The 243793-nt window shown below is 37.9% G+C and overlaps 2 protein-coding genes and 1 long non-coding RNA gene across 8 annotated transcripts; 2 read left to right on the forward strand and 1 right to left on the reverse strand.

The window, feature by feature from the left end:
* The first annotated feature begins 66804 nt into the window (after positions 1 to 66804).
* Positions 66805 to 199315, forward strand: PTPRZ1 (protein tyrosine phosphatase receptor type Z1). 4 transcript variants are annotated; one of them, XM_053943070.1, is made up of 31 exons: positions 66805 to 66882; positions 107552 to 107617; positions 141833 to 142012; positions 143842 to 143993; positions 145109 to 145204; positions 145452 to 145518; positions 148894 to 149051; positions 149579 to 149729; positions 154843 to 155027; positions 155729 to 155855; positions 162221 to 162264; positions 164474 to 168035; positions 171621 to 171765; positions 178755 to 178846; positions 182061 to 182146; positions 184411 to 184431; positions 184596 to 184692; positions 186133 to 186215; positions 186967 to 187101; positions 188382 to 188516; positions 189533 to 189696; positions 190435 to 190518; positions 192041 to 192176; positions 193118 to 193264; positions 193835 to 193928; positions 194178 to 194251; positions 195237 to 195365; positions 196519 to 196665; positions 196952 to 197094; positions 197667 to 197802; positions 198296 to 199315. In XM_053943070.1, the coding sequence occupies exons 1-31, from the start codon at positions 66825 to 66827 to the stop codon at positions 198434 to 198436; spliced, it is 7035 nt and encodes a 2344-aa protein (XP_053799045.1). In that variant the 5' UTR covers positions 66805 to 66824; the 3' UTR covers positions 198437 to 199315. The 4 variants fall into 4 exon arrangements, with proteins under 4 accessions (XP_053799045.1, XP_053799048.1, XP_053799046.1 ...); XM_053943073.1 differs by lacking the exon at positions 190435 to 190518; XM_053943071.1 differs by lacking the exons at positions 184411 to 184431; positions 190435 to 190518.
* LOC128788185 (uncharacterized) lies at positions 87891 to 93492 on the forward strand. The gene is made up of 3 exons (XR_008430981.1): positions 87891 to 88071; positions 88915 to 88981; positions 93312 to 93492. It is a non-coding gene; the product is annotated as an uncharacterized LOC128788185 (long non-coding RNA).
* A 3405-nt stretch (positions 199316 to 202720) lies between the features above and the next one.
* Positions 202721 to 230309, reverse strand: AASS (aminoadipate-semialdehyde synthase). 3 transcript variants are annotated; one of them, XM_053943310.1, is made up of 24 exons: positions 230255 to 230309; positions 228314 to 228534; positions 227078 to 227254; positions 226400 to 226484; positions 225599 to 225666; positions 225339 to 225485; positions 224273 to 224351; positions 224056 to 224183; positions 223735 to 223883; positions 222446 to 222568; positions 222184 to 222295; positions 221599 to 221658; positions 221438 to 221505; positions 217699 to 217820; positions 215378 to 215507; positions 214417 to 214527; positions 213047 to 213155; positions 212549 to 212689; positions 210492 to 210659; positions 208263 to 208358; positions 206487 to 206602; positions 206224 to 206312; positions 205722 to 205898; positions 202721 to 205276 (listed from the first exon to the last, which is right to left on the reverse strand). In XM_053943310.1, the coding sequence occupies exons 2-24, from the start codon at positions 228524 to 228526 to the stop codon at positions 205158 to 205160; spliced, it is 2787 nt and encodes a 928-aa protein (XP_053799285.1). In that variant the 5' UTR covers positions 228527 to 228534; positions 230255 to 230309; the 3' UTR covers positions 202721 to 205157. The 3 variants fall into 3 exon arrangements, with proteins under 3 accessions (XP_053799285.1, XP_053799286.1, XP_053799287.1); XM_053943311.1 differs by lacking the exon at positions 230255 to 230309 and adding an exon at positions 229397 to 229482; XM_053943312.1 differs by lacking the exons at positions 226400 to 226484; positions 228314 to 228534; positions 230255 to 230309 and having other exon boundaries at positions 227078 to 227114.
* Between the last annotated feature and the right edge of the window lie 13484 nt (positions 230310 to 243793).

The following is a 243793-nucleotide window of genomic DNA, read 5'->3' on the forward strand; positions in this document are numbered from 1 at the left end:
CTCACCTGAAGCATATCTGGCTGGACAATCAGGGGTATTATAAAAGCATCTTATGAATCACTTCAGTGGGAGCTGCAAAACCTGAAATAGAGAAAGAAATAGAGAAAGAAATTAAATCCATGTAGATCATGCATGAGGATGATTTTGAATTTAAAGTAGACATACATTTGTCCAGGTAGCTTTTGAATATCTCCAAGGAGGGAGACTCTACAGCCTCACTGGGCAACCTGTGCCCAGTGCTCAGTCATGGAGCACTAAATGCACAGCTCCTTTTTTTTAAAGTTGCTTTCCAGCCTGGGCCTCCAGCATGTGCTGGTGCCTGAGTTTATTCTGAGGGAACTGAGATTCCACTACCCATGTGTCTAGATTAGGTCACAGGCAGTACATAGATATGGCTGTTTGTTTCTAACTCATTATAAATTCATTTTCCATGTATGGAAATCTTTTTCTATTTCTTCATTTCGATTTACCATGGTTCAAACCTTTTCTGCTAACAGCAAATAAGAACTGCAATTGTCACCTTTGCCACCATATTGTGTCAATATTTTTTCTGAATTATAATTATTTCACATATTAGACAGCAAATTCTTCACAAGTATTATAGCATTATAGTTGAATTGCTCACAGTGTCATCCGTGAGCAATGGGAAAAATCAAAAAATTAACAGGGTTTCAAGTATTTCCATTTATACATTCAACAGCCTCCCTTTCAGAAAATGTATGTTGATTTCTTATTGACCTCTATTGATGTTACTAAAAAAAAATGTAGTGGAAGATTTTTAAGGGTTTTTTTTATGTTCTTACTTAATCTTCCACATTGTTATATTCTACTTCAAAACTGCTTAAGAATAGAAGATATGCCTGTACTAAGGAAATACAATTTCATTGACAGGAAGGACTTACAGCATCATATGTGGTAGTTTTATACTAAAAGGTAATTAGAGGCAGCTTGAAAACTGGCATTTAACATCTATTTTTTTTAGTAAACATTCCTATTCTGTATGATGAAAGTCAGTCCAGCTATTAGAAACACAATACAAAAATAGGTCAGTGGTGGATTACTGTGATGCTGTGGAGAGCAGGGTTTTGCAAATGTCAGTCTTTATGGGTCCTAGAGGTAGCATGAGCCAAACTGGATACACAGATTTTCTCAATTCAATGTTTTATAGTAAACATAACCCAGAAACAGCAGCAATTAATCTGAGTGACTAAAGTCTACATGAATGTAATGTAATGGCAGCTTCCTTCACTGTTGTCTTTCCCTGGTTTTGGCTGAATCCAGGTGCAAGAATGGGACAAAGATGTACATGCTTTATTATGTATATTCATTAAAAATGTCAGATTCAAGATGCTTTGCCTAATTTCTCTTTTATTTATTTCCTATTGGATGCAGTTTCAAACAAGAATGATCAGTTAAACTATGGATTTCTAATGAAGTATTAGCAAATACATGTATATTTTTCTCCTTGTAAAGAAAGCTATTTCTGTGTTTTACTCTTTCAGCTTGGGCAAGAAAAGAACATCATGTGATAAGCAAGTTCTAGCACTGTTCAGATTTAGCATATTCCTGCCAGCAGTCTACATATAAAAATTATTTACAAAAATTATCTGATGAATAAATTTGAATTGCAAAAAGCTTTCATTTTTAAATTTAAAATAGAAAAAAGGCTCACAAATAATTTTTGGGTTATTGGACTATGAGAAACAGCTAAAATAACCAAATTATTAACTGAGAAGTACTTAGATTTATCGGAGATATTTTTGTAAGTAATTCTCAATAGGAATGCAGTTCCCTTTTTGTAGATATCACAGTCAGTCACCGGAAAAAGTCAGATTGTTTCAGATAATCAACTGATGGCATTGATTGGGTTCCTAGCAAAGTACAAGTGTGTAAATAAAACTAAAGTATTTTTGAACTCTTTTAGTTACTTATGACTTTCCTATGAGGATGATCATTTTTAAAGAAGCTGCTGTTTCTATTAAAAGGTGAATAATTACTTAAAAGGTCTGGTGGGAGGACTAGGTTAAAATTGGTAGATTTGGTGAGGAGGAAGGAATAGTTTTTCTTGAAATAACATTGCAGCTGAGAATGCTAAAAATGTTGATGTGGGAAAACTTCATTTCTTATACCTCCTATTTGGAGGAGAAAAATTCCTGTGGAGAGATAACACACTCTCCCAGAACATGTGTGAAGTCTTTTGCTATGGTAAGGTGGCAGCGAGCCCCCCACGCTGCCCGCTAGGAGGAACTGAGGGGAATGGAGCATGTGTCCCCCCCCGTGTGGTCTAGCCACCAGAAAAAAGTAATGAAATGCCTTCTTTCTAGCAAGGTAATTAAATAAATCTACTCTTTGTATTTTGGCTGTGGTTTGATGGTTGCTCTTGGTTACCTGTTATTGTTGATTCACACAAGATCCTTTTCCTACAAGACCATTGCTCTGTTTCTGTAAGCCCAGGTAGACTATACTGATAAACAGCACATCCATAACTTGTCCAAGCAATTTTCTTGTTTTGCTTCTATAGGACGATCAACAAGTTTTCCTGGGTTGGGCTGGCTGTGTCTCAGCGTGTCCTGTATAAGTCTTATATAATGTGCTTGATTGAGTCTTTCCTCCAACATGCAAATCTCGCAATACCACACGATAAACCAGCTGATCAAAATTAGTGTTTCATGTCACAACTTGTATAGCATGACATGTTATAGATGTGTATTTTTACGAATTTGAAATACTTTACTAGCCACTGTGAAGGAAAATATATTTCTTCTTTGAAAACTACCACTTTCACCTGGGATAGAGTTCATTTTCTTAGTAGCTCCTGCAGTGATGTGTTTTGGATTTAGTATGAGAATAATGTTAATAACACACTGATGCTTTGGTTGTTGCTAAGTGTTTACCCTAAGTACAGTTTCCCATTTTCTGCCAGTGAGAAGCTGCACAAGAAGTTGGGAGGGAGCATGGCCAGGACAGCTGACCTGAAACAGCCAAAGAGATATTCCACACTTACTTCTGTGGAATTTATGGATAATTTTTCCAAACAGTGAAAATTTATCTCTTCCTTTGTAGAAATCTCTCTCAAATCTTTCCAGAATCTGATCATATTTCACTGCAGTTCCTGTCTTGTGTATTGCTTTCCTTCCACTCAATAATATGGTCTTGTAAAATTACAGCCATATCTGACATTGAATACAGGCAATATCAAGAAAGCATTTATGTAGTGCTAGCTGACTTTTCAAATTTTTCAGAGAATGAAAAAAAAAAGACATTAACTCAAATGAGCACTCACACAGAAATGTACATTCATTTTCAGTATTCAGAAAAAAAATCCAGTAATATACTTTACTCTATTCATGTACACTTTGGAACACTTCCACAGTCAGGAAAGGATTGACACCAGGGTAATTTCTCTGGCTCAAGCATTCAATATGTTCTCTTAGCTGAGGTCTTGTTATTTTTTCACTGTGTCTCCCAGCATTAATGTATTCATTGGCCTTGAATATTTGAAAATTTCCAAGAAGAAACTGAGAGTTAACTCTCCTAATTTCAGATATTTAAATACTACATGTGAAATGTGTACAGCACATGTATAGCACACATGTAGACATCATGTTATGAATGACTGAATGAATCCCATCTGTAATATTTAAATATTAAATAGCACAAAAATCACAAAAATAAATATTTTAAATTAATATTTTAAATATGCACTATAAACATATATAGACATGTAATCCAAATTTCTCTATAGAGACCACTGAATGAGTCTAAACAGGACTCCAGCTATTGAATATTTGTGCAACTGATATCTTAGGACAATTTGTTGTCAATATAGACATACACTATCTGTCTTAATGGTGCCTATTTTACTCCATTACTCCTTAAAAATGTGAAAAATGGTTTCTAGAAATGAAGATTTGTCTACATTATTTAGAAGGACAGTCTAAACAAACTTTTGTTGGCTCTGACTGTCAGAATCTTAGAGGTCAAATAATTTGCTCAAACTTCCATGCCTTGAGCCTTTTGAGACTCTTTGGTATGTGTGAGAGTATATGTACACAGCTTGGCAGATGTGGCACAGGATCTATGGGAAACTTACTGTAGCTGCAGCTGGGAGCAAGGCAGGGCATCTTTGGGCAGCTCAGATGGCATAGCATCCCCATGTGGAGACAGTAGAACCAAGACTCAATGTTTACATATCTATAAATATATGAGAAGAACTCATCCTATCTCTGATTGCGGATTGGAGTCCATCACTTAGCTTGACATCCTTTTGTGTTATCTAACACTTGCACAGGGTAAAACTATTGACTTAGCACACTAAATTGACTGACTGTGGGATTGTAGGACCTTGGTGACACCTGTGGCACCATCATGATCTAATGCTGTGAGCTGCTTGCATCCTCTTGGAAAACAAAATATTCTTTAATGGTAAAAAACTCCTGGTGTTGTTTACCATTAAAACCACTAAAACTTCTATTGGATACCTTTAGTGTGTAGCACCTATGTCTTAAGACTGTTGCCACAAGGAAAAAAACCTTGACCTTTTTGTCTCTCCCTTTTTTGGGGGGTGGGGGGATGGGTGTGTGTTTGTGGGTGTGTGTATGGGCATGCTGGTTTGTTTGGTTTTGTTTTAATTATAGTTTCTTAATTAAGCAAGACTGATTCCCTTTTCAGTTTTCAGATGTCTCAAACTGGAGTGTAAGGAGGAACAGAGAAATAGATGTGGACTTACTGAGCCTGCTTGAAGGCAGCTTTTGTTGCAATCATGTATTGACATATATGAAGAAGAAGACTGGAAGGCACATCTGTGAGCATACATGTTCATCTTTATTTTGAAATGCAACACACAAGAGAAGAGCTGCTGCATTGTCTCAGGAAAAAAAAAATTAGCTGAGGATTACATTGATCCTCTTGCTTTTTCAGGAATAAACACTGGATGATTTGCACAGCCTCTGAATAAAATCCATGGGGACAGGTCCTCATAATTACTACTCCTGTTAATTGCCATTATTTTCTCCCTTCTCTGTCTCACACACCTTCTCACCTCACAGCCTACACTTTTAGCTCTGAAAAATAACAAATAAAAATCTGTAACTGTGTTAGAAGAACCAGAACTTATCATCAAGTTTAATAAGGAAAAAAATCATCTTCTCAATGTCACTGCATGTGTAACTATTCTCATATGCAGTGAAGAGCAAGAAAAAGTAACAAAGCTAGATACTTTACATTTGGAAAGTGCTTTGTTATTTTTCATACAGGTTACACCTCATGTGATTTAGTGAAATTACTTTCCCTCTTCCCTTTCCATTTTCGATAGGAGTAAAGATTTAAACACTATAAAACATACATGCTACAGCAAGTAGGTTAGAGGAATTCTCTAGTTATAGGAGTTCAACCAACAAGTTTTCCCCAATTCATTTTCAAAGCTTTTCAACAACCATTGCTGGCTTGTAAATTCTTCTTTACCCTGCCCAGCATGTAAAACATGCAATATATGTAGACACTAATATACTCAGCTTACTTCCCATCTCAGCTGAATGAGTCTCATGCTAGTAATTTTGGTGGAGTCATCCTTGTTTCAGGCAAGTGAATAGAAATCAAGCCTTTGTACACAGGATATTTGATCAAAAATCAGTGAGAGAAAGGGGCAATGCTCTAACAGCTGATAGCTTTCTAGCACTTTTGCCTTCCCATTGCTTGCACTGAGAGCAAAGCTGATGAACATTTTGTTCAGGTACACCTGTGGCAAGGCTGGAAAGCTCTGGGGTGCATAGAAATGGAGCTCTGAAATAAGACCTGGCCCAGCTATTTCATCCTACAAACTTGAGTTACAGTAATTTACTGGGTTTAGGATGACACATTAACATTATTTTCTTGCCCATATTGATAAAGGATTTTCCTGATTCCTAGATATTCTTCTAACTAAAGATTCTTTTTTGTCCCCTCAGTCTCTCTGCCCTGTTGTTTATTTTAATATATAATAACAGTAAAATATTGTTTTTGTAAAAAGGCATCTATAGGATGTATGTTAATTATCTTTTCTATAATTGCACTAAAATTTGCTAAACTTAATACAAGCATTCATCTTATCAGCATCTTTATTCTCAAAGCTTTTTAGAGTGGCGAGGACCTCAATTTTCAAACAAGAGACAGATTTTCTGGTCGTTGCTTAACACTTCTGCTTACTGACCTCTTACCTGAAGCCTCCATTTAACTTTAAGCCATGAAATATGCTTAATGTTAAATGGAAAATTCTAGTGCCTTCAAAAAAGTTTTACCTGCACAGATCATCTGAAATAGGACATCTAAATTATTTTCTAAAACTCTGTTTCCAAAGAGTCTGCTTTTAGCACCAGTACCTTAAAAACCATCTATTTTTAACATTAAAGTTACCTGCTACAATGCTGAAGTCCCAGCCTCTTTAAGAAATCAGATTTGTTATCTCTAAACAGATTTAGGGTGCCAAATTTGACAAAGGAGAGTTTTAGCCCACCAAGACAGTTTCTCAAAACAAGAAATTTCTAGTCTGAGGTGGGAGTAGCAGTTTTCCCTGAAATCACTCACCAAAATGACCAGTGAGCCATGAGGCTCAATTAATTCAATTTTGGTGCATATCCATGAGACAATTTAATAGCTTTTAAAGCACAGAAAGGGAAATACCACCAACATTTGCAGAAACCCAGAGGCTATGTGGCTTTTGGAGTAGCAGGGAGAAGTTAAATAGACTGGGAGCTGGCTGTAGAAAGAGAGATTGGTTCTTGGATATTGGGATGAAAGGCTCAGTGCTGGCACGAGAAACTATATGTTTCTGGCAAAGAAGTCTATAAGAGGCATGAAAGAGCCTTGTGGGTGGCCCACTAAAAAGGGAGGTTACAGCTGGGTCTGAAGAAGGCTGGCAGAAGACAGTTCCTGGCTGTTAAATTTGCCAGCCTGTGTATGCTTGCAGCAAGGCAATGACCTACAGGGAGTTGTCTGGACAAATTCCACATCTATACCCAGCAGGCATTGGGATGACTTTAGGGCTGAATGAAGCATGATGATCTTACATTGGTTGCTAACCATTTGTATACACAGAACATGAAAAGAATTTTCTTCAGAAACAAAGGTTGGGAAAGGGTACCTTCACTACCACATGAATAAGTGAACACAGAGAATTCTTCAGAAGTGTTTAAACACACCTGTAATCCTCTAGGTATTAAAATTGCACAATGACCATAAAAACAATAAAAAACGTGTAAGGTAATCTATTTATTTTTTGCCCTACCCTCTTTGGACTTGGAATGCAAAACAGAATTATTTTGCTGAAAAACAAATCAACACGAAGAACTGTTAAAGGATTGGAAGGCTTTTCATGTCCTTCCTCCTTTGTTTAGTTTGCTTATATGTATGTTAAACATGAACATAACTTTCCAAACTTTTTATGGTTTGTGTTCATAAAACTCTTTTTTTCCTGGTTTTCTCTAGATTTTCTTCAACTCTATCTTTCTTAAAATATGATGGCCCACTTAAATATAGTATTCCAGGTAAGTCCTTACCAGTGGCAGATACAGCAGAACAGTGACCTTCCTGACAACACAAAATGACATGTTTTTTTACAGCAGCATGACATAGTTGATTCAGAATTAGTCTAATAACCCTTCTAACTTCTAGGCCCTTTCTGTTACTGCTGCAAATCATTTAATGTTCTTTTCTGCATGAAAACACCACAAGCAATTTCACATTTATTGAAATTCTATTTTTTATACCAGATGATGCTTCACCTGGTCAAGATCTTATTCAGTGAACTTTGTCTACCATCTTCACTCATTCAGTTTTTCATTAAAGTTCTTTCCAAACTATCTAAAAACTATTCATTCAAGCTATTAAAAAATATTGAACAATACTGAGCACAGGACAGAGCCCTAGGGAGTGTGACATAATAGGAAATGGTTGACAAATAGCTCTAAAGAAGATGTGTGCTTTTAGCTGTGAACCTGCCAAAACCATCATGTATACATGACTTCCTTGAGAGAAAGTGCCATATGGAAAGATCTCAAAAGCCAAAAGTCAAGACATATACTGCTGTTGCCTCTTTTTCTGTATGTGACATGATTTTATCTGGAGAATAAGAAACTGCAGTGGATTAATGTTTAATTATTGAAAGATCAGTTGTCTTTTGTTCTCATTTCATTCTTATCCTTTAAATACTTACAAACTGCTATTAATAATTTGATTCTGATTCTTCCATACTATCAAAATGGCATGTTTTTATAATTCCATTCTACCCTTTTCAAAACTGGAAATATCTTTGCCATCAGGTTTCCTTGGATGCCATGATTTCTGGAAGAAAATCACTGCAGGTTTGGGAGCTGCTATAATACACTTAATCAGGAACTCCCAAACGTGAGAATAACTAAAATATTCTCAAAGGGTTTTTAGCCTAGGTTTTTACATCTGTTTTTCATTTTATTTATTTTGACCATATAGAAGAACTAATTTTTTGCTGTACTGGAAATAAAAAGAATTTTGAATTTATCTGCTCATTACTTCCTTCCCTTTCCTGGTAAGTACTTAGCTCATTCTTTCATTTTGCTTTCATTTGCTTCTAACATATAATTAGAAGGTTTTCTTCTTGTCTGTTTTCTCGTTAGTCACCTAAACTTTCACATTCCATTTTATGCTCTGAATCAGTTGGATTTTTAATAACAATTTTTAACAGTAATAATATGTCTCAACTAGCTCAACCTCCTGCTCAATTGCATCATTACAGATTACTTCTACTTTTATCCATCCCCAGGGACTTTCAGCAGATTGGCCTTTGGTTTCTTGGAAGCCAACACATTAAGGCTATTCATTTTTGATCTATTGTGTTGTTATATACTATGTGTTTTCTGACTTTGTTATTTAGTCTGTTGCTCAGATTCTTACATGAAGGAGGTCAGGAGAACAGGAGATTCTTGTGTCATAAGAAGGTGGTGCCATAGATTATGGTGATTAATCATCATAAAAATCACAAGTATACAAAAAATGAAAAGCAAAAATGTGTACTCTTTTGCAACTTTCTTCTTATATGAAAAGAGAAGCTATGTTGAGCATCTATTGGCACACACTGGAGAATTACTTTCATTGTAAGATAAAGTAACTTCCTGCACAGTGAACTGGTCCTCTTTCTCTTCTGTTGAGATTCTCATTCCCATGAGGAAGGAAAGCTGAGTGTCTTTTGTATTCTCCTGTGCCCTGAACAGAAAGTGTAAGGTCTTGCCTGGCAAAAAGGAACTGAAATAAGTAGACAGTGTATGCAATGGTGGCCTCTGGGAATGGTTTCAGGACTTTGTATTTCCTAGTTATTTTGTGCCTTTTTGTCAAAGGGTAAACAATTCAAGCTAAATTATTCACAAGGGATTTAGGAGGTGTTTTCTTTAAGTTCTGCAGAGTACAAATGTGTGGAGAGAAAGAAAAATCAAGCATTCTGCTTTGGTTTTGTGTTTTTGTTCACTGGTTACACTGAGATCTTTCAGGAGAAGGACTGTATAGATGTCTGGGGTAATCCAGTTCCCCCCCTTCCTGAGTAGGGCTTTCATAAGAAGCCACTCCAAACCGCTACTGGAAGAAGGTCTATCTCAAACCTAGTAAAGGAGAGAAAAGAAAAATCCTGGCAGATGAGGAGCCATGCTAAAATCTGAGGGGATTTTACTACCGAGACCAGTATGTTAGTGATATTTCTCTAGCTAAGAAAAGACACTGAGTACTTTTCAGGAGATGGCATTATGTAAATTTGTGGTGTATTTTAGCAATGAAATACCAGCACGAGGCCTCAGACTGCAGAGTAAATTCACTTTCCTGAAAAAAAAAAATCTTCTTTACATGGAGGTAGAGGAATGTAACTCCCTAAAGGTAGAAATTGAGGTAGAAGCTACCTGCTTATGGATTCTCACATTGACAATACAATATATGCATACACATAGATGTTTGTCATTTAAACAAAAACTAATTGCTAATTACTAGAACCATGGTATGCCTCAGTACACATAATCTGCATGAAGATGGAAAAAAACTGTTTGACCCCAATATAGCTAAGCCTCCCCCAAGGACTGCTGGAAATGCCATTTTCCAGACTTGTGCTTCCTGCAGTACATGGCAGCAGATGGCCAGCCAGCACTCTGGGATATGACTGACTGTAAAACAGTGCCTTGACTTTATTCTGTCATTTTAAGGACTCAAAATTCTAAATGTATGTATTTTGACAAAGTTGTGAGACTGATTATATGGGAGGTAAGAAATAGGGTTCTAAGAAAAAACAAAAGTTGTTTCTTTACAAAATATTGTGCTCTCTAGAGAGAGTAAGAACTTCAGGCTCGTTTATGCTAAATAATCTGCTGAGCCCATGTGTGTTGGTTGGGTTAAATAACACTGAATGCCCTCAGTGGGGTCACCATCTTTCTTCAATATTCCCACAGTGTAGTTTGAGTAGTGAAAGAAATAGTAACCCCAGAAAGCTGTGACCCTCATGGCATACTGTCCCCAGGAGAACAGAGGCTGCCCCTTTTGAGGCTGGGCATTTTTGTACTCTGGCATCCACCCATGTTGAGCATTATTCCACTTATCTGTTATTACAGATTTGGCCTAATTCTATGTGTACTTATATTAAAATATTATGCTGACTGAAGTAACATTACTGTTAATAACTGATTCCAGGAAACCAATTATATTTCAAAGCATTGTTACAGATATTTTTATAATGATATTGTTCCATGCTTCACAAAGTTGTAGGTGACAAGGTGCAGGCAGGCACCAGAAGTTGTGAAGGTACTGACTTTTGACACGTGAGGTCCAAGTGCACATCCTTGTTCTCTGTCCTCTGTTTCAGCATGATCTGTGTCAGTTCATGTAAGATTTTTCAAGCTAGGGCATCTATTTCTGTTCAGGTTTCAGCTACATAAGTGTGACAAACTAGTTTGAAACCTTCTTGCCATTAACTCTATGAAAATAAAATACTGCAAGAGAGCACTTCGGCTTAAAATTTAGTACACACTTAAGAACCTCACTTACCTGGAACTTGTGAACAAGAGTTCTCCAGAACCAAATTAACACTAAATGTAAATTATTTATGACAGAGCTCCAATACAGAACGTGGCACTGAAAGATAAGGATGAGCTTGGTATGTAGGAATGCAAATACCTTTCATTCTCTTTGTAATATAACATATCATAGGCTTGACATGTTGTAGCAACATTGAAAAAAATTGAAGAATGTTAGGGATGTCCTCAAGGAAGCAATGAATTCCTAATTTGCATAAAAAGGGATAGAGGTAAGGAGAGAGGAAGACCCTGCTGCTATGCATGACTTTGAAACCTCGAAGTTCTTCTCCAGAAGTCAGTGGGGAGAGATGTAAGACATGAGAGCTTGGTAGGAGGTGAGTTAGAATCATGCTTTTCTGTTTTGTTTTTTACCTTTGGCATTTTGTTTCCAGCCCTGATATTAAGAATTTAAGATTTTCTTTTGCTCAAATAAGCTTTCATTCATTTTCTCCATCATCTTTCCTGTGCTACAGTTGAGGCCAAGGGAAGCTGACAAATTTGGCTCACGTTCTGTCTCTGGAGGTAAAGTATGCAAGCATCAGTCTAATACTCCCCCCATGAGGTGCACTCTAACGTGGTGCTAAATGCTCTCAGCCAGGCTGGAAGGGTCAGCCAGGGCCTGGGAGTGCCAAGCACTCTATTGAAAAAGTTGTTCCTGGCAGACACAGAGTACACCCCTTCTTCCAGGATCAGGTAACAAAGAAAGACCCCTCACAGCAGATTCATGGGGAGCCTTTCAAATCAGTCCATGGCTTCAAGGGGAAATGTAGCAGCTTCCAGCACAGGAGAGAGGGCTGAAACTAAATTAACCAAAAGGAAATGTTGGACAGTATTGATTTGTGAGACTGTGTTTGAAAAAAATATTTACAAACACTTTCTGCAAAATTGCTACTACTGTAAAATATGCAATAGATGATGTTTTCATGAGAATTAAGAAAAGGAGCAACTCATTTAATCTAATAAATTCTAGGAAATCAGTTCTTTACTCAATCCTCTGACCTGAGATGTTGTAAAATGCAGGTTTATTCTACCTATTTTGAAAGGTACTGGAAGTTATCTAGTAGTTTTCTCACTCCAGCAGACATTGCATCTATGCTGCTGTTTTTATCACTTCAGTCCATAAGGCTTCTCTCTGTGCTGTCAGGCTCATGCCTCAACAAAATCACTGGCAAAAACTACTTGAAACTCTGCTAAAAGGCCAGACCCAGGCTTTAGAGGAGGTCATTAATGCTTAGAAGCTGACTAGCAGGGCAAAATGTTTTCATGGACTTTCATGGAGACTGCAATCTAAACCCAATATTCTTCTCAGAGTTAAAAGTTAAACAGAATGTGGGGAAAGTTTCTATTTTATCCTCAATAGGTGACAATTGGACTGATGTTATTTTATAGCTATTGTTGGAGTCTTTCTTAGGTTGAAAACAAAATAACAGGTGCAAAAAATAAGAACGTATTGGAAGAGACTTATACAGGAGTGCATATCTCCTCATGTTCCCATGTCCCTAAAAATGTTTGTATTCCACTCTAATGAGAAACTAGCTGTAAAGAAGGAGAGTGCATTTCATTACAGGTAACGCAAAGGAACTGTCAGGGTATTCAGTCCCATGTTAAGTCAGTTAAAATAGAAACCTGAACTCTATATTCTCTAAATGCAATGATGTGAAATGTTTTGGGATTGTCACAAAGCAGATATCACCAATACTATCAAAAGGAGATTCTCTGTAAGAGCTTATATGATATTTTGTGTGGTACAATGAAAAAGTGCACATTGTGCAGTAAAATAAACACCATTGCAATTCAAAATCATGGGGACAAAAGTGGAAACCAGGCTACAGAAAACTGCAGAGTGCATTGAAAGCACTTTTAAGTAAAGCCTTTCAGAAATTCTAACAACTGCCAAAACAAGAAACTCAACTTCATTTAGAAGAACCAGAAAGCAACTGTGTGGAAAGAAAACCCATGCTACATAGAAGAGATTTGAGTGCAGAACATAGGGCCAAAGTGATGGTAATTCCGTCTTACAGAAATGGTAAGCATCACAAGTGAAAGGGCTTAGCTGATATTAACAGTGCTCCAGGTAGAGGTCTTCCATAAGGTCCTAATTAAGCAAAAGAGATTGCTCAAGAATATTAGCTTCAGGAAACAGCTCCAGTAACCTGAGTACCCTGGCATGTAATTGATAAAATATTAAACTGATATTTTTAATCCAGGAGCAGCCCAGGTTAAGTCATGAACTTGTGAGTTAAGCATGTGTTAGTGAAACATCAGAAGCTAAGTTTTACCCATGAAATATGCATTCACAGAGAGGTCATCATCCACAGGCAGGCACATACCTACTGAAAGTAGGCAGCCGTGCATGCAAAATTACCTCCTGCCTGTGAGTGCAAAGGAGCTACTTAGATCTTTTCTGTGTCCAGTAATGGGGCTCAAAGGAGAGGCAGCTTGGATACTGTGTATTGCTAATAACTGAAAAAGGTGCACTGGAGCCTGCATAACTAACTGTAACAGAAAGGGCTATAGCATTGCCTGCGAGGAATACAGCAGAAAAAAAAAAAAAAAAAAAAAAAAAGAGAACACTGAGCTGTGGAAAATAGTTCATACTCCTCTTCTTTGAGGCTTTTTCTTACAGTACTAATTAGACATTAGCAAATCATTTATTTTTCAGTTTGGTAGCTGAACCTAAAAAATACTTTCTAAAGTGTTTCAGATCAACCTGAACTGATTTCTTTTGTTAACTTCTTTTGCTAACACAAAAAGCAGCATTAACAATATTTGGTACTCAAGCACTTCTACATTTACAAAAAATATTTTGGTTATATATAACCAATATATTGGTTGGCATTTAGTTTGATTGGTTTTCCTCTTAATAAATGTAGGAGCATTTGACTTCTGCAAGGAATGATCAATAAGTTTTTATTTTAAAAAGTTGAAATTTGATCTCAAAGTTCACAAATTATTTTGTTAGACCTAAAACCTTTCCTTTCATATGAAATTCGAATATGAATGCAAGCACAATCCCCATTATTGAAAGCCTTTACTTTTTTTCCCCCTAATTTCACATTACTAGAATTAATCCTGCCCTCATATAAGTGGAGCAATGTAGCTCTCATCGCCATAGGGTCCTGAATCATCAAAGAGCCTCTGTGTGTCCTTAATGATAAGGAACCTGAGAAGACCTTTGTATTTCTGTTTGAAAACTAGGTCAACTAAAAAAAGAATATTTTGAATTACCTAAACATCATTTCAGCAGCTTACTCCTGTATTCCTTCCCCTCTTATAACTGTGCAGTAACTTCCCTATATTTCCAAAATCCTCTCTGTCCTGCTGAGGTTCCTGGTACCAAACTCTGAAGGAGAAGTGATTGGGGGCAGTCTGTAAGCTCCCAGTCTGCACTGCTGACTCCTAAAAGGAGAATTCCTCAGGGTGCTTATGCTCTTCAAGGTCTAGATTAATGCTTTTGCCACAAGCTGTTTTTATCTTAGGCTTATCCCTGCCTGTCTAGAGATCTCCCCAGATTAATTATTGTGAGGATGAGATCCAGCCATATGGGCTAGATGAGACCCAGGGAAGACTCAGGTGAAGCTTGCAGCTCCTGTAGCTGGGTGAACCAGGATTTCTGAGCATTCCCAGAGTGCAAACCTGCAGTTTGAGGAGTTGTGGACCATTCACTTCCCACCATCACCCCAGTAGTTAACTCCTTACCAAAAAGAAATGACAGGAGAAACATAATAAGACAGTAATTGATTCTATCAGCAACTGAGGAAAATTGACTGAGTCACTCAGGCAAAATGAATAAGCTGAAGAGCAGGAAGGAAAAAAAATACATAAAATGAACAATTCTTTAGCAATTTTGGCTGCCTCTGGTATCAACAGTTTCCAGGACTTTTTAAGAGGGATCTTGACTGCCATACTGCTTCAACAAGTTGTCCAAATGACTATATTCTTTCAGTTTCTTTACATTTTTCCTTATTTTAGTTACTCAGGAATTGTAGCTAATGACAAGAGTAAAAACATTTCCCTTTATTTAGGGTGCGCTGGAGGAACCTCAGTTGAGGACACTGAAATCACAGCCAGAAGCAGAGTCCTTTGTTAAAACCTGGTTTTGGAGAATCCTGTCCCCTGCTGCTGACTCTTTTATGCACTGTTGCCTCTTTTCTGTGCTGGTGCTCTTGGCAAACTGGGCCTCCTCTCCTCTTCAGAGGGATAATCATCATATTCAGTCTGGGAAATCCCTGTTCCTGGGAAAGGGATGAGCCAGTTCTTGCTATCTGCTCTGCCAGCTCTGTGGCTAGTTCCTATTTCTCTTCTCTATCTATTCAAGTTCAGGTATAGAAGATCTTTATCCTAAGCAGAAATGGTCCCTGCCTAAATACAGGTCAGTTTAAAACCACTCTAGTCTCTAAAGATCTTAACTGAAACTACACTGACTCTTTTGGGAGATTCAACACCTAGCAAAGTTTTATCTGTGAACGCATAGGTTTAAGCGTCCTAATCTGAGAGTTCTAGCTTGACCTTATGAATCAGTGGCCTTTTATTTCACAACAGCTTTACTCTGACAGGTAGGACAGCCCAAGTATTTAGACCCTGTGACTGAAAATACTTTGAACCTTGAATCTAGAGCTATATAGGCTTAGATCTGAAGACAAGTTAGTTTAGGTAAGCTAGGCTGACAGAATCTAGCCATTATTTCTGAATGTTACAAAATCTAAAATTGTCTACTAGAGTTATAGTAAGTAGGATCAGATGAGTTTCTGTAGTGTCCATGTACAATGATCCCAGTCTAGTTGCTGCACAAGGAGGTTCTATCAAAGGCAAAGGATGCATTCAGCTTTCTTACACATAGTTTTTGAAATGAGGTCCAAGAGACACATGTCACTGATGCTTTTACTCATCCTTGCAAGAAAGGTCTGAGTCACATTCACTAGAGATTATGTAACAACAAAAAAATTGTATCTTTCCAAGGTGTTTAATATATTTCTCCAACTTCTAGATTATCAGTTTGATAGTCTTCACTGGAAAATCAATGCACATAAAATGAATACATACACAAATGGCAGCAGCATTAAAAGAAGCAGAGTGAAAAAACTTTGAAAGAAATAGTAGATTATATCTGACAAAAATATATGTGAGTTTTGAAATTACATTTGAAAAGGCATCAGAGGGGTAGGGAAAATGGGGTCTTTTCTATCTGTTCTGACTACAACTCTGCTGCGAATATTTTTCCTAACACATAATAATTTTAGCAAAAAAATCAGCTTTACAAAGCTAATCAGCTTCAGCTTGAATTCCTTCAATATGATGGCAAGAAATTTTTGCAGGTAAAGATGCAAGTCAGAAAGGTAAAGACCTTTAGCATGAAATCTGTGGCTTGTTGCAAACAGACTGACATTTTTGTAGGATAAAAGTATAATTAAGTTGCAAGATTCTTTTTCAAAACTGAAATACCTTATTATACAAGTGAAAATTATATAAACCAAGGGGTTTATCATGTTACCTTTAAGTTCAACTATCAGTAAATTCAACTCCCACTACCACCTCAAAGAGTTTAAATCTGAAAAATATAGAACTGAAACTAACACACACAAAAACTGTGATAGGGAAAAGGGTGGCAAGATTACAAGGGTGAATGAAACCATGGAAATCATCAATGAAATCCAGTGTCCAAAGTTTACCCAGAGAGCTCTACAGGATTTGTACAGCCACAGGCTGGTTTTATCTTAGACTTATCTCTGGCTGTCTGGAGCTCTCCCCACAGGGAGAGCAGGGCAGGGCAGGCTTAGCCTCATGCTGTGCCCCAGACTGGGGAGGTAACTGGTGATGTTCGAGGCCTGCAGAGAGCAGGAGCAGCACCCACACATAAGCTTGGACTCCAGGATTCCAGGTGGTGATGGCCCAGGCTAATTGCTGCCAGACATCTCCATCCCAAGGCTGGGTCTGCCAGAAAGGATCTCCCTGGTCCAGCAGAGATCCTCTGCACTGAAGCAGTCACTAAAGAAGTTATGAGCTCCAGGCAAATAAGGTAAGGGTGACAAAAGAATTTTAAAATTTTAGTGAAAAGGCATCTATGATCCAGGCAAATTGGAAAAGAGAAAGGAACAGGGGAAAAAAGCTGGATAATTAACTGCACAATACTAAAAGACAAACACCAAATTTAGAGGAAAAAGACGTTTTGAGGACAGGAACATTCCTGCAAGTCATGGATCAGTGCTGCCTGTGACAGGAAAGAAGAATCATTCTTGCTTTGAGACCTTGTTCTTGCTCCTAAGTCCTTTTCACAGCATAACAGTAGGAAAAAGTTGTTAAATGTACAAAACAGCTGCTGCTGTGCTCTCTGCTGTCTCACAACGTCCTTTGATCACCTAAATATATAAGCAGAAGCCCAGGTTCATTGCTAAGCAACAGACTGCTTAAACATATGCCTGAATTCAAGTGTGTGACAAAATTGCCTTTGGTAGGACAGAAGCTTGTAACTCAGTTTAAATTCACATGAGTGTCTTGTTGAAGGTGGGGTATGGAGGTGATAATGTGCAGTCTCTTCCCAGCACCTTCAGTGTCAAAATGGAGGTCACACAAAGCTAAAGCAATATCAGACTTTATCTGCTTTTCTTGATGCTGCTTTTGGACTCAATAGTCTTCATGATCTTTTCTAATCTACATGATTCCATAATTTGGTATCAGCCATTGCCATTTTGTGTCTGTTGATTCATTTTTTGCAACAGTTCTAGAGTTTTCCCTTCTCATGAATTAGGAGTGGTGAAGCATGAGTGAAACATGCAAACACAGCACCTGAAGGGATTGCTGCTGCACAATCTGATCCCATTACCATTGACGTGGGACACCACGCACTAATGTTTCAGCACCAGGAAGGTTTTACAGAACATTCACTCCACACTGTAATGCTGGTTTATAGTTGTTACAGATTTGGGTTGGAAGAGACATTCAAGATAATCCAGTTCCAACCTCCCTACCATGGACAGGGACTCTTTCCACCATGTCACTCAGAGCCCCACCCAACCCGACCGTGAACACTTCCAGGGATGGGGCAGCCACAACTTCTCTGGGCAACTGTTCCACTGCCTCACCAGCCTCACAGCAAAGAATGTCTTCCTAATATCTTGTCTAAACCTACTTTCTTTCAGTTTGAAACCATTCCCTCTTGTCCCATCAGAACATGTCTTTCTTGTAAGCTCCCTTCAGGTAATGGAAGGCTGCAATAGGGTAATTCCAAAACCTTCTCTTCTCCTGCCTGAACAATCCCAACTCTCTCAGCTTTTTCTCATAGGAGAGGTTCTCCATCACTCCAATCATCTTCATGGCCTCCTCTGGACTTGCTCCATCAGGTCTATATCCTTTCTGTGCTGGGGACCCCGGAGCTGAACACAGCACAGTTCTTCAGGTCTCCTTCTACAAGACGTGGCACATAATTTTTAGATATAAGTATACATGTATATGTATATGTGTGTGTGTGTGTGTGTGTATGTGTACAAATAACATACACCATGTATACATGCATGTATGCATTTACACAGCTACTTACTTTTGAATAAGACAGCTGAGAAAAGGAAAATTGAGGGATCTTGCTGCTGTAGGACTTACCCAGTATTGTCCCTACTATTTGTTACATCCAATTCTCATAACACCATGAAAATTAGTTGGTAAGCATTTGGAACCTGAGATGTGTGGTTCTGTTCAATCTCTCAAATGAATAAATCATTTTAGTTGATGCTGAAAATCTGCAAAGAAATTAGTTGCAATAACAGCCACTGAAACTGTGTTAGAAACTTTGGGAGAAACTGACTCATGATATAAAGGTATCACATACATTCAAAGTTATTCTCTTCATGTTTACTAAAGTCACCAAAGGAAAGGTATAAAGAACCTCAAGAGGCAGTAAAATGATGGCACATTGACAGCCAGCTGGGTTCTGGGCAAACACCTTGATGACTGGGAATGGCACCAAGGCTTTTCCAGCTCCTCTACAAGAGACAGGAAGAAGAGCAAGAAATACAAAATCTCCCACAGATGGGATCCTCTGCACCTCACTTCAGATGTCTGTAATGTAAATGCCTATGTTTGAGGTAGCAATCTCCAGGTTATTTTACCTGGAGGCAAGACATCTTTCCATTGCCAGATCCAGGGATCAGCCTGACTCATCAGATGCAAGCTATATGTAATTTTATAGGCTAATTGTGGTTGCAATTAATCTGGTTTAACTTTGTTGTTTCAAAGTTTGGAGATCTGTTCAGTTCACTTGAACCACACCTGTTCAGGGAGCAGTTTTGAAATTTTGCCTCATGCTTTTATTTATTGACATAATTATCACCCCACTTCAGTTAGCAATGGTTTTGATGTGGCTTCTGAGGTCTCAAAGTTGAGTGTATAGGGAACAATATTCTTTCAAAAAAATGCTGATTTTGGCTTATGTAAAATGCTTCACACAAACATGAATGTCTTTTTGGAATAATCACTCTCTTTTCTTCTTGCAAGTAAAAGATACATCCAAGCAACCTCAATAAGAACAAGAATGTAGCTCTGATCAAAGCTAATCACAGTGTAGTAGAAATGTTTAATTTTTTTCCTCTACTTTCAATGCAATTCCAAAATTATCTAATACTCACTTCAACAGATCTGATATATTTTTCATCTTGATCAAAGGCAAAAGAAATGCATTTTCATGTCATCATTTCAATCATTATCCTATACTAAATATTAATGTGTATTCCATCATAAATTTAAAAACAATTATTTGGTTTTATTAGTAGATGTAGCATAGGAATTAGCTGTTTAATCTTATCCACAGAGTCCATTTTCCATGTATGAATATGAAACATGACAAGGAGATCGATTCGAATTTTTCATTTTTCAAGAATTCTGAAATATTTGGCTCCTTATCCCATTTTATCTCTCAGAATTCCTTGAGAAATAGAAATTCAGATCAAGCCTGGTGAAGTTTTATGAGGGAAAGTAATATTCAGGTTCTCTGAAGTCTTCTGAAATTCAGCTACAATCATTTGGATGAATCATGAAGAATTATTCTTTCTAAAAACTGGATGGATTTTTTAAGTTGTGTGACTGTGGGATCCCACTAAAAAAATCCATGTGATACAAAAATAAAAAAGCTCCTCTAATAATTATTTTTACTGAGCAGGCATAACAATCCTGTGTTATTTGCACAGAAATAAAGGAAGGGATGATGCTTCATTCAGGTCTTCTCTCTGAGTGTCTCAATATGACTTGGAAAGATAAGAAATTTAAGTCTCAGAAAGATCAACCCATTATTGTATTCTCAGTAATTTTAGAAAATGGGAGTGGAAAATCAGTTAAATGGAAGCACTCAGAACAAAGTACTTAGATGTTTCTCAGACTCCAATTATGAAGACCAAAGAGCAAAACCTGCCAGGTATCATTAGTACCACAGGAGATCTTTTTACTAAGCTCATTCAAAACATAGATGTGCACCTAAATACCTTCTCATGAAAAACATCTTCGTCTGTCTAAAATTTCCCTGAAGTATAAATGTTGAGGCACTGGTGTGCAAATGGAGCAATTAAAAGAAAGATTAAAAGAAGTTTAAAGAATATATTTCCTTCATAACTACTCTTATTACTATTCTGAAGCTCCTCAGAGTCTCACTTGATTTTCCCAATGGATTTTTAGTCTTTTTCTAGTATCAATCTCAGTTATGATCTCTCCCTGTGGAGTAACACATCTGTTCTCAGGGAACAGAAGGGCAGACAGATACAGGGTTTCTTCTAAATCAAGCCAGAACTCGTTATACATTTTGTTTTCCCTCTTGCATTCCCACAGCCATAGGAAAGACACAACAGGTAAAGTACTCACTATGGAGAAGAAAATTACCAAGATTATAAACTACAGTGAAGCCATGTAGTTCTCATGGAGGTCTGATGTATTTAAATAAGCAGAACTCACTTTTACTTGGGGAAAAAATATTGATTTATCTTTTTTCCAATGATATTTTAAGACTTTGCCTTTTTTTTCACAGAGAGTAACAAAATAAATAATTGTTTTTAAGATTAAAATGATCCCCAGCAGCTTACAGAGTTAGAGAATTTTGCAGAAGCAAAAGCTTTATGAGGAAAAATAGCTTGATATGCCTGAAAGAATGGCCTTATTTATTTGAAAATGTAATGGCTTTAATCCTCAAGGGGTTACCCAAGCTTTCACCTTTCTAAAAATCAATCTATATGCAAGGAACCCAGAACTGATCCTTTTTCACTTTAAAAGCTCTTTACAGCTCTTGCTGTAAACATTTGAACATCTCTGTTGCTGCTGAAAGAGCTTGGTCAATAAGGTCTCTACAGCTGTCTCAAATACAAGTTGCAGCTAATGGAAATAGACAAGACAACTTTTTTACACGATTTTACTGAGAAAACACTTTCCCAGCTGGATTAACGAATAATAAAAGGTGGCAAAACACCTTCTACCATCTTTTCTGGCCAAATCCCTATATTCCACCTCCTACAAAGGTCACAGTCACAGCCATACATGTTTGATTTCTCCTACTTGGGTCCAGATACTGAGACAAGGTAAAACCTTCACCTCACGTTGGGTGCAGAAACTCATGTCTGAGAGGTGTAATCTTTGAGAGCACCTGAGGTTCAAGACTTAGAATCTGCAGTTGTCTCCCTTCACTTAAAGACATACTGATACTGTGGGATGTCAAATATTTGATTTGTATTCAGTAGCCTTATTTAATTGCCTTTAACTGCTTCTATATGAGAAGCATAGTCACTCTCCTCTTAGACAATTCAACCTGTGGTGCCTAGAAAGTGCAGAGGAAAAGCAAGTTCTCTAGTTGTGAACCAGCAAAAGAGAAAGAGAAAGAAATACAGTGAAAAAAACAGACCGTTCTTGGAGTAGACTATAAAATGTGTGCAAAAGACTTGAAAGCCTTTAAGAATTAAGGAAAAGATAAGAAAAGATAAACTACAGAATAATGTACAAATATCTTTCCAAGAAAAAATATAGAGAAGCAAAGATCAGTTTACCATTGACACTGCTGAGCAATCCATAGCCGGAATATGGAGTGAAATCACTTTATCCCTTTGTTACTTCTTGAATTGCAGTTCAGCTTACATTTGCTAACCTATTGCTCTTCATCAAAAAGTTACAAGACATTGTCTTACATGTCTTGGAAATCAAAATCAATCTATGTAGTTTGAAAATTTAGGAACATGTTTTCTGCCCTAAAGTAGCAAAATAAGGATGGTTATCTTACTAAATTCATGGTACCTTACAAGACTTTAAAGAAAATCAGAAGAGGCATTTACCCCAAATTGCTGGATGGAAAATTGACCTCAACACTGTTTTAGTTTCAAGATATGACTAAATCACATTTCATGCTTTCCTATCTTCTAGATAGTTTATTTTAAACTTTCAAGAGTACATTTGTACATTTGTTTCTAAGATCTTAAAGTTCCAAACTGCAGCTGCATGAATGACCATGGAGTGCACCTCTTTACTGAGCTGTACTTATGTTCCTTTGCCAGCTGTAGGTGGAGCACCAGGTGGTTTCTTCTCAGGAACTTCTAACCACTTAGGATGGGAGAAAAGAAATTGTGTTTATGATAACACAGTAGAGAGTAGTAGTAATTTCCGATGTGATACATGACATCTTAAATGCCCTTCAATTCAAGTCCTTTGTGGGTTTGTGGATACTGCTTAGCACCAGACCTGACAGTTTGGGTTTTGGGCAGTCTATTCAGATGACTGCATTATTTTAGCCTTTGAAGGAAGCATACAAGGAAGGTGGCTTCATGTCCTGGACAATAACTTCCAGTTACAGTAAACAGATGCTGAAAATGATGTGGTTAAAGTTTACAGAGCTCATAACAAGGACATGCTCTATGAGACATTGAAATAAACCTCCCTCTTTCCCAATCATCAGCATGGTTCTCAACCATCCAGCTTTCATCACCTCCCCATTGTTCTTCTGACAGGCATTGTAGCTCTTGCTCTCAGTATAGATGGCTCAGTCAGTTTCCCCATTTCAGTTCCCTGGAACAACTAATTCTCACTTCCTTTTCAGAGCAAAAATCCAGATAAATTTGGATTTCAGGCTACACAACCAGTGAATGAAATGGGACATAGCTTCATGATCACCACTACTTGGCAGTGATCTTCAGAAAGTATTTCTTCCTCCCTACTCCACTCCTGCATCTTGGCATCATAGAATGACCTTAGAGGAAGGGACCTCAAAGATCATCTGGCTCCAATTCCCTTGCCTTGTACAAAGACGCGTTTCACAAGATCAAGTCGTTCAGAGTGTTATCAAAAATAGGTAAAAATAAAATTCCTTAATACCAACATAGCATTAAGAAGCAGGCATTCTTTATTCTACCAGATGCACAAGGGGATATCTCCTTCGAAATATCATTCATTCTGAGTACAGAAAGAGCTTCTGTTTATATACTGTATTTTACATACATTTTAATTGATTCTCCTAGAATAGACATCAGTATCATAATCATTTTCTCAAAGATCATTAATATATATTCCCTTCCCTATGCTCATGAGTCCTTCTGTCCTAGAGATCTCTTTGGTAGTCCTGGGTGGTCAGTGGCACCAAAGTCATACTTGACTGCCTGGTCAACTGATAAAAAGTAGGCATAATTGGGCTGGATACTCTCCAGTATCCAGTATCCAGTATCTTCCTGCTCAATGCTTAACATCATCCTAGCGAATAAGCATTGTACAGATCCATAGGCTAGCGGTTTATGAAGAAAAGTGTTGTATTAATCCACCAAGTGCAAACAATTCTTCATCTGGCAACAAGAGCTCCATCCACCCTGGCCTTGAACACTTCCAGGGCTAGGGCATCCATAACTTCTCTGGGTAACCTGTTTCAGTGTCTCAGCTCTCTAACAGTAAAGGCATTTTTTCCTAATATATAATCTAAACCTACTCTCTTTCAGTTTGAAGACATTCCCCTGACATACAGTCCTGTCACTATATGCTCTTGTAAGACATCCCATTGCTTTGTCTCTTGTCATCTCCCTACGGGGAGATCACAATTAGGTCACCCCTAAGCCCTCTCTTTTCAGAGGGGCAGAATCCCCTCCCTTGACCTGTTGGCCACGCTGCTTTTGATGCAGCCCAGGATACAGCTGGCTTCTCTCAAGGCTCCCAGTATTCCCATTAAACTTTTACAAGATGTACAGCTCCATATTCAGGCATTCTGCTTTCTCTCTGGGTTTTTACCTTTCCACTGGAATGGCAAATACTCTGCTCTAAAAGATCTAATCGTTCTTCAGCTTAAGGAACTACACATTCTCTAACCCAATTCAGAAGTTATATTTCCATAGGATTTGCAACCAGCTAGGTGCTGGATTCTATGAATTACTTAAGTAAACTAACACTTCTTCAGTATTTTATTCAAGCCAGCCTTGAGTCTTACCCAGCTGCTACAATCAAACTGATGTTCCCATGTGACTGTTTCTGTGGATGTTACAGTGTGTTGAATTTATGACTCATCTTCATTTTAAAGACAGTCAGTATGCACACATAGACAAAAATATTGAAAGGTTGTCTTCGCTTCATTTTTTCAAATCTGGTTTACATGCTATTTGATGTAAAACATAGAAGGTTTTTCTATCATAAATACTGACCATGACTAATTTTAAGACCAAGAGACCAAGTCTCTTTAGGGTTGAAAGATTGAATCAAAAACTGCTTGCTTTTTTGGTGATGATTTAAATGTATAGCAGGTATTGCTTAGTAAGTGGTGTGAGGTGCAAATGTAGCAACAATACATCCTACTCATTCATTTATCAGACCCTGTGTCAGTGAGATAACTGCATCCTAACATATAAACAATATTTCAGAGGTGCATGTCAGATTTGACTTAAGTTGATGGCAACTGCATGTGCAAAGTGTGTTTCAAAACTCAGATCCATGATGCATTCCTAAATCCACTGAAGACACTGAGAGGCCCCTCTTTCAAGTGGAACAGCTACCAAGTTCTATGGTAATTAACTTTAAAAATGTACATTTCTGAACACCAAATTCCTCAAGATCAATGAAATTCTGACATTCTGTTAGTAATTTTGCCATAAATTAAAACTGAAAACCATAAAATGTCAGAATTTTCCAGCGACTACATTTACTTCCCCAAAATTCACCACATTATGTTCTGCATTTATGAATTTTTATTCATTTTTGCTTTCATTCTCCTTATAGAATGATGACTTCCATCCTGAAAATAGCTACCTGATGTAAGTGGAGCCATGGACATTTAGTTTCAGCATAGACACAGCAGCACAGATGTCTGAAGTTAGGATGGATTACAACGTTTGTCATTCAGACATCTTGAGACCTGAGACATATAAGGCAGCATGACCCATTGCCCAGCACAGACTACAGAACATTATCCAGTCATCCTTTCCCTAACAGATAGAGAAATTATAAATAACTGGCATTCCACCTGTTGAATAAGGTGAGAAAGTTAGGGATAGGCAAAGTAATATAGAATATCATGGATTATATGGAATCCCTTACTCCAGAACCAAGAGAGACAACAGATCACTAACACTGCTATAGTGAATAAATCTGTCTCAAGCATACCAGCGAGGGTTGCAGTTTGAGTCAGGCATCATTTCCCTAGAAGTTTTGTTCAGCTAACACATAAAAAAGCTAAAAATATGTACCCTCTACATAATTATCTGGTTTAACTTCTAGATAAGACCTTTGCCTGCTAGATTAAAGACTGATTGCATCTACTGATCTCTCTCTTTTTAATATACATATGTATGTTTATATTTTTATAAATATCTAAGTTGTATCTTGATTTTCTTTTGATCATAGGAATAAATTATGAACAATTACCTCACTGTAACATATGAACACTTCATAAACTCTTACTTTTTTGATAAGAGGTGGCAAGTGTAATCTGCTTTAATGTAATGTCTTCACTGTGAGAAAATAAAAATAGAAGTATCATAGTCTATTTGTTGCAATGGAAGTTTTAATGTTTATATCTAGTTCGACCAGTAGCAATTAAAACTCTGGAAAACCCTTAATAGGATCAAAAAGGTCTTTTTCATTTTATTCCTTCAAATGCACATCAAAGCCTCCAGCTCCCTGGGTAGTGCTGTTAAGCTGCTCTATAAATATGTGTTCTGTCATCTGACAGTAAGGAACAAGGAATTTTTGGCCAAATAACAGTTGAGCTGCAATGTGACCATTGCAGAACACAGTACTGTGGGTAGGGGAAAGAGAAAGTTTTACTGTGAAGGCATCATGAAACTCAGCTGAGGCAAATCAGCTGAAGAATCACCATCTTGGTTTTACGAAGCCAGATGTCCAAACACATCTTTTGACTCATGGAATATAAGCATGAAAACTTATCCCACAGCCCAAAAAAGCCTGTCACAATGTCACCTAAAAGCAGAACTGGATCATATTTCTGCCCTTAACTATTGGAAACAGTCATATCTGTCAAGAAACAAAGAACGCCCTTCTCTTTCAGATCTCTTATGGAGATCCTGTGAGAGCCTCTTTTTGAACCTACCTACATCCCCTGAAAGGCTGGACTTACAATGAAGTTCAGATCTGAGAGGAAGAATTTTTGCTAGTTCTTCTACTCAAAAGGGAGTATTAATTCCATGCTGTTTGATCTTTAGATGTGGTCTCTTCAGGATTTGAGACATACTGACTTCCTTAAATCCATAAGATTTAAGGTAGATACTATTATTCTCTAAAAGAACACCAAATAGGAATACACATTGCCCTGGTCAGGCAGTTTGAACTTCCATGGCATGAAGGGCAATAAATAATTCTGTGCTTGACATAAATTTTCCAAATAGCACAGAATATCTGGTTAAATAAACAATGGGAAATTATGCTCTACTACACTACACACATGTTTAAACAGATTGTTTCATCTATTTAAACAAAACACAACTAATCGCTTGTATAAATTAAGACTTCATTTGGACACATTATTTCCAAGCTTCATCCATGATATAAGAATTCCTATCACCTAAGGGAAAGCACACTGTTAAAGACTAACATAACCTTGTTTCAGAGCTCAGCAGAAGCTTAATCACACAATCAGCCTGGAGATGCTTTTCCCTTTATGGGTAAATCAGATCATGGATTTCTACATTCTTCGAGCAGCTGTACAGAAGTTTGAAACTACTGGTCCTAACCAAAGTTTGCATTTATTTGAACATAATTTATGAGGTACATACCAATATATAGATATCCAAATAGTACTCTAGCAGAGTAAGAGAACCACTGGCTACAGGGTCTATAACCCTTTCGTTGCAAATTGAAAGGCATCTGAGATGGGGAAAAAAAGGCAAACTCGACTGATCTTTGGGCTCCAGACACTGGATTAGAAATACCCACCATCCTGATTTATGTATCTGTTTTCATAGCTATTCCCATGGAGTTTAACTTATCACTTAAGAACTCCAAGGGAAATGAAGACTTCTATCTGAAAATTTTTTTCTCCTTTCTCAGATACTACATTGCAAATAAGAATTAGAGATTATTATCATGAGGTCTTCACCAAGTATAGATCCAATAGCAAAGTGCACCCTTCAGCACAATTTAAAAGCCCAGGACAGATTGATTCCTGTAAAGCTGGAAGGAATTATCATTGCTTAAGGCAAAATCTTCAGAAGTGCTTAAATTACTTAGGCTGTTTAGTCCCATTTTCAAAAATGACATACGCACTTAGAAACACAAATCCAATAGAAGCCTTATGATTATTGTAGCCTAATAGTTATTTCATTGCAGGTGAGCAGCAATAACCACTATACTTAACCTACTAAGATCTGCATATGAGGCTTAGGTGTCTCTTCCTTTGTAGGTTAAGTACAGTCAAATTTTTCTTACTTCCCATGTAGCAGGCAGGCAGCCTGTTATGAAGGCTTACTTGACATGTGGCAGAAGATTAAGTTATAGTAATTCACGATTAGCAAATGAAATAATGGGACCTCAGAGTTTATGAATATGTAAATTCAGCTCATGAGAGGTTGTTTGTTGTATGTTGGCTGGTTTAGTTAGGGATTTTAATAAATGTTAGTTAGTTGGTTCTCTGTACCCCTATTTTCCCTCACAATGGTTTGCTCCAAGTTGCTTACCAGAGGAGCTCTTACATGTCAATCTTCTAGCCACTCCCTGATTCTTCTTGAAAGTTCTGTGTCAATCACCCCACCTTTGCAATGCTATTTGTCCCAGAACACTGTACCCACCTCTGTTATGTTTCCATAGGTTGTTATGTTCTATGTCACTCCCCTGTTGCCTGTCCCTATTGAGCCAGGGGGGTTTCCACCCTATCAGCCCACCCCTATTTAATCTCATGCTTTCTTTGTCCCGTCGCCATTTTGCCTTGCACCGCGCTGGGAACGGTCACTCTGCCCATCGCTGCAACCACGCGTGGAATAAAACATTCTCAGGCTCGCAAGCAAATTGTCCTTCTCTCGTCCCTTCACTTCCTCTCAGCGTGAAGCTACCAAAGCTGTGTTACCCACGCCGGAGCGCTCAGCACTAGCAGGGAGGCAAACGCCATAACCCTGCAGCGCCTGTTCACATGGCGGCTGCAGTCTCACAAAAGCAGCGCTAGCCAGGCATTCCAGCTGCTTGAGGCCGTAGCGGGTAAAAGCCGCAGTTTTTGACTCATAGCTTAAACAGAACTTCACCCAGAAGTTCCTCCAATAATCCCACAGCATCTTGCTGAATAGATGTGTGAATGCATTTTCTTGAAAGCTTGCTTTATCCTAAGAAATAGCTAAAGATTTTTCATTTCTCAGAAATATTATTCCAAATGTTCCTACATAGAGGTTTGTATTTTAATAATTCCGAAGAGAATGTTTACTGAGAGCCTGTGATTCTTTGTATTCCTTCATTTCTTCTACCTATGTCAGGTTACCCAAGTTTTCAAGTAGCTCAGTCTCTTCTTAGTGTGCATGCACACACACACACACCTGTGTCTTGCAACTACAAATCATGAAGAATGCACTAAGAAAATACACACTAATGGGTTAATCATCCATCTAAATCTGTGTGTGGGTGGCTAAATAATTCGTTTGAAATATAGCTCACTTCTCACCCACTCACAAAGGTGTTACTGAAGACATGAATTCTCTTTCATACTTGGGAACAAAACAAGGCTTATTTTTTGGCTTTTGTAAGAAATGCTTAAACCAATGTGAGAACCCATCTTCTGAAATACACACAGAGTTCCCACAAGCATTTACACAACATCTGCTGCTGTGGGCTGAGGCTAGTAAACAGTAATGTTAATATGAACTAAAGATATAGTATTGCTAATAATACAAAGTAATAATGTGTCTCTACTCCTTAGGGCATCGCAAGTGTATAACCTAAGGCAAAGACTGCTTTTCATCTAGAGGGGGAGAAAGAAGACAATAACTTCTTTACAGCAGTAAATGTCATGCTTTCTAGAATTTCTGCTTCTCTGCTGCAATGTGATTCTGTAAATATGATGTATTCATTTGTTCTACATCTATTGCTCTGTACCTCAGGATGGATGCTGTGATCTAAAACACATGAATGAAGAATCACTGGACTGATTGCAGAACCACTCTATTTAAGTCAGAATATACTGAATGTAAAGCCTTTGTTTTCATTAACATGAGCTTTTCTGTCAAACTAGCTGCAACTGAATATCCTGCTGTAATAAAAAGTACACACTATTCTCTATTTACAGACTATTATTGTTTCCAAAATGCTGCTCCTAGATCACAAAATCTTGTAAATCTTTTTTATTCTCGTGTAATAAAATTCTCACTTGAACACACTTAAAAGGGAGCATCTTATATTGGTTTTGCTTTTCAGGTAAATATATATCACACACCATAGGAAGCATGGGTGTCATCCTGTTTTTTCTACCCTCTTTTATGGTTTTTAGGTGTTTTTAGTTTAAAAAAAAAGCCATGATATTCAGAAAAGACAGGAAAACAAATTCTAAACCTAGTGGCTTTACCATTTTAGAATTGCATTGATAGATTCAGGAGAATACTTCTGACAGAGTATGCTTAGCCTTCAAATTTAGGGAAGTGCTAATTTAGCTACATGGAGAAGAAACCCTGAGGCATTCTCCTTCAATAAGACACTGTCTTCCTGGCAGTCACTGCATGATAAAAACAAGCTGAAAGTAGTTTTTTTTTGCACAAGGGTTGGCATAATACAGTTCCCCACTATACCTTATTATGGTATCTTGCTCATCTGTTCATAAGGTGGTCACTGTGCACAACAGCAAAACTGTCTTTCAGGAAATCACTTTCTGGCTGACTCTTTCTTTACTCAGACACTCGATTCTCCTCTACCTATGCTAATAAGGAAAGGCACTGAACTATGTATCTAAATGCAGCCCAGACCCTTCATTTTTATAAGTCTATCTACAGCACAGATCCAGTTCAAATCCAGCTGGACTGAAAGGGAGCCTTTTCACTTAGTTTCAGATCAGGGTATGCATCCTGCCTTGGACAACTCATCTTTCTGTATAAAAGCCCTTCCAATTCCTTTCAAGTTTCCTTCTAAAAACATCTTTCTCTTCTATGAGAAGATATTCTGAAATATTCTCATTTTCTTCATGCTGTGAAATTACAGTATGTGGTCTTTATGGGCAGTGTATGATGCAACTGGCAAGTGTTAAATGGCTGGCCACCCACTGTGGAATAATAGTGGATGGTAGCAAAGGCACAGTACAAGTCCATCAAATAAAGGGCCAGAATTCCTTAGACAACAGTTAAAACCCCAGGGATAAAGCAGTCGAGCATCACTTCCTGCTTAAGATAGATGACATTAGCGTCCAATGAAAACAGACCTAGACACACAGGGAAAATACAGAGCAGATCCTGTGATCTAGATGTGAAGGCACCCCATGAGCTGCACTTGTTATCTGTCCACAAAACAATACATAAATCTGGAATGCCTCCTGTTTGGGAAAAAACAAAGCACTATATAAACCAGTTTATAATTTTTACAGTTCCTCATTGCAGCTGGCTATTGCTAAAACAGATGATCTCATAGTCTGCTGTGTGGCTGCCAGATAGCTTGCATGCAGATAGATGCCTTTGTGCTGCAGACCATAGAAACCTGCATAAAATTGGCCTTCTTTCCTTAATAGAGCTGCATGAACAAAGATGAGTTTGTTGCTGACCAAGAACTGAAAGCTTTGTTTTATAAGACTCTTTGAATGTATTGCACTTTGCCAAAGGGAAAGGTTCTCTATTAAAAAGGAGATGAAAAAAGGGGAGAGAGAAAAAAAGAGCGAGAGAGAGAGAGAGAGAGAAAAGAGAGAAAGAAAGAGAGAAAGAGAGAGAGAGAGAGAAAGAAAGAAAGAAAGAAAGAAAGAAAGAAAGAAAGAAAGAAAGAAGAAAGAAAGAAAGAAAGAAAGAAAGAAAGAAAGAAAGAAAGAAAGAAAGAAAGAAAGAAAGAAAGAAAGAAAGAAAGAAAGAAAGAAAGAAAGAAAGAAAGAGAGAAAGAAAGAGAAGAAAGAAAGAAAGAAAGAGAGAAAGAAAGAAAGAAAGAAAGAAAGAAAGAAAGAAAGAAAGAAAGAAAGAAAGAAAGAAAGAAAGAAAGAAAGAAGAAGAAAGAAAGAAAGAAAGAAAGAAAGAAAGAAAGAAAGAAAGAAAGAAAGAAAGAAAGAAAGAAAGAAAGAAAGAAAGAAAGAAAGAAAGAAAGAAAGAAAGAAAGAAAGAAAGAAAGAAAGAAAGAAAGAAAACCAGATAAAGTGTGTGCACTTCTGTAGTGAATATTTGTGAGTAAAGTGGGCTGAAACTTTTTTTTTTTTTTTTTTTGAATACTGGTCACATTTTTTGAGCTGAATAAAAATGAAAGCAAAAGGAACTTTAATTAATGGATGTCTTTTGATTTGTAGAGCAAAACTGCCAGAGCAGATGTACCAGCAAAGAGGATTAGATTGTCCCTTCCCTGACGCACTGAAAATTTCTTTTTCCCCTTGTAGTAACCCCCATTGAGGAGAGGCTGTCTTTAGTGTCTAAAATTCAGCACTGCTAAAGAAACTGTTGTATTTGGGTACAATGGGCAGCTCTCACAAGACTAGACAGAATATGTGAGGAGAGAGCTAATATTCCTTTAAATCCAAGATTGATTCCAGTTCAGTATTTAGAATAAGCCTAAATAAAAGAGAATTTCTAAGTTTGAGTTCTTTCAAATCTCATCAAATATGTATTAAAGTGAATCCTGAAGCAGTCATGATGAATGTTCACCCTTTTTAAAAGGCCGAAGTAACTTAAAGAAAGAATCTTGAATTTGTTTTTAATTTATATTACAAGTCCATCAATTCATCTACTTCTGAAATCTTTGGCTTAAGTTCAACTTTGAGCAAGGTGGAATCATGAAGTGTGAATGCAATTGATGAATTTTATACACAAAAATTATGTCTGAGAAACAAATTCCTCAGGTATTTGATTTTTAAATATTTAAATGGTGTTTTTAAAACTCTAGTTTGAAGAAAAACAGATCTCCACTTCTATTTATTTAACTTACTTTGCACCAGTTGTGATATAAGGTGCATAATAAAAATTCTTTTTATCTAGTGCTTGCTTAGGTTCATTTAGAATTTCTTCTGTATTGAGAATAAGCAAAAATATCTAAACAGATTGCTTTGGAAATACATAACTGGCTCAGTGGTGGACATGCTAAGGTGGTGAATGTACAGAAGCGTAATTTATCTAAAGAGAAGCTAAATGGCTGTAGGAATTAAAATAAATATTTAATTTGTTTTTTCGTATATTATAGTCCACCTATAAACAATATGTATTTACTAAAGCAAATATGTGTTCACAGAAAAGAGGGGTGATTATGCATTTTTCAGGCTACAGTGCTTATTTCTTGTCTTTTTTGATCACTCCTGGAATGGAACAGGCACAGAGAGCTTCAGTTTACATTTTCCTTTCTTTCCAAGGGATAGTAACTCTGGCCTACATCTATTCCTGCCTTAGTCAAAGGCTAACCTTGATGTAATCTTTCATGTGGATGTGATCTTGTTACCTACTTCTCGGGTAAGTGATAAAAATTACTTTCGATACACCATTTCCATCATGTTTACTTGCCCAGAACAGTTTCTACTGCCAAATGTCAAACAAAAATCAAAGCCCAAATGGTTCCTTTTGTTTAAAAAGGCTTCTTCTGGTGCAGAACTTGGCCATGCATTGCTCTCCCACTGGGTAAATTACTACATTGTTTAGGCTATGATCCTGACAAGTCCTACGGAAACATTTTAAGTGTGTTTGTTCTTCTTGCAAATCACAGTATAGATTATACTCAGCATAACACTCCTGCTGCTACTGTAGTGTCAGAAGCTTTATATTGGCATCAAAAGTATGTACAGCACCAGAGACCTATACCTCAACAGTGCACAAATCAGGAATCAGGACTTTTGTTTTGCCAACTGTAAATCTTGTAGAACACAAATCAAAACAAAACTATTAAGATCTTTTACCAAACTCTCCAACACCAAGACTCTGGATGGGATCCTGTGATGGTATGACCAGCCTACCATTAGACAACTCATCTCAAGGGAAGGGCTCACCAATATCAGCTGTTTCCCATGTATGCCTAGTTAATTTCAGTCCTTTTTTTCCACACTTATTGTACATAAAAACAGTGGGCAAAAATAAGCACATGGCTATTTACCAGGGATGTAGTGCTCTTCGCCTCTCAGCAGCAGGAAATTGCTTGGTTATATATTCAACTGCTGACCCTTACATCCAGCTTTGTTATGGGGGAGGGGGGGGTGGGGGGAGGAGGGGGCAGGGAAAGGCAGGAGCTTGAAAATGTTACCTTTTGGTAAAAAAACCAAATGGGTATTCTATGAAAATTTTATGCCCTCTGGACAACTGATGCCTAAATTGTTCATTCTAAAACTAAAACAAAAATCCAGGATAGACAGAGACAGGGATTGCAGTTCATACAGTGCACAGGGGCAAAGAACAAATATGTGGACTCATTTTAAGATGTTAATAATATAATAAGTAACAAAATTATAGCTATGATGATGTACTAAAACTGTGATTATGATGAGAAGCAGAAAGTTCAGGCAGGGACTGAATTTTCTTTTTCCACAGAACTTGCTATATGTCAAAGATTCTGTTTTAGTTTATTCTTCTTTCATTTTCAGCATGAATTTTCATGTACAATTTTATGGTGGATGCTTCAAATTTTATTTTAATGCAGTATAAATTATTCATGGACATAAAGATAGATTGGCTGTAAAATGGTGGTTTTGTTTGTTTAACTGTAAGTATAGCATTTATTAGGAAGCAAGACATAGCTTTATAATATCCAACTACTGAAAGACCAACAAAACATGTCCTCCTTTACACTGGTATTGTTATATCTGTAGTGACAGAACAAAACCCAGCAATTTGGGCTTGTGCATGAAAATTGAATTAGAAACAGAATGTAATATGAATGAGTTTATCATGTACACATTTCTATAACAGCACTACAAACAATTTGCTTGCACTTACTGTGTAATTAAATTCATGATTCAGCCTGTTTTGTTAAATTACATTCATGTCTACATATGCAAATATCTGATTCTTTTCCCTTTTTTATTTTTAATTCTGGAGCAGAGTTAAGATGGAGTCAGTTAAACCAATGCTTACCTATGAAGCACTACACTAATTCTTCATTCCTTGTATTACTTAATTTATTAATTATATCTTCCTTGGTTTGTAATAAACTCACTGCTCTACTCCAATACCTTAGCTTCACTATCATGTTTTTTTTAATATACAGCATTACTAGCTATACTTACAAAAGGTAAGATAAGGTATCTTTCTACTTATAAGTTAACACAGTATCTAGTGTGAATGCAGCCCCTTTATGTGTGTCTCCCATGTGTGTTTCTCCAAATAATGTTGCTCACTTTTTGTAGTCTAAGTACTAAACACGATTTCTTCTCATTTAAACATCGCTCAAAAACTTGCTTTATTTAATGTCTTTATATTCAGCCTCATCCCAGTCTTATTGCCAGCACATCTCTACGAAACAAGTTCCAGAGATTTCAATTCTTAAGTCCAAACCCCATTCAGTTATAGTTCCATCATTTATCTAAAAGACAGAATATTATAATTGATTCTGAAATTACTTGTTCTGCAATTCATGCTATAGCTAAAATAGCTATAGCATTCGTGCTATAGCTATGTTAAAATAGACTTTTTCTGAAATATATTCTATTGGTTTTCTTTGGCTCCTCCCATCAAATGCAGTTTCACAGTTTTTGTGTTTATAGCCTGGAAACTAAGAGGTAGATAATTTGTGTGCCACATTATTTGATCAGACACTATCCTTGATAATTTGTGTGTCATGCCAGGAATCAGAAAAAAGTTGGCCATTAGACCTGTACCAGAGGTGTTCTTTTCTCATTACTCTGTGTGACATGAGAATAGTCAGCAAACTACAGCTAACCCTCTCCAGCTGCATAGTCTCATCATGGCCACCGGTAAGCAAAGGGACATCAAACAGACATGGAAATGGGCATCCATGGAAAAAACTTCACAGTGGCTCTGATTATGACTTTCAAATAACTTTGCAAAGCACAATCAAATGTTACCCTGTGAACAGTGAGGTATCAGAGGCAGGGCTACAAAAGCAGCTCTTGAAGGCTGCTGTTCTCAGTTGTTTAGGTAGAGTGGGACAAACAAGGAGTGTGCTATCAAGAAGGAGAGAAGATGTGGGCAGAAATTCCCAGGTAAAGTCTGAGGCAGAATTAGTAAGTGAGAGAGTGAAACTGTTATACCGCAAGAAAGACAAGCAAAGCAGGTAGGAGAAAGATTGGAAATCCACTTGTGTTGCTATGTGATGACAAGACAGAGGAGCAATGTGAAGAAGCTCTTTGCCATGCATAGCTCGTCTCAAATACTGCCATAGGAGTGCTAATATACTGTTTGGATACAGAGTGTATCCCATTGCCCTTTTGAATGGACAACGAACCAAAGTGAGGCATGTAATTCAGGCATAGATGCACTTCCACTTGGGGCATCTGCCAAGAGTAGAAAGGAGCAGAAGAGGAACACCTGAAAGGGGAACAGTTCTGTCCTTCTACCCAGAGAACATAATTTTTGTTTGCCTTCTGCACACTGCACAGCCTTTTGCACCATGCAGCTTCAAGGGAGCTGAGCACTCTGGTATCCAGGACACCACAGCCCTAGAGGGCTGATCAGTCTGAAATACAGTCTAAATGAAATCAAATCTTCCTCAGATAAAGAAGACTTCGATTCAGGGTTTCCTGTTTCCAAGAATGAATGGCAGTGTATGATGCAGAGGACATGACTGCTGGTTGAGGTTCACAGTGGGAAACAGTTACCTGCCACCTCAGCATGACAGTAGGTGAGTGTTAAGAAGGTTTTTACAAGCTTTCCTTCAATGACATGTCTAGGAAGATTAGTGTTTAAGGGGCTAGGTAGCTAGCTAAGCTGAAAAGATGTTACCATTTCATCTGTCTTTCAAAAATAAAGTTTTATTTCTATTTATGACAAGATCCAGTTCTAACAACTTAAGTGTCATTGAATAATCCCCTTGAATTGTGAACAAGTCCATCAAAATCAATTGAATTTTTTCACATACTGAGGTTCAATTCAATATAACCTGGAGTAACAGTCATGGTCTTCAAGAAATTATTCACTGTATTACCCCCCTCTCAAATAGAAACAAAAAACAAAACCAAAACAAAGACTCCCACTTATCATGGACTTTCTGTTATCAAATCTTCTTTTTAAGGGTCAATTATTCTCTAAAATATATCTTAAAAGAACTCTGTCATTTTCAACATTTGCAGTTGCCACAAGGCTACTTTATATCCCTGCATGAAAGGTCAAGAGAGATTCTAAATTGGTATCAATTGGCGAAAATCCATGTGCTTCCATGGAGCTGAATCTATTTCCACCAAATGCTTTCCTGGCCTTTTGAGAACAAGATTTTATTGTTTTTATTATTATTATCATTTTAAAGGCTACCAAGACAGCAATTTTTACACATTTTTTTCCTGAAACTTGCATTTGTAAAAAGAAAGTGCCCTACTTTCTCTTTCATAATTTTCCAATTAAATCCACATGGAGATAATTGCCACTTTAAGAATAATTGGGTATATATTCTTATTCTTGGAAGCATGAAAAATTTTTCAGCAAATACAACAGCATGAAATGTCCTTTATAACAGGTTCAATGGCTCTCACAACTAATTGTGACATTATATCATAGGAAAAAGTCCATCATGCTCCTGCAGCAGTGAATCAAAGAAACAAACATATTAATATATACACATAATTTATCCTCAAGCTAAACCCTTGCCTCATGTTCAATGCCTGAATTTGCTGCTATGTCCACACTGAAAGGAACAGAATCCAGAGTCGCATCACAACAGCCATGTTTTATCCAGAATGGATCAGGAGCATGTATGGCTGTTCCTTGGCTCCTACATATAGAGATTTTGGGATTTACACCCACACTACAGCCTCATGGTATGCAGTAAAATGCCATTTACTCTGTCCAGTACTGACAGAACATGGAACTCTGTCCATGTACCCCGTGGAGTGAGGATACCCTCACTGCTATGGCAGGGTTTGTCCTGATGTGTCAGGTTTCTCCTCGCACAAAAAGTGCCTTGCTCTTGGGTTGAATTCAATGTCTGCTCCTGCCCAAAAGCAGGACAAATTAACACTGGTCTGCAAGTGCAGGTGTTCGCTTTTAGACAGACTGCCAGTTTCCAGGCAACACAGCAATCCTTTTTGTTCAGAGGTATTGCTTTGTTAGGTGTAATTGTATAGACTGTCTCCACTTTAATCAGAGACACCTAGTAAATTATACAGGGAAGCATTTTACAGAGAGGAACACTGGCACCCTGAGAAACTCCAGCTGTTTCTCTGCAATATTTATTATTCATATGCCATCCCCATTTTCTGTATGGGGCACTTCACATTGCAACAAAGCAGAAAGCAAAGATGCTATCAGCTGACAGCTTGCAGCTCTGGATCTAAAAGTTTAACTGTTCAATCCCATGCCCTTCAAGCAGGTTGCTCCCCATTTAGTGGTGTTTTTGCTGCCTGGTGAATAGTTTACAGTACAGGATTAAATGAGCAAAAGAAATTCTCTAGTGTAATAATAAGCTACATTTTTCTAATGGATATAATTTTATCTACACAGTAAATTCTCTCTTGTTCTAGGAAAGAACATAACTACATGATGTTGAGAAAAGTGTTACTTTCCATTGGCAGCCAAAAGCATGTACCCATGTGTCTGATCCAGTTGTATTGTTAATGGAGGGTATTGGCAGGAGAAACGAGAGATCATTACAGCTCATTGCTATTTTTGTACATGCAGCAAACACAGCAAGGAACAATAACAAAAAGGTAGAAGAATGAGACAAAAAAAATCAAATTCCCCTTTATTTCATTCTCATCTCTGGGTGACTTCTGCTCCAGGTGCTGTGGTACTAGAGAAAAGCTTGAAAGCCCAGAGTCAGATCAACCCATCCACCTGCCCACAACACCCTGGCATTACAGGTTTTAAACAGAAAAATAGACAGACTGAAAGACGAGCCCAGGTGACCTCCAGCCTATTTGATTTCATGGCATATCATATTGAATGAACCTTCCCAGCACAGTTAAACAAACGATCTCTGATATTTCTCTAGGATATGCTTTATTGAAAAATGCACTTTTCAAAGATTGCATATTTGGTGACATCTTTTTGCCCACTGATAAGAGCTTTGCAGTCCAGGTAAGGATGGATGTAAAGAGGAATATTTCCCACATACTGCAGAAAATGAGGCACGATTGATTAAAAAAACTTGCATCACTTTAATTAAGCCTTCAGGTCTGTGGCATAAAGCCATTGGATTCATGATTAACAGCCATAATACATAACACTCTCTTCAAAGAACAAAGTGATGTACAATAACACTGTGGATATTAGAAAAGTGGGCAGAGCTGTGGTAAGTAAGTGGGAATTACGGTGCCATATGGCAGCAAAGCCCACGCAGAAACAGCAGCTGCAAATCCACAACAGCAGCAGTAGCTGCTGGAAGGGACTGAGGAATAGCAAACTCTTATAAAAGCCCTGGAATAGAAGCAATATTATGATGTTGGGAAGGCCCATGCAGCTATAATTCTTCTTAGAGTTCTGAACATGGGTTAACCATTTCTGCTAGACACTGCAGTGGAGTGCTGCAGGGTCATAGGAGTATTTTCTTGGTTATGACTCTTGACCCACAAGAATCTCTCATCTCTCTTGGCCATATTTCTGTCCTCTGCCCTTCCATCCTTCTTAAGATGTCTACTGGGCTCTTATGACAGGAAAATAACCTTGTAAAACTGTACTTAATCTGAAAGCTCCCTATATACAGCTCTGCGATTAGGAGGTGGTTTAGGATTGGCACACAAAAAGCAGTAGAGCAAAGGAGCCTTGAGTCAGTTCTCAACCTCCACTCTTCAGTCCCTCCTGGCTGCACCTACTTGTGGTGAGGGAGAAAGGGAGATACATACAGATCAAATATTAAAGAACAGCATTTTACCAGATTGTTGCTCGACCCAAATAAACATTGCAATATCTTCTTTTATAAGTACATAAAAACCTATTATATTTCTAGCACCATAGAAGGAAAAAAGCAGAAGGAAACACCATGGTAATTAAAACACAACCCCTTACAAAAGGAGAATTTTAGCTATGATTTTCTGTCTGAATGTTCCCAAACCTTTTAGAAAAGCAGCTTATCTTCAAGAAAATTCCCATCAAAGTCAAATCCATTGAAACACTGAATAAGTTGTTCCTCTGTTTAATTAGCCCCATCATAATATGCTAATTATGAGTAAATAATTTGTTTTTAATAGTTACCACTCTATAAAGCCTACAATTACCCACAACCTTCCCATAAGTCATCAACATCTCCAACCAAGCAGTAACATAGTCAGTAATAACTCTAAAGTTTCATAAAAATCTTTGGTAATTTGAGTATCTAATCCAAGAAACTCAACCTTGTCCTTCCAAAGTCAGGTACTCAAAGCAGTTTAACATATTTGGATAACCAGCCTAGAGATGGGGATAAAGGCAGGTTTCACCCAAATTTACCAGCAGAGTTTGAATTTTACATAGCTGTTTTTCTCTTTTGTTTAAAAAACACATTTCATTTGTGTTGAAATAATTTATGTCCTCATTTCATTTTGTATGTAGTACATATGGGAAAAGGCTTCCATGTGGCAGCAGTGATCTTAACAGATGCTCCCCTTTGGGCAAATGGGCTTTTAAAGGAAAAAGTGCTGAGCAAGATGCCAGTACCTTGTTCAGATGGAGCAAAATCGTTCTGAAATGAAAGCTTTGTTTGTCTCCAGTGTACTTTATTTATGATGTCAGTTATTAACCGTTATACTTCATCACAAGTAATGTTTAATTTATAGGTATTCACAACAGATATAAAAACAGATAACTGGAACTTAAATCAGTTAATAAGCACAGTCCATTAAATTGTGGACATAACCCATGAAATGGGAGATTATAACTGCAACTTATTCATCTGTCACTCTTAAGGGAAATGATTATTGCTACATGGAGTTATCAGTCAGACTCATGGCTGCCTGATGAACTGTGATGATTTGAACCCTAGGAAACATAAAGAGCCAAGTCATTCATTACTTTCTCTTATACACCACTTGTAGACATGGTGCCAGCTGCAGGAAAATCTCTCTCTGCCCCACACTTGAGTTGCAATAGGCCTATTATTCAATGCCAGGCTATGGTTTCCTAACTTTTCCGGCATCAGCTTAATAGTAGCGTCAGCTGGGCATCATGCCATGTACATCAGCTATGCCTCATTTACCCTCCTGCTCCCAATTAGCTTGATCACGATGATAAAACCAGGAGAAAGACCTTTGGATAGAAGGCACATATTTATTTGGCCAACAGTCTAGTAAAAGGAAGGAAGGATGGGAAACTTATAAAGGGGAGGAAGCATGGATTGTGATCTTGGCTGTTCTGCAAATGCTCTGCGTGACTGCCACTTCTCTCAGCCTTCTCTTATTCTTCCTCCTCCAACTGGGATCATTCTTTGCTTTGCTCATGGGAGTTTTCTGAGCCACTCAGATAGCACAGTGGTAAGACACAGAAATTACTATAAATGAATGATTCCAAGAACTTTAAATAACACTGGTGTTCACAGATCTACAGTTGCTTGCTGATGTCTCTTAATCCAAAATCTTTGCTGAATTTCATGTGATCCTATTTTGTTTGCTGTGACTGTTAGGCTGTGAAGCTGCCATCTCAGTTGTAATCCAAAAGCTGAATGTGATTATTTTGGGTAAAGGAGAGAAATCTACTTTAAGACCTTTGTGCAAGATATGAGATACAGCAATATAGCTATGAGAGAGAAAGCTCTTTGATTTACTCAGCAAGCAGTGTTTGTGCTAACACAGAGGAGCAGACACCCCTAGATCTCAGATACAAGCAGGGCTTACAATATGGTGGACAGGAAAGGAGAATTTGCAATTTCCTGCTGTTGAATCCATGGCATTATATGGCAGTGGAAGAACAGATCATTTAAATGAGAAAATCCTGTATCTCCCTGTGATCTCATTTCCAAGGCAGACAAACTGAGGAAGAGTTGCTAAAAATATAAAACAACTACAAAGAAAATCTTCACCTAGCAATCTCAGGAGCTTAAGATTTCCTTCATTTTGGTCTTTTGGCCCATTTTCTCTAAGGTGCTGCTTATCTTCTAAAAGATACTTTCACCTACATGATTCATCTACATGGTTTTCTGAAGCGAGATGTTCTTTTTGACGATAATGGAATCAAATTAATATTGTTTGAAGTCCTTCAGGAAATCTGTACCCGGTGTAGTTGTGATGAACATTCAAGGCTAGCATAAGCACTCTGGGAGTGCCAGCACCCAGTACTGAACATATTGCAGCCTCAGAGCATGGAGACACAGGAAGAGACAAGGCAAAGGTCCTGTCAAGACCAAATATCTGCCCATTACAGGTCAGGAAGGGAGTGAAATTCAGCTGCTTATCCTGTCTGATCAGGCGTAGTTCCTGTCTCTTCACACCATCATTAAAATGGTCAACTTCAGACCTGAAATGAGTCTTGTTTTCTTATCTGGGCCTCAGGCATTCGTCATGTGTGTGCCATTTTGGCTGTAACCCTCTATTCATCAAAAGGAATGACAGTGGAATTGAGAGAGAAAAAGAGATCAACATGTGATGCCATTTTATGCCATCTGCTATTAAGTATGGGGACGCATATGGGAAAACACTACTTAGAAGGCTTCTTAAAATGTTTACCTATAAAGATCTACTACTTCACTGCTGCAATCTTTCCTAGCAAGAATTATTCTCAGAATTATTATATCCACTAAAGCTCATGATAGCATTTACACCTACATTATTTAAAAGTAATGTTCATGTTCCACCTGAACAGGCTTTCTGTGGGAGGTACTGAATAGAGTGTAAATCTCCTACAATGCCTACGTGTATTTGTATGTGACTTTCATTCTCCTGATTCAAAGACTTTGAATTTGGTGTGCACATCAAGAAGATATCCTATTATTTAACTTCACTGAAAAGCTTCTGTTATTCCTTAGAGACTAAATGTAAATCAAAATCAAGTCTGTAGGAATTAATTTCATCTGTATCATAATAAACATCTTTGCCTCTGTTCACTTTCATGTTTCTTTGCAAACTGGAAGACTAATATATATTTTTCTTTCTAGCAATCATAATTCCAACCCCATTAAAAATTAACCCTTGCTTTCTTCAAGAGTCTTAAGTTCTTATCCAGAAGACTGTTTTTTCATATTTGGAGTGTGCTTAGAAACACATTATCTCATTCATGTGACCTCATCCCCCTTTAAAGCAACTATCCAAAAGCTATAACCTGTGATACTTTGAACATGTTCCTAACTTTTCTTGCACAAATTAATAGTATTCACTCTCACATTTGTAGGATTGGCCACTGATTTTCTACATGACTATGTAATTTAAGTATATAACCTGCAGCCAACCATTAAAGTGAATAGATTTACTTTGCCAAAGATAAAAAAGGCTATTCCTCTTATTAATGCTCCAAATCTTTATTTCACTACTGTGCAGAAAATAGAATGTCAGTGGAAAAAAATTCATTTCAGTTTCACCATTATTTTGAGTGCTTTTCATTTTTCCATCTGTAGACTTTCTATCAGTGCCCCAAGCACTCTGTCATAATTGCTCAAATAATTAACAAGGAGATCATTTAAACTGAGCAAGTCTGAATACACCCATTGCTCTCTAACATGGGAACTTCTACAAAATGGGATGGTTGTGCAATGGCATTTGTACACAATATTAAGTAATCTGAAGCATGATATGAAGAATATACCAAAAGTCACTGACAGGATGTCTCCTTGCAGCCAAAAGAAAATGCTCATTTTCAAGTGAAATATGAAGTGAAAGAAATACTTGCTTTCTTAAAAAAAAAAAAAAAAGTACTTTAGTGCCAAACATTTTAGAGATATTGTTGAGGAACAGTCCTTCTTCACATAGAGGTTATCCCTGTGGTGCTGCCAAGTTCAGTGCCTGAGTGGATGATTTGCCAAGTAAGTGCCAGTTGTGTAATATATGCTATAGCAGGCATGGAAGCAGATTTTACTTTCACACTCGCCTTCTGAATTGGCATTCTTTGACTCTTTTGTGCCAATATTGCTCCTTTTTCCCATTCTGTGCCCTCCTTTTTCACTGGAATGCCCTTTCCCCTCACGTATAAGCTGAATGTCCCATTGTTTGCTAGAAAGCAAGAGCTGCTGAATATGGATTTTATGAAAGTCGCTCAGGAAAGACAGAATGTATTACTACATACCTTATTCACATGGTAACCCTACCAGGAGTACATTATTAAAAAAAAAAAAACCACTTATATTTTGTCACATATAGTTGTCTACCTTATATAATGGGGATGTAAATAGCTCTTCATTCCTCTGTAGCTTTTCTTTCTCATACACACTTTCCTTCTGAATGACTGTTTAAATTTTGCTTCAATTTTTTCTTTCCCATATCTTGATTGTGCTCATATGTGTTCGAGTTTGCAAATTTCCACTGTTTAGATAAATATGTACCTACTCCTCAGTTCTTAACCATATGTTTTGAGTCAAGTCTCTTTAACAACTCCACACAGAGCTTAAGCACATCTTTCCAAATGCTGACACTTATGTGTGCCCTCTCAAGTAGTAAAACTGGATTTTCCAAAGACTTTACAATCAAGCCTTAGTAAGCAGGTTTATGCAATCAAATTATAGAAATTGTTGCACAATATTAGAAAGTTTCTGCAAGTTAAATGCAACTTCTAGCTCAACTGGAGAATCAGAATCCTGTTTTGTTCATGTTGCTTTAAGTCCAGGTCTGCTGTAGACTACAATGTTCTTCTTCTTTGTTATGGAAGCAGGAAAGACAAGCAGGCTGACAGGGATCTTTAATGTCCTTCACCTACCTGTCAGTGGCCAGAGTAGGATATCAGCCTTGCATCCTTTGAAGTTACGGAGGACTCTGAGTTTGGATTTACACAGAATTTGCATCAGCTGCTCAGGTCTTCACTTGTCAGTCAAGCAGTGTATTAGCGAGGATGTGTTCTCTGATCCTGGGGCAAACATTCGGTGTTTCAACTTAGATTGCATCCTTTTCTTTGTGGCCTAATCAAACTCAAGTTTCTTTTCCCTGTTTTTTCAGGATGTGTGTATAGGCAACTACTGACACTCAGCCAGTGCTTGGTCAAACTTTAAATATAATGACATGATGGGGTGTGGAATCTCTGAGTCATAATACCTTTACTGAATGTCTCTAAGCTGGACCATTTAAACTGTTCCCTAGCTCAGGAAAGACCCCAAATGTCAAGTCAACTGAGTAGAGTATCAAAGTGTTTTGCGTACATCTTTTAACCGGAAGAAACAGAAGGGACCTAATTGTGTAGGACCTATCAAACCTTCAGGGACTGGTGAGATCCAGTTAATACATCTCAAGGGTAGTTGACGCCACTGTAGAGTGGCATCAGCTGTCTTTTACCTGGCAACACAGAATTCTTTGGAATGCAACAATTTTGTCATGAAGAATTCTACTTAGGAGAATTTTTTCTTTGGAAGAAAGTATTAGTTACTCATTTATTAATGTCTACTACCAATTAATGTCTACAAACATGTCTCATTTATTAACGTCTACAAACAATAAAGACAGCCTGCTGGAAAAAAGGGGGGGGAAAAGACTTACTGAAATGCCTGGACAAAGTTCTTTTTACTTTCTGCTGAGAGCAATGGCTTCATCTAAGCATATGTCAAAGTAAGCTGTTAAGAAAAAGAGGTTAAGACTCAGTTTAGAATCCCTGTCAGTTTTCTCCATTTCGAGGTTCATGAACACACAGAAACATAGGATCACTGAATACAGCATTCATATGGGGAGAGAAGGGCAATTAATAGAAACTCATTTATTTCTTTGGAAATGCTATTAATAAATAGGTCACCTCCTTTAAAAGGGAGGAGAAAGTCTGCAGATGATAATCTTTGGTGTGTTTTGAATCACACTTTCTCTTGTGAAACCCTGATAGCTGCACTTTGCTATAACTGAAATCAGAAGCATTGCAGATGCAGTCTTTTCAGGACTCTAAAAGACAGAGACCTTGCACAAGCTTCCCAGTAGTTCTGTGTAGAATTTGAATGTACAACAGAACTTCTAGTAGTTTAACTAAATTTGGAGAAAAAACCAAACCAAACCAAAACTTACAGGACATATGAGAATGTATTCTTGTCTATGGCAAAATATATTTTACTCTGATTTAAAATAAGAGTTAGTGGCTTACTTTAGTGTGAGATTTTATTTCTCTAGCTCTTCCTACAGTAAATCAGTTTTTCTTTTTTAACAACCATTATTTATTAACTTCTTTCTTACCATTGTAACAGGATGCTCAAATTATTTTATTCTTCCAGAGATTGCACTTAATCAGACACTTCACTATATCTCATTATTTCCACAGTTATATTACTTGATTTATTTAGCATCTATGTCTAATTTGTTAAGGTGTAGTGTCATGCATTGGTGGTTCTTCATAAGTAAAAAAAATAAGAATACAGCCAGATTTGTGCATTTTCTTTATTTCTGAAATTATTTTTCTTAAATTCATGGGATGAAACAAAATATTTACACCATTAAAATACATTTAAATTTTTTTAAAACAGGTTTTTCATTGCTAAGTAATCCATCATGTTTCCTGTAACTTTTCTTAGCTAAACTTCATTGTTTAATAACCAGCTCCTTCTCTCTTCCTCTCTTTCACTTTCCCTCTCTTTCTCTCTCTTTCTTTTCCTCTTCCTTTTTCGCATTGTTATCCTCACCATCTTCCTTGTTCATGTCCTCGTCATCCTCTTCCTCTCCCTCTCCCTCTTTGATATCTGCTTTACCTTATTTTCTTTCTCAAAGCAGGTTAGACTCAATTTATGTCTAGGACCCATGAAGCTCTCCCAGATCTTTAAGCAGCCAAAAAGAGACTCAATGTGAGCCAAATTATAAAACAGGCTAAATGACACAAGAGGAGATAGCTCTCCACAGGCTTCTGTGTGCTGACTCTTTCAAAGCTACAGGCCATGCCTGGGGCTGACACTGATTTCTGTCTTATTACGTCCCAGTACTGAAAGGAAAACTGCACTTACAGCTGGACTATTACTCTCAAAACCAGAAGAAAATTACTATAGGATAAATCTAAGTTTTTCTTTGGCTAATAAGTGCCATGATTTTTTTTGTTAAGAGTTGGAAGTTAATTTAAAGTTAAATTAATTGGGATAATACAGAGGTTGCAAAATAATAATTTTAGAAAAATTATGAAAAATACTTGATCTAATGCTTGCTGTTATGGCAGCTGTGCTATAAGCAGCTTTCTTCATAAAAAGAAGAATTTATTTTTTGCATGCCTGGAGTCTGCTCATGTTTTTATCTGAAATGCTATAGCAGAAGCATAGGGGAGTGCAAATGTGAGGTGAAAAATTCCTAATACAATTCATTGGTGTATCTAAGCAACCAAGTGGAGGACTGGATTTGCTGTCTCATGGCCTTCTGAAACTTTACAGTACCTGCCACTCACCAGTGTGGCCCACTCTGACAACAGATGCAAAAATGGAAAATTTAATAAATCTGACTTCAAGACAAGCAACACAATTAAGCTGTGCTTTAGCAAAATAAACCCATCATATAAAGTATTCAAAAGAACTGCTACAGGCTGAGAAGAATAAACTTTCCATCTCTGCTTCATTCACCATGAGGTGCCTCTCACTGCTTTCTTCTCTTCTTCAGCCCTAATTTCCCCTCCTCCTTCCCTTTTCAACTCCTAATTCTTTCACTGCTTCCCATTCAGGCCTTGCCCTCTGCATTCAATTTCTGCTTCTCATTCCCCTTTGCCCGCTACCCGCCCTGCCTGGTCCTTTTTGGGCTCAGTTCTTCTTACTTCAGGCTTTTATTCCTCTGAGGGATTTGAATAATCACTCCTTCTTTTTTGATCTCATTGTCATCTCAAAAGGTCTTGCTGCCTTCCACCCTCTCCTCAAAAGGTAGGTTTCCAAAGAAAGTATTCATTCCAGAAAGGAGGAAAGGGACCTCTGAAACTCATTGACCCTTCCTAAATTGGATGCCCCATTGCGTATCACAAAATTAGGAATTTTTCTATTGTATGACAATGTTAACTTTGTTAGTGAATTTCTTTTTTAATGAGCACATTAAAATCCTCCTTAGCCTTATAAAGACATAACTCTGTTTACTAGTCTATCATTATTAATTTCTGTCTCCAGTCAGCTGAGGGTGAGCTTTAACAAGGCTGATTTAGTCATACATTAAATTTTATGTAAAACATCAGGTGAAGGAGTCTTACTAAAGGCCAAGTAAATGCTTTTGTAGTATAAGAACTGGGAACCCAAAACAAAGTTGACACAGAGTTTATACTCTTGACCATATTATTAAAATGTCCCTCAAATCTAAAATCTGCAACTGAACGCCCTTGAATGCAACTATGCATAGCTGAGCATCTAATCACACTGCTTGAGCAGAGAAGTCTTTCATAACTGTGCTTGTTCTTTGTCATAGGTCAGCCCAAAGAGCCAGACACAAATATCAGGTATTCCAGGGAAAAAAAATAGTGTGGTACTTCAGAGTTGTAACTACTGCAATAAATTAAAGAACAAGTCAAAAAATAAACAATTTTGCAGCTATTATCAAAGGTTTCAGCCTTTCACTTTTACCATATGTAAAAAAAGGAAATGAAAGAAAACCCTCAGTGACATAGAAAAGGCCACAAAACAAGGATACCTTGAGTCAAACTTCTTCAAAGGTCAATCATATAGGCATAATATATTTAGTCAAGCTTCATGCTCCTTATGTTTTCTTTCAATAGCAAACCACTGCAAGTTTGCTATAGACCTTGTAGCTAGGTGAGGAAGTGTTAAAACATTCCTTTTTTTCCTTCAGCACCCAATCACCAGGATACTAAACAAGCATTCCAAAATAAAATGAATGCAGAACCATATGGTGAGTTTTGCAGAAAAAAATCGCTCATGCTTCTGCTCTGCACTACAGATGATTCTGATGGACAGCACATTTTTATTGCCTAGATATGTGGAGACAATTCTGAAAATCTATTTATGAAGCCCTGTCCTTCTATTAGTCACAGGGATATGTAGCCAGAGGGTACCTTTAAAGAGTTGCCATTTATATTTTAGATTCCACTGCACATGTATTAGCTGATCATGTAAACACTTTTGCAAATCTTTGAACAATACATTGCTGCATCCAGTCTTAAGACTACATTTTCTTCTGTTACTTTCATCTCACTTCCCAGAAATCTCATTTCTACCTGTAGCACTGAGCCTATTATTATTTGACCTTTTTGAGCATCAGTATGGTTATTTTTAATTCTGAACTTGGTAAGCTTGACTGCCTGGTCTTTTGAAGAAATAGTGGTCTTTAGTAGTTGCCTAGTAGACACATTTGACTCATCACCATATCTGTGGGATGTTGACTAGATTTAAAAAAAAAACAATTGGCAACAAAAATAAGTGAAATATCTCTTTTCCTTTACATTTACAATTCCCATACATCTAAACAGTTTTCTTGCTAATGGATAATGTAAACCAACCAGCTCTTTGAAATTCCAGGTTTTCATTTATAGTTTTCTTAACTACAGGACAGTAATGTCCAAAATGTTCAATCTACAGTCATCATAATATTGCCAAATTAAATTGTATTGCAACACATACAGATTTAGATAAAATGTCTCAGAATGATGTCTTCACAAAACATAAGAACATTCATTTAATAACATAAAAAAATCATTCTCATGTCATCTGCCTGTGACCATAATATTGTGAATTCCAGTCTACTCTGCATGAACTCAGAGGAAGAGAAATCCAGCCCATTCTTCCTCCTCCTTGTCTTTGCCCTTTGCAAGAATTTAAATAAGTCTTCCATATCTACTTTTACCACTTACATTCTGTTTCACAAATAAGTGGTTTTGTGTAAATGCAGATAGCACATGGTCACAGGCATTCCTGTTCTACATTCAGTTTCAACTAGTTTGCATAATTTTCTCTTTAAGGATTCGTACAAAAAAGTGACAGGGGGATGGAAGTGTGGTTTTTTACTCCTCAGCCATGAATTCCATCTGTTGTCATGGCACTGAACCCAGTATTGAATAGCAGCCAGCACTGCTTTTGATGTTCTGTAGGATTAGTAGAGATGTCTGAACTAATTGTGCAACATAATTCATTGGAATAGCTCTAGCTGAGCTATACGCAAATGTTAAGTTGCTAAATTAATAAATAAATACGGTATGCCACCAAAGTTCACTTTCTGGGGGCAATCTCTTGGACTGGTACTATTTCTCTAATGACTCACATACATTTTTTTTCAGTTATTCTCATTTCTACAAACACAAGTCAAAAGTCTGTGGTGTTTTGTTAGAGGCAATGCAAAAATAATATGGCCAATGAAATATAACTGATGATCTGTAGTTGGTGAAATGATGAGACAAGTTTTATTTTTGTAATCTAATAAAAATATTAATTATTTGGCTCTGCTTTTCACTCTGATATTTTCTATTGGGCTATTGAGAAAGTTACCATTGATCCTAAATTCAGGAGGAGTCAAATATTCAACAATTAGAGATATTATTCAATGCTCAGGACAGTCAGGTTGTCCTATTTCAGATCTTCAAAATTTCAGAAAAGCCCATAGAGTAGAAGAGCATTATTTTTGTTTGGTTTTTTTTTCTTATAAAGGTGAATCTCAGTGCTGTATAGGAGTTTCGTCTGACATTTCTTTTCCAAAGAAAATCTAAAGGTTGCCAGTCTAACAGTACCTTGTCTTATTATGGATACACTTTGGGAAGATTTCCAAATTTAAAACAGTTTCTGGTTGAAGCAGAGAATATTTCACCTTGGTATGATCTCAGAAGAAGGACATGTAAACAGCTTTCTGCAACAGGTAATTACAAAGGGTAGCACAAGAACAGAACTCTTCTGCTTCCCTTTCTGTCTCTAAGAAGCCAAGTTTGCTTCTACTTCTCAGGAAGCAGGCAGGTTATACCAGCCCAGGCAGTGGCTGGGGGAAGAAGAGGTGGCAGCTGGCATCTCCTGTCCTCACTGGTCCTTCCCTGCAGGAGCAGCAAGCCAATTTACGTGCTGTTTCCACAGGGGGAGCAATCCAGCACTTCATCCTTGGAAAAGAAGCATTCAGTTTTGCCTCTTCAGCTGAGAGGTTCTATCTTAGCTCTGTCCAGGAGAGTAGCCTGGTGGGTGGCTCTTTCTAACAGAAGTAGAAGATATAGGTCTAGGATGCAGAGCAGACTGTGGATTTGATATCTCACAGCTAAAGCCAGTGCCTTGCTGCTGACTGTGCTCAATGGCTTCAATAAAATGGTTTATCTTGCATTCTCTGCATCCTGAAAGGACAAACAGGTACTAGATATTTATTTTCTTCTCTAACTGCTGAAATATTACTGATTTGAAGTCCCTTAGATTTATGCTGTTTCTAAACAAAAATAGGTATTTTTTCCTTAAATTCATTATTTTCATATCAACTGTTTGCACAGACTATAGAGTATCTGAGAACGGCATTGGACTCTTACGAGTGTTTGGAAACTACCCTGGCTTTTCCACACGTGACCCTCTTTGAATAAAACTATGCAGCCAGCTCAGATAGTGTTTATGTGAAATAAATCTACTTATTTCAGTAGTAGCATCCTGAAGCTACTTCAGTGCAAATTAATGTTATTAAATTAATTAATCAGCTTCTGATTTGAAATACAAGTATAGAATACAGATACATTGCCTTGAAGACCAACAGAAGTCTTCTGATATTTGCCAAGGGAAAAGGATAAGGACAACTGGATTTCTTGGGATATGGGATGGAACACAGAATGAAAGTATGCTCTACTATGCAGGTGGGTTTTGCCCTCCCTGGTGAGCCAGTAAAGATAAACTTCAATACATTTAGTGAAGTGAGGGAGCTTTAAATTTGCAGCAAGTGCGCAAAAAAAAAAAAACAAAACACCTGCTGCAGACTTAATAGACGAAATTTCTTGCTTATTTTGAGAAAAAAATTGCATTATTTATTCTTTTGTATATGAAGTGGTAGAAAGATATGTCTGTTTTAAAAGAAGAAATCATCATACCTCACAGTACTTTTTTCTCCTTTCTGTAAAGGCTTTTCACCCATATCTTCATGTCAGTCTATTAAATGCATGTTTCTTTTGTATCTGATGTATCAATGTCTGTACAAATGCAGCACAACACATGAATTATTGAGAGAGGGCTGGACAGTAAATTGCTTTGGAAGAAGCACAGCTTAGCCACTGGTGAGACAGAGCCCAGACTGTTATTTTACCAATACTTAAATCTCATTTCTTTGTGATGCCTCCATACCCAGCAGCTACAGCCTGCAGCAGACATGTAGCATGGGAATGGCATCAGCCTGGAAATTCTGCTGAGCGTCAGCTGCAGCCCTGCTCACCTCTCACTTCATCCTCTGGCAGATGCAATATGCTCAAATATTTGCTGTATGATCTCTGTGTCCCCAGGGCTTGACCATACATCCTTCAGCAGGACAGAGAGAGTACCATGGCTGGAGATAGGGGTGTTAACCCTTGCTTTTCAGTGAAGAACAGACCACTGCTGAAGCAAATACAAACTGCCATATCTGGAGATGCTCTGCTCTGTTCTGCTGTGGGTGTCCCTTCTGCTACTCCGTACTGTGAAGAGAGTGGTAGAGGACTGACAGTGACAGCACTACAATGACCCTGGTCCAAGGTCAGCCACTGGTTCTTATGTGCACAAAGAAAGGGGAGAAACAGACAGGCCAAGAATCCAGGGTTCATTCGCAGGTTAGATTGAATCTCATTGAGGTGAAAAACCTTTTCCTGATATCACAAATACCATTCAGTCCCCGTATTAAGCATTCTGTGCAGAGCAAACAATACAGACACATTTCATTTGTAGCCTGTAAAATTAAAGATTGCCTTTTCACTGATAATTTGGTTCATAAAACACATCCATTGTAGGCTCCTGGTGCACAGGTGCAGCACTGCTAACTGAACATGAGCCCAGGAGGAGCATGGTAAGGAGGGATGCATATGTATTAGCACCAGGCTGTATCAGTGAAATTACTTTCATTTTTCACTGTCATAGTCCTGTGTGCTAGACTGAGCTGCCCTTCAGGAAACAGAGTCAGGCTTGGTTCCCTGTGTCCAGAGGAAAGAGTCTCATCTAGTAATAATCATGCTATCTAATTGTGTGAATTTTATTCAGTTTCATTTTTTAAGTTGTTATTATCTCAGGTACCCATAGACAAGTTATCACTGCAGGAGAAACATTAGGTCCAGGACCAGAAAGATCCTGTCTTATTTAAGGACTCTCCTTAGCCACTAAAACCTTTATCATCCTTAAGGAGATCCAAGAGCTAGTCTGTCTTTTGAAAAAAAAAAAAAAATGAGATGCTGAAGCACTATTTTTTCAGGGGTTCAGACTCCATTGTATTGTTTCCATTTTATTCGGTTTTACAGTTCACTGAGAGTGTCTTCAGAGATAGAAACCTCTTTGATAAAAAGCACAATTGACTAATCCATGTCAGTCATGCTGATGGATGCTGTAGATATCTTGATATTATGGTGTTTAGTATTGTCAGATGGAACTGAAATATCAGCATAGAATTATATTTACAATGAAGTTGGGAGCAAACGGCAATTAATATGTACAGTTAACAGGCTTTCAAAAAGTGGCAGGAAGCCTACTGAGCTCTCTTTTCACAATGTATCAGCAGAAAAAGTTTTATAGATAGCCTGTTTTCAAAAGACAGAGAACAGAGATCTATCAAAGAAAAAGCATTTAGGGCAAGATTATGAAGTTGTTGAGCACTTACATGTCAAATCTCATTGACTTCAACTTCTCATTAGCATGAGAAAGAGTTGCATAGTTTGGCCTTTAGTGAGACAGTAGGCTTAAAAAATACACATTTCTCAACTTTCAGCTGAAGCATCTCACTAATACTAATTCTATTCAGACTACCAGCTGAAAGAAAACCGAATTAAGTACCTGCATGGGAGGTTTTTTCTATGCATTTGTGCATGCAGGAGTGAAATTCTGTTAAATTTATAGAATACAACTTTTACTCTAAGATTTTCAAAAAAAGATCACAGTCTGTTGTATTTTATTCCTCAAAAGCGGAGCCAATCTTTCTAAAACTCATTACAATTTGGAATCAGTTGCTGAAATGTGCACAGATTTCACAGGTATCCTGAAATATTTCTTTCATGTATAGAGAAACAGCACAAGTATTACCAACAGCTGAATATTCTTGGATGAAAACTGCCTCTAATAAGTTTGCATTAGGAGAAAAATCTGTTTCTTGACATAAAAATAAATTACAGAAGGCTTTCCTTTACTCAGTAAGAATTAGTTCTTTCTTAAACTTCTAAGGATTTTAGAATTATATGATGCAGATATGTTTTTTGAAGCTACTCAGGCAGTATAGGGAACATGCTGATTCAAGAACTCCTTTTTTGAGGGAATATCCTTCTTCTTCTTAATATCCTTGAAGCTATTATGCAGGCCAGACAAATTACACAGCAAAGCCTGAAAATGTACTGGGGTGGTCAAATATTTCAGAGTAAACTTTCAGGGACCTCATCTCTTTAAGTAAACCCATTTTAATACATCAACCCAATTCAAGACTATTTTTTCCCTTGAGGATTGCCAGAAATGTTTTGGAAGGTCAGTTCACAGTTCCAGTCGTTTGTAGATAGAATCCAATCATAGCTAAAGACATAATAATAGAGGCGTGGCTCTAGATTAAAACAAAACAAAACCAAACAAAAGCAAAAATCAAAAACCCAAAACCAAAAACAAATACAAATATGAATACAAAAAAAAAAAAAAAAAACAAAAACAAAAACCACAACCAAAACCCCACAAACAAGCAAAAAAACACAAACAAAACCAAAACAAACTTGATTGAATTGTTGTCTATGGTATTTAAGAGATAGTGAAGAAAAGGCACATTTCGGGGGGGCAAAGGTTAGGTTATGTTTGATGATACATGTTTTAATCATTCCACCAGTGGTGGTTTTTTCTAATCCATTTTGCTTATCACTGTTAAAAAAGAACAACATATCTCATTATGTATTATTTCTCTGTATCTACTATTTGCCTTTCAAAAACATTTGTTTTCCACATGGACTCCAAAGGCAGAAGGAAGTGACAGCATTTAAAAGCATAAAGGCAGCACCAATTCTACTAACAATTTCAAAGCTCAACAGGAGTCTCCAAGTACTAAAGAAATTTAACCTGTAGCACACAAATGTATTTTACAAAGTACAGGGGATTAGATTAAACCATGAACTCTCAGAAACACGGAAATAGTACCACTGACTCTGCTAGAGGCCAGGCTTTCATCCTCATTGTAGCCCATAAAATACCGATAAATACAATCTGATCCTGAATTTTTCCTCTGTAAAGACTCAAAACTCTTATTTGAATGGAAATGAAGACAATTTTGGAGGGGGGAGATCTAGTGCAACAGCACTGTCAATCCCATAACAAAAACATGTGTTGCATTTTTACAGATATTCCCTGGGACTGGACAAGGACTGTATTATCCACATGGCTCCTACCCTTGCCATTGTCCTACCTGAATGTTGTGAGAATGTTACTCACAAGAGGCTATATGGGAGTTTTGTAGATAATGTAGGAAATATTAGGAAGGGAAAGGTCATCTGTATTTTCAGAGGCCTTCTTATGCCAGGCTTGACCTAGAGGAAGCATTACAAAGCCCATGCCAGAAGGACTGCCAGGTTTTACAACAGTCATCTAGCATCTGTGGAAAAGATGTATAGGGGCAATGGCATTTGAGCCCAGGCCTTTTAATTTTGCACAGTACAGTTCAGAAAAATCCATCTATACTGAGGAAGAATAATTTTTGTGCCTCCCAGAATAATTTGCAGCAGGTCCTAAGGTAGGGCAGGCACAGTCCAATGCTACAAAATTATGTTTTAAATTTTAACTCAGCTATATTACAAAGGTGTAGCAGTGTTGCATTTTAAGGCATCACAGTTTATGTTACTGTAGTGCTTCACAGCTATCTGACTAATACAGCAGTCATGTAAGCCCTAGAAAAATGGGGAGGACAAAACAGCTATGAGATAAAAATCCCCAGTTATTTAATGCTCTGAGTACAAAGAAACGGAATGCAAGATATTTCAAATTCAGTCATTTATTTACGGTACATTCCAAGAAAATCCGAAACTGCTATTTCAGTAAAAAGCCAAGATGTTTTATAGCTACTGCACATTTGTTGCCTGTGTCAATTGGACTTAATCGGCCCCTCAAGATCTGAGTTACAAAAAATCATTAATTTTACGACAAATATGCTCGTCAGTATCAAAAATTGGTGGTGAGACTTACCTACATCTTAATAAAAAGTATTGGAGGTGTGACCTTGTTTTCTGATATTCTGAGTTCCGATATCTTCACAATGTAAATTGTGCCTTTTCAGTTGATTTGAGCAGTTGACAGAGTAAACCATGGATGTTATTCTGTGGTTTGGTTTAATTGGAAGCTTTCAGTACATACTCTATAAGTTTGGGAAAAGAGACCTGTTTTTCACAGTTGGACCTGTTCTAGTCATGGAGTTTTTCACACTGTTACACACAGCAAGTCCTTTAAGGCTACTTCCAACTTCAGGACAGTTAGAAGATAGGGAAGGCCTTCTCAAGACTGACTGCCCAGCTCAGTAACCCTCAGGGTGAACTGGAGTGCAAAGGCAGCTCACACCACTCCGGTGACATTGGTCACAGGAGAAGAAATGTGCAGTTTTGTCCAAATTTTTTTTTCCATATTCTTGATTGTTTCTGGAGTCTGAAATATAGTTTGAGATTACAAAATTCAACAACAAATAAATAGTGTGGGAGTTTGCTGTACTACTCTACAGATAAACACACACACGTATACATACAAGCCTCCACCTTTCTCTCCACCCTCCCCTGTTAAAGTAACTATCTTGCATATCAAAGGGTGAAGGGTATTTTTGGTCTATTCAAAAATCACTCAGGAGATGAACAAGCTTATTTGTTCAAAATTATGAAAGTTCAAAGTATTTCTTTTATGCTAACAGTTCATTAGTGTAGCCACTCATGTGTGCTAATCCCAGTTATTAAGCCTCCCTCTCTTCTATTAATAATAATTTAGCTAAATGGGAGATGTTTCAACAAGAGTATTCCTACTTTCATATATAATTATACTAGATATGGGTACAGTTTCTTGATAATAATCTTCCTTTTCACAAAGACTTTAATCTAAATAGAGCTTGGAGTTGCCACAAACGACACTAAGTGCTGCACAGGCTGCGTTTGTCTGAAATACTGTTACTGAGCTGTCTGTACAGTGCTCACCTCCAAAACTCCCCATGTGAGCAGATTAGCACTGGAATCCCTCCTGAGCAGACAGAAACCTGTAAGTAGAAAAACACTGGAGTAGAACCCACAAAACCACTCATGCATTTTAAAATAAGTAAATGACATTTGATAAAAGCATAACCTAATGGCATACCCTTTTATTGCAGTCAGAATATTTTGATGGTCTGATGGTAAACACCACTATTACCTTTTTTATGCCAACATATTTAAATACACCATAGCTTCTGTCATCAGCCAGGGCCATATCTGTCATCAAGAAGACCTCTAAAGGTCTCAGCTGTCTGTGAAGAATGAACCTATAACAATGTAATCCAAAAGTGTAGTTTGGCTCAAAGAAAGCAACCATTCTTTCCCCAGTGGTTAGTAGGTCCCAACAAAAGAGAAAAAGAGGACTGGTACACAATACTTCCTCCAGGTAACCTGCAACCACTGACTAATCCTGAGTTCAGATTTACTAAGACCTACTGGGACCTACTGGTTAGTAGGTCCCAACAAAAGAGAAAAAGAGGACTGGTACACAATACTTCCTCCAGGTAACCTGCAACCACTGACTAATCCTGAGTTCAGATTTACTAAGACTTGATTGTACCTGTGCATTTAGTAACCTTCTAAACCCTTGAACTCTCATAAAATACACTTGAATCCAGAACACCATTGCCTAGGATTTTCATAGCCTGAATCTAATCACTGAAAGAATTTTGGTGTTGGAGTATTTTCAAACTTGGCTCATGCTGGATTCATTTGCTGCCAGTAGTTCTTCCTGTTGGCCAAACAAGAAGTTCCCATCTATGCTCTCCATGGTCTGATCTGGTTCTACACACCCTGGTCATGGGATGTGTCTCTTCCAGAATGAGGAATCTCAGACTCTTTTTTTTTTTGTCCCTCAAATGATTTCCTTCTTGTTTCCTAAACATAGAAGAAAATCCCATTACAACTCGTCTTTGAGGTGTTCTTTGGAGAAGGTTATTGTTCTTTGGAAAAGAAAATTTTGGTATTCGTATGTGTGTGGTGAGGAAAAAAAAACCAAACAATAGAAGCTGAGGAGTAATTTTTCTTTCAGTCATAATTAGAAGCACCAAGCAAGGAGAGGATTTATTGAGTGACATAAGTAATGACGTTCTCTGTTTTGTTCTCTGTTAAGCATATTTTTCCCTTTTTTTTGGCATCAACCAAGTACTGAGCAAGACTTTTCATACAGCTATCATAACCCCAAATACCAAATAATGAGTGGCAACAGCAATCTCATATCTCATCATTTTCCTTTAAGATACAGAATTCTTTTCTATACATGTGTCACATATGTCTCTGTATATATTAAATATTTTATACTTCAGTTACCACAGTTGATAGGCAGCTCTGATATTTTAGTAGCAAACTAAGATAAGTCTAAGATTTCTGATAATATTTTGTTCAAATATCAGAAGTTTCTTTTTCTAACAACAGAGTTTCTGAGATCCTAAAAGTCTTTAAAACTGAATGACTGCCAGAAATGCTTTTAGAATTAAGAAGGAGCACTGTTTAATTATTCCTTTTCTTACTTGGGAAACCTGGGCATTTTGTTTCCATGTACTAGAATTCAACATGTCTGCCTCTGTTTATTTTTCCCATCAATGAACTAGTAACATGTAGTACTGTCAAAAGAAGGTGGAGTTGTGAATTTATTTTGTGGATAATACCTTGAACACTGAGAAATAGCTGCTATTTTTGATATGGGCTATGGCATATCAGCATACTTTTGTTGTCATTTCATTACTGTGTACTTTTATCACCAGTTGAATAATAGGTTTCAAACATTCTTATATTTTAAAACTATGAGAATAATAGCAGTCACAATATGCAAATTCATTTCCATAATCTAACTATCTCCTTACTCTAGCTAAAATTGAAACATATATTGTAAATATATTGCAAAATTTGCTATGAGAAAAAAAAAAGGAATAAAATTATAAACATGCATTTAAGAAAAAAAACTTCCCATGCTTCATTTTCCAACAGTGAACTATTCCTACCATTCAATATGCATTATTTGAAAACTCCTCTGTGCATCATCATCAACAATGTTTACCGGAGCATGATGATTATGATAAATTGTTCTGGGGAGTTCATATCTATTGTGGTTGTAGGTCAGCACTTGCTGTAAGAAGAATGCCACCAAATTCACAAATAAAAGAGAAAAAAAAAATGATAAATGTGATGTCAGCATAGAGAAAACTTTCTTTGATAAGATCTGTGAATATGCCAGCTTGCTTTTGGCTGGAATTGACCTAGTAGATCTCAGCTTAATAGCTTGTTCCAGGGAGATTTATTTATTTATTTATTATTTACCATTAAATGGCCTATTATTAAAGCCTGCTGCATATGTAGGAATGGGGTTTACTCTGCATTACAAACTGTTTAAGTCTATGTATGCCTTTAATACATAACTTAAGCATGCACTGAACTTTTGCATTTTGCATTGATGTTTTTGAAAGTATACATTTTGGTTTTGTTTGTCCAAATTTCCTGTCAGGATGTACATTATTTTTAAAAGAAGGTAGCAGAAAAAAAGCCTTTTAATCATTGACACCACTGAAAACAGTGCCTTATTCTGCAGTTACTGACTGAGAGAATTTTCTTCACTGGCACAGAAAATGCCTCTTTACACTCTGCAATGAGAGCATTACCAGCAGTAAGAGCAGGAGAAGGGGACATGTGAAATTGTAGGCACAGCTCACTGCGTGGCTGACATGAAGGACAGTGGGTGCCTTATGTATCTCAAAGTGAAGGGCCAAATTCAGTGCCTGGATAGGCTGCAGAGGAGAGGCTCTGCATGCTGCACTGTCTCCAGGAGTAAGGCACACCTGCTTCTGCCTGGCCTTCCATAGAAAGTTGAGCAAAAGTCAGTGTGACTTCCCAGGAGGTCACATTACCTTGTGTTTGGAGACTGGGAAGGAACTGGGTATTAAATAATTCACTCCTGCCCACTCTTCATTTATCATTTCAGGATTTAGCCTTATCTGTCTCTGAGGCAAACTACTATGTTGCTAACAGGTAACTAGGCAGTGGGATGATATGATAGTGTGGTCAAAGCTGTACTTTCTGCTTCCAGTTTTACATTTAATAATCCAAGCAGAAATTAATAGGAATGTTAAACAGGAGTATGAAATATTATTTTCATTTCCTCCTTCCATTTCTTTGCTCCATTGCAGGATGGAAGATAACCAAATGTCCCTAGAGGCATATCCATTTGTCTAGAACATAGGAAGAGATTTGCAGCTGGAGTAAGAACATTTTTACAACATGGCTATGGCTCCCACAGAGATCAAAATATAGTCAGAAACTCAGCCAGTGGTGCATCTTTCTTCACAGACAGGTTTTGTGTAGAAAAGACAGACTCAACCTTCAATAAATATGTTGGAAACACTTGTTCGTAAGAGGTGTTAAGTAGTAGCAATGGGTGTCGAGTAGTAGTGTTGAGTGCTACATATCAGAGAGGTAAATTGTGATCAAATAGCCAAAAACAAGTATGAAGGAAATGTAGAATTTGACTCAGTGCTCATGCCCGTATGTGTGTGTGTGTGTGTGTGTGTGTGTGTGTGTTTGTGTGCACGCGTGTATATAAATATATATTTAAAATGTTCAAAATTTGCCTTTAAGTCCATCATTGCTTACTTCTCACACTCAATAATTGCTCTGCTCTGATACATAGTGGCGTTAGAAGGTCATTCTTCAGCAGACTTAACAAGGAACAGCTGTTTTGGCACTTAAGGAATCAGCTAGGTAGAGACAGGTTTTGCCAAAAAAGACAGAGTTGGTAGGGGGATGTGGAGTTTATTTCAGTCACCTGTAAAGCTAGGAGAATGAATATATAAGATTTCTAGCCCATAAACTTTTGCTTTGCTTTGCCAGAAGACATGGTGTAGAAGCCTTTTCAATGTCTAGGCCAGACGGATAGCTGTCTAAAAAAACAGGTTTAAACCCTGCTTTTTTTTAGTGCATCTAACAGGTCAGCTTTTTTCAACTGGTTCTTACAGGGAAGTAAAATAATAAAACCAGACTATGTGAATAGACTTTGTCTCTCACACAACCCTTCCAAGAGTCTGATGGCACCTGGCTCCTGTCAAACTGTCAAGTTTTGATCTTTTTCTGAGAGGAAAATATATACATGTAGTGCCATTTTGCTGAACTTTGAAAACCAAATTGGGTTACATCTTCTCTTTTAGGAAAGGGACAGAAAAGGGGTTTAAAGTCATCATTTTTCTTGTCTTTTTGTGTTCTTGGAGGCAGATGAATTGAGAAAGTAATGCCTCAGACCAATTAAAAATGAAAGTAACATTAGATAGTGTGCAAAAATGGACTTCATTTAAAATATGAAAAAAAAATTATTTGCCTGTTAATAGGTTTTGAATATTCTTGAAACTCTAACATGCTAACAAAATTGAGGTAGACAAAAACAGTAGGTTTACTTTCATTTTGTATCTTAATATTACCAAAACAAAAGTTTGAGATCCTGTGATAACACTTCTCCATGTAAAGGGGCATTCAATATTAAACACTCATGGCAATAAGCAAGTGCTCTGAAGAAAAGAAAACCAGTATTTTAACTTGACAGATCTGACACATTTGATTTCAGCATGACTCCTAATGAATTTGGGTTTTGGTTTTGTATCCTGTATCTGAATGACATTCCTAATGATAGTAGTGACAGACACTGCCAGGACAACACATGTTTTAACACAGCTTTTTAATATTTTGAATTTACATGAGGAGAGGAGAGGAGAGGAGAGGAGAGGAGAGGAGAGGAGAGGAGAGGAGAGGAGAGGAGAGGAGAGGAGAGGAGAGGAGAGGAGAGGAGAGGAGAGGAGAGGAGAGGAGAGGAGAGGAGAGGAGAGGAGAGGAGAGGAGAGGAGAGGAGAGGAGAGGAGAGGAGAGGAGAGGAGAGGAGAGGAGAGGAGAGGAGAGGAGAGGAGAGGAGAGGAGAGGAGAGGAGAGGAGAGGAGAGGAGAGGAGAGGAGAGGAGAGGAGCTGAAGAGCTGCATGTAAACCCAAAAATGGATTTGACAAATATCAAAGACATTATTGAAAATGAAAACAAGAAAAGAAGATAAAAGCTACAAGAAATTGATGTTATTGTAAAAAAAAACACCCATAAAGCACTCAAAGCTAGAAAAAAAATTAAAAGCTGAAGGAACCATGGAATGACTCATTCTGGAAATTAACAAGGTTGTCACAATACAGAGGAAATACAGGATCAACACTGAGAAAAAGTTCATTTAGCCTGATAAAAAATGCTGAAATTGATAAAAAGAGCAGATTTGAAGAAAATATTTAACATCAGGTGGGAAAAGAAAGCTGAACATTAAAGAAATTTGAAAACAAAAGGAAAGGCCTTTCAAAAGGAGAAAAGTGTTAAACAGTAACTAAACAGGGAACAGTTGCTCATCAAGATTTGCTAATGTTTCATAAAAGTACAAGTAGAAATATTGTGTACTAAAATAAAAACTTTATGAAAATCCCCAACATATCTACTATACAGCATAGTGAGGAAAATAAGTCATATTTTCATTGCTAAACCATCAATAAGAATAGTAAGTTTTAGAGAAACAGAAATCTGTAATGTTAGCTACAAGTCCATTTCATATCTGCTTGCTCCTGTGACAAGTTCTGGGTTATTTATACTTCACAGAGGAGAGAGAGGAAGCAGTAATACAACTTATGTTTTGAGCTAGTTAATTATTTTCTTTACATATTTGTTTATTTCCAAATTAATTTCTGTGTATTTGACTTGTCACAGTACAAGCTAAAGCACTGTGAACTGACAGCTGAAGGCAAAGATGAAGTGTCACCTTACCACAGCCAAGTGCTTCCTACACCATAGAGAGCTCTCTCCCCAGCCATTCCTCAGTTCAAGAACCAGAAGGGAATTGTAGTACTTGGCCTCTGTCCTGTGTGTTTTCTAAACCACTGACACCTATTCAAAGCAGTTGTAAACTATAATCACAACAGGATATTATAATTTAATTCTTATTCTGACCAGCTCTGCACACACCCTGAAAGGCCAGAGATGAACCTTCTAATCTATCCTAATTATCTCTGTATTATAGGCTATAAAACTGCAGATGAGTTGCTTAGTGTAGCATCTGTGGTCATGTTTTAAGGAGACTATATTTTGATGTAAAGGTTTGAAATTATGGAGAGTCTAACACATTCAGGTGATCTGTCTTAAATGTTTATCATTCACCTCATAAAATATTGTAGTGTATTACCTATTAAAAGTTAACTATCAGCATAATGACCATGTCAGTCCAGATTCTTCCTATATAGTAATTTACTGTGGAAAAATAGGAAATAGTAGTGCCCTCTGTGAATGCTGTACTTACCCTTCATTGTGGATGTGTTCATGATGGGTAACTTATTCATTGTTGTAGATGTCGGCGAACCCAATGGGAAGAATGATGATGTCTAACTCCAGTTCAGAAGGCTGAATTATTTCTTTATTATAATTATGCTATAATACATTAATATACTATATAAAAGAGGATACTAAAAACTACATGCTACTTTCTCTGTCATATCTAACTAACTCACAACTCGTGACCCTCTCTGGAGAGTCCAAACAGAGGTGGATCTGATTGGCCATCAGGCTCAAACAATCCACCATGATCCAACCAAGCATTCGCTCTAGGTAAATAATTCTCCAAACACATTCCACAAGAGAAAAACAAGGAGCAGAAATAGATGTTGTTTTCTCTTTCATTTCTCTCTGTGCACCTCAATGAAAAATCCTGAGAGAGAGAGAAATGTGCTTGCCACAATTCATGGCATAAATAAAAGGGAATTCTTAAAGAAACCCTGTGAGAAAGAAATACACTGACCTATCTAAAGCTATTCCAGCACGTACCTGGGCAGCTAATCATGTTAACAGCTGTTAAGAGGAGGTCCTTTAGTCTTGTTAGACAGTCGCAAACCAGGGAGCAGCTGGCCAAAGCTGAGCACCTAGCAATTAAAACGTTATCAAACTGCTCAAAAGTTGGTTCCAACATGGATAGAGAAGGAACCTAGAAGTTGCTCCAAGTTCATGCATACTTAGAAGTGACACAACTGAGTTACATCTACCTATCATCTTGAGAGAAAAGCCAAACAGAGGTATAGTCTGAGAGTCAGGCATTACTGTAGGCTCTGACTTTATACTGTACATTACAACGATAGATTGTATATTACAATAGATTTTATATTACAATAATACCTATGGATACTGCTATGCAATACTGTATTATTCTTACTCCTACTGAGAAACTAAGCCATTTGCAAAATAGTGTTGGAGCTGGAGTTTATCTCAAATATATTAACTATTTGTAATAGGATCTTTTCTTCCATATGTGTATCAGTGTGTTTGTGCATGCTTGTCCATGTGTGGGTTTGGAAATCACTATAGCTTTTTCCTGGCATTTAGGTACATTCAATAACATGAAAATCAGCTGATTAAAATGTTTAACATTTTCCCTTAAGACAAATCTAAAATAGGTTTTTAATGGTGGAGCTCAGCACATGAAGCTTGTTTCTTCCCATGATGCCAAAAGTCCATTTAGCACTTACTGTCACTCAAGTTTTCTCCTAATGAACCAACCTCTATTGTATTTACACTGTAGTACCCTGAAAGATGCTGACCTTGCATGAGAAGACACATCTGCAGTCTTTCCAAATACAATTGACTGCTTGAGAATCTTGGCACTTTCTCCTCTAACTTTTGTTCACTCTGAAATTTCTACTTTGCTTAACGTCAAGATAACTCATAACACCCCAAAAAGCCAGGTAGAGCAGGTGGAAATTGAAATGAGAAACACACAGGACAGGTTTTTTTTGTTTTCTTTGAAGGACAAGCTGGCAGATGTAGCCCCTGTGCCTGAGGACTGAGAGGCTCGGTAGAGTAGGGTACCTATAAAGCGCCAAGTGTTTTTACACTTAAGTTGCCCACCATTAAAAGTCGCATCACATCCCTGCAGAATAGAGCATTTCACTCGGATGCAAACAGTATCACAAACACAGGGACCATTCACACGGCTCCTGGGCTGCACTTCGGCGAGCCTGGGATGAAGCCGAGAACCGTGTGTACCATCTAACGCTCCCAAAATCTCGTGTTTGTCAGGGGTGTTTCCAGCCCCCACTTATCTTTTCCCATGAGAGCTCAGCTCGGCGCGGGAAGGTCGTGGGAACGCAGACACAACTCAGAGGGCAGGGTGCCCACCCCCGCGGGGTCGGGGTGCGTGCGGGGCAAGGGGGGCTCAGCTGGGGCCTCGCACAAGGCCCACGCGTGCTGCTCTGCATCCCCCCGGCCCGGTGTTCGGCCCGCTGGCCCGCGCTTCCCAATACGCGGGACCTGGTGTTTGTTTGCCTTCGTGTTTCACTTCTGGTTTGGGTGGATTTTGCTTTCTTTTTTTCTGGTCTTGTTTTGACTTCCCGCAAAAACGGTGCCAGTGCCTGCTCCCTGACCCACTTCTCCGTCGGATAATGATATTCCGCGGCTCCAGCCCCTTCCCCCGCTGCCACTCCAGTTCCCAGGGAACAGGCAAGCCCTCGGTTCCCTGGGCAGGGAGCAGTCGGCAAACGGCACGTCCTTAGAGGCGGCTCCGCTCCGAGCGCCGCCGGTGCCCCGCGCCCGTTCCCACGGCTGCCCATCGCGGTGCGCGCCCGCAACCGGGCCCCGACCCACGGCGGGGCGCCGGCCCGGGAGCATCGCTTCCATCGGGGTCCTTCCCCCGGCCGCTGCGCTCCGCGGAGCGGACCGGCCGCGCACCTCGCTGACCTCAGAGACCTCAAGAAGCCCAGAGCCACCCGCCCGTCTCCGCCTCTTATAAAGAAAGATCTTGTTAAAGAAATAAAGTTTTCTTCCCACGGCAAGGGGAGGCTGGCGGTATCTGGGGGGGCTGCTCCCGCGCGGGGCCGCTCTCCCTCCGCCAACGTCGGAGCTGCGTCCCAGTCTTCGACACCGGGGCCACGCTCTGCCCGCAGCGGCGTGAACCCCTCTCGGTCCCCAGGTCCCCGTTCCCTCCCCCGTTCTGCTTTTCAGGAGGGGCGGGGGTTTCTGTTCCTCCCGCCCGCGGGTGTGCGCCACCGCGCTCGCCGCGCACAACACCCCCGCACACGCACCCCCAGCCCGGCACCCCTCATCCACACCCACAAGCGCACACACACAGACTCACACACACACACGCACACTCTCACACGCGCGCACACACATACATATACTCACTCTCACACACACACACTCACATACACACACACACACTCTCACACACACACACACACACCCACACACACATACGCACACACTCACATACACACACACTCTCACATATACGCGCACACACACACTCTCTCACAAACACACACTCACACGCGCGCACACGTGCGCGCCCGCCCAGTGGAGCGCGGTCTCCGCCCCCCGCGCACACACACATACACACAGACACACACACACGACACACAAACACACGCGACAGACACATCAAGAGGACACCCGCGCACACGCATCCGCCCGGGCACACCGCACATCCCGCGCTCCCCCGCAGCCACTCGCGGTCCCCGCCATGCGCTGAGCGGAGCCGCGGCCCCACCAGCTCCCAGCGCCGCTGATCCCGCCCGCCCGCCCGCGGCGTGGGGGCGGCCGCCGGGCGCGGTCGCGGCGCGGAGCCGGATCCCCGCGGGAGAGAGGTGCTGCAGCCCGCGGAGGCCGGCGGAGGGGCAGGAGGCTGATACGGGCAGGAGGCTGATACAGCCGGACAGGCAGGCAGGCAGTCGGAAGGAGACGAGGGACGATTTGGACATGCTCATTCTCGGGCGCTTGGTTGCCTGCATCCAGCTCATCTGTATCCTCAGAGTGGGTGAGTGATCTCTGCATGAATTCATCTTCGGGCTTCGGAACAACTTTTCTCCCCGGGCTCCAGTGGGTTTTGGTCTCTCTGATCCCTTTTACTTAGATATGCAGGCTCAGTCCTTGCCTGTTCTACACCGCGAAAAAACGCTGTCAACACCACGGGTGGGGGAGCGTTTCTCTTACCCTTTTTACCTCAGCCGCCGGGTTCCGAGGATGCGCGGTACCCCACGCCACCGCCGGCGCTGGCGGGCTGCTCCGAGCCGGGCTCGCCAGCCCACCTTGCCTCTTCTCCCCCAGGGTGCCCCGCCGAGTCCTCCCAGGGGTCCGGCCCGGCTGAGATGCCGGCTCCCGCGCGGGAGGGACCGGGTGTGCGCCGGTGACAGGGAGAGAGAAAATCCATGCCCAGCAATGGTGATATCGATCATCTCTGGGGACGTGGGATGTGAGATGTTACTTTAAGGTCTCGCATGAACTGTTCCGAAGAGAAAGGGACGGTGCAAAATTTTACTTAAAAAAGGACTCGTTCTTCCTGAAAGGGTAACGTCAGTGGTTGCCTTAAACCATGCAAAATACGAGTCGTTCATTCACGTGGGACCCCACATACAGAATATGGATTCATATATAGATGTTAGTAGGACTGCTTACATAACCAAATTCATTTTCAGCTCATGCAGACCCGTGCAACTGGAGAGCATCCTCAAAATCATGCAGTTCCCTGTTACACGATAAGATGGTTATTATAACCAGCATGAGTCACTTAATGCTGTTAGAAGTGCTTCATCAAATAAACACTAGCAGCTTTTGTAGTCAGGTTTGTGTCCTGTTAGATGATAGTTTTGAATTTATAAGTTCTAATCAAATAGATCACTAGGAAATACCAGTTGGCTGTTTATATTTAAGTATGAGGAACTTGGGAGCTTTACCTCCTTGTGTACAAAACCAGTCTTACAATAGGTCTGTGGTGACAAAGTAGTCACTAACCTACATTTGTCACCCAATAGGTGGTGCTGCTTCTGAAACCATGCAGCTCTATAAACAAAGATCGGGGTTAGGTTTCACTCTCAGTGCAAGCAATTTTGTACCAAGTTCTGCTAGTTAGGGAAAACTACTTTTTTAATTTTATGGTAGAAATGTTTTTGCCTCTTTTCAGAAAATACTGTGGAATGATTTAACTATAAACGTGATGAATGTAACTGATCTTCAGTTAAAATGTATCATATTCATAAGGGCATTAATAACACTTTAATGTCACTTTTAAACTAACCTATTCCTAACAATCTTCTTACTGCAATTCTCTTACTTCAAATAATTCTCATACACTATGGCAAAGAATGGCCTGTTATAAAACTTTTGATAAGTTTTAATAATGTCTTTCTTACATTGCCAACCTGTTTCCTAAAATCAGATGTACTCCCAAGTCTGTTTAAGGGAAAAAAATAGCAGGTGCTTTTACATGTGTGTGGAGGTATATGAAAATGTTTGAGGACAGATCAAGTATATCATAATATCATCATAATGTAATATAAGTCAATTAAATTTTGGAAAGAACTTCCCTATTCAGGTCCTATCACACTTCCCTATTCAGCATCCTATCACACTGGAAGCAATGCAAGATATAATTTTGTAACCTTTTTTGTTTGTCTGCTTTAAATAATTTTATATCGCATCCTATCAGAAATAAGCTGGTTTTATGTAATATAATGTTTGGGTACTTGTTTTGCATATGTATGTTATATTCATGAATTTACAAGATCTTACAAGATGGGAAAAGGTTTTCTACTCATACATAAGATTTAAGTGCAGCTACTTTTTGTTTCTCTAGACAGATACACTATTGTTTTCAAACCTGACCCTTTCTAGATCTGTTGGATTGATTTGGTCTCAGTGGTGCATCCTTCTGAAGACTCATGAGCTAGACTTGTCAGTGTGTTCAACAATATGATTGTTTCCAAGAACGAATACCCTGTACAGGCTATTAGATTGATTTAATCAGATTTTATTTGAATATGTTCCTGTTTGATTACCTCTCTGTAACAAATATGCTATGATATGATAACATCCATTCAAAGAAACAAATACTTAGAATACTGATATCATTTCCTTCTGTGTTTTTTGTTTGTTTGTTTGGGTTTTTTTCATAGAATATAAAATAAATTATTGTATACCGCCAATGTATGGTTCCAAGCGTTTGGTGAGAGAGAAAAACTTGATGGGACTGTCTGGCTCTTACCATTAAATATTTCTGGTGCAGAAGAAACCTGACCCAGGGCTCTGTGAAGGGATTGGTGCTGGAGAGCATGGCAATCTGCCTTTGCATTGTGGAGCCTTTGCTTATTAGTGTGAGGCTAGGCAACATGTAGATCCCAGCCTCATTTGCTTGTAGTTTCAAAAAATGTTTTTGAGTCCTTAGCTGGTCTGGTACAGAGATTTTTCAGTGGTCCTTCCCAGGGAATCCGACTGGGACATTTGCTATTGACATCGGGAGATTCATCAGGAAAATCTGTCTCATACGTGTCCAAAAAGACAAGGCAGCCAAGTCAGCCTCACTGAAGAATAAACTGTTAGAGCAGATGGAGGCAGAAAGTTCTTCTGGGAATGACAAAACAGTGACAGTTCATTCTTTGCCTTGCTGAAGAAATGCTTAGGAGCTTAATTCTAATATCCCTGCTGAGTTATGAATAGCACCTTCCTTCATAGTGTTACTGAAGCCAAGGAACATGATTACATCAAGTACTGATGTAATTACTCATGGAGCAGGGTATTATCCGAGTACTCAGTGAGTGCTGTTCAGTGAAGTTCAATGAAACCTGTGGAGTGAGATGCTATTCAGTCACAAGTAAGAGCTCATAAGAAATCCTATGCCATTGTTTGTGAATACTGCTGTGTGGTTAGAGATTTCCTATTCTTTGTTTTACTGAGATTAAAGGGAAAAAAGCCCCAACCCTACATGGACAATTCACTTGGTTTTTTACATTTTTATTTTAAAGGAGAAATTTATGAATCTGTAATCTTCAACCTGCATGTATCTCAGACTGAAGATACTCTTTGAAAATCTGCCCTGGCTTCCTGATGTGTTCCATATAACCTGAAAATCAATAAGGTGTGCCCTTTTTGTGCCTTTTGTCACATTGTTCCTATGGAAATAATATCTGGAGCCTTTTCAATAAGTAGACTATGAATCTGTGTAGGCAAGAAAATGCTCATAGAAAAAGGAACGTATTTTAACAACTTACACTGTAATTGTGGTTAAAATTGAGTCAAATAAGTCTAAATATTTAGGCAAGAGTTAAAAATATTCCATGCTTTCACTAGCAAATGTATGGGTAGTTTCCCCAAATAAAGTAAAAAATATCTCTAGAATTAGCTAATCTGCATCCCACTGCGATCACTGTCTGGCCTCAACCACAGTTTTGCCTTTCAAAATGCAACTCATTAATCTATGAATTGCTTAATTAATTGTGTCTCGGTTTAATTTCTCAGTATCTAGAAAAGAGCCCTCATTTTTAGGTTGCTTCTGGCATCCCTGTGCCATGACTTTATTTGCACAAAGATGGTAATAATTCCCTAAATAATCTTATTTTTCTTACACAACTGACATCAGAACAGTATTTCCAAGCTGTCAGGCAGCATGCACCTCACTATCAACATGAAAGCAACTTCTCTATGCTCTTTACTGGATGGTCACTACTAAAAATTATGAGAATCTAAAGCACAGCAGGCTTCCTAAATCCATTCTCATTTTCTGTTCATTCTCATGTCCACATGTTTTGCCTCAGTAAGCCCTTGGACTGTTAAAGGACTGTGGGATCAGATCCTTCTTTTTTGCACTGATCTCTTATTTTGGCAATATTTTTGTAGGCCAGTTATTTAGCACACTTAAAACTGAATTACATCACAGTAATATTAATGTATACTACTCCTAATGCTTTAGCACATTTTATGCTTAAGATATGTTGCTATGGATGATGATACATAGCTCCTATGGAGACATTTAATCCTATCATATCTAAAACATAAAAGCTAAAACAAAACCCAAGAATTTTAGAACTGATTTATTTTCTACTTTAACCATCTATATTGTGGCCATATATATGTTATGCATTTTTGTACCACAGAGATTTATATGTATCAAAATCTAAATATACAGTATGGGTTTATTTTAGGTTCAAATACTGGCAGGTATGAAAAGTGACAAAATTAATGGCATTTTAAAATTAATGTCAGTTTAGTCAAATATTTACTTAGCACACTTGTCATCTGTAGGACATATCTAAAATAGTTATGTAGTTTTCAAAATGGAATCAATACAATTTATAAGGAGAGTTTTCTTAATTGCATTTGGCCTTACTTCATCTCTGAATTTACCCTTCTATCTGGATTCCTGGAAAGAAACTAAATAATATATATAAAACTAAGATGGTAATTTGAAAATATTATAATTATAATCTGTATTGTAAATTAGGATGTTAATTTATGAAAATAGGCACTTGCCCATTTCTTAAAGAAGGCTATTTCCTAGATATTCAGTGCTCATCATTTAAGTGGCCACTTCCCACTATGAGATCTCTAATTAGGAATTTAAGGGTGAACAGATTCTGTTCTTTCCCTGACAATTTCAATTCCTCTTCAAATGTGCCATGCTTCTCAGTATTCCCTGTAGGGCCTGGAAGTCTGTGACAGTTCCGGAGCCCCCAGCTCCCATTTAACAGCTCAGTTCTCACAGCTTCTTGCACCATTTATGTGGCTTTCCTGTACAAGACATCCTTTGGCTATTCAATAAGCTTCTTTTCCCATAAAGACAAAAGTTACCTTTTTGAATACATGTCAAGCCTTCTGTATTAGAAAGATGAATCTACAGGAAGAAAAGTACTTACAGTATTAAATAAACAAGATCCACTAAATGAAAGATAGCAAATATTTCAAAGAGGTTGGGACTATAAATGAAACTTGGCTCCTGCAGGTTGTTGAGGAGCTGAAAAGAATACTTTTGTAGGAAGGTATGGTGCAGGTTGCTCATTGAATACAAATTACTGATGTTGGTCCATTCAGTCTTGAGGCTAAACTGTAAATAACTGGAAATTTTAGAAACAAGGTGAGGGTTTATTTGCATCACTGCCTGATAGTTATGGTGCTGTCTGATAGAAGTGAAATAATAGACTTTTTAAGTAAAGCAGTCAGCGTGTGAGAGTGTCAGATTATTCTAGATGAGGCGTGCCTCTCAAAAGCTCCTATTGCTTTCTACATCTTGCCCGTACTTGACTTTGGTTTACTTTCATCCACTGGAAGTAGCTATATATCACCCTACCAATCCGTATTTTTCATTACTGTTTGAAGACCCCAGGAGCTATTGTTTGAGTTAGTTAATTTCAGAAATCAATATTGTGGTGAAAGTCACGAGATGATGAAAGTACTATCCTGATGAGGAGCGCTTGGCGATGGAACTAGGATGCCTGTGGAACTTAGGTGTCTAAACCCAAAATTTTAATCAGAAGGTTCCCTGACTCAGCTCATACCTTGATGGCTTCCAGGGAAGTTTTCAGGCAGCTATAGTTCCTCTGCTGCATGTACCTTACCTGACCTTACTGTGGGCATCTCAGTGCCTCTTTCACTCCAAAGTTTCATTGGATCCACATGCAAATGTCCTTTCAGGTGACTTTCCTGAACCTTAAGTCAGTAAGGCTTCCCTAAATATCTGCTGACAGAATCAGGTGTTGATCTGGCTGCTGCTACTTCTCTTCAGGACAAAGGACAAGGTGACGGCTGTGCCACCTTCTGATGTTGTAGCCCAGTCACTGAAGCGTTTTTACACAGGCAGTCTAGAGAGAAGGCCTGATCTGAGATAAAGGGATTTGAGCCTATGTCTTCTGTCTCCAGACATTAGGTTTTGTCAAATGAGAAGACTTTTCATACTTCTTGTGTAATATGAAGCAATTTAACTTAGTTTTCTAAATTAAAAAAAAAAAAAAAATTGAGAGGGTTCTGGGCAAAATCTTGAAAGAGGGTTGCTAAACAGTTGGAAACCACATCTATTTCAGGAATTTTTGGAGCCGGAAATGGAACCTGGGAAAATTTGCAAGAAAATTTTCCAGCATATAAGTTTGCCTTTTTCTCACTGTTCCTTAAGCATCCACTTCAGTCTTCTGAAGTAAGGATTCTGAATTAGTATGATGCTACAGCAAGATAGGAAATATGAGTTCTTATGCTTCCTCCCACTCAGTATTTCATTATCTACTTGCTGGATACAATGCATAATCACTACCCCTGCCTTTTCTCTGGTTGTGCTCTAAAAAAGATCAGATTTTGCTTGTTTCTTAGTAGTTCCAGATACTTATTTAAAGAAGGGAACTGCACTTTTGAAAGACTAACCTCTCAAAGGTGAGCAAAGCTCAAATGTTTTTCCACCAACTCAGCATTTTAGATCAGCTGTCCTGGTCAATTGAGTACCATTTGGGCAAGCCAGTTGCTTGTTGCTGCACTCAGCTGCTTAGGTCACCTAAAGACAGTGGAGCAACCTTCAAGGCCCTGGAACCTACTGCTATTGCCTGGCACGTGGGTAATTCTCTTAAAGCTGTCTTGCACTTGATTTTTTTTCTAAGTCACAGCTATTGATACATCTTTTGCACCACAGTTTCAGATTCAGCAGCTAAAAAATAGGCTAGATGTGGTTTAACTACTTGCCATATAAAAAGCACTATTTCCTTATCTAGATTTTTACAGCATCCAGTTAGACATACAAGGTGACTTTTTTGGGGGTATTTTTTTACTATCCTTTATATTTCACTAAATGTAAAGGATGTAGTTACTTTGAAATTTTCTCTGTGATATTGAAATATTAAAGATCCTAATGTGCAGGTAGCATTCAACAACTTCTATTTCTGTATGAAGCTACTAGGACTTCTCACCTGACAAGTGAGAGATTTCATCAGGAGTTTTTGGGAGCACTATATCCATTAGTAATTTGGCTAGGAATTGTCATCCTCATTGCCAAAAAACTTCTGCTAAATATTGGATTATCTGAAGGTTGAAATATAAAGTAGGTAACATTTGAAAAGTTATCCATCTTTACTGCCTCATTTATCTGTTTGCTAAGATGGGATAAGAATAAAGCAGGGAAGAGGTGGTTAAACAGTGACATCAAAAGGGCAAAAGAGATGTCCAGAGTACTTTTACTGTATTAAAATCATGTTACAAAAAATTGGTCTTCAAAATCCTATAAATTAAGAATGATGCATAAAAATAAATCACATCAAATGTATCTTAGTGAAAGACAGGGTTTTTTAAGTTTTGCAGCATAATGTGACAAAAAATTCCTGACTCATTTAAAATTTTCTTGGAAGTCATGGTAAGTTCTTTAATTAGAACAGTTTTTTTTAATAAGCTATCCAGACCACATGAAATATTTTCCTAAAAAAAAATGGAAGGGTTTATTGAATTCATTGATATTTAGACTGGTTTGTATCATAATGCTTCAGAATACACTTTTCCAAAAATAATGCCATTTTTCAAAGCTTAAAAATATCCTTAAAAAAGATAAATTTGCGATGTTCTGCAGGGGCAGCATATACCAAAGAAACAGAAAGATTTTTGAAAGCTACAGCAAATATTTTGAGGAAAAAACAAGCCTTTAAAATCAGCATTTAAAAAAAGACTTGATTCTTCAATTGCTTTATATGCTGAACTCTATGATTTCAGCAGAAGTTCCCAAAAAGAAAAACATCTGCTTGCTGACACGAAATAGCTAATGATCAGAGTAACATCTGGCTTTATAAAAGGGACCTAATATTGCTCTGGGTAATTTTTCTTCTGGCTCCATCCCCAAACTGACCAACTGTGTTTGATCTATTTCTAGTCATTTGGAAAAGTCATTTAGTTTCAAGTGCATGCCAGTTATTTCTTTCAGTACCTTTTGTAAGTCTTATTCTGATATTCATGTCTAAGTATCATAACTAACAAATTTGTCAGGCTAGGATTTCTTGGGTGGCCCAGTAGCCTTCTTCCAGCTTCTTGAAGCACTCCAGTTAGTTGTCTGTGATATCATTCCAAATGGTGCACTGGCCACACAACCCATCCACCTGTCATTTGAACAGAGTTTGGGGAGAGTTTTGTGTGATCTCTGCCTACCTCTTTCTTCATACCTTTGAGTTTTGGTCACTACCTTTGCATTTCATGTATCTTGCAATGTTGCAGAAAAACTTACTTACTTTCTTAGGTTTTTCATTTTTTTCTAACACACTTTAAGTTTGTGCTAAAAAAAAAAAAAAAAAAAAAAAAAAAAACAGGGAGAAAAAGTTCCAGAAGAGCTATACAAGTTTACCAGTTTTAGGGTAGTGCTAACACAAACCCAAATGACTATAACCTGGCAATGTGAAAATTTATACTGAAAATTCAAAGAAGGTTCCTAATCATGGGAACGGGCAAACAGGAGCATGGCATGTCTCTGAGGGCAGGCATGGCAGTTCGCACAGACAGGGCAAGCAGGCAGGGTTGCAGGTTTCCTCCTGCTAATGGGGTTTTTAGTTTGTAGTTTTGTTTAGTTTAGTTTTTAGTCTTGTGTTTTGTTAGTTGGTTGGTTTGGGGTTTTTTTGTTAGTAATGATTTTTACGTGATGAAAAACTGCAGTTAGTAAAAGTGTACATAGCAAAATAAAGCCCTCCAAAAAGGATGTGTCTGTCCAGACCCCTTCATGTGCGGAGTGTTTGAGCTTATCAGTGGTACCCAGGGGGCATTGCAGGAGAAGCCTGCCTGAGGTGTGAACAGGTGAATGATCTCCTTTCACTGGTGGCTGAGCTTAGGGAGGAAGTTGAAAGACTAAGATGTAATAAGGAAAGTTAAACAGAAATAGATGGGTGGAGTTCAACCCTTCCATCCTTGAGGGAGGCCCACCAGGGGTCAGAGGACTCCCATGCCTCCCATTGTCAGGCAATAGGAGGACACCTGGTGGATGAAGGGGGATGGAAATGGGTCCCTACTCGGGGAGGTAATAAAAATTCCTCCCAACCCTCATCACCAACCCAGGTGCCACTTCAGAATAGGTATTAGCCCCTGGATCTAGAGGGTCAGCCAGATGATGTAGAAGAAAATTATCTGCCCAGTGAGCCCCCCAGTTACGCTTCATCTGTCAGACAGATCACCACCTCTGACATTAAAAAGAAAAGAAGAGTAGTTGTAGTGGGTGACTCCCTTCTGAGAGGAGCCATATGTTGAGGGTCTGTTGCCTCCCTGGGGCCTGGGTACAGGATATTACCGAGAGACTCCTTGGGCTGATTCAGCCCTGTGGTTATTACCCACTGCTGATACTCCAGGCTGGCAGTGATGAGATTGAAAAGACGAGCGACAGGGCAATTAAATGACACTAAAAGGGACTTTAGGGCACTGGGTCAAGTAGTTGATAGGTCAGGAGCACGGGCAGTGTTCTGCTCAGTCCCTCTGGTGGCAGAGAAAAACAATGAAAAGAATAGAAGAGCCCACACTATCAACAAATGGCTCAAGGGTTGGTGTCATCAACAAACTTTTGGGTTCTTTGGTCATGGGGCAGCTTTTTTGGCACCTGGCCTGCTGGAACTGGATGGGATCCATCTCTCTGTTAAGGGCAGAAGGATTTTAGCTCATGAGCTGGCAGAACTCATTGAGAAGGCTTTAAACTAGGTTTGAAGGGGGAAGGGGATGCAGCTGGGCTCTCTGGAAGCAGGCCCAAAGGTGGTAACCTGATTTAGGAGTGAAATCAGTAGCCCAGCTGAGGTGCATGTACACTAATGCATGCAGCATGGGTGACAAACAAGAGGAGCTGGAAGCCATGGTGCAACAGCAAAGCTGTGATGTAGTCACCATCACAAAAACATGGTGGGATGACTTACATGGCTGGAGTGCTGCACTGGATGGCTACAAGCTCTTCAGGAGAGACAGGAAAGGGAAAGAGGTGGAGGGGTGGCCCTTTATTTAAGGGGGCTTTTTTTTCAATGCCATGGGCATTGAAACTAATGACGATGGGTAAGAATTAAGGGGAAGGCCAACAAGGCTGACATCCTGCTGGGAGTCTGTTATCATCCACCCAACCAGGAAGAAGAAGTGGATAGCTTATTTCATAAGCTGGAGAGTGCTGGAGAATGTTTCAAGATCACCAGCCCTGGTTCTCATTGGTGACTTTAACCTACTAGAGATCTGCTGGGAACTTAATACAGCAAAAAAGAGGCATTCCAGGAAATTCTTAGAGTGTGTGGAGGACAACTTTTTGCCACAGCTGATGAGTGAGCCCACTGGGGGAAGGACTACAAATAGAGATGGGCTGGTGGGAGATGTAGTGTTTGGAGGCCACCTGGGGCAGAGTGATCATGAAATTATAGAGTTCTCAATATTTGGTGAAATCAGGAGGAAGATCAATAAGGTTTTTACATTTGACTTCTGGAGGGTATACTTTGACCTATTTAGGAGACTTACTCAAAGAGTTCCTTGGGAAGCAGACCTTAGAAACAAAGAAGTCCAGGAAAGGTGAGCATGCTTCAAAACAGAGATCTTGAGGGCACAAGGACAGACTGTCCCTGTGTGCTGAAAGATGAATTGACGAGGTAAACGTCCAGCCTGGATGGATAATGAGGCTTCAAAGGAACTTAGGAATAAAAAGAGGGTGTATTATCTTTGGAAGGAGGGTCAAGTCTCTCAGAAAGTATTTAAGGGGGCTGCTAGAGCATGTAGGAAAAAAAATCAGGGAGGCCAAAGCTCAGTTTGAACTTAATTTGGAAGCTGTTGTAAAGGATAATAAAAAATGTTTATACAAATATATTAATGGCAAAAGGAAGGGTAAGAGCAACCTTTGTTCTCTACTGGATGGGAGGGAACTCAGTAACTGCAGATGAGGAGAAGGCAGAAGTGCTTAACACCTTCTTTGCCTCAGTCTTTAGTGGGAAGATGGCTTGTTCTCAGGACAACTGTCCTCTTGGGTTGGTAGATGGTGTCAGGGAGCAGAATGGTCTCCCTGTTATCCAGGAGGAGGCAGTCAGAGAACTGCTGAGCTGCTTGGATATTCATAAATCTGTGGGCCCAGATGGGATCCATCCCAAGGTGATGAAAGAGCTGGCAGATGAGCTTGCAAAGCCACTCTCCATCATTTACCAACAGTCCTGGCTCACTGGTGAGGTTCCAGATGACTGGAAGCTGGCCAATGTAACACCCATTCACAAAAAGGGTGGCAAAAAGGATGCTGATAATTATAGGCCAGTCAGCCTGACCTCAGTACCCAGTAAGGTTATGGAACAGTTTATACTGAGTGTAATCATGCAGCACTTACAGGACAGCCAGGGTATCAGACCCAGCCAGCAGGGGTTTAGGAGGGGTAGGTTGTGTTTGACCAACCTGATCTCCTTTTATGATCAGATGACCCACCTGGTGGATGCAGGAAAGGCGGTGGCTGTTGTCTGTTTGGACTTCAGCAAGGCCTTTGACTCTGTGTCCCACAGCACACTCCTGGAAAAGCTGCAGCCCATGGCTTGGACAGGAGCACTCTTCACTGGGTTAGGAACTGGCTGGATGGCTGGGCCCAGAGAGTGGTGGTGAATGGTGCTGCAGCCAGCTGGGGCCAGTCACCAGTGGTGTCCCTCAGGGGTCTGTGCTGGGGCCATTTCTGTTCAATATCTTTATTGATGTCATGGATGAGGGGATTGAGTCTTTCTTTAGTAAATTTGCAGATGACACTAAGCTGGGAGCGTGTGTCAATCTGTTGGAAGGTAGGACGGCTTTGCAGGGAGAGATGGAATGATTGCATGGATGGGCAGAGTCCAATAGGATGAAGTTTAATAAGTCCAAGTGCCCAGTCCTGCATTTTGGCCACAATAACCCCCTGCAATGTTATAGGCTGGGGGCGGTGCCACTGGACAGTGCCCAGGCAGAAAGGGACCTGGGGGTACTGGTGGACAGCCGGCTGAACATGAGCCAGCAGTGTGCCCTGGTGGCCAAGAAGGCCCATGGCATCCTGGCCTGTATCAGGAATAGTGTGGCCAGCAGGAGCAGGAGCATTCCCCCCTTGTACTTGGCACTGGTGAGGCCACACCTTGAGTGCTGTGTCCAGTTCTGGGCCCCTCAGTTTAGGAAGGACACTGAGACGCTTGAGCGCGTCCAGAGGAGACAACGAGGCTGGTGAGGGGCTTGGAACACAAGCCCTGTGAAGAACAGTTGAGGGAGCTGGGGTTGTGCCAGCCAGCTGCCCACCAAAACAATACAAACAGTCATTCCTCATGATGGACTGGTACATTTGTAAGCTGAGGTACGGAGTGCTTAGTTAGCATCTCAAGTACCTCTCAGCATTTCAAAATGTGTACAGTAAAAGAAAGAAAAATATCAATAGGAGGCTATATATCATAAATACAATCATGAGACTTAAAAATTTACATTTTGAGTTTGATTATTATGTTTTGAGGCTGTTGACCATCTGCTATTTTAAATAAGATTACTTGTAGAAGGATAAGGTAGGAAACCTCCTTTAAAGGAAAGTATTTGAAATTGATCATGTGGTTGTATGATGTCAGGGGCTAGAGTAAAAATACTAGCCAATTGAAAATCTTAGAGAACTGGCAGTATTCTCACTTTCACACCTGATACAACCATAGGAGATTTCAATTCATTTTATTTCAGTGTCAAATTATGCATTGGCTAAATTCTGAGAGTATTCTCAGGCTCATCTGCCCATTATTCATTAATCCTCTCCACGTCCACCTCTCATATTCTTGTATAATGGTTTGGCCTCTCTGTCAGCCCCATTTCTCACTACATGTACATTTTACCAAAGAAACAGGCAGTTACATGGTAGTTTACTCATCTAAAATTACTGCAGCAACTTTGTCAGGGTTCTCCTTGACTGGCTTCTACACCCCTTTTAAAGAGTAATTCTTACATAGCTGATGCAATTCTTTTTCCGTGTTTGTTCCTCCTCCTTTATTTGGGATGAAGAAAAAGGGATTTCTGTTTTGCTTACTGCTTTCTCTGTATGGTAAAAATACATAAATCAATATGTATTAGAACTAACCAAACATTGGGTAAAAAATGTAAATTCTTTATTTTGTTTCTCCATGAGTTTTATTTTCTGCACTGTTGCCTAATCAGCTTCAGAGGTTTATTTTTGGATATGTCTTGATGAGAGACAGAAAAGATTTCTTTGTTTAGAAGTTATGTATGTATTTGACCAGTGTCAAGACAGTATTATATTCAGTAGAATTCATTCAGGAATACTTAGACTAGAAATTATTCTTTTAATCCATTAGTGAAAAATACCTCCAGGAAAATTCCTAAGGATTATACAAAGATATCCTTTAATCCGAGTCTTTTTTCAGTATTTTCTGGTTTTTGCTGTCTACAGTGGGATTTGTAATGCATGAATCAGCAGACAAAGTACATTTCCATGTGGCAGTACTCATCTGTGTCTGTATGGGAAGTTCCAAACTTTTTGTGTGAGTGATAAGATTGTGACACAAAATCTTCTAATGATTTATCTGAGCAGTGTCTGTCCTCATGAAAACCGATGTTTAGATTAGATATTAGAAAAAAATGTCTTCACTGAAAGGATAGTCAGGCATTGAAACAGGCTGTCCAGGGTAGTCCGTGGAGTCACTGTTCCTGGAAGTGTTGAAAAAAAAACATGTGGAGGTGGCACTAGGGGATATGATAAAGTGATGGACTTCATGGTTGGACTCCATCAGCTTAGAGGTCTTTTCCAACCTTAAGGATTCTGTGATTCTGTAAAAAATGACAACAGGAACAGATATGCCCTGTTGTTAGGAATATGTGTGAATCTTATACGACCTGACTAGCTTTTGCAACTATATATTTACTGTATAAAAAGAGATTCATCATAGCAAAACATATTGCAAGTGCACTTTAGAGCAGCTTAAAAATAGCCTTATTGCCCTGCTGAATGGTTGAAGACAGGTTCAGCTAAATCTGCTGAAGCTAATAAGACAGTGATGAAAAAGAAATAGTTTCTGGTTACATGCAGTCAAGTGAAATACAGGAAAATGTATATGGAGCAACCAAAAAATCAAGTCCTGGTTTTGGTGAATAAGGTAATATGAGTTAATCAGTTTTTTCTAATATAATCTACATATTCTATCACAATTATAAAGAGTGCATTTGAACAAAACTGAAATTCAGGTTTTCATGGTTTGCTTCATTAGTTAAATAATTCCTTGGATGTGCAAGAGCTTTTCGAAACACATGTAACCCTGAAATCTGCTGTTCACTTGAAATCAACAGGAATTTCAACCTACTCTGAGTATGATTAAATCAAAGAGGTTTCCTCATCTTGCAGTGGAACTCAAAATCCTGGGTGTGCATAGACTGGGACTCACAGCAGCCAGCATGCCCTTTACTGGGACATGCAAGCTTGGCTGGTAAAATAAAGATCAGTGTAGATAGTAAAATGTGAAAAAATAACTAACTGGGGCATGCCTCTCAGGGCCACATATTGGAAATAATTATGCTGACACATCTTGTTTAGATGGCTGGATATGTGGAATTCACAATGGTTGATCTTACTACCCCTAAACCAGCTATATGATGCTGATACTGGACACTTTCCATCATCATCTAATAATATAAGATTTGCCAAAGAAACAGGAGATGGCAGTCCTAAACATTTCCCACATACTGGGATTTGAACCACATCTGTGGAGGGCAATATGATCCACAGTATGACAGAGCACAGCAGCTGGGGATGGGCAACACTGCTGATCTGTACCAGGCTGAAGATGGGAATTGTAGAAATGTTTGAAAACCTAAGTATTCAGTCCAATGAGTGGGATAAGGTGGTTCACTGTAGCATTTCCAGGTGCTTGACTAGATTTTTGCCCTCTCTTCTTCACTGCTACCCTGCTCCAGAGCAGCAGCTGCCACTGTGTGTGAGCAGCAAATCCCGAGCAGCAAATCCCTGGTCTCCTCCTTCTACTGTGGCTCCCTACCATCTCCCCCCTCTACACCCCTACACCACTGTCACTCTGTGGCTGCAGTAGGGATCTCTCTACTGGAATGGACACAAATGTGCATTTGGCAGCCTGTACTGCTGGAAGTATTATGGGCAGTGGGTAAGAAAATACATTCTGTAGGTTAGTTTAAAGACTTGGGTCAGCAGTTGGCCCATGCTGGGTTATGTCTGTCATAAAAGGAGTGATACATGGAATTCCAGACCTGTCTTTTATCTAGCTGCTTTGCAATGTAAAACCAGCAGGATTTCTATTGTCTCTTGTAGTTTTGAAACCTGATGAAGAATGCTGCTGTTATCTCCTGGTCTGGTGCTCAGACTTATCTAGGTCTTCTGGGTATCTCTGAATAGTCACCTGCTTACCCTGCACCCAGGAAGTCTCTGCAGTTAGACACAAAAGTGCATTGTAAGTCTCCCAGAAAAGTGTGTAGCTGTATCATTAGTCTGTGTAAGAAGCATATGCATTTGCACCGCTCCTGTTGGAATTACAGGAGGTTTTCTGCCACAGGCAGGTATGGCAGCTGAATGAGCAACTGTGCAGTGCCCTGGAAGAAAATACAGCATGTGCTTCTTTTTGTAGCAAATCAGATGCTTTAGATGGCATAGAGACAACAGATGCATTTCCCTGGTGAGTCACTGAGCTTCCCTAAAGCCCTGCATCTCCAAGGCTTTCAGCTGAGGTGAAGCATGTTATGCTGCTCCCAGTACAGTCAAAACCTTAAAGGCTTAGTCAAACCTATAATTAATTAATGCTTGTGCTAGACTTAGAAGATATCTCACTAGATGAGCACTAAGTCTGTTGCTAATGATTTTAAATCTATGAAGCAACTTCCTAAAACCCTTTGAAATTGGCAATTATAATGTCCTGTCTTACATGGCAAAGCTTTGATCACTCTAGAGCAGGGAATAAATGCATGACTTAAACTGGAGAGATACAGTGACAGAACAGTAAAAAAACTGTGGAATACAGTGGCATGGCAGAGAGCCAGAGGAAGATTTGCTGCTGCTCCTTCCAAAACTCAATTTGAAGTCATTTCAGTATTTCTGTGTTGCATAAATTACTGTGAAAGTCCTAGGAGGTCTGCAGTTGCATGTGCTTACAGTGTGAAGATAAAACTTAATTGAAGAATTTTTGCTTTCATGTCTTGTTCATTTTTTTTTTTAATTCCTATGCAATTACAAGGCTACATTCTGACACAGCTCTAGAAGTGAACTTAATGAAAATCTGACTTGTTCTGTCACAGGTACTTAAATGTGATTTAAAAAAAGAAAGAAGTTAAATATATCTGAAAGCCTGTTGTTTTCTGTTCAACAGTAGGAATACTTTGCAGAGAAACTAACTAGCTCCAGTCTAGAAGCTTCATTTTTGCTGTGGTGTTTTCTGAGAGCAAAACATGTGAAACTATCTTCTGTGCTTGACTAATGCTTGTTGTGGGTTTAACAATGCCATCCACCAAACTGCTATCCTAACTTGCTCAATTTTTAATGAGATCATTAAAATTAAGCAGGTTCTTAGGTATAAAGCAGTCTGGTATTTGCTTGTAAACTTTTTACTCTTCCTCAAATAACTCAGTTATTAGTGTGTAGAAGACAGAAAATAAGAACATTTTAAGAAAATGAAAATGAATTCTAAAAGGACTCTGCTTTTAAGGATGTATAGGGTCTTTTTAAGCTGCTGTACTGCTGTCACCTGCATACAATAAACACCTGTTCAAGGCATCTTCAGAAACATTTTACTTACTTTGATTAATTGCATAATAAATTCTCCCTAGTGGCTGTTTGATTAAGTGAAAAAATACTACAAGTTGCTTCTTGAAAGAGCAGATATTATTGTAATGGTTTTATATCATAATAAAATAAATTTACATCCAAGTAAATTGAGGGGGGAAAGGTCTCTCTTTCTAATTGTCCATAAACTTTCCTCTGAGGGATTAAATGTTAGCACTGTGCCTATTGATGCAGTACTAGTACACTTCAGAAATTTTACAAACATTTGGGAAATTTATAACTGGTTATTGGAAATACAGCCATTTAAAATACAGAATGCATTATTCCATTGCATGCAATATATTTATTTCATTGCATGCACAGATGAATCCTTTACATAGGCTTTTACATGTATTGGATATTTATACAAAAATGAGATCTCAGGTTAAACTGGCATGTGGAGATGCTGTATAATCAGGGAATTGCTACCATTGATTATTTATGTATTGACAACATTTACGTGCATCTGTCAGTGACCAGGGTTTCATTGCATAAGGTACCATATGAACACAGAGGAGGAATATGACACCTGCTCTAAGGAATTTAGTAATAAAATAACATACAGAAAGAGAAGCTGAGAGGACAGAGAAAATGGGTGCTACTGCTAAGAAGAAGTCATATATTAATATAGAAAAAGAGTTTAGTTGGTGAAGCAGCAATTTGTCATCTTTCCTAGCTGTTCCTATGAGTACCAGTTTTCAAAGAGGTATTGAAGGGGTCTGTCTCAGTTCTACATTGTAAGGTAGAGGCAGTAATACTTCACTCAAAGGTGTTTTGTGTGAACAAGAGTATGTTCACATTTCCGAAGCTCTTTCAAGAGTAAAAAGGTTGGCTCAAAGTCTCAGGGCAGTGTCCCACTGTGAGGAGGTTGTGCAGGGAGTCTCTGCAGCCTCTGAGGACCCAAGGCATGAGTGAAGGCAGTTCCATTTGCAGTTCCCTGGAATCCCTGGTGCAGCCCCTCACATGCTGTGTCAGCCCCAGGCAACACTTTGAGATGAGGAGAAGCGTTCCCCTGGAGACCTGCTGTATCCTGATGGTTCAATAGGAAGCTGAAAATCATGAGACCTTGGAACTGAACCTGGCAGTAACAACTCGAGCACGTCATTTTACCTTCTTTGCTTGTTTGCTTTCTGCAAAGCTGAGATGGTATACCCATACTTTCTGACATTGGTTCAGGAACAAAACTACTGCATACATACAAAGTGCAGACATAGTACAGTGTGCACATGGGCATGTGAGCAGCTGAGGTGTCCTGCTTTGGGTGAAAAAGGGAGCCCTTTCAGCCTGTGCACAGCCTTCCTAATGGTGAATGACTTCACTTAGGGGAAACTGCATGGACATTTGCACCTGAAAATATGAGTCAAAACAGCTGATCTGAACATTTATCTTGTGGTGGATTGTCTGTGATCATAATCCTAAATGGGGGTTCTCACCCTGGGTGACCTGCTGCTACCCAGAAATTTTGGGCTGCAACTAGATCTCATACCTCATGTCAGCATGGGGAAATGTGGGAATATCAGGTAGGCATTTGATGTGTAAAACAAAGCTCTAACATCTCACTAAAGGAACAATTATACTGAATGGGGATGCCACTGATGTTATTTTAACTAATTGCTGTAATTTAGTGGTCATATAAAAAGTGGTAGTACAGTCATAACATACTGAAAAGTTGGGTTTTCCTCATGTGTAGAGGTCAGTAAAGCTTGGGTCCATGTGTCATGTTTGATGATAATAAAAATAATTATACTCTTTATCCTGCGTCATTTTTCTTCATGTATCATTCTTCACGCTACAAAGGTAGCATGTGAGCACAGGTCTAGGGGTGATGGCTGTTGGCAGCTATTTTCCATTAGCTGCCATTTCAGTTCCACAAGGTCTTGCAACCCACGTTTTCTAGGTGGTCCCTGGTGCTGAATGAATGGGTACAGCTTTTCACTCTTATGCCCTCCATGGGCCCTCCAGGCCTCTTCATGGGTCACCCTGCATGCTTCTGTGTATGCTGCCAGTTACCATGCTGCAGTGTCCTGACACATCCCTGTCTGCAATTCTGACCTCAGGGAGGTGATGCTCTGTATCCATTTGTTACTTGTACTTCAGTAACAAATGTTGACTTCTAAGTTGTTACCATAAGACCAAGTACTGACATGGACAAAAGTTTTAAATTGCACAGGTGCAGTGGATAAAAACGTACATTTCTTTGTAATCTCTCTTTAAAAAAATGCCATATGCTAAAAAAAGAATTGAAGGACCATTCCAGATTTCTGATTGTCTTCTGGTAAATGATAAATTCTGAGGGGAAAAACGGTAAGAAAAGTGATGGGTCCTATTAACAAGAGAAGAGACTTAATGGTAGTTTCCAGAGTCTTTAGTCTTTTCCAGTTCATAGAAATCTCAGAGAGATTGAGAGTAAGTGAAAGAAAAGAACAGCAAAGGGAAAAAAAAAAGGAAAGGGAAAGGAAGAAACAGGAAGGAGGGAGTGAAGAAGGGAGAGAGAAAAGAAGGAGGAGCAGTGATGGGTTTGGGGAAGGAAGAGACACCGCCCCCTGCCCACTTACCCACACTTCCACACTGCCTTGGCCTTTGAGGGTCGCCTTCAGTCCCTCCTCTCTTCTCTCTCCTCATAGGGAACCATATGCGTTCCCATTCCCCTCCTTCTCTTTTGCAGCCCCACACCTGGGTGTGAACCAGATTCCTTTCAAAAAATCCTACTCTTCTAGAGCAGTTCTTATCTGATGGTAGGACGGAATACTGCAAAGCAGATTCTGGGTAATTGTCACACACTGCATGTGGCAAGCATCCATATCTGAGATTATCATATAAATTCTACGTACAGTCTCAATGCAGCTCAAGTTCTGTGGATTTATTGGCAATATTACAAGTAAATTATTGAAATAGCTGTTAAAGAGTGAGTGTTGACAGTGCTATTCAGGCTGTAATGACCACTGTAACCTAAAAACTTCCAAGGAGCTTTTTTATTTTCAAAGAGAAATGTGTATTCTTAGGCTGAAAGGTCATTTGGTTGGAATAATACATTCCATTTATAATGAATACATCCTAAACTAATGTTGCCTCCTTGAACATTATGCAAACCCAGGATTTGAGGGTAAAACTCACTGTTCCTAAGGATGGCACACTGCTGCCTCTATGTACAGGACATCGGTGTGTGTTACAGATTACACAGAAACTACTGGTTTTCACCAAAACGTACAGACCTTTGGTGGTAACTCTTTGAGAACATTTGAAGGAGAGTTAAAAGCCTTGGGCTTGTAAGGACCATGTTGGGAAGAGTTTTAACGTGCAACAGGGAACAGACAGGCTGTCATGGCAGTAAGTTCTGTAAGTTTTTTTCAGGGAAACAATAGTTAGAAATAAGTTTCAGCTAAATTTCACAATTATTTTAATTGGAGAAAACAGCTCTAAATTCTTTTTGATGCAATAATTGTAATGAGTACTATTTTAAGAATCCACCCAAGGCTCTAGTCATGAAAGAACATGTGCTTGACTGGGTTGCATTCACTCTATAAAATATAATTGGTGTTCTACTTGCAGCTCTAAAGAGAAAATATTCATTTGTTTTCCTCCATGCCAGAATTCCATGATGGCTATGATGAGTAGCCTAGTTGGGAAAAAAATGGGAAAAAATCAAAAGAGAAACAAGCTGTAATTAACTATGGAGGAACAAAATTAGGTAAAGAAAAAAATTCTCAGGAGGAAAGGCATACTAGTGCAAATCTTGATCAAAAAATTCTTCAGCTCAGTTCTAAAGTGTGTCCATAGCATTTTTTGATGTACACATCAATGTACACATCAAAAAATAGGTGTAACTAGGTGTAACTATTTTCTGATGTATATTGTACAACAGATAACTTTCTAAGAGCAGGGCAATATTGGGGTGTTTTGGTTTAACCCCAGCACTAAGCCCCACGCAGCCCATCAGCAGGATCGTGGAGAGAATCAGAAAGATACAAGTGAGCAAACTCATGGGTTGAAATAGAAATTAATAAGGAAATCAAAAGCCCCATTCACAAGCAAGGGTAAACAGGGAATTTTTCCCACATTTCCTAAGGGCGGGCAAATGTTCAGTCATCCCCAGGAGAGCAGGGCTCCATCACACATAATGGTAACTTGGGAAAACAAATGCCATCACTCCAAACATTAATCCCTTCTTTCTTCTTTCCTCCACTTGGTATATTGAGCATGATGTCATAGGGTCTGGAACATCCCTTTGGTCAGCTGAGATCACCTGCTCTGACTGTGTCTCCTCCCAACCTCCCATGCACCCCCAACTCCCTTACAAGCCTGGCAGTACAAATAGCAGAAGAAGCCTTGGCTCTTGTGCAAGCCCTGTCCAGCAACAACAAAAACACCTCTGTATTATCACCCTTGTGTTCAGCACAAATCCAAAACATAGCCCCATACCAGCCACTGTGAAAAAAATTAGCTCTACCCCAGCGAAAACCAGGACATAGGGTAAGAACTAGTATCCAAGAGCAACTCCTGTATTTAAGTGATTTGCATGCTCAGAAAGAAATTAGAAAAAAGGTAACTGCTGCAAATTACCATATAGCAAGCTAAATTTCAAGAGGATTGATTCCAATTACAGATGATCATCTGCTTTCTTTGATGTAGAAAAATATCCAAAACATGGCCAAAAATGTGCCATAGTTAGTGTTTGCATGAGAATGACCTATTCAGCATGCACCAATGTAGCCTCTCAAGAACCATAAACATAGAAGTAGATATTAAGATACCAACAAAATCAAAAAAACCTTTTTTCCTACAGTTATATTCTGTCATTACCTTTCCTTTGAGTGCAAATATAGAGTTCATAAGAAACCATGCACATTTTAGTGAACTAATAAAATTTGATCCTAATGTAAATGTGTAGTATATTGCCTGTATAAGAGCAGTAAGCCCATTGTTTTGGCAATAAGCCAGGCACTGCTGGATAAATTAAAATGCAACCCTTTCATCACTGCTTGATTTAGCAATTAGTTGACATTAAACTAGGAAACATGCACTAGGCAGAGTACAGAATGTTATTTCTCCATATTAATAGTCTAAACTCTTTTATTGCATATCTATATAATAGACAGAATTAATGCTGATAGGATTTCCTCTATTTACTAAAAAAAATCCCTAGTCATGTTAAAGCGTTGTTTTGCAGTTGCATTCAGCATAGATAAGATATTCCTTCACCCTTAATCTAATTATGACAAAATTAATAGTGACAAGCCTTGAGAAAATAAGTGTGTGACAATTAATAAAAAAGTGGGTTAGATATGAGGGACTTTGCTTTTTTGATGATGACAGGACACAGCCTATATTCATCACCAGTATAAGAGGAATATGCTGAGAAAAGGCAACCATAAAGATCAAGGTAAATTACAAAATCTAAATGAGACCCTGGAGACTAGGGAGATAATGACGTAAATCTAATCTGAGATGTGGGCTAAGGCACAAATGTATGGGTGAAAAGCAAAGCTTGGATTTGATACAAGAAAAAGGAAATGTTTGAGAAATGATCTGTAAGTTATATGTGACCTCAGAGAACAATTCATCCATCATTCAGTTAACTGCTGACAGCTTGCTTTCCCTGGGGAGTTAATTTGATGGCAACCGCCTGCCCTCAGCTGTCATTTTTATAGGAGCTGAGAAGCTTATTCCTACCACAATCAGGCTTTTGGCTCACCTGACACCCAGTAGGCACACAAATAGGTGTCTGCCACTCTGGGACAGGGAGGGCCGCCAAGAGTGAACCAGAGAAATCAATGTGGCCATTAAGGAAGCTCTTGGTCAGCTCCCAAGATGACCCCAGGAAGGGCATCTGAATGCTTTGACAGCTGAGCCATCGCTCAGCCAACGCCAGCATTGGTTCATCAGTGACACAGGAGCCTGCCCTAGCAGCACCTGAAGGTATGGGCCCCTGCACCACGCTGGCCTTTGTGTAGTAAGTATATGGGAACAGCTTATAAAGAGCAATTAAAACATTAGAATTCTGGAAAATAGGTGCATATGAAATAAAAGTTGGCAGGAAGGTTAAATGGACAGCTTAAACTTTCAAGCTGCAAAATAAAGCAAAATTAACAGGAAATATTAGGAATGGAAGGAAGGAAGGAAGGAAGAAAGAAAATAAACTAGAAGACAGCAGAGTGAACTTTGGGTCCCATTCTGATTTGACAAAGAACTTTCAGAAGAGTTCTGGGTGGTTTTTTTTACAGAAACTCTGGGGGTTTTTTGTACTTTAAGCTTCACATACATGCTATAGTTCTGATTCCATTTTTTCTGGAAAGAGAGATGAAACACTTGTGTCCCCTTTTGGAAAGGCATGATGGCTTTGTTTTGATCTTCAGCCCAGAAGTAAATTTTACCAATAAAGAAATAAAAATGGGCAGATACACACTCTCTGGTCTTCTGCATGTTGGCCTCAAAAGTGAATTGGTTCAGGTATTTATAAAAAGACACAATCCTTTCGTAATGCTACAATCACCTAAGAAAGCCAAGATACATTTACATATATTATTTTTTTCTTTCTAATCTCAGTTGTAAGACGTGTTTGATTGATGCTGTGATGGGCCCTTTCCCCTGTTGTGCCTCAGAGTACAAGAAAAGGGAGAGTTAATGCTCATCCATATATTCTAACCATTCAAGGACCAAAGATGCTCCTTTGGGATGAAGATTAGAACTTCTTTTCTAGGCAGACTTTGATACAGTTGCCTATTTCTTGTTGAATTCAGTTACCTATAATTTGTGCCTCCTGAGAACTTTAAAAAGGCACCAGTTGCACAAGTTGTATGAAGCCAGCACCCCTCCAAGAGATATTCCTTACTTTTCTAAAGAGAGTGTTTACTTCCTGCTTCTTTCATATAACAGTCTCTTAGAGTGGATGGTGGGTGGGGGAAGTTTAATTTCCCATTTTCTTTTCTTGTTTTGCTTTAGTATACTTATGCAGGAGCCTGTGCTTTGGAAAGGGACAGTACTCTTCATTACAAATTATATATAACTTCAACTAATCAACATTTGCTTGGAAGATTTGCATTTCCTATAAATGAAATCATATATAACTTGTATAATGCTTTTTCACAGAAAAGCTCTTTTCTTTTTATGGAAAGACTTAGTCTGATGTAATTCCCTTGGAGCTGATGGTAAAACTGAAGTTGCAAGTTAATGATACATAATACCAGTGAATATTGTGTGAAGTGCTGAATGCTGAATTGCAGAAAACTATGTGGATATATGACATGTGTTTGTTACTAGTGATATGGTATTTATGAACTGAAGAAAGGTCATGTTTTTCAGTATCAAGATACTCGATTTCTTTCCAGATTCATTTTCAGAGTAGAACTTAAGTTACAACTTCAAGATTACCACTGAAGCCCCAGACAGACGTTAGGGGCATGCATGATTATTGATGTCAGGTTAAGAATTCTAGAATTCTCTCACACACAGAATAAATGGTAGAACACCAATGACTCTTAATAAATTCCCTATTTTTCTTTACTAAGAAGTGTATTTTATTGTTTGGAAATCATTCTTATACCCTGTATCAGGATAAGCAGATAATTTAGAGCATAAGAGGTGCTTTGCTTTAAAGGAGAATATGGTAAGAGAAAAAATTCTTTCAGTTCATTTGCAGAAATTGTGTTCAAAGTATTTAAGACATTTTAGATAATGAATTTTTTGTACTCTCATATCGTACCTGAGCTTGATCTCATCAAAATCTGTGATAATACTTCTTGTTTCTTTAATGGAGCTACAATTTCTTGTAGAGAGGCTTGTGTGTGTAAGGGAGGCAAGAAGGAGCGTTACAATTAAACTGTTACATGGTAGTCTTACTTAAAATATTCAGGACTTGTCAAAGAAACTAGCAATTAACTCTGAACTCTGTAAAATTTCAATCCTTAAATACAAAAGAGAGATCTCTTCTGTTTGTAATTATCTTTATGGGCTCTAAAATTAGGCTACAGATAAAGAAAAGCATTTCCTTTCATTAAACCCCATAAGTACTGTTAGATGGAAAGATCATTACTATGAAAATATTGTTCCGTTTAAAACCTCAGTTTGATTCTGTTAGGAAAAATCCCAAAATACATAATTCATTATTGAAAATACATCCACTTTTGCTTAGCAGAGTCATAGGAAAGGAGCAGAAGCTGATGAAAAAGGTTGGGAAACCAGTAGAGAGAGGGTTTTGGGGAGGGAAGACATGATGTCAATTAGCCCTAGATGGATTCAGAGGTGTGGAAGATTGAAGATTAGATGACAATTGGACATGCTGTGCATTCCTCAGTGCCTTTGGAGGAAGAGATTGTTCAGGTAGACACTGACCTTCATGCTGTAACATACACTTGACCAGAAGGTTAGCCCAACAGGACCAAGCCAGATTGCTCATAAAGATCTGATTTTCTCCTCAAGAGGTATGTGAAACTAGCAGGTGTATTGCTGCTTTACAGGGAAACATTTTGAAAAGGATTAATGTCATTTAAGTGCACAATATCCTATAGTAGGAGCATTTTAATTTGGGAGTCTTGAATCTCCCATCTTTTTTGAAAAATTAATTCCTAATAATGATATATTAACATAGTTACAGTAAATCCAGTATCTGTGAGACCTTTTCCTGGCCTCTCCTCTTTCAGAGTTCTTTAGTGCAAAATTGCAGTGATGTCTTATAAACCAAAACTGATTTCAGTGGTGTGTTTTTAAACAAAAAACAAAAAACAAAAAAAACAAACAAAACAAAACAAAAAAAAAAAAAACAACAAAAAAAAAAAAACAACAAAAAAAAACCAAACAAAAAACAAACAATCAAACAAAAAAAAAGGGTCTGAGAAGAACAGAATGTAAGTCTAGTTATGGCAAGGTCAGCCAAGCCAGACTGCATTGAGGACACCTTATAGGTCAAATGAAGGTATTACATCTTCAGTTTGGTTTATGTCTGACAGATGTACTGCTGTGACTTGCAGAGTAATTTTTTGACATAGAAAGTTCACTATTATGGCATAACAGAGTAGCATTTTTATTGTACATAGGATATTCCAAACTGTTTAAATTTTGCAGCTAGTCTAAGGTAGTTGGATAGTGATTGTTTATTTTAAAAGATCATTTTAAACAGTTACCCAAAATATTGTTTTCCTTGCTGTTTAACTAATTTGCAGGTTTTTTACTGTAAACTGTATTTTAGGAGGAAAAAAGTATGTATTGTTTGAAACTCTCATAACAATATTCATGTCACCGAAAGCTTGGCTGCCTGTTTCTCTGCAGACTTATGTAAATTTTCAAGGACCTTGTGTGAATGGAAGGAGTCTGAATTTGTGTCCATGGCAATCTGTTCAATGTGTAGAGGAAGTTACAATGGCCTTAGCCCATGAAAAGGATCAGTTGTTTTCATGGAAAGCAGTCAAGACATGCTTTGAATTCAGATAGTCAACTTAATCAGAGCTGGACTTTGTTTTGTAAGGGTTTCTCATTGAAAGAACTGAATGCTGGTCACCTGCTACAATCAAAATACATCATTCATCTGTAAAGGGGCATAAAAATTTAACAGTTAGCTGAAGAATGGATACATCCCTGAAACAAAGGGAAAAAAAGTCCTGAAGTAATTTAGAATCTCTACGTGGGCATGTAGAAGCATGAAAATGACACAGCTCTGCGGGCTCATCACCTGCCTTCAGCCACGGGCAGCTGAGTTAATTCTTACTGTGCTTCTTTAGGAATGGGAATTCAGCAGTGCTTCTCCTCACTGACTTCCTGGCTGTGGTGGGAGTCCTGCCTGGGCAGGACTGGTCTGCACACCTGATGGGCAAGACAGAGTGGTTTGAGCAAATGTGGGAATTCAGAGTTGTATCAGCCACCAGAGGATATAAAAAGAATTCAAGTCTAGTCTACCTCAGACAAAATGGTTTTGTGTGGTACAGCTTACAGCCCTGGTAAGAATAAAATGATTGAAACTATATTTCTCTTTTGTCTTTACTAAACGAAATCATGTAACATTTGGGTTTTTTTCCCTGCATTTAAATGAAATTACAGTACAAATATTAGGAGAAGTATCATTAGGCAACCTATATTAATTTGGCTATTCAGCAAAGATTTAATTTGAAAGATGGACTAATACTTGTCTCAGCTTCATCTATTTCAGCTAGTGAAAGGTCCTTCTGCTTCATATCTTAATTAATCTGCTGCAGAATATTTCCAGAGATTAATGACAGATTTGTATGAGGGATGGCTTGCTTTTGATGATGAGAAGGATGACTGTTTAAAAACAGTAAATACAATAATGTAAGAAAATAAACAGTTCAGTGTCTATTATTCATGCAAGTTGGTGGTTTTTTGTTTGTTTTTTTTTTTTTTTGCAGTACCTATCAAGTGCTACTTGAACATTTTCCACATTACCAAGGTTAGCTAAACAAATTTCCCTTATTGTTGCATGAAGCTGCATTTAGAGAGCATTGTAACTACATTCCTTGGCCTTTCTTGAAAATGGCATTACCCAACAGCTTTACAGTAGGAAGAGGCAGGTCTTTCAATGCAGAGCTCTGAATTAAGACAGCAAGGACACCGGGTACTTACCCCTAATCCAATTTAAAACCTGTAAATTCACAGAATTATTTTCATAAGAACTACTGTGCCCTGTGTGTGTCCACTAGATGAAGATGTTTGGACATTAAAACTGTAATGAGAAACATGGTAGCTGCTCAAGGTGTAAGAGAGAAGACCATTGATAGGCAATCACGGTGTAAGCAACAACATAATCTCATCCAGGCAGAGGAAAAACACTTAAGTATTGTAATGGCTGGCATTTTTACTGGAAATTTAAGTTTTCTTTCTCCATGGGAGCAGACAATAGCAGCAAGGATTTCCTTAAAAGTTGCAACAAAAGATAAGAGCATAGGCAGAGGTATACTGTTAGGGAGTATCTCAGATGTTTTTACAGAGGAAATAGGGATCAATGGCCAGATCAAGCTATTCTCTTGGTTGTCCATGTCGAACACAATTGGATAAAGCAGAATTTCTGGAAACTGTTCAGGGGAAAAAGCAATATTAACAATAATAGTCACTTAAATAAAACTCTGTAGAGGAATTGGATTGAACTGCACAGTGAGGAATCACAGAATTGGAGCATTTGAAAATGCTCTTGTCCACAACCTAAACAGTGTACTCTGCAGTGTTGGTTAGGCCAAAATCTGCTCTACCCTATTCTCTTACTAGAGTAGTGAAAGACAGTATTGCCTAAAACCAGCATTTGCTCTTTGGACAAAGATTGCAACACAAAAGTAAGCATCATGTGATCCCAGTTCTATAAGGTAGCTGCAGCTGATGAATCTGAGATTTTTCCTTTTATTAGGTATATCACTTCACAGTCACGTTCTGCTTCCCTGATGGAATTTCAGAGATCTAAGGGCCACATTGCTAAAGAGCATCTGGGGACATACTCCTGTGAATTGAAGCAAGGGAAGAGTCAGTCATATCACTTTCGCCAGCAATCTTCTCAAAGTTAACTGCATTGTTTACCTGGATATAAAAGTAAATTGTCTATCACAGAACAGTAAGTCGTATTTATTTTAAGTAGTACTTGTATTTTATCTAGGCAAAATGCTGCCACTGTTTCAAACACCATGGATCATTCATGTGTGGTATGCAAGTAGTAGGAATGGCCGTGCTGGGTCATCCCTGAATTCAGTATTGTGTTACAGAGGCCAGTGCAGATGTTTCAGAAGAATGGGCATGAAATCATACAGTAGGTAGAAGTTAAATACTCCCCAATCTTTTCTCATATTTCTCATCTATGTTAGGTACCTTTCAAAATGTATTGTGATAAGACCAAGTATTCCTGATATCCTTACAGTTATTTCAGTTTTCATTTAGCTATTATCCTGAGCAGTTTCTTACAGTGATAATTGCCTAGAGAGATGTGAATGAAGTGAATCCCTTCACTGCTTTTCTTACTTTCAGCCTCCTCATTAATGTCCCTAGGTGTTCTTGCTCTTCAAAGAGATGGGAAAAAAAATTTCCAGTCATCATCTTAGCAACATTCATTGTTCTTTATATTTGTTTTCTTTCTGAAACAAGCATTCTTAACTTTTTCCATCTCCTTGTCTAGAACTTTTCTATGGCCGCTTTCATCAGTGCTCCCTCTTACCCATGTTATTGTGCTTAGTTGTTTGCAAGAAGGCAAGTTCAGTACAGAATGCAGTTTTCCAGATGAAGCCACACTGATTATTTGTTTTAAGGGGCAATGATATTTTTTCTTCACCATTTCTCAAGCATTTCCAAATTTATGCTTGGATTCCAGCTATACATTGAATGAAGAACATTATTTTGCTGTCCAGGAATGCCCTGGTCTATGCTATCAACTGATAAAGTTAATTAGAAACCAAACTAAGTAAAAGCAAGGGTTTTATTCAGTGCTTTTTTCAATTACTTTTTGCTGCTACTTCTGTCAAAGCTAATTATCATTTGGCATTGTGACACATTTTCTTTGCCTCTTACAGCTCTTTGAATTTTTGAAACAATAGTCTTACCCAATCTGATTAAATGAAACTTCAGTGCATCACAACATTTTGCCATATCCTCTTGGATCTTACAACTGTTTCCCTTTCTGGAAAATTAGTAGACATTTTGAAGAAATGTCACATTGCTATTTAAACTGGAAATATTTTTATTTTGGGGCAGTCTTTATAAAGCTTGTGCATTTAATTACTAAAGGTAGGTGTCATTGTACTATTTTGCCCCCCATGCTGTCCCTTGAGTGTTAATTTGAATTATGGTGCCATCATCACTCTTTAATGACTCATTTGCTGTCCATTGGGCAACCTGTCTGATGTGCATATTAGAAGAAAGGCTTTGACTTATTTGTGTTCAAGAGGTACTTTTCAGATTTTCAGATTTAGTGTTACTCTAAGCTTTGTCCTACTGGGCCATTTACCCGTTTTAAATGTGGCCATTGATGTCATACTGGTTTGTTACATTGTGCTGATTATTTCATCCAGCTCCCACTTAGGAATTCAATTTGCTTTTCTTTGCTAGCCTTTGTGACATAGCCACATATATACGTATTTATATATCAAATACATATTTATAGTTCTATGTATTATATATACATATATATGTATACAGTATATCTATTATTAGGGCTCAGACTTGTTCTTTTAGAGACAGCTGCATGTTCTTCTCCTCTCAGCAGTTTTATTTTCCGCAAGATAGTCTCCAGTGCCTAGAATTTCAAACCTTCCTTGCTCACTCAAAAAGTGAGTTTTAGCACTCTGTTCATTTTGTCTGTTTGGGCCTACACCCTTAAATTGAAGCCTTTATAAGAAAACAGGCAGAGAGAGAGGTTCTTCTAAGGCTATAGGTAAACTTCCAGGCTGTTCCCTATTCATAACTCTGCATTGCTAGGCATGATATGTAAGTCAGGCTTCCTCCCTGGCACAATGGCAGAAGTGTCTAAATGGCCCTAGGACAAAGCGCCCTAATTATGTGCCCAAGGAGTACTCGCAGCAGACACTCTGAATCCAGCCTATTGAAGTTTTTCCCGTGCCATAAAACCTTTATATAAATATTCATAAGAGGGAGGGGGACAGGCAGACATGCTTCACAAGCTGCTAATTAATGCCTTTACCCATGGTTTTATTGCTCTCCACCTAAACCAAGGACAGGATGTGTTTATCAAGGGCTTTGAGGATTTGGGGGGCTTGCAGAGGGAGTTTAGTGTTAAAATCCTCTTCTGGTACTAATTCTTCATTACTGAAGAGCCAAAAGCTCTTAGTTCTGTTGGAAGTTGAGATCTGAACCAGCAAAGAGTTTAGGCAGGTGAATTCCCGATGAGGGAATGACTTTATCTGCCCTGGTGTAAATTCACAAGCCTCTTTAGTGCATTGAAACCTAAGTGCAAGATTCAAGCATGCTCATGCTACTAACTTACCATACATTTTTAGATAATGTTTTCCTGATTCTGGTAGCTGTTAACTAATGGATCAATTAATTAATTTATTTATTGGCTATAAAAACAATTCAATCCTGCTACATAAGTAATTGCATATTCTTCTAGTTAGGTACATTGTATTTAACTTCTTAATGTTTCAGTGTTTAGTTTGTAATACAAAATTCCTATGAATCACAGTGACATTCCCAGGCTTCCAGATTTTAGTTTCAAAGATTTAATTTCCACTATTAGAAAGCCACAGTCAATTTGCAGTTGGTTATTGAGTGTTGACAGCTGACTGCCACAAGTATGAACTTTCAGTTGTATTGAACTAATGGGAGCCTAGGAGGAGTTCTGCAATAGGATTCTGAGTTCAAACTGTGTTACACACTCAGTGTAGGATTGCAAGTAACAAGAGGTCAGAGCCTCCATTTTGTGGTTCAGTGCACAAATTAAGGCTTTTCATGGAGTGCTACCACCACCTGAGACCTGTGAAAATGCTTTTTACTGCCTTAGTGAAAGATTGGATTATATGGGGAAATGGTTACTGCAAGAAGGTGAAATTTCGTGTTTACAGTGATTTTTCAAACCATGTTTCTATCATCTTATGGGGCTGTTATTTCCACATTATGGGTCAAATCTTGCTTAACTCAGTTTATGTCTCCTGACAGAATTGGCTGGCAGTAGAACTGAAAGAATATGAATTAACAATATAATGTTGTGGGTTTGTTTTTCGGAAATCACATACCTGCATTGTCTGCTATTGCTGTAATGTAAAATGTGCATAAAGTAGACATTAGGAGGATGGGTAAGTGATGGTTGTATGCCACTGTATAGTGGTTTTGTGCTGTCTGCATTCACATAGGCCTTATATTGCTTCCCAGTAAGATTTACCATCCCACTCCAAGATGAAGAGCATATTGATTAAATAGAAATGAGCAAGATATATTGACTATATAGATCGTGCAAAATATCTGATCAAAACATCTCTCTACTTCCAAATATTATTAGTGTCTGAATTCCAGAATTGTCTTTGAATTTCCTGTTTTGTAAGTGATTGCTACAGGATGAGATTCTTATTTCCTTCATGGTACTGTCTTGGGCATACATAAACCATGATACAGACTTTGACCCTAAAATGATATCAAATGGTCACTACAGAGTAGATAACAAGTTACTGAAGAGAATTAAAAATGAAGTCAAGAAAGCAAATGTGAAGAAAATAGTTTTTAAATTGGCCTGCCTGACCTTTTTTTATTTGCTATCCTCCCCCCCTCCCCCTTTTTTAATTAAATCTGTATGAGAAAAGAAAAAATCAAGTGTCAATATTGCTGTAGTTAGCTACAATAAACAATCACATCCAGGAGCAATCAGTGCACCATGTTGTTTTCAGCAATCTGTGAAAATAAAAATATTGTTCTGTAGGACAATACACCATATTTGTGTATGTTTGATGGAGTAAGGAACCAGATACTGAGCATTTGCTTTTTAAGACACGAGTAAAACATGCTGGTCAGCAGAAGTCTAGTGTGAGCTCTCAGTGCCTGGATTGTATGAAAATACAGCAGTGGTGCAGCATCCTATCTGCATGGTGCAGGAGTTGACGAAACAGAAAGGAAAGCCCAGACCATCTTCTGGAACTTCAAGTCATCCCTGTTTTTTTAGTGCTCTTTTATTTTATGGGACTTCCCAAAGTAATAATAGAAACTAAAACAATGTCATTTAATCTGTCCATATTGACTTTAAAATTTTTGGAATGAACTTCTGAATAGCTGAAGGGAAATGATAGAATGATATCCCACCAAAAGCAGAGGCCATACTAATTAAACTTGGGACTCTGTGTCCTTGGTAGCTGTAAAATCTGGATGAGGATTATGGGAATCTCAGTCCCACCCAACAGCACCAGACCCTCATCAAACAGTCAGCCCCTTCCAACTGCTGCCAACTCTGAGCAAAGCTCCAAGATCTGGAAAAATTCTGTCTGAGTGCACTATTATTTGTTTTTCTGATCTATGTGACACGTACTTCTTTTTTTCCAGTAATTTCCTGGTTTAGATTGTACCACAGAGGTTAAATTCAATATACATTTCAAATATATTGTGGTGAAATCTCACTTAGAGATAGTATTGGGACTGTACTTAGAGTCAACAGGTATGGTTTGGCTTATTCAACAAGTTTCCAAAGGATTTTGTGATTTTATACAGCAGGAGTCAGACTGAAAAGTGACATTTAGGCAAAAGACAGACACCCAAGTCCAAAATTACCCAAGTTCTGAAAATACAGAGAAGTAAATGCCTGACTTTACAGATACTTCACTTCTTTCCCTGAAAGTCTCCTGAATGCTTAAAATTCTGCTTTAGAGTTTGCTAAAAATTTCTTAGTCTGGATAGCAGGGAGCAGCCTGGAGTATTTTTCATATCTAACACATATTTCTAATTTTAAAAATTAATTCTCTTTCAGGCATCCTTTAAAAATTAAACATTTTCAGAATAGGTTAAAAGACACATTTGTAGTGTTAAGCTCCATGTAAGCTATTGCTGACTCTCAGTCTCCTTGTCACTGCATCCTACTGGCTTGAAAACTCCATGAATATCAGGAGACAGATTCTTCTTCCTCTGACCGGAGAGAGGTGAATCTATGGGGCAATTGCTCCTTAAAAGCACACAAAAGGCAAGGACAAGGCATCTGCAGGGGCAGAGGGAAGGTACTGCTCTGTGCTCATGGCGAGGGGAACTGAGGACCTGAAGGATAAAAGACAGCATAGGTTATGTATCAACTCAGTGTATTGTTAAATACAGTATCATGAATGAATTTTAAAGTAATTGCATTATTCTGATTATTTTCTCTGCGATCTCCCTTATGCCACTATATTAATAATACTGCTGCAGTCTAGTAAAAATAAATTGCAGCAGTAATTATTAAAAAATAATAACACAAACCCATAATTACATGTCTTTGTTTTGACTTTGGTTTGTGTTTCTGATGCGCCAATGTTTGTCACATTTTTCTCTGTTGTCTCTATGAATCATGAGAGACTGTTTTCTTTTACAAATGATATGTTTCTGTGATGAGTTGCAATAAGGAAATGGCTAAAGGTAAAGAGTAAACATGAGATTTAAAACATAATGTTATCATAAGGGAGAACAATATGTGTGTGGGGTGTTTATATGCCCCTTTTTGACAAATCCTTATAGATGAACATTTATGTGGACATACTTATGTGCATATATAATATAATTTTTAGGATTTGTCAAAAAATGGTAGGGTGTATATTGGTTTACATGTTTTTATTTCTTATGTTTTCATTATGTTCATATATTTGTTATGAAATAGAGACATATTTTTAGAGATATGCAGTTTCTACTGGGTTTTCATGATGAGCTTTGGAATTTTTCAGTCTTGATGTTGTGTTGTGTAGTTTCCTCAAGGGAGTAGAATGATGTTGGTGTTGTTTTATAAAAGGTATGTGGCATAATCCCTAGACTTATTTGAATACTTATAAGAAAATCATCCAGAGCAACCTCTCTCTTCCACAGGGTTATTGAAAAATAATTTCATTAAGACTGTAATATAACTGAAAGGATAATGATTGATTAGAATTTGCAATTCCAGCATCAAATAAATGGGAAAGGAAAATATATAATAATTAAAGACTTCCTCCTGTAAGGAATATCGTTCCCTCAATACCCCCTCCACCAACATCTTCAAAGGATCCAGTCTAAGGTTGTTCATTTAGGTCCCCAAGATGATTTCAGCCACTGAAATATTTTGCAAAAGATAAAGTTTCTAACAACTTGACTTCACAATCACTACTGTGCTAAACAAGCATTTATTTCAGTAAATGCTCCTTTGAGGCAGCTTGCATAAGGTTTACTCTCAAGAGTTTCAGATAAATATTACCAAAGATTTAGAACTTTACTGGTTGGTAGTTGCTAATATTAAAAGACAGGGAGGCGTTGAAGAAACAGTAATTAAAAAAAAAAAAAAACCTACAATTCCAAAAACCAGTTAAATGTGAACTCTGGGATTTTGGATATAGGAGTTAATTTTTTTTTTTTTTCCCACTGCACTTTTATCACAATGTTTCTTGTTTGCTGAAAATGGAATTGTGAATGTTTTTACACTTGGGTGTGAAATATAAGAAGCAATGCTCATATTCCTCATTCCTAATTATATTTATTACAGTACTTGACACATGATTTTGCTAGAAATTGGGATCATTTGCATTATTGGAATACCTAGAATGTTGAAGACGATTATGCAAATAAAATTATGTTACCTTTACGACTTATGTTTAAACAAAGTTCAGTTGTTTTTATCTCTTTTACTTCTCTGGTACTGCTGTAAGAAAAATAAATTAATTTTGAAATCAAATGCCTACAGTTTCCCTGACTTGATTAATTTCTTGTTTGTTCATGTCTGGTCTGGATTTACTTTTTATTTGATTGCATGAATTTATATGTGTTGCATTAAAAGACTCTCTGGGTATGGGGAAAAGAATCTGAGTAGCAACAGAGTTATATATATATATATATATTTATATTTATATATATATTTATATATATAAATATATAGGAATCACTCCTTGGTATCTGCTTTTTTTTCAATATCAGTTCCAATTTCTGTCATAAACACCACCTTGCCTCAGTTCATACATGGGCAATGGTGTAACATTTTTGGGGAATTACAGTCTTCCTTAGTCCCTCCTGGTGTTGGCTTTGGACACGTTTTTAGGTGCTTCAGCAGCAAACTAGTCCTGTAGTTTTGCAAGGCTATCTCATTCTGCAGGTCCTTAAATTACTGATAAATCTTTGTGTTTAGCCCAAGGGCTTCACAGGCACTTAATTTCACTCACCTGTGCCTGTTTAAAGATACCACTCTCCCATCTAAAAGCTGTCTTGTTACCTTTGTTTCGGTGAGCTGACACTTGAATATTATGTTGGTGACCAGAGAAGCCCTAAAGTTTGCTATGGGTCATGCTTCAGCTGTTGGCAAATGGCTGCATGGGAGGCTGCACTCTTATCAGACCATTTGGGTGTACAAGATCCCAAGTGGAAGGAGACATCTAACATCTCCTACTACTTTGGCTGTAGTCAGAGTGAAGGTGACAGCCCATCATTTAACCATGTTGAATCATACCCTAGAGTATTCCTCCCAGTTTCCACTGTCTGCTTAGGAATTTCAGGGCTACTCTAAACCTCAGCATGTAAAATTCCAGAGGAGTAGAACCTAAATTGTTCAAACTGGAGTCCATGCTACCTTTGCATTTACAAAATGCATTTGAAAATCATGATTGAATGTGATTTATAAACCTTAGCTGATGCCATAGATACTATATTTTTGATTCGTGGCACTACTCACTGTAAAGTTGTGACAGGTGAAGTAAGCAGTGTGCCTATGAATACTCTGGTGCTTAATAATAGCTACTTTTAAATTAAAACAGTCAATCTTTTTCTTCTACTTTTTCTTCTAATTTTTTTAACTTAACCACAATTTGTGTTAGTAAATAAACACAACAATGGCCAAATTGTAAGAAGAGTTTTATTTTGGCTTTATATTTAGTGCAGGAAAAGTCTCACTTGTCAATATGTATTGGGATGAGCAGCCTACACTCAAGTGTGATGGAGGGGACTGACTCTCTTTATATATATCCGATCATGTACCAAAGCCTGAAATAAGCCTACACACAAGAAACTGAGGGTAAAAAAAATTATTTTTAAATTTCAGTAAGGGTGGGAGAGTTCTCAGACAGGTCTTAATAGAAGACTTAGACACTGATGTTCAGGGAAAAAGAATATATGAAATCGTAGAGGTGGGTTTTTAAAATATTTTTGTGTTGTTGAATTTTACAGATGGCATTACAGAATGAACTACGTTCATAAGAAGAGGGAGACCTTACTCAGGCAAATGTAGATCATTCTGCTAAAGGGATTTATAGTTAGCTACTGTCTTTTAAAACTTCAATACTGTTACCAGGTTGTGTTCTGAACCTTTTAATTTCCTCTGTCAGTATAAATTAGAGTTATTTCAGTTGAGGCAATGAAGCTACGCCATCATAAGCTCGATGAAAGATATAGAAGTGAATTCTGTGACCTTCCTTTCAATGAAAGAGGCTAAAATAAGTAAATTAAAATTGTGGAAGAAGCAATCTATTTATCATCTGATGTGATTTTCCACAGTTTTACCTCTGTTTAACGTTCTCAGAAGCAGAACCTGTATAATGAAACTCTATCCAATAATCCATTTAATTGTATTCTTTTCATATTTGAAAAGCACCTAGCATCTCTTTTTTTAATTACATCTCTTTTTTTAATTACATCTCTTTTTTTTAAATTTATTATTATGCCATTTTTGCAGTTTGTCTTCCTCTCTATGACTTCTTTCCAGCAATTTTTTTCTGGTGTTCCACTTCTTAGCCACTAGCCATGCACAGATTCTCTTTCAGCTACCCTGTATAAGCATTGCTATTACCATACCATTTAAGTTTGTTCTACAATTCCTAATTCTTCTCCAGTGAAGGTATGTTTGTCTTAATCTACAAATAAGCTACTTGACTGATAACCTGTTAATAACCAATGCTAATTGGCAAGGCAAGTGGATTAAAAGAGGGCAAATATGCAATGAGAATTTCCTAAGTATAATCCTCCCAATTTCATCAATAGACTTAGTGAGCCAAAAATGTTGTCACTGTGTTTAAGAAGTGTTTGTGGATTTCTCCTTCACAGATTTTAAAATAATTTTCAAACCTGTGTAATTCTTTGATATTCATAGCTTCTCACTTCTGCAGTCAGTAATACCAGTGTGCATAGCTGAGTTCTCATGAGACACAATTGGATTGAAACAAGAACCTCTATGTATGTTCCTCAAAGAGAAGATTATCGCAGTTTTCAGTGATCCTTGCTGCTATTCCAAGAGTTCCTGTGCACTTCCTTGGCCTAACAACATGGCTTTGAATATTCCCCATGTAAATTGGAATTTAATACCAACAAAGCCTTTATCTCCATGACTATACTGCACTGCCATTATCCATTTATACCAGATGAATGCTTATGACTTTAAAATCTATCCTTTTTGCTGTCAAATTAGATTTTAGGAGGAAAATATTGAATAGGCCGTGTATTCCAGGACCAAATCATGTTTGTAATCTAAATGCATAGTTCATAATGTCTACCCAAACTGCACATGCAGAACACCAGTGTCCTATATGTAGATCTCACTGATGATGACATTACTTAATGTGTCCCAGTTCCCATAAATAAGTCATTCGGGTGTCAGAATATCATAAATGCCAGCTCCACTGCAGGTGCAGCTCACAAATTCAGGTTGAGTGGAGGTAAAACCACAAAGAGGTTGTCCCTTTTTCCTCTTGAGTCTGGCAGTTGGTGTGTCTTGACACTGCTGTGGCACAAAGGACATAAAGGGTAAAATGACAGTATCCTGGTATAAACGTCAGTCATAGATTATGCCTGAGCTTGTATCCTTTGTAACAAAGCAGCACATGGAGTGCAGCATCCCCCGACTCTCAAGCACTGTCCTCAGAAAGCCCCTTTATACCACGGCTTAGGAGAGGGATCTCTGCTGGATACTTGGAGCTTGTTGCCTCAGCATCTCTGAGAGGAATTTCCCCAACAGAATTCAGAGGTTTAAGGTCCCATTTCCTCTTCAATGGCTCTTTTTTCTGGAACAGAGTGTCAAATCAACAGGATCTCCCTCACAGACAATTCTTTCTGTTAATCATTAAAAATAATAATTTTTCACCTTTAGATATGCATAAACATATTGAGGATTAGAATGTTTCATTCACAGCACTAAATCAAAAGAAACTCAACTGAGGCCAGTAGGTACAAAAGGAATATCAGACTCATGTCAGAAAGAAGAAAATCTGGTTATTTATACTTTTTAACAGGAAAAAGTATCTACACGATCTTATTACTCCTAGCACTATGCTTTAACCAGAGATCATGTTCTCTCTTTGCCCTTGTGACTGAACATGAGACAGGGTCAGTCACAAATCAGTCAGTCCTGCTACCCATGAATAGCAGGGGAGCATTTGCCACTATTATTTCTGATTTCATGGGTCTTGGGCACTGGGGCACATACTGTTTCAAAAGAATATAAAAAGAAACAAGTCTTACAGCCTCAGACAGAAACATTTGACTTTGAAGGAGGGTAATAAAAGGGGGTGAAAAAGCATTTAATGATATCTTGCATGTCTCCTTAATAGGCATAGAAGGATAACCATAAAACTGTTTAAAACATGGTCCCAAAACCAAGCTTCCCTGTTCTGTGAATAAATCAACAATTTATAGAAACATGTTAAATCGCTTCCTGGAAACAAAAAAGAATATTTAGTATTTTTTGCTTCATAAAGCAGCACCTCGTCCAATAAAATTCTAACTATTTTAGGCACCGGCAGAAGACGTCAGTCAGTGTCACAGGAGTTATACAGATTATCAAGCTGATCAAGCTCAATCAGTATAATAGATTTACATATAAAACCACAAACTTGACATCAGTTTTGCCCTTTTTTTTTTCTTTTGTGAAGATGTTCTTCCCATCTTCAATTAATTAAATGCAAGGAATTTAAAAACAGTATTTAAACAGAAGTACCTGCTGTCATGTATCATAAGCCAAAGGGATGTTGATTTGTTAGCTTTAAATAAAATAAAACTATAAAATAAAATAATTTCTTTCCAGCTGGTCTCTACACTGTTAGCTGTTTAACCTGACAGTTTACACAGCAGTAGAATGCATGGTTGTGTTTCCCAGGGTAATTTACACCAGTAGCTCAAAGGAACAATTGCTGCATGGCTCGACTTCACACTCACACAGCACTTTCGTCCACCACTCATGCTAGCTATGAATCTTTAGTCATTTCCCAGATGAAATTTGCCACATATTTAAAGTGAAAAGAGAAGACCCAAACCACTGAGAGTCCCTGCAGATGTAAGAAGGTTCATGGCTCTGAGTGTGCTGTGGAGGGGTTGTAGACACCCAGCTGGCAAATAACAGAGGAAAGAAGGTGCATCAACTCCTGACATCTCCTGGAGTCTTTAAAAACTTTCTGGAAGATTTACTGGGTCTATAAGTGTGTAATACACAAAACAAAATGAACCTTGCCCATTTTTTTTCTTATTCATTGAAACTATCACTCCTTGTTCATCAGAACTCCCTGTGAAATTTAAAAAGTAGTGAGAAGATCTCATGCCCATGCCCTGCTTAGTTTGCATGTGACTGCTCAACGGATTTCGGGAAGTAAGTATTAGGAGGACAATGGATAAAGGAGGAAACTGGAGACATTAACTAACAGCTGTGAATCACAACTTACACAGCTTTCTTTTCCACAATTAATTGAAGGAGCAGGCACAATGCACATTGACTTGGAAATGTGGTCCAAAGACAAGTTTAGTGCATGTAAATCCTTTTCCACTGCCCTTACTTACCTGTGAGATTTGATCTTAGTCAGGAGTGAAAGTTGTGAATTGTTACAAAGGATAGTTTGGTATTTTTTGGCAGGAAAGTAGAAGAGAAAAATGTTAAAGGACAATCACATCACGTGGAGGAGGTAGAAGTCTGGTGAAGTTAATAAAACATGGGCTTCAGATAGGTAGCAGAAAGTCACTGTAAGACACACAAACATGTAAACTTGCAAATAGCAATTATGATTTAACATCCTGTAACCAGTACTAAATTTCTGCATGAGAGATAAAGAAATGAATGTTATGAAACTGTTTCATTAAATTATTTATTGCAGAGTATGAGCTGAATTCTGTGGCATTTTCTCAGGGAAGCAATCCATATATGCGTTCAACATGCTTGAGGGCAAAAATTTCTTAGATAAGTTGTATTGTACTTCTCTAGAACAGTAATGATGGTTTATATTATAGCTCTTGAAATTATGATCTCCCAAAGACAGCACTCCTCAAAAAGCTTTCAGTTTCCAAGTGAATTTACTTAATGGGAAGTTTCTACATCTGGTCCTGTTAGGCTTCTGGTTTTAATATTGTGAATTATTTTATTACTATTTTGCAGATTTGGTGTACGGATACTATAGACAACAGAGGAAATTGGTTGAAGAGATTGATTGGTCATATACTGGTAAGCAAAACTGTCTACTGAATAATTTATTTCACTTTCATATTTTGTGTTCATTGTTACAATTTTAAGAGCCTCATGTGTCTGTATACCACTTACCATATGCCTAAACAATTGCTAAAGTGTAGGAAATGGAATCTGAAAAATACAGAAACTTTACAATAGGAGAGTATTTTCATCTATTTAGATTCGTATTTTAATCTACTTAGTAATAGATTACATCTATTACTTTTGGAAAGAGAAAGTCTTCAACCTTAAAACCTCAACCTGAGACCTGACTTATTTGAAGAAGGCTAGGTCAGTAAATTGTTAGGTGCTCGTTAATCTCAACGTTATTGTTCTAGCAAATCTGAATAGCAGTCAGAAATGCTGAAACAAGCCACAGCACATTATGTGGGAAAGAACTTATCTGTATACTGCACATGAACTTCTACCCTGTGCTTGTGAGCACTTGAGCATCCTTGCCAAGTCCCACCCTGACTCTCCTAAAAACTCAGTCACTTTGTCTCTCTCATTTACATCAGTAAGATATACCCTGAAATTCTTCATGACCGTTGCCTCATTAAAGAAGAACAACAGAAAATTCACAATTAGCTTCCTATGTTCTTGTGTATATGTCATGTGATTTCAGTAATACTAAAAAAGTAATTTTGTCCTAGATGTCTTTTGCCCAAATGTAGGAAGTGAGTTCTTATGGATGTGTGTAGGCTCTTAGAATTTAAATTGCTCAAGTTACTGTTTCAAAAATACCAAACTGAAAAATAAGGACTGTCAAATTTCAGTTTTTCATAAATTTGATTCAAAATATATTCCTGTAGCTAAGGAAAATTACACCATTCTTTTTATTTCTCTTACTCTCTCATTTTTCAAGACAGTTTTTATCTTCTAGTGGAAAACATATCTAACAAATTTTAAGCCTAGAGAGAATTGAAACAGGCTAGTCATAAACCCTTCAAAATAAGATTTATAATGAAAACTCCCACTTACACAGATTGCAGTGCAAAATTCAAGCATAAGATCAATCAATACAGTATTTCATGTTCAAAGTCGATCCATTTTTTAATATTGTAGTTAGAGGACTGCAGGGATAAACCTCCTGGATTGCTGGTGACCAGAGGGCAATCTTTAAAGGATAGCAAATGAGGTTTGTTTAGGAGATCAGAGGATATAGCTCTTCCCTAGGCTGCACGGAGCACCTATGCACTGTGCAGCTGCTGCAGCATCCATAGCTCACCACTGATGGATATTTTGTATGGAATAATAGCACAGAATTGGCATGATCCATACCTGTTGTTTCTCTCCCTTAACTTATGAGATACCTGTGTGTAGTCATCTCAATTGATATACTTTGTCCTAGTGACTCCCCAGTTGGCAAAGCCTTTCTCCCCATTCTGACCTGTAGAGGAGCCCAGGCTAGCATCCTGCTGCTCCTGCAGCCACCTGCCCCAGCTGCATCCCACCCTGCTCCTGCTGCCTCTGCTGCACAAGCTCCATGTGCCCCCAGCATTCTTAAACAGCTGACTGCTGTGTGTGGTCAAAAATTGATATTCAAAGCTTTTGGGCAAGGCTGCATGTAAGCTCGGAGGCAGGCACTCAGAGCTTTGGGCTAGCAACTGTTTGCAAGCTCAGTATTATGGGATACTTTGCTGAAATACCAGGTAATTGGTTCATGCTGTAAGGTGGAATACACAAACCCAGCTTTCACTAATAAAAAGACAGCCTTCCTGAATGTGAAAAAAATTTATATATTTTAACATTTTGCTTTGGAGGCACAGAGGTCTAGAGACTGAAGCATATGGGTTTTGATCTCCTTAATTTATAATAAATTATTTCATTTATATTAAATTATTTTATTCCTGAGGCAAGCAATATCAGGTACTGTATGTATAAGTTCTGTACCTAGCACAGGCTTATGGCTGTAAGGCACAGACCAACATGCACACTTCTGAATGGATGAACTCTGCTTTGCCAGTACCTTTTTGTCCTCAGACACCAGTTATATTCTACTGTCTTATAACCTTCTCACTGAAAGAGTGAAAGTGAAAAATTTCATTGAAAGTAAAAAATTAGACTCAATGTGCCAATGAAGTGCTTTGAATGGGCCTGGGGATCCTGAAACCATAGAGTCTATTCCACCATGGGTAAGAGAAATCCAGCTGGCTTGTAAAATAACCTGAGTCTGAGCAATGTAATTCTCTACATCAAATAAGAAATTTCAGATACACTAGCCACATTGGGTCAATATACTCCTTTACTGGGATGGTACTGTGAGGTGAAAGTAAAATGGAGCTAGAGAGTTTTAACTGCTAAAATCATCCAATTTCTGAAGGTTAAGTTTCATAATAAAGAAATTTCACATACTGGAAATTAATGAGTCACCATCAGGTTTTGACTCTTGGATAAGCGTATAATGAAGTCATATATGCTACTGGAAAGATTTTGTAATACTTCTAAGAGCTCTGCTTTAAGCAATGAACAAAACCTGCATTTGCATGCATTAATTTAATCTTTTGTGTCCTGACTTTGCATTTATTTGCATAAACAAATACCATGTTAAAGAACTGGAAGGTGCAAGTTCTCGTTACAGATGCATCCAATGTTTTCTGGAATAAGGGATGCTGAAGCTAGCCTATTTGTAAAAATTACTTTATTTTAACAACCTTTGATTATATTTTTCATTAAAGCAGTCAAAGAAAATTTTTAAAATATAATGAACATTTTCAAATGGTGTCATACGGCAAAAAGTGAATCCAACCATTTGCAGAAAAACCCCAATGTACTGTGAAAATTCAATTTCCTTAAATCAGTTACATACTAATTGATAAGCAAAGGTCAATTAGACAATATTTAACTGCACCACTAAGTTTAGTCATTCACAAAATACTTCAAAGTATAAAGCAAATAATATGAGCTTCAGTTACTTTCTGTTATAGAGGTGAAAGATTATTTTTATTTTTTTTAAGCTATGCTTATCTGAATTATTTTTGACAAAAGGAATGATATAATGTTGTTTTCTGGTTCTGATGTTTGGGGTTTTTTTTAACATGGCTGGTTGATAGTAGTCCATCAAAGGTCTAAGTCTAAAAGTTCATATGTAAAACTTGCAAGTGATAAAGTGATACCACAATTTTTTTTTTTAATGTCCCCAGTAAAATGTCTTTCTGAGAGGCATAACTCTTGGGATTTTGGTTCTTGCTCACAACAAACAAGTTATATGCTTTAGGGGAAAAAAACTACGGCTGAAATTTGTTAAAAACAAGAGATTCTAAACAGTCTTCAAGGAATTAGCAAAGCCAAGGGTTTCAAACATTTTAAAAGATTTAATATTCTATGTAAATAAATATCATGGTCAGATCGATGTTCTTTGTCTGCGCTGCCATTTATTATGTGACACGCTGTTACAGATTTGCTTTACAAATATTGGCAACTCTGATCTTGAGGAAAGGGTAATTTTGGTATAAACTGATTGGTCTCCAGGTATTCAAAGAACATTTTTATTATTTGCAAGCAGAATCTGAATAATATTTCCTTTTTCTCTGGGGAAAAGCATCATGAATCATAGAATCACAGTATAATTTAGGTTTGAAGGGGCCCTTGGAGATCATGTGATTCCAGCCTCAACTCAAAGCGGAATGATCTTCAAAACTGAAAAGAAAAAGTATTGAAAATCTCCAAAGAAGGAGATGCTGCAGTTTGGTCAATGTGTTTTTTTGTTATTTTGAAAACATTTCTCTTTTTTTATTCAGCTTCAATGTCTTATTGCAACTCGTGGCCATTGCTTCTCACCCTTTTCTTGTGCACTGCTCTGGAGATTGCCTTTACTAAGTTCCCTCTCAGCTTAAGCTTCTGCAAACTCAGGTGCCTCAGCGTCTCCTCATACATGATGTACTCTGTCCCCCAGACCACACTCAGCAGCCCTTAGTTTGTAAATATCCATGTCATATTGGGTTCAGGAGGAAATCAAAACCAGACCCAGTATTCTCGATGTCACCTCAGTGGTGTGCAGTAGAGGGAAGGAATCGCTTCCCTCATCCTGCTGGCTCCACTCCTGCTAAGGTAGCCCAGGACAATGTTTGTCTTTCTGACTGCAAAGGCACACTGCTGATACACACATAACTCATGCCATCAGGATTATTAATTAAGATATTGCCAGATAATTTTTAATATCTGGTGTTTCTTGATAGTAATGTGTAGTGATGGTGCTCTTCTGACACTTGCACCAATACTTCTTTCAGTAACAATGCCTAAATACAATGATTTATTTGTTTTACTCCCCTGTTGAACTAATTGAACTAATTTTGTTAAACATGGAATTGTTACCTTTTTGTGTCTGATTCAACAGCCTCCTGGAGATATTCCCCTAGTTTATCATTCCCGTTTCTTTTGCTACACAGACAAAACTTCAGTTGTTATTTGAAAGACTGGGTTTGCCACCCCAAGTCTTATAAATGTGCTGTGATTGCTTCAAATGTTCATGCCTGTAGTTTGGCTCAGAAATTAAAATGTCCTTTGTTTCCAGATGTACTGAGAAAATGCAATTTTCTTTCTTGCCCAAACAAGAGCTAATATTTTAATTTCAAATGTTACATCATATTTCAATAGTGAGGAGATTTCATTTCAAAGTCACTTCTCATGAAGTTTATGGAAAAGCATGTTGTTGCATATATCCATAACAATGCATGGGTGCATTTTGCTTTTTGCTCAGCCTAAAAAATGAGCAAGGATCTACACTATCTCAGCTGTGGCTCAACAGAATGATTTTAACACTGGTAGCTAACTCTGCTTATTCTGTAAAACGTCTGCTGCTTCTGCTACCCACCAGTTCAGCCCAGGTAAAGTGGAAAATTTGAGTCTTTCCCCTCATCCTCACCCTGTCTCTCTGTTCAGCAGCCATCTGCTGGGAGCATGGACAAGGTCAGGCATGCAGGTGCTGCTCCCTGCCCTGCAGCTAAGGTGAAGGAGAGGCTGTGCTGATGAGTTTGTGTGAGCGTGGGCATGGTGCATGCTCCCTGTGAGACAGCTCCAGGAGCAGGGCAAAGGGAGTCAGGAGGGACGGGCAGGGGTCTGGGCCATCACCTCCCAGGGTGCAACATGATAGATAAGCCATTTTGTGAGCCAAATCCTGACAGTCAGCCTGTGTGTGAGAGTGGGATGCACCAGCAGGAGCCTGCTGGAAGTAGGATTGAGGAACTGCCTGCTGAACTGACTGCTTTAATGGACAGTTCTGCCAGACCAGACTGAAACGTCTCCAAGGGTTGATGAAACCTTCTGCTTTCAGTGGCTTGATAAATCTGTTTACTGGGGAGATGATGCATACCCAATTAAGCTAAATTCTTTTTTCTTATGAAGTAACTACCATAGCAGTATCAGCATAACTTCATGAGAAGATCTTGTCTTTTTATGACCTCCTGCCAAATACATAATTTTGTGCTTTGTGTTCACCAGGTATAGTCATAACTGATGTGCTGTATCAGTTGTGGGTAATAAAGAAAAGCATATGCTCTTGGGCTGTGTGGGTTCCTTCAATAAAGGGTGCAGCATAAGAAATGAAAATAACATACTTTCTTTTATTAGCTCATAAAAATAGTTCTGCAGGAGTCTTTTCTTTTTTAGTAGACCTTATGCTTCAGAGGCTGTCATACCTGTTCTTGCATGACAGCTCATTACATGTGTTTATAACCCCCAGATCACACAGCCACACGTGCTTCCAGTATTTCGTCTCTAACTTCACAGGATCACTAATTAAAAAGCCTATTGCATGGTTATTGGTTTTGGAAAGCTTATGATTCCACAGCAGAAATCACATAGTTAGGCATTTGTTTGTATCAAAGGGACGAGGTGTCCCTAAGTGAAAAGCCACATGCTGGCATTTCTGGCCATCAAAAAATGTCTTTTAAGATATCTCAGTGTACTGAATCAACAGCACAAAGCATGTTATTCAACACAACGAAGATGTCTATTCAGTGTATTTGTGGATTTTGAATTAATATAAAATGATATGGTTCAGAAGGCTGTTAACAATAAGCTTTCTTTTCAATGAAGAAAGCTAATCTTTGGGCAGTAGAAAGCTATTAGCAGCAAAGTGGAATTTATTTAGCTTTCATTCAGTAATATTTCCAGGGTAAACTGGGTGGAAAAGTTTTTAAGGGATTTTGGGGGAGGAAGTAAGAGAATTGGATGCCAAATTCATGGAATTTTCAAAGTTGGATGCTTGTAGATGTGAAGAATGGCATGGTTGGTATTCGTATTTGTCTCATCACTGATAAATTGTAGCATTTTTATTTCAATCAATATTAAAGTGATCAATTTGCCAAAGGTTCCTGTGAAGAAACTCAGATAAGACTGTTCCTTCCTCCATTTCAGCCCTCTAATGCTATAAAGAAAGAAAAACATTTTCACAAAGTGCACAGCAACTTCTGAGCATCATCCAGATTTTTCAAATGCCAGGTTGGCTTCTGAAGTACAGAAGTCTGAGATATTTGCATAGTGTGGCACTGCTGTTATGCCAAGGTCTGTTCAGGGGTCAGAAAGATGTAGAAACTTCCCATTAAGTAAATTCATTTGGAAACTGAAAGCTTTTTGAGGAGTGCTATCTTTGGGAATATACCAAAGTCAAATGGAAAAAGCAAATTTTGAATCTCTCACAGCAGACTGCAGCTTCTGGTTAAGGCTCTTGCCCTTCAAAATGATCATAGAAGTATCCTTATGCACATACTACTGACTGATTTCTCATGTACAAGTGCAATCAATCTGTGCTGCAGTAGGAAGGTTACATTCTTGGGGACCGCTTGCTTGCCAAATGCACAGATTGTTACTTTGATTGTAATTTATTACAGATTATTACATCACCTCCATATCAAACTAATCTGTGGGTTTTTGAGGTTTAGAGCCCAGCAAATACTTCTCACACTGCTTACATTTACAGAAGGCCATATTTAATTATCTTCTCTATCCAATTCATTTTGGACTTCCTTACTGACATTTTTTCTCAAAGGCTATTCTGCTGTATTTATAACAGGTTTTGATTTTTTCCTGATGAATTCAAACCCCAGTCATTTCGGTATGCACAGTTTGATAATACCTAATATATAATTCTGTGGAATTTACTCATAAATTTGAAGCCATTTCTAATCGTGCTGTATCTCATTAATTCAATAGATATCAAACCCTTCTGGTAGATTTTCTGTGCAATGTTCTTTAACCCATAAGCATTAAAGCAGTCCCCCAAAGTGACAATCTATGAGAGAAGGAAGATAAAAGGTACAATGAAGGATCCTGAGCAGGAGAGGACAGTGGATTGTTATAACTTCTTTTCCCACAATAAAAAAAAAAAAAAAAAAAAAAAAAAAAAAAAAAATCCAAAACTTTTCAATTTGAGAAACTAGGGAAAACCATCAGCATTTCTGTCTTCGAATAGTCAGCATTTGACACTAGGTTTATCAGTTGAACTCTTCCCTCAATCGTTCAAATGCCAGAAGTGCAGAATTTCAGTTCTGAGCATCTCTTCCAGCTGTGAAAAGTACACAAGCCCTTTTTTTTTAAAGCTGTGACTCTCTGCATACAGAGAGTCATACATATTTAGCTGGTTCCTGCTATGCTTGAACAGTTGTGCTAGCAACAAACTCCATAGACAAGCTGTGGTGGCCTCTTTCTGCTCTCTTCCAAGAGCTTTCTTTATGAGAGTAAACTGTGGCTTGATCTGATATTGCCTGGCATTGATCCTGTTTTAGGAGCCACAGAAACAATTGACTTGTCTTCTTTCATCCTGTATCATAGAAGCTGCATTTGAAACCTAAGCTGCTTTCCCTCTATCAGTGTCTCCTCTGTCAGTGCACTTTATCTGATGAAAACTGTGTTAACAAGAGATGTTTTCAAAGGGTAGTTACGAAAATTAAGGTATTAAAAATGTAAAAGCAAAGAGAGGGATAATGTGTTAAATGCTAGAAAAAGGAAAGAATCATTTACATTTAAGGACTTGGAAATTTGTTTCCCAACTTCTGATATTTCCTTAGCTGTGTAACAAGCCAATTCAGGGCTTGAATGCATGGCTATAAACTGATTGCAATTATTTTTACTGTGTTAGTGGTATAAACAAGCCCAGAAAAAAAAAATACCCGATTTTTTTATTACCCTGCATGAGTAACTGAAAGGGAAGAATTGAAAAAAAATATTGTTGCTGGAGTATTTACAAATACTGGGACAATGATTAATAAATTTTCCTGTTTCAGTACAGAGTGGATTTTCTGCCTGCTTGTACATGTTTTGACCACTTTGCATATACACAGCACAATATGATCAATCTCTGTTATATTTTTCCTGCTGTTTTTCAGGAAAGCAAATATTTATGGTTGGAGTTCTAATCAGTGAAAAATTACAAGCTAAAAGGTTTTTTATTATTATTATTCAAATGTAATTTCTTGAAAATTAGCTTCACAGTAGGGCTGTGGTGTGTGTGAACAGAGGAACACTAGCACATGAATTGTTTAATCTGTATCGCACTTGCTTTCCAAGTATCCAAAACAGATGGAAAGTGACCACCACAAACAGGCAATAGAGACAATATGTAATATACATTCTTAAGGAACAGGAACATACTTTTAAAAAAGAAAGCATTCATTTTTTTCAGCTGTAAGTACCCACTTTACACAGATTCAGTACATTACCATAGCTAATATTTACCAACACATTTAGCCACCAAGATGAGATCTGTACACCTGCCAGTCCTAATGTGATGTGTATTTGATCAAAATGAGCACAGTACTTGTTCTCCTCTGTGTGAAAGTAACTGATGATAATCTGTTGCAGTGGCTTGATCACACATCTGAAATTCCCTTTGAAATCATTTATTTTTTCCTTAGAGAAGCTGTGGAGCATGTGCTAAGAAGAGCTTTTCTGGATGACTTCCTGTGTCCCCTCACTTCATCCCATTCTCAAAAGAAATCTTCCTATCCTTTCCATTTTACACTTTTTGTCATATTGCTTTAGTTCTTCTCTTATAGTACAGCCACAACTTGTTTCCCTTTTGCATTACAAAATTCTCCTTTTTCCCACTATCAAAAAATCATGGTTGGTTTTGTTTCCTTCTTCTCCCTGACATTCTTAATAGCCCCATGAAATAACTGTCAGTTTGCCACTTTATCTCCTGTGTTTCCAGGAAAAACTTTCCTCCCGAGTAACTAATGGAGAAAAAGCTGGCTGAGTGTTTCCATGACTATCTTGCAGTCTCTCCCAGCTGCCTTTTCCCAAATGTCAGAGCCACTCTCCAGCGTGGTTACCATGGTGCCTTCAGCTGGCATGTCTGCAAGGGTTCACAGAGCCAGCACACCCACTGCACATTTTATAGGAACATACCAGGAGGGAAGGCTCTTACCTGCTGTGTCACAGTTAAATAGAATGTATCAAAAGGTACTTCTTGGTGCATATTCTGTGCAAGATTGGCTCCAATTTAGTAGCATAAAACCCATTCAATCAATTAAGGATATTCTCTTTGTCCTTCCGTTTGTGAGGGTAGTGGTGCATCTATAGATATGTTACAAGTTACATACATAAACCTGCTGGTGAGTTGCCAGCTCAACAGGTCATAAATGTAAGTGCTGTTGGAGAACAGTGAGATTTATACTGTGCTATATTCATTAACTATTTTCTATAAAAAGATTTTAAGCTGTTTTCTTTTTCCTTATAATTTATTATTCAATTTCAAATACTGTTGTTAACTAAAGAAACTTTTCATCAATATGGTTTCCTGACATGAAAGTCAATACAAATAAAGTATATTCTGCATCCCGCCATTGGAAAAAATGATTTTTTAAACCTCAGATTCATAACTAGCAATCTCTTGATAGATTAGTAGCTGAAATAACAAAATCCTTTTTAAAATAACAACAGATTTTAAAGTTTACTTTGAAATTCCATGCAACTGAGTAATATTGTTGTTTCTAAAATTTGTCTGTGTTCCAAATAATAAGATACTACTAAGTTTTGTTCCAGTCAGTCACTTGTTTCAGGTTAAGTTGGTCATATTCTTTTAAACAGTTAGGTAGACTGCAAGCACATTTCAGGTGATCATAAAATAAGAGCTCTGAGCTACAGTGTACTTTGATCTGTCTCCTTGATAAATATTTTTTAGAAACAAAATATTCTTCTCCCAGTTGCTCAACTGGTATTTTCCAGTGTGATTAGCTCCTTTGATTGGATGATCAGGGTTTTGTTATTGGTACCATATATGAACTCCCCAACTCCAGCACTGCTGCTACAGGCAATCATGCCTTTTAACTCTTACGCAAAATTAATTGAAATCTGTTTTAAAAATAGGTGTAATATTTTGCTTCATAGTTTCACTGAATGACTATCTCAGAAACCCATTCTTGACTTTTCATAAAATGATAGAATCATTTACACTGGAAAAGACCCTTAAGATCATTGAGACCAGTTGTTAACTTAACACTGCCAAATCCCCCACTAAACCATGTCCCTTAAGCAACACATCTTTTAAATACAGCCAGGGATGGTAACACAGCCACTTCCCTGAGTAGCCTTTTCCAGTACTGGATAACCCTTATGATGAGGAATATTTTTCTAACAGCAAATTTGAACATCCCCTGATGCAACTTGAGGCGATTTCATCTTCTCTTGTCACTTGTTACCTTGGAGAAGAGACTGACCCCCACGTGGCTACAGACTGCCTTCAGGGACTTGAAGAGTGATAAGTTCTACCTTCAGCCTCCTTTTCTCCAGAATAAACACACTCAGCTCGCTCAACTGTTTCTCATCAGACTTGTGGTCCAGACCGTTCAGCGGCTTTGTTGCCCTTCTCTGGATATGCTCCAGCACCTCAATGTTTTTCTTGTAGTGAGGGGCCCAAAACTGGACACAGGATTCAAGCTGTGACCTCTCCAGTGCCAGGTACAGGGGGCCACTCCCTCACCTGGTCCTGGCTGCACTATTTCTGATGCAGGCCAGGATGCCATTGCCCTCCCTGGCCACTTGGGCACATGCTAGATCATGTTCAGATGGCTGCCAACCAGCACCCCCAGGTCCTTTTCCACTGGGCCACAGCCTGGAACATTGTATGGGATTGTTGTGACCCAAGGGCAGGACTTGGCACTTTGCCTTGTTGAACCTCATCAAGTTGCCCTTGGCCCATTGATCCAGCCTGTCCAAGTTCCTCTGAGAGCCTTCCTGACCCTCAGCAGATCAGTAGTCTGGCCTAGCTTGGTGTCATCTGCAAACTGACTGAGGGCACATTTGAGCTCTTCATTCAGATGCTTGGTTAAGATCTTAAATGGAACTGGGCCCAGTACTGAGCCCTAGGGAGCCCCACTTGTGACTGGCTGCCAGTTTCACCACCACTCTTTGTACCTGGCCATCCAGCCAAATTAATTTGGTTTTCCAAGCTAGCTGTATTAGTGTACTGTTGCGATAATCTGGTTCTTCTAGTAAAATTGATTGCTTTGTTTCTTTGTTCTTTAGGGAGTTTCTTTCTATTGGCAAAATTTGCCTGCACTGCTATCCCTTTCCTGTTAGTTTTTTAAGTTAAACCACAATAATCTAGTCTCTTGTCCCCCTTTGATTGTTGCATTAGCTTTTTATGCTCATTTATGTTTCATCTAAAATTATTTTGTCTTAAACCAACATCTCATGCACTTATCCTACAAGAACTGTCCCCAGGACTTTTTGCAAAGACATTAATGCTTCATTATCTTTACTAGGAGTTGCTCTAGCATGGTTAGAGCTTCAGTACACACCTGTCTTTCCGTCAGTTTACAGCCCTCTGAGACTGTCAGACATGGTCTGGTTCTCCTCCTCCCCCATGTTTTCCTATGTTGAGATTCTTATTAGTAACAAGAACTCCCGCTACTGTCTAAATGTATCACTTTACAAATTGCATTGTTGAATTTCATGCCGTATTTAATACTGTTTTTCTCAAGGTCAGCTGTTTTTCCCCATATGCTATACTGGACCTCCTTGTGATGGTGTGTTTTCACATGTCATGTCATCAGTAGGTGAAATTAGCAAAACTGAGAATCTCCAGAGCTTCCTGCACACACACAGCCTAGTACTTCCTTTTTACTGCTGCTTGCTATTTTTCTTCTTTTTTCACTGCGAAAGTGCTGAGTTGTTAGTGCTGGGCGATAACAGTAACAAGATAATACGGTAACAATTTGTGATCTATTTAGCACAATTAAAAATTTACAGATTTTCTGCTTTTCCAGACACTTTTAGTTTTCCTCCCTCCCTTCCTCCCTCTCTTCCTCCCTTCCTCCCTCCCTTCCTCCCTTCCTCCCTCCCTTCCTCCCTCCCTTCCTCTCTCCCTCCCTTCCTCCCTTCCTCCCTTCCTCCCTTCCTTACCTTTCTTTATTTCCTTTCTTTCTTCCACGATATCTCAATTTTTAAATTACCTAAACCGTCATCTGTGTTGTCATTCAAATTCTACAGGCACATTCAGCCTCACTCTAACTCCACTGCCTTTATGATCATGAGTCAATATAAGGAAGTTGGCTTATAAAATATTCTATACTTTAGGTGAAATATCACTTATGTCATAAGTTTATTTCCAGTTCCAGCATCACTACATTGATTTATAAGCTATATGAATTATATGACTACTTAATATACAGTTAGTACCTTTATTATGTTATCACCCAGAGATAAATCTCTTTGATAAAGTCCTATGTAAATAACATTTAAATTATTGCTAAGTAGGTACACAATTTTACAACTGCTACTAATTATCTATACTCAGATTTCAAACTTTAGTGTTACTGACTGAACTAAAGCCAACTGAAATCAGTGAAAATTATATCCCTTAACTTAGAATTAAACCACAATTCAGTCCTACCTTATAGTTACAACCAATTTATATCACATTACCAGTGGAGTGTGTTTCTGAACAAAATTTTTATGTATGGATCTTAGCAAAGATGGAGCGAGCAGGAAAAATACTGAGAAATTGAGTGCAAATCTTTATTCTGCTTTCAGTGTGTAAAAAATCATCAGATTACTCTAAAAATTATCATAGCAAAACTAGGAGTAGTTGGCAATTAGGTGAGGAATCGCTTCATAATAACCAACAGCAATTAGCTGTTGCTATGCTGACCACTCATTATTTTACATTCCAAGAAAAATTACAGTCTTATTATCTTATATCTTGGCTTTATTCTGCCAAGTCAATCATCAGCAAAAATTGATGTTGATGTTAAATTGTCATGAAAGTTCATATTTGGCACCTCTCTAAGATGAACAGCTAAGTTTGCACTTTCCAGAGCTATTGTTGTAGTCTATGGTAGTACGAGATTCAAAATGATGCAAGCAAATACAGCTTTTTCTGCACAATCAAGAATGATGTAGATTTTCACAAAGTTTATGGTAATGTGAGAATACAAAATAGTTTAATACAAAATAGTTTCATAATTCCTTTAAAGACATATGCAAGAAATCGCCCTAGATGTGATCTTCACTATTTTCACTAACATCTCAGGTAACAAAAGGCAGGGCATTTGCAAATTCATGGAAGACATCATGCTGGAAGTTGAAAGAATTTTGGGTGACGTAATAAGAATTCAAGATGTACTTGAGAAATGTTCTGAAATTAATCAAATAGAATTTGTCAATAAAGTAATAACAACAAGCACAAATTACTCCCACCAGGAAAGAAAATCAAACATGTAGATGCAAAATAGGTACTGGCTGGTTAGGTGGCTGTATGGCAGTTAGCCATAATTGCATCTGAATTAACAATATGTTGTTGTTGCAGAAAAGGCAGTCCCATTTTGAGGTGAATTAACAGGAATGATGTATAAGGCATGGGAGGCAATTATTCTGCTCTACTTGTCACTAGGAATATCTCAGCTGTACTTCTGTATTTATCCTTGGGCTACACACTTGTAGAAAAGACAGTGACAAATTGAGAGAAGGTGCAGAGAAGAACCGAAAAGAATGATTGGTGCCTAAGAAAGCCCAAAATCCTTGGAAGATAACTGAAGGAAATAAGTTAGTGTAGAAAAGGGGGCTAGGATAATATTTTTCAAATATTTAAAAGCTGTCAGTTGTTCTCAATTCCACTGAAGTGACAAGGTTGAATCAGTTTAATCTGCAGATGAAAAGGCTGAGGTGCAGTCATAAGAAAATATAACTGTGAGAGTAGCTCCATTCAGGTTGCTTAGGAAGGCTGTGGAATCCCTCTTATTGAAGTTCTTTCCAAAACATGGGGAAGACAAGCATTAGTGAGAGATTATTAAATCTGATTAAACTTGATCCTGTAATGAAGGAAAGGACTCAGATGACCTTTCAGTCGTGCACATCTGTGATGCTTTGGGGCAATATAAGACCCAATTTAATCATCTTTCAAACAGCACCTCATGTCTACGTCATTGCTTAGACAAAGAGAATACTACCAACCATTCCTGAAATTACCCAGATATTCAAACCTTCACGACTTTGTTAATCATTAAGCATTTGTCTAAGAAAATTGTTTTCTATGCTGGGTGATTTCCTCAATTTTGATATTTTGAGGCTGTGGGAGGAGGGTCTGCAGGGAGTATTCCAGACAAAATTATCAGGTTTTTTATAAAGAGACACAGAAAAATGTGCAAGTTCTCTCTTCTGGGAAAAAAAAAAAAAAGGCACAACATTTCTCTGATAGCCTGACTTGCTCTGAAAGTCCTTATTTTGGATCTGGATTCTCGAAGGATGAGGTAGCTTTTATTTTATCAACTCAGTTTCTGTATAAGGCAAGTTTTTCTTGCGCAAGCTCTTGACACCATGCCCTGACATAAAATATTTGTTGAAATAATTTAATATTACCTGGGTGATTTAGACTACTGTAATTATTTTGAATAAAATTGCAGTAGAATCCAGTAGGATGGAAACCTCTGTCTGAAAAAAGTAAATTCTTAAGTTGCTCAGACTTGTTTCTGGGCCTTGCCTGATTTGCACCTACAATTCAAATTTAACATTGAAGATTTCTTGTAACTCTAAGTTCATAACTTTTTGTGGGTTTTATCAATCACTTACTCTTCCAAAATTTTTGGATGCCTTTTTGAAATCCAAAATAATTTGCTTTTCTTTGGACATTTGTTGCAGATAATTTGAGATTAAATGGATTTAATTTAATTTGATTTAATTTTCTATCTCTTGGACTACTACAAGCCTGCAGTCAGAACACTGAAGGCAGGCAGTATTTTCTTTCTTCTGCCACTTAGCAGCTGGGATCATCTGTACTGTCAGCAGCTGGAACGTATTGACTTCTCTGTCAGAGGAGCCTGAGGGTTGAGTAGTCTGCATTTGTGCTGCTTTTATCCTGTTCTGCATTTGTGTGCCCTGTGGACTAGCAGGGCCCTATTTCACAAAGCCCACAAAGTGTTGAGTCACCTGTTCACTCAGCTAGTAGTTTCTAGTGGCTGCTTTGTGTTTGCTCTAGCATTCACATTTTATCTTAATGAGATAATATGAGAAATCAGCTTTTCCAGCCTGCTCTTTCAGAACACCTCCAACAGCTTCCTTCAGCAGTATCGCTGTGCATCACTGGTGCTCACGCATTTGCTGTTGGTGAATCACTTTCTTTCATGTCATACTCTTTTGCTTTCTGCCTAGCTGAAACATTACTTATAATATTGCCAGAGGTAACTGCACTAGGGTGTATGATGAATCTGTGTCCCTACGAGGATAATGTTAGGTTTCTTTTTTGTGTCATAATGATACTGCATAATGGAGCCAGAACTTATGCCTAGAGATGGAATAGTTACAAACAAAACCAACCCAACAAGAGCAGATCTAGAAAAACCAATTGTAGTCACTTTTTAAAATGTCAGGCTTGCATCCACATATCCTTGCAAACTTTTTGTATATGTTCTTTAAAAACACAAACTACTTCCTGTTTTCTGAGCAGCCCAGAGCACTGACATGACCCTGTAAATTTTTTGCATGTTTTTATTGCAAACTGGTACATTAGAGGACTACATGTAAGCAGATGCTCTTTTAGCCAAAGATACATTTATATATGAATTTAGGACCTGATTCTAGCTATGCAGTCCCTTGAGGTTACTGGGAACTTAAGACACTGTAATTTACAGGCCTATTCAATTTTCTGATTTGAAGGCAGAGGTGCAGTCAGGAAAAAAATGTCTCTGTCACTTCCAAAACATCTTTCTTCTTCCCTCTGATGTATTTTTATAACCGGGGAGTGACTATTCTAGTTGTCAGGAATCACTGGGGTATTTTCTGTTAGCAGAGCACAGAAGTGCTGGTGTGTATGAGGAGCAGTGCTGTCTATCTCTGTGTAAGGGCATCATGTTCATCAGGCTCAAGTATCACTTGTCTACTTCTTTATTTTCAAATGAAGCATCCACTGCTATTAATTAGTTAAAGTGAAATGAAATACACAATCAAGCAATATTTTTCCATTAGAAATGCCCCTCAGGGATACATTTGGTTTTCTTTTTACATATTTGTACTCTCCATATTGCCCATTCCACATAAATTTGCAGCTTAGAGTCTACAAAGTGGCAGGCCCTTACATGAACTGAAACTAGTCTTATCTAACCTTGTACAGCTCCTTTCTTCTTCCCACAACATGGTGCAATTTTCCTGCAAATTAGCACAGCTCACTGGAATTGAGGCTCCAGATGAAGCTTCCCCATCTCTCAGATTATATTATCTCTGAGTAAAAGGCAAAAACAAGACCTAAAAGGAAAGACAAAACTTCAGACTGTCCCCTTGTCCTCCTTCCCCTACCCTAAATGCTGAAACCACAAGTTGAAGTCAGGCTTCTTTTCAGCTTGAGAGCAGAGGTCTTTTGCTGTCCAGAGGCCTCAGCAGCCCAGCCTTCTTGGAAAGGATGGACATTTCTCTCTTTTACTGGTTAGGCCTTTTCTCAATATCTTGGCATAATTCCTTCAGGAAGAATAAACCCAAAAATTCAAGTCACTGCTTCCTCATCCAGTGCTCTAATCACTAGTGCAGATGCAGTGGAATAAAATCTGTGGCCATCATTCCCATTGCCATTAAGAAAAAATTGATTGGACATTTGGACTGACCTTTGAAAGGTGGCCTTCAATATAGCCAGTGAAGAGAAAAAGGCAATTAATTTATGAACACTGGCTCTCCCCTTCAAGTCCTTTTGCCTTTGGCTGTGTAGCGTGTTTCACCAGATGCATTAGATATATTGCATTGAGCCTGTGTACTGCTGCAGAGAGATGGCCAGAAACTTCTGCCCATGTTTCCCCTCAGTTCCTTCTTTTTGTTTGAGTAAAACAATGGCATATGGATGCTCATGAGAAAGCATCCTCTAAAAATAGACAATGTGATGTCAAATGACAAATGTGCTTGTTCGAACCAAGTAATCTGATTTCTTGAAAATGACTGACCAGGTTTTGATTTTGCAGTGAGCTTCCTTTATTATTCTTCTATAATGTATATATAAATATAGCTCTATATATCCATTATTCTTCTATAATGTATATATAAATATAGCTCAGGAGGTGAAAATAAATAAATAAACATGGATTGGATGGTACCAGGAGAAATAAACATTGCCATTGGAAGATACCTCTGGAAGAATGGACAGCCCTTTGCCTGAATTTTTGTCTCAGTACTACCAAACACAGCGCATTATCTCTGAGTAAAAGGCAAAAAACAAGACCTAAAAGGAAAGACAAAACTTCAGACTGTCCCCTTGTCCTCCTTCCCCTACCCTAAATGCTGTGCAGGGCAGCAAACCTGCAGTTTAAATGCCAACATCTTAAGTAGAAATGCAGCTTATGCAATCTTGAAATTAGTAAATATTTCTCAGAATTTTTTTATATACTCACTTTTTTTTTTCCTCCTCTCCTTCAATGAAGGTTGTTTTTACATTCCACAGCTCATGTAGGAGGCTATGCAGGAAGTTAGTAATAAAATATTAATGTTGTCGTCCCACAGGACATATTGTTTATACCAATACAGATGCAGTTTACATCTCAGATCAATAGAGCAATTTTTAAAAACCTCTTTTGAAAGCAGCAATTGGAGTATGATTATAGTTGTCCACAGTAGTTATATCATACAGCAAATTAGGAAATATATGTCAGGACTCATTATGCTAATAGGAGTCTTGTAAGATTTTTAAACAATGTAAGTAGATGCCAGATTTGCAAACTGATGACCCTTTTTGATACAATTCTCTCAGTAGGGAGGAGAGAACAAAATTATTTTTGACTTGAACATGGCTGTAAAGTTAATGCTTCATAGGAACCCACAACACTAATCACCTTTCTTGAATGCAAGTTCTCCCTTTCTTTAGCTGTCTCCTAAGTTATCTCTTAAGCACTCATTAGCCACTGCAGCTGAAAATTGGCAAATTTGTTTTCAGTGTCAGCTACCACAGTTTCAGTCCTGGCCAGATACAAAAGAGACAACAGTATACTGCCAATGACACTTTGTTTCCTGCAGTATTTGTAAAGAAACATTTTGTTGTCAAAACCAGTTAAAATGGAGTAAGTTCTTACGTATTTGTGCTCCATAAAATGCCCACTGTGTACAGGGTGAGAACTGTAAAAATTATAATGCAGAGGATTGGAAATTCTCTATCCTAAATGGCTATTTAAGTAGCACATCTGGAGAAGGACATCTGCCAAATTTTTAGCAATCAGCAGCAGCATCATTAACAAGGAAACCATTATGGTATGTGTAATGGTAATATTTATCTTATGCAACTGTTTGTCCTAATATGAAATTAAATTATGTACCAAATTAAAGGTTAGATCAAGCTTTACAGTCTTTCAACAGGCTCTACGTATTATCAAAGAGGGAGTTGTCAGACCTAATATGAAGGGGGGAGTTTATGCAGATATACAGCTGCAGCCAAGTCAAAGGACATGGGAATGCAAAGTGGGCAAGGGCAGGGAGTAAAGCTCCCTTAGTGCTCTGTGTCTGCAAGCTGAGGATTATTTGAACAGTGATCAAGTGTTCTCAGGAGACATGTTTTAATTAAATTCTGCTCAGCTAAGAAGTTGGACAAGGACATAATTGTCAACAAAAATCCCTCCTTGATGAGACTGAATGCCAGCATCATGAGACCCTCAGAGTGTCCCTCAGTATTACAGTTTGGTGGAATAGCAGTAATATTACAGGTTGATAGTGCAGAAGCAAGAATAGTGCTCTTCAGTGCCTACTGATGTTGCCAATGTGCCCATGGAATATGATTTTCCAAGCTGTGGAGTAGTGTACTCAACTCATCTCACAAATGAGAGAGGGCCGGGATGGTCATGCAGAGTACTTGTAATACTTCAGGAGCTCTTAGCTCTCATAGAGTTTAAGTAGTTCTGGTGAAGACATTTTCTTTCTGACTTGATTTAACAAGTTCATATTATTTTTTTCTTTACAAGGTTCAGCATAATGGGAAAAGAGTAATACTGGAAAAGCATAATACTGTCTGTCTTGGTCAGTGATTTGGATGATGGGGCAGAGTGGACCCTCAGCAAGACTGCTGATGATGTACAGCTCTGAGGAGCGCTGAGAGACCTCATCAGACTGGAGAAGTGGGCTGACAGGAACTTTATGAAGAAGAACATAAGTGCAAAGTCCTGCAGTTGGGAAGGAAGATCCTTAGGCAGTAACTCATGCTGGGGGATAGCCAGCTGTAAAGCAGCTTTGTAGAAAAGGACCTGGTAGTCCTGGTGGTCATGAGTCAAAAATGTGTCCTTGCAGCACAAAAAAAAAAAAAAAAAAAAAAAAAAAAAAAAAAAAAAAAAAAGTTAATGTTGACCTGAGCTGCACCAGGTTCGGTGCTGCCAGCAGAAAGGGGGAGGTGATCCTTCCCCTATACTCATCCCTGGTAAGGCCACACCTGGAGTACTGTTCTGGACTCCTCAGTACTGGAGTCATGGATGTATTGATGGTCTGAGCAATGTGGTCTAGTGAAAGGTGCACCAGTCCATGGCAGAGGGCTTGGAATTAGATGATTCTGAGGTCACCTCTAACCCAACCCATTATCTGATTCTATGATTCTGTGATTAGAGAGAGTCCAGTGAAGACAATAGGCAGAATCTGAAACACAGGAGGTTCTCTTTAAACTTTGGGAAGCACTTTTTTTCCTGTGACAGGAACTGAGCACTGACTTAGGTTATCCAGAATTGTGGAATCTGCATGCCTGGAGATATTTGAATGCCTGGTCCTAAGCAATTGGCTTTAGATGACATAATTTGAGCAGGGGGGGCTGTACAATGAGGCCCAGAGATCCATGCCACCTTCAACTGTTCTGTGGTTCTGTGATTCTAAGTAAGAATCTCACACAAAAGAAAGATCATTACAAAACCAGAGAAGGAAGGAAATAAAAGAACATGGCAAGCTAAGAGATTATAAGGGTGAGTGAGTCTCAATAAAAGTTTGCAATGGTAAATCTCCACAGAATAAGAGTTTCAATGACAACAATGAGTCAAGGAACTATTTATCAGAACTGCAGTGTGACAGGATATTAGAAAAAGTACAGGCGATATAGAAAAAAAAATGGTTTTCACCAAATCTTCTGTGACTCACAGTCACAAACTGGCAGTATTTTCTGTGAAGTCAAAAACATCTGTTCTTTGCAGAAACAATTCCATGGAAACTCCACTCACTGAGTCTTCCAGATTTGATGTTACCCCACAGGGAGGTAGGCTGTACTGGAAACAAAAGATTCTGGGTATTATTCCAAGATAGAACTTGTTCTCATGAAGGGAAAAGTTGTTGTTGCCTACAGCAGAGAGAAATTATTTTCAAAGACTTCACAATTACATATGCAAGAATCTGTCTCTGCATTTTCTCAGAAACTTTAATTTACATAGTTCTTTTGCCTTGCTTTCCCACCCCCAAGCTGCCACCTTCTTCTAATGTAATACGTTATTCACTATTTTAGAATTGATGCAGAAGAATCGTGTAATTTATCTATAGGTTTTTTTGATCAGTCCCTTAGACTGAAATCTCTGTGTAGTGTTGTGCAAATTTTTCAAGAATGAGATTAACCTTTTCATACCTTTGAAACTATACCAAGAGATCAAGATTCAGTACTTGGGCTTCTCTATGTCTTGCCTATGTGATATGCCTTAGCTAGAAGCTCAGGTGCTGTATGTTCTCTTAAATGATCATAACCTTTTGCGACTTTTTCCACCCCAATTGTAATCAATGCCTACATTAGTCATCCACAGCTACGCTAATTAGGGAGAAGTCATACACAGATCCTCAAAGAATTAGAGAGAGGAGATGCATTGTGGTGTAGGGTACACATGGTAAGCAAAAGAGAAATTCTTACAGAAAAAATAATATTTCAAACCAGTAAGTGGTTGTCAGGATCTTTGATATTTAAATGCTCCCGAGATTGTAGAAAGTCTCTGTCCTTCAGCCCAGCTGCCAAAGAAGGAGTCGTAATTCGTCTGGTGCTGGTTTTCAAGGTTGTTTATTTCTTCTTATCTAAAATATTTTCTCTCTGACCTGCAGCAGGTCTGTCTTGCAGGACAGCGTGTGGGGCTCTGCCCCTCAGTGGGATGTTACAAACATTATATACTAGAAACTACGTGTGCTATATTTACAATAACATGCCAATATCTATCACCCATGTTGAACAGTGTGTCCCCAGCCTAAACCAACAGAAAAATGCCAACACCACAGTGAAACATGGAGGGCATGAAGAAGAAGAAAAAGGACAATGCACGCCCAATTTCCTCCATCTTGCCTCCTTTGAACCTCTTATCTAGAATCCTAAAATTCTACTTTTGCACCCATTACTAATTACTACTACTACCCCACTAATTACTACTTATATCAAACACTCAGAGCTTGTAATTCATGCTGTAAGATTGAAAACTCTTCTCCATGGATAGAGATCAGAGACAGTGTCTCTCGGGGCTCTGTACAGGGGGGGGTTCCTGGCCCCCTGCCAGGGTCCCAGACCTTCCAGGTCAGCCAGAGAGGGATGCCCTGGACTCCCACAAGTGGTTGGTTTATACTTTGCATAAACTAGGTGAGGTTTCTTCTCTAATTTTCCCAATTATTTTTCATGTGTCCTGGTTTTGACTTGGATACAGTTAATTTTCTGCTTCTCAGCAGCCACAGTGCTGTGTTTTGAATTTAGTATGAGAATAAAGTTAATAACACACTGATGTTTTAGTTGTTGCAAAGTAGCACTTACCTTAAGTCAAGGACTTTTCAGTTTCCCATGCTCTGCCAAAGAGGAGGTGCAAAGAACCTGTGAGGAAGCAGAGCTAGAACAAGTGACCCAAACTGGCCAAAGTAGTATTCCCTACAGACCATCAGACTCAGTCTATAAACTCAGGGTAGTTGGCTGGGAGCCAATTGCTGCTGGGGAACAGGGTCAGTGAGTGATTACAAGTTTATTGTGCATCACTTGTTTCTCTTGGGTTTCATTCCTCTCTCTTTCTCTCCCCTTTTTCATTACTGTTATCGTTAGTATCATTAATATTACTATTGTAATTTACTGTATTTTCCAATTCAACTCTTCGTATCTCAACCCATGAATTTTATCCTTTTTCTGATTATCTTTCCCATCCCACTGGGGTGTGGGGAGTGGGCAAACATCTGCATGGTATTTAGTTGTTGGTTGGGGTTAAATTATGACAATATGCAACCTGAGTTTCTTGTTTGAGAATATAGTAATTAGGCATCATAAATTTGATGCAAATTAAGGTCAATAGAGGTTTTGTGACTTTGGTCACAAGAGGAAAATTTTTCACAATGAGAACAGTCAGACATTTTCCTAACTGTTAATAATCTCCCCAGGGAAGTGGTGGACTTCCCATCCTGGACACTTGTAAGATTCAGCTGGACAGGGTGCTGGGCCATCTTTTCTACACTGTGCTTTTGCTAGGAAAGGTTGAACAAGATGATCACTGAAGTCCCTTCAAACCTGGCATTCTATGGTTCTATGATTAAATAGTTATGGAACTGTGTCAGAAAACTTTAAATGTACGCTGCTATTTGTTGCCATATTGTATACACTAGCCATTGAGCTGGAATAGCAACTATAAAAAAACTAGAAACTGCTGATTATATTTAATATTTTTTAACAATTGCTTGCTCTAAATGGAGTTTGATTTGCTACGGAAATATGATCTATTTATATGAACAGACTTATGATACATGAGGTGTTTTGTGGCCATCAGTATGTTCTGTGACCAGAATAGCTGACTGTGCACATCGATCTGGTTGTGAGGCTGAGACCTAATTCAAATGAGAACCAAAAGACCAGAGAAATACTACAGAAGAAATAGACACTGATTTAGGGTTTATGTGTGCCAGTGGAAGCTGAAGAATTTTGCAGTAAGTTCTATATAGGCTTCTCAAGAACGCAAAGGTTTACTGTGTCCCATTGTAATAGTGCTAATGGTAGAGAAGGTATATCTTCTTAAACTTCACAATTTAAAGTTAGGCACCTACATTAGGCACATAAATAGCACAAGAGGGAGTTATTTTCTTCAGAATACACCAGTTAGCAGAAAGATGCCTTCCTCAGCCCATTTGTGTCATCCCTGCTCTTTCCCTACTGGATGCTCCACTTGCTGGGCTACAAAATCAGCCATCCCCCTCCTTACCTTCTTAAGGCCCAATGATGCTTGAATTTTTAGCCTCACCATGTTGCAGCACTGGCAGAATGAATGAAGATGACTTGTTCTCCTTCCCTTTTAACTATTCTCATGCGTTATCATGGAAAATGCAAAATATGAAGGATGAATAATTTTCTTTTGGCTGAAGAGCATAATTACATTGTGTTGAATATACTGCCTAGTTATAACTGCTGGGATATTGTATTAAAATGGGCATTGCCTTGAATGTTCCTGAAGGGCAGGAGGCACAGCTGCAGGGCTTTGCTTTCCCCTTGGTGCTGTTGGCTGTGTGCTCACTAGGCCCATAGCAGCTGGATCTGTGCCTTGGGAGACTGTGGCAAGGGATGACTATCCAAAATCGGCTTTGATTTTAGTTCCTCAGCTTAGTCAAATTGACAGTGTCTTAGGGCACAAACAGTGATAGAATATTTAGGGGAGCTTCTGGTGAAAATTTCAGTATCTATGAACTGTAATGTGACTTGGTCTCTTTACTTTGATTAACTGCAAAGTTAAAGTTGGGTGCACAATAGACACCTACTGGGGAGATTTTGTCCCAACAGCTTGCAACTTGCAGACCTGTTTCAGTTATGGCTGTCCAACTCTTTGCACACTGAATGGACAAGATTCTTGTCTGAAAATTTTTAGTCTGGAGGAATTCAGTAAATTTAAATTCAAGAGAAGACGTTTCAGGTAGTATAATTTTCTTCCTGAGTATAAAATTGATACTTTCCAACAAGAGTGCGAATGAAAGGAGAAGCAGCGATAGGTAAGATTTCATTCAAATTTAATCTCCCCCTACAAATCAATATGTGTTTGGATTCAGTACTGGGGATGACTTGGTACTGAAGTTACTTGTGTGCATTCAGTCCCCTCTGAGGACTCACTAATATCCTTTATGTGAGTGATAGCATAATTCTGTACAGAAGAAAATTACTGCTCTGCACTGGAGACACTTGATGGTTAGGTGATGTTAGTGGGTCAAGAATAACATGTGTTACTCTCGATCCTGTCAGAATAACTTCTTGATTAAAGCAGATAAACAGACCAAGAGTCATTCCTGAAATTTATTCTACTGTGATAAACTATGCTAGATCTCTTCCTGCATAAATGGTTTATTTAGTAAAAAGTTAAAATGTAATATTTGCAGGTGAAAAATTGTGCTTTATATATTTATTCCCTAGGTAATAATGTGACAAAAATAAGAAACTTGATCATCAGATCCTCTTCTACTTTCCTATGTATATGAAAAAATATTTTCTTCATGGAGAAATGACAAAGAAAAATGATATAGCAATCTTCATGGAAGAAGATTTTATATTAGATTGTGTAGTTCTGTGTATTAGCCATGAATGAAAAAAAAAAAAAACCCAAAAAACCAAAGTACTAAACTGTTCAAGAATTTAGTGAATAGCGAATTTTAATTTAATATTGATATGAAAACTTCCTCACTCTGAACTTTTGTCTTAAGTGGAATAGGTAGGCAACAGTTTTTATTTGTTTCTGAACACAAGCAGTGCAATGAATTCTTCATTTCTGAAAATATGAAGTAAAAAGCTGTGCTCCTAAAAGCAGCAAGACTTTTTAGGTAAGTTTTATCACAGTGAGGCTAAAGAAAGTACAAGAACTTACTGGCTGATTGAGATAAATGTGAGACTACAACTGCCCAAAGATGCATGAGTTGTGTACCTCTGTCCAGCTGATGCTGGTGCCATCCTTATTTCAAACATTTTCCATTGTAGGAGAGAATGGAAAAATTGTGAAGGAAAAATCTTATCAATGGCAGCATGTTCCAAATCTGAGGTGGATTGCACCTACTGCTGAATAGCTTTTAGCTCTGCACTCTTGAGAATAACTACTCAGCATTGAAAGTGATTTTGAGAGTTCTTAGTACTGAAAGGTTTTAAAAGATGGTTAGGATTTTTTATACACTTGCAAGGGAAAAATAGATCTGCACAACTTGTTTATGCAAAAAGTACTTGAAAGAAATGTCTGCTGTGTAATTTACATAATGCTGTTATCGCATCAAGACTGGGTAAAATATCTCTCAGTGGAAGAGTTTAGAAAGAGTGTTTTTGTGGATATGATAATCTCAAAAAAGTCTAATCAGGTAACAGTATTATTTAAACTTAACATGGATTATCAGAGAACAGTTATGTACATCCACTAACATTGCTATGGCAGTTCTAAAATTATCTGTACAAAGTTTTTGAACAAAATGTAAACATAATGGTAATGCTGAAATTATATTTAATCTAAATAAAATAATGCTATTAGTGAAGGAAGGTTTGTGTAATGTTAGGAGGGGGTTGATTTTTAACATTTTACGAAGTATTTTCTTTTATTTTGGGGAGGTAAGGGAAAGAGAATTAAAGTTTTTAGTAATTGTAGTCAAAAAATCCTTGCCAAAAATGCCATTTTATGAACTAGAATTGTCTTTCTAAAGCAGAAAATAAAATACGAGAAGCAATTGTGTAGATAAACACACATAAGCTACAGCTCTGTATAAGAAATCTGTATAAGAAATATAGCTCAATGTAACTCTGTATAACACATTTCTGCCCATCAACTCAATTTATCCTTACCATTATGCAAACAGAATGTGTACTGAAATTCCCATAGAAGTGTGATACGAAATCCTGCTTAAATATGCTAAAAGTAATCCAAATTTCCTATGGTTTTATGTTCTTCTGGAGATATTTAGGAGCTTCATTTTATAAAAATTGAAACTGTGTGAAAATGAGAACCTAGGGAGCAAAGAACCAGAATTACTGGTATGTCATTTTGGACATTAGGGTAATTTTTCTTCAGGCAGCCTCTAGGACTCCCTGGTCAATGATCCAATAGTCTTTTCTACTTATATTCGTCTTGCTTTAGTTTATATCTATCTAGGTCCTTGCTTTTTATCATCTTTATGTTATTCTTTACAGCTGAAATAAATGCCTTTTTGCTATTCAGAGTTAAATGCTGACCTTTTTGATGGCTATTTGTGGGACTTTTGCAGTCACATTTTCACTACTGTTGTTCAATAGCAATGTTTTATATGCTCACAGCCAATCTGATTCAAAGCCCAGAGAACCTACTTGTGGATTGTTTTTATAATTCAGGAGGCTTTGGATCAGAACTCATGACTGTAGCCTTTATGAAATGTATTACACTTCTAGATAGGCTTGTGCTGACCCAAGTTATTTTCCTAGATGGTAGCAACATAGTAATGCATGTTTTTGATAATAGAAAAAACTGCCCCTATACTATGCCACAACAGGACTTCTCATGGAACTAAACAGACTGCCTGTTAACATTTAATGGTCCAAGAGAGAGGGAGAATAGAGGGAAGAGAGCAGGAGAAAGAAAGAAGAAAGAAAGAGGACAGGAAGGAGGTCATACCAGAATAGAAGGGAAAAGGAGACTATATTGATTTTCTCAGTGAAAGCAAATATTGTTAGATCTGCTGAGCTGAGAAGGAGATTATATACTCTATTCTAAAATTCATCATTGCATTTTGTTTCTTTACAACAGTGTGCCTGGAGTGCCTGGTTCTGTCATGCAAGATAATTTCTAAAATACAGCAGAGTCTACTTTGTAATAATGAGGAGAGAAAAGTGAAGACTAACAAAGTGCCATAATGCGAGTCATTAGACTTAGATGGTGATCTGTACTCCAGCAAAAATGAGGTTTCTTGCTGCTGAAGATGAGTTTCATTGTGCTCATCTCCTGGGACTGTATGAACTATCACTTGTCAGACAGGTGCTTAATGCTGTGCTTGAAGTAGGTTATAGCTTCCTCTTTCTTTTCTCCAGCTGAGAGTCCTTAAAAGTGCATTTTTAGGCCTGTTTAAAATGGTGCAACCTTTGAGTCTACGCAATTTCTTTCATATACAGCCATTCCATTTCTCATTAAATGGTACTTGCATGATATGGGGAAGAGGGAGATACCACCATAAGTTTCATTTATGCCCATGTTCACCAACAGAAAGACAATAAACATCCACTTGCCCTGTGTACAGTAGTTATATGTTTGGGAGTAAGCTTTCCTTCTAGGAAGTATAGATGAACTGCTCATGGGGCCACACCATGTTTAAAAAAATGTTGCTTTTATGTTCCAAATCAGGGGCGGCTTGAGAGGCCTAAGCCTGTGATTGTCCCATTTTATTCTTCCTTCCCTGCTAGCAGCATGTGAAACAGCTGAAAAACAGGTGGGGAGTCCTCTCTTGTGGAAGACCAAACACTCTCATGTGGGAGAACAAATGTTGTCATGACACATTGACAACTAATTAAAATGTGTGTATGTTATATGAAAATAAGCCATAGGCCATGTTTCTTGGTGCTTATTTCTTCGTCTAAAAGTAAGCCAGTTCCATCTATTGCAGTTCTGTTTTCAGTTCTGGTTATTTGTGATCTTGAAATGATCCTCATCACTCCACAGTGTTGTATACAGTGTCATGCTTTGAAGTATTGCTGAAGGTAAAGGAAATAACTGCTACAATCTGAATTCCTTGGAACAAGGTTAGAAGTTATGAAGCCCAATTAGGGCTTCATGTATTGTCAAGAATTAAATAAAGCAGGAAGAATGTGTTACTTTTTTTAGTGGACATTTTCTCATTTGGCACTGTACCAAACTTCCTTCCTTAGTACTTAGTTGAAACATATTGCTTAGATCATAACATTACAGTAATTACAAAAAATTGTGTGGCAAGTTTCATTATATATAACTACATGATTCTCCAGGTGCGCTTATATGCAGATTCAGCAGCAATGAGATAAGAATAATAAAAAATAAAATATAAGAATAATAATAAAAACCTTAAAAGGTTGGCTGAATTTCTCCCATAATCCTTCTCCTAGTCTGAACAGCTGTCCCATTGAGTGCCCTGCAGATGGAGCATCTGTGATAATCTGTATTTCTCTAGCACAGGAGTATTTGATTGTATATTTTCTAACTAACCTGCAATGGCCAGACCTTTTAGGCAATGAAAGAAGAAGAACAGCAAACAGTTGCCATTATGAAAGAAAGCTGTCCACTGGCATTCATCTTCCTATGCATTTTGCTCAGTAATTCACTTAGTCTAACTATGAATCATCAGACTGAGTTCCAGGAAGAAAAAATAACAGATAGCCACTGTATTAATAGGACTGATTAATTTTCCATTGTATCTCAACAACTGTATTTTATTCTATCTGGTGATAAAGTGGAAAAAAAACAAAACATTTTTTCTTACTTGGTTGGTTTTTGACTATTTTATTGAGCAATGTCTCTGTGACTGTAGATATGAAAAAGCATATAGTTTATGTTCCAAAAACAAGCAAACAAAAATGGAAGAAATAGCTACAGTCTGAAGATAGCAAGTTTCATGAGTATTTTCCTGACACATCCTCTATGACAGATTTTAATAAGAGGTAAGTGGTCTAGGACATTTTAAATGAGGAGCAGGAAAGATTAAGGTGGTAGGGTTCAGCTAACTACAGGTTAGTGCTGTGCCATCTTTAGGGGTATTCTCACAGATACTCCATGTTTATGTGCACATAGACACAATGCACAAGACACAGTCTAGGTAAGCTGATATTTAGATACAAAAATTATGAATAAGGTGCTAAATAGAATAAGATTAGATGATTTGGCTTGCATGAATGCATCTGGTTGCAAAGCAGCTAGAATTTTCTGTTGATTCTGTTTGGTTTATTTAAGATATTACACCCCACAATGATAAAATGTGTTGAATTAATCTCTTTGTCACTGTATGAGTGACAGAAAAAGTCCATGGGGTAAATATTATTTAACTTCTGCTCATTTATAAGCAAGTTACTCTATCAGTGTTGAACTTTGAACTTTAATTTAGTGCTATTAAATTTTTCTGAACCTACTCTGTGGGCTGACTCTTTCTAACCAAACCGGCACAATTTTATTTTTGAAAACTTGACTGAGATGTTGGCAAGAAATCCAGTGTTGGTAAACCTCCAAGCAACTGCATCACTGAGACAGGCATAAAAAAATGGCTAAGCCCAAACCTGGAAGCCAAAACTCCTTCTTTGCAGTTACAACTCTGTCTGGGCAAGTAATTTCATCCATGAAATTCATGAATTTTCCAATCTTAAAAATTTTTATAAACTTACGAGACGGATCATGATCAGGTTGTGGGAGTAGTTGGGGCTCTTGGAGGGGAAAAAAACAAAACCCTAAAACCATTCCAGTGAAGATCAAGATAACACAGAAGCATTGCCTTCTACTCAGTAATATGTGAAATTTGAGTCATCCATTTTTTGATGACCATAATGTTTCCCTAGAATGCAAAGTGTTATGTTATAGCCTTTGGAATACAAGCTGTAGTAAGATTCCCAAGACCCATATTGACAGAATTTCTCTCTTTGGGCCAGTAGTGCACTCATCCAGATTGAGAACTAAAATCATTCTGCCCTGGAGCATTACAGAGTGCATTGTGCAACCTTTGGTATAATGATTCTGTATTTCAGAGTTCAGAGCAATATTGATTTGGCATCTAAATTTAAACTTTGTCCCAGTGTAAGTACGCATATCTTTGTGTGGCCTTATTTCTGGTTTTTCATATCTTAGACAAAACATGTTTACTAAAAATAAATAATTGAAATCACTTAACATTTCAAAGTGATAAGTCAATAACATTTTTTGATAAGGCAAATCCATTATTAACAGTCCACACAGAGGGGTTATCTTTAATCTCCTATGTGTGTCCAATCTATATCTACAGAAGTAATGTAATGAAAGCAAAGGTTGATGAAAAATGGAGAGGAAGAAAGAGGTAAAGAATCCATCTCTCTTTTCTGCTGCCTTTCATCTATAAAATAAACCCTAAGATTCGCATCTATTTCATTAAAGGCCTTCCCTGAGCCTCCTTTTCCCCATGCTAAACAGCCCCAGCTCTCTCAGCTGCTCCTTATAAGATTTGGACTCCAGACCCTTCAGCTGCTCTGTTGCCCTTCTCTAGAGACACTCCAGCACCTCTGTTTCTTTCTGTCAGTGAGAGCTGAAGTGGAAGCCAAAAAGAGAACTGGATGCTCATTGTAGGAGTGGAATCACAGGGGCTAAGGTTGAGGAGCAGAGTTAGATATGAACATTTCCTATAAAGAAAGGCTAGGATAATTTTCTTCAGACATTCTGTCCTGGACAAGAGTAGTAAAGGTTATGGTACAGGCCAGCCTCCATTTAATCTACTTTGTTCAGTTTTATTTCCATTTTTTGTGAATTCCCAGTTACTTTTTCAGATCTGACACCTTTGACAAACATACTTCCTCTTGAACTCTTGAAGATATATTGTGCATATTTTTGTTCTCCTCAGATTTCCAAAGCACAGTTTGGGAGAATTCATTTTCAAAGCTGAGTTTCAACAATATTTTTCAAAATGGCTGGCACAGCTTTGATTTATGATTTCCATCATAACACCTATAGTAAAACAATCTGCTCTTGTTTAAAAACATTCGGTTCTTTCATTTTTACTTTGGTTTTCAGCAAGTTATATAAACTGCAGCAGTTCCACCACCTGCTGTCTACACCAGATGAATTTACGTTAATATTTTAGTTCAGATCAGGAGTGGATTATGAAGAAAATGTCTTGTCTGCACCCCACTTACTAAGCTTTGGTTTGCAAGATAGGGTTGTCTCACAGTGTGTGTGTGGCATGGGTTCATCTTACCTGGTACCAAACAGGAATTGTGTTGCAGGAGAGTACCTTATACCCTTAAGCAGCCAATGGGCATACAGCCCACAGGACCAGATAGAGCTAGACTGAGGTAAAAACCTTCTGAAAAACATCTGGTATGGACATCTGGTCCTCAACCTCAGCTGTTTCCCTCTATAAAGCTACTCATATTGTTCAGCACTATTTGCTAATATACACACCCAGTATCTGCTCCCACATTTGCAGAATTTGTGAATAAACATGTATTTTGCTGCTCAAATGTAATTTGGGTCATCATGACCAGACTCCAGTTCTCCATTCTTTCCCATTCTTTAGGGGCTTCCCCTTGTTCCTGCCTGAGATCAGACCCTGCCACTGATTTCCTGTACACTTTATTCCATAGTTTTTTATCAATGCTACAGCTACACACTGTCTTCTGGGATGAGCAAAGATTGCAAATTTTATCACAAGATGCATGTTAGGACTTTATTACACACTGAGCCACAAGTAATGACTACCAAGTTGAAGAACTCAAGTTCTACATACAAAACCACAAAATACAAAACTATGGAAGTTGGAAGGAGATTATAGTTTTTCTGGTCTTAATTTACTTGTTTTTACTGAACATAATTGTAGACAGTAGAGAATTTAAAGACAAGATGAAAAATGCAATAATGTCTTTCATCAAAAGAAGCATGGATGAAATTTCCCAAAAGCACCATAGTGGGAAAAAGAAAACAATAGTGGTTTTAGTCAGTTCTAAAGTCAGTGATGGGAAGAGCAGAATAACAGAAATGTATGTTGGAAAAAAAAAAAAAAAAAAGGTATTCTGAAGGAGAGACTGCAGGTGAGCTACAGGATTGGGTATGTCAGTGAAAAGAGAATGGAGATTTCTACTGCCTTGGGGCAACTGCAGGACTCTGGGGAAGTGTTTGGCTTTGGCAAAAGGAGCAGAAGAAATAGAGCATGGAGTAGGGAGTGCAGCTTAACTGCAAGGGATGGCCATGGGCAGCTGTCTCAACCCAAACTGGCAGAAACGTGCCAGAGAGAGCTTTAAAGAGTTTCCTGCAGCTTGGAAAATCACTGAGCTGTCTGAAATCAGACCTGGAAACAGGAGCCTGTTTGCAACAATGCATAGGGCAAGCTGAAAGTTGTGATTTGTGTCCTTTCTGACCCTATTTGGAGGCTTTTCTGTTTAAAAGTTAACTATTCTAAATTATTCTTTTAGAATAAAAAATTCTTTTTTAATGTTAAAAGCCTTCACTATTTGTTGGAAAATTCACTATAGAAGACCTGAGCAGATTAATATCCAAGTATTGGTGGACTTGAGCTGAGAATTTCTAAAAGGACACTTTTGAAAGACATTAAATATTAGCCACTCTTTTCTTGTGAAAGTGCATTACAAATCAGGATATTGCATTATTTTTCCAGGTGATAAATTATAACTGACAACTAAAGGACAAGTCTGACTTGAGGAGGAGCTGGAAGCTTACCCAGTGTGCCATATCCAAAGGGACCAGTGCTTGCTTGGTACAGGGCTCAAGTACCCACCTGTAGGATGCTGACATTCATAAGCCTGTGGCTTGATCTCCCTTTAGGTTGTTTGACTGTTGTGCCTGCCAGTTCCTTCTGCAGCTATTTGCAGGCAGTAAATGTGTTTGGATACCATCTGCAGTAATTCTGATGCAGCAAGGTGATACTGGTAACTGGCTTGACTTGTACTTGTTCAATAATTTAGTTCAGGCTTCTTTCTAGCTGGTTATCCAGGTGAGCATCTTGTATTACTGCCTATTGTCATGGTTACAGGACTGGCTGCATATCTTCTTCCTCCTATGAATTTTCTGAGTGCAATAGGAGAGCTGTCCTTGCCTGGAGTACAAGATAGCAAATCTTCACTGACAGACTTGGATGTGGCACACTGGCCTGTAAATGAGCATTGGTTTATTTCAACATATCTAATAGAATTCAAATATATGCACTGCATACACTAATATTAGTTCTTAACTGCTAGTAAGTGGGAAGTTAATTGAAGTAATTCCATTTTCTTAAATCTGTATCGTTAACTCTTGGTTTTAATTAGCCAAGAGTTTTGAAGTATTGCCAAAAATCCCTGTCAGGAAAAATATCTATATGTTTTGAAACACATTAACATACACAAAATATCGTTCCATTTACATTAGTATGTTATATAAACAAAAGATTGTCAGAGCTGATGCTACTGCATCATACTGTTTTGTGTAGTACTTGTCCATTTCCTGAAAATAATCAAGTCTTTGGTGAAGGACATGCTGTCTGTGTCCCTGATTTGTGTCTGGACTGGCCCCAATGAAATGCCACACAGCCCTGGAGCCCTGGAGAAGGCCCTTGCTGCAGCACAGGAGCTCCTCTCTGCCGGGCAGCTGCAGAGGGGGACAGATGGCTGGAGTGGGAGTGCACAGCCCTCCACAGGCACAGCTGGGCCATACAGCCAGGCTCTCAGACAGAGCATCACTCATCTTTTTTTCCTTTTTCCAGGGTAAAATCAGTTTTCCACTCTGTGTAAGAAATCCTTAAAACTTCTTACTGCTTCTTTATATTTATAAACCTTACAGGATAGATGACTTCATTGGGCAAAAGGAACATTAACATTGGTATGATTAAAAGTTATTTGGGTAGGATAGTTTTCCAGCACTTCCTATGGTTTTTTGCATGCTGATTCCATTCATCTGAAAGCTTTTTTTGTTTCATGTACATTGTTCATGAGGGTTTTGTTGTTGTTTTATGCTTTCCTTAGAGATTCATAAGAATGTATGTGTTGATGTCTAGAGTATTCAGAGTGTGACTTAACTGCTGAAGGTAGGAATCAGTGGTAGGTGTGCTAAATATTGCTACACACAAAGTCTAAAAGAAGGGCAGGTACTCTGATCTCATATTGCAAATTATGTTTTAACATTACCACAACAAAAAATGTATGGATACCAGTTTGCATTTAAATGTATTTACCCCACATGTTTTGATTTCTAGGAACTTTGAACCAAAAGAACTGGGGCAAGAAATATTCTGCCTGTAATGGTGCCAAACAATCGCCTATTAATATAGATGAAGACCTTACCCAAGTTAATGTGAATCTGAAGAAACTTAAATTCCATGGATGGGAAAAGGAAACGTTGGAAGATACTTTCATTCGCAACACTGGCAAAACAGGTAAAAAAGTCAGATTTCATGTTTGGAGTTAAGAGGTCTGAAAAGTGATATAGGACAAACAACCAACCAAGGACTTTTACTCAGTCATTTTCATTTCACTTAGCTGGTGTATTCTGAATTTCTCTATTAAATAACAACAGTGATGACAGTAGCTAAATGAAACAGAAATCACACAAACAAAAATTATGTGCATGGACAGATATAGCCAAAGCAATCACATCGTGACTATCATCCCATCATAGAAATGTCATTAAATCTAAGCAGTAAGTTGGCATTTGCTGTGAAATTATGGTAATTATTACTATATATCTAGAGACTGTAATGGGTAGGCAAAAATGATTTTTTAAAAGTATGAATAAATTACCTACTCATCTGAAAGCACTTCATGGATGAGTTGAAGTTACAAAAAACTCAGGTTGGGATTTATCTCACCTACACATAGACATATATAATATAGAAACTTTCATCTGAATTACTCACATAGACGCCTCCTAACAGTCAAAGAAGAGAAATGTGTGCTTTTGTGTTCTGATTTGTTTTACCAATCTTAGAAATACACTTTAGAAAGAAGTGATTTACACCTACAAGTGCTTATTTTTCCCATCCATGAAAAAAGCTTATGGTGTCATCTAAATTGTCAGACAAATCTTTTTACAACCACTTATAAATCCAGGAACACAATAACTAAAAGCTACTTGTTAGAAGTGCTGTTCCTTATTTCGGGCATGGGTGTGGAGGAAGGTATCTCGTAACAACAGTCCTTGACCTTCTACCAGTTCCAGTGGAGCCCCTAGATCAAACTTTTTTATTTATTTTAGTTAAGTTTAGTTTAGTTTGATTTAGTTCAGTTTGGCATCATTGTTCCTAATTTCTGTTCTTTCTGTCGTGTACTTCCTACATATCACTACACAAATCACTTACTTTCCACCTGCCCTAATAGCTGAGATAAATATTGCTTTGTCTTTTCAAAATGCCCCTGAGAAAATGTTCTTTAAAGTCCTTAAAAGTGAACTGAGATCTTTCTCATCTTCAGCAATCTGGGTATTTTCAAGGAAATGCTAAGCTTGTTTAAATGGTCTTCAAAGTTTTGAGGAAAGGAATGTAGGGAAAATGAACTCCATCAGTGCTGTTTTATCAAGAGATCAAGCAGTTCACAGTTGCTGGAGATGATAAAGACAAAATGTGGGGCTTCAGTCTATCCCACCCTGCTCATTCTCTCCAGAAGACAAATGCTCTGTCCCATCTACAGTTTGTGTACAGCTATGTCTAGCTGAAGACCTGTCATTGCTTTTTCCCATGGGAGAAAGCTTCACAGCTAAGGAGTCTTACATCAGGACAGTCCTCCTAGGAGCTGGTAAAAATATTCTTTTGTCATGTTGCCTCATGATTTGTATATAGAATTGTGGTGAAAACGGGGGGAAGGTGTGTACTTTCCTTTTTGTTAGAAACACAGACCCTTTCAGGAAGATATGTACTTCAGGAATTTATTTTCTTAGACAGACAGCTGGTGGCTAGACCAGTTTTCTGAGCTTTTTAGTGTAGTTCTGTGTCTAGTTTCAGATAACAGGAAATGAAGTGCACTTCATTAAATTAATATTTTATGAACTACAGCATGAAATGAAACATATTCTCCATGCTAATAGTGAATTACCACACTTGTTACTTAGTTTAAGTAATCAATTTCCTGTCAAATTGCTTATGAAATACAGAGAAATAAGCATGTCATATTTAACTTCTAGCACCTAAAACTGAAATATGACAGTTATAGATGCCTTGGCTGGATTTTTTATTCACACTCCATTTTTTCCCCTCTTTCTCATTTTTTTCAGTGGAAATTAACCTGACAAGTGATTATTATGTGAGTGGAGGTGGGTTAGACACCATATTCAAAGCAAGCAAGATCACTTTTCACTGGGGAAAATGCAACGCATCATCAGATGGATCAGAACATAGTCTAGAAGGACAAAAATATCCTCTTGAGGTAAAGTATAGAATTGATTGTGATGATTTCAACAATTTGCCATTCTGTGACATTACTACTCTACAAAATTCCTTTGTTTATCTCTTAAATCTATTTGCAAATAGAATCATTCACTTAAACCCAAATTAAGAATAAATGATGCATTTTAGAAGGGCAGTGTAATGTGTTAGTGGCATGTTAAGAATGTGTAAACTGCATTTTTTCCCATCTTCCAAGATGGTATTAGATGTCAGTTCCGCTAATCTGAAAAATCTCCCACTAAGTGTTAAGCTCCTATGAATTTGGCCCATCATATTCCACATCAGTTCATTGTTCAAAGTGTAAATGGACTTTTGAAAGACAGAGCTTCACTGAGAGCCCATGGGAGCTGCTGGGCCTTACAGATACAAATCATGGCCCATGTTGCTGGGCTGCAAAGAGCTGGCAGTGGCGTGCCAAGAGCCATGTGAGCAGGTCCTGGGTGCAGCCACATTGATAGGCAGCCAGGCCAGCGTCCCCCTGGATGGTTTGGCAGAACGGGTTGCAGCAGCATGGGAGAGGGTTGGAGGAGAGGAGCAGCTCTTCCTGGGACGCACAAAAGCCAAACTCTCATCCCTCAACATGTCATTGTGTCATCTTCCAGTTCAAAAGAGGCAGTTGTGGCAGGCAACTATGTTGTTCCTCATTCCCAGCATTTTGAACTTCTATGTGAAAGCAAAGCAATAGTGCCAGGGCTGGCCTATACATGGGGCAGAGTGGTAAGCCAGGAGCAGTCCCTGGACAGTGTCATTTCTTTCACCTCACTAGCCACTTAAAAATTCCCAAATCACACTCCATCTGTACTGACAAGACATCACAGAGAATACTGTCTTCCATCGTCATCTCGTACAAAGCCAGTAGGAGCAGTCACTCCCCCATACAGGTTAGTCATACAAGTTGTTTTTGCATTGCTAATTATTGATGAATTCCATTCTGCATCCTCAGATAAAATAAATGAGAGACGTAAAAAATCCCTACATTTGTTTAAAATTTTTTGTTTGGATGTTTTTTTCCTCAAAATGGGAATATAAATCATTGTATTGTTGAATTTTTACAATTTTTTAATATATAACATTTGAATATATTTTTAATTGCAGATGCAAATCTACTGCTATGATGCAGATCAGTTTACAGATTTTGAAGAGGCAGTTAAAGGAAGTGGAAAGTTAAGAGCTTTATCAATTTTGTTTGAGGTAAACAAAATATATCTTTGTGTCATTTAATAAGCCTTGAAACACAGCAGATGTTCAAACTGAATTTAACTGGTTACAATGTTGATCACTGAGTTTAAAATCTTTTTAATTTATTCTTGCAGAAAAGCAAATGGGCAAAATAAGTTTGTTTGGCTTTAAATCATCTATAATTTTGGTGGTAAACTGTAATTTTCAGTCTTTTTTTGTGAAGCCTGTACTGTTAAAATATGCAATTTGTTTTTAACAGATTGGACTAGAAGATAATCCAGATTATAATCCAATCATTAATGGAGTAGATAGTGTTAGTCGTTTTGGTAAGTTTGCCTCCATTTTTTATTGATTACTGATTAACTAAATTCCACCTCAGTGTGATTATGAAACCTTTAAGACATTAAGGAGCATGGTTCTCTGTTGCTCAGTCATGTTTGTTTTGTTAGAAATTACAGAAGTCATCTGGACAGATGAGAAATGGACAATCACCAACCACATGAAATCTAACATAAGCAAGTGCCAGATTCTGCTTCTGGGAAAGGGTAGTCCTGGTTATATATACAAACCAGGGAATGAGAGTCTGAAGAGCACCCCTTTAGAAAAAGTTTTGGGGTTTGGTTTAATAGAAAGTTGAATATGAGCCAGCAGTGCCCTGGCAGGCAGGAGGGCCAGCCCTGTCCTGGGGTGCATGAGGCACAGCATCGCCAGCCAGGCAAGGGAGGGGATTGTCTGCTCTGCTCTGAGCTGGGGCAGCCTCACCTCCAGTGCTGGGGGCAGTTCTGGGTGCCACAATGTAAGAAGGACATCAACCTACTAGCGTGCATCCAGAGAAGGGCAACCAAGATTGTGAAAGGTCTTGAGGACAAGGAGTGTCTGTGGTCACTTTGTTGAGCTTAGAGAAGGGTGCCTCATCACAGTCAACAACTTCTTCAAGTAGGGTGACAGAGAAGCATTTGCTGATCTTTGCAGTGGTCAGCGATCACATGATAGGGATGAAGCTGTGTCAGAACTTCAGACTGGGCATTAGAAAAGGCCCTTCACTGAGATGATGATCACTGACAGCCTCGGAACAAGCTCCCCAGAGAAGTAAGTGGTCATGGCACCAAGCACCTGGATGATGTTCTTCGTCATATTGTTTAGTTTTACGTAGTCCTGTGATGAGCAAGGAGTTGTACTTGATGATCCTCACATTTTCTTTCCAACTTGAGCTATTTTATGTTTCTCTGATTGATTTACCCCAAGAATATTTGTAACAACAGACGTGTAAATGAATAAATATAACTATCATGAGAAATTTGTAACTGTTTAAATGTTAAATCCAGATAAATCTGATATATTATGTAAGTCTTCTTAATCATACATGTCAGGATTTTTGTATTTGGTTGGAAGCCAGGTAAGACTGTTGTAACTATCCAGGAAGGGTCTTACAAGAGTGAGACTGTCACTGTTCAGTAGACTCAGAGGAGAGAATTTTTTTTTCAGTAGCTCCTGTGTAAATCCAAAATAGTCCAAATATATTGTATTGATAGTGGTTGCTAATCAAGACACAACTTCAGTGTGCACAAAGAGATCAGGGCTATGTTTCTAACTCATTTTCATGATGTCTTTGCAGAAGAATAAATATGAATGAGCACTGTCTTGAACAGGGATATATTCTTAAATCATGTCCATGACTTTAAGGAAACCTTGTCTCAGTTTTCCTTTATGGAATGGTGCTTGAATGTAAAAAGCTGTTTTAAAAGCCTTCAAAAGTATGACATTGAAATCAAGATTTCTTTTTTCCCTCTGGAAAACAAACACTATTCAACAAATTTAAAAGGGAACACCTTTCATAAGTTAGAAAGACTTAGGGGGTGGAAATATAAAGTAGTTAAGATTCATTACTTTTGTGTGTCATTTTCTGTGAAACAAAAAAGGAGAACGAGTAATACATCAAGATAGATGCTGTCCTACGGCCTTGGAAGAAGCTGTAAAACTATGAGAGCAAGATTCAAGATACAGGCACTACATGGCACTTCAACAATGCTTAGAATACAGTTTTCCTGAATAAAATGCAGATGAGCTCAGGAAATTCAGGTCATAACCAAATCAAGTTGTTTCTTCTGAAGAAAAGCACACAACCTCTCCTTGTTCTGTGTCCTTGTCAGTCATATCTCTATTGTGCTTATTTGAATCACAGTTGCTGAGTTCTCAAGCTCTGCAGAGAAGCACTCCTGTTCCTTCTAGACAAACTTTCTGGTTTTTATCATTCTTTGTAGGTGTTTGATTTTGAGAATCTAGGCTGTGAGTCACATTGAAGGGTATTCTAAAATCCAAAGTTGCAAAATGTATGGCAGGATTCTTGTTATGAAGGAGAAGTTTCATGTCTCCAGCCATCTATATAAAATAGACTTCATTTTTGCTGAGGGACAAATGTACATATAAGATAGCAATGATAGCTTCTGTCTGAAGACTGATTAGCATTTTGACAGGAGAAATTGAAGGATGTGCTTTGCTTGACACTGCTAAATACTCCCTCTTCATGATACATGAATGAGAGAGAGGGGACGAGTCAACTCTTAAACCTTAACTCAGCAGAGAAGTCACTGCAGAGAAGAAAAGCATCAATCCCTTGTAGTCAACTGTTAATGCAATTTGCTGCTCTCACTAAATTTGTAAGGAATTATGAAGACAAAGACAGGTCAGAAATCTGTACAGGGCTGAAGAAGTAACATACCTGTAAAAGCATGAGTTAATGCGCAGTCTGAAAATTCATTAGATATTCAAAAGTACTTACCAGTTAGGGAGGAACTTGAAATGAGTAACTTTAGATTGAAGTTGTATAAGAATCTACACTATTACAAGGTGTGAAAAGCAGCATTATTTTGGATGCACCAGACAGTAAAGCAGATCATTGTTACAGACTGAAAAGTCTGCCTTGCTGAAGTTGCTACCATCTATGCCAATTGCTGGTCCCTACTGCCACACCAGCAGACACAACTTTCTGTGGATGTACTTCCAGAAATCCCTCATGCTTACTCCCAGCTGACAAGGCACCCAGTAAACTGCTGACCTGAAAGATGTGATATTATTTCTACAGAACATATTCTCCTGGAGGAGGTTTTTGCATCATTTGCTGATTTGTGTAAAGCTGTTACAGTTTTTCACTGTGTTATCACCATTTAAAAAAGAATCCTGATCCACAGAAATTCTGCTTCTGCAATCATGACTAATATTAACCCTCAGGCCTAATATGGTGACAGTTCCCCAGGCAAAATTTTCTGCAAAAAACTCATCAACTTGATTAAATTTGGGGAGGAGTTTGAAGCCATGTCATGAGACCTAGAACAAAGATTTAACAAATTTTTTTCTTTGAAATTCAAGAGCGAGACAAAGGTTTGGCACCTTGCATGTATGCTTATGTTGAGAAAATTCTTGTGTACCAATATGTTAAAATTAGTCTGTTTGTTACTGGAGTAACTTACTACACCTTCCCAAGTAAACCAAGTTGGGTTTGAGCTATACCTTTTCAAATGAATGATTTGTTTGTATGCTAGTCTGTCTGGAAATTAAATTTTGAAAAGCCTCTCAATTAGCATGTTCCTATAATAGTAGTTCTTTTGGAGAGTGTGATTTGTATTTATTAATTGCTTAATTAGTAATAGTATTTTAATCATATTTTAACTATCTAACTGTATTTTTCTTTTTTATTTTTTCAGGAAAACAGGCTGCCTTAGAACCATTTATTTTGCTGAATCTCTTGCCGAATGCAACAGACAAATATTACACTTACAATGGGTCTCTATCAGCTCCTCCATGCTCTGAAACCGTTGAATGGATTGTGTTTAAAGATACCATAAGTATTTCTGAAAACCAGGTAATTTATGTAGTAAGACCAAAAATTATACATAATACCAAAGATAAATTGCTGTGTATATAGTGGAAGCTTAATTTCCAGCCCAACAACAAAGCTTTTCTTTTATCTAGTTAGGAGTTTTTCATCAGCTGTTAAATTAGAAAGCATCTATATTAATTGTATTTTATTTTACATTTTTTATAGTTTAGTAGCAGAATCTGAGCAATTTCTTGTCTTAAAATAGGGTAAGAACATATTCCAGGCTGTCTGGACTTCGAGCTCAGATAAAAGGGAGTACAAAATACTTTTTGGATATTCCCTCAGCCGCATGGTGATGCTGGGCAGAGCGTAGCTCCAGCAGCTGAGTGGTTGAAAAATACTTGTGGAGTAAAACATTAAATATACTGATAGAACAGAAGAAAAGTTGGGTGCCAGGCAGGATAACTCAAGTGTAAGACTTTATCCAACATCTTTTCCCCAGAGTCTTTGCCTATTAGCAGAATTTGGTCAATTTTTATGACTTCTAACTTATATTTTTCCCCTTTTAGTTAGCTGTATTCTGCGAAGTACTTACAATGCAGCAGTCTGGCTATGTTATGCTGATGGACTACCTGCAAAACAACTTCAGAGAACAGCAATATAAGTTCTTTGGGCAAGTGTTTTCCTCTTACACTGGACAAGAAGAAATTCATGAAGCAGGTATTTAACTGAATAGCCATTCCTCTCTTCATAAGTTAAAAGACAATTTTCAGTAAAAGATTCATCCAAGTATGCAGCTAACTACACTGTGTTATTAGTCATAAATCTATCACTTCAGAGAAAAAAACAGCAATCACAAAACATGTCAGATTAAATGGAGTGGAAAATTAAATACTTGTCTTGACCAAGCATTCAGTAAAAATCACATCAGTTCAAGCTTCCTTACAGTGCCCTTTTAATGTGTTTCAGACTTCAACAAAGCTGCCTTTTCAGAGACTGCAAGAGTATTTTGTTTTACAAACCTATTTGGTTCTTTATCATGTAGTGTGGATGCTTTTTCAACAGAGACTGAAGTGATGTCACCAAATTAATTTCAAATTTAGAAAGTGATAGATGGAGAGAACTCCAGAAGCCAGATTCTCTTCTCAGTCTTACCTAAAACTTCAGGGAGGTTTGAGAAGGTTATGTGACCAAAATAGTACATTATGTAGTGGGAAACATGATTTGGCACTAAATATGGAAGTCAATGATTCCTATACTAACAAGCACAAAAGAATATATAGGAAACTTCTAAACTGAAAGCACTATGTTATATTTGGATGGGAATAGCTGTAGATTCTTTAACTGAATTTCACTGAACTGTTTTTAATTAGACATAAACAGATGACTTAAGCATAGGCTATAGCTGTTCTCCAGAATAGAAGTGTGTTTTCATACATGTACTTTTACATATTTATGTGATCACACAAATGCAACTATGGGATTTGTTTAATGTAGAACATTAGAGAAGCGTTTATATTTTCGCCTCCATTTTAAGACAAATAAAATTTGAAAACCCTAGGAATCATTAAAGTTAAATATTCAGATGTAAGAGATGTAACATGAATGCCAGGGAGTCAATAAGCTTATTTGTATTTAATATTGCATAGTAGTCAACAGAAAAAACAGAAATGCCAAGATTGATTATTACTCAGGTAGATAACTCAAAAATTATTTTGTTTTGTGAAACCTAGAATCCCAATTATCTCCTGTTGCATTCAGTGTAGATTCTCATTAGGCAGTAGGATTAAATGCTTAATTTATTGCTGTAATTAATACATGACATTTCATAAGTAGAACTAAGTTTTCTTAGAAAAGCTAGAAGAATCTATTCCATCATAAAGTAATTTCAGGAATTTTCAAAATAATTTCAGGAATTTTCTTACAGTGACATCCCCAACATTTCTGGTGTACAAGCACAGTCCTAGTAAGGGCATGGGAGATGCTTCATTCCCCAGACCTGCCTAGTGATACTTGTAATTTCCTTATGTGATACGTATGTAGCAATTTAAGAAGATTAAAACAGCTAATTCTTACAGCCATACTTGAGGATTCACCTAAAAAAAAGTGGTTTGAAATTGTAATGCTTAATCTCCACCAACCTCAGCTGGCATGCAAATCCATTTATAATAAAAATCATTGCTTATTCCTGTAAACCTGGGAACCATTGTGGTGGCTGCTGGGCACATTGGGTGACTTTCCATCCACTCCACCCTTCTGGTAAGGCCCTGGAAATAAGGGCTGAAACCTAACTCTTATTTTTCTTCCTGGATTTAGTAAGGTATAAAAAACAATGGGCTCTTAAAATTCAAGGCTGACAATATATATTGATAAAAAAGTCAGCCTGTTTTCCTGCGAGAAATACAACCATGTGAAGTTCAGTTGCTGTCTCAGTTAAATTCTCTTGTGAGACAGGAGGTCAGGACTTGTGTGTTTACCCTTTCACATTCCTCAGTCCACATGACTTCATTGTGAATTCCCAGATTCCCAGATGTGTGTGTGGGACACTTCCACTGGCACAGTGTGTGGGGTGCAGGTGCTCAGGCATTGCCAGTGGTAGGTACAGGATGGGCCTCTGTGAGGAGAGCCTGGGGCTGCCCCGAGTCAGACCCAGACAGTTCCAGCTGCCTCCATCCCACCCTTCTCAGGGCCCTGGGAGCCATGGTGGTGGCACCTCTGGGAAAACAAAGCTGCACAGCAGGGAGGAGTGAGGGAGACGTGAGAAACTGCTCTGTCACAACCAGGGGAGAGAAGGAAGAAGGGGAGGAGGCACTCCAGTAGCAGAGCAGAGATCCCCTGCAGCCCATGGTGAAGATTATGGTGAGGCAGCCTGTCCTATGGCAGACTGTGGAGACTCCATGCAGTAACAGGCTGCTGGCTGTGCCTTGTGGAGAGGAGCCCAGGCAGGAGCAGATTATCTGTCAGGTCTCTGACCCTAGGGACAACCCACAGTGTAGCAGTCTGTTCCCAAAAGACTGTCCAGAGGCTGGAAAAATTAATGAAAGACTGCATCCTGTGGATGGGACCCCACACTGGAGCAGAGGAGCAGCATGAGGAAGGAGCAGCAGAGGCGAAGTGTTATAAGCTGACCATGGTTTTGTTTTTGTTTCTCACTATCCTACTCTATTTTTATTGGTGATAAATTTCCCCAAGTCTAATCTGTTTTGCCCATGGTGGTGGCTGGCAAGCAATCTCTGTCTTTATCTTGACCCATCAGCTTTTTCATCTTACTTTCTTCCCCTGCCCTGCTGAGTAGGGAGAGTGAGCAAGTGTCTGGGTGGGCATCTGGTGGCCAGCCAAGGTCATCCCAGAAGATATCTGCTGTGCTGCTCCACCTCCTTTACAGAGAGAGTGTAGATCTGGAATATAAAAAATTGCTTTTTGCCACACACTGCAGGGATCTACAAAGCCCCTGAATATCTGAATGTAAATGAAGTGATTTCATGGCTTCAGTAACTGAAATGTTGAATTGAAAAGATAATCTCAAACATATATTTAACTAAAAGTAGAAGAACACAAGGAGAGAAAAGGCGGAGGGAAAAAGCCAAATTTGGGCAGGTTATAAAGGTCTTCTGGTCAAAAACATAACCCAGGAAGTTTTTGGCAATGATTTGGCTGATGTACCCCAGTGGTTCCCCATGATGTAATTAAGTTTTAATGAAAATTTCCTAAGTTACATGGGTAGCATTTTATTCCACAGAAGAATAAACAAAGATAGATGCATTACTACAACATGATGTGATATGCAAAACCAGAATCCAAGTATTCACCTGTAGAAAGCAGAGACTTGGATTCAAGTTTAGCAGGGGTTTGAGTAGGCCTCTGACTTTCTGTGAATTTTTTTGCAATTTTTTCTGTGAATTTGTCCTGCAGACTAGTAACAGACTCAAGAACTCCTTTTGTTGCAGTCTCTTTGCTCAGATTTTCTAAAACTTGGTATCACAGCAGAAGTACTTAATTAGGTAAGTTGTCATGTGGTCTCCTTTGGAGAAGGAAAATGGGAAAAGGCAGAGTAAAGTACTTCTGTGTTACTGACTGGTAGGACAGAAAAGGGATGATTTGCAAAGTGACATCAGAAGAAGGGTGAGAGAAAATATTTTGGGAAGAAATGGAGGTGAAATAATACATAGATGATTGTCATGTAGTAATATTGTCAGTCATTGCTGAGATGAACATCAAAAGGACAACAAAAAGGAAGACTTTTTTCTAGGGAAAAAATAGAAGAACCATCTGGAAAAAGGAAAAAGGTAAAAAGAAAACAAAGAAATAACACCAGAATCACCAACCTTGTACCTTTAAAAGTTTTATAGTACTGCTCTATGAGTCTGAATACAGACAGAGATTTCAGAACCAAATTCACACATAAGCAAAAAAGATGAAGGGAGGAAAAAGACTGTAGAGAAGAATTTGGGATACAGAGAAGCTTAGTGTTTATATTATAAAAAAGCATTTTGAGAAGAATTTTAAACACCTTTGAAAAGAAATAGCTGAGGAGTCTTTAAATTCATTGAAAAAGAATGAAATCTGTTTAAATCATCTGTGCTCATGCTCAGAATTGAGAAGGGCTAGTCTAATGATTTCTCCTTGCCATCTGGTGGAAATGGGGAGGAATGACAAATTTTAGGAATGAATGGAATGGAATGGAATGGAATGGAATGGAATGGAATGGAATGGAATGTACACAACATGAGATTTTTTTTTAATTTGCTCTTTTTTTTTTGCATCAACTAAAATAATTAAGTGCAATTAATAAAATGGTGTATCAGCTATAGCAGTTATAGAGGAAAGGGAATTCACCTAAATTACACAGACTAACGCTGCCTCTGCTATTAGTTACACACACAAACACAGAAATTAGGAAAGCCTTGCCGCTTGTTTTCCATTGACTGTGTCAAACGGAAGCTGTTCGGAACTTCCCACCTTCCCTGGGGAACGGGAGAAAGTCTTTGACAAACATTTTGACGGGGTTTGAGTGCCCCCTTGTGCTCAAGTGGCGAAATGCAACGCTGAAGGACTTCTCTTTCAAAATGCAGCATTGACCCCCAAAGTCTGGAGGCATCTTGTGTTCGCTTCTCTTTAGAGAACTCCAAAGGATCTGCATTCGTTTTCTTAGTAAGCTGAATAGGGTTTTTTGCTTTCTTTTTCTAGATACTCATATATTACTCTAAGCACATTATGAGATGTAAAAAATCTTTCCTCATGTATTCCAATTCAAGCTAAAAACATAATAACATGAAGTGACTACTCCTAATGCAATACTTAGCTTCTTCTTATTTGCCTTTTCTCTCTTCTTTAAGTACTATAAAAAGATTCAAACAGCCTTGAGGGGAAATTCAGGTGATAGGCTTACCTTTGACCATTAAAAACAATCTACTGTAGATTAGTCTATTATAGCTAGTGCGAGAGTATGCAGCTCTTCTCGTACTACTTTGATAGACCCATAAAGATAGAATTGTTGAGATTTTTTGATTCCCAGGACAGATATAAAAATCTTCATGTTTTTATAATTTGCATTTTATTTCTTAGGAACTAGATATTACTATTTCACAAAATATGGTATAAGAGGCAGGGAGAGGAGACTCAGTCCTCAACTTCACTTGATTTTGGAAATCAAGTGTTTAAATACTGGTTCTGTTTACAATGGCATGGCATTTCAAATGTTTTAGTGGAAAGCTAAAATTGAGGCACACAAAAAGACTTTCACTAGGTTTCTCAGGAGATACCTCAAGATTTTAGTAGAGTTACTTGTACAATTTAATAAATACCATATTCTTTCCTCTTTTCTTTCTTCTAGTTTGCAGCTCAGAACCTGAAAATGTTCAATCTGATCCAAAGAATTATACTAGTCTTCTTGTTACATGGGAAAGACCTCGTGTTGTATACGACACCACAATTGAGAGATTTGCTGTCTTTTATCAACAGCTGGATGGAGAAGACCAGACTAAGCATGAGTTTCTGACAGATGGGTATCAGGACTTGGTAACTGTAAACTCTTCAAGTTTCATAAAAAGGGATGATGGTGTAACAACTCACTGTTAATTTTGGTGACTGATAAAACTGTAGCTGAGAGCTGATTGAAGAGAAATTATCTCATTTTTTGGCTATAAAACCACAAAGACAATTTAAAACAAAAAGAAAAAAACTTCTCTTGTCTAGAACAGGGAAAAACTCTACAGATTGCTGCTTTGATTTTCCTATACTTGCCCTGAACATGCCAATCACAGAGCTCCCTAGCCATAAAATCCAGTTGTCAGTTAACAATAACCTGTACTTCATTGCTCATGGACGTGAAAGAATTACCTTCACAAGCAACTAATGAGATTCAATTCAATTATACTGCTATAAATACTAAGTTACTGATTACAGCTTCATGGTATTTTACTAATGAGATCTTTTCTTCTAACCCTCTTTAAAAACTCATCAGACATAATGTTACCTAAACTTGTGTTCAATGCTAAATAGTTATTTGGTTTGTTATCCTCCATGTAAAAAGTCACAAGTTTTTTTAAAATTTGACTGAAAACTATTTGTGACAATAAAATAAAAAAGCACACATTATAATATGAGAAGAAAGGAGCTTTGTGGTTCATAAGAAAAAATGTGTTATAAAAAAAATTAACATTTTCAAGTGTTTGATACTTATTTGCAAGTAAATTATTAAATGTGGTTTTTTCTTTTAGGGGGCTATTCTAAATAATCTGCTGCCCAATACAAGTTATGTTCTTCAGATTGTTGCTGTTTGCTCTAATGGTCTGTATGGAAAATACAGTGACCAAGTCATCGTCGATATGCCTTTAGAGGATGCAGGTAAGTGGTCTTTTGAGTTTAGTGATCCCTTTTAGCTGGAAAATCTGTATTTGAAGAAATAGTCTGTTTGCAAACCAGTTAAAATGCATGACTTCCAAACTATGCCAAAATGAAATTTCAAAATCACTGCAGTTAACCTTCAGCATGTCCCTTGCTAATGATATTTTACATTACATAATTCCTTGTAAGCATTACCTATAAAAAACTGCATGTTAATTTTTTTAATTCTAAGAATATTCTGAAAAGCACCTACTTTTTTTCAAAACTCACACAAATCTCACAAGTGTACCTTTTAGATGTGTAGGGAAATAAAACCATGTTTGGTATTATTTCTCTATGGTTCAAGCATCCTCTCAAAATTAATCCACACTGCCAAAGTATTAAGGAATCAAGCAATAAAATCCCACTATATGATTTATAAGTCTATATTAATGATTTTGAAATTTGATTTCTTATGAATACTTGGAGTTTGATTTCAAAAGACTTGTGATGATGGAATTCCTTTGCTTCTTAATGCTGCCTTGCAAAAAAATCAAAAGGCCTAACAAACAAATCTTAATGATTTCACAGCCAGATTTGCTTCTTCTGCCTGCTGGTAAATATGAAATAACTTGAAACTGTAGCATGAAGCTTGATCTTATCCTTAATAATTCCTTAAATTTGGTATAGGCTTTAGCATCAGATTCAGTTCCTATGAAAGTGAGTGAGAGCTGTGTTTTTAATTAAGGAGACTATAATTAATCATAGAAAAAAATCAAATGCTTTTTGATCATGTTAGGAGCTTTTTTTTTTATCTATAGGCCTGGATTTTGTTGTTTGTTTATGTATTCTGTAAATTCAGCTTTATACTTATGTATGTCTGTTTAGCTACAGCAAGGTCATTAGTGATGTTGTGGTGATCTTTGGAAAACAGGCCAGTTTTTCATTTCAAGGGAGCCACATTCCTTTACAGTGAGAGGGAATGTATTCTCAACAATCTCTACTACATGAATTCTGGACTAATAAGGGTAATAGGCTTATAATAATGTGGGTTTGTCTGTAGGAGGACACAGTATCAGGTATAGCACACACACATTTTTAGTAAAGATTTAACTTGTCTTTCAAACACAGCATATTAAGAATAATGTATTTTGGGGTCTTAGGTTAGTATCTATCAGAATTTTCCAATTTCTCTTTAGTTTTCTAAAAAGTCCACAACAAGGTTCTGACATTCTGCCTGACATTTCATTCTTCTGTCTACCTTTTATCCATCTCTTAGATAGTATATTCTTCCACTTACCTTCCAGAATTTGCTGGGTTTGTGTTTGAAGAGTTTTCTCAGATGAGAATTCATCTACATACCCCACATCCATTTCTACATGGAATGACAAATAAGCAGCATAGTGTTAACATCATTTAACAACAGTTCAACAAATCAAGTCAGTACAGTGCTGCCATCACAACTGTAAAACCTCTGAAAATATATATTGCAAAACAAAGTCCAGTGTAGGTGATATCCAGAGGATAAACTGCCCTCCTCCTGCTTCTGCTGTATCCCTGCTGTAAGGATGGGTTGCATCCAACCCTGCTGTGTTCTGTGAATCCCTTTGGGAGGAGACGTGGGTGCAGAGGCAGGAAGAGAGACAGGGGCACAGGGGCTGGACAAGCACTGCCAGTGCACCTGTGGCACGAGCAGGTGCTGCTGGGGAGCAGCCCCAGCAAGAGGATGATGAGGCGCTGGGCAGCCTGGGGCTGGCCAGCAGTGCAGGTCCCACCAGCCAGCACGGCACCCCTGCTGTACTTCTGCTCAAGCAGAACAGGGGCTTTGCATTCATTCCAGTAGAAGGAAATGTGAGGGAAGTGCATACTGGAAAATTAACTTCACCTTCCAGTATCAGCAGAAATTTCTCTGAGATTTGTATGCTCAGACAAGAGAATTTGGTACAATAAATTTTATACTACAGACTGTGTTATATTTGTTATAATAAATGTTACGGATCAGACTGAAGGTTTGAAACTGTCAAGACTTTTTACACAGGTAAATCATTAATTTCTACTTTGGTATTTTAAATTTTTAAAAAGATAAATAAAAAGACAGCAAAGTTTTTAAATAAAAATTAAATATTGAAAGGAATATTTGCCCGTTTAAAAAAACCCAAAAGTTTCACTGACATGCTTCTTATCTGAAATGGACACAAAGTTATTAAATTTAATTTGGTTCTTTTATTTTGGCGCTTCCACTGTGGTACCTCTGAAAGCATTGAATAAGGAAAATTCAGGGGAAAATTCCTTTCATGTAATTAGTATGCTTCCTAAGAGTGTACATTGTTCTATAAGTAAATTTCTTACACGCTGTGTCAACTCTGCATACAATTTTAAAATAGGAAAAAATCTTCAATTAATTTCTAACATTAATGTTTATTTGCATAATTAATTTTACTAATTATTTACACCTGAATTAACTGTTGCAAATATTTCAAATATTTTCATATTTAATTATAATATACCTAATATTAGAAAACAGATATATGGGAATGTAGATATCTAATAAGAAAGATTTCTTCAGAGCAGCTTGCTGATTACAACTATAACATCAAATTGATTTTGTGATCTGCTTTATAGATCTTGAGGCAAAAGGGGATTTCTTGGAGCTCCTGCTTGGGAATTTATGAAAGAAAAATTATCTTCACCCTGAAGACATGAAATAAAGTTGACACACATAAAGCATAAATTAAATCTTTCATATTCAATAATTTCTCTGAGTAATCCAGTTTAATTAAGATGAAATTCACTACAGTCACCTCCAGATTAATTAGTCTTCCTGTTAAGAGCTAGAGCAAGGCGTGAGTCATGCGGAGCCTTTAGATGGACCCCTTTCCAGGAAGAATTCTGTGCTTGGTTTGGCCACTTCTAATGAGCTCTGGTATTCAAAAAGCTCAAGACTGCTGTTTTAGGCTTTCCTTATTGAGATACTTGCAAGAGAGTGTTTCTTATGCCTTCTCCCCACCCAGTCATGTGCTTCCAATATGGTTAGTGAGGGCTCTGCAGGCTCTAGTGATCCACAGGTCCAAGGCTCTTGTTCTCAGCAATGTTTTGTAAGCTGAAGGACCTCTTTGGGGCCACGGTCTCTGCTTCAGTTTGTGGAAGCCTCAGGAGCTGTAATGTAATGACACTGGGCAAGCCACCACAGTGGAGAACTCCGCTCTCTGGGTTTTTCCTGAACTCTTCAGAATTGCAACCCTTCATCTTGTAATACAGTGTCTGTGCAGTTTAAATTTTTTTCCAGTTAGTTTCCACTTAGTAAAAGCCAATAAATGCACTACTTGATGTAGCTACAAAATTTCCATTGAAAATTTAGGGAATGGTGTATACTGTATCTTAATCAGCTTTGATAAAAACCTTTGTTTACAAATTTTTCATTTGTTATTAGAATTGGATTTTGAATAACTATGCAAATGTGTGATTCGACTCTCTAGATAACATCTGCACAGAGCTGGAGGTTGTGCAGTAGTTTGTTGTGTAGCTAATACTGGTGGTACTTACATGCTTTTGCTGACACAGGAAAGAAAAAACATATAACTCCCCATTCCTTTGCCTTTGTGTAGACTTCAGTTGTTTGTCAAAAAAAAACCCAGCATGCTGGGATATAGCTCTCAAATGCTGTCTCCTGCCTGGCAGCTCATGCTGTCAGCAATGCTTCGTGAGGGTCTAACTATGCAACTTCTTTGTAACTCGTCCTTGAGATTTTTGTCCTAAAAAGCACTAAGCATATATTAAATGTCTGATTTAGGGGATGCTTTTTTCTAATTTTGTACTGATAAAAGTAGAAATCTCAAAACTAATTTAATCAAAAGAAACAGGCTTTACTTTTGTTCTTGCCATGCCATTTATTACATGTCAGTACAGAAATGAAAAGCATTTATGTAGTGCTCATTATTCTATGATTATAAATCACATCGTTTAAAGAGATTTTTTAAATATTTCAATTGAAAAAATGTAGGGAAATAGTTACCTTTTCTGTATTTGTTCTATTGTTTCTTCATCTGCCATTAAAATGGACTAGGAAAAGACCTCTATAGAACTCTAACTAATTATTTAATTATTTTATTTTAAAATGTATACTATAGAATAATTAATATGTGGTTCCAGAAAAAATAAACGAGCTTGTTCATCAACCTACATCAATGGGTTGTTTTTTGGAGGGTGTGGCTGTTCACCTTGGATGGGGGATGTTATTATATTTCTGTAATCTCCTGTCAAATCAAAGGCTCAGCAGCAGGATTAACAGACCTTCTGTAAGTGTGTGTCTCTAATACTTCTGACAATTCTTCTATGACCATCTAATTTAAATATTCTTTATAAAGTTCCTAGAGATTTACTGGTTTTGTTAATAAACAAGTTCTTTTTACATATATATGTATATGTATATGTATATGTATATGTATATGTATATGTATATGTATGTATGTATGTTTCTCCCTTGAGAAAACAGCAAGGATCTAGTTTCCTGCTGGTGGAATTTGAGAGCATGTGCCCTACTGTATACTCTAGCACAATCAGTACAGTTTGTTTTTCTGACTGAGTCTGATTAAAGCTCAACTCAAGAATAGTGACCACAATAAAGTATGGATAGAATTCCTCTGTACTAAAACCATGTTTCAGAGAAGTCTGTTAAATACCTAGTACATGGAGTGGGTCTATTATGGGAAGGCATTCAGACTAATGTCAATATTTGATTTGTATCATTGAGAAGCCAAGGAATATCATTATCTCGTCCACCCCTTCCTCCCCTCCACTCCCCTCCCCACCCTGTCCCAGAGCAAGAGGAGTCAGAGGTAAGATAATTTTTTTATCTATCTAGCTAAAGAAAGGTCATATTTGGTAATTTATAGATATTTGTTACTAAAGGACAACTTGTGAAGATTTTGTGCAGCATTGCTTAGTCAAAACTTGTTTACATGCTATAACCTACAAATAATAGTGTAGGAGCTTATTAGTTTGATAAACTTCATCTAGTGTATGTTGCATATAGCACATCTCAATTTGTTTCGAAAGGTAGATATAGATAGACCAAAGAGCATACAAATTAAGTCATAGATCCCCATCTGACTTTGCAAAAAAGAGAAATATAGAGATGGAATCTTCATCCTAGTGTATTGAACAAGCTACAATTGGGAATTGTGGAGGAAATGCAGACGTGGAGCTGTGTGTGATGGTATTGCTAGAATTGCTTTCCAAGCTAAGAGATTGGATTTTTCACCTAGTGCAAATCAGCCCTTAGAATATGTGCTAGCACTTGTGTGCAGACAGAGTGCTATAACATGGCTTAGGAGAAAGCCTTGGAAAGACTCAGAATGGATATGGGCCTTTTTGTGGACCAAAGGAGCAATATGGTGCATTAGTGCTCTGGAAGGGGTGTTAGATTTCCCCACTGAAGACCTGTACCAGCTCCTACCAGAGAGGTGGATGTTTCTTTCAACCTGCTTTGAAGCCTCTCTTGCTGACCACCTTCAGAAGTATAATATTGGATTTGGCCGAAAAGAGAGAAAGAAGGCAAGAGACTATCTTTAAATTTGGAGAGATAGATTTTCAGCTGGGTTGTAGGAAAATAATTTCTTCAGCCTCTTTCAACTGTTTTTTTTTTAATTTATTTTTGAAAATTGGGAATGCATCAAAAGCCTCTAGAGTAGTTCTTCAAGAAGCATGCAGTACCTGTTTATTAGGGACTTTTTCTGGGATGTGATAAAACTGGCTTCATGTCTTTGCATTAAATCAAGTAGGGTGGGAGTTTGAAAAAGGCTGTAAACACTGGGAAGGGTGGGTCTCTTTGATCTGCCTTGCTAGAAGAATGCAGCCTGCTGAATACTGACTATGATGACATTGCTGTTGCTCTAGTACATAAGTCCAAGCCTGGCTGCACAAATAAAGAATTTTCTATGAAAATTTTCTATATGAAAATTATAGAACAGATTATTTTACAAGAATATCTTCAGAGCTTTCAGACTTAATGTAGAGAAATAGTTGATCACCAGACTTATTGTTTTTCTCACTTCCGTATTTCTGCATTAAACTGTATTTCTCATTGAAAATGTTCTTGTAAACTTGGCTTTCCCCAGCCAACATGTGCTTCCTCCAAAAGTGCAAATCCAATGGTATCAACATAGAGCCAGACAAAACTGTTGTGGCTGAATGAATGCGCCCTGTCTAGATGAGTGAGCCTTGTTACCCTTGATCCAGGGGTTGGCCACTTCTCCAAACATAATCCTACAAAAAATCTTTGATATGGTGTCAATAACCTTATTAATTAGGCAGTTGAGTCCTTGCAGAATTCAGAATTCTGTCTATTTAAAATTGTGGATGATACAGTGTGCATTTTTGTTTTATAGAGGCTGACCTCATTCCTGAACTGAGTGAAGCTGAAGAATATGAGGTATAGCATTCATTTGTTTTTTAAGAGAGTATTTAAAATAAATGCATTTCAGTTAGATGGAAATTATGTTCTGTGAAAATTTACAAAACTATGTCACCAACTGAGTGTATTATCTGCATTTATGTATACATTTATATATGTATGTGCATATATAGCCTTTGAGCTATATTTATCCCTAGATAACTCTGGAGATACCTCAGTATTTCTCTGGGGCAGGACATACATGGTGAAGTAAAGGATATCTCAGAATATTCCTAAGAATTTTTTAAATGGGGCATCAGTTTACAATCACCCTTCTGTGAAGTCTGACAGAATTGTTCATTTAGCAGAATCAAAGTTGCCATCCACTGTTAGGCTTTTTAGTTAAAGAGAAGTTTGATTTTTCCTTGCTTGTGATGGTCTTATCATGTAGTAAATTAAAGTAAGGGAGAACGACAGTTGTACTGAAAAGTGAGATTCAAGTTTGTCTGCTATCAGCGTGCTATTGGTTTAACTGTTACTCAAAAATTCATGGACGTTCATTTGCTTCTTGAATACAAGTTAGACTTTAAAGTATAGCTCTGTTTTACAAAATTTTTGATGATCTCGTGATGGCCTTTGGAGGCTTCATATTCAGTAACTAGGTCTCTGGTGTGGCAACAAGGAGACATGTAAAAATACCATGATTAAGTTTTTAACAGTCTCTAATACCAATTATGCAACATAGACAGTCACTTCAGTAAGATATTTATCAAGTAATATCAAGTAATCCCTCAGAATTTTTAATTTATAGCTTCAGTCTATGACCGCAATATTCTCACTGCATGACAAGTCCTTTTAGTTAAATAGCACAGCCTGTGCTTACCTATCTATTTACCCTCCCTTGCATTTGTGGACACTGAGTAACCAGTAATACAGTCATTTCTCTGTTGTTGTAAGCTATGTATCTAGATTATTATATTGCATCTGTTAGGTGCCAGTGAACATCAACTGATTTTTACTTGTACCAAGAAAGTTTAAAAGTGTATACAGTGCCTTGCAGAAATAGAAACAAGGGCCTGTCCAGTCCAGCCCAGGTTTGAAGGCAATCAGTCTTGGTGCTGCTGTCCCTAAATTTTAGATATTTAGTTCTTATAATGAAATCCAAACCTGAGAGTGACATCTGAGGTACCTTATCTTGTGTGAGTGCATGAGGGGTTCCTGGTTCAAAGAGGAACTGCAGTGTGAAGCCCAGCTCTAGCCTAGTGGGTAAAGTCCTTGCTCTGGTGAGACTGGGTGAAAATTCACAACTCCTGTTTGCTGAGCGTCTCAGTCAAAAACATACTCAGCAGCTCTTTATCTTGGGCCCATTCTTTCAAAGGCTATTGATTTTTTACATTACTCTCCCTGCTGTGCCCCGTTCAATGCGAGATCTATTCAAACAAAACTGTAGCGGAAACAGAGGAGTTGTTAGATTGATAGCTGTGCCTATCTCCTGTCCACTGGACAGGTTGTTTTCTCTCAGCATTACGCTTTATAATAACAAACAGTGGCATTTCCGCCACATCAGCAAGCCAGATCCTTAATATATATATATATATACACAAAACAAAACCAAAAAAAAAAAAAAAAAAACAAAAAAAAAAAAAAAAAAAAATATTTTGCAAGAGGCTCTGCTCTGTCTTTTAGGGCTATCTATGTCTGCCTGTCAAAAAACTCTGACAATTTCAATTGTCATAAAACTCTGACAATTCAGCAGAATTGAGGTCATAAATATATTTTACAAATTCTGTTGTTATTATTACAGTTTACTTACCATCAGGATATTAATGCAAACCTCTAAGGCATTCTGGTAGCAAAACCATTTCTTCATTGTTCTGTATACAAGCTATATATTGCATATACAATTGCATTTTATTGGGAAAGAGTTAGAGCCTTCTTAATAAAGTAAATAAATACTGTGAGTGATTTTTGCCTCTCAAACAAAATTTAAGTAACGCAATATTGAAGAAGTTGTTGGAATGCAGCATTTTTCTGTTTTTATTGCAAATAAATAATACTTTTCAAGATAAAAGAGGATTCCTCTTCTTGCAGTTAATACTTTAGTTTAAAGACCAACAGTCTTCTCAAGTGTTGTTTTGCTTTACCTCTCTTGATTTATTGATCCAGAAAAATGTATTATTACAGTTTTCATTCATGTTCAGTCTATAAACATTTTTAATTGTCTTCGGCTATGATATTTTTTTCAAAGGATGAAGTTGATGAAAAGGAAACAGAGGTGGATGAAGAAACTGCAGTGGTTCCTAGCACTGACAGTACAATGAACCAGTTGAGGAGAGATTTTCAGGTGATTACATCCAGCTACAGTCAAGAAAAAATGGGAACAAAACCCAGTGAAGCCAAAACAAATAGATACCTAACAAGAGAAGAATTGCATGGTAAGGATAATATTTTCAAAGCAGTTTATTATGCTACTTCTCCACCTATTGGTGAAATTTCTGAAGAGGAAGATCCTTTTCTGGAATCCCAAACAATTACTGGAATTCCTCCTCAACTCACTGACTCCACCAAAGGCAGAGAAGATGAGTTTATATATCTTTCTTCAGGCACCGAGCCAACAAGAATAACCACCACTGACCACAGTGATGATTTCTTATTGTCTCCTTTTAAACCTCATCAGGAATCTGATGACTTTTGGAGTTCAGTTCCTACTACTTCTTCATCGCAGCTGGTTACAGAGGAGGCCTCCCAAGAAGATGCCCTTCCTTCAGGAAGTCCAGATATAAGTGTGCATGATATTCTTTCCCAAGGCTCCATTAAATATGTTTCAGAAGTCATAGCACCCTCAAGCTCCGATGAGCCTCCAAAGCATACCTCTTCCACTGATGGAAATTTATGGTCTCGTAATGCTACAGATCCAACAACTCAATCTATTGATACATCACCTAGTGGGCAATTGTCTCAGACCAGTTACACTGATGCTTATGCAGAGGGATTAAAGCCAACTACAGCGCCCTATTCAAGCAGCCCAGTGGTTTTACAAGACACTTCAGATGCGGATTTAGAATTGCCACATTATTCTACCTTTGCTTTCTCCTCTGCTGAATTATCACCTCACTCTATCTCTTCAAGCTCTGGAGAATATGGTTCTGCTTCTGCTGCCAGTGAGGTACTCTCTCAGACAACTCAGCCAGTCTATAATGGTGAGATACCTCTTCAACCTTCCTACAGTAGTGAAGTGTTTCCTCTAGTCACCCCTTTATTGTTTGACTCTCAGATGCTCGACACTACCCCTGCTACATCAGATAGTGATGTGACCTTGCATGCTACACCTGTATTTCCCAGTGTTGATGTGTCATTTGAACCCACCCTGTCTTCCTATGATGATGTACCTTTGCTTACATTTTCCTCTGCTTCCTCCAGTAGTAAAATGTTTCACCGTTTGTATACAGTTTCTCAAATGTTTCCACAAAGTGCTACTCCAGCTGTTGCAAGCGATAAGGTGTCCCTGCATGCTTCTTTGGCGTTGGCAGTGGGTGATCCCTTAATACAGCCAAGCCTTGCTCAATTTGCTGATGTGGTGTCACATCAGACCACTCATGCTGCTTCGGAGACACTGATGTTTGGTCATAATAGAACTCACATATTTTCTCAAGTTGAACCATCCAGCAGTGATTTAAATATGCATGTACTATCTACAATGTCTGAACTTCCTTATGCTTTGTCTGGTAATGTGGGCTCCCTCCAAAGCTTTACTGTTTCCTATGACTCTGCAGAATTTGTGCATGATTCTGTTGATGTATTTCATCAAGATCCTTTATTTAGCAGCTATAACAATGTACTGGTGCATAAACCTTCTTCTGTAATATCACAAGCTGATACTTTGCTGCAGCCTACACGCTCTCTATCTAGTGACACCGATTGGTCTGAAACATACTCTGGTAGTGAGTCCCTTTTGCCTGATACAGATACTTTGACAGTACTTAACGTTTCTTCCTCTGACTTTGTTGATGTGATTCCATATGAATCATCCGGGTTCAGTGATGTTAATAAGATGCTTCAAAAAGGTGATGTTATATATGGAAATGAGAAAGAACTGAAAATTTCCTCCTCTTTAAGTGAAACGGCTTCCAGTGCTGAAAGTAAAGTGATACATGAACTTTCTACATCTGTTTCTAATAATGTTGTAATTGAGCAGAATATGTCTCTGCAAGAAAGCCCACTTCCTGTTTCTAGCACAAAGGGAATCCTTCCAGTCTCTCTTGCTTTTCCCTCTACTAAGATATTTGATCATGATATTAGTAAACTTACAGAAAAGCACCTTTCTGTTCAGCCTTTGCATGTTACAACTCCAGCCTTTGATGACACTTTGCTTAAACCTATGCTTAGTGCAAGCTCAGATCAAGCTCTCTCTGTCCCTGCTTATAGCAAAATGTTATCCTCGACTCAGCTGTACTTTTATGAGACCTCAGCCACATTAAATAATGAAGCATTACTGAAGTCCTCCTTCCAGTCTTCTGGCGATGGCATTCTGCTTAACACAGCTGCAGTTGTGCCTAGTGATCCCCTATTGGCTGAAAGCCCAAGGGTTCAAAAAGATAGTTCTACATTTGACCAAATATTGCATCAAATGGCACCAGGTTCTGCTACAACTGAAAGCAAGCTGCATTCTACATCTGCACCTTCTGTTGCTGATATGATGTCAAACACTTTTAGTAAGCCCACAGCATCACTTCAAGGTTTATCTTTTTCTTATGCAAGTGAGAGATACGGTTCATCCAGTTTATTTAACAGTGAAGATGTTCAGAAGGTTATACCTTCATTGTACAGTAGTGATGTTTCATTCCAGCTGACGAGTTTAGAAAATACAAATGCCTTTCCGTCCCAGGCAGGGAATGCTGCAACAACTCTCTTCCTAACAGGTGACACATCATCACATGTAGCTACTCCTACAGACAGCCATCTCTCTTCAAGTGTTTTTGAAAGAATTGAGGTTGACAATGTCTCTTCAAGTGCCACACTTGGTTTTGATCCTGTCCATATGCCTGCAGTTGTTCCTGGTTCTGATGTGTCCGTTCATCACACTCTTCCTTTACCAAATACACTTACTTCAGTTACGGCTGTTCCTTCCAGAAGTGAGATCCCTGTAACTTTGAATAGGTTGCTGGTTCCTTCTAGAGAATCCTCTGGGTTGTCTCCCAGTATCATGTCCAGTACCAATTTGTGGTCTTCTGTAGTTGAGGATGACTATGATGAATATAATGATGGCTTCCCTGTAAGTAACTGCATCTCATGCACTTCCCATAGAGAAGATCAGGATATGGTAGTAGAGGATGAAAATACAGAGGGAAATAATAACAAGGATCAGAGTAACCTAATTATAAGTTCACATTCTGAGAAACCTGAAGAAGAGAAGTTTTCTACTGCTGCATCTGACAGACAGATAAACCATGCCATGGACAGACGTAATTATACATCCATACCAACTTTGACAGCGAATGTGATACCTGAGAAGCACAACAGCCTGAAAATTTTGGAGAGCCACATTCAAAATTCTAGTGTCCAGTTGCAAAACACATCAGAATCTAAGTCTTGGGCTGTTTTGACAAGTGATGAAGAAAGTGGTTCTGGCCAAGGTACCTCAGATAGCCTTAACGATAACGAAACTTCAACAGATTTCAGTTTTCCTGACCATAATGACACTGAAGGGGCAGTTGAAGCAGGTAACTCAGAATTAACTCCTGGATCATCACAATCATCAGCTTCATCTGTTACTAATGATCACTCATCAGTGTTCAACATCTCTGAGGCAGGTTAGTTATGGATAAGTCTAATGAATATTATGGGAAACTGTGAGGGGATACTTTGCTGCCATAGAGAATGAGAAGGTTTATCTACAGATCATAAAGGGAGAACATAACATTGCCAATGGGTGTGATTAAGGAAGCATTGGGGAACAGCGGTTCATACTGAGCTGGCAATGCTACTTCTGGCTACTTAAAACTGCACCTGAAATATTCTTCAGTAAGATGATTGATGCTCTTCTTTTGGATAGATGCATACTGTCAGCAGAAATTGAGTCGTGCAAAATCTGAAACCAGAATTGTTTCAGTGCTAATTGTTATTTTTAGTTTTAAAGGTTTGAGAGGGACTTAGGTTCTCTGTTGAGTTCTTTGTACAAAGACAAGTGCTGCCCTTATGGAAATACCACCAGAGGAAATCATGCCTCTGCCAGAGGAAACATGCCTCTGATATTCTCTTTTAAACTTACAGCAGCACTTTTTTGTGTGTGTTTTTGAAGAGGTTGAACAAGGAAGAAGATGCTGGTTTTATTCTGATTCATAAAAACATTCATTTTTATTCTGTGTATGCCACTTTCAGATTTCAGTGAGATGCAGAATTTTTGTACCAGATTTGCGTATTCCCAAAGTAGAGCCAGATTCTCCTCTAGATGTTTATATTTAATGCTATTTTCTTATTTATTCCTCCTAAATTCAGCGAGAGTATTTGCATGATTCCAAGGATAAAGTCAGAAGTCAAAACTCATAACATATTTCCTTTGTATTTAAAAATGCACTGTGGAAAGTCTGAAGTATTCAGACACATAATTTTCATTCCTTCTTGTGCTAGAGAATTGAAAATCAAAGAATCAAGTCAAAAATGATCTTTGGAAAAAAGCCAAACAACAAACAAGGTTGAATTGGTATTTTAGAAAATAAATTGAACTTCTGTCATATACATGCTTCATCTATAGAGGGCAGTAACATTCAGCTAAACCCATTAAGGAATGGAATTCACAAAGAATGAGAAGGTTTCGGCCCAATCCTACAAATAAATACACAGTTGAATTACATAAGGTTATATTTCTCATGAGCAGCAGAATACTAATATGAAAAGGTGGAAAATTGACACTCGATGTATTTGGGGCTAGAACAATGTAAAAAATAGAAAATGAAAACTGAGAGAGAATAAAAAACATTTAAATTACTAAGAGTCCTAATAAGGTAGGTGTTACAAAACTGAATTAATAAGTGAATTAATTCACTGGTAAGTAGTTACCACTTTGTGTAAAATGCATAACATTCCTTCAAAAATAAGCAAAATAGCATTAATATTTCAAAACCTATGTTATTGATAAGAATGAATGTTACCATAAGATACTAGAGTTTACATAATGGGTGTCATTTGAATTTTTATCAATAGTAACTCAAAAAGGATTATACAGTACTGGAGGAGGAGGAGGAGTACAAAAGACACAGTTTGTCTTCTAGATATTATTGAAAGACACTCTACAGTATCATTTAATGTTCATTATTTTTTTCCCAACACATGATGCCAAATACTGGCTTTTACTAAGCAGATTATTCAATTTCAGTATTTCTAACATGGTCTCCTGTAAATCAAAGACATATTTGCTTAATTAAATTATAAAGAAATGCAGCAAACACAAAAATTAACCTCTCACCTGACAACTTATACATTGCAGTGGATTTTGCAGAAATTGGTAAAATGTCTTTTCATTGTGGCCATTACAAAAAAAAATTGTCATTTAAACTTTTGCCAGTCTTGTGGTTGTTGATGCATAATTATGCTTGTTCTGAACTAGGATTTTCTCCATAAGACCTCTATGACTACCCAAACTTTTCAACTTCTGTTGAAAAAGTAAGACAAATTAATAGAAAGAAATATGCAGAGGATCCAAACACATCAGTTACTAGAAATCAAAGAAATGTGCTATAGCTGAGACTGCCTTTTCAGCTGCCATCATTGGAGTGATAGCCAAGTAGGCAAGAAACCCTCTGTTACAGGAGAAGCCTGTGCTTCATTCTCCATAGGAGGAGTCCTAATAGAATATGGCCATGAAGTTTGAAGGAGCACTGTCATCACACAGATAGGATTGGATTTTATGCTGTGAATTAATCCAGAGTTGGATAAGCAAGTCTGACTGTTTCAGAGGGATTGTATTGTGATTTCTCATGCATACACATAGTTTTCCTCTGCAATCAATAGGAAGCACCAATTTAACCTACTCAACAGATACTTGGAGATTTTTCAGAAGCAACTTTGTTCCTTCAATTACTTTACCCATTGAGCTGCAGAATTTAAAGAGAAGTGATTTATATGGGTGTTAAAGAGTATTTTGAATTTAAACCAAGAAGACATCTGCAAAATTAGAGCCTAGACCTTTTTGCATACAAAGTCCTGAAAGCCTCTAAATTCAAGAAAATGGAAGAAAATAGAGCTGCCTGGAAATCTGTACTGTATGAAGCCATTTGTTTTTTGACATCCTATTTAGAGCATGTAATTTGCTATCTTTGCTATCTTTATTTTTTTTTCCCAACTCCATTCCTTCCTCCCTTTGTGTAAAAGCTTTTCGTTCCTGTAGAATTGGTCTCTTGAAATCCCAATGGAGTGCAGATGTTTTCTGTACAGCAAAATTCTGCTCTTATACAGAAAATTCATTGAATTACGACTGTTCGCAAAAGCAGAAAACATTCTAGGGGTTTAACTCAAAAAAGCACTAAAGTGTTTATTTCTGCATTTTAACTCAAATAATGTTCACAGTAAACTGCACAAATTGAAATAAGTCAGTTATTTTACATCAAAGTCACAACTTTAAAATACTTACTTCTTGAGGTTGACCAAAGCTAAAAATAAAGTATTGGTGTTGTCCACCATTGTGCTTCCTTCTTTAATAAAATTATAGAATATTTTGTTTTATTCTTCATACAGATTCCTATGTCCAAATATTTCTGTCATCCAACAGTATATGGCTCACTGAAATATGAAACCAGATCAATATCTAAATAATCATTTGATCACCTGTAAAGATGGAGGTGGGAAATTTAATAGTGGCTCCAGTATAGTTGAGAGAGGCAATTGGAGTCAAAGGAAGCAGTTTACAGAATGGGCAGTGAATAAAAATACAGAAAGCTAAACTGCAATACAGCAAGCACATAAAGACTTTTGCAAGACAATTTTTGTATTAACCTATTAGCCAGAGAAGTGATTTGCATTATATGACTGTCAGTTTAATATCAACTCCAATACACATTCCAATATTATGTATTCAGATTTCTTAACTCATTTGGCTTTCAGCTAATAAAACAGATTAAAATAAAAAAACCCTTTCTTCTGAATTTTAACAACAGTCTGCTATTCTTACAAAGAGAAGTCTCCACTGCTGGAAGGCTGAGTCACATAAGCTTGAACACTTTGCTTTACCTTCTATCTGCTTATCTTCTGTAAGCTGGTTTGCAAATGTATAAGCTTTCTGCGGTACATAGTAAGAAATAGAGGTAAGTGATATTGAGTAGGCTCATTATAAGACACATTCACCTGTGCTGTGCATTTCTCAGAATTTAAACTTGGACTGTTTCAATTTTCTCTGACTGCAGAGGCAAGTAATATTAGCCATGAGTCTCGTATTGGTCTAGCTGAGAGTCTGGAATCAGAGAAGAAGACAGTTATACCACTTGTGGTCGTATCAGCCCTGACTTTTATCTGTCTAGTGATTCTTGTGGGTATTCTCATTTACTGGAGGTAAGTTGTATTTTGGTTGATTTTTTCAGTTCTAAAGAGGTATGATTTGAAAAATGGATTGGCATTATTGAGCTGGTTTACAGGAGGGAGACTGGATCTTGTCTTCATATTGCTCAGTGTCATAAAGATGACAAAATAAGGTGGTTTCTGTCCAAAATACTCAAATGCAATTTTATTTATTTTTTGCAGAGGGTTTAACCACTGCAAATAGTTCATTCCTATATTGATAGAACTTAGTAAACAATAACTCATGACTGGTGCCTAGAAACAAGGTGACTTAACAGAGCACTGGGAAAAGCAAGAGGGAGAAGAAAAATAAATATCATGGCGTGGAGCTTTTTACTATCTTTTCGATCCTTTATCCATTAAAAAAGATAGCTATCAATTTAGAATGAGAATCTCTTGTACTCAACAGGACTATGTAAATAAGCACTTCATATGGCACTGTAGCAGTGTGCTGACGCTGTGTGGAAGACAGAAAGGGGGTAGTTTAATGATACTATAATAGTATAACTGAACAGTTTGAAGATCATTTTACTGAGTAGCTCTTAGGATGCTCTGTGATTAAAAAGTCATTCTACTTTGTGATTCTGACAAACTAAAATTAGCCCTGGTCTTTCAAAGCTTTAGTAGGTAACTACGGATGTGTTTCATGTGCACATGTGCTCAGGGTTCCTCATGGATGTGTTTCTCTGTAACTTGATAAATTGATAAACCAGTAAAAAAAAGTAGAAAAGTAGGATAAAGGGAATTGATGGTTATTAGAAGTCATTATAACATAATCAGTAAGAGCAAAAAACTGTGTCCACACTGTGAAATAAAAGAGACTAGCTAGCATGGCACAGATCTCTTCCATATAGCTGAAATTACTTCCCTCAGAGAGGATAAAAAGAGTGGCTGCATTCACATTGCTTACTGGGATGGCCTCTGCCCTGTGCTAACCCCAAACTGTGTCAAACATGATGTAAAATACTGCAAGTTGGCCTGAACTAAAAATGTACCAGGAACCTCGTCAGCACATGGCAGTATGTTGCAATGCTCAAGGCTTTGGCACTCTTCCACTTGTTCTAGTTAAAGTCAGTCTTCCTAGGGACATGTCTGCTTAAGCTCTAAAAATCCTTGCACAGTCCTAAGACTTTCTCAAGTGTATAGACTGTCAGGTAGGAAATGCTGTGGTGGGCCAGAAGGGAGAAAAAAGTTGCAAAAACTTCTACTTCAGTGATTGCCAGGAATCTGATCCTGCTTCCCCTGTGCTAACATACAAACTAGCAGCCAGAAACCGGACCTTACTCTTACAGGGACTGTACAAAGAATTAGGAAGACAGGCCCAAACATCTTCTTTCAGATGCCTCCAGAGCTTGTTTCTTCTTCCTTCATCCCAAATATCCCTGCTTAATCTAAAATGAAAGAAATTGGTGGAGAACCAATAACTTTGGCCCTTTCCAAACTACTGACTCCTGTAATCTCTAGGCTGTGATGTCAGGATTATGCTCACTGACTTTTCTTCTAGTCTCCTGACACTGGTTTTCTGTCGGCCTACCAGGGTGTGTCCCACATGGGGACAGAACTCATTCCATCCCTGAACAGACTAGGCTGGAGAAATTGAGTTCAAGCATCCTTTGTTCCAGGCAAGTGTGCTAGTGAGTCAGACAGTCTTTACCATGATTAAAGACACTTGTTCGATGAACCTTGAGAAAGATTTCTTCTGCTTTTCAAAGTAGTAGTTAATTGCCATACTAATTGCGAAAGTCATTTCTTAGTTTATGCTTAGTTGGATAACTCTATTTTCCATCCCAGGATTTCCAGCTAACCACTTGCATTCTGAGAATCTTTTTCTGTCATTCATGTTATGCAACATGATTGTTCATATTCAACTTCCAAAGGGTTTCATCCCTGATGCTGAACAGTATTTCAAATCTCTTCTATTTGCTAAAGAGGGCCTTGCATTTAAAGACCCAGATTGTACAATGCAGTTCTAGTAATCCTACATGTTACAAGCTTGTTTTTGTCAAATAACATTGTTCATTTTGTATTCTTTCTCTGGGAATGAACAATTCTGTAAAACAGGTCTTTCAAAATGAAACAAAAATCCCGTTAGCAATAATATCTTCTTGCCTTGAATCTAATCTTTTCTGTATTTCTTGTGTACTACAAAATAAAATATGGAGCTCTTTTATTGTTAATCCTCAAAATTCTCTTGGCATTATGATAACACCAGTAACTATTTCTTATTTCAGGGGAATGTCGCATAAAGACTATGCATCATAGATAGGACTTTACGGCCCTCTATCAAAGTTGCCAAAAAACTCACCTCTTTTTAAAGACTGGGAAAAAATCAGATTATTAACTTCATTGCTATGCATGTTTCATTAAGCCTGGAAAATATTGGTAGAAGCTCTGTAAGATTTTTCTAACAGATTTAATTTGTTTTGAAATAATTACTCTTAGATGTTAATGTTTCTTTTAATATTGCACCTTTTTTTTCCCTAATTTGGGCCAATTATTTTCACTTATTAAAGTTCATGAAAATATTTAGGTTTACAAGAAATTATTTCATATTTCTTTTGCAATGGTAGTCCAGAAAAACCATTGGTCTATCTCATCTGGTCACATGAATGAATAATGCTTTGGGTTGTTTCCACTATTAGCTCATTATTTGACTATTCAAAAGGTGTGTTATTTGGCCAAAAACTAAATAATTACCAAGAGCAACAAGTTCCAGTCTCTCGAGGTTAAAGAAAGGCAAAATTATTTATTTCTTCACTTTAATGACTTGTATCAGAAAAAATAATTCCATACCATCTGTTGTTTGGGTTTTGGTTTTGGGGTTTTCTTTAATGAAATTGTTAATCAGCACTTGAGGAAATTCCTCAATCTCTTCACTATCTCATTAGGCACAATTTAAATCTTTTTTTTGATAGATATTTACTTCTTTGACAGGGATTAAAACTTCTAATGGCAATATTGTCTAAAGATTGAATAATTACCAGTAGGAAAATACACAATTTTTAACTACTCTGGTTTTGTATATCTTTTTTAATTCAAGCAATTTTCAAGCAATGTCATTTTCCTTTCATCTCTTCAGCATGATTAAGATTACAGTGGAATAAACAAGGAGATTCTTTGCCCTGTTTAGTGGCCTTACTGTCCAGATAGACTTTTTAAAATAGCTTTAGAGAGAATTTTCTGTCCAAATCTAGAGTCTATCCATTTCTTTCAGTATCTGTCTACTTTCTGAGTTCTTGCAGCAGAGATGTGGCAAGAATACCTGAATGTACTTGCTCTCTTCTTTTCTTGATGGCTTCATTATTACTATTTTGCTTAATTATTCATATTTGTTCAGATCAGCTTTTATAATGTTTATTGTAAGAAGATCTTGGAGAATAGTAACATGTTGACAGTTATCAGTGGGCCTTGTACCATTGAAAATTCTTTTTCAACAATCGTATGTGAATTGTAGTAAAAGACCAACTCATGATGACATGAACCACAAACAGCTAATGCACTTCCAGGTCCATTTGCATCTGTAGACATACTGAGTATCAGCTGCCTGTCATGCAGCCTGTTAGACATTTCATGATAGCAACACTTCAGAAATTACCAACCTGATGACAGACAACACCCTGAGTAGTTATTTGAATTTTAAATTGCCTCTATCACCCTATATAATTTGAACCATACCTGTCTGAGAATATTCATTTTCTTAGCCATGATTTGAACTAATGCCTTGAGTCCTGTAATAAGTTTATGGGAAGAGAGTTGAGAACCCTCTCTGAGGATCATTAAACTTGGACATGCAGAAACAGTTAAATCAGATTTAAATATACAGAGGCCACACTCATCCATCCATAAAGGAAAAACTTCTCAACAGTGTGCCATGTCATATATCAAAGTCTTAATAAAATCTGACAATTAAAATTCCACTTGACAAACACATAAAAATTAATTGCACCTATTTAAAAATGGAATAATTGGCATTGATTGAGGATCCACTTATAGATCCTTTGGCTTCACCAGATCTTTAAATTATCTGTACATTTTAAAAAAATCTAGTAAGTGTTTGAGAATACCTACTGGAAGATAATCCTGTTAGCGCAAAAGACACTGAAGTTTTCAGAGAAAGAAGTAATCAGGCCTCTAAGACCATTCTGCATGAGCAGCAGAAGCCCAAACACATCCTCTCACAGATGCCTCTGAGTCGCAGAGCTCAGCTCCCTTGCCGAGTCCCCAGCAGGAGCACTCCGCACACACGCACAGTCCCATGTGCGCACAGTGCCACGCTCCTGCCAGCCTCAGCACCAACCCCAGCCCAGCTCTGAGCAGTCCCTGCCGCAGGGCAGAAGCCAAGCACGCATTCTCAGCCAAGATCCCGGGGCCCAAATGCTTGAAAATTTATGTCCCCCACAGTCTGAGGCTTAGTCTTGTAGTCTCAAGTAGTTGTCACTGAAGTGTTCATTCAGATATAGTATCCTTCCTGTCAGACCCAAGTGCTGCTGCTGCTGCTGCTGTACAGATCCAGACACTGTAATTAATTCAGCAGTTTAGCACTGTCCCCATATAAAAAGTGTGTGTTTGAACAAGTGCAGTGTCTAAATTACAAATTACAGTTTTAGGTTGGAGATCTAAGTGCTGTGATGAAAGGTGTAAATTAAATAATCAGGTTATTGAGTGATGGGACCTTTGTCTGGAAGTTTGAAATAGTCATCACTTTTTTCATTAACAACAAGTGATAATTAATGATATGCGAGTATTAACATTGTGTTTAGTCATGAAGGCTTTCAGTGCTGATGCAGGAGCAGATGGAGTGCCTATTTATGAGTCTTATTACAGGTTAAGTCAACTGCTATGAATTTGTCTCCCAAATGTGCTAAGGGTGTAATTTATTTTCAGCCACAATTAATTTTTAAAGATTAAAAATACGTTGGCTCAGTGAGGGATAATGAGTGCATGGCATAATATGAGGACATTTTAAGTACAGCTTTAGATGTGAATGTCGTGATGCTAATTAAATTCTTTATAGCTCAATCTTTTCTCAAGCAAATAGGTAACAATGTTAGTCCATAAACCTTACATGTGATGGTTGTTCACAAGCAGTAAACATTTGGGGGAAGGGCACTTTTTGGGTTTGGAGCTTTAAGATCAGACTGCTTGGCATGTTTGGTTGGTGTAGTTTTTAATAAACACTATACAGCATTCGCTGTGCCCAGCAGACAGGGCCAGACTTTCCAAACTGTTTAATGATTTGAAGACTTGGAGACTTGCCTGTGTCTCACAGATATTTCACACACAATTCTGATACTAACTCTTGAGATTTATGCTAGCATGGAGACAGCCTCTGTCACCTCAGCAGCCACTAACTCTGATGCTAGAGACTCTAAAGCTTAGAAGGGTGTTCCCAGGTTCCTCCAGGATGTGTTCTTGGTCTGCATCCAAAATTGCCATTTCTAAGTAAAACCACATACGTAACAGATAGTATTACTCCAAATATCCCATGCAGAGCCAAAGTTTCTCTGTGAACATCACAAATACAAATACGCTTTTAGAGAACTCTAGCTGGACTTCAGATTTCATTGTCATGTGAATTACCAGAACTATTTTGCATGCCTCGTTTTCCTTTTTAGGTATCGGTCTGTTTTTTCTTGTGTTTTAAGAGCATCTGTATTGATAGAAAATTCACAACACATTCCGAGAATTTGGGCATGTTTCCCAGGGGCTTAATTCAAATAAGCTTACCAAAATCTTTATTATCTATATTAATGGTTCTGGAAAGAGTGGCAACAGCCACATATTCCCTATCTATTTCTCAAAGTATCTTCAACATTTATTTCTGTTGAGAACAATTATATGAGGGTTTTTATGACTGCACCGATACAGGAATTATACAGAATTTAAAATAACAGTGATTATACAAAGTAACAAACAATCATACAATAGCTGCAGCCAACAAATTTGAAGAAGCAGAATCTTGTAAATATAAAATGAGATTAATATTTTCATAAGGCATATATTTCTTTTTAAATTTAATGATTAGTGAATAATATTTCAGAGAGATTAACTGACCCAAAGTTAAGATTGTTATTAGATGTCTAATCATATGGAGATTTTTTAATTAAAGAGGCTTTGCAATGCTTACAGCATCAGTTATTCATTCCTTTGAATAGCTTGAGTTCTTAACAGATGCTATTCCTATTATCTTCACATCTGGATTATAGCACAGATACAAATAGCATTGTGAGTCATAGTTAAGGTTGATTCCATTTGTATTCATACTTCAATGTTTTTGCAACAAAGCTGGCATCTCCTGGAGTTAGAAATTCCCCTGTTTCTGTCTGTCAACTTTGGGAAGTCCTCCTTGGTTAAGGTGTCCCTCAGTGTTGCAGTTACATTATGAAAAGTTGTTTATCCCCAGTCACAGTAGTTCTAGAGCCATTGCTTTGGCTGTTACAGGGCATGTTGTCTTTTATTGCATTTCCATGTCTGCAGTAGCATCTACCAGTGAATTACCAGAACTGATCTCAAACATTGCTCCATCTTCAGGCTAACATCATCACATGAAAGGGAACAGTAATTATTTAAGTGAATTTGGATAAGTAAGGAAGACAGTGACATTTTTTGTACTTAGAGTTATGCAGCATCTACAGTAGCTCCTGATGCAGAGTTTCTCTTTCAGCTGTCACTATGTCTGATGTGTGCTCTATCTTCTGCCTCTGGTGTAGGTAAAGATGCATGAACTATGTATTATGCTGAGGTAATGTAGTATCTTCATGTTGTATGCATAATTTGGTGATGTTCTGGGGGAATATTTATATTGTAGCAGTAATATTTGACAATCCATGAAAATTGGTTTTCAAAACCATGTTTTTTCTTTCTGACTCAATAATGCCAGAATTCCAAATCATCTCAGATAATGTTTTGGTAGGGTTTTGTTGGTTTCTTTTTTCTTTCTTTTTTTTTTTTTTTCAATTTTTTGTATATTTATTCCTCTCTAGGAAATGTTTTCAGACTGCTCATTTTTATTTAGAAGATAATACATCACCTCGAGTGATTTCTGCTCCCCCAGCTCCAGTCTTCCCAGTCTCAGGTATTTCTGGCAACTGTTCTGTGGATTGGTGTTAACTGTTGGAAGATGCTGCTTTATATGTGTCAATATGAATTCTTCAAATACTATAACATCTGTAAACCAGAGATTTGTAACCTCTTGTACAAATCTGTGTAAACAGGTACACTTGATATTGGCAGACTTGTGTTATTAATAGTCTCTTCTGTAGGTAACACAGAAGAGAAATATCTTCAGTTTACAGTGTTGCCTCAAGGATACTCTGTGCTTTGTAGCCATTTTAAGTGTAGCCTCCCTAGAGTGGCTGCTCATGTAGCCATCTGAGCTACACTAAATAGCTTTAGAGGATTACACCAGCAGCAGATTCTGTTGTATTTCTGCCTCTAATTGGATTTGTCACCTGTGTGTAGAACATGTCCTATTCTTTTTACCAGCAGGATGAGGATGTGCTTCATCTGTCTGCATTTCACTTGCAATTACAGTGTGTTCTTATACTTACAAATTTTACTGGCGTAATTACTATGGTATAGTTATGTAAACCTCTCATTAAAATAATACAGAAGTTCAGAATGTTATTAGCATCTTCTGATTCTATATCCACAACATTTATTTGAAGACTCTTTCCTTTCTTTTCTCAAAGGGTATCACAGGAGTGCATGCAGCCTTCCAGCTTTTTAAGTCTGTGTAGAATGAAATAGATTAATTTAATTCATCTATTTAAACCCAAAATAGACTAATTCTGAAGCAGACCTAAGCCACATTCTCACCTATTAGCCAAGTTTATCTTGTTCCACAAGCGATATTTTTGCAAACTGTGCTATTATACAAGGAGATGTATTTTCATGGCATGACTAAAGGAAGAAAATCAGCCTTTGTGTGAATAACTAGTAAACACAATTAAATAAATCCCAAACATTGGGTTTCCATTGTAACATTGATGAATTGTAGACACCTTCAAATGCACCTTGTATGGATTGATGCTATTAGGAGATTTATAACCTATTACTAAATGGTTAAAAAGCAGAGCTATGGCTTGATTTCAGAAAACATTATTATATATGAATGTCAAGCAGCAATCATAGGAAATCTCTGCTTTAACTCTCCACCATTAACTGCATTGCACTACAGCTGTATCATTTTCTTACCATTTTTCCTGACTAGCTCACCTCGAGGAGAAAGTGTTTTCCATTTCATAATTGCACTTACAGTTATTCTGAGTGCCTAAAATGCATGTTTTGAAACTGGACGTTTTCCTTTTGAAATGGTGATATTAAAGAGAAAATTTTTTCTCAGTGACTTTATGGAAAAAGCTGCAAGCACTGAGGAAATAGTTTTATCTTGCATGCAACGGACATCAAGTGACCAGTTGTTGTGTTTTCTATTGCACAAATGTGTCAACAGTGTAATTTTACAATTGCATCTAATTACAATATAATACGAGGCAGGAAGAACGTTTTGCAACTGCAACTGCTAAGTTTAATTCTTAGGCTGTGACCAAAAGCACACTCCACAGATCTCATTATATATTAAGTTTTATTTCCATTGAATTATATATTAAGTTTTCCTTCCTTTCATTGGCAAAGATCGGAGATCTGCAGTTATTCACAGAAAATGCCATGGCTCTTCACAGCACAATTCAAAGATGCACTTAAGTAGTAACGAATTACAGAGTAGGATTCAGATCCACTATCAAACTCTAAGTAGTTTGAAGTGATACTTGCCATCCAGATATAAAATACATTCCTGGGTTCAGAAGTGATTGAATTAGGAGATTTGCACGGGCAAGGAAACAAAACCTAAGATTTATTTCTCCATTATTGTACTCACTTTTTGGGTCATTTACCTTCCCTTCTGGCTTTGTGTTTGCATACCATTAGGATAAACACTTCATGCCAGGTTTCATCTCCAAAGTGTGAAGATTGTATTACATATTTGCTCAGTTTCTCTTAGGCTTGACTGGATAAATTCACTTTTTGTATTCAGATCCAGTCATATAAGTGGGAGACCAGATGGATCTTAGTACAAATCAACAAATTCTTGGTAACTGAAAGTTAAAATTATTAGGTGGGCTAAATGCTGAACATCTGTTGATGTGAATAACAGGTCCTTTTTCAATGTTTCTGACATTTTGTTTACATACAAAATGGTGATGAAATTACAGATTGTGAAATAAAATTATTCTTAAAGCATTAAAGGCTTTAAAAAAACCACAAAAAAATTATTCTTCAGAACCAAAATTAAGTGAAATAATGTCATCCTTTAGTAGATAATTAGCAAAAAGATAACTTTGTTTACACAGCATATTTGCAGTAAAGAGAAGATTAAAAGTCCCAAAGGTTTTTTGATGCTATTCCTGAGGCATATTCGACACAAGTGGTTTTTTGTATTTGTCTAAAGTAAAATGGAGATGTTGCATTAATCCTCAAGATTATTTATTCCTTGAGAGTGTAGATGTTTTCTTTGTGGGTAGCCAATAAAAGTCTTAAACATAAATATTTCATTTAAAACTTGAAGTATGAAGCCTGATGTGAAAATCTGTGGCCAGTACTGCCATGGTCAGACATAAGATTATTATCAATAGATAATCATAGAATCACAAGGAGAGCTGGGAGAAAATTCTGTGTGGAAGGTAGTCACTTATGCAGTAAAAGATGAAATTAAGTCCTGTTTCTTTTGGAAGGCAATGCAAACATGCAAGTGTCAGTTAATGTGAAAATACTGGCATAATGCTGCTTTAATTTAGTAGGTGTGGGACTATGTGGCTCCAAGTTCCAGTGCAACACTAATCAGCATGGAGCACCCAGACAATTCTGCCTAATCATTCCTACTTTATCAGTATTATTCAGAGCTGTGCTCTCTCCCTTCGAACATCTTGCAGCAAAGAGCCAATCCTCCCATATCTCCTTGACTTCACAGGGAATTCTGTACATTCTTCTATTTACAGACAAAAATCAGCACCTTGATTTGGGGGGCTTACTGACAGAGCAAGACCCAGCAAGGCATTTTCATTATCTTCTTTCCAAATAATAATTTAGAAATGTACAAGTGTTAGGTAACTATTTTAGAAATGTTAATGGCGTCAAAGGTTGTTGTATTTTTTGGGGAGTTGTATATCCAAAGTTCATGCCAAGAATTTTATTTCAGAATGTTTTGTGGATTGCCTACATGAAAACTTCATTATATGTCACTGGCTTTTTATTCTACATAAATATATTTTTTGTTTTTTCCCACCCCTAAGATGATGTTGGAGCAATTCCAATAAAGCATTTTCCCAAACATGTTGCAGATTTACATGCAAGTAATGGTTTTTCTGAAGAATTTGAGGTATGGCTCTATGATGTCATCTTTTTATTAGCATGTACAAATAATATTAAGTTTAAATGCCTGCAAACAAAAATTGGGCCATTACATTCTGACTTGGGCACCAATTTCATGAATGCATGTAAATGTGAGTGTTTTGAGCCCAGTATGGAGTTGATGCATAAAGCCTAGGAAGATTCCTGAAATCAGGACTGGAATACAAATGGGAATTGTTTATTATTGTAAGAAAATACTGAATAACTGTGTGAATAAACTGTGCAAAGGTAGTGAAATGTGTATGGTTTATCAGATACAGTGATAGATCTAAAGCTTTTCCAATACTAATGAAAATTGAATTTTGCAGAAGCTACCCACATTTGCTTGTTCCATTTACAGAGAAAATAAAATGGAAGTAATAATGAGTACACGTGGCAAGACTTCTGATTAACATGTGGTAGTGAAAGTTTTACAGTTCCTTTCCTAAAGTATATGGTTCATAAGAGGTATTTCAAAATTTTGAAACATATGCTCTAATCATATAATGTTACTATCACCATATGTAATTAATGTTCTTCATTGTTTTTCCCACTCATGTATTGCAATCAATTTAAATACGGATATGTTCTAACTTAATTCACATAAGCATTAAAACCCCCAAATACCTAATTAAAGCTGTGCCATTAGCAATTTTTACAAGAGATTTCTAATAAAATCAGTCAATTGGGATGGAAACAAGTATTTTAGCAGATCTATATTAATGTAAAATAAGATTGTAATATTCCTGTTGCAAAAACAATAATGAAAGTAAAAATTCCAAGTTTCGCATCTTTAGGTTTTGCTTTTGTTTCCCCAGCCAATGTATTGTGATCCAGTGGACCAAAAATTCCATGTTCTTCACACAACCTTCTTCATCAGCATTTCTTCTTCAATTCATTTAACATTCAGAATATCTGTTTGATTGTGGGACCAAATTTGTAAATACTTGTGAATGTCCAGTAAATATTCATATATTACACATGAGCATATGCACTGGTGGAACTGGACTCCAGCTTGACTAGCTATTAATAAGAGCAGATGTCGAAGGACTGTATGTAAATACAATGGATACAAAGTTCTTTTAGCATTAGTCAGTACAGCAATACAGAAATCAGATTGTTCATTCTAAATTGATCTTTTCCTATAATTTTACTTTTTCTAATTATGGCAGTGATCTAAAGACCAAATATAGTGCATATCACTGAGCTACAGCTGCACCATCTGAACTTCTTCATGCTAGTTTTAACTATTACAAAAAAATCAGCGTCCTCATTGTTTCATGGAGACCTTTTTTGGCTTTATGAACTAACCCAGAAGTAGTTCAGTTCTTTTCTCTACTGATAGAGAACTTAGAAGATTGGAAAAAACTGAAATATACTAATTGTCTTTGCAGAGTTAGCATATATTTGAAGAGTAGAAGGGTGGTTCTGATTTATTTTTGGGGGGGGGGGGAGCAAGGGTTTTTTTATATTACTACAAAATAACTCATTTAAAATCTAATTTTTAAACTGAAAATAATTTTTCAAATTTAAGTAGATTAAGGTGTTTGACATAAAAACAAATTATAAAGAGTGTTGGGAAACACTATTAGTACTTTTAGGGATGGCAATATATTTGCTGTTTAAAAGTGTGGACCTTATAAATGCTTGAGTTTCCTGACAGCTAAAGTAATCAATAAAATGAATGGATTTTGTGAATCTTACAGACTTTGTGCCTGTCTTATCAAGCCTGTCTCTCTTTATATAAAATTGTTGGCATCATTGTGAAACCACTGGCAGCCTGAGTGAGGGCTGTAGCTCTGCCTTTCCCCATAGTGCTCTGAGGCTGGCTGAACTGCACACAGTCCTGCTTCAGTAGAGGTTTTGCAGCTGAATGCAAAGAGAGCAAAGGCATTCCCCAGAGAAACGTATGCATTTATAAGGACACATAAAAATTCCAGTGAACTGTTACATATATAGATAATCTGGCTAAAGTCTGTGATGTTGCTCATATGTACAAGCTTTCACTGGCCTAAGGTTTAACATTAAAGATAAAGATAGGAAAACAGGTGCCAGCATTTTAACTGGGAAAATTAACTCTTGTTTCCGTTAGGACCTATGTCAAAATATTCAGTTTTATTGTTATTATGGATATATTGCATGACCATAACTGTTTTCCATATAGTAATCGCAATTTATATAAACACTTATCCATTTGTTCTGTGCTGTGGAATTTGATTTCTTTTACTTTTTTTGCATTCATTCCCTCATTAGACACTGAAAGAGTTTTATCAGGTAAGTAATTATTTCACTGCAATTTTTTTTTAGCAATGAAGTAGTTGTAAAATACCATAGATAATTGGGCATAAGGTTGTGGTTATTTTCATGCTTGCTTACTGTATTTAAAGACATTTTATGTGTCTTAATAGTTACTTATGTGTGACATACTTTTTTTTCAGGAAATCCAGAGCTGTACTGTAGATCTAGGTATTACATCAGACAGCTCTAATCACCCTGACAACAAGAATAAGAATCGATACATAAACATTGTTGCTTGTAAGTAATGGCATCACTTGTTGTTTTGTGTGAGAAATCATAAACAAATACAGATTTATATGTTATTAGTGGGAGCAAAAATACTTCTACACTGAAACCTCCAGCTACTGATCAGCAAAGTGCTCCTTGAAAAGGAGTTAGCATCAGATTTCACATTTCTTCAAGTTAGTCCTCTGACATTCTGCTGCTTTGGTGAGCATGTGTTAGCAAGATATATTTGTGTCTTCTGCAATAACCCAAAGGGAGTTGGGAGATTTCGTTATAATGCCATTAGAAAGCTACAGAAGCTTTGATTGTCAAAATTAATCCATCTTTGATTTAGAATAATGGTGATTTATTGTCTCTATGAGCTTCAAAATCCCTGGATATATTTACTGTCAAATATAAACAAACTTTCTGGTTTTATGTTGTGTTATGCCTGGCAACAACGTAATGCAACAGCTTCATTAGCCAGTACGCTTGTTTGCCTATTGCATCACTCTCTCAGATTTTTCTTCTCTGAGACACATCTATTCAGTTTTGTTAATTTCTTTTTCAAGCTACTTCCTCTGGGTTTTTGATCATTCTGTGTCTCAATACTTTTTTTTTTAACTCTGTATACCACTTCAACTTTGTTCTGATTACAAGAAAGCTCTAAATTAAATATATCTTCAGCATTCAGTGTCACTAAAGCTTAATAAAAAAAGCCAGAACAGAGTCAGCTGTCAGGCAGAAGACAATATAAACCAGCAACAAGAAATGCCAATCCCCCTGGCTAAAGATGTCTCTAAAGGGACAAAAACTCAGGGATTTTCCTTTGCCACTGTGTTTTGTACCTCATCATACAAAATGTGCTAGCCCAGGGGTTGTTTTATTAAAAAGCAGTGCAGAAGGCAGCTTAGGGCAGCTGAAGTAGCAAGAATTGTCCTCTGTAAGTGACTCAAGTGTAGTTCTTACAATCAGTGCAGGCTACAGAACACTTCAGCTCACCCTGATGTAGTTACTGCTGACTCTTCAGATGACCAGTGTTTTCAAAGTCCATTGCTCTTCAGAGTCCACTCTTTTAACTTGGAATTAAAGTTCCTTAACACTGGTGCCTGCTGTCATTTTGAGACGTCCCACTGTGCAGATTTGGTAGTCATGACACAGGACTTACGGAAGATCTATTCACCTTTACAAGCGGCAGCTCGAGGCCATAGGGGAAGTATGTCATAGTGGCTAAAATGACCCCAGGTGCTGCTGTACAGGCCACTAGATTCTGAATCCCTTCAAACTTTGGATTCATTTCTTTATTTTTCTGCAAATTAGAATTTTTAGTTTCATACCTCAGGAGAGGATGTTTGCCTATGTGATTGTTACTCTATTGGTCTTATGTATTGTAAAAATGCATTTCATTATTTTTATGAGAAAGAATATAATTCTTACCAAAAATTACTTATTTTCTCCCTTGTTTTACTACAGATGATCATACTAGGGTTAAATTAGCACAGCTTGCTGAAAAGGATGGAAAACTGACTGATTACATTAATGCCAATTACGTCGATGTAAGTGCCTTTTTCTATCCATTGGCCTATTGATCTGTCAGCCTTTTCTGTAAAAAAATTATGTATGGAGATGCATAGATTTAATTCAAAAAAAGTATCACAATATTACAGATTCTGTTAAAAAATTTTGTGGTCTAAGTTAAGCCTACAAAGTCAAAGCAAAGGTAAAATGCCAATTCTTTCTTGAATTCATCTTGATATTGTAGCAGCTGCAGCTTAACAAGGGGCATTATTGTAGAAAAAATGTCCCGTCATGCCCAAGTCATTTTAGAAGTATATCTCATCTGAGTGGTTAATTCTTCCATCTGAGGTAATCTCATGAGAGGAAGATGTCATTTGGCTCAGAGCCTCACCAAGATACTATTACCAGTTTTCATTACATAATTATTTACATGTGAATGATCAAGATTCATTTTGTAAACTGCTTTTGCAACACATCTCTGTGTGTCTCATAATCACTGTCATGTCAATGTTCTGCCTAAACATGGGCATTTGAACATACATATCCCATTTGTTGGAATGATAAACATTGTCATAACAGTTGTATTCATACAACAGTTGTATTCATGTGGTATCATCTGATACCACAGGGTTTCCGCAATGTCAATAGTTAAAAATTTAAAAGCACTTAAAAGCTTTTCAGAGTCTTTAAAAATAAATACATTAAATGTCATGTACATTTCCCAAACTCCCAAACTCCTTTTGCTCATAGACAGTGATTTAATGTGTCATTTCTTATATTTCAATTTAGGGCTACAACAAGCCAAAAGCCTACATTGCAGCTCAAGGGCCACTAAAATCAACAGCAGAAGATTTCTGGAGAATGATATGGGAACATAATGTGGAAGTTATTGTGATGATAACTAATCTCATTGAGAAAGGAAGGGTATGAGTACTGTTGTCCATTTTTTACTTCTTTGATTTTGGTAGATCTACCTGTAGCAAACTCCTGTCCTTCTTCTTAAAATCTGGTTTAGTCAATTACTGAGCAAAAAGCAATAGTTTGTAGTAGTTGCTTGTACCTGGATTGGCTACAGGAGTATACAGTTGAGGATTTGTAGCATGAAAATAATGAAAATATTCAATAAGTTTTGCAAATACCATGTTCTAACCACAAAGAAAAAAATCTTATACTGAAAAAAAGACTAGTATATAATATGAGTGGACAGACTGTGGGCCTTGTGCGCACGTTCTGCTACCAATCTGCTTATCTCCTTGCCATCTTGTACTTTGTCAGGGTTGCCTTGGACCCTGGAAAGAAGAAAAACATAGTTCAGCTGAACTTTCCTGGATATTCACTGTCTCCTCCCTGTTAACATCACAGTTCCTTTCTTACTACATGACTAGAGACACGTTTGTCCAGTGAGACCAAATGAGGTCAAATCCCATCACAGGGTGTGTGTTTCTCTGATTATGTGATGTACCCTGGGGTCACATGAGGAGACATTGCATCACACTTGCCACACACTGGCAGCAATGCCTAAAATGAATGCAAATCTTATCATACAACCTATAAAGCACCTGTGTATCTCTTGATACAGATACAGCAATTGCAGATGAGGGCTGACTTGGAGCACCACTTCATTTGCAACACCATGCTATAAATAAGCACACTTCTAATACCCTTAGAGAAGGCTGTATGACTACCCAACCAAAAGGCTGGGTATATCACAGATCTCTCCTGTATATTCTAGCCATACACAGTCTCACTCTTGCCCTTGCTACCACATATAAATATACTCTGCCCATACTATCAACTAATCAGAAGCCACATACAATTTTACTGACTTGGATGTATTCCTATTTTTCCTATAGATCATGTTATTTTCTTTAGTTTTTAGGGTGTCTATAGAATGGAAAATTCCACAATATTAGACCCTTTTAACTCTGATAGTATGATTTAAACCTCTTTTTTTGAATTTTCCAAATAGGAGCATCTTTGCACATCTATCCCTCTATGGCACAAAATAATTGTTATTTGTTCTCCTTCACAGAAGATCATGTCTATTATAAACTGGGTATATTGACAGTCCCAATACAGTTTTGTGCTTTACTCTGCTCTTAAATTTGAACATTTCAGCTTACTAGTTTGACATTTTACAGGGTTTTTTTTTTCTCTATTATTTATAGAGAAATTTTCTAACAGAGAAAATGTCTTTCTAACAGAGAAAATGTGACCAGTACTGGCCTGCGGAAGGTAGTGAAGAATATGGGAACTTCTTGGTTACTCAGAGGAGTGTTCATGTACTTGCCTATTACACTGTGAGGAATTTTACTCTTAGAAACACCAAGATCAAAAAGGTTTGTGGCATCCTAAAAACACAAGTGGGCAAAAGGAAGTGTTAAAAGATGCTCAGAATATTTTTAAGGCAGTTGACAACTCTTTCCTGCTGTATATGTAAAGCTGAGTCCTATAGATCTCAGCCAGCAAGATGCTCATCAACTTCAGTTAATTTGGCCAGATAAACAAACTCAGAAAGCTGTAGGACCATCAGGGAAAAAGCAGTGATCACATTGGAGAGCTGATGGGACTTTGCCTGCCTGGGTAGCAGGACGATACATTTTCAGAAAGAGAGCAACTTGAAGAAAATATGGTATGAGTTTAATTACCCACCTCAGATCTCCATTTTCCTTTTTAAAGACAGGTGAATACACACTTTGTTTTATTGTAAGCAGAACCACCATGATCTCAGCTCAGCAGGGTGATGTTAGTTACTTTGAGGAGAATTCTGAAAACTTTATTTATTCCAGCCACATAAATGCCTGAGACATCTAGCCTCTCACCCTCCCTGCATAATTAATACATAACATTCAGCATTTACTATCAATTAATTTATTCTGCCTATTTTAGGAACCAATCTCTGAATGAGATTACCTGCTTTCTAAAAGCATCCCTGCCTCTGAGTTGCCATGGAGGAAGGGAACTTAGAAAAGCAGCCTACACAAGGCTACTTACCTTGTAAATCACTAAAGCTGGGTGAGATGAATCCTACTCGTTCTGTTCACTCAACAGAGCAGCAGAGTGGCAGGAAGAGCTGGTGACTCTTGAGAGCAGCTGTAATTTGTTACCCTCCAGTGCTCTTAATCTTTCTCTATGGCTTTCTGAGACAGTGTCAGATCATTTTTCCACTCAGTGGGCAAGCTGGAAAGACAGAAGCACTGGTCCTTCCCCTTCTCTTTGAAGGCTGGAATATTAGAGCCAGATGGCATGCTTTGAACTAAATAGGGATAGTACTAGTTCAACAACTATCAGGTATGGAAATAAAATGAAGGAAGATGTGGGCTGCTTACATGTGGAATTGTTTTTTTTGTTGCAGGGCTCCCAGAAAGGGAGGTCCAGTGGTCGCATAGTGACTCAGTACCATTATACCCAGTGGCCTGACATGGGTGTTCCAGAATATACCCTGCCCGTTCTCACCTTCGTGCGGAAGGCATCACATGTGAAGCGCCACGCTGTCGGGCCTGTTGTGGTTCATTGCAGGTGTGGTTTCTAGTGCTGTAAGGTTCACTCCACTTTTGTTTTGCAGAAGAAAAGAATTTTTCAGTGGTGGGTTAAGCAAAATTTCACTCTCACATCTAATGATTCCTGATGGAGTAAGATTAACTTCTCAGTTGATATTCTTATCTGATATTTCTCTCCTTCATAAGGCAAACTAATCAATTGTGCCACTTCTGTAAATCTGTAAATCTCCATAAACAAGACGATGCTGTTCTGCACCATGTTCTTTTTTTTTCTTTTTTTTTTTTCTTTTTTTGCTAAACTGATTTTACTTCTATTTTTTTCACATTTCTCTACTGCTATCTTGAATGCTATGAGCTTATCAGATACACATGTGGGGATAATTGTTTCATTTCTGCAAATATATTGTTAGGATGCTTTTGGCTCATGCTTTCTTTGGTGCAGGGATACTCTGTAATCCTAAGAGGAGCTCTGTGCACAAGAGAAGACTCACTCTCTTCCTGGCTGAACTACAACTCTGCTGTCTTTAACATTCTCTGGGCTCTAGCAGTCATTTGCAATGGAGGAGCATTCTGGGGAACAGTTGAGGTCTGCATGTGCCGCAGTGTGCAGGCAGGTGTCCTGTCAGTGCTCACTAAAACTGGCAGCTCAGGGAAAATTGGTTAAAAAGGGCTTGTAGGGCCTGGAATGACTTCACAATGCCCATGAAGGACCGGGTTATTGTAAAATATATAAGCAGGTTCTGGTTTTCCACTGTAGTACCTCACCTTTGATGGAACATTTGGAAAGAGAACCTCCTCATGAATTCTGTCCTTCTGGAGCTGACACTGAGAAAGCCAACAGGTAAAGTCGCCTCACAAATGCTGCAAATGAAGATATTTTATTTGTGGGATGATCTAATCTGACTGACATCTGTTTTTAGCTTGGAAAATGAAAATTCCATATCTTGTTGTTCTGCTGCTATTTACATCCTGCCTGTTCTGGGGAAATTCAAAATGTCAAGTCTGAGATTGCTGAGATAACAGCAATACAGTAGGAGTCAATTAAATTGAGGTTTTTAAGAAGTGAACAGTGGTAAGTTGTGTGGCTTCAGTCAGACCTCTCCTTTGGGTCATGACTTACCTCTGTCTGTAGGCAGTTTTGTATAGTTTTTAGCTAAACTGACTACATACACTATGAAATTTCAAAGGAATCATCTCATGTTTGAAATATAAACTTTATTTATATTTACAGGCTATATGGAAGACACAAATGATGAGATTCATAGAACTTATTGTAGCTGTTTTTATTTGGTACTTTTCATGTTTTGTCTTTCATAATAAGTACAGATGGTGTCTGGTAATCTTTGTACTTCTTTGTGTCTAACAGGGTAATAACAACCTGGATCTTTGAGTTTCATATCATACTTATTTAGACAGTTTATTACAGCAATCTGATCTCACTCTACCTATGCTCTGTGCCCCCTCTGTGGCAGAAGTGAGATGACTGAATTAGCATGTATGGACTGAGTTGGATCTGCCCACAGGGGACCATGCAGACCCAGCACAGTGCTGCTCTCAAGTTACATGTACAGTATACATAATGTTCCTTCATATCTTAGAGCAGAATTACATCTGACGATTTCCGATATATGACTAGATAACAAAAACTGACCTCTTGACCTTGTACTTCCTACCCAGATATTTTATAAAAGAAAAAAGTTTTTCTCCCATTTTATGATACAGCTGGTTTTATACTATGTTAGTCAGTTCCTGTTATCATAACAGGAATGAGTTGATTAACACTTCCTTCTCCATTTCCTATTTTTAAAAAGGTTTTCAAAAATTGCGTGCCATCTTAACTTTGTCTAAAGAGCACTAAGCTTTTTTCTTTTACAGATATACTCTCAACAGTTCTGCCATTTCCTGGGGTTTATCTTTGAAATCTCTTGTACTGTATTGGGTTGCATAATGCAACTTTTGCTTTAAATGGGGCTTCAACATAGAAGAATTTGAACATATTAACTGTGTCCAAGTGCTGACATATACCACCTTTTCTAGATATACTTGGCAAAGTACCCTAAGGAATATCAGAAGGCTGAAAATTGCAGACCTGCAGGAAATCCCTTAGTTCTCTTTCAGCCAATAATTTAAAAACCATTTGACCATTTAAAAACCATTTGAGAAAATGGTTTTTAGGTCTCTTCTTGTACAAAGTAAAAGATTACTATCAGCCTTGAACCTTTAACAAAATATATCATATAATAAATTCATTTGTAGAGGGAGACCTTCCATTTGCAGCAGTTTGTTGAAAAAGCTATGTGTATGGAAAAGTTCTTTCCATTAGATTTTTACTTCAGGCTCAAGACCATTTTTTTGTTTTATAGTGCTGGTGTTGGAAGGACAGGCACATACATAGTGTTAGACAGCATGCTGCAGCAAATTCAGCATGAAGGGACAGTCAACATATTTGGATTCTTAAAACACATACGTACCCAAAGGAACTACTTGGTGCAGACTGAGGTAAGAATAAAATATAAATAGCATGGGACTATTACAAACTTTCTGTTTGCAGGACAAGAGATAATGCAATGCTCTTTCTGGCACCACCAGACAGAAACCAGTCATCAGACTAGATTTTCCCTTTTGCTTCCCTTGGTTTTATAGAGACATCCTTCTAGGCACACTTAGAGCAGTGTATTAGAAATTACCTTTCCTTGGGCTCTTCTCTGTTTATTAAGGAGGACTCAGAAGGAAGCCTGTATAAATCATGCTTCCTGCAGCAGTGCTTTCTTGGCAGGACTTGTATTTTTGTCACTGAGCTTTTTGAGGAAGCACCATTGTCAGGCGTTCAGATCTTCACTGAATCTCATCAAACAGTTTATATTAGGCAATAAAATATGCGAAAAAAGCTATTTCAGACAGAAATTATATATAGGTGCTTTAAACTGAAGATTATATATAGACTATTGAAAGACCAAGAGAAAACAATAAGGGCAACAGCAGGGCATTTGAAAGTCTATTTCAGGTTTCAAGAACAGGTGGTTAGATCCCCCAGTGCCTTTCAATAGAAAAAAAAGTTAATCAACAGCTATGGCGCTTGTTCCAAAGAACGTGAGAGAGAAAATAGAGAATAGCAGTAGGAACCAGGGGTAGGACTGGCTTGAAAATTTTACTTAAGGCTGTGCTTGCATTTTTACTTCTATTCTGTTAACGTGAGATATCACAGGTAGTGAGGCTTTGGTATTAAATAATACATATATATGTGTATGTATGTATTGCAAGTGTAATTGTCAATTGTGCTTGTAATGTGTGTACGGCCACTGCAGAGGGACAGCCTTCACTATAGAGAATCACATTTGAGAAAACCCCTGTGAAAAAATACTGACCACATCAGAAGTGGCAGCAAAACCAGAGGTATCCAGGGGAATCTGAGAATCAGATGTTTGGTTGTGTTTTCCTAGGAGCAATACATCTTCATTCATGATGCATTGGTCGAAGCAATACTCAGTAAAGAAACAGAAGTCCCTGAGACTCACATTCATGCCTACGTTAATGCTCTCTTGATACCTGGACCAACAGGAAAGACCAGACTGGAGAAACAATTCAAGGTGAGCTCTCTGAGATTGTAGTGTGAAAATCCTTGGGTTTGTAAACCTGAATGACTTAAAAGTAGGTATCTCAACACAACTTTCATCAGCTTTCTCTACCTAAAATTTAACTGCTGAGCCTAAATTAAGATTAAATTTATCAAATTAATGCAGTCAATTGGGACAGAATTATTTACATGCTCTTAAACAAGGAATCTACCAAAAAAATCACAAAAAAGAGATCATGAGAAATAGGACAGTAAGTAGATTTTGGAAAATTTAACTACATTACTTTGCAGGAAGATCTCAAAGGTAAAACAGCAGTCTGGAAAGATACCATTCTAGCCGATATGTCAGACTTCACCTTCAAAGATATGGTTATTGATCTAGGATTCAAGAATAATTTGAACTGCTAAGAAGAGTGGAGAAAAAATATTCTGGTGACGTGTTAAGTAGTTTAGACAGATAACTAGATAACGAAAGTTAAGAGAGACAGCAAACCTGCAATATATGCACCCTTCTGTTTAATGCAGCTTATGAAGGAATGGCTTTTCTGCAGTTATCTGACTTTTTTTAACTTCATTGTTTCAGTTACTGAGCCAGTGTAACACACAGCAGTGTGATTATTCAACTGCACTCAAACAGTGTAACAGAGAAAAGAACCGAACCTCATCTATCATTCCTGGTAAGCTTCTTCAAATCCTCAACAAAAACTGAAGACATCTGCATTAGTTTGGAGCAATGTTCTGTAAAGAACATTACAGTGAAGAAGTGAATTAAGAATTACACATAGAAAAACAAAATAGATGGCTGGATAGCACTTTGTCCCAACTGGTGGAGCCCAGTGTTATCATTACTGTGAGATGTGAGATAATTGCTATAATATTATAAGAGTCATTGCAACATGCTTGTGAATTCATAACTTTTTTTACAGTGGAAAGATCTAGAGTGGGTATCTCATCACTATCTGGTGAAGGCACAGACTACATCAATGCTTCCTATATTATGGTAAGTCAATTAATATTTTGGTGAAAAACAATGAACAGCTGTTTGCAGAGCAGCCATTTGGCTGATTTAGGGTGGCACAATCCTGATTTTGAAAGCTCCTTTCTTCCATCATTCATTCTGCCTAAAAGAATTACTTCCCCCAGGAAGTACTATTGCCTTTATTACTGGTTTTAGGTTTGGTTAAGTTCACTGCACTTTAACAATCTGTAGAAACAGAAATCACATCATAGTTTTAAAAACTGGTAAACCTAAATGCTTTATGGAAAGATCTTTTGAGATGAACTAAATGTCTAAATGTTTTAACTAACAAGTTAGTTTTTAATGGCTGTATTGTGGTTTGTCTTCCTACCTGCTCATCTTACAGTGCTTTTGCAATTGGCATAGCCTAAGATACCAGAGTTCATCAGCTTTCCATTATATTTTTGCTCTCTGGGTTTTCTTCAACTCTTTCCTCCTTCAATATCTGAGAGGGAGGAGTAAATACCTCCTGGATATTCAGGAAAGAGATGACAAAGCTCTGTGCAGTGGCATGTGTACAATATCTTTTAGGAGCATTACTGCATAGGAACTACCTTTCATGGTAAGAGATTGATCTGAGGTATCTGTACAAATTAAGAAACTTCTTGGGATTTTTGCAGATCTTTCAAGTATTCGTTTGTTTGGTCAGGTAGTCAGCTCTTCTGGAATTATGGCTAATATATTTTTATTCTGAGTGGGCTGTCTAAGTCTGCTCTGATGTCTTTTCTCCTTTTTTTAAGCAATGTTTTTTAAGTCTTAATTTTTTTTTCAATGTAATTGAATCTATTCTTTTCACATGGAAAATATTTCAGCAGAAGTTTTATATTTTTCTAATATTTGCAGGAAGCCAAAAAAGGAATAAGTGTGTAATGTATTTTCTAGGTTCTTGCTCTGTCCACTAGAAGCTTCCCTTAAGCGTTAATGCTTGGCAGCAATTCTGAATCTGTCAATATTTTTTTTTTTGCAGGGTTATTATCAAAGTAATGAATTTATTATTACTCAGCATCCCTTACTACACACTATCAAGGATTTCTGGAGAATGATATGGGACCATAATGCCCAGTTAATAGTCATGCTTCCTGATAGCCAGAATATGGTGAGTTCTGTGGCTGATTGTTATGAGTTTATGTATGAATTTTATTAGTATTACCATTTTAAAACATGCAGGATATGAGAAAATGTCTTGGATTCTGCAAAAAACAATTACAAATTAAGCTGAGTGTAAAATCCCCAAGTCATCTAGTAGAAATCTAGAAATCCTTGTCTAGGCAGATTGTGACTGGAATGAAAACGTATTGAATCAGTCTTCTACAATTTATACAAGGAGGCAAACAGCAGAAGTAACCATTATGCAAGGTTAGTTTTCGCTCCATGACTTCTTAGTTGCAGTATGGCTTTAGTCATTATTAGGTAAGGGCAGAAGTGTGAGGTTGTTTCTCACACAGCAGCAGCTGGGGAGACCTGGGCAGGACCAGGAGAACCAGTGGCCAAGCATTACTCAGATATGAGAGAAGCCTGTGGGGAGCAGGAGTGGCCAGGAGCACTGCCAGCAGGGTGGGCACACAGGCCATGGGGCCCCAGTTCCTGCAGGAGGGTGTGCAGGAAGGGCATTGAAGCCCTGTCAGCTTGACCAGGCAGCAGTGGTACTCACCCAGCACACAGCCATGGTCTCTCTGAACTCTGCATCCACCACAACTGCAATGCACCCCACCTTCCCTGAAACACACACAACAGGCAGGCAGGACACATGACAAGGAGGATTCCCTATCCATCTGACCATGTTGGTTATTCAAACTATTAAAGGATTTTCTTTAAAAAACAAAAATCTCTCTTCATTTCTGCTGTCAGACAGAAATGATGCTCCCATGAACTTTTTTCTGCACTTTCAGATAATCCTAAGACCACACATACATTAGAACACACAAGCTAAATTTATCATATGACCATGAGCTATGCACAGCACAGCCTAAAGGCCAGGCTGGATATGTGGCACTATGCAGCACTGCAGGTTCATTGCTATATAGGTCCACAGGGTACATCAATCACTACAGAGGTGTTTGAAAACCATCACTTTGCATTTGTTATCCCACTCAAAATTTGATTTGTCAATTTAAATCTAGATAGCTGGATTGATTATGTATGTGATTATTATATGTGACATATTATTTATTATGTTGGATTTTGTATTTTAAGAGCTTAACATTATTTACTTATATGACTCTGTTTTTGCTTTTTTTTTTTTCCTGGAGGCTGAAGATGAATTTGTGTACTGGCCAAACAAAGATGAGCCTATAAACTGTGAGAGTTTCAAAGTCACTATGATTGCTGAAGAACATAAGTGTCTGTCTAACGAGGAGAAGCTCATAATCCAAGACTTCATTTTAGAAGCTACACAGGTAACATTGTCATAAACATATAACTCAGGACTTGATTTTTTAAAGGTAATGCCCACATTTTTTACATTTTCGGTGCTAAATTACTGATAAAAAAATCCATGGCCTAGAAACATTTATGGAGGGAGTAATGGGGAATATGGAATGTAGTAATGGAACCCCCATAGCAGTGGAGTTCTGCATCTAGAGGATGGAGCTGGAACAAGGTGAAGCAAAAGAATAAAGAAAGTAAATCTTTTACAAAATTGATTTATGACTTTTTTGTTTGTTTTTTTTTTTAATCATTTAGGATGACTATGTACTTGAAGTGAGGCATTTTCAGTGTCCCAAATGGCCAAATCCTGATAGTCCCATTAGTAAAACTTTTGAACTGATCAGCATCATCAAAGAGGAAGCTTCCAACCGTGATGGGCCCATGATTGTACATGATGAGTAAGAACTGCACTTTCCTGTTTGTTTTGATGTTTTTCAGTAAAACCATCCTTTCACTGAGTGAAAGCAGCTGAAACAAGGCACAAAGTCTGCACTCAACAGTAGTGGTGATGCTTCTGTTCCAGCTGCATCAACAAGAGAAACATTTTTATTTTATAATATTTCATTTCAGTTTTATCATTTTGATACTCTAGATGGTTATCAGGTAGGTCACTAGAGGGGAAGTCAGTTAAGACATCATTGCCTTTTATTGAAAGGATTAACTATTTAGATGAGGCACCATGCCCTTCTCCAACTGTTCAATAATGGCAAAAAAACCCAACAAGTTGAAACACTTGAGGACCCAAAGCCTTCAGCATTCGGTTATTAGAAGGTTGAAGAGAAATAACTCTAAGAAGTTGTAGCCAGGTGCTGTGAAAGCTTTTTTTAAGCCAGTGCTGGGCAGACCTGTTTCAGATATTGTAAATATCACGACAGAGATTCATCTTACCAGTTTGCCCTAGAATTTGTATTTTTCCAGCTGTAAAACCTGACCCAGTTTCTAGAGTTTTGTTTTGTTTTACTTTACAAAGGCATGGAGGGGTGACAGCAGGCACTTTCTGTGCATTAACAACTCTGATGCATCAACTGGAAAATGAGAATTCAGTGGATGTTTACCACGTAGCAAAGATGATAAATCTGATGAGGCCTGGAATCTTTACAGACATTGTAAGTAATAAGCAAAATGTGCACTTTTTTTTTCCCTATGTGTGACATTAGATCTTAGGGCAACATTACTGAATTATTTGCATCTTAGTTTCTGCATGAATTAATCAAAACTGTCTTCCAGAGGTGCTGTAGAAAAAGAAACATTCCTGGAAAGAACTCAGATGACAAAAAAAGGAGAAAAAAGCTAACAGACAAATAATCCTGTCCCCAAATTTGCAATTTACCTTAACAAGGATCATATTTTACATATAGTATTTCTTTTAGAATTCAATTTTCTCCCCTACCTTTACTGTGATCCCTGTTGATGTCCTTTATATTGTGTACAGGGGAAGCCATTAGTCAGAAAATAATAAAGCTGCTAAGTAACACGATAAATTCTGGAGCACAGAATTTCTACAGACTGACACATCAGCCATTAATTAATTTTGAGTAACAGTGCCACAAGGTAACTATTTCTGCCAACATCCTGAGTGTATCCTCTTTTCTCCTCCAGGAACAGTACCAGTTTCTGTACAAAGCTATTCTCAGCCTTGTCAGCACAAGACAAGAAGAAAACCCTTCAGCATCTATGGACAGTAATGGCTCAGCTTTACCTGATGGAAATGCAGCTGAAAGTTTAGAATCCTTAGTTTAATTAGCACATCAAATCAAACATACACATCACTGCAGCACACCAATCACACCTGGAGTTTTTATTTTCAGTTTTATACTTTGGGTGGGGAAAATCTGTCCAGTCAGTATATATATAATCAGACCCCTACTGTTGCTCAAACAAAGTCATTTCTGTTATATACGACTTTACTGTGGAATTTTTATCATTAACAATGTGTGCCTTTCTTGAAAGATTTCTTGTAATACATTGTTACATCTGGACTAACTTGATTGACTTTTACAGTGTTTCTAATAATTGAATTGTGGTATGTTTTTTCAGTATTAGGTTTTTTGATTTATCTGGCTTTACTTTTAACTTAAAATTACCATATTTATAGATGTTAGGGACTCCTCAATTACAAACATGTGATGGGTTTAGTATTTGGTTTATTTGCTGTATTTATAACAATTTACATTTGCTAGAAATGCAACTTTTAATATAGTAGAATGTAAATAAGATACTATTCTACATAACATTCAACATTTTAAGACTTCAGTTAGACATTTAGAATAGTAATCTGATACTGTAAATACTGCTACTTCTGTAGTGATCCATGGACCAAATTTATATTTATAATTGTAGATTTTTATATTTTACTACAGAGTCAGTTTTCTAGTTCTGTGTAATTGCCTTGTTAAAATGATGTAGTCAGTATGTTTTTACTTTAAAAAAGTCTTCAGATATATAATTGTGCATCTTAAGCAATTTACCTTCATATAGCTGCATGTGATTTTAACTTTTTGTGGGAACTAGAAATCATTTGTTTTGAAATGAAAACTTTTTATGAGACTAACACTGTACTTGGCATTGTTAAATTGTTTTTACCCTGGTATTGCAAAAATAAATATAAATATTCCAGTCTGTGCTTAGTAGTCTTCCACGTAAACAGTCTGCACAGTCATGCAGGAGAGCTTTTACTTAAAGAACAAGGATTAAGGCTGATCTGCAGACAGCTGCTCTTCCTATGGAATCCATGAGTTCAGGAGACATTTATAGAAAACTTTTTTGGTTTTTTTAATCTCTGCTCCTACAGTATCCACATTAGCTCCCTTTTTAGCATCCCCTCCCATATCACAAGACTTTATGGCATTCTTCCTAACTCCTGTCAGCTGCTCTCTCTAGGAAGTTTCTCAGGATGTGTGCAGGTAGCTCAGCCACATGCCTGCAGATACAAGTATTCATTTCTTTAGTTCAAAGATATAATTAGTTCATTAAATAATTCAGAGGGAACCTACTTTTCTGGGCTAAAATATCTTTATTTAGGTTTTACACTTTTTTTTTTTTTTAAATCCTGTGGTCTTTGCCAGGGTTGCATATTTGGTAATTCTGAAGGTTCAGGAAGAACAAGACAGTGATAGTGCAAGCAAAAATGCAGTGTATCCCTAGCGGAGTGCTGTGAACAAATAGGATTTAGAACTATTTTAAATTGCAGAGTTTGGGGGTTGACGGGAGTTAAAAATGTGCATTGCCCCAAATGATGCACATTTTTGTAAGAATTACACATACACATTCGTCAGAGTGTTCAGGAACAACTGTGGTGCATACAAAGGTGTTTAATGGTTTTGCTTTGCAACATGGATTATTTTCTTTTTCAGGCATCCTGAGGGTTCCTTACTGTTTCTTCTAAAGCACTCAGATATGCTGACAGACTCCATTTGCACATCTAGGCTAACAAGGACAGCAATATTAGGTACTTCCCCCTTCTTATTCAAAAATTATAGAAAAATTTTTTGATATTCTAATCTCTAGGGGTGTACATACCAGAAAGGTTAATTGTGATTTTATGGCCAATTGCAAACCATATTCCATAACCTTATTAGCAGATACTATACTTCTGCACTTCAGCACATTAGCATCTCATGTGCTACTTATTCAGCTTTTTCTTGTGGAAAACTGGCTTGTTGCCTTACATATCAAACAACAAGCATGAAGTTACCTTCTGCTAATGTATTTACTGTTTCATATAATTGTATATACAAAGCAATTTTTTGACCAATTAATTTTGTTATGTTTTTTCAAGCATCTATGGACCAAAAGCAAAAGAGGAATCCTCCTTTCTAAAATCCCATCTTGACATAACTGTTCCTTTCAACCTAAATGTTTTGCAGACATTTTAAAATTGTAATCCAAGGAATCAGCTGTCATTCAAAGTTTCTTCCAGAGATGTTTGTAATCACATTCATCATCTTAGCATGCTGACAAGTTATTTAAAACATAAGTGCTTAAGATAATCTCTTTACTCACACATATTGGTTCTGATCTAGAAAAAAAATAAGAATCATAAAAAAATCTTCTATAATCTTCAACTGTGATGGATTATAGATTTTAATAAATGCGTGTCAGTTCCTCTCTCAGACAAAGGCCATATTCTAATTAATTTTTTTCTTATAATCCAAGCTACAGACTCAAAAGACATATAGCCTGCCTATTCAAACTGGGTCAAGTGTGGAAAAGATGTTATGTATCTCTGGCAAAAAGTAAGATATTAATAAACAACATCAGGTTAAGCTTTTTTCTTTACAAAGCTGTAAGTCATGTGTGACAGGGAAAACTTGATTAGTGATCTTCCTCCTAAGAAATCACAGAAGAGTAGAGAATTTAAAAAGAAAAAAAGAAGAAAACAACTAATTTACTATCACCAACTTTTTAGTGATTGTGATGTGGCGATTTAATACCTATGGAAAAGCTTTACAAGGATCAGCAGTAAGTGCTGAACAGAAGTCATAAAAACTCATCACTACCAGTACAATAACAAATCAGCTAAAGACTTAAAAAAATTGTTGGACTTCAAAAATCAGTTGACAAAACTTGTTAGCAATGTTTTATCACAGTGCTTTACCTGGCTTTACAATTCTTTGCTATGTCCTAGGATAATGTGAGTAATTTCAGACAGGCTGAAATTCTCTGTGGTAAATGCTTACTTCAAGATGAGTTTAGCAAAGTTAAACTCCTTTCTCTCGCATTCTTAAGCATAAACAAAGCACAGCTGGGGAGGAGAGGAACAATATTTTCTTGTTGGGATTAAAAACAGAAACAAAGGCCCCACTGCTACCCTAGGTCTGAGGTATCATAGGTTACAGCCTTAGTTTTCACTACTTCCCTGCAACAAGGACAGTGTCTGACCATCCACTTCTCACAGGTTTGTGCTTTGGTGGATTAGGGTTTCAAAGGGACAAGAAGGAAGAGAAGTGTCTCCCACAATATTTGGTAACATCATGTCCAACTCCCCTCCATTCCAAATTGCATTCTTTCTTTTCAAAGCCAAAAAAGTCAGGGGAAAAAAACCAAAAACTCTTATGGAATGGAATTTTTATGGCTTATGGAATTAATTTCTTTGTTTCTGGAAAGTCACAACCAGTACACAGTAGTTTAGTATTAATATATTTGAGATGGTCTGATTTGCCTTGATACATTTTGCTAGACACTCACAGCTACATTTCTTTTTTCTCTCTGTCATCTTCTTAGTTTTCCAGCCTAATCACAACCATTAGAGCCCATTTTTTTCCCTCCCATAAATAGCTATTTTGCTACGAGCTTACACCCTTTTCCGGTAGTGTCACTTTTGTACTCCAGTCCCTCCAAGGAATATAATTCTCACCTGTATGAAAATCTGGGGCTGAGAGAGTGAGAAACACAGAGCCAATCTGAGTGTAATGGGGCTCAAGCACCTCCATCTCAAAAAGAAATTGTGATCTTACATGTCATGAAGATCTGCCATTAACATAAATTCCAAATTGAAAAAATGAGAGACACATAGTGAAACAATCTGTTCCTTGAAGCCTGATATGAACAAAGAGTTTAAAAGCCTTTCAGCAAAGGCAGTGATAGCAGAAGCCATGTGTTCAGCTGAGCAAGGTCCTCAAGCTGACACAGGCTGTGAGACACCAAGGTTCCATGTCTTCCTGGGACACAGGGAGATATCACACATCTACTTTTCTGTAGCTTACCACTTCGGCAGTTGTCCTTGTGCCCAAGAACAAAACGTGCTGGAAAAAAATGTGCTTGAGCTGAAAATTATCTAGATACAGATATACCCATATATCTGTGTATATATATATATATGTATATAAATATATAGATGGGCATGTTTAAACAATCCTTGAAGAGTCTTCTCCTATGAGTCTAGCAAGAAGTATGCAGAGGTATTTCATGCACATAGAAAAGTCCACGTGTAGGCATCCCTTCATTGTAACTATCTATGTGAAAAACAAAATCCCATTCAGGTACATCCCATTATTAGACTGTAAAGATGAAATGACAACAAACCAGAGGAGTTCAGATTTATTTTTCAAGCAATCTCATGAATAAGATACAATTATCTTTCCAGTAATATGCAAAGAGAACTGAGAAGTATAATCTTCATACAAAAAGATGAGCAACAAATTCATTTGCGTCTAAACACAGAAAACAAAATGCAGCATTGCACTGGGAATTAGAAATATATTCCAATATAAAATGTTTCAAAAATAGTAGCAGCATTTCTTGATGAAAACACTGCAGTTCTCATTCTTTAGTGCTCCAAAAATATTAGATATTTGTAAAAAAATCTGATTTTCATCCCATACTGCATTTCCAAGGCAGAAAAGCAAGTACGGTGCATGCACATGTACAGGGGCACAAGTCTTTGGTTGTGTATTTGTGGGCTAAGGGAGGGAACAGAGAATTCTCAAGTAAAATCCTGGTCTCACCAAGCACTGGACTGGAAGGGACCAGCAGGTACAAGTATAACTTAACCCTTAGTTGTAGGCCATTAATTTACTGGAGAAGGAGGAGGCAGCAGAGAGCAGAACATCACTGCAGTCTCCATCCTTACCCCAGCTGCATCAACCAGTCTGACAACAAACCAACAGCCTGTAAGGTCAGTGGGAAGCTAAAGAACTTGATGGAGACAGGATTTTGTGTAATATATGCATGGAACTGTAACAGAATCCAAATGTGACATTACATTACAAAAGCATTGGTTCAGTAGAAAAAGTCCTTCTCTTTCACAGTAACATCTGCCCTTCATTCTCCCTTCTCTCTTTGGCTCCTTTCACCTAACTAGCAGTTGCTACTTCATTGCATCTGCACAAAGAAAATCTAAGTCCTGAGTAGCAAAACCTGAAGATCAAAACTTGAATTATTGTTATGGTTGCTTTTCCCATCATGCAAAACAACACCTGGAATTCCAGCCTCTTGGAACTGTGATTACAGCACTGGTTCTCACGAAGGAAAAGGCTGTGTGTTTATCAGCAAAGGGCATTTGTGAGCAAAGGGCATTTGTGAGCAAAGCTGAAAGCAGACAGCTTCCTGCATCAGTATTCAGCTTTAGAAAGGGGAAGCTCTAGGCAGGTGCTCAGGTACCTGTGCCAATACAACCTGCCCAGAGCATTACACTTCACAGACCCGACTGGTGAAGTCCAAGCCATGCTTAGAGTTGCAAGGTGGTGTAGAAATCCCTAAGCAAAAGCCAGAGAAGCAGCCCTGAAATGAAAGTATGCAACTGGTGCCATGTTACAGAGAAGCTGCACTTGGGCTAAAGTTCAGTTGTGGTCTGATGTGGCTAAACTGCAGCTACAGCAGGGCTGACACATCTGACAGCACAGCGTTCAGCAGCAAATGAGCTGGCAAACTCCATCAGGCTAAAGTGACCCTGTACTAAGTGGTAGGCATAGGTTTCCAAGTGAACACTTCAAAACCATGTTAGCAGAAGGACAGAAGCTAACTCAAAAAGTGGCAATTTAAACCTCTAAACCTAATGCATTTCAAAGCCGCATGTACTGCACAATGTATTCCCTTTGTAACAGTACTTATCCTGGATGAGGCACACAGTGTAAGTGGGAAGAGTAAACATGTCATTTGGAGCATCTTCTAAGCACAGTAACTGTGTTGTATTTCAGATTGCCCTTCCTAGTTGCAGAGCTAAATGTTAATGTGCTCTCTCCACAACACAAGGCAACATGTAATAGCAGGTATTTCAATATATTGCAACCAGCTTCCACTCTGTAACAAGAAAGGGTATGGGGGGAAGCTTGCTTTAAGTTTCCTTCCTCCTCCAATTAATTTAAATTTACATTCTTTATAAGGTGGTGAAAAATATTAAGATCTAGGTTTCAAATATTTAAGAACTGAACATTTTCAAGATTTAACAGGATCTTATTTGCTAGTAGTGCAGAATTTTTAAACTATTTTTTGCATATTGTTATTGTGAAAATATTCATGAATACTGCTAAAGTGAAAGGGACAACCAGACTTAGAATTTAAGTATCATTTTCATCTCCATTTTTCTGAAAAATTATTTTTACCACATGAGCAATCAAACTTCATCAATGGAGTTCATTACCCAGACTTTTCCACCACAAAATAATCCACTAATAGATTTTTCTTTCAGTTTAAATTTGTTGCAATAATAACCGTATACGCTTAGAAGATAAACTCTAATAACAAAGGAAAAAAAACCTTCTGAGATATTTTAGAAAAGATATAAGGAAAGGACTGATTGATGCTGAAACATGTACATGAAAGCTTAACAATTTTAAGAGGAAAATATTACAACCTGTGAGTATCAACACTTTCTACATCAAGCCTGGTGGCAGGTTTTACAGAAGGCAACATTTGCATATGAAATGGCAGTGCTGCCTTTAGCTGGTCCAAACTGAGATTCTAAAAGGGGAGGTGGGGGAACCAAAAAAAGCCAAAACCTGATTAAATCCACTGCTTTCAGTTACTGTTTGATAATGCTGCGAGTACTGTATATAATGCCTTCTGCCTGAACACGTTCAAGTATTGGCCCGTAAACATTCTTTGTCAAAGGTATGACCATGCCTTTCACAGTAAGTTCACCTGAAATAAAGGCATTAAAAAAACTGTGTTAGTGCTCTACCGGGTTTATTTGAGAAAGCTTTGGTAGCTGCACAGTGGGGTTTTTGTGGGGGTTGCTGTGCTGGACACAGCCAGATCGAGGTGCAGGGAACTGCTGAGTCATTCAGCCCTGTCGCATAATCAATTATAATTTATTATTCTAAAGGTTTTCTCTACACTAGTGTAACATTTTATATTAAATGACTTAAAAATCTTTGTGGATTAAGCAGTAAATTAAGAGTTGTCACTGAATGTCTGAACATCCAAACATGCAGATTAAAAATTCCTGTAAAGAAGACAGGAAGAGTCTGACAAATTAAAATAAATATACATAAATATACTTAAGAGACACTATATATTTACTTTCTACAGGCAAGAAGATAAAGAGGATTGAAATACTGTTACTGAAGTTGGAATAGCCACTTACCATCTAAAACCATTTTAGCAGCAATAGCTGCAGGGTATCCTACTGTTTTAGCCATTGCAGAATATCCTTTATTATCCCCATAGACAACCAGATCAATAAATTTGTCTTCCAAATGGCCAGAAGGATGCCTGAGACCTATTTCACTTCTCATAACAATCATATCTCTCTCTCCAGTGCCTAAGAGAAAAGCACACAAACTATTCATTACTTGTATTTCAGTCCCATCAAGATGAGGTTCCTGAAGAGCCAGGCACATACACAACATGTATGTCAGGGAAGTGACTGAAGGCAAGGACTATTAAGGAGGACAGAACACCAAGATCAAACTAAAAGTGTAGCAGGAAAAGAAAAGGATAAATTGGGGAAGTAGCGGACATCACAATACACTGAAAAACCTATCATGAAGGTTTATTAATGAAGGTGAGCAAACTAGTCCAATTAAGGCTTATAAAAGATACTGCCTTGTTCCATTCAAATCCATGAAAAAGAATTTTTCACATACCAAAGGGCAGCTTCATCTCCATGTGCTTTGCAAGAGCCCCTACAATGGAATCTGCTGCTGGAACTGGTTCATCTCCCAATAAACCTAACCTGGCAGGAGAAATGAGGAAGTCTTACATCATTGCCTATCAGCAGTTTCATCTCAGTTTTTTAATTTCCCGTTGTTCAGCATACCAGTTTAACAGTCTTGAACCAAAATGGCTAGAATTGCAAACATTTCTTTTTTTTAATTTTTAAACTTTCAAAATCACTGGAATATTTTACCATTCCACTGCTTCCAGCTGACTTTTGTCCTTCTCCAGTTTGCTAAATACAGCTTCTTTAAGAACATGATGCTCAGCAGGTGACTTAATTCCAACCAGTTTGCACATGAGCTCTTTCTGTTTGAAAACAAAAAGGGTTCATGAAGGCCTGACATCTGTTCCCAGTCCATCTCAATCAACAGTTTGAGAACCAACTACTCTACTAAGATCAGTTAAAATCCAGGACTTCTGAGAAGACAGCTTATGTGTACTGGGAAAGTGAGAAAGTTTGAGAATTTTAATCACAACAGGTGAAAATAGGGTTTAACTTTTCCTAAAAGACTTTGTACTCCATCCCTCCACTGCTTCCCCCCATATTTTAGTCTAATCCCTTCCTCTGTCAGCAAAGAACATAGAACCTGCATAAACACTAGGAAACAGTAGGAGGAATTAAGGAACACTAGGAGAATATTAGGATGAAAGAGAAGCCACCTGGAGACTGACAGAGTGAAAATTTAGAGATAGGATATCTTTCAGTTGGTCTAGAAATAGAGAATGTCCCTTTCAAAAGGAAGGAAACAGACTGGTAAGATGAACAAGGCTCTGGCAATCCTTTGAGTGTTACCAAAGAGATTTCTCATGATACTTGTGCATATCTGAATGCCATTTTGTGCCACCTAGATGCTAATTATTGCTTGCTTCATTCACAGCAAGGTGGATAATAAAAAGAACTATGAGCAAGATATAAAATAAGCAAGAACTGCAGAGTCTACAAGCTCATGTTAGCCTTTCTCTTCTACTTCCCTGACAGAGTAGATAAAGATGTAAAAACATAGCTTAAAAATGTTCACAGTGAGAATAATGAGTTTATAGCTATTTTTACAGATTACATAACACTGTATACTTATTCATTGAGGCTAGAAGAACTGGAAATTACAGCCATTTTTGCAAAGAAAACTTGAAAATATCAACTCTAAAATTGAAAGCAGACAAAAATTATCTCAAAATTTTAAAAAAAATTTAAAAGGAAAAAAAAATAAAAGTAAATCCTATATGGCCACCCAAAAACTCCTGGAGTTTGCTCATCTTCCCAATACTATATGTTAGTCAGAGACAAGCAAGACTGCGGCCTTTTCACCTTCTGTCTTCTTGGTTCTGAGAACACTCAAGACATTCTTCAGCTCTTTCCAACCCATACTGAAATATGAAATACTCTGTTTGTCCACAGAGACAACAAAAATGTTGATAGTCAAATGTAAGAGCAGCACATCAGAGTCATGTCTTGGCTGAGATAAAGATGAAGTAAGGCACCCAAAGTCAAGACAGAAAAGCTGCATCATAGAAGACCTAAAAAATGCTTGACAGAATTTTAATAGAAAAAAAAATATATACTCCTTTATGCACAATCTCTTACTTCTTGATGCCCTGAAAAATACTTTTACACTGAAGATCATAAGCCAGTAACAATATGGACACTGCAAACTCAGAGCACTGAGGATTAGACTGTGACTAACAAGAAACATGAGACAATTCATAAAAATATGGCCATGGCTTTGTCTAGCTGAGGCATGAAAGCCTCCAATGTCAGACACTCTATCAGGGAACCTGTTCCATCACCTTATTCCATCCAGCACCTTATTCCATTCCTGCTGAAGAAAGTTTTCCTAATTTCCAGGAAAAAAAAATCAAAGATCAAGATGCAATCCAAGATTCTCATTGCTAAGTACACCCAAGCCCAGCAATAAGAAAACCATCAATAAAACAGAGTAAAGAAGACAGGGTAAGCAGAGTAACTCACCCAGGTTAGAGGTGGTGTAGTTGAGCTTAGCAAAGGATAAGGATCTGGGTTAATTAATCCTAGTTTAACAAAGCCCCCCATAGTTCTGGAGTATCCCTGAAATAAAAGAGTAACACCGTTAAATATATTAATCACTTGAAACTGAGGTATTTCTCCTTGATTTGAATGTAGTGATAGACATAACTGGGAACCCAGCCACAATAACCTGATGCCAGTGAGGTTACTGCCACAGAGCAGTACCTCTGTGCCAATACCTCTCCACCCTTCCCCACTTTTCAATCCTTTTTTTTAATGGCTTATTCTTCCATGGCAAGTACCATTGGTTGCTGAGATCAAAGGGTTCAGCTGGCCGGCACTAGTTGAAATCCCAGCCCATCACTGTGGGGTTGTATCAGCCAGCTGGCCCATAAACAAACTACTAAAGGCACAGAGCACAATGCTGAACTCTGCTCATCCAGTTTCACGCCACCGGGATTGTGTGGACATCACATAGGCTGCTTTTAAAGGTAAGAATCCTGTGTGCTTATTTCTCATCTTCAGGAATATCAGACAGACAAAGCAGTAGAATGGTTTAAAAGGAACTGCAAAGGTTGCATTAGGCTGCACAATGAAAGAAGTCTCAACAGATTTCTGCTTACTTTTGTTTGTATTCCGTTAACATTCCCACACACTTCTGGATACCTGAGAGCACTTACATACAAGTGACTAGAAACGCAAAAAAAACAGAATGGAGGAAATAAAGCACCCTGAAAGAAGACTAATTAAATTAGGTGTCACTTATTAGAAGCACTAGGTTATCAGCTCAGATGGCCTTGCAGTGAAATCCTTCTGTGTGACACCTCTTTTTAAATTGACTCCATCAGCTATCTAAACTTAATCTCTAAAAGGCACTTTTAGGAGATGATTACTTCCTCAGTGAACAGATTGGCTTCTGCTCTGCAGCACAGCAGCATGTGCAAAGGGCCAACACTAACTTCTGTCCTGCTCAGCACTCTGTGCTGGCATGTCAGTACCATGCAGGTAGAGGTATGGAAACCCTTCCCCACAACCCTACCAACACCACCCCAGCCCAAAGTACTGGCCCTGCTGTGGGGGTTAAGGAAACAGCACTAACCACAGGAACAGCATTCTTGCAGCACACTGACATCCACTTGGCGTGTCACCCTGACAATTTTGCAGTTCCTTGTACTAGCACATACAAAAGAAGAAAGTTTTACCAGGCACCAAATGGAATAGATACTGTCGTATTAGGATTCGATTATCAGATAGCTCCCACATATTTTTACAATCTCTTCTGAAAAAGAGATTGTATCTAGACTGACAGAGAGCAAACTATTGCAATTTATAACCCTTTTTCCCCCATACTGGCCTTCCTTCTTCTTCCATGCCTTTATCTAAGCAAGCTTACCTCCCAGAAATACAGAAAAAAAAAAATCCTGTTCTATTGCAACAGGGGAATTAAGACAAAAATTAAGACAACTTACTCAGGCTATGGACAAATAACAATAACTTAAACCCTAGTATAAACCTTAACAGACATAATACAACATCTATAAAAGCTTTTTCAAACCTTCAATATCGTTCTAGGTTTATTCCTTCTTAATATATATTGACTGAAAAAAATTTGAAAAAGAAAATCTGACAGAAAAACATCAAAACATTCTGATTCTGATTTGGACATCTAACAAATGAAAGGAAAAGACTCGATCAGTTAGAACAAAAATACATGTATCTCTTAACATTTTACTTAGCTGACCAAAATTATAAAGATTCTCAAATTTAAGATTTCTAGTTACTTAATAAAAAAACCTTCTCAGACTGATGGAAAATCATAATTTTCTGTAAGATTTTTACATTATGTTTTTCATAGGAATATAAGAAAACAGAATTATTTATTTTTTTAAATCTTCTATTGATCTGACACCAGATACAGAGCCAGAATAAAAAGAGGAAACACAGACTATGTAAGACAACTGAACAACTGTCTAAAACAAATAAAATTATTTTTCCATTTTGCAGCAAATACCTGTTAAATACAGCAGGTAAAGCTACATTAAAAAAAAAAAGATAACTGCTTTCAGTTGTCTCTCAGCTGGGATAACGGGGAGCTCATAAACAGCAAGTGAAGACCTACAAAAGGCTGAGTTTTAAATAAGCATTTTTATTGAAATTACAACATTCGTCTCTTGAGGAAAAAAATAATTACTAATAATAACACCAACAACTTACTTTGTATCTTAAGGTGCCTCTCAGTAAAGTGTGAGCTGTCTGAATACCATATGGCTCAGCATATTTTGTACTGTCTCTGTTAGGAAAACCTTCAAGGTTTAATCCTGGGAAAAAATCCATTGGAGTAACAGAATCCAGTAATGCTCCTCCAGGTGGAATATTGATAATCTAAAGTTTGTGAAAGAACAGCAAATAATATTTTTGTGCAGTTGTATTCAACTTATTTTAGAACAGAAAAGATAAAGTATGCTCAAAAACAGGAAAAACATGTTTGGCATTCAAGTGCAAACAAAGGCCCGATCTAAATAAAGCAGTTGCCCAAGCCATTTAATCATATCTGGTGCAGGAAAAGCGTGCAATGTGTCAGCCATCAAAGGGCTAAAATAAGCCATGTTCTTCTCACACACACAGTTAATTCCTGCTGCATTTATATTAAAATTGCAGGTTCCCATTTCACTTACATTAATGTCATTTTGGAGCATGTCTCTAACTGCACCAGTGTAATGGGAGATTCTACCCATGAGCTCCCTGCTATTTGGTCAAATAATTTATTATCTTGTTTAGGTTTCGTTTGGTTTTTTTTATATGGGAGAGAAAGCAGATATAAACAGAATGATGGGTATTTGTTCCTTTTTTTTTAAAGATTAAAATAAATCAAGTGATATCACATGGATATAAAATTACTGCCCAAGTGTATCTTTACTTGAAGCTACAAATCATGATGGAATGAAAAAAAAAAAAAAAAAAAAAGGGTGACTAGTTCTCTTACCACTCCCAACCACAGCCTTGAACCCTACTTCCTTCAAGCAGCTGAAGCCCAGATCTGCTATGCAGAATCAATACAAACTCATTTTCTGACTTCTGAGCAAAGGGACAAGGTTTACTTATAGAAGAAATACTAAAGCAGTGAAGCCTGCAGCAATGCCGAAAGATATTGTTGTATTTGCCGGGCAAGACAGATGTGTGCAACAATCCTACACAATCATCAAAGACGTAAGTATTAAGTGGCAAGGAGGAAAAATTGCAGAATTTACTGACAGGCTCATCTAGTCCTCGAATAATGACTTATTCATATGCATGATCTAATTTTTCCTAGCAATGGGTGAACCAGATTGGAAATAAATTAGAAATATTTTAACATTTTCCAAGAACCCTTTTCATCTGAAACTTATACTTCTTTGTTTTTTAAATAATGGTCCAACATACAATCCTTGCATCTATCCTTCCTTACTTCCATAAAAACAGTAGAGCACCAAAATGTCATAAAACATAAAAGATTATATTGTGAAAGATTTCTACGTTTTGCAGGTCAAAGTGTTTTAGGTAACTAGCTAAACTTTACAGTGGTTATACAAGGCAGTCTCCTTGACAACTGCAGTAACCACTCTGAGCAAGTGACAGTGGAAATAGATAGTGCTGGAAAGCAGAAATGTGATAATGGCTTGCAATAGCTTTGCACAAATCAATTACAATGTTTACATAAAACAGTAGCAGTGACATTTGTGAGGTTAAGTCTAATGACTCCTGCACAAACAGCAAAACAGAGCTTCTATAAAATAGACCAAAAAGCATTTCACAAAACCCTCTCAGTGGCTTATTGGTATTACACATTGCACCACAAGAGAAAGGACTCAAGAGTTCTACTGTGCATTGTCAAAGTACAAAATGAAGCTGTTTGATTTATCAAGACAACTAGACAGACAAGCATTCTCACCTTTGTTTTACAGGACCAAAGATAGGGCAATTAAATAGCAAAAGGAATACCCAACAGGAATGGAAGTTGAACCCAGAAAAATCAACACCAATCCAGTGCTTTAGTCTTTAGAATAAATTCCTTCCTGGCAATCAGTTTCCACATAGTAAGTAAGAATTAAGCTGGCAGCAGTTAGGTATCATCATGCTCCAAAACACAGGACTAGGTGATTTATGCAACTGGCTTAGGCAACTGACTGCCACTGGTTTGAAAGTAAACAGCATCTTACAAGTTCCAGTTCCTTCTTTAGCCAAATACCACGGTTTTTGTCTGGTTTTAAATGAAAATTTTCCCATTACTTCACCTCTCCATCTTTTAAATACGTAGCAGACTGAACTGTATTCAGCAACACTCCTTGTGGACTCCAGCTGAACTTGTACCTCAGGGGATTGTCAGAGTGCTCTGGAGCTGGTAGGCCACCGCAGAAAGAAGTGTACGATACAACCTGTCATTTTTATCCACAGGAAAGAAACAGTGAAGAGAAGACAGATCAGGATGCATAGAGATCTACCCATCAGTTCTTAAAATTTCTGTTATCCCCCAAATGGGCCAGATGAGAAGGATCTACAGTGGGGAGGGGAAAACTGCAGGCACTCCTGGTAAAGGAGAGGAAACCAAAAGATACACCGGGGCACTTGGTCTCACCAAGTGAATTAGTAGCTATGAAATTCAAAGCATCAGAAAAAGTAAAATGTCCAGAGTCTGTTACACATCAGTGACATGCTCAAAACCTGCATGGTGTTAAAAGAACAACTTTACTAATATAATCTTGGCAGAACTACGCACTACCCGCTAACCTTACCGTAGCACCAACTTCTTTGGCCTTATCAATACATTCCATCGCCAACATGTGATCAAGACCAGGATCCAAGCCCATTTCACTGACAACTGTAATACCAGCAGCTTCTACACTAAAAATAACAGAAACATAGTGTCATCAGAATATTCACTGGCCCTTTATTCCATACATCTGTCCCATCTGCCCAGTGAGCCTTCCCCAACACAGTAAATTCTGGGCTCTGTCTGCAGCTTGTGGGACTAAAGAAACAAAAGCAGATATTAAACCTGAAAAGTGACAACCATCTAAGAGCCTTCTAACCTTTGTTTCTCTTCCTGCTCTGCACCTAGGTGTTGGTAGAAAAAAAATTTTCTACCAGCTATTCCATATCCCACAGTCTTCTGGACAATGCTATAATGCAGGAAGATAGTAATGCAGAAAGCAGCACAGAGTTAAGTCATAATTGTCCTAAAGAGCTCCTACAAGGAAGAGAGACTAAAATGCCTGCTTTCCAAAATTACAAGTATTTGGGGTTTTTTTTCCTAATAGATGCCTACAGTCCCAGAGGAGTTCACTTATCACCACAGACCGAGGATTAATTTTATTTTCAACGTCAGTTTGTCTTTTGACAAATGAGAGGTGCCCTTTTTAAGTTTTTTTTTCCTGAGAGCGTGCTATATTCTCAATAAGAATGGTAGGAGAGGCCCCTAAATATCCCTCACTTTCTCAACGCTGATTCTCTACCAGTCTAGCTTTTCCTATTTTATCTTTTGTAAAGACACAGCATGTACAATTCTTCACTTGAAGGCACTTCAGATTTTCCAATACTGTGACTCAGAGGAAGCTCCATGCTCAAAATAACTTACAAGCATATAGTACGTAGGACAATAGAAACATTAGTTAGAGATGTCACCAATTTGAAAATTCTACAGTGTGTGTATCCAAAAAAAGAGCACGAAAGAAGAGATTTCTGTAGATACAATAAGCCAAGAATGAGTTTTTATTAATGGAAGGCAAAGGATGACAAACGAGTTTGCTGGTAGAATACAACAGCACAGCTACTCAGCTTGAATATCAGCCCAGTTCAAACATCTTAACAGGTCTGAGGGAAGAGGAAAAGGCACATTAACATGAAATAGGATGACAGAGGCAGAAAAATAAATTCCATTATTTAGAGCATTAATCTAACCAGGTTGGGGTATGCACACATTGCTCCACTCTGCAACATGCACCTTTGGGAAAGTTACTTGGTCCTCCATCACAGAAAGAGAAGCAGAAATAATTCAGAAAGCAGCAATTCACAGTAAGTGTTGCAGGTGTAACAGACTGCAAAATATTTAGATAATGCATTAAGGAAGCAAGCAACACCAGGGAGATGCTACTTCCACACCTACCTCTCCTGAAGTTCTTTCATGGAGGGTGTTAAGTAACTGGCCGTTACCAAGTTCACTTTGTTGTCAATACATTTCTTAGCAACAAAAGGATGTGCTGAATAAGGCAGCAAACTACAAAGGAAGGAGAATCATGCAACATCAAAATTCAACTAGTTACTTATCCTGTCACTGGAAAGACAGTCAAATGTCTTTTGAAGGCCTACAGAAGAGCTCAAGTAATTACTCAAAAAAACAGTCATACTTGCCTTGCCCTGAGCAGTTCCATACCTCTGAAAGTGGAACACTACCCTATCAGGACAGCATTGTTGTATGCACTCAGAACAGGGCGTTGAACAATAGAGAAGTCATCCCTGAGACAGCATCTTTTGTCACACTTCTCTGTGAACCACAAACCACTGACTTCTTTCCAAAGACGTTTTCTAAACAAGCATGATGGAGGTTTAGAAGATGCAAAACTGCCAAACTGTCCTTGAGAAAGCTTGCATTACAAAGATCCTGGTGAACTACTTTGTGAAAAGCACACTCTGCGTGGAATGGAAACAACATTCATGACAGCCATGGCAAAAGAAACAAAATGGCAAGGACTATGAAGTTCCTTCCCTTTATCAGTATCTAGAATGAGTTCTTTCTTAATGGGATATTCTGAAGAAATTACCAAGATGTCAGAAATTTGCCTCCTCTTGTGAACAAGAAAATTTGATCCCAGGGACACATAAGTTTGTGGATGCAACTGGCCCTTCCTTTAACAAGGAAATGCACCTAACTGGTGAACACTTCTGAAGTCAAAGCCCCTTTTAAAGTTCTGATGCCCCGCTACATGAAAAGGCAGGGCATACACAAATACGACCCCACATCTTGGCCATTAAAAAGAAGTTTATGTGTTGATTTAGGTCAATCAACTAGGAGAAAGTAGCAGCATGACTTAGGGTTGAGCCTATCATGTTTTACACAGAAATCCGACCTGATCACAAGGTTGTGTTTTTTCACCAAAGAGGACAGCTTCTCCTCATGCTTAAGGACATCCATATGAACTGGAGTAACATTTCTGTACTTCTTTGTCAGTTGCTCAAGTTGCTCCTTCATGACAGATACTGTTTTAAAAGTAAAACAATAAACCGTTACCTATAGATGAAGCTAAGTCTAAAGGATACCCATGTATAATTGTGCCATATTTCCCAAAGAGAAACAGTTGCATGCATGTTTTTCTTCACTAAGAGTTGAAGAAAAATCAGGCATTTAGTAAACAAACATGTTCAGAAAAACTTTCTTGATCCCTCATTCCACATGTTTAAAAACAAATATTTTGAAACTCTCTTTCAATACACTTTAACAGAATTCCTATTTACAATCAAGAATAGCTTAATAGCTTAAAGCAAAAATCAATTCACATCAATAACCATTTTTAACATGACAAAGATAGAAATATTAAGCTTTAGCTTAGGTCAAGTGTGAGTAAAAGGTTCAAACTGACTACTTTTAATATTTTCTTATGCCTTAGTCCTCTCAATCCCAAATACCATATTATAACTAAATGGGATAAATCCAGTCTCTGCCTGCCTTCACTTAACTACCATTATAAAGAAAGCAGAACTGAAAGAGATCCACAATAACACCACCAGTATTTGCCACCTCTGACTGGTTTCCCATCCAGCTCACCACGCTGCCAGCACAAGCCAGAGAGAACAAAAAAGGAATGGCCAAAGAAGACAGCACATAGGGCACAAGCTTCTGGGGAATTAAAAGGCATCAGCACTATAAGGAAAGCAGAACTAAAAAAGAGAACAATGGTAACACAACCAGTATTTGCTACATCTGACTAATTTCCTCTCCCAGCTCACCATGCTGCTAGCACAAACCAGAGAACACAGCCAGGAAAAATGAACAGGGAAAGAAGGCAGCATGCAGGGAACAAGCTTGTGGAGAATTAAAAGCATCTGTGCCTCTGAGTTAGGGCCTTATTCCCTTATGGCCTTTCCAGAGTCAGTGGGAAATAAACATTACCAGAATGTTCTCTATACCCTACGAATCAAATTGTGCTGAGGGAAAAGAGCTGGGCAAAATCATCTACAAATTCAAACTAAAAAAAGTTGATTACATGAAGTTTTCCCAATTAAAGTTTTCATCAACTGGATTTAAAGTGGTGTAGCTTAACAGTGCAAAACCAAACATGGCACTGTGATGTGCATTTTGTTTTCTGCACCTACTTGCCTGCTGTCATATATTAAACAAGTAATATCTTCACGTCTCTTTCTTTTGGTGCGTATGTGCTGTAGAAACTGCATGTTTTTAAGCCACCCAGATAAGAGGCTATGTTTGTTCAGTGCCTGGCAAAACAGATCTTCCAGTTCACCTGGTTTCCCTTCCTGCTACTGCACTGCACGGAGTGGATGCAACCTCTGTAGTCACAAGGAGATGGGCACTGCACATTGCTATAATCCTTCCCTCTTCACCACTTCAGGCAGTGCTCATAACTAGGGCACAGCTTTCCTAGATTTCCCCTCTTCCTCCTAGTAAATCTTTTCCCAGGGATTAAAAGTACTATGGTTATCACCATGAAGGGTAGCAAAACCAGCCAAGTATGAAAGTAGCATGAAGAAAAAAGAAATCAATGCAATAACAACAACAATCAACAGCAATAAAACTGTAAGTTCTAAGGGAAACAACTTCCCAGCAAAGTATCTTTCAGGCAATAAGGCAACAGAACCTGAGTTTTAAGTCTGAAGTCCCAGAATCAGGGCAAAGTCATCATTAAGGGTACAGAAAAGGATTGTTGAGATACCCAGCCTGAAATATGCTACAGATAAAACCAAAACAGAGGAATAAACAAGAGGCATTTGGTGCTCATGGGAAAGTCAGGGTCTGAAGTTTTACCACCAAGACACTCGTTATAAGAAAAGCAGTTACTTCACTCATACAGATGTCTATAAAAACATTTTCATATTCTTGTTGTGTGAGGCTGAAAACACAGCCAAAGACCAACAAAGTAACTGACTATCTACAAAACCAATACGGAGCCAAAGCAGGTTAGAAGGAAAAATACTTCTAATTTCCCTACAGGTTAGACATGTAACCAGTTAACTTTTAACTTGGCTATGTAATTTTAAAATCAATTACTTAAATTTAAAATGCTCACAAAGCTATGAAAACCTTTTCTGCTGTGCATAACAACAAAGATTTCCTTTACCTCTTCTCAGAACCACATCCATTTATTATTTATGGGAAGGGTTCTGCCATATGCTTCAGTAAGACATCATACTGTAATAAAAACAAATTCTTACATACCAACTGTGATGTCAATGCTGGACTCTCTAGTGAGATATTCAAGCACAGGGCCAGAAACATAGCCAGATCCCAGCAATAAAACCCTCTTCTCATCACTCATCTTCAGTGACTGAGCCTGTTCCCTAGAAGGTGTTACAGACAAAATTAAAAATTACACAGAAGGAAACTGCAAGCTGCCAAGGTTAACAGAAGTATGTTTTAGTAAGTCTACAAACCAAGAGCTCTAGTCAGACCAAGAGTCAAGTTCCTAGCTACCTGATCCAGGACTATCCTGATCCAGGACTATCTAGTACTGCTTCCATTCTTCTTCTGCATAACTTCTAGTTTCTTTCCTCTAACAAAAACATGGTCAAATCTATCAACATTCCCACTGCTTCTCTGATTTCTTCTAGCTGTTCATTAAAACTTTACTCAGTTGTATTTTTCCAAATGGCCAAATTACTGTAACCTGACAACTTGAGGGCTACCAATGTCATGTTGGGCAGTCAGAAAGGGATTCCAGACTCTGCCTTGCTCCCTTTACATCACAGTAACTGTTAAAGGATACAAAATCATGCTGGTGAAAGAGTATTTTGTGTAAATTACACTAAGTTCGTATTAGTTGATCACAGGAAACATGATAGTCAATAAAAGTCAAATAAAAGTTAATGCCCAGCCAAGAAATCATCATTGCAGACAAAGACTCAGATTTGAAAACCATCATAGTGTTTCAACCTAACTACTACTACACTCATAAAAAAATTTAAGTAGATCTCCTGTTGATTTTCAATATATTCACATCAGATTTTGCATTTCTTTCTGTCATCCAGAATAATTCACTCAGCAGTTGTTTAAATATGCTCTCAGAAATTCATAAATCATAACAGGAATACATATATTGGTTGTTTTTAATTAGTTTTCCTTTTATCTTTCTTTTTTGCTTAAATCTGCATTAAGTTGTAAAATCAGGATTGTGCAACTGTCTAACATATGACTACATAGATAAAAATTATTTAGCAAAAGAAAAAATTCTTAAAGCACTTCTTACTTTTGAAGAAAGCTGTTCACTGCCCTACTGTTTAATCTAATTAATGGAGTTTGAGCTTTGGCTTTTCTTAACCCATACCCTGAACATAAATTTCAACAAATAGGTAGGACTTTCAAGTATACAATCTCATGGGAATCTTCATAAGCATATAAGTAAGATCCTCAGTTTCCCCTTTGTCCACTAAGAGTTTATACCAGCATTGCAGATTATGCTTCAGAAAGAATCCTGACCTTTAGCTGACAAGATGTTGTCCACTCTCCTGAAACCTGCTGACCTTAGAAGAGGACCAACCATATGTCTCCTAAATAATATTTGGTTCTGATGTTTTTGAGGCTTCTCATGGCAGCCAAAAATCAATATTTTGGTTGTGTTTTTTCATTTCAAAAATGGTCATAACAATGATAGATGATGTAGAAGCCTGCTAGAGCAACATCTAATAGCAAGACAAACCAGAGCACTATTGCCCAACCTAAAGCATGGCAGTAAGTATCTGACTATGTTTAGGGGCGCAAAGCCTCAAATAATACCACTGAAAAACTACTGTGAGTGAAGAGAGTTAAATCAATACTAAACACATCTATACCATATGTCTGCAGCACATTCCAGCCTACTGTATCAGTATTGTAAAGCTTGAATTGCACTCCAAAATTTCAGATGTTCCATCTTCCTTTGCTCCGGTTTCAGAGCCTTTTTTAAAAGTTATTCTTTTAAGATAATTAAATCTGAAAGGTATGTACCAATGTATCAACTCTCTAATCCAAATTATTACTATGGATTACTGTAAATTTTGACCTTCATAAAAGTTTTACAGATTTTATTTTTTTAAAAAACATAAAATCATTATTTAATAAATTCACAGAAATTCTCCCAAGCCCATCATATCCTTTTATATTGCAAACCCAAGGACTTTCCTCCTCTTCCTCCTATCAGAACATCTTCCAGAGCTGTACTATTATGGGCAGAGAAAGAGAAGAATTCCTCTCCACTTTTCTAGTGTATAGAATGAAGTCACACTTGAATCAAATACAACATGTTTACTCTATGACAGGCAAAAATATGAGCTGCCAAATGACCCATCAAGCATGAGAACAGAATCTACACAGCTCCAGATTATGCCTATTCTCTATAAATGAGTTTTAATAATTCAGTTGCAAATAACATCTACATTGTTAATGTGATGTGCCTTTGCAGCTGTGGGTGAGAAACCAGTAAGAGTTAAGAAGCAAGTAAGGGTGCAAAGATGTAGATGAGTTTGTTTGGTAAATCTAACGGCACCCAAGACAGTTCAGCTCATACAGTCTGGCTGTCCTATGTCTGAAATGTTCACAGACTTGAAGGAGTACTAGCAATTAGTCCAAATAGAACCCTCAGAAACTAAACTGGATGTAGCATAATACTTTTCTAGAGTGGAAACAAGCCATGTAATTCCTATAGCACCTGAACAAGAGCACATCTCTATCTAAACCATCACACAAGCAGTAAAACCCCTCTTTCATTTACATCACCTCTGAAGTTTGCAAAATAAAGAAGGATTATTGTTAGCAGGTCCTCCTTTTCTGAGAGCGAAGTGAATGACACTACTGAACAAATGAACATGACATGCAGCAAACAATCTGCAGAAATATCAAAAATGTACCCAAAAAACCACCCTTGGAAATGAAGTCTCCAGATTCTCATGGTAGTTCACAAAAGACCATGCAAGTGATTATGGAGGAAGCTAAAAAAAATATCAGATCCTTGCACTGTGTGAGGAATAAAAAAATTTGTTATTGAGACAGCCTCTTGAAGAGGTCTATCAAAGAGCACAGAATAAAAATCACTATGAGCTGAAGCCTCTGAGAGGCAAATAGTACATTACTTAGTGTGAAAAATTCACCTATAGTTCATCATGTACAAGTTCACAACCAGAAGTCCCAAAGAAAATTGGAGAGGTTGAGATGCAGAAGCGAACACACTGTTTTTAGCGCATAGTGCATGCAGTGCTTATGGTCAGACCAATTCAAATTTTTGTAAGATGTACAGTGTAGCTGTCACTGACCATGAACATGAACCCACTTATTGTGAAACTAACATTTTTCATATGTAAACTATAGATATTTGTTAATGGTAAGGGGGCAAGGGGAATGGAAGGGATGTGAAGGTTATTTATACTTTTGTTAGCTTAATTCAGTCTAGGCTATCAGCACATAACTTTTGTGACAGGGTGTGGATGAAGTGGTAGTTGAAGCTGTAGGTGCATGAATATAACAAAAAGTCTGAGAGTCCCAGAGTCTCCTCAATACATCCAGTCACAGAACAATGCTACACAGCACTGCACTTGAGCCATACAAGAAGTAACTAGATTCAAGGAATATCCGAGAGCTTTTTGCTTTCAGCCATTCCTTTCAAATGTTACATCCTTTTCAAAAGGGAAAGGAGTAAATCTAGCATGTGGCTGTTTTCTGCCTCTGGTAAGACAGTTTTCATAATCCAAGACAGAGAAAAACAACCACTTTCTCAACTTCAATATAAGTTACTAACAACACATGATAATGATTTACGCAATGTGAATGAAGAAATAAGGAGATCATCAACCGAGAAGACATTTAGACACAGTGCAGTGTAGATGCATTCCACCAAGACACAAGAATAAATGAATGTAAAAAGGGAGATAGTGGAGACAGGGTTGCTTTGTAAATCCTGAATCAAATAAACTTTAAGAGCCTACATTACCTGCTCTCTCTCAGTTTCTGGATATATTGATACTTAGGTGTCAGTGAGCCATTGGATGCAATCACTGCCTGGAAACATATGAAACAGATTTTGAGGGCTTTTTGTGTCTGTATGTTTCAAAGCAGGAGAAGCCAAGAGAGGTGCAAAATTGCAAAACTTACATCTCGAACAACAGGCGAGTAATTCTGTTTTTCAAGAGGTTCTGAGCCTTCTGATAACAGCTGTGGAGATAAGTTATTTAAAATTAGGTCATTTTATTAACAAATATTTCTCAAAGTAAAACATTAAGATTTTAAGCAACATTTAAATGCATGCAACAGTACCAATATCTTGTATATTTGAAATACTTCTGGCTGCAATCAGCATCACTTGACTTTTAGGAAAATACAGGGAATTCAAACAGCAGTCTGACTGCAAGGAATTGTTGAGCACCCAAGAAAATCAGATGTTTACATCTGGTGCAGAGTCCAGAAGCAATGAACTACCTGCCAGAGCCTGTTTTCTTCCTACAGAAAGTGTTCTTGACAAATCCGTAAGACACCCAGGTCACTCATGTCTCATTCATATGTTTCCTTTTTAAAGGATTCCCTCAAGACTTTAAAAACTTTTTCCTTTTTTTGAAGTACAAGGTCAGTTATGTTCTACAGCAGATTCCTTTTGAATGTTTACAGGAGACCAGAAAAGCAACAAACAAGCAGACCAAATTCTGAGCCTTTTACCTTCTTTTCGGACACATAAGATCTTACCATCTCTTCAATGTAAGGGAAAAGCATATCCCCAAAGTACTCTGTTGCTTCTATAGGAAGCTGAGCTGGCAGATTCTCAATGGAACACATCAGAATCCCTGAGCCTTCAACACTGAAAGAGAGAATACAGCTCTTCTAAACTACTTCTTAGTACCTGAAAGGTACCACCTTTCAGAAGTGTTATAAATGCATTATTTTTTCAATATAATGTTTCACTCTACAAGTTACAATGGAAAACAGCACAAAGTAAGGGCTCTCCCACCTGTCGTGAGTAATATGCTGGTCAGCATCATACATACAAAATGGGTTGTCAATTGTTGTACACTCAGTCATAAATTCTATAGATCCTCCAGTATCTGCTGAAATGTCACATATGGCCAGAAGTCTAAAGCAATTAAAATAAAAAGACAGTGGAATAGAGCATTATACAAATTACTAAGAAACAAAGGTATAAAAGGTCACAAGTGAACAGAAAATAAAAGAAATGTGAGAAGATCAATGTGACTTGTAACCTTCTTCATCTCAACCAATTTAGAAGTCAACAAAGCACAAAAAATGGTATCCAGAAATATAACGGAAATTTGTTCCTATTGTAGTCATCAGGTTTGCATTCCTATCAACAGCATCCAATTTCATGGAAAGACTGGCAGAATCCCTTCACCAATGATCTTTCTCTCTATGTCCTGTACTGCCAACACCCCCCATTCATTTTCCATCTACGAATTCCCTCAGGTCGTGCCTATGCAGTCCTGCATTAAACTAACTTCCCATCCTAAAGGGAAGCCTAAAGAAGCAGCTGCCTCCTACCAGTTCAAAGATAGCAGGTGCAGGTGGAGCATTTATTAGCCTAATGCACAACCTCTGGCTCCACCGAAGGTTAACTCTTCAACTTTTTATTTGTCATGTGAGAGAAAGAAAGGTGTCAAGAGCTGGCAGAGAAGAGACAAAGACCTGATTCCTCACCAGGATGTATTTTCATGTCCTCCCCAGTCTATGACAGGGATATTAGAGAAAGGGTAGCTCCCATCCCCACTGAAAGGAGACTAACCCTTGATTTGCACCCCACATTCTATCCTTAAAACTATTCAGGGCTGTGCATTCCATTACCTGCTACAGAAATAAGAGGTGCTAAGGAACAGTTTTTGAACTTGTACATGCCAAATGACAGGGTAGGAAGAACTTTCCCTAAAACTCTGCTCAGGCATAGAAACTTCTACAATACTGGTGCAGCAGGTACATTCCCAGATATTATCCAATACTTTTGTTTGTATTGGATTCTGTATGAAAATCAGTGGCAGAACTAACTCTGCAGAAAGACAGCTGATACCTGTTAATCATTTCTACTGTGATGTTTTCAAAAACTCCAAACTGTGAAAACAAGACTGCAAAGCACAAAAGAACAAGAGCACAATCAACGGGGCACTGTAGAACATGCTACAGGAACAATGTAAAATAAACAGAGTAATTTACTATATACTGTAGTGAAACTGCCTAACATTACAAGTTAATCATAGTGCTGCAAAACTGTTACAAGTGAAATGAGTGTCTTACCTGTGTGGTAATTCAGGACAGCCATCCATTTCACCAGCAGCAGATTTAACTGGCACCAGCAGCTTCTGAGTGTCCTGCCGACTCAGCAAGCGAGGACTGTTTTGTTCCCAGTATATGCCATTAATTAAACAAGTTGTGTAGGGTGCAACCTGCAAAGAAAGTTACAGATGCCTGATGTTTTCACCTAGTACTTTAAGAAGCTGAAAGCACCTGGTCTATCATTTTAAGTTAATGCTCTCTCAAATTATGAATATGCAAAAGTGTAGTAAGTACAAACACTCTGTGGAAAATCTTTCATGAAAGAACAGAAGAGATGCTCACATCAATGTGAAAGTGAGAAATGTAATTTTCTGGATGTTCATCATAGTCTACTGGATCATATAGTCCATCACGTTTCCTTACGAGATGATGGTGACGACTTAACACTGTTCCATAGACTTTCCTGAGGTCTGAAGTTAAAAATAAATAAATAAAAATTAGCTCTTATACTTGGACAAAAAGGGTTTCAGTGTTTTTAATCACTATTGTCACTGCATACCTCCAGATCTGGAAACTTCCTTTAACTCATGTGGTTCCACAAACTCATATGGGAGAGCACTGAACATTTCTTGAGCTCCCTGAAATCATGAAGTAGGATTTAGAATAAGTAGACCACAAATGTAATGTAACACTGCTCATTTGGTGTTTGAAAACAAATATAAAATGCCACATAAAATTTGACATCCCTGCCAGAGAACATCTCCAGAGGCGTACACATCGTTTCACACATACGCCTGCTTACCCAAAACTAAGTAGCTTGGGCATTATGTGCAAGGAATTTACATCATTCCCCACTACTGCAGAATGCCTAAAAAACAATCCAATGCCTGGTTCTTGTTTCTAATGACTGAGCTGGGAGGCCTCAACTCAGCCACAAGAGGGTTTTGCTGCCACTCTGAGGAGCAGTTTCTCTTTAGGAAAGATCCCTGAAGCCACTCCTCATCAACCAGGCTGTTCTAAAGGCCAAGAACTACAAGATGACTTCCCCTATGAGCTGTGATCACAACCAGATTTTCAGACACACCATCCTTTTGGATAGAAAGAACACATTTATGCAGGCAGTGACTTCACTTTATAGCTGGAGCCTTGTTAACTGATCTTTGTTGCCAAAACCAGGAGTAAGTATTTTCCCTACGTCACAGAAAATAGCCCTGAAGTCAAGCACTTGTAAACCAAGTCAATGATATCCAGAGATAAAAACTCAGCAGGTGTTGGAAAAAATAATTATTTCCCTCATACTTTAATGGAGTGATTAATTTACTCTGTGAGCACAGAGTCAACAGTGGGGAGAGAGCAGGAGAGAAATCATGCAGTTTGGGAAAGAGAGAGAAGCAGTAAGATTTAATCCATGTTCATTGATAAGAAGTTAGCATGACAGCCTGGTTAGGCATGACCTCATATTAAACATTTTCATTAATGGTAGTTAAAAATTGTTACTGGCAAAGGAAAATGTGAAGTTCAAGCAAACAAAATGAACCCATCAACCCATTTAACCTGACAGAGATCAAATGCCAAGAATTTCTATTAACAATTATATAGTACTTCATTTTGAAGACCATTCTTACCTTAGAAACATTACCAGTGCCCGTAAACACAAATGTTAAGGGCCCCACTGACTTTGGCATCAGTCCCAGTGAAATTTCATATCCGGCATCCCGTACTGCCTGCACAGCCTGACTGCTATTCCTGTAGTTATGTGCCATCCCAATGTGCTGAAATCAAAGGCACAGACCAATCAAGATGTTCTCCATATTCAAATACAGAAAACTAGCAGATGCCAAAATGTTATTTAGCTAAAGAAAAATACATACACACATACTCTTACCATGAAGGGAGTGTGATGACCCAGAGCTAGAAACCGCAAACCCAATCCATGTAGGATGTTGATCATTCCTGTTGTTAAAAAAAACCAGAAAATTGGAACATCAGTCTTAATTATAAATATGCACAGTTAGAAACTGCAGAGACTGCCTGAAGCCTCAAATCATCCCAGATATTTTCCCATGTTTTTATAATAATACTTTACTTCTAAAGAAAGTCTACTTAAAACCAGAGATAGGAAAAATTTAATAGCAGTCCATGACCTTAAACTTGCTCTTAGCCCATTATGCATTTAGGCACCATTTAATATTCAGATATCCTTTTATGAGGTTTATCCACATCACCGGATTCCAAAGAAGGAAATAAAAGAGTCTCCTGAAGAAACAGTGTTAAAGTTCAGTAGAAAGAAATGAGAACCATGCCACACAAGAATCAGATTAAATGCGTAACAGTGACAAACAGATGTTGTTCAAGCTTTCGGGACTGACAGCAGCCTTTTTTTTTATCAAAAGCCTAATCAGCTGATGTCTTGATATCTAGTCTGTTCCAGATAGTTCAGTGGACAAACAGGACTTCAAGACAACAGCATAAAATATTAGATTTGTCAGGAATCCACATGACTATTTGACATGTCGTCTCATGAAAGTAGGAGGCACAAACCAGAATGGAAAAAGGCTGTTAAAAGTAAGAATTCAAAATGCAATTAAAAACACATTGCAAGCCTCAACTTTCAGGAAGGACAGACAACCAGAAGTATTACAGGAAGTCACTCATTGCAAGCCTGCCTTTACTTCATACACTATACCTGCTACACCAGCCCACTTTCCAAAGGCCACAACTCGCATTCCTTTATGATCAACCATTTTTTCATAGTCAAACAGTCGAATTTCCTGAAAATACACAGCAAACTGAGTATTAAAATTTTCAGTGAATGCAGTCTGTGGCACGTTGCTCTCCCAGGATGGGTTTATATATCGTAACAAGAATAAAGCATAAAAATAAGAACATAAGAGTTGCACTGAATTTTTGTTTGAAAGGGTCTCTGCACTGTCCATGCCCTCTTTGCACAGAGCTCCCCATGTGCCACTCCAGCTGCTGCCGGCCCATTCACATCCTCTGCCAAGAGGCTGCTCATTTCAGTGTGAACTGGCTGCCTTCCTCTGAAATGGCCAATATGCACTCCAGCTTAATAACTTCCCAACAACTCTTCGCACTCAGAGAGAAAGAGACTCTCTTGAGCACACCATGCTCACAACTTACCTGCCTCATGCACATGAAGAGAATAACACTGCAAACACAATATCTTCTGAGCAAGAAATACTCAGTTTCAGGAAAGGATACTGAAACTGTCCTCGTTAGCCATCTACAAGTACTGTGCTGCAAGTAACCATACTGGGCAGCAAGCTTTTCATCACACTTAAGCACTAAGTTCAGTTTCCATCCCATGTTAACTGACAATGATCTTCAATATGACATAATTTACCTGTCTTAAAATCTCATCCAAAAGGGGCATGTTTGCCTCTTGGGCTTTAATAGTGTGAGAGAAGAAGGCATAGTTCTTTTTAGGGATTAATTTGTCCTCTGGAGGTCTCTTCACACCTATTATCAGAGAAGCCTCAGAAATATCTTCTTGAAAAATGGCACCTGCTTTGACATACTCCTATGAAAGAGAAAAATCAAAGAAAATTTTTCTGTGTTTTTTCTTATTCAAATCTCAGCATATTAGCAACTAGAACAGAGGGAAAATAAATAATTCTACCAAGCAGAAACAAGTTACTACATGCAATACATTCACAAAATTCTTTGATAAAGAGGTATCAAGTATCAAGTTGAATTACCATGCTATTATCCTATTATATGAGGCCAAATTATAATTATGTGTTAGCAAAGTACTTCATCTTAAATCTACAGACTACAAAAAGGATATTTTACTAAATTTGAAGTATCCTGCAGTATTGCAATAATGAAGAGTCCTTTGTAAGGTGTTCAAATACTTGGAAATAAGTTTAGAGAAATATGAAAAATTCAAAAATTTGAAGACTGATTATGTGTGATTTTATAAAATTGTATAAGCTCAAGCCCAAGCTGAAGAGTGATTTCTAAGGAAATGCAATAGTATGATCTGCACTTTGATGCATATGTGCAAGTAGTCACTAATTCCCTACTTTGTTTCAATTTTCATCTGTTTTCTCAGTTATCTTACAGCAGAGTATTACTGCCGCTACAAAAAACTGTAAAGGCTCTCTGTCCTGAATCTCACAGCATTAAAGAAAAAAATTCTCTCCTCATTTCACATGAGGAATAAGACTGGAGCAAGAGTGGAATTCACCAGATTCATCTTTCCTGTTCTTTTTACAAATACAGGGTTTTTTAGAATTCTTGCCTTCTCACAAACAGAAGACAAAAACACCAATGTTAAAGAAATTCCCAAGCTTCTACTTCAAGAGAACCTAGAACTTCTAGGGAGAGTGATGACAGGACATTAATAAAATTAGTAACAGGAAATTAATAAAAACAACTCCATGGTGCCAATATTAAAAGGCTAAACAAACTACTCCGTTTCCTTTCCACTATCACAACTCCTCATTTAGCAACAAAATTTACATGTTTCTGGGGGTTTTATATCTTTCCTCATGAATGGCCTTTGAATATTATTTTTTCTGTACTATGGTTAACAACTGCACTATGATGTTGCTTGTATCTCAAAATGGGACCTTACCTTTTCATGGATGGCTCTTCGGTTTGACGGCTGCACCAAGACCTTGTATCCCATCTTTGTCAACTCCTTAACATGCTTTGGTGCTAGAGGTGCTCTTCTTTCCCATGCATTGACATCTTCCCTCCTGATTGCCAGCACAGACTTACGATGATGCCAACACTTAGCATGGTGCAACACACACCTACCGTTTGTGTGACTAAAGGCTCGGAGCATGGTAAAGCCTGATATCAGCAAAGACAAAGTAATAAAAGAATACAGGTACATATACAGTTCAGGTACTGTTTGTGCAAAAGTTTGTGCAAAACTTCCTTTAGCATCTGCTGTAAAACACAAACCAGATACTTCATACTCTAGTTACACCCTACTGTTGTGAGACATGAATTCAATTTCAGTGAATTTTGTTGTATCTTGGTCTGATGAGGTGACCTTAGAAACAAATTTTCAATTGTACTAATTGTTTTGATTACTGTAAAGGAATTAAATTTTCCAATTATATTCATTTGCCACCATAAGCCAGGCAAAGACCATCAAAACTTGCATCAAGAACAGTCAGAACTAACAAACACACAGAAAGAAAGCAGAACACAGGCTGTATGGCAGGCAGCTGATTAAAAGAGAAAAACCCAGCACTAAGTATTTTTACATAACTAATGCTTACACAGGCCAAAAATGGAAGATAAGGTCAAGACCTTAACTACTGAGTAGCAGTGAGCATATGTGTGACCAGGAACAGCAGGTTTTTGCCCTAATATGAATATTCTGCAAAATGGAAAAGCTTCACTAGAACAGATTCCCACTGCAGAGGAAAACCCCTTTATCTTCCATCTCCTCCTCTTCACTCCCAGTGAAGCCTACATGTCACTGCATATTTCTGTAGGCCCACTGCCAGGTCCAGCATCAAGTATCCAGGAGGCCTTCAGATACTTATGCAATTTAAAAGATATGAATCTCAGAGACAGGCTTCAAAAATGTGAACTTTGTTTTCAACACAATTTTAACTGATTACACCTGAATGTCTGTATCTGAATCATTTGGAAAATCCTGTTTGTCTTCATGCCACAAACTTGTAAAATCTCTATATACCTAAAGACTTCAGAGGTCCTGTTTAACTCCAGGCTTGCTGAAACAGAGGGACTAGCACACGAAGGACGGCATGGAGGGAAGCACACAGTCATCTGCAACAGCTCCAAGTGTGGTCTTCCTACCATGGCTACGTTTGTCCACCAGCAAAGGTTACTGCACTGAAGTTGGAGGTATTTTGCCGCTTCTCTTCAGCATGCTAAGAGGGTTCTCAAAGCACATAATGATACCTCTCAAAAACCAGGAAGCCTTGTCACACCATGTCACTATCTCTGCACACTAAGACATAACGATGAGAGCAGTTTGTACTAAAACACTGCACCTCATACCCAAGCCTGCAGTGAAGCAAATTTCCCTCACACAGAGGACTGGCACAAGGAGAGAAGCGATGTCTTCCAGAGGGAGAGGAGGTTGTGGGTTTCCGGGCAGGGAGCAGTCGGGTGACCTCTAGCAGGTCAGAAGTTCATCCGTATGCCCCCCTGAGTGTGCTCAGGCTCAGCCACAGCGATATCCTATTGTAATAGTGAAACTAACTTGGGCATTCCAAGCCTGCAGCGCTGAGAACCCTTCCCTGCCCCCCCCAGCACGCCGAGTGACCGCGGGGCCGCCACCGCGCCGTACCCGGGAGCGGGTCACACCCCCGCGAGCATCACTGGGGCTGGGACGGTGACAAGCAGCACAGCGAGGGGCCTCCAGACGCGCGGGAGGGGAAAAAAATCCACGGAGAGCGGCAGGGAAAGGCAGAGGGGCGGCGGCGGGCAGGGGGAGAAGCGGTGTGAGCCGGCGGCGCCGCGGCGGGAGGGCGGAGGGCAGCGGGCAGCGCTCGCTGACACCCGGAGCGCCGGGCAGAGCCGTACCTACCTCAGGCAGCGGGGCAGCGGCAGGAACGGCCGTGGGACCCCGTCCCTCCTCCGGCCGAGGTCCGGCGGCGGCGCCGCCGCCCCGCGCCGCAGCCAACCGCGAGCCGGCCGCGGGATACACCTCCCTGCCCACCAATGGCGCGGCCGCCCGGCGCCCCCCGCTCCGCAGGGCCAGCGCTTCAAGGAAATGCGCCGTTTATGGGAACTGAGCAGGGAACGTCCCGGCCACCCAGCGGGGCATGATAGGAGGAGGCACTTGGCTGAACCTAAAGCTGACCGGAGAGGAGAGGACTTTCTTTGTCAAGAGCTGTCAGCTGTGAATATTCCTTGGATTTTGGAACCCTTACCAGGCCACAAGCCTTTCCAATGGAGATGTTACAGAGATAACATAGGTGTCCCTGTGTCATCTCCTATGTTGCATGTTCTGCTTTGTCCACGAGAGTGCTTAAAGCACTCTGCTCGAAAGTTGAGGGCTGTTTTCGAAATTGCAGTGTAATTTGAAACACTGACTTGAAAACGTGTCGAAAGCATAAGCATGAGCAAACTGGGGTTTCCTTCAGCTTTTTACATTGGAAGATACTTTCTGTATATGACTCCTTGTAACTGAAGGGTTTCATATCTGAGCCACCCCTGAATGCCCTAACTACTGTGACAGTGGTTAATTTTTTTTTTTTTTTTTTTTTTAAGTTCCTGCTGTCTTTTGTGAGGCCCAGGACATGATCCAGACAACAATAGGATCGACTCCTGTACCTGAGAAGGAGAGGTTGATTCCTAATTATAGAGGATGTATGGATATATGTAGGGCTGTAGTTCTGGTCAGCTCTGCAAAACTGTATTTTACAGAACAGTAGCTAAAATCTTTTTTTACCACTAAAGCATTTCACTTTCAACATATTTCTGTTTGCAAGAACGTTCAGAGATACCTTCATATGTATATAAAAGAGATTTCGCTTTTAGCTAAAACTATATATATATATATACTATTTTGCTTGGGGTCAAAGTATATTTTGTGTCACTTGAAATTACTGAGGTTTGTACATTTTAGTTTACCGATGCTTTTAGAATGTTGTTCTAGAGAAATGAAGTTCCAGGCTGGGCCAAAATAGTCAGCAAACCAAAGATCATCCTTCTTTAGTCACAGAGATATACTTGGTGACTCTGGCTTCACCCAGCAGCAAAACCCTACATGCAAGCAGGAAGAGCAGAACAAATGAGGATGTGACTGAGATACTGCCAAAATGCCATTTGGAGAGTTGATTTCTGCCACAGATTTGCCATCCCTCTGAATGGAGATTGGGAATTTTATCAGCACCATTTGAATCTCTTCCTGCATCCGAAACAGACCAGAAGAACTGTCTTATATTTGAAGCATAATGGGCACTCCAAAAGTGCCCATTATGCTCCAAAGAGAAAAAGGCAGCCTAAGCAGCCAGCATGGAGTCATGCTGTGACAATGTAAAGCCAGGTAAGGTGAATCCCACCTGCACTGTACTGTGTTCCAGATATGGAAGACTGAATGGCTTAAAAGGAAAAAAAACCGATCTGGAATCTTGACTTTACAAAACATGCTAATATGGAATTAGAGCTGTTTTCTGTAATAAATACCTTCTGGTCTGTGTGGATTGTGATTCCATCTGTCTGAAAAATCCTAATTATAAGTTCTAATTCTTACTCAGCTGGAATGCTTTTTACTCAGCACTGTGGGGGAAGTGCTGACTTCCATTATGGTAACAATAAACTCCCAGAACACATAGAGAGAGGTGGACTTCATAGATTTTGTTCTTAGACTATCACATATAAATCTTGAATCTGTTGAAGTCAATGAAAAACCGACACCAACTTCTGCTGGAATAGGGCTTCTCCCTAGGTCTCAAGTGAACAAAGGATTTGGTGTCCTGAAGACATTATTGCAGACTGTGTATCTACCTCTCAAACTCTTGTTTCTCCTTTAATTCTGGTTTTATACTGCAGAGATCAAGAAGTTCCCAGAAGCTTTCAGGCTTTCAGTCAGAATGAGGCTATTGAAAAACATGACCTTTTATTCAAAAGCCACTACCTGCAGTGGCTGTTGACTGCCAGTGTGAATACTGACCTCACAGCAGAGTACTAGACATCACTGAACAGCACAGTGTTGTGTTCTCTACAATCACGTAGAGAGTATATTTACATTCCTATTGCCCAGTGGGGAAAATTGCCTTCTCAGCATCCCCAAAGACTTTCTAATTTTAGTAACACCTAAGATGTAGGATATATGTGTTCTCATTCATAAACACTAGAATTCACAGTGGCATCATTTAAGTTCCTGTTCACTGTAAAACTTCGTCTTTTGCATTCACAGTGCATACTCAGACTGCTGCATCAAATTGACATGCTTTTTTAAGCCATTCTCATAATCCTTAAGACACTATGTAAGTATTTTTAAATGGCTCTGTAAATAAGAAGAAAATTACAGCCTCTGATGTCAGGTTAGTCAGCAAATTAGTGAATTGGCTGATTAGAAGACAAGTACCAAGTTCACCGCAAGAAACCACAGCAACTCAGCTAAAAACACTGGATATACTTTCATTAAAAGCTTCATTTAATCTATTAATTACACTTACTGATGCTCACACCAGTAGGGCATTCAAGTCAATAACAATCTACCACTAATTATGGATCCATGGAACGAATAAAATCAAAACTGGGGCGTTGTTTTGAGATAATCAGGGGTTACTGCTTGAAGAGTCCGTTAAAGCAATTATGCTGTAGCTGCATTAAAAATGCAAACCTGCTTCTTATGCTCCTTCAGAAAATAATGGCTATCACTGCCCTAGCTCCTGCAAGTGAGGTTTGTCAGAAAGAGCTGATCTTCTTCTGAAAAAAGATCACAACAAGACTCAACTGTTTTTTTTGCATTTTTGTACCATTAGTGTCTTTATCAAATCGGTTGTAGGAGCATGTGTATTGTTCACATTTTAAAGCTGATAAAAATGACACAAAATTATGGTCCAGCCTACAATTCACATTCAGACCAGTGCCAGACCAGATGTTCAGGACTTCTTCACTGAAGTTTTTTTGCAAGAGTTCTTGATTTTTTATGGACTTTTAAAATCAGAGATATAAAAATTATTTGAACAAAACCATGAAAATAGTAGGAAATATATAACATGTATAGTGACAGGTTCTAGACCAGCAAAACTATTTCTAAAGCATGAAATAGAACTGAGCTGCCTAAAAAAAAATAGCTATTTCTTTAATAAGAATATTTCTCATTCTTCAGTAAAAGTCAGCAGACTTAAACAACACAAGATGTGTGCAGGCACAAGAATGAAGTTGTACAGGGAGGGAAGAGTAAAAGGAGATGTCTGCTTGAGCCACAACTGCTGATTAAAAAAAAAAAAGCGTGTTAGACTACTTGTCTCAGTATGGTCGGTTTTGACATCCATTGAGAAATACATGTTGGAGCAGGTCCTAAAACACAGGATGTAAGAAAAATTTTACCAAAGAACAACAACCAGATGTCCCCAGATAGATCCCCAATGTACTCCTGCATTTGATCAGAGTGACATTATATCCAAGGGGCAGCTGGCTTTAAAATCACATCTAGGTAACGTTCTGGGTGTTACAGTAAGTGTTCTGACCCATTGTTAACTGCAAACTAATATACATGAGGGTGAGATAATCCTAATAGTCATGTAAGTGTGACAAGACTTGCCTTGCCTTCCCATCAATGTATCTATACAGATTCCTTTCACTCCACCATCTGGAAGAGTGTAGTGGAAATGAAAAACATCTTTCCACAGAGGGAATATGAGAGCCATAAACAGGAAGTACACTAAAAAAATGTAATGCCATGAAGATTTTCCTATCTTGTTAATCTACCTGTTTTATTATGTGAATTTTATGGCCCAGTTCCTTTTCCCTTGCAGTCAATACCATCTGCCGAGGAATCTGCCCAGGACCCTGGGACAAAAACTGCTTCTTTTGTGTTACCCATTAAAAATTACTTTTGTATGACAAAAATACATCATAAAACACACCATTAACTGAGGTGCATAATCCTTCTGTGTAATTTTCAATATTTAGATCTTTAATCTGTTGTGGTTAAAAACACTATAGAGAAAATGATAGACCCACCACATGACTATATGTGGACACATTAATATGCACATATAACCATATGCATGTATACATTCTCATACTCACTGTCTTCATCTTCTTTGGGAAAACATTTAAACTACGTCCAGTGGACACATTTGGACAATAAAAAATGTACTGAAAGCTACAGTGTCACTTAAGTTGTTTAATAAGAAGGAAAGGATTAAAAACTTTATATTGTGTTTATGAAATCAAATCTTGTCTTGGCCTTGTACATCCCATATCATGAGATAACAAATAGGTCCATAGCAATAAAGTCTACCATTAAACCATTACCTGGATTTCAATTCCTGAATAGAAAGAACAAAACAAAACAGAAAACAAAACCAACAACAAATTTTTTTAAAAGCATGAAAAAAACCCAAACCAAGAAAAATACCAGCCCACCAGCCCTTGAGGTCATAGCGTGACTTAAATAGGTTGGTTCTGAGTAGCTCTTTAATGAGAAAATGTAAATGCTTACCATTTTATCATTTAAAAGAAAGATATAAGAGTGAATCAAGGCTGCCTCTGATTTCACGAATTAAATATTGTTTATCTTTGTGTGACCTCAGCAAATTTTAGTGTTTGGGGTACTGTTTTAACATAGGTATAAAATTCAAATTACTAATGTCTCTGACTTTATTTGGTAAAATAGAAGAAAACATTCACTTATTCAGGAGATCAACATGGAGAACAGCAGCATGAATGAACTGACTTATAAGAAAATTGTTTTGCCACTAAAAGAGATTCTACTAAACAATCAAAATCAAGGTGCAGAATGCAACTCCACTTGTTAATGGGCAATAACAAAGTAAAAAAATTCTCAGGAACAATTTTCTCTCTCTCTTTCAAATATTAGAAACCAAACCACATTTCCAAAGAATTAAACAAGAAACTTCACAATCCTTTTTAACAAAAGTGTATTGTTCTTCTGATGTAAGGACTTACAGTTTACATATTTGTTACTGTATGCATAAAAAAACTCTACATGCTTTCCTTACAGCAATATCCCTGGAGACTTCAATCTGTAAGACACCGCAGGTGAGGATATATAACAAATACACAGTTAAACATACGTCATATTAGCTCTTTGAAGCATTTAACCATGTCCTATCTGCTCTTTTTCCTGAAATACCTACAGACATATTATAGTTAGTCTCTGCTCCAGATACAACACTCAAAAATGCTTCAATAAATTAGGTTTTCAAGTACAGTCATACTGTTCCCTTGAGATTCAAGGGACCCAATTCTCAGTTATATCTGCATCCTTTTAACCACTTTGGAATGTAGTGGGCTTCTAAAACCCTTCAAATGTATAGAAATAGCCCCTCTGAAAATAACCTTTGTTTAAGGAGTTTCTTTTCCAGATACACTACTGCAAGAGAGCTCCAGAGCATCCCTGTCCCCAGAGCCCTGTGCAAGGAGACAGAGCAGCAGGTGGGAAGTGGCACAGGAGTATGACAGGATCTTACTTGGCATCTGGTGATCTAGAACTCTGCTCTGGTTTCCAGGCCTCATGCAGAGTGCTTTATACATTTACATAATGATCATGAAGAATTTGTTCATTTCTCCATAGTGATCATGGAGGGAAAAAAAAAAAAAAAAAAAAAAAAAAAAAAAAAAAAAAAAAAAAAAGCAGGAGCCAAACCTTACCGTGAGAAAGCATCAGTGGGTGACAAGCATCAGTGGGACCCTATCACTGTGTACCAGAAGGGATGAAAACATGGTATGACACACTAGAGTTTGTTTTCCAAAACAGAGTATAAAATTATATTTTGGTCTACATCTGAATATTGTAATGCTTGAGTAGAGTACTTTGCCAGTCTTGAGAAAGTGTTGAGAATACTTTTCTATAAATACATGCATAAGTATGTATGTGTACAGTGTGCATACAGAGAGTCCATATTCTGAATTTTATTAAAGTAACACAATCCACCAATTTTGCTTTCCTGAAGGAAATAATGGTAGTTAATAACAGAGTGAAAGAATAATTTAGGTTGGAAAAGGTTCATGATAGTACATTATATGTGATAACTGACAAGAGTGGTCTTCCTGATTATAACAGAAAAAAACGTATTTTGGTGTAGTAACTGTTCAGAAATAAAAGGGAAAAAAAGAAATTACCAAAGTGAAGGGTTTTCCAATTTTTTTCCAATGTTTCTCAACAATATAATTCAAAGATTTTGATAATTCAATTTGAAATAATCTCGCTTCAGCAAAAATTAAAGTCCTTTGTTTATTTTGAATTATTATTGCCATTCCAAAATAAAATGACTTCATTTTATAAACAAAGGTTTTTAGAGTAAGAAATATCTAAATGTTTGGGTTTTAAAAAACTTGGGATAGCCATGGAAAAACTCAGTAAAAATAACACCAAATCTGAGTTTTTCAGGTTAATCCAGATATCTTAATATTGAAAAAGTAGTCTCCAGAGGGCAGGAAATGTATTATTTAAGTGACAGGTCTTGGAAACCTCTGACTATGTTGAACTGAAGCTTATTCCATGTAATTCCTCCCTAACATAAAGCCAAAGAATTTAATTGACTTTCAGTGAACAAGCAGCTGAGGCAGTGTCAAGCATTACCAAGGGATGTTATGCTCTGCCAATTCCAGTGTGAAAGCAGGGTACTCCAAGAAAAGTGGTAAAACACAAAGGACAGTGCAAAAAACTTGTCAGAGTGAGTTTCAACTCTATCAGGTTATCCTGCCTTAAAAAAAAAAAAAAAATTACTTGAGAAATTTAGAAATACAAAGGAATGTGACTTTTAATCCTACACATTGGAACAAATTCAATACATAGCATTGGCTGCTGGCTGGCTCTGGTGAAGAGCTCCCTCAAAGGGACCACTGTGCTCTGGAATGAGGATTTGGCAATAGGCAAAATTCTTGCCAGCAGCACACTGCTACATTGCTAGCAAGGTAATTACGGATAGTCTTTAGTGGCAGCCATAAACAGGATTTGTCAAAAAACAAGAAATTTTTCCATGTGTAAGAGAGAAGGATGCTGTTTCTCAAAACATGTTGACAGATGGGATTTCTTGCCGGTTTTCAACCAGGATATAATGCGTATGGTGGGGAAGACATTTCCATTGCAATAGTTGAAATTGCTGGTATGTATAGCTAATAAAATCCATGTGCTGCCACTTTGCCAGCTCTTCTCAGCAATACAGAATATTTCCACTTGATGGCACCAAATTTTTTTAACCTTCGTTCAAAATAATTCTCTAATGAGATTTTGAATTCTGAGGAGATTATCTGGAAAAAATATTTATTATTTTGTTCTGAGTACATTTCTTTTCTTAAAAATCTGGACTTCTTTATAAAAATTGCAGTGAATTTCTTCGCATGGCTTTGACTCTTTTATTTGACAATGACAGTCATTCAAACTACCTATTTTTTTTCCCCAATGCTTAGAGAGTGTCTTCTTTCAGCAATGAAAAGGTTATGTTATCATATTGTTATAAGCCAGCTTCTGAACGTTGATGAATAATGAATTTTAAGATAAATTTTGTTTCTGACCCAATCCTGGAAGCTCCATATGCATTTGCTTGTTTTAAAAAAGAAAGGCACCCATACAGATCATAGCAAAATAACAGGTAATTCTTTAAGGGTTAAGTACCAACTTTGATTCTTATCCTAAATTACCTGTTTATTATTATTAGCAATTACTGGCTAGTGATTCTCCAATAGCCTTAAATACTTTAAAACTACTTTTAAACTCTGCTTTGTTGTTCTGTTTAGGCAATAAGAGTGTAAACAAACAAAAATGTAATTTCAATAGTTGTCCAGTTCTTGGGGATTTCACAAGCTTCAGGCAATGGTCAGAATCATGTACAATGTACCAGATAACAATAGACAGTATACTGGATAACATTAGATTACAGTAAATTTCCATTTCTTGTTTCTCGTCTCCTCTTGCAACAGTAAGGTGGGTGAGGCAGGGCTGAGTCCTGTGTCTGTATAACACCTGCAAGGGGAAGGGAGGATGATGTGGTTCGTGACTAAACCTCCCAGGTGCTACAGTGGCATGAATGATGTACATAACCATCCATTCAGGTTCTACAACTGTAAACAAGCATTTTAGCCACATATAATGATATCTGTAATATTTCTGTCTATAAAGCAAAGTATGTGGTACAGCACTGGGGTTTGGAAGGACGAGGGGCGCAGTTCTCTCTAGGGAGAGAATTGGGAAGCAGGGACAGAACGACTTTGTTCATGTCCTCATCTAAAATTAGGGTACTAGGTAAAGGTAATTCCAGAGGCTGCATTTTTAGGTCTCATAGGAGTAGACTCTGCAATGTGTGCTCTGCAGTAGAAGAGCCCTTAGGATGTGCTGTATTTATTGCTCAGCTGTAAATTGACTGCTTAGTGTGTAAAGCAGGGCTGACATTTCCCAGATACATCCCATTTACCAAGTGCCTGTAACAAAGCTTCTCTTTGCATACACAAGTGTGTACTGTCACTTAGATGTTCAGATACACAGCATGATTGAAGCTACTGTCACTGCCACAAACAGGCTGCCAGATATCCAAAGGTCTCACTTAATTTATAAGGAAGAGTACTTCTATGTAAAAGCCTAGGTAGAGGCTGCTTTCATCTACAAATCTCCCTTCCCTTCTGCTGCCTGCTCTCTTTTCCTGCTTCCAAGGTCCAGACTTCTTTGAGTTGGCCTCTGAATTGCTCTTCTGATCTATAAGATTTAAAAGATTATCCAATACAACTTGATCATCTGCCAGTCCGCAAACCTATAATAAGACTGATTTCCTATCTTCAGAAGTATCTTTCAACTTTAATTTCCACAAGATTTTTTTCTCTACTGTGAGAAAGTAAGCCACTTGCCCAGTCTTGGATGTTAAGATTTCCACACAATCTTAGTTCCAATTGAGACCTGCTTTTGAGGCAAAACTCCTCTCTTTGAGAAAATGAATATTTCATGTAACTGGGGTTCTTGGACCAGGAACTGAACCCAGTCACTAAAACAACATCTGTCATGGTCTGCTTTTCCTCCTTTCCATTCTAGAAGAACAGCATGGAAGAAAGCTCGGTCCTACAAACATGTAAGGACAGCACTATTCATTAACATTCAGTTATTATTTTAAGCAAGTGTTCTTTTATAATTTCTGTCTAATAACAGAAATCAGTCATTTCAACTAACTATAAAAAAACCCAAACCTTTCACTTTTTCATTTTACTTTATGCTCTTCTGTATTTTCTTCCCTGCACATTACTGTTATTAGATTACTACATGACATTTCTGGTGTTTCATTTTCTGTAAGAACCTGAAAAAAATTTGTGAGGAAATCTAAGAGCCTGTGAAAAGAGCATGAGCCTCCTTTCTGTCTCTGGGAAATACTAATAGCAATAATTTCTAGCTAGAGGTTTATTAGAGATGAAAAATAGCAGCTGTGAACAATATTTCTCTTTTCCTCACACAGAGGACGAAAACTCCTGGCATCATAGCATCTTTCCAAGCCACTTCAGCTATCTAGCGTCCAGTCCAAAGCAGCTTCTCTGGGAGCAGAGATCCTGGCAGGGCACATCAGACCCAGCACACACTGCAGTGCTGCCATTCTGATAAAGTATGTGGGGTTTAACTAATAGATGACCCCTAGGACAGAGGTCTGACAGCCGCATTCATTTTCCATGAACTAATTAATCTCACTTAAACCCTTCATTTTCCCTGTTTTTTAGGGACCAACCTTTGTTGATCATGTTAGTCTTAACTCACAATTAAACCAGAAGGTATTAATGTCACACAAAAAGAAACCAAACTCAAAATTACTCTTTTGCCTTCCATATTCAAAGAACTACATTTGCCTGAGTAGTGTCCTGACAACATACTCATGATTTAGCTCTCATGTCTTAGCAATCATTTACTTCTGCATAGCCTTTTTTTTTTCTTGTCACACATACTTTGTGTTTAATTGTTGTTATGAAGTTACTAGGAAATTCTGTCTCTGCTTAGATTCTCTATTATTCTGGCTGTAAGACACTGATTGCTCACTTTTTGTTAAAGGATATTTCTGATATTGTTTTAGTAACCACACTCAATTCTAGGTGCCAAATGCCAATCTAAGTTTAGAGACATGGTCTGGGCCATTTTGCATCCATATTAACTATAGTGGAAAAGCTCAGTAATGACCAGGATGCCCCCATATTTTACCTTTCTCAGATGGGAAGCTAGCTGACTCTATCCAAAGTAAGCATAGAAGAAGCCTAACATGTGGGCAACAGGGATAAGCTGAGACTTTGGGCTCCAGTAGGAGTTTAATCTCTGAAGTATGAACCAAGGTCCAAGAAAACATATTTTTAACTGTTGGACTCGGTGATCTTACAGGTCTTTCCAACCTATACGATATTCAAATTTCTGATTATTCACAGGCCTTTCAGAGTATCTGTCTACAACTCTCCATTGCTCTAAGTGATCTTGTCAAGTTGTCATAGCATCAGTAGAAAAAAAAAAATAACTGACCGTGGGTCTTGTGCAGACTAGTGCCAGCAGTGTATTCTTCAAGGACTTAAGAAAACAGAAGCTGAAGAGATATGAAGTGGAAAGAGTTAATGATGTTAATCTGTGCAGGATCTGAAGCAGTTAAGTGGTCTGCAATCCAGGAAGCTGCTCGTTTCTGAAGAGTGTTGGGCAAAAAGACAGAGATATTGGCAGAGCAAGGGGCTCAAGTGGCGAGCTCACTGAAGCAGAGAGGGAAAAAATCAGATAGGTTGCTTATTCATGCCATTTGAGTTTTATTGTTTTGCCAAGAAAAGGAACTTTCATACAAAGAAGTGTGTTGTGTGAGAGAAACAGGAACCCACAGAGGCAGCTAGTGAGTGAGTAACCCAGTTATAACTACTAAAACAAGATAGATATTTCAGTGATTAAATGTGACATGGTGATGATACAGATCACAAGAGGATGACACTTGTTGCATCCCAGGTTGGTTCAGTTAGGGGTTTTAATAAATGTTAGTTAGCCGGTTCTATGTACCCCCATTTTCACCTCACAATGGTTCGCTCCAGGTTGTCTGCCATCAGAGCTTTCTCATGTCAGTCTTGTAGTCACCCCCTGTTCTTTCCTGAAGGTTCTGTGCCAGTCACCCCATCCCTGCAATCCCTATTTGTCCCGGGACCCTGTACCCACCCCTGTTGTGTTCCCATTGGCTGCTATGGTCCACGTCACTCCCCTGCTGCCTGTCCCCATTGGGCAAGGAGGCTTCCACCCCTATCTACCCGCCCCCTATATAACCCCATGCTCCCTTTCTCCCGGCACTATCTTGACCACACGCACGCTCAGAGACGCCGCTCCAGCCACCGCAGTGGCCACGAATAAACATTCTCCATCCACACAGGACAAGGTGTGCCTCCTTCATCGCTTTGTCTCCTCTCAGCGCTAGGCTACGAAGAGTCGCAAACCCATGCCTAGGCTCAGTCTTAGAGCTCTGTACACACGGCAGCCCCGGTCTCCTGACCTAAAGGCAGCGTGCCTAGCTGGGCTTCCGAGCTGCCCAAGACCGGGGCCAGAAAAACCGAAGCCACAGACACTCAAAAGAAATACAAAATAAATCACTTTCATAAGACAACTTCATATTAGAAAAAATAATAATTAGAAAGTCATAACAAGCTATTCAGAAGAGCAGAGAGAAATACTAGCACCAGTTGAATACATAGTATAAAAAGAAAGGTCGTACTGCAAATAATTATGCAGACACATAATGCAGCAGTATGGCGCCAGACATTTTAATGTGGAAACAGAACCAAGTAGGAAGGGCAAAGACAGTGCAGATATTTTTATCAGGTGTGGGTTACCATCATGCAGGAAAGAAAGATACCATTAGGGAATCTATGTACAAAGTGAAACAGAACAAAACATTTTACATTTGCATCCCTCACAGACAAACAGAAAAACAGGTCAAAAGCACTAGGAAGTGCTTTGTGGTAAAGCATATGCAAATATCTAAACAGATCTAGGGAAAAAAAAAGAGACATTTAAAATAGATGTTGAAATGAAAATAAGGATGCATCTGTTGAGAAATAAGGTAGATAAAGTTTAGCTCATGCCATGAGATTATTACATTTTGGAAAGTTTGATTAAGAGGGTATACAACACAGAAGGCACAGAGAGAAAATTCAACCAAAGGAAATATCTGGTTTTCCATATAGGTGGACATGCTTGCAAACAGAGCACATAAATTTTGATGTGTTCACCTACTGGTAAAGAATATCTCTCAGTTGGAAGAAAAAAAACTTAAAAGAGAGGGTATTGGTGTTATTAGCAAGAATAATTAGTCATAACATTTCTGAGTGTCATCTATTTTCTGAAGAATGCACAGTATGTAGGTGGAATTAGGTAACTGGTGCATGTGACCACGTGTCTACCACAAAGGCACAGGAAGGTCTTACTCAGCCAGTTTAGCACTGGGTTCTTTCAACTATAGCACGTAACTCAAGTGATTATCACTACTCCTTCTATACACAATTACAAAAAAAAAAAAAAAAAAGCACATCTAAAGCAAAGTTCATTAAATCAGTTTTAGAGGAGATGGATCATGCTCTGGAAATGTTTATTTCTCTTCAGTGACTTTAAGAGGAGTCTGGACAATTAAACTGTGAACAGTTTCTGTTAGGAAAGACTAATGTCAGACAAAGTACCAGAAGAAATGCTTTTAAATTATTTTCTGTATCTATTAGACAAAATACCCCAAAAATTAATGTATTTTGAAGTCTTGCTTGTAACACTTGTTTAGTTTAAATATTTCTAAGTTATTCTCCCTTGCTGCAAGCACTTTTACCCAAGACAGTATGTTAAGTCAGGCCCATCACTTTTTATAGAATTAACTAAATGTGACACTAAATACTGACAAGTGAAGACACTGAAAAAGAAATATAACAATCTTCTAGAAGCTGCTTCAGGCCTGGGTTATCATACCAGATAGCATCAAGAACATGGTCCTGTGTCTAAGTGGACCATGCTGTTGAAGATGTCCAAGCTACTTGCTACTTTAAATTTCCACCCAGTCTTCCCTTCAGCATTCCTCAGAAAAATAGGGAGTGGACTGCAGCCTTGGGCATACTCTATACACCCAGCACAGGATTTTTTCCTGCAATTGTGCAATACATCCAACCCTTCCATACAAATACTACCTAAATTGCATAAGCACACATGTGCACACTAACTGCCTCTATATTAGTGAATAAAACATGCACTGAACTCCTTTGCAAGCACTTAACCAAGAAAACCACAAGAAACAACCTGTATTTAAATTATTAAATTTTCTTACTCTCCAAAAATAGAGATAGCTGTATCCAACCTGCCCAGTGGGAATGGTCTCTGATAAATACTAATCCTTAATTGTGTTTGGGAATTGTTTGTCTGGCTCTTATTAAACCAGTGACTGGACTAACACTAAACTTAGTGACTGGA

This window comes from Vidua chalybeata, chromosome 5 (assembly GCF_026979565.1).
Source record: "Vidua chalybeata isolate OUT-0048 chromosome 5, bVidCha1 merged haplotype, whole genome shotgun sequence".
NCBI classification, from domain to species: domain Eukaryota; kingdom Metazoa; phylum Chordata; class Aves; order Passeriformes; family Viduidae; genus Vidua; species Vidua chalybeata.

What these genes read in the sequence shown, in the direction of transcription:
- PTPRZ1 (XM_053943070.1), top strand. Translation starts at nt 66,825, where the DNA reads ATGCTCATTCTCGGGCGCTTGGTTGCCTGCATCCAGCTCATCTGTATC. An exon ending in TATGCCTTTAGAGGATGCAG is followed by an intron (nt 155,856 to 162,220) that starts GTAAGTGGTCTT and finishes TTTGTTTTATAG; the next exon opens with AGGCTGACCTCATTCCTGAA. An exon ending in GGTATTCTCATTTACTGGAG is followed by an intron (nt 171,766 to 178,754) that starts GTAAGTTGTATT and finishes ATTCCTCTCTAG; the next exon opens with GAAATGTTTTCAGACTGCTC.
- AASS (XM_053943310.1), bottom strand. Translation starts at nt 228,526, where the DNA reads ATGCTCCGAGCCTTTAGTCACACAAACGGTAGGTGTGTGTTGCACCAT. An exon ending in TGGATGAGATTTTAAGACAG is followed by an intron (nt 226,485 to 227,077) that starts GTAAATTATGTC and finishes GTGTATTTTCAG; the next exon opens with GAAATTCGACTGTTTGACTA. An exon ending in TCCCTTACATTGAAGAGATG is followed by an intron (nt 221,659 to 222,183) that starts GTAAGATCTTAT and finishes TTATCTCCACAG; the next exon opens with CTGTTATCAGAAGGCTCAGA.